The sequence below is a fragment of the Platalea leucorodia genome (genome assembly GCF_965183815.1).
Source record: "Platalea leucorodia genome assembly, chromosome: Z".
In the NCBI taxonomy this organism is placed as follows: domain Eukaryota; kingdom Metazoa; phylum Chordata; class Aves; order Pelecaniformes; family Threskiornithidae; genus Platalea; species Platalea leucorodia.
The window spans coordinates 31,002,287-31,290,644 of NC_138858.1; the positions used below are offsets into that span (position 1 = coordinate 31,002,287).

Sequence of the window (288,358 nt, forward strand, 5' to 3'; positions counted from 1 at the left end):
GTGGACCCATTGCTAGGGACTGTAATGAAAATGAGGACAGTAGTCTATTGTCCACAGCGGTTTAACAACTTCAGAAAAGCTTAGGAAAGTACACCATTACATCATTAGCTGTTGAACAATTCCTGAAGTTGGTGGGAATTTGGCACAGAGAAATAATGAAGACTAAAACTCTTGAGTTTACCTTCTATGGGTTATGGTGTGACATGTCAAGAAAATGAGGGTGTAAAAATTATTTCTGCATAGGTTTGTAAAAATCCATTTTTTTCTGTTCTGTCCTCCTCTCACCCCCCAAAAAGACATAAGATTTTATGGGTTTATTTTATACTCCTACTTTACGAGGCCTCTGTTTCTTGAGAATCTTTAAACTACCAACAACATTAAAATAGTTTGTTCAATCTGAAATCATATTTGAGATAGGTGACAAAGAATCACACTCTAAAGCATGTACCTTATCATTGTTTAAATTCTCATTTGATTTTCTGTTTTGTTTCCCTGGTTTATTTTTTTCCATTTTTGCATGTAAGATTGTTGGTTGTTGCCATGGTAATTCTAATTGATTTATTTTTACAGTTTTTACAGCCTTTCAGAAGAGAAGCCCTTCTTTATACCCATTTTAATTACTGTAGAACAAATGATCATACCGCCTGCTATTCAGGTCTATAATGTGGCACCATCTTCAATATAGTCTTTTGTCTAGATCCCCAAATTCTTGTTACAACTAACCCTTGCATATACTTCCTGAATAATATCTGAGGTAAGGCCTGTCTTATCTATCCACACAGGTAAGAAGTGTCTTTCAGGGCTCAGAGCTATCATAATTTTCAACTGTAATTATGTCAACACTCTTTTCTCTCTGAGCAAAGCAAGTGTTGTTTCCACTAATATCTCTTCAGCATGCTAATGCAAACACACTTTTACTAACTTGCGGTTTTAATCATCTACCTGTGTCCTGCCACACTCTGGAAATTTCTCTCTCTTTCAACAACCATAAAATATTGATTTTCATTTTTATGGCTCCTTGCAGTCTTACCCCCCATGTTTTATTTCTTCAGCCTCAGGAATTCAGCTCCTTCCTCTAATTTGCCCATAGTAGTAGCCTTTGTTGTCTGTTATTTATACATACAAATAAACAATTTCACATACTTCCTTATGCTCAGAAAGAACTTCCAGTAAACATCTAAGGCTAATCTCCATTGCAAATGTAGTGATAAAACTAAGGACATCTTCAAAAACCTCTGTAGAATTTTCCTTTGTCCTTCATGGTTTTAAAAATGCAATTAAATGTGAATATTTTTATTTTGGTATTATGTCAGGCATCCAATAACAGAAGGGAAACAGAACATCTCATATGTTGTGCTGCAGTCCACACTTTGCAATCTATTGTAGTGAATCAAGCACAAGCATTCTAGCTTTGTGTAATGTATACACACACACACATAAATATAATTATATCTGCTAATATATGTGTATATAAGTATATAACTAAAATACATCTCTATATACCTATTTTTAATTTTTTTAAGTTCTAATTTAAGTATACATTTATTTTTTTTTATCTAAGGGGTGGAAAAATATAGGAGGAAAGTGATAATTTTATTATCCTTTTCTGTAAAAATATAAAGAATAGAGCAGGATTCCTAAACAGAAGAGCCTAGAAGTTTCTTGAAAAGAGGTGATAATTGCAGTAGTGTAATAGCACCAGAAGGTGTGCAGGTGGCTTTGACAATAGGCAGCAGTTTTTTCTTTATTCATTGTCTCAGAAAGGTGAAACAAAACCAGAGGAGCCTCAAGACAGCTCCTCAGACTCAAAACCAAGCCAATACAGAAACCAGCTCTCGGTCTTTTTGCTAAGCCATATGCTGTGCTTGCTTGCCTTCAAACCCATCAACACGGGTTAATGTTTGCTTTTCTCCTTATCCCTGTCACACTGGTGCAGCTCCATTTCAGAGAACTGTCTACCTGGCTTTCATATCCTCAGCCCTCGCCCTGAATTAGCATTACCTCTCTTGTGCCACGGCAGCAAAATGGTAGCTTGTGAGCAGCCTGTGAGAGGAAGTGTGGTTAACTTCCTTATGCATATTGGCTCATTGAGAAAATTCAGGACTCCCTTGTCACTTCCCACACTGAGAGCACAGACCACAACAAATCTCTTTGTAGCGTATTGAGGTTTCTCTGCACTACAACCCCTCTAGTGTTGTTATCTTCTATTTGTGCTTCAGAAACACTCTGTGGCCAGTTATTGTAGGGACTGGTTTAGAATAGGGAATGATGAAGCTTTAACACTATTAATCACATTATTGTTCAATGTGTGAGGATAATTCTTTTAGATTCACAAAAGTTAGGAAAGGGGTTTTCTAAATAGAGCTTGAATGTCTTAAAAATAAATCTGAGGCTTTAATACTCTGTAATTATCTTGTCTATTATCTCATCTGCTGCTTAATCTTTCATGTTTTCTCCTGATGTTTTAACTGGGGGGGGGGGGGGGGTGGGGTGCATTTTTTTTTTTTTTTAATCTCTTCAGACAAATTCTGGGCATTTTTTAAGTATTTTTTCTCTTGTGAAGCTCCATAAAATTCACTTGAAGGAAATTAGTTTTGAATCTTCATACAGAGAAGATCACTGGCTATTTTATACTTGAAAATAGTACCTAATTATGTTATTGCATAAATTCCTGAATTTAAGGCAAAAATATTTTTCAACTTGCCTAAAGCACAATATGGTAATTCTATTACTTTCCTGTGTTAAGTTGTATACGTAGTTTTTCTGCCAAGACATGGCAGCGTTAAACTGGCTTTGGAAGTTAGTTTTATGGGGGTGAATTTCTAGATTTATCTGAGGAGTGAAGACATGAACTGGTGCTGAGTCCCACACAGGATTAGATGCATTGGTTCAGCAATGTTGGCTTAGAGCCAACGTGCCATCCAAGAACCATAATTTGGCCTCATTCTGTGTTTTAGTGCATTTTTCACTCATATTTTATAATAGGTAATCTGTAATCAGTGAAAACTTCATCAAAGCTGTTGTTAGAAGTGTAAGGGGCCCAGTACTTGATTCCTGGCTTATTTTGACAGTGTAACTCTTCACATCCAAGTACCTAGTGACATGGTAGAGGAAGGAAGATTACCTTCTGCTTGCCATTTTCTTCTTGATGCTGAAGGCTAGAGATGATGATAAAATGTATAGACAGTTTATTCAACAATTTTCCAGTCTAAGACCACCCTCACAGTAAAAAAGTTTTGTCTTATGCTTAAATGCAATTTTGTGCATTTCACTGTGTGCTCATTGTCTCCTGTTCTGTCACTGGGCACCATCGAGAGGATGATCTTTACTCCCTGCATCTGATATTTATAAACTGTGATGAAATCCCCCCGAACGTTCTCTTCTCCAGGCTGAACAGTGCCAACTCTCAGCCTTTCCTCACAGCAGAGATACTCCAGTCCCTTCATCATGTTTGTGGCCCTTCTCTGGACTCTATCCAGTAGCTCCATGTCTGACTTGTACTGGGGAGGCCAGAACTGGACCCCAGTACTCCATGTGTGGCCTCACCAGTACTGAGGAGAGGGCAAGGATCACCAGGAACTCCAAATGCAGCCCAGGAGACTGTTGGCATTTTGGCCACCAGGCCACACTGCTGGCGTGATTTGCATTTTGGTGTCCCTCAGGACCCCTCAGGTCCTTTTCCGCAAAGCCGAGATGGATGACCTGCAGAAACGCTGCGCAAAGGCCTTGCAGGCTGCAGGGAGTCTCTGCCAGCAGGGCTGGGTAGTCCTTGAGGGATGTGGGGGAAGAGTGTATGGGGCTGCCCAGACGTTACAAGGGGATGTTGTTGACGGGCTTGTGGTGCAAGGCTGGTGCCAGCAGGTCTGGGGAAAGGCTTAAAAGCAGGAGACTGGGATGGGTCTAGCAAGATGAGGGGGAAGTGGCGCGTTTCAGACCATGGCACAAATGTGCTTTGCTTTAATGGCAGTTTGCTTCTGGATTGCTCCCGAAATCCTGGGATGCTTGGGGTTTGGAGCTTTGCTGTCCCAATAGAGATTAAGCCAAGGCGTGCAGATCAATAGATGGGCTCATTCCCCTGCAATGGCTTTTGGAAAGCAGGCAGCCTGTCCCCAGAAGAGAAGAGCAGACCCCTCCCAGCTATGGCCACAGGGTTTGGGGCTGAAGGAGCCGGGCTGCTGTTGTAGAGATGTGTCAGAGAAAGACTCAGAGGGCTGTGACTGGAGGATGACAGGAGCTGTTTGGGTGTGGAGGCACCAGCAGGAGGCCCCAGCAAGGAGAGAGCTGTCAGCATGGCCTCTGCCCATGGGACCTGGCTTTGCTGCAGGACAGGAAGCCTGGCTGATGGCCAAGGGGCTTGGACAGCTTTGTTCCAGTGCTTGGAAGGGGGAGGCTGGGAGAGTGTGAGTGAAAGTGGCTCTGTTGCAGCATTTACATTAAAGAAGTTCACGGCACACTCCGAGACATTATCCCCTTTTGCTTTCCTACACTGTTGAGACCCTGCTAGAAAGCATTGCCTGAAGTGGCTTGTGCTTTGATTTTGAAAGAAATACACTTTATTCAATGTCCGCAATCTTTATTCAATGTCCACAAAGCCAATAATCTGAGCTTGCAGCACCAGCGTGTCGAAGTGGAGAACAGGTCCGTGGGCAGGGCTGGCCGGGCGCTCCCCTGCAGCCTGCTGGGCGGAGGCATTGGAAGTCCCTGGAGCTGCGTCCCCCCATGCCGCTCGGTCACTCCCCGCGGGCCCCCTCCTCCCAGCAGCGGGCTCGTTGTTGTTGGGCCTTGGGCGCAGGTGGTAGCGCCGCTGTGGGGATCTGCTGCGCACCCTCTGCCTGGCCGCGGTCCTCTGCCGGCGGGTGGACAAGCCATTGCCTGCCCTCACCATGTGCAGGACATGGTTGAAAGGCCGCCTGCAGAGCGGGCACACCGCTCTTGAGGCAGCCCACCGCTGGATGCAGTCAAAGCAGAAGGTGTGGAAGCAGATGTCAACGTAGGCTGCGTCGTCCACATCATCCAGGCAGATGGGGCACGGGCCGTCTGCTGCTGCCTCCCGCCTCCCTGCCCGCTGCAGCTGCCTTGTGCCAGCTGTCGTGGCAGAGCCGCTGTCCTGCAGAGCCTCTTTGGCACCTGATGCCATGTCCTGCCAAGAGACATGCAAAGTGCCCGAGATTTTCTGGTGCCGGGAATGGAACAGGAAAGAAAGCCTCAGCAAGTGGTGGGAGAGGGGAGGTAAGGGCCTCCCGAAGGGTCTCTTTGCAGGCTGGAAAGTGTCGCACCAGCCCCACAGGCTGCCCTCCGCATGTGCCCGTCCCCCTTGGCTCTCCCCAAGCACACTGCCCCCCATTCCATGGCCCCCACCCCTGCACTCCCCCCAGACAGCCAGCATGACTCAGGCTAGCATAGGGTACCTGCAGGAGGCAGTCAGGGAAGGTGGAGGAACTGGCTGGGAGCCTGCAGTGGTGCCAAGGCCCCCTGCAGCCTCCTCAGGCCCACAGCCCTGGGACAGCCGCTGTGTAGGACCCGCAGCACCCACGCCAGCCAAGTCTGCACGAAGACAGCACTCCAAGTGGAGGTCCACAGTCCTGCTGGAGGTTGCAAGCTGTGTGCGTGCACTCGCATGAAGCCTGGACCAAAGGCACCGGGACAGAGCCTGCAGCTACTGAAGAGCAGAGAGGTTGGGGCCATCACAAATGCCGCCTGGCAACATCACAGAGGTCTCTGGGGCTGCGCCCCCCCCACCGCCTAGCGAGGATGGCGAACACTCCAAAGGGGGAAAGCCCCTGCTTCACGGGATGTTGGACATCTTTTGGTGGCCCCTCATTTTAACCTCAGGCATGTCAGGTCCTGTGGTGCCCCTGAGCCTTCTCTTGTTCAGGTTGAGCTGTCCCAGGTCTCTCAGCCTTTCCTCATAAGAGAGATGTTTCAGACCTTTCATCATATTCATGGCCCTTTGCTGGACTCTCTCCAGTAGCTCCTCATCTCTCTTGTACTGGGGGGCCTGGAGCTGGACACAGTACTCCATGTGTGGCCTCACCAGTATTGAGGAGAGGGCAAGGACTACCTCCCTCAAGCTGCTGGCAGCACTCCTCCTAATGCATCCCAGGAGACTGTTGGCCTTCTTTTCCACAGGGCCACCACTCCTTGTTCATGTCCAGCCTGGCATCCCCCAGAAGCCGGAGGGCCTTCTCTCCCAAGCTGCTGTCTGTCCAGTTGCCCCACATATTAGCGCATTGTTTTATTCCTCCCTAGGAGCAGGCTTTGGCATTTCCCTTTGTTAAACTGCATGAGGTTCCTGTTGGCCCATTTGTCCATTTAAATAAAACTGTTAAAAGAAAACAGTTGTTTTGGAAAATGTGAGTGATAAGGCAATGGTAAGAATATCTAGATTAAAAGATACAGTAAGGTGGGGATATACTATCTTTTCCTTCAAGGGAGAGTAGAGGAAAGAGGAACAAGAATATAGAATTTATTTTTCATTCTTTTCATAGGCAAAATGGTGAAACAAAACAATTGTACTAGTATTTCATTGCTCTCTCTAACATTACTCCTGACTTTCAGAGGCTTCTTCCACCTCACATTTGGGCTTTGGAAGACACAGACATCAGTAAATTAGACACAGGACTGCCTGTGTGTCTTACTTAGACTTCTCTTTCTTTCTTCTGTTGAAATGGGAGAACAGTTGATTGTGGCCTAGATGCCATTGGGTCTTTTGTTACGGGATGGCAGAAACTCACTGAGCTCTACTCTGTTTTAGAAAAAACAGACAGGGATGTGATCTCAGTCAGTCGCAACACATGCGTTATACCAGATGGTGCTCCTAAATCTAACACCTGCAGTTTGGGCGACATTTGTTTTAAATCCAGAAGTACCAATCTTTTCAGTAAACAAAACCCATTTTTACTCTGGGTCCTACATCTAAGAGCTAGCAGTCCAGACAGAGAACAGTTGAGGTATCCTGCAGTGAGGGTCACCCCCTCCAAGTCAGGGCTGATGCACACAGCAAGGGCTGTGTGTAGGAAAGCTGTTAAGAATGAAGAGAGAAATATTTCAGCTTTCAAGAGTACAGTCTGTCACCTCTCATAATATTAAATTATCAACTGGTATGTTTTATATCCATACATATATGTACAACATATACACAAGTTTGGTAGTGCAATCTTTGATGAGTGAGACTGTCTTCACTGAGAAAAATGGTGCATTTTGTTTTAAAAAGAAGCACGACAAGTTGACCATCTAAATGTAAATCCTACTTGAGATAAGGCATTTTTAACCTATTACCTAAACTGTGATAAAGGTAGCCTGCGTCATGTCTCCTGTGGGACTTTACATTAGGGCAATTTACTTAGCAAGTCTTAGCTTACTTAAGTGAGTCTTAGCTCGCTTAAAATTAAAGCACATCTTTTGCAGTAAAGATTTAATGTTGAAGTTGATGGAACTCCATGTAGCACACAACACAACAGTAGCTTGATGGCAGGTAATAATCAGGATGATTTAAAAAAAAATTCATAAAAGCTTTATGATAGAAATTCAGGATGAGGGAATTCCAACAAAAGAAAAAAAAAGAGATTTAGGGAAGGGAAGGGAAGGGAAGGGAAGGGAAGGGAAGGGAAGGGAAGGGAAGGGAAGGGAAGGGAAGGGAAGGGAAGGGAAGGGAAGGGAAGGGAAGGGAAGGGAAGGGAAGGGAAGGGAAGGGAAGGGAAGGGAAGGGAAGGGTCTTTTTTCCCAGATAAATTTAAATTTTTCATCCAAATCTGAAACCTGGGGTTGGGGGGGGTGTGGGTTGTTTTCTTTTTTTTTTTTTTTTTTTTTTTCCTTCTTCCTAAAAGCTAAGACATCTTAATTTTTCATTAATAAAGATTTTTGACAGGGGGCAGCATTTCCCACTAGTTCAAATAATAGGTTTAGCCCCACCCATCAGATATACCTTCAGTCTTCAGATCCTCCCATTCTATTATCACAGCATGATCCTTTTACAGTTACAATTTATGCAAATTAATACTGTTAAATACAATGTACATCAGTGACAGTGGTAGATTATACCTACAGCACCTGAGTCATTCTGCAGTCTGTGGCCTGTAGTGAATTCTCGAACTAGGATTACAGTCTACCATATGTTTTTGAGGTTTAAACTTCATGAAAACAAAGCTGAATGATAGTAACTGACAGGGGCAAAGCAAACCTTTTAAAATTATTTTTATACATACTGAAAGATTTATGTAGGCTTAAGGTTGAACCCAGATCTTTTTCTAAATAATAAACATCTATCTGGAACAATGTTCTGCACCTCTGGAATGTTCTTGCTTCAGAAGAAAAATCCCTTCAAATTGTAAAGTTGATTTCTGAAAAGCATTTAGATAATGTATAGATGTTCTGGCTTAGAATTTGACATGCACCACATGAAAACACATATTTGATGATCTCTCCCTGAGGGTATATGACAACAATGTCCCAGAGAGCTACAAGACCATTTATTATCCGTATTCCAAGAATATTGCAGGTGAGTATTAAGGTGCCTTCTGCATGAGCAATGGCCTTATAATAGGAAACCATATTGCTTGGCACATACAAATGTACCAATCAGTTTGGAATGACTTACAGATGACTTTTCATTTTGTCCTGGAGCTGCAAGCAGAACGTTGCAGCTGACAATCAAATAAAAAATTTATCATCACCTTATCATGGTATCTCAAAATTTGTTAAGTTGCATTGGTTGTCTGTCTTGTCAAAAACTTCATGTCACTTAGGTAGCATGTAAAAAAATTCCAGATACATTAAGGGCATGAGAAAGAGCTAGCTTTAAAAAGCGGGGAGAGGGGGGAAAACCATGAAGTACTTTTGGGTACTACAAGCAGCTACTGAAACACACCACTAATTCTTGTAGTTTTGCAACAACAATTTCTTATCCTTTTTTAGTACTCTGTACAAGTTCCATACAGTCATCAGAGGAAAGTGAAATCAATAATGAGGGAAACAAGGTAATAAAGTAGGATAAAATATATCACAATAGTGAAAAAGGGTCTTTCTCACTTTGCTAAAGGATATTCAATGAAACTTGCCACAAAAATGCATTAAGACCTGGGGATTAATTACAATTTGTATTTAAAGTTTTAAAATGTTTGAAAAAGAGTTTGTAACAGTAGAGTGTATTGAAAGTAAACATATTCCTGCAGGGGATTTCAGCTCAAACGCCACAATATTGTGTTACCACATGTGAGACAGCATGTTAAAATGAATACACACAAAAAAGAGGCTGCCCGGTCTGCTTTTATTGTTCAAATTGAATGAAAAAGAAAAAGAGAGAGCCAGCAAAAGTGGTGCAAATAAAAGGTATTTTTATTATGGAAGTTTTTACAAAAGCTTTTTAAAAATACGGGTTTTAGTCTGACAGTGTCCCTTTCAGTTTGTGAGATCAGGCAAAAAAACTTCTTACACCTACACATCTTTATAAGTATCAGCAGAAATTATGCTGCCCTGAAGGATGGCAATTGGTAAGATAAGTAGATTTCCATTTGCAAAAATACTGTTTTTTCCACTTTTGATTCTCCAGAAGTTTAAGAAAGAGGAATTGGCTATATGATTGAAATATTACATTTTACTTTTCTTCACCAAGTAGAGCACATTATAAAAGAAACTGAGAGAACATTGTTGTTCTTGTCACAGTGGGCTATAAAGACAAAACCTAAAACTGATCTACACAAGTCATATGGAAGTAATACAAATAGCTTATATCTTAGACGTGCTTAATTCAATAAACCTTCTGTCAAATTATAACAGAAAAAATCTAGCTGTAAAAGAGGCCTAGCATCTATCCAGGGTAATGGCTGCCTTATCCAGCAATCAGATAATATTAATTCCTGTTGCTAGAAGCATCCAATTGTTTCTCAGAGTAACTGAAAACAGTGTTTTTTAACTGGCCAGATGATAATGCAGTTCTAGTGTTTTGACTGAAGAGGTACTTTCCTGAGGCCCTTTTTTTCACCCTTTAGTTATGTCAGTACCACTGCTAGTAGGTCAGTGCTTTAAGTCACAAAATGTAACTGATTCAAGTTGCAAAAAAAATCCTTAAATATAGTGAGAAAAGGTTTCTTCATCACTCATATTATGTTATCAATCTATTCTTCAGAACATTGGCAGAATTTCTTGTAACACTTTTACACATAGGGTTGGATCACGTGTAACTATAACCTAAACTCTCAAGTGACAGCCCAAGACAATAGTGACAAACAATGTATCTATAGCATCACAGGCTCTCTTTCAATTGTCCCTCACAGCTGAAGGACACCCTTCACCCTAATCAAAGTTGGACCGATTAGCCTGATCGCGAAAGGTTTCTTTTATGCTTGAGACTGGCTTCAGTGTTAATTTTTGGAGTCATGGGGGTTTTTTTGAATCTGAAACCCTTTGTGTCTAGGATAGAGACAAAAATGGTGTACTTTAATGAAATTTTGACAGAAATATGATATTCTTGTGTTTCCCAGAGCTGCCCTCCTTGAATTGGTGCTCACCTAGAAGAAAGGTGTAAGGCAAGCCTAGCTTCCTCAAGAAATGTGGGAAACTCATGCCCCAACACTCCTTTCCACAGTTCAGCAGAGCTAGAAGGGAATATAGTTTTGCCCTGCCATTTCAGGGATGCTCTTTTTCCCAGCTCCGCCTGCATACCTTCTCCTGAAAGAAGCTGCTAGGCAGGAGGTCATGGCATCTCCCATGCTTTTTTCAGCATCTGCTGGAGCTGCAAGTGATCCTTCAGATCTTTTCCCAGTTCCTGCCTTCCTAAACAAATTGATCAATCCCATGGCTTGTTCCTTAGATTTCTTTAAGATTTCTGAAAGTCCTGGTCAGAGATAAATTTGTCTGGCTTTGTTAGACTGGAGTCTAAGATGGTGGAGAAGAGAGAGAATTTAAAACCATGTGTAAAATTCAGAATTGCCTGCAAAGATGTTATTGCCACATTAAGAAATTCTTCAGTCCCTTTACTAGTTTGAACATTATTGATAAGTTATACAATTGGTAAATAGAACTGTTATGCCTAAGCTTTGATGCTTTAGTGCTTTCCCCTTTTATTCTGGTGCAAAAATAGCCCTTCACTTCAGCTTTAAATTAGCAGTTAATCTTGTGTCTTCTACACACGTGCTAGATTTCATTGCCAAAAGACCATGAATGGTTGAGAAATGTCTACGTCTCATCTGTATTGTACATCAAATACTTGAGTCTGGGGCTTGTCAGAAATAAAATATATTGCTTAAGTAAATTATTTATCTTAGATATAAGACAGACATAATTTTGATTGTTATGAGGAGGTCTAGGTTAAACACCTTCTACTTTATATGCGTTTCTGTGATAAAACTATAGCTGCCTGCTATTAATTCTCACATTTAACTTCTTTCTTAAAAAAATTAGAATAATTTAACTTCTCATTCATAGAATAAAAAATTCCAAATGGGTATGCCTTTGTTTACTACAGCCTATGCAGAGAAGTTTGTGAGGCAACAACATACATGATGTTGTCTGTTTAAAGAGGAGTTTATATTCTGTGTTATTTTAGGCATTGTAGGAATTGGTATATTTAAAGAAAAAGTCAGAGACAAATAATTCTATGACTCTACATTTCACTTAACTATTCTGCAGAGCAATGCACAGCCTTATTTACAGTCACTGAGTCTGTTTGATGAAGGACTTCTCATCACTAACACACTACTCCAAAAGGGACAATTTGACACAGGCTTAGCACAGAGCATATGCAGAAAGGGCTGGGATAGACAGGGACAGTGGGAGCCTCCTCAGTGCCCTGAGCAATGTCTGACAGTGCAGGAAGCATCTGGACTCACAAAGCTCCTTGTGATTGCTGTACCATTTAAAGCTTTCCCTTCTGTGGGTCATAAAAGAAACAGGGTATTTGTACAGTAAAATCATTTTCATCTGATCAGTTGACTCTTTTTTTTTTTTTTTTTAATAGGGATGCAGGAATGTAGTTCATTAGCTTTAGATCTGCTTAAGATAGACTAATATCTTATACATCTATCAGGTCTGGTGCTAGTCCAGCTACAAAAGAGCTGTTTTCTTTGGCATGCCATAAAAGAGGTTCGTCCTTTTCTTTCTGCTTTTTACAGGAATAACTTTTCTTTGTTTTTTGATTATAGTGAGAATTGACTGGACTATTCTTCCAAGTACATCTTCAGTTATCTTTTCAATGCAGTGCTTAGTTTATTCACCAGGGGTCATCAAAGGTCTGGATTTTCTTTGTCTACTGAGATGAACTGAATGATGACATTTCACAGCTTTCTTCACGACTTCGCATTTGGAAATGTTCGTGTACCCTCTCAAAGTCCTATTGCTCAGTCTGTGGTAACTATACAATGCACTCTCAAGACTTATTTCAAATATTTAAGACCACAGTAGCTGTTTTAGCAGACAACGTAGTCTGAGAGTCACTTTTTTATGCACTATTATTTTTCTGTTAGTGAGTTTAAATTTCCTTTGTGTAATATTTAAATGAAAATATTAGCAAATGCAGGAACAATAACAGCTATTTGTTCCTTGCAGATACTTGTAAAAGCAAATACCGGATAAAGTGGCAAAATTTGCATGAGGTACAAATCTGGTTTTCCTCTGAATTCTGAACTGTTTAGACAGCAGAGGAATCAGACTTTTCAGACCTGACTACAATATAGGCTCTCACAAAGGCAACAGCAATGAAGAAAGCAAGTACGAATTTTCCTAATGAAGCACTTCTAGTAACTATTTTTTCAGCATTCGGTAAAATGCGTACTGCTGGGAGTAAAAGATGCAGTGTAACGTGAGTTATATACACATTATCTATAGGCTTGGGTCACTAAAACACTATAAGAAGTGCATATTGTCCTGGACAAAACTTGCCAATGTTGAAATATCAGGTGAAGTATGCCTTCCATCAACTTCAAAGACTTCTGGACATAAACTGAAAACAGTTTACCTCACTTTGCCAGGCACTTCAGGATCTACTTCCTAATCCCAGCCAGACAACGGAGTCAGTGAGAGGCGAGTGCTGGGTGGCAAGAGCAAAAACAGCAGCTTCAGCCACTGAGTCTGATGTGCTTTTCTCTCCCTGTTTCTGCCAGTGAATAATGGCAAATCTCTACCCCAAGAGTCTATTGTAGAGAAAATCATTTCTAAAAGGCTGAGATAGTCAGGTAGTGTAATTAAAGGATGCATATTAGTATGTCAGGTAGATAGACAATGTTGAATATTCAAGGATCCTGAGAGACGGTTGTTCAGAGAGTAATAACTGTCCTGGCATTACTCTGTCATGGCTAAAAGTCTGAGGTAACCTACTGGCTGCTCTGAACTTTGTCACTGCTTCCCATTATAAGTATATTTAGTGATCACCTCACTTCCATTAGACTAAATACGAAACCTGTGTCACATGGATTAGTCTCTTTTCAGAGGACCTCTAAACTCTCTGTAAATCATACCTTCCTCCCGAGACATCAGCCACTTTCAAAATTTCCCCATTTTTAAAGCATCCAGTTCCATGGCGGTAAATCATTATTTCCTATGGTTTCTGTTTCATGCTTGCATGATCACATATCTTGAAAGAGATGCACTCATATTAAAACTTGTCCTATAAGGAAAATTTTTCTCTCCTTTGTGGTTTTTGGTTTCTAAAGACAAACTGGGTTCATGCTGTATCCTGTCAGTTGGTCACTGGAGCACTGATACGTTTTCTCTTCTTTGCCCTACTTTAAATGCATCTGCAAGAGCTTTTATCATTGGAACCTCTGTCACATTTGTTTGAAATTGACCATCGGAGTTAAAAAATGTTGACTGACAGCAACATTTACCAATAGCTAAGTTAGAAAGGTAAAACTTAGTGTTGCCATTACTCCCAGAAAGATGCCTCAAGAAAGAGATATCTAACACAGCTACACCATTGCCTGAGAGGGAATTTTTACACTCATCTTTTTTGCACTTTTGTGCTCTCATTTGTAACACATTCATGACAATTACCATATAAATGCTTACCACCACTTTAGGTTTCTGTCCTTATCTAAATATTTATATTTGTATTAATCTACACATATCACTAAAATCTTCAAATGCTTTTATGATGAGAAGTTTGATAGGAGAAAAAAATAATTTAAATAGTAAGATAAGAGAGCCATGTGTAAAGGAATACTTAAAATATGGAAAAAAAATAAAATCTTCATTTTGAACAGAGTTTCCATATGTTCCATAAGTTGCTTTATGGCCTTTTATAAGTCTCAAAAACATGACACACTGCTATATCTGATTTACGAAGATGATCATGACAGGCTCAAGGTAACCAGACAGAAGACTTACATGCTTTCACTGAGATCAGTGCAGCAGTATTGATTTAGGCCAGCTGATTAACCATTCCTAATTCAACAAAGGATTCTTAGGTCTGTTTAATGAATATTATTAACTGATTGTTTCTGGACAGTGTGCTAAGTAGTTACAAGCAAGAAAGGGTTCAGCGAATACAGTCTCTGTGGCTGAGTAACTGTCATGAAATACACTGAATATGTATAAGTACACCCTAAGAATTTCCCATCAGTTTTTCCCATCTACTCTGATCTTGACCTGCTCAGAATTCCCCTCTTATGCTTATAGATATATAGATATATGTCTGTATCTATCTACAAAAGGTAGCAATACAGTCTCGCTCTCAAATAGGAAAGCACTAATTAACGTACTTCTAATACCTTTAATGGTCTAGAGTTGGTGGTCACCTTGTTTGATGCTGTTGATATAAAATGACATCTTTGTAAGCTTAAGTCTTTTCCACAGTAACCCTGAGAGAAGACCACTGGAATACGCCAAAACCTCACACGGGAAAAAAATGTTTTGCCATCAGTTTCTTACCTGGTTTTATCTCACAGATCTCAGAATAGTTACTTGGCAACACTAAGGAAAAAGCTCAAGTGGTGTCACTACTCCTTACACACTTGTGAAGCAATTTTGCCTCTTGAGGAATAATGGCAGCAATTAGATATCTGAAGGCCTTGCTAGTCTAATCTTTTGTGAGTAGGCCTTGCTCAGCTCAGCTATGAAAAGTCACTGTTATAGATTAAATTTTTTGCAACTTTGACTTGTGAAAGTTGGGGATAGGGAGAAGGCCACAACCTATTGGTGTATCCGCACTCAGCTCAGGTCTTTGTCTGACTCATTTTATATCTGAAAAATTTCTATAGACAAGAAGCAGATATACATGTGTGTCAGGCTGCAGAATCAGGCTCACCAAGTTTACAATGGTATCAGTCTCCAGCAGAACCAAAGCTGTATTGCATCATTTAAGAGATACATCTGTCAAGCTTGGGTTATGCTGTCTGGCTTTTTCTATGGGACCTAAGAAAGCTTAAACTGAATTCTTTCACATACACATTGTGGAAAAACATTTCTCAGAATCAGAAATATAATGAATGACCAAAAAACCCTCTTCCTCTGAGTCTAGCTGGACAATATTCTTGACAGTCATTTTCAATTAAGTATTCCCTTCTCACCTCCTTTTATATTCAAATTCAGTGAAGAATGGCAACTAGTAGAAAGAAATTTCTTTTAGCAAAGAGAGAACTTCATATTACTCTTTGGAACCATCTCTGATGCAGCTAATTTGGAACAACAAATTTGATCTCTGACCTAGGAGAGACTCAAGCCAACATATCATTAACATGTGTATAGACATTTACAAACCATTCCTAATTTACAAACACACAGATAATCTGGGTTTGGGGTTATGGGGGGGTTGTTTTTTTCTTGTTGTTTTGTTTGTTTGTTTCCTGATGGGCAGGCAGTTTGTCTTTACTCGTCTTTCATTTATGAAAATGTAAAGAAGTCAAAAGTAGCACACTGATTCACCATCAGTGTTATCGGTTTACTTATTTCATTGTAACAACAGGATATATTACAGACAATGTGTCCTAAGTTTTGATTTATCCATTAAATCTGGAGTGCAATAACACTGAAGTTGACATTACTGAAGTTCGGTTTGGGGCTTTACCATCCCTTGCCATGTTTGGAATGGATGTAAGTGATTCAGTATTCATTTCTTTCTTCAATCTGTTTAGAAGACTGTAACAAAAGTTGAGTAACATTTATGTCCTTCCACAAATATGTAGTTCTCTGTGCATTTCCCAGAGTAAAAAACATTTCTGTGTTGGAGCAGGAAAAAAAAATGGAAAGAAGACTATGATAGTAACACAAAATAGTATCTGCTATGATAAAATGACTCTCCCTGATTAAGCAAGTGTTTCACCGTACCTTGCCATGCCTTGCAGAAGAGCAATACTACAATTGAAACTGCTCTGCACAAAGAACAATGCTATGAGACCAGGACTTGTTTAGGTGCTTCTATTTATTTGTTCTGTTTAATAAAGTTGTTACAGCTTGCTTAGTTGAAAGTCCATTTAGAAAGCAATTAGTATATTGATTTTAAGACTGCTGTTTTCCTTCATTGCTTTTAGAAAACTGCTGACTTAAAATTATTCAACTTTGTCTTTCATACACATAATTTTTTTTAACTGGATGAAACAACATAACCACAAGTGCAAGGAATCAGGCCAAAAGCAGTCTCTAAATTCATTGCTGCAATTCTATGCAAACAAGTAGAGTAGAACAAGATTTGGAGGGTTTTCTTTGGACAAATGTGGAAGCCAGATTAAGCAAAAGAATAAGTTTATGTTTTAAAAGTAATTAATTCAGTAGACTATTATCCCTGTAAATGGATGGATTATATGAGGAACAGGTAAATACATCAAAGCCAAATCTTTTGAAGTTTATAGGAGGACAAAACAGATAAAATTACTTATCAGGAGCAAAAAATAACACTAGAAAGTATGATAGCACAACACAGTGAGTAGTCATAGTACCACTTCCCATTCATAATCTTTGCTGACTCTTACAGAAAAACCATCTAGGGTTTTGGTTGGTTTTTTTTCCTATGTTATTTGTTGAAAAATGTATAAGGTTCTCTGAAGTACTTGCGAAATCTATTGATTTTATGCATTAAGAAGCCATAACTTTGGTTTGAAAGTTTCTTCTTGAGTTTTAAAGAAAGAGGAAGGGTGAGAAGATTTTTAGTGCTGTAAATCTGGATTCTACCATCTATCTTTTGCATGTCCTTTACTTGAAGCGCCATATAATTCCCCTCATTAAGTGCTATACAGTACTGGAGCTGACTGCTATCACCAGGCAAACATGCAACTGCACATTTTCACGTGCATCATATATCCCTACCTTCCTTTCCAAATAACTTTGAATATAAGGTGTTGTTGAATGCTGATAAATCTTGGGTTTTCATAATGTGTTCAAAAGTAATTTTCTAAGGCGTTTACTTTCAAAAGCATTTAGGCCCCTATCTGCTTTTTTAGTTGACTTCCAAGGCAGAAATGCATTTATAATTGAAGATTAGTAGTTTATTCATTAAATTGTAATTTCAGATGGTCAGTGTAGCTGATGTCTTTCCCACTTGTGCTGTTGTTCCCTCCCAAATGTCCTCTTTGACTCATAGTTAAGGTATGGCAGTTGTATTTCTTTGCCTTTAAGTACTGCTTCAGTTAGAATCTTCTGGAGTTTCCATTAGATTTGGTTTTTTTTTACAACCAATTATTAGTTCTGCTGTTTGCAGCAGGGTCCTTTGTTATTTGCTTACTAGCTGACGAAGTCTGTGTTTTAAAAAATTGTTAATCAGGAAACTCAAAATATCTTTCCTGATTTGATGTTATTATGCCAAGCACTATTTTTGTTAACTCTGTCTAAGCAAGTTTTTCATAATAAATCCAATGGCAAAAGTGAGAAGTGAGAGAATGGAAGTTTGATACCAAACACTACACTGAAGCTCATTGTGTTTACTTTAAGAGTACTTGCTGGACCTGTATGTAAAGCCTTGACATTGTTAATTGGTTTTGCTAGCATGTAATAACATTTCAAGTTGATCCATGGATATGATGTTCAGAAATTTGATAAAGGCTCTCAAATGCTTTCTTCAAACCCAAATATCTATGGTGAGAGATTTTTGCTATTCAGTGCTCTCTGTTATTAATATTGCTAGGATGAAGATGTTCTGGATCAAAAATCTAGCCTGCTCTTCACCTCAGCTACTTCCTTTATTCTGCTTTAAAGAGTTTTCCTGGTGCTATACCTGTAAGAAATGGGTGATTTTCCTGTTCTTATTGTCAAAAGCTCTCAACACTTCCCTAATCTTGATCTTGATCTTCACTTCAGCTTTCCCAGATTTTAACTTTCTATTTCTATTTTTACTTCCTTGTAACTTGAGACAATGCACTCATTTATTTTGGATGTTTAAATTCTTTTACAGAGGGATCACAAGGTGTTAGGGTTGTGGGTTTCCCCCCGCTCCTCCCCCTTCAGCTTTTACTATTACTTGAAAAATCTGTTGCTTTCTTGTTTTAAGTCTTCCCAGACTTCCCTGTTGTGGTAGATAGTGCAACCTTGCCCATTAAAATCTTGCTAAGCAAGATTTTACAACTTCACAGCCAAAACATTCAGTAAGCTCTTCAACACCCTGGGAATATGATTCATTGATCTCTGATACACAAATGTGCCTCTAGGAGATGTTCCATTCAGAGAACAAAGAGAAGAGAAAACTAAAGTTAAGAAAAAATTAAAAAGTTTCCCCCAGTGATACAATGGAGAAAAAATGTGGTAAACTTGAGCTTCTGGAGAATGAGATTGAAGATGAACACTTTTTAGCTGGAGTCACCAGCTCACAATCAGGAGTCAAGCTTGTAAATTAGTTCAGTGGGAGGAAGCTGCCTGCTTGCCTGAAAACTGTCATCCAGTTGTATTTCATGGAAGGGGAAGGAGCATCACAGCATGCTGAGTTATAATTCACAGAAAAAACAGGTCTTGGCACCTTTATCAGAGTGTGCTAGCCACATTGTGTGCTTCTCTGTCCAGAAGTTGTACCTGTGTTTTCTGTCACTGCTGGCTGCTTCCAGTTTACCCAACCAGTGAAGTCCCCACTTTGACATCTGTTTCTGATTGCACTGCATCTGTCCTGCCTTCTTTTGAGAGTGTCCTGAAGCCCAGGGCACTTCTCAAATCCAGTAAAGATTTTATTCCATATCTTAATACGCTATATTTTTAGGGTACAGAATTACAATTAATAGTTCGTAATACTGATGCAGCTTGAATATGGTCTCACTTGGGGGTCCTGACAAAACTTATCTGCTATGGGTTATTCATTTCAGGGATTGTTCAGGGAAGACCTTGAGACATGGTATCTGCCTGCCACTGGTCACTTGATATGCTGGGGCTGACAAGTGGGCCAAGCACAAAGTTTCATCGACAGCAGGTAGGTCCACCCTAGACTCTGCTCTGAAGGAGTTGTCCAGGACCACTCTCTGAGGTGCTCTACAGCAGCTGGAAGAACACGATAGCAGGAAGCAGCATTTTTGGAAGGCTGTTTGGGCCTATTGTAGTTATAATGCTATTAGAGCAAAGCGCTACCAAGTGAGCTGATGGTTTGTTTTATTTTTAAAGGAAAAACTAGATATTTTCAACTTACAACAAAATGGTAAAAACACCTCCAGCCTACACAGCTTTAAGGCAGCTTGCATTCCTTCTGAAGCTCTTCACACACTAAACTGTGATCTGTACCAGTGTGTTTTGACATCTTAACCATAGATCAAACCATAGGGTGTTACCACTCTTGAAGGCATAAAATCATACCAGAAAAACACTTTGAAAAAAAGTCAATAAATAAATCTTACACAAAAAGACGAATTGCTTTCTCATTATTTTCTTCTTTGTGTAAAGTCAGCCACGACCAAAAAATGCCAGTATGTGAATTAGTAAGTAGCTTCTTGAGTAATCATTGATGTGCTGTAATCTTCTGGCATGAGGTAAAAGATTCTGCAAATCAAAGACTGGAGAGAATTTTTATTTAATATTTAGATGTATTCCAGTACTAAATTGTTTAGGGATTTTAAATCTCAGCATTAATAATTTTTGTTTTGTTTTGTTTTATTTCTTCTTTGTAAGGTTTCCTCAGAAGTGTGGGAATTTGTTGCTTTTTAAATCTCTTTTTTTTTCTTTCCCAAATAAAAATGTTGTCCTCTTCTCACAAGGAAATTGAGCAGTCTGGTATAATAAGGACAGATCACAAAGAGCAGGTATTAAAAGGTTTAAGAGAAGAGTGAAAAAGCAGAGTATAAAAGTTTGAGCCAAAGATCCATTATTACACAAACTCTCTGTGATTTCAGTAGTCTTGTTCTTCTGTTGGAAACAGTAAATATGGGAAGAAATTAAGATTTGGGTTTTGCACCAAGAAAAATCAATTAAGAGAAACAGTGAACGGATGTAATTACATTCAAGTGGTTTAAATGACTAAACATTAAAAAATCATAAATAGTGTAGGAAACAGAGTAGAAAGCAACTGTCACTGGGGAAAGGGCATTGCAATTAAACTAGACCAAGTTTAGGGTAGGATTTAGTCTTGAGGCTCAGTCAGCATGAATTATTCTTACAGACCAGTGATAGTAAAATACCTCAGATGTTTCTGTGAGGCTTTTGCCAGTGAAAAATAAAAATCTTTCATTACAACTTGAATGATATTCTTCATGGTTGAGAAAAATATAGTGTGCTTCATCAACATTTGCAAAAATGTGCTCATGAATAGTTAAAACTGTTCAAAAACTACAACAGAGAAGAAAACGAATAGGCTTTACTGTTTTGAGATAATAGGAAAAATAAAAATCCAGCATTTCTTGGAAGTTTTGGAGTGGGATCAGAATGCATAATGAAAGAACTGTGAAATCTGGACCCAGTTTTACTACAGCTGATCATTACTCAAAAAAGACAGAAATTTCAGGAAAAAATTGTAATTTTCCCATCACTTGTCATACTGGAGATTTTTATCTTTTCATTCTCTTCCAATTGCAGCCATCTAAAAAATACATACAGCCAGTTTGCACTGCTTTACAGTACAAACTGTACAAGAATATGCCTGGAATTAAATCTAAACAGCTCTTAGAAAAAATAATTATGTTAAACTCTACTCCAAGATGTATGAATCGAATATTCATCAGCATCTATGGCCCTTTCTAAATCTCTCTTACAGAGATTTTGGCACAATGAGAACTCATCAGATTTGACATCTGCATTTTCAAACCCTTTTAGTTTACAGATAATGGATAGCAGACACAGATGAAAGATGCCCAGTGCAAGTAGTTTCTCTCAGCATTTCCAAGAGAATTACTTAGACATAGCATTATTATCATAGTGATCACAAAAATGAGATTAACGATTAGCCATGAAGTATATGAGTCATGAAGTTTTCTTCTGGTGCTTACTTCAGACGCTGTTTTCCATTGGTGTAACATATGAGCAGAAATATAAGGTAAGGGATCTCTATCTAAGGATCTAATTGGGAAAAAAAAGAAAAAAAAGGACTAGTAAGAGAGGTCTTTGTCTCTGGGAAGAAATTACTAACAGTTTTGCTATGTGCTCTTTCCCAACTGAATTTAGGCACACATAATCACGTCAGTCCAGGCTTCACTGTAGTTTCACTGCGGAAATGAGCCCATTTTATCCCTGCTTCATCTCACTTTTTAAGACTGCTAAGCAATAAATTTCTCACTTCATTCACTTTTAGGTCACCTTACGCTGCCATGTGTTCCTGTGCCAGGTTTGCTTTTGGAAAGTAAAGAACATTACATTGGTGACAAATTTCTATGCATCTGTTTGCAGATAGTTTGAAGTCTCTTTATACCCTCTTTATCTTGTTATCCATAACATCATAGTGAAGATTCTCAGAGCAAAGTATAACTGCTACCAGTCACCTTAAAGACCAAAATTCATCTAAATATTTTTTACAGTAGAGTGTTCTTTTGAGTCCTTAGAGTCAGCTCTCCAAGGGAGGGCACACACAGTCACCGTCTGAGGCTGACTGCCTGATTCTGACTCTGCTAATACTGATTTATGTCAACATAGTTCCAGGGACTTCAGAGAAACTGCTGTGGAATGATAACTGCCCTCATTAAGCAAGTACATACACGATCACTAACAGCTTAATACAGAAAGGAAAAAAAATACTGTGAGCTCATTTTAAGATATCTTCTAAAGTTTGATTCTACTTTTCCTTGTACTGCTCCAATCTGCTTTCATTTCTGGGGAAGAAGCAAACTGGTCTTTCAGTCTATCAGTACACATAGGTACCATATTAATTTTCCAAAGCTTTTTATCAGTGCAACCTTTCAAACATGAATAAAGCTCACAGCACATTTCAGCTAAACACAGCAGTCTATGTCTTCCCAGTGTAAGCACAGAATTAATTCCATGGAAACAGATAGAGTGACACCACTCCAGAATTAGGGTAACCTAGCTCAAAACCAGGACCATCAAACATAAAGAGAGGAAGTCAGCAAACAAAATTAGCATTGTCAAGCAGTACTCAGGATTGAGAGGGTCAGCAAATTTAGAAGATCACATACCAATTAGATGAGGCACATCAACAGTTTCAGGAGTGACGGCATGGTTTCTTGGACTACTATGACTCAGCAAGGTTATTTGAGTTGGCATAAGATTGGATTTTTCTATAAATTTACATATTTTCACATGTCTCGTGCAACTGCCACATGTGTTACCGGGGCTGTTGATCTGAAACAAATAGGAGCTTTATCCCCTGTTTTGTTGATGTGTACATCTTTTTTTCTTGTTTTTATGTAAAATAATAAAATCTCTTGAATGGTAGAACAAACACATGCTTGCAGTTGATCTGCTGCTGGAAATGTGCCTGTTGCTAATTTCACTTTTTATTTTCTGGACAGTATTGAAGTAACTCAGTGGCCAATATCAGCTCAGAGGGGGCTTTTGTTCTCTTTGTTGTGGATGCTTTTTAAGTTGTTTTACAAAACAAAGAGTAAGAGTCCCTGGAGTTCAAAAAGGCATGAAAAGACTTTTCCAGACATTCCCAAGAATATTCTAGAAACCCACAACCCGAAGGGAACAGGCAGGATCCCTCCTCAAATGCAAATGCAAAACCTAGGCAGAACCTGCTGTTACTTTTTCCGATGCTCTCCTGCTGCTGCAGCCAGCTGGAGGGGATAAAACCTCAAGGTTGTTTCACTCAACTCCTGCATTTTAGACACCAGGTCTTACTGTTTCAACGTGTTCTTCCATAACAGAACTTATTTACCTTCACTGAAGAGTGGTTGATAAGCTCACCAACATCCCTGAGTTCTTCTCAGCTTCTAACCTTGTAGTAACACAGGTAGCTCATAAAAGATGGCTTTGTTATTTTTAGAACTGCTTGATGGTGATGACCTTGTATAAAGACACTGAGTCCAGGAGATAATCTGGGCAATGTGTCTTTCCAATGTATCCTCACTTAGCAAATGCAGAGTCACAAATGGAGTTGTCTTTGCTCTGAATCAGGTCTGGAGCATAACCTGATTCTGGTTTTCAATTTTTTTTCAAGCTATGGCATACATATATTTTCAGAGGCCATCACATTTATGCTATGCAAAGAATTCATTAAGAATGTGACCTCTCAGAAAAGTGTGGTCTGGCACCCTTTTTCATCCTGTTGTTTCTGGAGTGCCCTTGCACCCCATTACATTTTCTCACTGTGCAAAGATGCATGTTTGGAATTCCCAGGTACAATTTCCAGGATTAATTACTGGAGGCTGTAAGGAGACACGGCGAAGCAAAGAACCTCCTGATTCTTGCATGTAAAATACAACCCCGCAGCAACAGGGTTTTACACACTTACACAGGTTAAATGAGGTACCAACAGGTGACACACTTCTAACACACTTACTAGCTGCCATTTTTCATCAAGTTCATCTATCTCCTTTACTGAGAAATAAGGGCTTATTTCAGGAGCTCATGAAATGTGGCACAGAAAGCTTATGTTATCCTAGATGTCTGGGTGAATTATTAACATGGCATCATGTCAGGTGCTCTTTGTCCCCTTTTTCTCTCACTCACTCACTTCTAATAATTAGTTGAAACTCAGCATTCAAGAATACTGCCTTTGTTAAATGCCTGCAGGATGAGGTAAGGCTGTAGGATTCATTCCAGCATTTTACAGACCCACACATAGTCTAGCAGGGACCAGCCTTCAGAAGCAAAAAAGTAGATTACTCACTTTTTCTCTCCTTTCCACCCCAACTCAAGTATATGAAATTTAGATGAACATTTACTGTAGCACTTACTAGGCCTGATTTGATATTCACACCCATGACAAGCTCTCTCTATATAAATTCTAGCAAAATTACTCCTCGTTCACTTCAGTGCAAATGGAGCCTGAATTAAAGTTAACATTTCAATGTCACATTTTTATAGACTTTTCTATTATCCCCCACTCCAGCAAAAAAACTGGGAGAGAGGATGACAGATGTTATTCCCGACTTTGAGGTGAGATTTTCCCTACTTCCATGTCAGGGTATTCAGTAATTGTGATGGCAATACCAAGGAAGACTGCATTCCCGCTATCAGTTCTTTCTCAAAAGATGTAAGACAAAGAATAGAGAGGAATAAAAGAATAGGAACCAGTGAATGCAAAATTCTCCTTTGCAGTATAGTTTGTGCAGTCAGTTATGTCAGGGAAGAGTGGATGTACAACTCTGCCATGCCAAAATGGTAGTACTTTGTGACCATGGCAATTTGTATTAATAGCTACATACGGTACAGTGCTGCTGAGAATCTGCTCAGGTGTTTACATGGAGTTGGAACAAGGCTCTTAAGTGCTGTGAGCATAAAATCAAGGTGAGTAAGACAAATTTAGAAGGCAACAAACAACCACTGGAAGGTCTTCCAGATTATAAGCAACCTACATCTTCCAATAAGTAGTAGTTTCTGGGTTTGATGATGGTTTGGTTTGGTCTGGACTGAAATGATATAATTGATAGTCTTATAAATGTTACTGGCAACTACATCCAAATCAAGGTTAATGATGTATTCTCTTCTTGTTTTAGGACCATCGAGAGCTTTGAAAGGTAAAAGGTTTTATCAATTCCTGCATGTCCTTCCTGTGTCTCTGTACATATGTAGTTTATAGGTATATTGTACTATGACTGTTTTTACTCTTTCCTTCACTATTTTTTTCCTGAAAAATTAATGCTCATGAGCCTCTTGAATCAACATTTAAAATCAGTTTCAGTTGCCTGTGGCCAGTTCCCTATTACTGCTAGCTTGCTGTAATGATACTTCTGTTTGCAATTGAAACCAAGTTATTAAGACCCTTCCGTTGTAGGCTAAATGTTTGTCACTGTTTTCAGGTTGAGAACTAGGTTATACATCTATCATCTTTGCCCTTTGATTCTTTAAAGACCTATGTGTTTACATCCCACTTCATCCTCACCAGATCCCATGACACAGCAGGCCACACTTCACATACTAAGGAAGCAAGGAGATGTGATTTTTCCATTCACAGGACCACTGTTTCCCAGTGGATCTTGGGAAGAGCAGCATAACACTACTTATTGTGTTTGGGGTTTTCTAACAGCACTCTGAGTTTGATTCTACAATTAGCTTAAACTGTGTAAAGTAATTGGATAGAAATACCATGTCTGCCTTCAGGTGATTTAGTTGTGGTATGTTTTGAGCAAATTGGCAAAAAGCACCTGAACATGTCAGTGACTTCTTTTTGCTTTTAGGTTAAACCCAAACTCCAATTCAAATTTAGACTCGAGTATGATTCTCAAGCAGGACATACAACTTAGGGCAACATCAGTTATCCTACTTATCTTTTCCTGCAAGCAGAGAGGGGTAAATCTACTCTCATCCACATTTGTGCAGAATAACAGAAGAGAAAAGATACTACAGGAAAAGCTTTTTTCCTCTCCTTTCTTGGTATTGATTTTAGCATAAAAGAATAACCTAAAAGCCATTAAACACAAAGAAACAGCAGTAATAATAATAAATATTAGACTGTCCAGTGGGAATTCATTTGATGTAATATCTGTTGCATTCAGTGGGCAAAACACAAATACTAGGCTTCTTCAGTTTTTCCCTTGTACAGGTGGTCAGAATTACATCCAGCAGCTTTGGCTTTGCTCAATAGCCGTGATCCTCCTAAGTCCAGTGTAAAAGCCAGTGGGTTATCTTCCTGAGGATCCTTTCTGTGGTGGGTTTCTCAGGTGGCACAGAGTCACGAAAGCCATTGATCATGTTTGGGAGAAGCACAGGCTACAGTGAGCCCTGGGCCACACTGGTCTCCAGTTGCTTCAGCAAACTTTTTGCCGTCAGAGTGCTCCAGCAGGACCAGCAGGCCCAACACTGGCAATCCCTTGGTCCAAAGGAGTGTGAAGATCACTTTTAGTCATAATTTCATTTAAGGCCCTGGCTTCTCTGCTAACAGCCTTCATCATGTGTGATGACTTGATCAATAGTCTTGCATGAGACCATAATTCATACAGTGAAAGTAACAACTCCATAAGTAAGGCATGAAAAACTGATCAGACCGAGCAGTCTGGCTTCAGCTTGTTCCTGTATGTTAAGCGTCCTGTTGGAGGTCACACAGCGATGTGAAAGTAAAATGAGGAACAATGGGACTGGCAAGCTCAATTCTTTTTGTCCTTTGAGCCATTGAACATAGCCTCATTGGCTGTCATGTTGGGGTTAGGGATCCAAGAAGAAAGTATAAAGTGAATGCAACAAAGCCATTATTACATAAGTCCATTTTAGCTAAAAACAAACAACTGCCCCCACCTTTATTCAAAGTAGGTTTGCTCAGCGGTGTATATAGCATGCGGTTCCATGAAGAAGGCCCACCAAGCTGAGAAGCCCAACTGCCAGCACAAATTCTGTATCTACCAGTCTCTACAGTAAAACATGGCTCTTGAGTGATTGAGACATACAACTGCAAGTAGTGGAAAAAGTGTAGCAACAAGTAAGAGTGCCACAGTGGATTTGAGTGCCACTCTTTTCTGGTTCAACCTTTAAGCAGCATTTCCATTAGTTAGGTAATCTCACCTTATTGTAAATGTTGGTTCAGCTTTGGTTTGAGTAATTATGGTAGAAATTACTGGTATTGTGCAGATTCTATTTCAGCAGGTTCCCTAAAATTAGTTTAATAATTTTAATACCATTTCTATTCAACACATATCTAGATCACAAAATTGCTACCATATTTAATGCTTTTGTGGACTCTCTTAACAAAGTCACAAAAGAGAAAATTGGCATTGAAACAAGACAACTTTTACCCAGCATTCTTTCTTTGGCTTCTAAAGAAGGATTGAAAAAAAATGTGTATGATAGAATGCAGCTTCCACAGATTTTAAGCTTCCAGGGTAAAAATCTCCATTTTGCAGAAACGTTTTGACTCCTCATTGGGTAAAAGTCAAATTGATCATGATGAAAGGTTTAGTGCGATAATGGTGCCATCTAACACTATTCTCACTTTGTTTATCAACAAGCTGATCCAATATTACTGCTTTAACTTTTGCCTAGGATCATCACTCACGCTAATTTAACTTCCACTAAAGTAAAGTAACCTTCCTCTTCCTCAAACCAAAGATAGAGGCAGCATAATTACAGCTGGGTGCTATGTAAAGCAGTGGGTTAACAAGTGAAATCACAATGCTGTCAGCCTTGTTATTGTGATTGTAAATATGTCAGCCACAGTTCTAGTAGCAACTTAGTTTTGTGTTTTTCCAACAGATTTATGCTGGAATTTTCAGGGAATGAGGAAGCCAGCACACTCTGGTTTTCATGAGCTTAATCAGCCTCACTGTGTCCATTCCTGGAATAGCTGAAGTTGGATGATTTACATGTGTAGCCAAGCCTGCAGTGTGCCCACTGATTGGCAGGTTCAAGTACGTTTTTGATCAAAAGGAAAAATGCATGATATTGAGGAAATGGTTATATTTTGTTCTGTCTACCTAGATGTACCTGTTATGCTTTATCCTGTGTACCTAGTTGCAACCATGCATGAGGTTTGCATTTTCTAGTTAAAACAAAGGTATGTTGGAACTTTTAACTAGACACACAGAAAGGCGTTCTTTGTAACAGTTCACTGAACTAGCCCGTCTCATTTGTGAATCATTAATGATCCTGACTGCTGGGTAAATTTACTTTGGTTGTAAATCTATAAATGGCATGGGAAGATGTGGTAGAATGATTTTTCATACTTAGCTTTTAAATGGGAACATTATAGTTTCAAGGAAGGTAGGGAAAAAATATAAACTAACATTTTGGAAGGAGACACAGAAACCTTAAAAAGCTAACATTTTTCATTCTGTAGTATTACTTTTACCATTCTGTTTCCTGTAGCTATATATTGCAGTGAGTGAGTATACACAATCATGCAGAAGTTGCCCACTTGAAGACTGACCATTATGGGAGAAGCTTTTTAAAGCTGCTTCTTGAGGAGGCTTATTTACAATGGTTTACAGACAGAGTTTAAAAATCAGATAATTCAAAATGCATTTGATGTTATTTGGGGTGATAAAGTGATCCAAGGTAGGAAACAGCAAGTCTGAACGTGAAGAAGCATTTTCCTGATGATCATGGCCTAGGAAAATGGACAATTGTGTTTTCATACAGACACAGTCACTCTATTACACGATATCTTGTAATTAGGTGTGGAAAATATTAATAGATTCGTATTCAGAATAGAAGAATGCTGTTTGTTTTTTTCCACTCTTATTGAAGGGCATAGCTGTATAGCAAATGGACCTTTATTGAACTATTTTCCATTAGGGCAAATTTGGTATAAATTCAGGAATACACTGTGGCTTTGGCACAGGTGGATGGGAGAACTCCTATAGCCAGACTCAAGCCACAAAATAATAACTACCACTCCCCCTGCTGAATTTCTATCTCATGAGAAATTCTGATGTTTCAAAGTGGGGTTTTGTTCTGAAATAGGAAAAAAACAAACACCAACACTTTATAGAATAAAAAGTTCAGGCAACTTTCATTCAGAAATTATGTTCTCTGGAGGAATATAACTGTCACATAATTTCTTTCCTACACTTCACTATTTTGCTGTAGGAGGGTTTGCTGGACATCATGAAAAACCGATCTAGCTCAGACACCCAGAGAAAAGCACATGGCTTTGAGGTATTTCAAGCTATGTTGCTCCTCATTGCATAGGGAACTTGTATACTTCTCATTTTAAGGTCTCTCTCTCCATCAAAAAGAAAAATTGAATTCTGAAACACTTGAATTCAGCAACTCTCAGTTCTTCATGGTAGCTTGCAAGATTCACTAACAATATTTGCTAAACCACGGGGCAAGTTTTGTACATTGAATTAAGATGCAGTGTAAATAAGAATGCACTGGGCAAAGTTCATTTTTAGTAAAACTCTACTAAGCTCACATGTATACCAGTCAGTGAATCTGAGCTTACTAGTTTTTGTTCTGCTCATGGTTGACTCAGAGCCAACATTGCTAATAATTTCATAGTAAAACCTGCTTGGACCATTATTTTCAAAGGTCTCTTTGTAAACATATAGCAGGATTTTTTTGCACTTAATTAATATATTAGTTTGTATTTTGTCCTTAGATTTGTAGTCTAACTTATGGGTGTGGTAAAAGGTAACATCTTATTTCCTAAGCATGATGCATTCTTAGGATGTGTTTTGGACAAGATGGACATTAGCATGCATCAACTTCTGTCTCTATCTTTTGTTAGCATTTTGCCCAATGCACAATAAAAATAGATACGCTTTTCCTTACATTAAATGCTCTGAAATGACTTCTTAATTGCTTTTGTATGTTAGAAACAATAACCAGACAGAAAAGAAAAATCTCTTTACATGCTGTATTGTAGAACCACATGAACAAAGGAACCAACAAAAATTATCACAGCACAAAAATGTAATTAAATGTTCTTCATTTATTTGTGTCTCCACCCAGGGTGTAAACACACACTGAGGCATTCATTTATCTCTACAAATTTCTAGCCTGACTATAACAATAATTAAATCCAGACTTTAAAACTCTGACCCAAGTGTTTTTTAGAAGAAATCTCTGAGATTTTTTTTTCTGTTTCTAATTATACTAATCCATACATATACAAGTAGTTTTATGGTGAAGGACAATGGCTGGAGCAGTATTCTTTAAAGGCATCTCACAATAAGACATTCTACTGGTCATGTCATTGAGTTTTCCAGTTTTATTTTGTACCATGCACATACACCTTTCAATTTTACCTTTTACATAAAAAAGAATTTTATGAAAGAGAATGAAAATAACTTATGATTATATGAAAAATAACTGTAACAAATCACAAAATCATACATACTAGTAGAGAAAAAAGTGTAACTAATTCTTTTGAAATTTATTTTTCATGGTATGCAACAGATATGTCTTTAGAGCAAATATCAGCCAGATATACAGTATGCAAATGGTGTTCATATCTGTATATGTAAGCATGTATAAATATGTAGAATACTCTGTAAGGTTTAGGAAAAACATACTCCCAGTTTCTTTCCTCACCGAAGTGCTTTGTGTAAAAAATATTACACAAGATGCTGCTTTCTGTATAGAATAAAAGGATTTTTTTCTTAAATAAAACCCCACCAAGCTAATTTTAAATTGTGGTCTTTTTCTTTTGCTTTTTTAGTTCCTAGGAACTAGGAAAAAAAACCCAAACAACAAATTTTCACACAAACAACAAAAAAGTGCTCTTTAAAAAAATCTGCTATAAAATTACACAGGGAAAACAGGGATCAAACAGTTAAAATCTAATTTTTATACTCATTCACACCTCTTCAAAGAAAGTTGAAAACAAAATACAATGTGACAGACGGCCTTAGCACTGCAATACTTCAGCATCCAGTATTAGTAAACCATAATGCCTATATGTATCTGTGTATATATACATGTATATATATACACATAGAAAGAGATATCCAAATACACACATGCACTCGCATACACTCACACATGTATCCATGTGCTTTGAAACTATATTTTAAACTCCAGTGTAGACCCATTTCTAATGCAGATATAAATAGACCATTTGAGTCTGAAAACAAGAGAATTGTATAAAAGCATGATTGTAAATAATTTCATTAGAATATTGTTTAATGTCCATAGTCTAAAATAACTTCATCTCTTAGATATGAATCCCTTTAGAAAGTTAGCAATCCAGCAAGTACAATAACAACACAAAAATCACTGAGGCACAAGTATTTGTATGTAAGTCAGTAACTGGCATTACGCTATGTATTTTCACAAGCACCATTTTTCATTGTAACAACATGTGACAAACATGACTCCCTATTTAAATACCCAAAATACATGAGATGATAGATAGAATGGTTCTTTTTAATACAACTGCCCTCAGTGATATAAGTTGATCCCCCAAAGTCAGTCTCACTCTAAAGAGAATAATGAAATAATCACGAAGAATCCTCTTTGTCTTTGACACAGAAGTAAACAAAGGCATACCTTTTTACAGACTGGTAGCCCACTCTCATGTGCTTAATTTGACTGTACTCTAGCTCCTTCTTTTTAAGATTAATGCTTATAGAAAGCTGTAAATATATTTTTTATATATATATATATATATGAGAGAACAAATGAATGACTTGCAAAAGTTTCCTTTTTTAAATGTAACTGATGAACCCCCAAATTATGAATACCCTTTTTGAATTCTGTCTTCCCACTTTCCCTTTGGTCAGGATCTTTCCTGATGTATAAGCCCCCTCTCTACTGGATAGCTTGTATATTCAGATACTAGAAAAAATATTTCAAAAGATTTAAAAGTCAAGGTGGTATGGATCTGAAGTCAGCAGCAATATTTCAGTTTTGTACACAGCAACTGACAAATTCTGACATGTACATGCATATGTACACACTGGGCCTGATCCTGCCCTTACTGACTTCACTGGAACAAAACATAGTTCTACACATTTCAAATTGAAGTGTTCAGTGTGCCTAATTATTCCTGCTAAACCAAATTATGCATGTGCAGTGACCACAGAAAGGGCTTTAAGACAGCACAAAATTAAAGCTTTATTAAAAAGGGAAACTTATTGTCAATGCACTGGGCCAGATCATACATTAATACAAAAGGACTGTCTTTTTGCCTGTGTAGGGAAGCCTGATGTCATGTAACCCAATGCAAACCACATATAGTAACAACTAGACCTACTATTGCAAGCTGAGGCAGAGGGACACATTCACTTGTGATGTGAGGAGCAGAATAAAAGGGGCAAGATTTTTTTACAAAATTATCTCTATTTAGGCCATATTACTTCTTATTGTACATCATTTATGTGTATGGTTTATCCATATATACTTTGCATTTATTGGATGAAAATCTCTCCATTAAATATATAAGCACATATGCCTGTCTGTACGTGAGAATGTATTTCATTAATATAAACCTCAAAAGATTGCCAGTGTTTATAAACATCTGGACATAAATTAATCTATGCAACATGATGGCAAAATAAATTATGAATTTGACCTAGACTGCATTCAACAACTCTCAAAAGCTTCTCAGGACAAGAAAATGTTTGTATAAACATTTTTTAACATTCATTTTTCTAGATGAGTGATTTCAGAAGCATAGTTATGGTCTAGCCTGTAAGGATGAACTTTGGATTTTTGTCCTTCTTATTAAATCAGGTCAGGAGAATATTAAGGTGCACACTACACAGGAAGAAGTCCACAAAATGGATGAATGGGGATTAATAACCTAAAACTCAGTCTTACATCATGTAAGAGTTATTCCCAAGGTATACAGGATCACAGCAATGACACATCTCCACTGCAAAATACTGTTTTTAACACATACCCTTGTAGCCTTCATGAAGGGCAACCTCATTTGCTGGCATCCTGGACTAAATTCAAGGATCAGAGCCTGATACTGAGTAGAAAAATCAAAATCACCAAACCAGTTCAGTTTTACATCTCTTAATAACCAGAGGGAACACAGCAAAATTAAGAGTACATCTTCTTCCTGAAAATGTGTTATGAAAATGAAAAATGTTAGGGCAACAAAAATTTAATTGAATCAGTACAGATTTTTTTTAAAAAAATCTGTGGAATTTAAGGAATAGTATCTGTTCTACAGGGTATTTTAAACCTTCCTACAGGGTACTATAGCACATACAGCAATAAAGCTCTACAATATAATTAAAAATCATCAGAAAGTTAAAACATATTTATTTTTATCTAGCAGCTGTGCTAAATATAGACAAAGTCCATGTACCTTCTCACGTAGTGCATTTAACCCTTCTTATTCATTGCATAAAGCACTGGGTCAGAAGGAATATTGGAAAAATAGCAATGGCCATATTGTATGGCTTAAAATACAGAGAGAAGGAAAAGACACCTAAACCTAGGCATGTAAGATATCCAGTACCAATGATCTTTGGCTCCAAAAAGAAGCCACACCAATGCCTGCAATGGGTAGTGCCGGGATATATGTCTAATTTCTGTTCCTTTTTGATGCTGGCGTGTGTTTAACTTTGGAAGCATCACATGCGAACAGATTGTGCAAAAAGCTGTGTGCCTTTGAAATGTTTGTAGTGTGCTCTGGTTATACTTCTTTTCCTTTTTTTTTTTTTTAAAAAAGGAGTTTCCTAAAGCTGTGTTCTTTAATAAGTCCACCCATTCAGCCTGAAAGGATTACAGCCAACAAGCAGTTTTCTTATTCAGTCTGTGAATTCCCTTTGAGAAATCAAAAAGAAGAAGGAACAAAAAAAGTAGAGTTGCTGTGCCACAGATGAAAAGAAAACAAACAATTGCTAAGGTTTTGGCAAAGCTTGCTTTCTCTGAATGTTCTCCTTCTCAGTTGGCTGGTTGATAACATGATGAATGCTCGGTGATTGCTCTCTTCCTCTCCTTTATGTATGTATATCAACCTATATCCCCATACATACATGGCAGTTTTATGGAGAAGAAAATTTTGTAGAGAAATATCAGAAGGACAAGATGAAATGAAATCAAGTTCTTGTAACTAGATTTATATTACTTTAGTCTTCAGACAGAAGAAAGCTGGCTAGAACAACGATCCACTGCATTTACTTGCAGGAAACTGCTATCCTCTGGCATGCTGCGAGCTGAATCACCAAAGATACCTGTGGACCCTGCTGGAAAGTCATAAACTGGAAAAAATACAAAAATAATTAATTAACTAGGATAACTATATCATGGAGAATGCCCTAATACTTATGCAGAGAACTGGAAATGGCTTTAAACCAAATAAACAAACAGAACAAAGAAGTCAACATATGTATGAAGTTAATAATAATTACATAAGTAACTGCTTACCAAAGGAGGAATTTCAGTTCTGTCAGAATCAAGTCTGAAGTACAGCAGATTTCATCAAAAGTAACACCTGCCCATTTAATGGGTGCTAAAATTGTGACAATTTTTAAAATAAACTTCATGCTTGCTTATAGAATTTCATCATACCCAATATACGATAAGAGGCAAAAAATATCGTAGAACTCATTTGCTGTAAAGCAGACTCTGGTACAGAAAATATCAGTTTCTACAAGTGATAGTAGTAAGCACAAGAGTAACTGCAGAAAAATTCCCATCTTTTGGATTACATCTTTACATACTGTGAGATGCCTCTTTGAAGTTACAGGTGCATTGGCTTTTTAATGAACTACTGAAGGATCAAGACGTAAAAGAGTTTTCAAAGCGCAGTAAATGTTAAGTAAAATCATCCTGTGTAGAAGGACAATAAAAGACTTAGGCATCAATTGTGCTTAGGCTCTAAGACTAGGCCCACTGTCTTGTACTGATCCTCTGCACAGAGATAATTTTCACCCTTCCAGAGCAGCATGGAAACCCCTTGTGTACTTTTCAGGTAGGCAGAGACTAAGCCAAGTGGGCACAGAAAAGTGCACCCAGGCAGTTCTTGTCATGGAAATGTGAATAAATGAAATTCAAGACTGAGAAAAATTAAACATGCATAAAGCAAAATCAATGGTTTGAATCATCTCAGGTCCCTACTACAATAGTTATAGCAGAGTGGAGTGGCGGCACAAATATCACACAGGGCTCAATGGACTGTATTTCAAAGCGAATACATGAGCTAGTGACTGTCTGACCCCCAGAGGTTAGAAGACTTTGAGAAGCCCTCAACAGTGTGCAGTCTGCACAGAGGCCAGATGTTGCTGTGAGCCATGGTGACTGGGTCCCAGTGCCAACCACTCCATAAAGGTCTGAAAATCATCTCCTCTTTGTGAAGAGTCAAGTCTGTCATGACAGGTCCCAGTCACATACACAGCTCAAACAGACTTGTCAAAGTCCACAAACTGTACACAACTGTCCGCAAAGTCCCCAGCTGTCATTTACCTGTAATACCAGAATGAGCTGAAAAAGTTCGATGGAAAATGCCAAACCCTGCCTGGCCTGCTGACGTGGGAACTAAGCAGTCTTCAAAAGGAGGAACCATATTGCAAGAAACACCATGTTGTACGTTCTTCTGAGTGTCAGCATAATGTGGAGGGCAGAAAGTCTGAAGCTGCCCATAAAAACCTACAAGGAGAAGAAAGTGGTCAGAAAAAGACCTGGACAGAGATACAAGGGATAGCATGTGGATCCGTGGCCGTGAGAACGATAAAAACCTCAACTGCAGTAGCACCAGGACTTCAATTATTTTCCCCTAATAAAGCAGCTTTGATATGAAGCTCCCTAAGACTTCCTCTGGTTGCTACTAATTCCAAACACAATCTGCTTCATGGACATCCTGATTCCAGCATGACTTGTGAGAGGCACTGACTGGCTAGAAGCTGAAATTTTTCAGGAAATTTCTCCCTTTACTCTGCAGCCCTGCTGTCTGAACTGGTACTCTCCAGATTTCACAACGGGCTGCTGCCTGAAAAATCTAAGAACATGCTTAATTCAAAATCAAGGAAGATTACCCAAGTAAGGTCTGAATAAAATCTGAGGGTCTGTCACTGATGCCCAGACAGCTGGTTGATAGTAGGGATATGCATATGAGACTCAGAAGGGCTGCTAGCTGATGATCCATGGGGCCTGCTGTTTGTAAATACAGGGTGAGAGTCTTACTCACTCATCGGTAGGAATGAGTCCACATGGAAGAAAACCGAGACCATTGTGCCACATGACATAAAAGATCCCCACCAGGGTTTTTGTTCTTTGTTTTTTTGTTCTTCAAGTGATATTTGAGAGAGGCATATAAGCACTGAGTAAATTCACATTGAAGTCCATGCCAAAATATGTATTTATATAACCAAACCCATGCTGCTTCTTAAAATAGGGACACGTGTGCAACCTAAGAGGCACAGACAGATGTTCTGCAGTAGACTGGCCTGAAGATTATTCTCATGGAAGCAAGGTCTTTTCTCCTCCTTAAAAAGTTGCTGCTAAGTCTAAGTTTTGGAGATTTTGCTCAGAGTCTGAAGGATGGCTTTTCTAGGTAAAAGACTGTGGTATGCATTTATTTCTGTTTTCCATAGTATGTTCTTAGAGTATATGTCAGAAATGAAACCATTATAAATTCAGTATTACAACATATACATATTTTTCTTTTGAGAAAAACCTGTGAATCAAGCTCCTCTCTGCCAGTGCTGTGGCTCCTTGTTCCCACCACTCTCTTTCTGTGCATAAAGGAAAAAGGTAAAAGACAGTGCATTGCCTCCAAGGTGCTACATAGAAATTGTAGGCCTTGACTGTCCAAAAATAGGCCCAGGAGTGATACAGTCTCTGAAGATTTTATTAGCAAACAGCTTATTGCCTAAGGGCTGGTGTGCTATTCTCTTGATGAAGAACATGTTGTGCTAAGTCATACCAAAAAGCCACTGTCAGAAAAATGACCCCCCTACCTCAGAAAGTACCTTAAGGAATTTCCTGTGTCTCAAGTTTATTCCATAGACATTACTGTCAATAGAAAAAGCTGATGTGCAGGGCTTTCTCCTCTAGCCAGTCTAGTTAATCAATATCCATATAACAAAGTCCTTCCAGATTAATTTCCTTTTAGCGTAGAAAGATCAATAAAAAGAAACAACAACAAAATCTTCCCTAAACTCTTAAAACATCAACATCAGGAAAAAAGTTAAATGGGGGAAAAGAGGGATTGAAAAACATCTTTTAATGCATCTTCTGTATATAAACTCCATACTGCAGATACTGGCTTACAATTCAAGAACTTAAATGACTCCCATCTCCTTAGGCATCTGTTTATTGTCTTTTGGATATTATAAAAGAGGAGGAAACCTTGTTACTCTCAGTGATTATAAATGTTCACAGATTTGACTTTAAAGAGCATTTAGTACTAGAAGGGAATAAGGAATCCTAATCTGGACATTTACAGAGTCAGCCAGCTAAGTTCATCCTTCTACCTGTTCAGGAATTAGCCTCAGTACATCCATACTGTGTAGTTAGGAAAGCATATTTATACCAGACATGCAGCTTTCATGCCTGGGATCTACTGATGTCCATGAGCAGTAAGAAACCATGAGCAGTACACAAATTAGTTGACAGGATTAAAAGCTCATATCGCTCCCTAAAAGTAATGGGATATTTGGGTGTGCAGCATATGACAAAAGGCCTTTGGGTACCATTTAACAGTTCAAAAAGGATCAAGGAGATATCCCAGAGGATAGAAGGTTATAAGCAGAGAAGATCCTTTTCCTTGAAGCATGAAACATGGAATCACAACCTATTGATATTTGAGAGGGACATGTCTAAATGTCTTGGGTATTATATGAGACCTGAACAGAAATATTGGCCTATTCATTCATTATAGTAATTAGAAATGCCTCACATGGGGCATCTAGTTTTGACTTATGAATAAAAACTATTTTAAAAATAGAAATTTTATGTTGGTGCAGTTCCACATCCCAACCCAAACAAACCTTCCAACCTCAAATCCCTTTACAGGGACAGTCTATGCTTAGAAACATGTTATGAACATAAGGCCATTGGCAAACTTTTTCTGGATTGTGGCTAGGAGCTAGGTGTATTTCCATTAACTTCCCTATGGAAGTGTGCACATGAGACTGTTGTTTGCTAAAGCTGCACAGAGTGTTTTTGTACAGATAATGCATTTCACAAATAATAGGGATGGAGAAAGGAGAAGGACACAGTGGAAAACATGCTATATCACTTTATGTGATATAACTGATTTTCTGCCAAGCAGGAGGAAGGATGCCTGATTTAGGAGTTATGATGCTAATTATTTTTCCTTTGAGACTAATTTATGTGGTCTCCATGAGGAAATGTCAGCATGCACAAGATGTGCTTGAATTGAAACAGAAAACTCAATATTTAAAAGCATGAGAATAGACCAGGACTATGGACAGGAAAAGACAGTCTGAACCTTCACCTGGGAACTTGGAAGAGATCTTATGGAGAGGTCTAGGTAACAATGGTGAGTGAAACATAGTCTTTGCATTATATTTAGTAGTCTTGCAAGACACTTCTATGTACACACAATGAGAGAAATGCCTAATTTGCATATATATAACAAGAGTTTAGATCAGGCAAATAGTTACATGAAAGAACATTGAAACAATTGTCAGTGTTGTGTCTGAAAACCTGCATGAAAAAGAGTATTTTGACTTCAATATAAAAGCAGCCAAAACAAACAAACAAACAAAAAGACAGAAAAATAAAAAGTAGAGGCATGGTTCCTCATCCACAGCAGGCACAATTTGCAGACTGTGCTCTCTAGAGAGGCTGAACATTCATAGATTTCATTGTCTTTTGCAGTGGCTGCGGGCACTTTGTAGCCCTAGCTGTAAGATGACGGTTTCAATCTTTTTTTTCTTTTAAAGTTTAACTGCAACAAAACTGAGTCAGACTGCAAAGCATGTTAGGAATTTACAACCTGTCAATCCTTAAATGTTCAGTCCTGACATGTAAGAATCAATTGAAGTAAAATAAAATAAAATGAAGGAAAAAACAACAGCCATCCAAAACTTGACTTAGAAGCTACATAGCTATTGACAGTTTTTGCCTTCTTTAAAAATGCTTTTAAAATCAACTTTTTTCTCAAGCAGCAATAAGACACATTGTGAAAGTTTACTGTTGAGTCAGACTAGTTACCAGAAACAACCATTTCAATCTATAGTGGTCTGAGCCAGCTGGCAAGACCCTTCAAGACACATGCTGAAATGTCCTTTCACATTGCTCTGTGCTCATTCTCTATTTGTGCCTTTCTCACAGCATCCTGTTCCCAATGCAGAACAATCTGGCAGTAACTTTGACTATTGCTAGCTGAAGTCTGGCAGAAAAACTACTTACCTTGGGGTTGAACTATTGTGAGTCACATCCTCTGTGTTTGCTCATTCCCTACTTAAGCAAAAGAATATGTCTAGCAAAGTCTTACAAGCTTTGACCCATTGGTACATTAACTGCTATATTGCAGAAAGAACCAGGGAAGTGCCCAAAGCATTTTCATTAACTGATAAACCCCCAAATAATTTTTTAAGATGGAAAGAGAGCACAGAAAAATAATTCAACTTTCCTAGATACATGTTGTTTTCATAATTCATAAATCATGAAGTGTCATAAGTATCCATCTTATAAAATGGAGAGCCATAAACAGGAAATAGCAGAACAGAGCATACATCATTCTCTTCCCCTCAGTTATTTAGCACTATTCTGAATGTCTTTGTCCATGTCTGCAGTGCATCAGGTCACAGTGTAGAGGTCTTTGAGCTGGAGCCCAAACATGATACAGCAAAATCTCCTAACTTGGTATCAGGAGCTCTTCCCTTTATTCACATGGTGCCATGCCCAAGATAATCTACACTACTGCTGAATGTAGGATAACAGGAAACCATATGCAATTCAGGCCCTAGACCCTGACCACAGCTGGCCCCTCATTCGAGACTATCTGTTAGAGAACTACCTGTAGCATCAGTTTCCTGTTTTCATGCAGTACTGGAAAAATAAAAAGGCTGGCTAATTAAGTTCCAGCAACTGAACATTTCTTCTCAGGACTACAACTCTGGATTGTATCAGTTTCTCTCTTATTAAACTACTTAAAACACAACACACACAAGGTTATGTCAATTGTGTTTCTTTGATTCAGTACACTATAGCTAAGAGCCATGATGTCAAGATACAGAATAAACAGTTATTTTTCTGGCATGATAGCATTATTTCCTGAGGAAAGTGAAATATTTTTAAATATGGTAAAATAGCTGTATACTGCAAGAATCTCTTCTGAAAGCAAGAAAATCCCAGGTACACAGCCTATCTCAAATTCACAGCTGAAATCATGGTCCACATAAGTTTGTGATAGAGCTCTGATCCCATTGAACTGATGTGGACAAAGATTTCATTACAGATATGTAATGAACGACTGCCACAGTTATAATTTCCATAAGGTAGGAAGTTTCTGATGGACATTTATTTCCTCCTCAGTCAGCTCTCTGCCTGGCACCACAAAGAGAGAATATTTGCTCAAGAAAATCATTACAACTGCCATTAAGAAATATACATCATGGGAGAGTAGTCTTTACTGCTACGGTATGTAAAATTTCCACCTGTCTTTGGGCTGAACTACTTCAAAATAGTGTTCCTCTGCAGTATATTTCTACAGTGTCCACTAGCTGAATTACATAAACATCAGTAACCATTTGGTACCGAGTGTGAAGAACAAAAGGAAAAGAAAGAGTAAAACAAAGATATAATCACATATTGTACGGCCAGACTGACCTGCAAATGTGAAACACTAGAAATGTTTCTATTTATTTAAATCTGATTATTTGTAATTAAAACGTAACTATTATTAGTAGACCTGCCTGTACAGATACACTAGTATATCTAACTCATATCAGCTAACAATTTTTTAAAGAAATGGCAACTTTTTTTTTACTGAATGTTTTGCATGACTTTTTTTTATTTCTTCCATTACTCAGCCAGCATTGGTCATCAGCTTAACTCACACACACATATGACATGAATTACAGGAACAAGTTTAAAGGACAGTCATATTTCTAGTGCAAAAATGTTCATAGTACCAGAAGCATCCAAAATCAAGTCAGCTATGTCCATGCCTAAAGAAGCTTTACCTCACTCTATACCATAAGCACAAGAAGCTTGCTCACTGTGAAGGAGTTTCTGTTGCTGCTCTTTTCTTTCCTACCCCATGCATCTCTTCTGACTTGTCTCAGAGCAATAGCTTATTCTTGCAGCTGCCTGTGTGCTGCAGATGCCTGTGTCTTCAGATGCCTCTCCTGAGATCCCTGTAGTTGTTCTTGGCTGAAAAGACTCAGCAGTACAATACAGTCCTGGGCCAATTGTTGCAGACTTCCAGGACCTGTACTGTCTTCTATTCTGTCTACAAACACATAGTACAATGGCGTACAATGGCATCAAGCTGGGAAGTCGTCAGTCCAGTCTCCAGTCCAGGATACTTTCAGATTTACTGCCTATGGTAATCCAATAAAAGATACTACAGTCTAATGAAAGGAAAAGAAGAGTTTCACTTCTGTAGCTCAGTGAGTCGTCTGACATCATCACTTCCAAACATCCCATGCTGCAAAGGAAATTGTGAATTTCACAAGAGGAAGGAAAGGGAATGTTTAGTCTATTAAATAATACCAACTAAGGCAATAAAAGGCCCTCTCTGACATTACCGTGTATCTGATGCTGAAAATCACTCAGAACAAATAATTAAATCTGAACTGTAGACAATGTTCTTCCAAGAAAAAGCAGTTTCACAATACAAGTAGCTATTAGATATAAGAGGCTTGTCAGTCTTGGATCTCCTCCTACCTCATCTGTTTCTAAAGGATAGTGCTCTGAGATCTCCGTGAGCTTTTAAGATGCTCAGGCTTTCAGTAAGGGAGTCTGTTTAGAACTTGTTTTCTTCAAAAAGCTTTCGGGCAATGAAACTCTTTCTTCCTTGGTACAGCCAATTTAAATGGAGTTGACAAGTTTAAGACTACACATTGAGACAAAAATGTCACCATTGTTTGGTAGCAGAATGAGCTGAAGTGGCTATAGCTACAGCACTTTAAATCATGAAAAGGCAAGTTATGAACTGCAGGAGACAGAAACTAACAGAGCTTCCCACAGACACTTCTTATATACCAAATAGTCCAGGCTGGTGAGATAACTCCATGGTGTTTTTCTACATTATAATGATGTGACCAAGGAAGATGGCAATCTTTGTATTGCTGCTGGGAAAACATGACCATGAACTCTTGAACCATTTGCTTTTGAGAGGGAGAGTTTAGGCAAGCCTTTCAGGCACACAGGACAAACAAGGCTTTCAGTGTAGCACATAGGAGTGAGATGGCTGAGCTTCGGTTGGAGGGAGTACATTCTGACAAAATACCTCTTATAGCAACAATAGGTTACTTGATCTTAGAAAGAATATTTAATACCCAAATGTGGCTATTGTATTGCAATGTATTATATCGTGCAATACTAAAAAAAAAAAATAGGGTTCAGCCCACATTGTCTTTCTACCAGTTGTAAGTGCAGAGATCTTTACAACCGCAACTTTGAGTTGCCATCTACGTGTTTATAATTCCTGTCAGCAATATCTATTTTCAACATAGGTTTTCCTAGGACAGGGAGACAAACACAGTAATGTTAACATGGGACTAAGTAAGGTATGGGTTTAAGGTCCAAGCCCTTGAGATTATCCGTTTTTTGATTGACTCAGAAGGCAGTATTAAGCTCTATCTTAAATTTGGATGGGCAATGGGGCTTCAGTCCATATATGACATCCACCCAGATGAGAGTCTCTACTGGGCCTTCTTCTTATAATGGTTTTAATGACTCATGTCTTTTGTCCTTTTAAATCCTCTTTGGGCTGTAGGAGGGGAAGATGGGAATACAGTAGCATCGCTCTGGCCTGCCCTAAAGAGAAGACGCCCAAGCAGATATGAAGCCAGCTGCGCCAGCCAGTGCAAGTCCTGTGTGGAGCAGCAACTAATTCAGGGTGATCTGTGAGCCTCTGGGAGGCAGGATTCTTTGGAAACTGTTCAACTTTGGAGCAACTGGTTGTGATCCCGGCTTCTACAATTACTGAAGCTCCCATGACCATGACAGGAAGAGGGTGGTAAAGCCATCTATGCACTCAAAGACAATTTTTGTTCCATGCGGGAAGACAGACCTTAATGTCTGGACATCTTTCTGGAAGACAAGTTCTTGACAAATATTCAGCAAAAAAGCGAACTGAGTAAAATGTATTGTACTGTGGAAACAGGAAGGCTAGCCTGATCCCTTCATGCCCCATATGCTACGAAGTTATTGAACCTGCTCTGGCATGTCTTTGCATATGTCATATGACAATGAACAGTATATTAATAAATTTCATCCTGTACTCTGTTGGCCTTCAATTATCAGTGAAACTTCCATCAGAGAACAGAGAAAGCCAACAATAATCATTTACATGCATTGGTAATTTCATGTTCTTCTATTACTAATCAGTGCTGTACAGGATTACCAGTTCCTGCAAGAAAAGCACCTGGCTCAGATCCTGCTTACATGTGGTCTAGTACGATAAGAAAAAAACAGGACTGCCACCTTCCTTTCTCTCGTTCATACTCATGAACTCTGGGAGATGCCTCAATGTCCTGTCTCATCCCTTTGCCTAGAGAGACTGAGAGACTGCCAGAGAGACTTCCATCAGTGGAAGAAAATAAAATAAGCCTTGGTTTTCTCAGGATGTTTCCTATGATATCTACTGTCATAGTTCTCAGGAAGCCTGATCAAAAAGTAGAATCCCAAGGCCTATAAAAGTCCTGTGTACTATGTACCTTGTGTATGTAAATATCTCAAGCCATATATTTAAACAGTTGAGAGGAAACAGTGTTACCACTGTCAATACATTTCTGAAATGTTAAGGTAATTACCATTCAGACTTCATACCAGCTAGAAAAAAAAACCCGGAACAACCCAACATTGTTTTCAGCTGCTCTTAATTTTCTTCTTGGCTACAGAAGTTTATACTTGATTGAACAAAGAGGGACAGAGAAGTCTTGAAGAAGCTGTTTACATGGTGCAAGTGGGAACACAGCTGTAAGAGACATGTATGCTAATAAAAGATCACTCCATCACTCCACAAGGGCAAGGGAGAAAATCATTCCACCTCCTGAAAACCTGGTAACGCTTCATGTGTGAAGTCAGGAGGGATTAGAAGCATAACATTAGAAAATTAAAAGCAGAGGCCATCACAGAATTATTTGCAGTTGTATTTCAACAACAGCTCTGAAAAACAGTCTGAAGAGAAACCCGTAACTCCATAGTAAGATTAATAACAATTATCTAAGCTAAGAATTTTAAGGAAGTCTGAAAGCTGGGTCCTGAAGGCTACATTCCAGAATCTTTCAAAAGGAAAGGTGCCTTAAAAATACCAGCGCCAGCCCTTGAAGCACTTAATTTGAAGCCATGCAGCAGTGACAAACAACTAACACCAGTGACGAAGATTCTTCCTTCTTACCTTGGATGTGGAGGCTATTTGGTTGAAAAGAAGGGTTTTCGGCTGTCTGGTATGTCTTTAGAGGCATTCCTGCAGGCTGTTGAAGGTGGGGAGGTTGTGGTGTCCGTCTCTGCATCATGTGATGCGGAACTGAAATTCTCTGGGGGCTAATGTGGTGAGGAGAAGGAGATGAAATAACAAACCTAGGAGTTCAGAAACACAAAACTGTAAAATCCCCAATAGATAAGAGATAAAGATCGTTTCTATTTTACTTAGATCACTATAATGTTTAGCAGCCTGCACTGATGCAGACTTCCAAAACAACAGTGTGCAGCCCAGATACAGAGAAGATATATTTTCAAATGGTGACATATCATTAGATTTGACAACTGTGAAATTAAACGGCTGAATTGCACTCTTATCATGGAAAACTCCTTTTAACTTCTGTGGGTTTGTTTAAGTCTTAATGGGAGGAGACACCTCATGGGGGTGTCTGAGGATTTCTGAGGCACTGCCAGATGTCTCATTGTAAGGTTTGTATCAACTCTATCTGTCAATAAATAGCTGTCCTTCCTCACTGGAAGTGAGCGGTCAGTTCTGGTCATTGGACACTGAAGAGTTAGCTATTAGGGTCAGGTCCAGGTTCAGATTTCAAGTTCTAGAAATCTTTGTATGTAACATAGAGCTACTTGAAAATAAACAATCTGAATTCAATATAATGTACATAAAGGCAAGTGTTAAATTGCTTCCAGTTGAGCAGAGTCTGACCATAACAAAATGTTGATCTGGACTCAAAGTACAAACTTACAAGCCTGGCAGAGGAGGAGAACCATTCAGATCAAACCTGGTGCTGCAGCTGCCACAGAGGTTCATCACTTCAGTGGTATGTTTTGCACAGCTCTGTCACTACTGGCACTACAAGGATACACACTACTTTGAGGATGTGAGTTTTACAGACTTGAGATGTGAGTTTTACATGACAGTTTTACAGACTCTGGAAGTTTAACTTCTTCCTACATTTCCTTAAAATTGCATACCTCAAAGTACATGACAAATAGGTGCTACAGTCATTTTTGCAGATGGAAATCTGAGGTTATAAGAGCTCTCGCCCATGCCCCCGATAACCAAACTACCCACTAGACGAATGGGACCTGATTAGTAAATGAAAGCTCAGCCCAGGCTCAGGAATGGCTCAGAGCCACTTTCTCATCCATGAGAGGAGAGCTGGGAAGGCCAATGAAAAAGAGTCAGGATATTTCTGCAATAGAGTGAATGATGTGGTATTCCTGTCACAGATCAGACTCACTATCTCCACTCCTAAAAGCAAGCTGCAAGCCTGTGCTGAGCAAGAGCACCCACCTACCCTTCTCTGTGGTGGGTGGGCTCAGTAGCTGCTGCTAGGAGGGATTAGTGCTTGTAGTGAACACACTCTGCCAGGATCCTAAAGAGTGGATCTAGTCCTTGTTCTCCTAAGACTGGACCTCAATACACTAGATTACTTTTTTTTTAACCTAGCAATAAAACATGTTTTTTCTGTAGAAGTGTAAGGAAGCTGTTATCTCACCCTGAATACAACAGAAGGTGCAACTGTGGTAGTAGCACTACAGAACACCTCTGGACAAGATCATCGTACAGGTTGTAACTGCATTTAAATCCAAGACACCTGAGAGATTTTATGCTGCAGCTCAGAATCAGTATCCGCCACACATTATTTGTGTGATTTTGACTTAATTTGAAACCTATTTACTATATTTCTGGTAGATCCATAATTTACATTTGGAGTATAGCAAGTGTCAAGATGAACTTTGGATGATTTACAGCCTTTTCAGTTTTCTCTGAGAATCGCATTTTTAGGCATATTAGGTAGGATTTGGATGGTCTTTGTGCTGATTTGGTATTAACTTCATAAACACATATAATACTTCAGATATGCTATATAGATGGAGGAAATAAAGATGTCACTACTGCGTCATTGAGTCTTTAACGTGTCAAATATTTCATTGTTCCAGGTAACTAATGTAGTGTAGACTTAAAGACATGCTAGGGAAGAAGAAAATAAAGCATGCATGTGTTTCACAGTAATATTAGACAATAATTTTTTAAAAAAGATAAATCAGTAGCTATATTGTGATAAAAATATCAGAGGTTTTTAAGAAGTGCTATAACTACCTGGTTATATGTGTCCTGAGTAAGGACTGGAGTTAGTTTTTTGTATAGCACTCACATAGAAAGCCTGTTATTTGCTGCCAGAGATTAAGAGCAATGCACAGAGAGTCTTTTATTACTACTATTATTTAAAAAATCATGGGATATCATCCTCTGCGTTTTCAAAATTCATTTGTGAAAATTAATCTCCGAAAAATGGTTTTAACCAGCAACCAACAACAGGGAAAAAACCCTTTTCAAAACTCAAAGTGAAAAGCACAGTATTACAGATTTCACATTTGATTTAACATCCAAAAAAGCCTCCCAATAATAATGCACTACTTTGTATAGCCAGACAGGACTCCTTTTTAGTAGACTTTAGTGGTCTTTATAATGATTTATGAATCACTTCATGAATTCCTGGCTTACTCATATGGGTGACTATAGTTATCTACTTTTACATCCCTTCTGCCTAACAAAAGAGAAACTTGGACTTGTCTCAGTCCAGATTTGTCCCTGAACAAATCACAGTGTGTTACTGGGGGAACTGCAAATTTAATTTTATTCCTGAAACAATCAGGACCAGCTTGTAACCACTCAGAAACTGCCATCAAGATTTGTGGCCAAGCCCTGGAGCTGATACAATCAGGAACCAGCCAGAGTTGCAGAAAGGTGACCTTCCCTATGCCTGCTGGATGCAATATCAGAGCAGGAACATTTCTGGAGCCATCAATTAGCCTCTCCCTTTCCAATAGTAGCTAGGAAAAAGTGTCCTGCTGGGGAATGACTAGATTTGCTAGTAAGCAAGATAGATGACAAAGTTATCAAAGCTTACCTGTTTTCATGAGATTAGTTAAAATGGCACATATATAGGTGTTTTGTTAATGACCAGTACTGGTCACGGCTACATGGAAAAAAGATTTTACTCTAGCATTTGTTGACTGGAGCTGGCCCAAATGTAAACTACATGCACAATCTAAGCAATGTGTGGAAAAGGAAGGGAAGAGGAAAGCTAACAGTAATAGTATATTTTATATAGTATAAATAATGTATTTGTATAGCATTTATAACTATCCATACAGTTCATTTTAGAATGGTTGGCCACCTGTAAATGAGTCTTTGGTGTGGTGGGGAAACAACCTGTTATGTCTCTGTAGCAAGGATATATACAAGGTGCTTCTTCACCTAGAATCTCAAGCGCCTGGAGAATCCTCGATTAAAAAACTGGCTGTGCTGAATTGTCTGGGCATAAAAGGGCTGAAGGTCTTATTTTTGTAGGTGGAGAAAATACTGAGAACTGGGTGGTAGAAAAACCCTTTTTTGTTAGACTTCCTACCAAGCAGAACTGCCATTGCAATCCAAGGCAGTGGAGACAGGTATTATAACTGTGATATCAAGTTGTCACTGTTCAAGCTGATTGGAAACAAGGAAAGCAAGAAGAGAATTACCATTCAAAGCTCTGCCTGACCTACAGCTTTTTGATGGTGCTGCCCTTTTTCCATGGGAATTTGAAAGACTCATCACCTCAGAATTACCTTAGCTGCTGTTCTTTTAGGCTGGCAGTCTTTCATTTGATTTCACAGTCCGAGCCTCAGGAAGCTCATGGAAGTACATGACTGGCCCAGTAATATTGGACATTGTGCTTATACAGGAATCTCTCAGTGGGCTTCTCCCACCTTCACTGCTTGATGTCTCCAAGAGCTGTCACCTGCATCCACTTCACAGAGCTCTCTGTAGCTAAGTAGCCAGCTCCCCTTCCTGAGGGGAAAAGGGAGAGCAGGAAATTTGGTCCAAGACTGGAGCCAGTGTGCTGATGACAAGAAAAATTCCAGGTCTCTCATGGATTTCAGTCCCATCTTAAAAGGAAACTCCTTCGACTCACTGCCTGCTTCACTTACCGACCTCCTGAAAGAGAATACAAACTCCAAGCTGCAACAAGAGGCTGAGTTTTCCTTGTCTCTTTTTTCAGGAGATCAGGAAAAGGGCAACAGAAAGAACACAAGGCAGCATCCCAAATCTTTCTGCTCTTCTGTCTTCCTCCCTCAATGCTTGAAACCTTACCCTGTAGAAGCGAGGAGCACAGGAAGGATGGGAGACTGGCATTTTGGGGGCAGAACTGGGGCATGATTGATTGCAAGACAGACTTAGAAGTGAGAACCACTGCAGCAAAGAAAAGCTGGAGTTACATGTCTTCTTTGTGAGGCAATCTGGAAGAAGGGGCTAATCTAATTGCTACATATGTGCACATATATACATATACATACATATGGTGGAAAGAAGTAACACCAAGAGTTCAAATTTCAAAATGCACACAAAAATTGGGTACAGTCATTAAAAAAAAAATCTATAATTTGGCAGCCAATCACATTTATTTGGTGTCTGAGATATAATTTCTGAAATATTGTTTTTTAGCACTAATGGTACCATGAATTTCCCTTCATGCTTCTGGCTTTCCTCTCTCTCAAATTCTCCTTCCTGTGTGGCCATATTCATAGGATATCAGAAAGCACATTTCAAATGTGGGTAAAAAGACTACCCTGAATCACAAGAAAAAAGTGTAAGGGCAAACTTCCTTTAAAAAAAAAAAAAAAAAGTGTGAAGGTAAACTTACTCTGACCCTTTTTTGTACTCAAAGAGAATCAATTTTGTCAAATCTTTGAGAGCTGCTAATCTATTCCAGGAAACAGGACTTAAGACTTTTTACTGCCTTTTTGTAAATAAACCAGATTACACAAAAAAATGTATGACACAAGCAATTTTTCTTTTTAACAGAAAAAACATGTTAAGAACCAAAATACCAAATAACCATTTGGGCTGCAGGACAACAGCTCTGTCAATTTCATATCCCTAGGGCGTTAGTATATTTCTGCTTTTCCTGTTTGTACTGTTTCAGAGTTGTAGAAAAAAGTTGATTTTTGCTAAATCTAGCAAAAGATCATTATGTCATATTACATCAAATTCTGTGTTTCACTTTTCCCAACTAGTAGTTTGCTGGGAGAAAGGTTAATTCCAATCATTCTACATGTTCAAATAAATTCTGCAGGGGACTAGGAGCACGACAAAAAAATAATGATAACAGCATATTGTACTATAGTAGTAATAATAGCAAGTGAAGGGAATATTTTCTTTGCTTGGGAACAGCAAAGAAAATATTTTCATTGCAACTAAATATTTGTTAAAAATATATTGAAAAGAAAGGAAACTGCACCTGCATATAAATGAGGAAAGAGGAGAAGACATAGTTTACCTACCATTAATCCATGCTACACTATGGCACAAAATGCTACTAGCAGGAATTATTTGAGATAGGAACTATGTAACTATGTTGGATGTAGCTATGTCTTCATTCTCTGCTTTTCCTCAACTTTCCACTGAAAAGTAAAACATGTGCCATCATTTAGCCAACATCAATCCTTATGGTTGCTTTCAGTATGCTTCCAAAATGGAAATGGAACATTAAAGCTGAAAAGTTTGGTCTTTTTTTTTTTCTTCAGAGGTCATAGTTTTCTTTGAACAACTTGTAAATACAATTCATTGGGTTGCTGCTCTGTTAACTGACTGAGTTCTAATCCTTTTTTATTGGGCTGCAAGTTTGGGAACATATCCAGATGTTATGCAATTGACACTGCCAGGAGATCATCAGGATTTCATCTTATTACAGTTCAAGTTTTGGCTGGACAGAAGACAAAACCATAAGCTTCCTGTGGCAGATTGCTGTCTCCAACAGTGTCCTGTACAGCGCAGCACTTTCTGACAATGTTAAGTGAGGAACAATCTATGCTCGCTCCCTCTTGATTGCCTTTATATTTCTAGGCAGATACAGAAAATCTGGAGTGATTTCTCCATTCTCTGCTTTCAGCATTCCTGTCATTCTGCAGTGATCTTACATTTTGGTTTGGCTCCACACTTCATGCTGTGTGCTAGTGACTTTGCAGCTCCTCAGTCCACTGTCAGTGGGGGAAACATTCTGTTTTAATAGAGTATTCTGTAACTCAACGTATTGCACTGTAAGTTAGTCCAGCTAGCTATCAATGACTATCAAATAAACATGGTTTAAAAACACCTGTAAGGAAAGCACAGCTTTTGCCAAGAACAATTTTGAAAAATCAAATGTTTTCCCCAAAAATCATGAATGCATTAATTTGACCAAAATAACAAAACCTTAAATTTTTTCCTACCTATGATACAACATGTTTCTCTCCAATGATTCTTCTGTTGCAAATGACTTTTTTTAAAGGAAGGGAATCTTCTCCCATAACAGAAATATTTTGGCCAACACAAACCAAAATTTTTGTCCATGGTTTTGTTCAGCCACTGAATTTGCACTCGTCAACCTCTGCTTCACACCCTGCACAGCAATGATCCCACAGAAGGCTTCTATCCCCATGGGGTCTGCCAGGACTAGATTGCACGTGCCAGTAGACTTTAATTTTATATCCTCCTTTACAGTCATTAGTAAGTGTCTAAAAATCCTTTTCATGCTCAAGCACTAGCAACACAGGACTGCTATTTCAGATCAAACCAGTGGTCCATCTAGCCCATCATTAGATCAGCTCTTGAAAGGAAGTTGTTGCAAGGTGGGGGTTGGTCTCTTCTCCCAGGTAACAAGCAATAGGACAAAAGGAAACTGCCTCAAGTTGTGCCAGGGGAGGTTTAGCTTGGATATTAGGAAAAATTTCTTCACTGAAAGGGTTGTCAAGCATTGGAACAGGCTGCCCGGGGAAGTGGTTGTGTCCCCATCCCTGGAGGTGTAAGATGTGTAGATGTGGTGCTTAGGGACATGGTTTAGTGGTGAACTCGGCAGTCTTAGGTTAATGGTTGCACTTGATGATCTTAAAGGTCCTGTCCAACATAAATGATTCTATGATCCTATGATTTTATGATTCTATGGCTCAGGTTCAGGGTTAGACTGGCTGCCACCTTGACTCTTTAGCATCTGTCATTTATATGGGTCATTTGCTTACTAACAAAAAAGTGATAATGTCTCAGTAGACAATCCTCTGAAGTGTCCCACTCCTGGAAAGAAATTACTGTATTGATTTCAAAACCACACTGTTAAGGTCTTTAACCAAAGACTTTCTTTGAGGCAGACCCTTGTATGCCACATACAAAGGGCTTTGTAATATGTGAAGATCGGATGTCTTGACTCCTTGGTAGACATACTCAGAGGCTTTTGCTTCTGGAAGTCTGGATTGGAGCTACTTACTATTTTACAGCACAAGCATCAAGGGAATATAACCACACACTCAAATAAGCAAAAAGAAGCATGGTTGCAGAACTTATTATAGCATTACAGTAATGCTAAACTGAACAGTTCCGCCCTAAGTCCTTCTTTCCAGCTTTACATAGTCTCTAGAAATTCCTGTCAAGCCAGGATGTGTCATGCTTCAGGGACATACCACTAGCTCTGGTTCACAGGAAGGTGAAAAATCACCGGGAACACCAAGTTCAAATGAAAAATTCTGTTCTGGTCTCACATTGGTTAACAGGGTACTTCTTGCACAAAAGCAAGCCTTAAAAAGCAAAATGCATATGTTGGGTAATTCAATAAATAATAAAATAATAATAATTAAAAAAAAATCAATCATTTGGCACCATAAATTTTGGGACACTGAGCTACATATGTTAACTATGCCATATAAAACCAAAAATTTTTATCTAGGTTTTAATTAGATTGTTTTTTCAGCTTCCTTGAATGCCCATGTCTTCTTTTATTACAAAAAATGAGCAAAAAGGAAGCCAAGTACATACTGTCTTTTATACATGTGCTTTTGGGTACCATCACCATTTGGTACCTTCATTGAACAGCTGCAATATTTCATATTAGGGGAGCACTGAAAGTTAGTATCAAAGAGCTGGAACAAACAAAATGTAAATCTGCATTTTTATTATGCATGTTCTCTCCTTTGATAAATGAAGTTGCTTCTTCGACCCAAACTCTCTATCTGACTTGCAATTTGTGTAGACAGAGTTTTGTACACAGAATGAAAGCAGTGTAAGATATGTTTGGTTCAATTTCTCACATTAATAAGGCTTAATCAAGTCCACACTCTTACTCCCATCACCTAGGTGGGGAAAGACACAAAAGAAGCCCTCCAATTATTTCTCTACCCCATGGTACCTGGAGATGTAGGGAAAGTGCTTATTTCCTTCTGCTTCTGTCACTCACAAACCTGAGTCTGCTGTCCAAAATGGAAGGGGCACATGACTGGCCCCCAGAGTCCTCAAAGCAGCCAGGCCAGCTTGGATCGGCTTCAGTCCAACAATGCAGCCTATTGCAGGGGCTAGTGCCGGTGAGCCAGTCCTAGCTCTGGAATGACCCCAGGCATGCACAGCGCATCAGGAACCGCACAGCATGGGGGGAACAAATCCCCTGCTTGCACCCCTAAATCCTGCAGTGCTCTCTATGATGAGATTGGGATAAACAGGGTGATTCACAACTTTCAAAGACACTATCTCTGGCACTTTGTATACTGAAGTGTTGGTTTGTTCAGTTCACGTTTTCACAGCTATCATCACACCCATGAGGTGGTGTAAATGACAGCCTACTCGCAGGGCCCCTAGGCAAGTGGACTGCATTAGATTCAAGATGCAGATTCTGTGTTAGTTTTTCTTTTAAACATTTCCCTTAATTTGTACTATATGTTCTGAAATCAAACTAACTCTGCTGTAATACTTCTTTTCTTTTCTGAATTTAAATTGCCATTTGTCATACTACCTAAAAGAAGATACTGGCACTTTTTTTTAATCCAAAGTAGCTCCACGTATGGGAATTAGCACTTAAAGCCTTTTTAGAGACAGCATGTACAGTTAATGTATGAGAACGGAGTGTATCACACTAGCTTTTTATTATTGTTATTCTGTAGAGTACTGTAGTATCCTGAGGTCTGTAACGCCTTTAAGGACTTAATGATGTGTTAAGTCATGCTCTAAATGCATCTGCTATGGTCCTACACCAGTAACTGTCTCAGAAATGGGCTAGTGAGAAGATCACTGTCTTTCATCATGAAATTTATACCTGTAATAACTATTGATCTGTTCCTACCTGTCACCTCGTGCTCTGGCAATTGTTGGATATGGATGGTGGACAGTTCATGCACTGGAAAGAAAACTATACTGGTAAGAAAAAGCCTCTGGGTAAACAGAAACATGAATCTCAGGGCCCTCATTCTGTAAGGTATGGGTGGGCTCCTCTGAAGTTTAGTGTCCCACTCAGTACGACTTTCCTTGCCTGGGCCATTGGTCAGGCAAGAGACCATAGCAGCCCCAGAGTTTGCACAGATGGCCAGAGCCAGGGCAAGGGAAAAAGGTCAGGGCCGTGTGGCCAGGAGAGGGGAGCAAGGACTGAACCACTAGATGAGCTCCAATGATCATGAAATGGTAAGTTTCATCTCAGACTGGTGTACAAAAAGCTCAACAACTTCCAGTGGCTCCAGAACTGGCTGAATTCATGTGTGCAGTCTGAAATCAAAAAGAACTTTCACCTGTTGTCATTTCCCTGAGCCATCATATTCTTCCATCTTCCTGATACAATGTAGCGTGAGTACTGCTTTACTCCAAAGAAATTATGCTCATTTATCAGTAATTGAAATCTAGTGAATGTTCTTTTCAGGTTTATAATTGGACACTTTGTGTTCTCCAAATTACTGGCATTTCTGTCACTCAAGGCAATTAAACACTTCGAAATACATTAATGAAATACAGCAATTTATCATTTATAGCTCTGAAAAATACAGAGATTAACAAAATAATGTGTAAATATTCATATACATATGGTTAAGAATTCAGTATTTCATGTGATGGTGTATCTTCCTCACTTTTCCACTGGAAACCTGTTTGCTTAGGCTTCTTCAGTCTTGCGATCTGGTAGACCTCCAGCTCAATGAACTAAGTGGAGTTATACACTATATAAATACCATACACTATATAAATAATACCATACACTATATAAATACTATACACTATACATACACTATATAAATAATTGGAAAGATTGCTGAAAATAATTTAGGGAATGTCTAAACATGAAAATTAAACCACTTCCAAGCAATCTGCTTTCACATCAATGAAATACCTAAAATCACAGAAACAGCAAAGGTCAAGGGGTTTGTACCTAGATAGCATAAAATAAATCCCAACTATAAATCAAGCTCTCAAACTAGTGAACTAAAAATTCTTTCATTATCTATTGGTCTTAGTAAAATGCCAAGAAAAAAAAAATGCCAAGATCCTGCAGAAGTACTTAGTATTGAGAGAATATTGTCAGAATATGACTCTCCTACCACAAGTAAACAGAAACATGAATCTCAGGGCCCTCATTCTGTAAGGTATGGGTGGGCTCCTCTGAAGTTTAGTGTCCCACTCAGTACGACTTTCCTTGCCTGGGCCATTGGTGGAGATCAAGAGGGGACTGGAGGAAGTCCCTTAAATGGAGATGGATGGAAAGCCTCCCTGCACAGGCTGGAATGACAGAGTCCCTTTTATGTCTCCTTCCCCTGGTAAACCCATATATATCCAGAGCAATTGTTACCCAGAGGCTGCCACCAGCAACTTTCTGCACACCAGCAATTCAGTTTCCACCCATCCTGGCAGCTCTGAAGGCAGTTCTGCCCTATGCTCAGCATGGGAAAAGCAAGGGCTGGTCTTACCTCTCTGAGTCCGCAGCTGAGAGAAGAGGTAACTGGGGGGGAGGATGGAGAGGACTACCCTGTACGTTATGTCCTGGGGAGGGGTGGCTTCTGGGGTGGGACAAGGACACTGCCCCAGCTGCTGTTCCACTTCGACTTGTCTGTGTGCTTGGGAACACGACTGCTGAAAGCAAAAGGAGAGAAATAACCCTTATCAGGCAGGTGAAAACATTGATAACTGACCAAATACTAATGGGTAACACCTCCACTAAAGCTGTAGCACCAGTTCTTAGCAACTAACTGTTTTTTCTCAAGTGCTGATTTCTGTCTGAAGGGAAGAAAAACAAAACACATAAAAAAATAACTAAATAATCTTTGCCGCTCCCAGATGACACTTTCATAAAACCAGGCATGACATAGCTGTGCTCCTTGTCTTGGGAATTTTGTCTGAACAAGCCTGCAAACCTTCTGTAACTTCCTGTTGTAGAAGAGGTGGCAAATACTTCCTAAGATCTATTTTTAGAGCTAGTGAACAGAAAGCACAGTTTCGTAAATAACGAAATACTTTCCACATTTTCCCCTCAGCTGTAAAAATCCCAGATTTCTTGAAGAGGTCAACCCAAACTCAAATATTGCTATTATTGCCCCCAGACTCCCCAGTAATGCATACAGAAAATTTAAACTAACATTAACAGTTTGATAATTTTCTATGAGGTTGCTCTTGTATACATTCCAAATAAGGAAAGGTTCTGCATGATTAAACAAAAAGCAATACAGGACTCCCTCTGAATGTCCTAGTTAGTTGACCCCAATTCTGTGACCTCATTTTCAGAAGTTCTTTAAATCAGGCAGTCAGAAAGTAAGACACTGATTACCAAATCCCTCTGAAAATCCAGTTACTCAATTATTTTTACTGACATCTGTGCCAGGTAACTTATGTTGATGTTGAATGGCAGCCAAATACATGCTCTTAAATATTTTATGAACCAAGAGAATGAATTACATAGGCCGTCTACAACACAAGAATGATCTCTCACTGTTTGGTTGTCATATCTACCAGTGTATAAAAAAGTATTGTTTAGGCCTAGTTTACATAATAAAATTCTACCTATAAAACTTACATTATGTTAGTGAATATGTTGGAGCTAATGATTCAAATTTATTGATAAACCCCTAGAATTTAAACCAGTTCCCGAAAGGGCATTGTCACTTGTAAAAGATCTTTCTAGGCTAAAATACCTGCATGGATGCTGCAGTCCTAGCAGAACAAACACTACTTTAGGAGTAACCCCACCACAGATCCATCTTCAAGAAAATGATTTCACATGTCACAATTTTGAATGTTGCTACCCAAGATCAAAAAGGTGAAAAGTCCAATTCATCTCCCAAGTCCTCAGCCTATTTCTGGAAAGCCTCTATTCATCCTTACAAGCCAGCCTTTGTGACACACTCGACATTCACCAGGCTAAGGCAGAGCTAAGGAAAGGCTCAGGAGTTTAATTATGCTGTAGCCTCATTAAAGACCAGTCCTGGACATCTTTCAGCTGGTGGACATGACAGACAGTCCGAGATGACAGACAGGAAATCATTTTGTGAATGAAAATATCTACTATAGATGCTACAGAAGTAATGTCAAAGTTTAGGCAAAGCTGGTATGAGCTACGCTGGTGGGCAAAGCTGGAAGAGTGAGGGCTGCCCTCCCAAATGGCCAGGAGGATCAACAAAAATGCCTGCGGCTGCCCTCGCCACTAGCCTCTACTGTTTGCTAATTCTTATATGGACCAGAGCCTCCTATTCACAACTCAAGTGACAACAGACATCTGATAGTAGAAAGTATCCCAAACCTTAAAAGAGGTACAGAGGATGCAGATCCCACAGGGATCACTTAAGCCAGCAGAGTAACTCACTAAGAAAGGGCTGAGGAAGAACCGTGCCTAAGATGGGGGAAGGTAGCTTTTTTTGTTTTTTCATTTTGCTCATGCACCCCAAAAATCACTCTCTCCACACCTGTCTCTCAGAGCAGCATCAAGACAAATGCAGAGGGGAAAACAAAGGAATGACCTTTTGAATTTATTATTTTATGCTTACATGCAGTGCGGAAGAAAATACTGAAAAAAACCCAAATGCACATTCTGGCAGAATATTTAACAAATCAGTACAGTGCAAAAGAAAACTCTGATTACTTAAATAAAACCAGAGACTATTTAAACTGTTCCTTGCAGAAATACAGCAACTTGCATTTTTTCCATGAGAAAACTATTAAAACGTGTAAGAAAATACAATGACTTAGTTTTCCAGTACTGTGATGTTTGACTTTAAAACAAATTTCTTCAAGGCTGTGGTTGATCAGGAATAAAACGGCTGACTATGACTGGGTTTCCAGCATAAGGTAGCAAGAGTTGTTCTTCCCTGTCATAGCTGTTCTCTGCCACAACCATGATAAGGATTTCAAGCAAGTATTTTGTAAGTTGAGCTTGCACATTTCTAGCTGGTCCAGGCTGCAGTGGTAGCACAGGTTCCCACAGCACTGCCCGAGACCTGGTGACTCTGTCCCCAGGAAAAGGCTCTCTGCAGCCAGGCATGGGCAACCATCTGTCCTTTCTCAGAGCTAGAGCAATCTAAAGCCCACTGCAATATTCACCATCATAGCAGTATCTGCTACTGTAGTACTTTTTGGCTAGCTGTCCCAGCAATTTCTCTGTACTTCTTTCATTTCTGATGAAGAGACAGTACACAGTGCAAAGTAAGAGCTAACTATGGCAGGAACTAGAGGGGCAGGTAGGATATTAAAAGAAGAAAACGCATATATATTAGCTGCAAAAACATATTCCTGTACACAGGGTATGTTAAATGACCACAGCATGACAGAAGAGCATACCTGGGCTCCCACAGTAATTGTAATGAAGCCTCCAAGAGCAGCACCACAAATGATGGTGTGGGAGACCTTATAACACCCACGGGCAGCGCAACACATCTGTTGTCAGTGCAGCTTCTTGCTGCATAGAGGTACTGTGCTGACAAAAGCACCTCCATGGGCACCCAGTGAAGTGAAATTGCAATCCTGGCAGCTGCTTCCCAGTGGAAATGCTACTATTAAAACTTCCTAGTGTAGACATGGCATTGGTCCAAGCTACTCCCTGAATCTTGTAAATACCAGTTGAAGAGAAACATTGTCAGCCACTGGCCATCTACAGACTTACAGCCGTCAACAAATATTGTCAGTGACAGGTCATTTCCCTAGTAGAGCTAGTCTTAAGAGACTGACAGAAAACTTTGGACACTATTGAAGAAACTACTAGATGACCACTTTTTCTTGGAGTTGTGTGTGTGGCAAGCTTTTCTAGTGGTTTAGCTGCTAAATGTGAGTTACTTGCTCAAAGTGCTGGCAGGAAATACCTATACAAAGGAATGTCTTTTCAGTGCCTGATTCCATTAAACACCTGATTTGAATGGTATAAAACTGAACAAATGTTCACGGCAACCAGCATGCTCACTGACTCCAATATACCACCACCAGGTAGGTCCACACAGAAAAATGCAGAATTAAGTGTAAGTATTGCTTAATAAAAAGGCTTCCTACAACAAGGCTTTTCTCTCTATCAATACAAGATAAACTAAAACACTTAAAGTAATTTTTAAAAGATTCAGATATTCTGAAAAAAAAAACCCAAACCAAAACAAAAAAGCAAAACAAAGAATTGTTGATGCTATGTCCCATAAAAAGCCCAAGCTACACCAGATGAATATAACCTGTTAGTTCTGAATGTGAACCTCGGATTGGGTTACACCCACAGACTTTCAACCACAGAGAGGGAGGAGCCATGTTTTCATTTCCGGAGTCTCATCACAAATCAGTTTATCAACACATGAGAATTTTCCATGAGAATATCTCTGCAAAGGCTTCTGTATGAGAAGCTAAATTCACATGCATTTTCATAATGCATAGGAACACATTAGGTGGTTGGAAGAGAAAAAGCTGATTCTGAATAAGGTTCCTTTAAAACAAAAGGCAGAAAAGTAGCATTTAAAAAGTTACAGAATCCAAAGCCTAAAAAAATATTTTTTTTTTAATGCAGCCAGAAACCTGTAATTTCATTGAACATTTTTTAAATGCAGAAGAATCACCCTCCCCTTTGCAAATTACCAACAATGGTATAATTTACTGTCTTGGATTTATTACTGTCAAATCAGCACTCTGTCAATCTCTTTCTACCCCCAAAATACCTCTCCTCTTGCCACTGCCAGCATGCATTTGGAGTAGGGCTGAGAATAAGACAGTGTGAAGGTTTTATTTTGTAGCTCAGTCAATTAAAATTACATACATACATTTGCAAGAGTGGTTTTTTTAAATTACTATATTTAACCTTCCATTTCTACAAGGAATATTTATGTGGTCCTTGTGAACAAGTGATTTACTAGTGCACAGAGCAAAAATCTGAAATGCTTTTTGCACTTGCGAGCATCACCTCCATATATTCTCCCCTCTCACCTCCCCTAGGGAGTCCATACTTCCTTACAGGATTTTGTGGCCAGGAGTATGTGGGCATGTGCTGTGTTGAGCCATAAGTGGTAAGCCCAGCAAATGTAAAACATGCTGCCTGTGTTGCCTTGATCCTGCCCAGCTCATCTGTAAATCTGAAGACTCTGGTGTGCATGGAACTTAAGAAGCCATCATGCATTAAAAAGTAGAGCAGAACTCAAAATTGCATTATGAAGATAACAAGCCTGTCTCCAAAGTGGGTAAGTCACATGGACCATCTGCATTGATGGTCTCTGTACCTCTCTTCAGATGTTCTGCAGGCAGATCAGAGATACTGGAGGCATCCAAGTTCTGGAGGCACTTAGAAAGCTGGGGAGTTTACAAAGTCCACCCACTCAAGATATTTGGATAGGAGAAGAAAACAAGTCTAGGAAAGCACTTGGTACAGTAATCCAGTCTCATTATTTTGAGATCTGTACAACCAATCTCTGTCTTTTGAGATCTCTTACCTCAAACATTTAGAAATCTAAATGCTTACAACATAAAGATCTTCCACAAGTAAAAATTGTCCTAAGACATCACGCCATCTACTAAGAATCTTTTCCCCTACTCCACAGCTCAGAAAACAGGAGAGGAAAATGAAGAAAGTCATTGAAGAATTACCAGCTGAGTCAGAATAAAAATCTCAGAGATAGTTTATAGGTAATTACAGGCCTCTGATAAAAATGGTTAAATGGTGCTTGCTTAAAGCCTCCAAATTGCTACCCAAGAATTTCCCAAAGCAGCCTATAATAGAAATAAGAAAAGGTGTGTGGTTCTAATTTTGGAACATTTTTTGATCTTTTCTCTGAGCTGGACATGATAAACATTTTCTAGTCTTCTTGCTGGACACTTGCAATGATGGGCAGCTGAACTGATTATTAGTTGAGAAAGGTGGACATCCTGGAAACTCCTATAGTTTCTGAGATTAAGAAATAATTAAATCCCTGAAGCAATAAAGTGGGGTCTGGATTGGGATTTAAAGCTGTTCCTGCCATGACATCTTTACATCACATCCCTGCCTTTCAAGACAGATTCTTCTCTTTCAGTGGACTGCAGTTTCTGAAGTTCTGTCTAATCATGAAGAAAGGAACTATAAATGGTAGAGTTGCCTTGTTGCTTACAATGTTTGTACCAATTCATCAGTAAAAGCTCTCTTCTTCACAATGTGAACCCAATCATTACACCAATTTTTGGAGAACCATTAAGCCATCTCAAAATGGAAATTATAAACTCAGAAGTAAAACTGGTGAACAAAAGGACAAGTCTGAAGGGAAATAAACTATCCTCTTTAAAACAGGTAAGATAATAACATTAACACTTTTCAGCCCCCTGTAATGTGTGTATGGTCCTACCTTGTAATACATCACATTTAGTAGGAGTTCTGGATATGTATGCCATACTTAAATTCAGCTTTTTGGCTGTTGGTGACAACAGAGATCCTCTTAATTGTTGGCTACCCTACATCACCTCCTCTTTTGGAAACATTCCCTATGCATCAAACACAACCCCATTTTTCACTGCAATGGTCATTCATATCTTAGTTCTTCCTTCTCATTCTTTTTTTCTTCCAGTAATGAGCCTTAACTACTTCGCAAGGCCGCCAGCTTTAACAAAAAGACTGCTTATTCCTCAGGTATCTATCTCCTGCACTGCCCACGGTGCCTAATGGTTAGGGAGCTCACTCACTGCGACAATTGCTTTAATAAAATTCTTCCATTTTTCCTGTATGAGTCCTCTACCTGCCTGTTGTGTCTACCTACTGCCCTAACATTATCTTTGATATAAACTCCTTTGGGAATGAATTCTTTCTTATTACGTGTGCAGAGCACCTACCTCAGTACTATTTCATTGGAAAAAATAACCCCCACAAGGAAAAGTGTTACTTAAGTAAAGGACATCTTAAGTCATAGGCATAAAAGTAGTTAGGTCACATTTCACAGTACTGGAGTCTAAGATATTATTTAAAATACACTTAGAATTGCAAAAGCTTCTGTAACTTTCCTGATGCTTTCCTTCTGTAACTTTCCTAATTTCCTTAATTTCCAACTTTCAAAGAAAATCATGCACTTGACAAGTTTTAGTAATATTGTTTGCTTGCTCTGGAGCAGAGCAGAGTATGATACTCAATAACTATTTATAAATGAATGACACATTCTGGTTTATTCTTAAATATGAAATAGTAAAGTTTTAACTAAACAGCATAGTAAAAATAATTTTTTTTTTGTATTGCATTATTTATGATTGTTTCAGCCTTGGGGAGCCTAGATTGCACTATAGAAAGTAAATTGATTTGATGTCACAGTAGAAGAAACATCATTTACATGTTCTTATTATGAATGAATTGCTCACATCTTCATTCTACGAACTGGATAAACCCAAAAGCCTATGTATTTTTAAAAATTAAAACCTAGATGCTACCAGAAATTTCGCACTTCAGTAGAAACAGACTTTGAATTTCTGTTTTACAAAATATGCACTGCGCTTAGCCCTAGAAGAGTATGAATGCTTGCTTAACTTTAGACCTGTAAATGTAATTTTGTGTTAGTTTTAAGCAAAGGATCTGTCATGGCTTCACCAAGGGCAAGTCCTGCCTGCCCAACCTAGTAGCCTTCTATGATGGAGTGACTGCATCAGTGGACAAGGGAAGAGCTATGGATGTCATCTATCTGGACTTCTATAAGGCCTTTGACACAGTCCCCCACAATATCCTTCTCTCTAAGTTGGAAGGATATGGATTTGATGGGCGGACTGTTCGGTGGACAGCAAACTGGCTGGATGGTCCCATGCAGAGGGTTGTGGTCAATGGCTCGACGTCCAGATGGAGAACAGTGACGAGTGGTGTCCCTCAGGGGTCCATACTGGGGCCAGTGCTGTTTAAATCTTCATCAGTGACATAGACAGTGGGATCAGTGCACCCTCAGCAAGTTTGCAGATGACACCAAGCTGAGCGGAGCAGTTGACACACCTGAGGGACAGGATGCCATCCAGAGGGACCTGGACAAGCTTGAGAAGTGGGCCCGTGTGAACCTCATGAGGTTCAACAAGGACAAGTGCAAGGTTCCACACCTATGTTGGGGCAATCCCCGGTATCAGTACAGGCTGGGGGATGAAGGGATTGAGAGCAGCCCTACTGAGAAGGATGTGGGGGTACTGATAGAGGAAAAGCTGGATATGACCCGGCAATGTGCTCTCGCAGCCCAGAAAGCCAACCGTGTCCTGGGCTGCATCAAAAGAAGCATGGCCAGCAGGTCGAGGGAGGGGATTGTGCCCCTCTACTCTGCTCTGGTGAGACTCCACCTGGAGTGCTGCGTCCAGCTCTGGGGTCTCCAGCATAAGAAAGACATAGATCTGTTAGCGTGGGTCCAGAGGAGGGCCACAAAGATGATCAGAGGGCTGGAGAACCTCTCCTATGAGGACAGGCTGGGGGAGCTGGGGTTGTTCAGCCTGGAGAAGAGAAGGCTCTGGGGAGACCTTATTGCAGCCTTTCAATACTTAAAGGGGGCCTACAAGAAAGATGGGGATAGTCTTTTTAGCAAGGCCTGCTGCAACAGGACAAGGGGTAATGGTTTTAAACCAAAGGAGGGTAGATTTACACTAAACACAAGAAAAATTTTACACGATGAGGGTGGTGAAACACTGGAACAGGTTGCCCAGAGAGGTGGTAGATGCCCCATCCTTGGAAACATTCAAGGTCAGGCTAAATGGGGCTCTGAGCAACTTGATCTAGTTGAATATGTCCCTGCCAATTGCAGGGGGGTTGGACTAGATGACCTTTAAAGGTCCCTTCCAGCCCAAAGCATTCTATGATTCTATGTTACCTCACTGTATTAATAAGATTATACTCAGTTCAGATTTCTTTTATAAAGTCACGAAGGTCGCAAGATAAGAAAAAACATTTATGCAGTCTTAACTTTAAGCAATAGATATGTAATGAAAAATACTATTTTTCTATTTAATTTAAATATATCTGCATTTGCAGATTCTGTACTTGAACAGTACAGAGAAATGCTGATCATTACAGGCATTGTTGTACTTTGGTAAGTGGAAATGGACTAGCATCTAAATGTCTGCTTTTGTCATCTCTTACATATTTCTAGTAGTTTGCTTTCAAACATTTATTCTGTAGATCTTTTAGGAAAGGAGAAAAACTACCTTTGCTTTAAATGTGCATAAACGATAAGTAACCTTCAAGTGAGAAAAGTTTGATTTAACAGCATTGGAAGAATGCTACTTGAAAAGTAGCACAGACACATTTTAACTAACATGTTGTCTGTAACAGTTCCCAATAAAAGTTACATATTTTATTTTTCATAAAAGTCTCCAAGTTTTTCTTTATATTTAGAAGAAATGTTGTTTTCAGAGAAGTTTGAAGGGTAGCTTCTCTAACGCAGGACACTTAAGCTTTCATATGTTTTGCTTTTGCCTCCTTGGGGCATGAATAATTTTCATGTTGCCATTTCGATAAAATAATTCCCTCCCCGCTGGAGTTATCTACTCATTCACATAGTATATTATGTAGCAGTCCTGATAAGTAGTTAATGAAACAATTCATTTCAACTGGATTGGGTAGTTGTAAAAATGCAGTGACATGGTTTCATCTATACCTGACAGAATATCCTCAGTTAACTGATGCGAAAAAACACAAGCGAATAAAACTACGAGAAATTTACCAAGTTATAGATAGCTGTGAACACATGTAAGGGAAAGCAGTTTATTACTTACAGAGAAATTAATGCCGATAAAAGCATATTGATTAATACTATAAAAATTGCTGCACAATAGGAAGCAGTGCCAAGTAAGAAAAAAACAAAATAAATTATTCTATCAAAGAATGCCAATAGTTAGTAGTGTAAACTCCAAGTATTGAAAGACAAGGCATGAATGAGATTACAAAAAGTAATGTCACATTCTCAGAAGCTGTCTATGGGACATCATGACTGCAGACAATTGCCAGCTAAGGGCTGGCTGGAGGCAATAGCTTTACATGGCCTAGGATCCTGACAACTCATGGGGCAGCAGTTTGTTCAAGCCGCTGCCAGTCTAGGTTTGGACTGACCCAGCAGCCGGAGTTTGACACTTAATCATAGTCTGGAAGCTAGACTGATAAAAAAGATGAGTGCTCAATAGATTCCAGCAGAAATCTCCTCTGAGAATATCCTCAATTTCTGAAAACCTGGTCTCAGCTCATTTGACACACTGTCCCCACCTAGCTTCCATCCTATCTAGGAACTTGAAAGGAAAAGGAAAAGCTGAGTCTTTTATTCTCTCTCAGTTTTGCACATTGCATTGGGTAATGCCAGTAAATAATTTTTTACATCTCAACATTCCTCACTATCCAACTCCCTCTCAAAGTACAATATAAAATAAGCAACTGTAACCAACAACAGGTCACTAGAGGTTCACTGGTCAAAATCAGATCTTTAAAATCTGAAATTTCCTTTAGCTTTCAAATAACAGATGCCACACTCAGCCCACACTCAGACTAAGGCATTTAAAAGTTAACAGCATACAAGTAATACCAACTATTTTACAAATTAGGATACAGTCAATCACAGCTTTAAATTTCCTGATTTTTGTCATATAAACCTACATCACCACCAACTAGTGTGTAGCTCACAACAGCCTTGACAAAAACATAGCATAGAATTGATAGGTTTACAAGCCTCTCAGTAAAAGAAAACCACTTATTGAAGTGGCCACTTCATATAATGTCATTTTCAGCACTGCACGTAACATTCAGCCAATTCTTTCACTTCTTACATCTGGTTCTCAATTAAAAGTTGAACTGCTAGAAGATGTAATGCATTCTGCCTGAAAGTTAAAACCAGATGTCTTTACAACTACTAAAATACTGCATTAAAGAACATCCTGCCCATTGTTGTCTTGAGCTTTGAGATGTATTACCACTCATAACTTACCAAATGTTTCAAATTTAGCTGAAATGTGTACATTTAGCCAGGTATGACAGAGTTAGGTATTTTAATATGAAAATCTCAGATACCTAACTGAAACAATAAAATAGAATTATCACATTTATAGCATAAATGTGTTTATTGGCGTATTTATAGTCATAATATGAGAGCTCACAATGCAGCATTTAAGTTCATTAATGTAGATCTGTTGGAAAACTGATATGTGATCCATGAATAAGGAAAAGGAAAAATACTCCTTTGATTTTAAATGAAGCTTAGTGAATTCAAGATGGCTACAAGGAATAGTAGAAGTGAATTGCTAGCAAAAGTCAAATGCCTATAGAGCAAAAATATTGCTCTTTGTTGCAGTAGGTCTGTTCATGGATAAAATATGATTTGTCCTGCCTCCCTTCAAAAAAGGTGTAAAAATCTGTTCAAAATCTATCGTTTTATATTACTTTGCAGATTCTATCCTTCTCATAAGATAGATATGGATTTTAGAGTACATCCTACTCTGCAAAATCATCCCTAATCTTAAGTGAGCAATAATATTAATCTGTCTTTTTCCATACCTGGGTAAATATCGTGAGCAGGCCCGGGGGAGTGTCCCCTGGTATTATCTGTAGCATCATGCGGTGACAGGGCTGGCTGGAGAGGCTGAATTGCAAGGCAGTCATTCAGGATGTCCTGACTAAGCTCTGAGCTCGATCGCAACTGAAACACAAGAAATAAAAAAGGAGAAATTATTATAACATCGACAAAAAAAATGGAAATAAATCACAAAAATCCTTAAGACACTGAAAAATTATAATGAAGAAATGTTGAGGCGTTAGAGAAAGAAATGGAGCACCTGCAGAATTCTTGTCTTTTAAATCCTGGTTAGTACCCTTCCATTATAGCAGGTATTTTTCAAATCTGAGGAAGGAAACTCTTCCAGATGCTTAACAAGACTGTACTCAGGACAAGGGCTACTTGTACAGATAGGACCTTGGACAGAAGGACTTACATGTGTTTTCTTGCCATACACTGCAAAAGAGAGAAGACTGTCCTGATTCATGGATAATGGAGATTTATCACGTCTGACATCTCTTATATCAGCAGAGGGATACTATAAAAAATACAAATATTTTCCTGCTGGTTTAGTGCCCTGAACTGGCTCACTGAATGACCAGAAAAGCAAAGGTGCTCGTGGCAGTGGAAACGAGGGACTGGGAGTGAACAGAGAGGAGTGGTATTATTCGAGATGGTCAGGATAGAAGTGGTACCACTTTATATGGACCAAAGTTGTCCTAAGATCGCATTGTTAAAGTGACTAGAACTGCATTTGTTTCACATTATGGCTGAACTGATCTGGAAGTGAGTGCTGTGTCACTGCCACTAATCCCAGGTCCATGCATGGCCACTTGCCTGGTACCTGATCCATCAAGAGCAAGTCTGTTTATCTGGCTTATCCAGCAGAAAATTCACTCTCCAAACAATTAATAAACAAATTCATAAGAAAGAGTTTTCCTTTGGATGAAGTTGGATGAACAGTCTCACGCTGAGGCTACAATACAATACAATAAAAAAATACAATAAAAAAAAAAAATCCCAAAACCAAAATAAGGAAAAGGGAGAAAGCCTACTGCAGCACCCTGATGCAAGGCTGTCCAAGCTGTAATGCAGAACTGCACCCTGAAGCTTCTGGCAGATGGATGCTGCTGCAGGCTGCAGGCTGCCAGGACTGATGCTTGCCCCAACTCCCTGCCTGATGTTACTGCTACATATAACAAAAATTTGCCTGTTCCTTATGGACATCTTGGCTCAGAAGCTGGTGTATTCATTTAAAAGCATGAAAAAGGAGGGTCTGTGCTTATATGCATGTGGGCCACTGCCGTGACTCAGATGCAGATAAATATCCTGTCCTGTCACCCATGCTGATGAAGAGATAGTTCATGAAGCATGATGGACAGAAACCTGACCTAGTGCAGTATGATTTGCTGCACTTATCATCAGAGTCCCAAGAAGCAAATCTCACAGATGCAAATGAGGCTTCTCCTCTCTGTTTGGTGCCGTGAAAGGTGACCAGGTAACAGTAACTAGAATATAACCTAGCACCTCTAACAAACTCCTGAGGGGAGGAAGAGCAACAATAAGATAACTTTCTGTCCATCCTATACTCAGAAATGAAGAAAAAAGAGTAAGAGGGAATGATTCTGAATGCAACTGTAGAACGACCCATTACTGTGCCACAAGATGCTGATAATCATTAAAATGACTTCAAATGATCTGCATTAGTATAAAACCATTGCAACAGAGTGGAGAGTTGGTCTTACACATCATAAGCACCTGAGGTAGGGCGACTGTAATAAGAGATATTATGCAGCCTATGGTACCTATGCACAGACTGTGCATGCCATAGATTATTCCTTCTCTTAAAAATTTAGTGAGTCATTATTAAGCCCAAAGGCACACTATCTTTGTGAGGTATATTTTTTATTCTAGAACTTGTTATTCTAGAATAGTGCAGAGAGAGGGGGATGGCAGGGGAAAGAGAAGGAGGGAGAAAAGGGAGAAAGGGGGAAAGAAAGGGAGAAATACCCCGACAAATGCTTTTCATGTATTATCCATATTTACAATCTGCTATAAATACAAATGTTTCTTCCAGTGTAGCATGTATGGTTGTCTGCTATTATCCATTATTCTGTTTTTACTGCTATCACTACTAACATGTTTTTTTCATGAAATTAAGTACACGTGAAATTAAATGCCAGATATATCCAGATTCAAATTCTTATCAGTTACATTATTAATGAGCATTATGTGACTTTACATTTCTATGAAATCTAACATGAAAATAAATATTTAAAAAATCTGACTTCTATAAAAAATCAGGATTCTATCACACAGAATACAAATTTACAGAGGTTGCTTGTGTAAAGTTATTTGTTTGCACAATTTTTTTTGTAAGAAACTGATCAATTTTCTATTTTAATAAAATAATAAAATAAATAATAATAATTAATAAAATAAAAAATAATAATAAATAATAATAAAATTTTAACTGAAACCAATGTTTTGCATTTTGTTAAGAGCCAGGAAATCTGAGTTATGATTCTTCTTTAGTATGTGAAGAAACACAGAATAGAAAATGAAAAGAGAGATGATCTTAAAAACAAGCAAATAAAACAACCATTCATTGCATCCATAAGATTTTATCTTCAGTTAAAAAAGCTAGAAAGGAGAAATAATAGTTGACCAGATCTAACTGCTGCAGTCTGTTTCTTCCTTTGCTCTAAAGACAATGCATTTCTTCTTTTCCAGCCTACACTGTAGACTTATCAGCCAGCTGTAAAAGACAGTTGACACTCTCTTTGACTTCTGTATAAATCATATCCCAGCACAAATCTCCCAGCATTCTGGCTGCAATACCTTGCTTCCCCCATGATCACCTTTCTTCCCTCATGATCACTCAGCTGAGCACCAGTACAATCACACGGGGAGTGAAAACTTGCCAATCTATTTTTGAGAACTATAAGGTTAGAAAGTTTCCTTGCTGAATGATGAAATCAGTAACTGACAGTTTTGCAATGCTGAGCACAGACATTTTCTGTGTGCTGTAATGTAGCCGAAATTTATGGCTGACCAAGGTGCAAGTTAACAATCAACTGCTCAGCTCACTTACAACTTCCCTGTATGAAATACTTGCTCTGAATGATAGATTTTCAATTATAATAGCTCAGTTGTATGGTAGACTTGTGAAGTTTTGTATTTGGAAATCTGAGACATTCCCATTATCACAATGTGGCAGTTTTTTCTAACACACAAAACAAATCACTGTCAGTCATGATTTACAAGTGTTTTACTTCTATGACAATCAATTAATGTTTATCAGCTTTCAGAACAATGGATGGAAATTCTACTCCTGTACATTTTAGATATGATTAAATAATTACCCAAGATTAAATGATACATGCAAAAGTAGTTAGAAGGGAGTAAGATTCTACATTCTTCAATTTTCAATTTCATTATATCTGAGTCCAAGATCAGAGACATGCTGTTGACTTGATACCTGACATAATTCCAGAGAAAATGTCTCCTTAAAAGAAAAGATCATTTGTTTTATATTTTTCTAACCAATGTGTCCTTTATCTGAGATCTGCATGTTTTTGTGCAACCTGGCTAGTTTCTTAGCATTATCCCTGTTCAACAGAAATCAGACACCATCAAGGAACACATAAGAAATGTGTGTTTATGAATACTCTTAGTCAGAAGAGAAGTAGTTTAGGATTTCTCAAACATTATTTCCAATACACGCAAAATAGGATCTCAGTAACTTCAAACTCTGCCTATATGTACTCAGATTAACTCGAGTAATTCTTAAGCAAAGTTTGGACTCCTCCCATCATTCAAATATACCCGTTATGTCATCAAATCACAGCATTTTAAATCTTGCTTTCATGAAACCAGTATTTCTATATGTAAGGGAGACATTGGTTATAGTCTATTTATTTTGGAGCAGGTTAGATCTGTGTCTGCCATGTCTAAGACCAGCAAAAAACCCCTAAATACTGCTATGTTTCATTGAGAAGAATTGTTTTACACTAACTGTAATAGCTTTATAAATGTGGGGTTTTTTCATTGTAAAGCTAAGAAGGAATTTCTGTTATTCTGATAGTCAGTGTGTTAATTTTACTAAGAGCTATTTTCAAGTAGAGAATAAGCCAGTAATATTATTTTTATTGTCTATAAGTTAAGTTGGCATTTGGAGAGGGAAGCTGTCTACATAGAGCTACATATTGTACTAGTTTTTCTGAAGAAGTAGCCAGAATTTTAATATTTGCTTGTACAGTTAGAGTAAAATTATGTCCTGTTAGTATTATGACATTGACAGTACACAGATGTGACCACTAGAAAATTACAAGTTCAATATGAAGCGATGCTATGTGACAGTGTTTACTCATATTATAGGTTTACTTGCTAGATCATCCCTTTACTCATGCAGATCAGCTTCAAGGTCCAGTGCTTTCTTGCACAGTACTAAACCTTTTTGACAACAGATGATAAAAGTTTATGTTTGCTAAAAGTTAATGCTTGCTAAGTGTCCTAATTCTTGCCTCTGGATGCTACAGACATCTTGGAGCAAAGAAGTAATGCAGACAGAAGGGATTCTTCAATAACCTTTGTTTCCAGTGAGTCATCTGGGCAGGATTTCTAGAGAGCCATGGCATTCATTATCCTGCTAATTGTCTGCCACAGCTTTCAGGTGTATGTGCATGCTACTTTCATCTGCTCTTCCATTCTGTTTCAATTAAATGTTCAGCCAGGAAAACACAATAAAAATCAAGTTAAACTAGCCTATCTGCACAGTAGGGATGTCAGGTTCCATACAAGAAGTAGTTACTTTTCCTCCTCTCAAAGTTTTACTACAAACATTTCAGTTCAAATACAAAAATGGCTTCCATCTTTGTGACCCAGGGTAAATCAGGAAAACATACCAAAAATGTTTTTCAGCCTCTTGCATTAAAAATCAAAAGCACCCAGAACCTACACAATCAGCTAACTTTGGTAAATTTCAAGTCAAGAAGAAATTCTGATTTTGAAGCAATACTACAAGAGGAAAACACGGTTACATTAAGATTGATGACACTGAAATGGATTCTACCTTTATTATATATAGAGCAGAGAGTTTTCTTTTAATCGGTATTATTCTAATATAAGGAATAGTTTGGGTTATCTCCTCATTAAAATGATATGTAACACCAAGAACACAATTTTAAGAGGAAAAATTGCAGCTGGGACAGATCTGAAAGGAAACTTTGAATAAAAAATCAAACTGATAATCTTACTTTAAAGAAGGGAAGTACAGTTTGAGTGAGATGTGTTGTAAGTGGCCATTTTCTGAAATAAACAAAAAAGCTTGTTTGGTCATAGTTCTGTTAAAAACTGATTATTATTTTGCTCTACATATTTAACATGGAAGGCTCCTGAGGATGCTCCTTGTTGTGACATCCACTGTCTTGGAGAAGTCCACATTTTCACAAATTTTCCTTTCATTTCTTTCTCACTCTAGTCATATAACTGGAAAGCACCCATACAGATGCATGCACGCACACACACATACACACACACGTTACCTCTCTCCCTGCACCGTATTAGATTGTATCAAATCTGAAAACATGCAACTATCTTATAAAAAATGCTACCTACATTATACGTATGACCCTTCCTATTTCAACCTCTTTTTCTTGCAGTTCTAAGAGGCTTGTAGTTGGTTTTTGTGTGAACAGCAATCTAAGAGCTGAGCTGTGCCATTGAAAAAGCAGGAAAAACATCAGTCTTGTTCCAGACTGATTTGGAGATATAGCTAGTATACGGTATTGCTAAACATCAGCTTTTCCAAGTAAATGCAGCCTGATAGAGAAACCACTTGTACTGAAGAACGATTTGCTTTCTCCTTCTGAAAATACATCTGTTTGGCAAATTTTCACTTCATGACGGGAAAAATGTGGAAAACAAACAAGTACTCATCCACCTGGTACTTCCTGTACCAGGAATATGTACAAACATATTTTTCTGCCTGTCACAGGTTACCAAAAATTGCCATGAAAATCTGTAGATAACGTCAGCAATTGTTAATATACAGGAACAAAGATCTTCAGATTTCACATTCTTTTTCTAAACCCTGTTTCACCCTTTATATAACACTGGCCTTCACTTCATATTTTTGATTTTGTGTTACTCTTCACTGGAACTTCAGTTCATCCATATACCAGTTCCTACAAGGAAATACTCATCTGTTCAAAATAATACCTTGATTAGAGCCTAAGACTAGAACTGAAAAAACTTTGGCAGCTTTACTAGTAAGAGATCCAAATTATTAGCCTTCAGGCATATTTTTACTCTTGGAAAGATTCCTTAGGACATCCCTTTGCAGTTTGATCCACTGTCTGTGAGTTGCCCATTTAGTGAGTTGGTGATGGCTAGATGGTGATGTGACAGGCTGGCTGTGCTGGCACTGCTAACTTTCAGAGTTCCTACAGCCTCCCAATTGTGTGGCATTTATGTTTCAGGTTGGGTTTTTTGTTGTTGTTAAAGCCCTAAGTTGTTGTTAAAGCCCTACAGTGCAGTCTCACAAACAACTGTGTCAGCAGATGGGGCAGAGGCCCTCTAGACCTTTCACCAGCTTTGCTGCTCCTCTTTGGATGCACTCCAACAGCTCAATGTCTTTCTTGTAGTGAGGGGCCCAAAACTGAACACAGTATTTGAGGTGCGGCCTCACCAGTGCCAAGTACAGGGGCACTATCACCTCCCTGGTCCTGCTGGCCACACTATTTCTGATACAAGCCAGGATGCCATTGGCCCTCTTGGCCACCTGGGCACACTGCTGGCTCATGTTCAGCTGGCTGTCGACCAGCACCCCCACGTCCTTTTCTGCCAGGCAGCTCTCCAGCCACTCCTCCCCAAGCCTGTAGCGTTGCATGGGGTTGTTGTGACCCAAGTGCAGGACCCGGCGCTTCGCCTTGTTGAACCTCATACAGTAGAGCGTTCCTACCCTCCAGCAGATCAACACTCCTGCCCAACTTGGTGTCATCTGCAAACTTACTGAGGGTGTACTCAATCCCCTTGTCCAGATCATTGATAAAGATATTAAACAGAACTGGCCCCAGTACTGAGCCCTGGGGAGCATCACTTGTGACTGGCCGCCAAGTGGATTTAACTCCATTCACCACCACTCTTTGGGCCCAGCCATCCAGCCAGTTTTTTACCCAGCAAAGAGTATGCCTGTCCAAGCCATGATCAGCCAGTTTCTCCAGGAAAATGCCGTGGGAAACAGTGTCAAAGGCTTTACTAAAGTCTAGGTAGATAAAATCCACAGCCTTCCCCTCATCCACTAAGCGGGTCACCTTGTCATAGAAGGAGATCAGGTTAGTCAAGCAGGACCTGCCTTTCATAAGCCCATGCTGACGGGGCCTGATCCCCCGGTTGTCCTGTATGTGCTCTGTGATGGCACTCAAGATGATTTGCTCCATAATCTTCCCCGGCACTGAGGTCAGGCTGACAGGCCTGTAGTTCCCTGGACCCTCCTTCCAGCCCTTCTTGTAGATGGGCATCACATTTGCTAACCTCCAGCCAACTGGGACCTCCCCAGTTAGCCAGGACTGCTGACAGATGATGGAAAGTGGCTTGCTGAGCACCTCCGCCAGCTCCCTCAGTACCCTTGGGTGGATCCCATCCAGCCCCAGAGACCTGTGTGTGTCCAAGTGGTGTAGCAGGTCACTAACCATTTCCCCTTGGATTATGGGGCCTTTGTTCTGCTTGCCATCCCTGTCTTCCAGCTCAGGGGGCTGGGTACCCTGAGAACAATTGATCTGCCTATTAAAGACTGAGGCAAAGAAGGCATTAAGTACCTCAGCCTTTTCATCATCCTTTGTCACTCTGTTTCCCCCTGCATCCAATAAAGGATGGAGATTCTCCTTAGCTCTCCTTTTGTTGCTAATGTATTTATAGAAACATTTTTTATTGTCTTTTATGGCAGTAGGCAGATTAAGTTCTAGTTGGGCTTTGGCCCTTCTAATTTTCTTCCTGCATAACCTTACGACATCGTTTTAGTCCTCCTGAGTTGCCTGCCCCTTCTTCCAAAGGTCATAAACTCTCCTTTTATTCCTGAATTTCAGCCAAATCTCTCTGTTCAGCCAGGCTGGTCTTCTTCCCCACTGGCTTGTCTTCCAGCACATGTGGATGGCCTGCTCGTGCACCTTTAAGATTCCCTTCTTGAATAATGTCTAGCCTTCCTGGACTCCTTTGCCCTTCAGGACTGCCTCCCAAGGGACTCTGTCAACCAGGCCCCTAAAGAAAGAAGGGTTCCTGCTCTCTCAAGACCACCTTCATGCCTACGCTGTGGCAGGGAAGTGAAGATAGACAAATGCAGAAAAGGCTATTGCTACCAAAAACAAGCCTGAAGAATACAGAATGCGATGGGAATGCACTGACAGCTGTTTACATAGTTTTGAGACAATCTGGATTTTTTTTTGTATGGGTGTAAATGTAATGAGGGTGACAGCACTTATTCCTTTTGGTGAGCTTTTCAACACATCACGCTGCCGAAGCTCACAAGAGTACAAGCTCAGGGCAGAAACCAAGTGCATGGAATCATGATGTGAAAGAGCAAATGTTAACATCAGTGTGAACCAACAATCTCCTGGTTATAACAACTGCCACAGCTGCCAGAGCACCATGAAAACCATAGGAAGGTTTTGATATTTCCTCCTCCCTGGAGAGCAGAGCTCTACATGCACCACTGGCAAAGTATATCCCCCACGATGGAGCTTCCTTGCAAGGCACGCCTCGTGCATCCCACCACAGTGCACATCGCTGCCGCTGCAGCAGGTCGGGGGGGGGCAGGTCAGCCACAGCCAGTCCTCCATCACTTTCAGGGTCTGTTTTCCTGTTTCTCACTAACCACACTCAACAGAACTGGTCATTCGTAGTCTCAAAAGTTTTCCAACAAATTGTATGATTAAATTCCTTAAACACTGCTGCCCATTCCTAATCCCTTTTTGCCAACACCCCTTTCAGGAAAAATTGCTGCACGCCATGGTGCCTGATTTATATTTCATTTCGAAAACAGGAAGTAAAGGGATTAAAGTTGTGGATTAAAACACTTACTCTTTACTGCATTTTTTCTGCAGAATAGTTTCTTAGTTGCCATGGGCACTGCTCACTGACCTTTAGCCCCTGAATGCACTTCTTTTTGGATTAGTGACATTTTTTAAATGGACTCCATAGAGAACAAATGAGGGAAAATATCCTTATGTTCAACTGCTCCCAAAGCAAGAAAATAGATTTGCTTCCCTTTCAATCCATTCTTTCCCTTTTGCAGTTTTAACAGTGAAATCTGAACTAAGAGTTTGAACAAGGGCAAGTGAAACCTGAAACACGCAGAAGCAAACTGGGCTTATGATGTAGGGTCTGGCTCTTTGCTCCCCACGAGGCAGGTGTTCACAAACAGAGCAGTTTCTCCAGATTAATATAGTCACAAAATGGACAATGTCACTGGTAACTAGCTTAGTGCCTGAATAACTTGCTGAAATACCAATGATGTAATGCTCTAACCCTCCTTGGCTCCCTCTTTCCTCATCAATTAAACATTCTGAGGTAGAAAAAATAAAAAAGAAGTTAATTTCTTTCCCATAAGAAACACATTGTGTTTCTTGATTAACAAAATAGCCTAGTTCAAATAGTGAGAAAGGAAAGGAAAGGAAAGGAAAGGAAAGGGAAGGGAAGGGAAGGGAAGGGAAGGGAAGGGAAGGGAAGGGAAGGGAAGGGAAGGGAAGGGAAGGGAAGGGAAGGGAAGGGAAGGGAAGGGAAGGCTGGAAATAAGTGTTGCAAAATTAAATAAACCAAAGATACTAGCTAAAGAAAATCACCAGACATTGTTTGCTATTCATGTTCTCCACTAAATCTAAATGCTGGCGTGAAATTTTGTTCATTCCAAAATCTTTAAACAAACTGGTAGCTTCATTGATTGTGCAATAAAATCAACAAGTAGTCACATTAAAAAAAAAACCTGCTTCTACTGTAAAACAATGTAAACAGTGAACAATCAAGAATTGTGCAGCCCTGTAAGAAGCAAGAGCTTTGTATTATTTTGCTTAGGGAATAATGTATTTGCTGACATTACCCACAAAATACAAAGGTAGACAATCTCTCAAAACTTTATAGAAAACTCCATGTTAACCTGTAATGAAAACACTTGTATGTCTTATTTCCAGAGAAATACTGTTCAATAGGGGGATATCATGTCTTTAAGCACTTTGATTTTTTTCCCATTTCTCTTAACATTTTTGTTGTAAGATGTACAGGTTTATATACATTATACATAACAGGTCTCTAAGAGAGAAGAGGTGAACTGTTAGAAAAGGGATATAAAATGACTAGGCTTCAGAAGAATTCAGTTACTGAGAACTGCCTCTAAAGGTGGAGATTTTATATTCCCTTTTTGCTAATATGGGGGTTGCACAGTGGCAGAAGAGCAATATCTGCAGGATCATTACTAGCTGTGCAAGATGGCTTCCCTTAGTTCAGATGGGAACCCTGGTCAAGGTCAGCACAGGCCACTCTGCAAGGCAATTCCAGTAACTGCTTTGGCCAGATGATCCATATTCTTATTTCATTATTTCCAACATGCTCCACACCTAGTGTGGACTGCTCTGCTCTACTAGCCTCTATTACAGTCCGAAGTAGGAGTGAATATGGCTGAGGTGTCACACAGCCTGCTTCACCTCAGCAGTGTAGTGTAGCACCTTTTTTCTTTATTGTAATCAGGAAAAGTATTCTGCAAACTTCCAGCCATTGCTAGCTGATCAGTTTTTGAAAGAGCAACAAATGCAACATGGAAGAAATCATGCACAAATAGCAGCAGGATTAGAGAGACCCCGACTGCCTGTCCTTTACTCCTCCTCAGCACAATAACACCTGAAAAGATCTCCTTCCAACCAGGTATCACAGCAACAAATCTTGGAAGAGTCCATCTTCATTGGAAGAACATTTGACAACTCCCCAAAAGCCACTGTTCAGCCATCACTTTGCAATTGACCATTCTGTGTCAAGAAGGAGGATTATTAGGGAGAAATGACCCAAGCTGGAAGTCTGTGCACATATCCCTTATCTCCTGAGGTCTTACCATCCCCTTAATTCCTTAGTGATTTGGTAGATGTAGCATATACACTACAATTCAAAAAAACCTCCACCAAGTGTAGACAACTTTCAGAAATGTCCTTTGGACCGCCTTTCCCAAAGCTATGCCTCAGTGATATTTGCTTTCTGGCAGAGACAGTACAAAAATTCTGTCTCATTACCTACAGAAATATGCAGTTGCCTTTGAATCCCACATGGGTCTTAGCTTCCGTTATATGTTGTGGTAATAAGCACCACATAGTAACTGTTCAACTTACAGAAAAATCTTTTAAGTTTCTTGCCCTTTCAAAGTTGAAAGGAGGAGACGACTAAGAGGAGGACAGGTTTTAAAAGTAATTGTAGTCCAGGGGCTTGTTGTACATTAGCATTCATCTCAGCATCACTTTATGCTCTCATTTTGGGTGCTTTCTAGTTTTCTATCACCGACTTCCCTGCTTAGAAGGAGCTCCATCCATCTTCCCCAAGGGAAGATGAAATCCAGGCATAGTCAGCAATTTTTACTTTTTAAAATAAGATAGGAAGCACTGCTTTTTATCCCACCAAAATATTTTAAAAGTACAGACTGAATATTATGATGCATAGAGATTATACTCAAAATGTTTTGCTAGACATTTTTGGCATCTGTTCCCAGGTGTTTACATGGTACATGTTTGCCCTCATGCTTATGAAGAATTTTACAAATTACACAAAGATGATTAAAGCAGGCACGCCTCTTTACTCTCCTGCTTTCCTTTGAAAAGTAAATGAAAGTTTATTGTACTATCCAATAAACTGCTTGCCTTAAATGTATTTGTGCCGGGATCTTCTTGGTCTATAGGATTTCATCCATTACCTGGAGAGATTCCCAGTTAAATGTATTTGGTGGATGGCTGGAGGCTGGGGGATGAGAGGAGAAGGGCAACAGTGGCTGTCTTACAAGATTTTCAGAAAAGGCATTTTTGCCTTACATGGTAAGCCATAAACATATATGAACAAAAGTTGCTTAAAGTAATTCAGACGTGGAAATTTATCTGTATCATGTTGCATAACCTGGCCCCATCTTAGAGGGCCAAGTAAAGGCTCAAAGCTTTGAAGACAGATCTAGAAAATCTGAGCTGAAGACTCAATGTAATGTTTAGCACAGCAAGTAGCTGATTCCGCTGTTATGAATATACTTCATCCTGCTATTTTACATCTATGCAACATCAAAGACACATTTGCAGGTAGAGTCTTGGAGAGCCAGCAACTTAAGACACCACAATAATGTCACTTGGTGTGTAGGGAAAGGTTAAAAGGAGGATTAAAAGCAGTCAGGCACGATATATTAAATGAATCCATGACTAACAGGGTGTGACAGCAAAGGGTTTCATTCTTTTCAACAGAATAGATCCCTAGGGCTGGAAGTATTACTCCACTGTGCCTTTGTCACCTTGGAATTTTTATGGTTATTTTTGACGAATTCACATTTTTGTAAAGACTTTTTTGACATTAAGCCAATTTTCAGTTTTAATTAAAGCCATAAATAACCTTAATTCTGCATTAAAAGGTTTATTGTTTCTTACTTTTTATTATTATTACTGCCAGGCAATATTTCAAATACCAAAGCATGATGTTAGTTAGCAATTATGAGTTCTCAAAGGTCCAGTAATTATGCTGTATCTTGTAAACATTATACATTGCAAACTTTATCCATGCTTTAAGTATCTGGCTTAATAAGATGCCACAATTTTTCTTTTCTTATTGTGGAGCTTTGGCTTATTTCCCCTTCCATATATCAATGTATCTTAGGTGATCAATGAGCATAAATAAATCCTTATCAAACAGGGATGAAAAAATAAGCAATTTTCAGTCTAAAATGTGCCCATAGAGAGTCAAGCAAGGAGTAAAAAGGGCCAGGTTTAAACTCTTTGGCACAAAGAAGGAATGGAAAACGAGCAAAATCAAATAGTGAATGAAATGCAGGAAAGAAAATCCCACATAGTATTGCAATCTGACAAAATGAGAGAGACGAGATAACATATTATTTCACTTTCAATGACAGTAACATTACAGTGCAGTTTAATACCTGTATTCAGGTCCACTATGCCAGTTTTAGTTGAGGCACCACACACAAATTTCTCAGAATGCAACGTCTTGATCGGCGTTTACTTTACATGCTTGTAAAAGACAGTGTCTGGGTGGCTGAGCTGCCGTCCTGGGACAGGCAGGACAGGGCTCACAGACCTCCTTCGGCAGTCCTGCCTGTAGGCAGCATGCACAGGAGCAAGGGAGCCAAAACACTACTTATTAAGGTGAAAATGAATGCTCAGTTACTTCGTCTCTGATACATGAGTGGGCACGCATAAGTTTAAAGGAAATTCCTCAAGAATACTACAGGCCAATTCCTCAGAGGCTGACATGCAGGTCTCTGCTGCCATGTCCTGCTTCAACAAAGTATTCGATCAAAACTCACTCTTTGAATTTGTATACTGTGGCTTTAAAGACTGCCACTTAGTGTTCCCAATGCTGTGAAGCAATTTTTTTGCTACCTTCTATGAATGGCTGTGCATTTAATTTTAAAACATCTAAACTATAACTTGTTTTACATGGCGCTTACATCTCAAAGGTTTATCTAGCCCTACACCATGCATGTTTCCCTTTTATCAGGACCAGTTTCCTTTAAAATGAAAGCTTAGAAAAATTACATTTGATTTGCCTCATTATGTACATTTAGTGATTAATCATCACATCAGAAAATAAAAAGCATTAAAGCATTAGCAGCCTCATTAAGTCAAAGATGAAATTATCATCTATATAAGAAATTATTTATCTATTATTTCCCATTAACAGTTTTTCTAATCAACAGTCTGAAATCAGCACAAGTACTTGAAGATGCATTGAAACATCTAATATTAGAACACAGACTTCTCCACATAAGCTTTACACCAGTCAACATTGTAGAAAATTTACCTTTTTCCTGACTTGTTGGTCTTTGGAAGAATGGGCTTTCACATGCTTTCTCAGGGAACTTGGATCTGTGTATCGTTTAGTACATCCTGGAATCTGACATGCATAAGGTTTCTAAGTTAAAAAGAAAAAGGATAAAGCAGCTGTTAAATCACAGATTATTTTAACTGAAGAGAATCCCTTTCGAGCCTTGGGATGCTGCAGACCACCAGTGTTGTCCATTATTACAAGCAGAATGCTTGGTAATTTATTAGAAAGGGAAAGGAGGAAAGTAAGGCTTATAAGGAAGACAAACCAAAGGAAAGCTTTCATTATGGCACCTTTCATTTTTACCTTTGTTTTTGTAATCAGTACAATGAATGTTGCTAGTTATACTCACATTTCTTCCACCCTCAGAGCAATCTTTGACTTAATCAGAAATTACATTCTTTAGTGAATCAGGTAAAGAAACTGCAGTAAAGGCCCAGATAGACTGTTTAGGATTATAGAAGAATCTGCTTCAGAAAAAGAGAACAAGAAAAGTGTTAGTTTACTACATTACAGAGAGAGCAAGCAAAAATCAAAGCAAGCACTGAATACTGAACTTTCAAAAATATTACACACAAAAATACACATTTTAATGTGAAGTACAAGACAAACTCCTTCAGCTCACATTTTCTAATAACACATCATTTTAGAAAGACACCAGTCCTGTAATACCTTTGTAGTTTTCTTAATAGAAAGTCCAAAAAATCTAACTCACCAAATAAATATAAATCTCTATAAATATCTCCTCCTGCCTGTTCTAACCTGTCTCTTTCCTGAAGACTTGTAGGTCCACAATACAGAGTATTAAATGAACATTAGGTCCAATTGTTTGCTGAAATCAGCTATTTTGCAATTTAGCCATTTACGTTTCACAATGTATTTCTGAAAACACTTGGTACAAATGATTAACTTACCAGCCATACTATCAACTATTCCAAATGGATAATTTAAGTTTTCTGACAGCTATTTAATTCAAATGGCATTGTTCTTTTCTTTATGGACTTCTGCCCTTTGGAAATCGCTTGCCTCTGACAAAACATGATCTTCCGTTATGAAACAAAACTTTTTAAGCAAATCTCAGCTGTGACTCAAATTCACAAGGAACAATTTGTTGGCATGAAAATTTTTAGATTTACAGAATTTTTCTTCCTCTCCTGACTTTCTGGTACATGCCCCAGCCTTAAGTTTAACTGACTTTTTGTCAGAGAATAGCAGTTATTATCACAGATAATATGTGTCTTTGCAGAGTGACTTCAGGTTCCCCAAAGATCACCTAACTGAGAGAAAGTTACTGTCTCTGTCTGCAGCAAAGCCCATGGAGCTGTGGCCTTTTTATAAACTAGTTTGGCCCGTTTTCATCCATGTTTACATTTACTGGGTCACTTCTGAAACAGTTTAAACAACCTCATCAGACACTTCTCCCTCCTGTCTCTAAGGTTATGGGCTACCTCCTGCCACCAAGCTGGACGAAAGGAGCACATGGTCTAATGTACAGGGGACTGCAACGGGACTTCAGCTTCCTTACAGTGTCCAAGTGTGTCCTCTGGTGCTTGGCGCGGTCGCTGGAGTTGCTGAATGCTTTCTGGCAGCCAGGGTGCTGACAAAGGTACGGCTTTTCACCTGTATGGCTCCTTAAGTGAATCTTGAGATTTTCTAGTCTGGAAAAGGCTTTCTTGCAACCCTCAAACTAGAAAAGAGAAAGAAATGGTTTGAAAGGAAAGCACACACAGCAAACTGCAAGAGCAAACACTGAGCAGGAGGGTGAAAGGGCTTGCAGAGACCTCCAGCCTGCTATGGCTGGATGCCTCTCCAGAGGTGAGGAAAGCCTGGCTTTTCAGGGTGAGTGTGGCTGCAGGGTTTGAACCATTTAGGCCATAAGAATGTATTTATCCTCCCTGCACACGGCTGAATTAGGAAACTATGTCCTCCTCCCATTTTACAGATGGGACACTGAGACCCCAAGAAACCGGTCAGGTCAGAGCGCAGTACCACTCAGCCTATCTGGGAAACACAGCCCCAGCTGATTCTCCCAATAGCACACGGAAAGCCAAATGGTCACTGTGGGGTTCCCAAGTCCTGTGCTAGCTACCCTTATCTCCTCTCTGGGCTTGTTTGGATATTAGCAACTGAGCCGAACACAGGCATCTCTCAGTACCAACCCAACCTACACCACAACAACAAAATCGTGCAGAGAAATGCCAGTCTGCTCTGCCTTGCTGATGGTGATGTAAAAAGTAAAATTATTTCTGAAATATTTCTTTACCTTTCTGCCATGAGTACATGTATGAGGTACTAAAAATAATGGGAGCCCATCAAAATAGGTTTTAATCCAGATGGGTAACCAATAATCACGTGGCACAGTATTTCTACACCTAATCAAGTACTGCATCTGCAGAGAAACCTACGTTTATATGAGCAGAAAACCAGTTCTTTATCTATCATCTTCCCATAGTATACTTTATCCTAAGGGAAACTAAAATCCACCAGTTCTATTTCACGCCAGCATTTTTATGTACATTTGATTTCAATTAGACTTGAATATTTATGAATACTAGTTAGAAGTATAGGCTTTTTTAATTCTATCTGTCAAGATCAATTAATCTCATTAGTTTCAGCTGCTGCACATTCCACTGTGCAACATCGAAAGCATCTGCTGCATAACATGCTAGTTTGCAGTTCTTGTATAATTGCAAAAATAATAATGCATAAACAGAGATGTCAAATATTTCTAATGCTAACACAAAATTTTTCACCATATCTCTTCCTATTCATTTTACTCACTTGAAAAGAAATGGGCCATTTTTCACTGAAGTTAGAATAACACAAATATATTTTATAATATATTATTCAGTGCACGTATGTTTACAAAAGCACAGGTAGGAAAACACTACCTAATTCTGATAATAATTAGCATGTCTTTCTTACAAATCTGTAAGACCTTCAAAAAAGAGAAAAAAACAGGATATAAAATTTTCATAACTTAATTTTAAGCACTTCAGTTTTTTGGAGGAATGCAATACAGAGTTACAGCTTCAAAGAACAAAGTGCAGAGACAAAATACAGAAAAACAAAATTTCTCCTCAAACAAACTGGGGAGGGTGAATTTCTGTGCAGCACCCTTAACAGAAGAATAGACTGAATGTTGCCCAGGAAAACACAGTAAATAGGAGAAAATACGCATTACCTATAAAATAGTAGTATTAATATTAAGCTTAAGAAATTAAAGCTTGAGAAATGGGATGAACCACCCCCACTATATCATAACTGTAATTTTATCTTTCGTGCACATACATTTCAGAAAATTTCTCAACCCATGATGCTTTTTATTTATACTCCATCCCTTTATCCAAAGCAAACCTACAGTGCTTTCCAGATTATCCAATTTTGATCACTAAACATTAATTTATGCTTGTACATATATTGTTATGTTTATGTTTATGAAGGTTTAGTATGCAAGCAAAACATTGTTGCAAGTATAAAAATATTTTTACTTTTAGGGAACTATTATTAGAAAATATTCCAGGATAAATAAATAAATAAAAAATTAGACAGATATCTCTTACAATTGCCTGAAGTGGAGAAAGCACAGAAAACATGAGACCAAAAGGACTGGTATAACAAATGGCCTTTGAAAAGCAAAATAATTCAAGAGCAGCTGTGTTAAAATAACAAAGAAACCTACCGATTAGCCTGTCTTACGTAGACAAGTTATTATTTCTTATTAAATTCATAAACTAACAACCATCCATTCTAGTGACAGTAACTAAGCTGTGTAAGATAAACTGTAGTATCTCAAGCAGCCTTCAATTTCATAGGGTAAAACTCAGCCCAATGAAAAAGTTCTAAAAGCAGGCCCTCTGTTTTGTTTACTTCACAAGTTATTAAACCTTGAATCTTCAAGCATACAAACAAAATTAAACATGTAAATAATTGTTTATATGATTGTAAAATTAGTGTTGAATTTAACTAGGCAAAAATGTTTAACTGAGCAGAACTGGGGAATGTTATCTTACAAATTTAAAAATTGTGATTTCTGAATACTCCTGTATTGCTGATCATAATGTTGAAGCAGAGTAGATACCCTGCAGTTCGCTCTCCCCTGCACAGCCCTAAATTACTGTGTGTCATATTCACAAGGCTATATATAGTTGTGTATTGCAGAAAAGGCTATTCTAGCAAAACACAGAAACTACAAGCCTGTATTATTAGGAAAAACATCTTTACACAACAGTTAATGAATGTTTACTCTAAAACCCAGACTTTTTGAAGCCTTGGGAATCTCTGATGCTTAAGATAAAATGAATGAAAAGATATTATTTCCAACAACACAGAACATACATTCTTTCCTGATAACCAGATTTCAGTGAAAGTATTCCAGAGATGACACGATTACCTATGGGGAAAAAAAGTCAGGTAGATGGTAGTTGTTATTTTGAAATGGAACTCGTCGTATTTTTTAAGTTATTAACTGTGGTAGAAGAGGAGGATGTAACACCTTTATTACAATTAGTCACTTAATTACATGGCATGCATTTGGCATTCTGAAGCTGTTTAACACTCCTAAACATACTCCTGATTAAACCAGATTTTTTGGAAGTATTATGTGGAATTAATTGTGTTATGTTTTCCTAAACTGCAATACAGAAATCACACTTACTGAGCTTTTATTTTTATTGTTGCATGCAAATTGAAACCATTAAGTAGCTCATAAAGAAAATTTCCTCTGTTTACTTCCTAAATTTGGGAGTTCTTTTTAAAACATATTCATTGGGGTGTCCAAATCCACGTTTACTTTATCTTTTTATAAGGATACTTGTCAAAGGAAGAAACTATATATTTACAGCAAAAGGTAAAGCATGTCAATAAAAAGCAAAAGCAGCGCTATGACTTTAAAACATTTGTGTTCTCATGAATGTGCTGTTCATGTTTGTATACACAGATGCCTGTAAAATTACAACATAGTTACATAGATTTATATAAAATAATCTGTGCAGCATGTAAAGCCCTGCTGGATGCACCATGCACTTCTGAGCCCTGTCTATAATTAGACAGCAACCTTAATTATGAAATACATTTAGACCCTTACATTATAGAAACAGCATGGTAATACTTGTGTGAGTACTTTAATGTTAGTAGCAGATATCCAGTGGCCAAGTGTTTAAGAAATTAGTCAGTTTTCACTGTAAAAGGAACTGCTCCGATTATCTCAGTTGATCACCACTGTAACAAAGACTGAAGACCTTGCTCTGGCAAACAACATCTGCCTGAGATCTGATCCATTCACAGGAAAGTATCTAGTCTTGATTTTTAAAGTCAATGACAGACAGCCCAGCTTCCTCTTAGTCCAACTATCCCCTAATATTATCTGCTATTAAAAATCTTCACCTTTTCCTATCTGAATTTATTTTGCTTCAGCATCCAAACAGTGTATTTTCTTTTGTCTTTTTCTGCTATATTGACGTGATAAGTAATGTAAAAGATAACTTCTGATTTTAGGTATTTTCTGTTATCAAGTCACTTAACTTTCTCCCAAATAATTTTTATATATATATAAATTATTTGCTTTCTCACTATAAACAATGCTTTCTCAGACCTACTTTGAAATTGATTCTAAAACCAAAACAAATAAAATTAAATACTCTTAGAAATACTCACTCAATATACAACGTAATGTTACTGTCCTATTCTGATACTCTCATGTTTAGGCTTTTAATATCTTTTTTTTACACAGTGATCCTCAAATATTTTTCAGCATCACTGCATTTGGGGGAGGATCATCCTTTATTTGTTAAGTGTGAAGGATAAGCATTTCCCTAGTCTGTTGCCATGTGTGGGAAAATATTCATGGGATATTATATTGAATACATTTCATTACATGTTCCCAATCTGGTCTCTCTCTAAGGTTACGGGGAGAGGGGTGTTCTTCCTTTTTAATGTTGACGTTGCTAAACATCAACTTTCCTATAACCATTAAATTGCAACAGCTGGCTTTCTATGTATCAAGAGCTAGCCAGTGTCCACACAAAGTCTCAATAACAAATGTAGATACTTAAGTGACAGAATACATTTTGTTCTTCAATAAAACAGAATACATGCCTCAGGCAAGAAGCAGAAGAGACTGAGAGGCCCCCAAAAGGCTGTGATATAGGGAAATGATTGGATGAGATACATCCAAATGATCTCAGAAAGTTAGCTGTGACCTTTACTGATGTAAAGGTGAAGAACTGTCCAAATCTCTGCCAAACTGACTTGGAGGAAATTAACCCAACCCTACGTACACACCCAGGATGTACTAACCAGATGCTTCAAATATGTTCCTATATAGTTGCAGAATACGAGTTTGTTTGGCTTAGTAACCTGTTAAGCCATGGTGAACCTTTGATGATGCAAAAAAAGAAGAAAAAAGTGCACCCAGAAACTAAGATACATATCAGAGGGGAGAAATTCCTCCCTGATTTTACAAGGTCAACAGGATAAGAAGCTTCACCCTAGCAACACTAGCACCCTTCAATACGCTTTCCATGAAAAAGTATCAAAATAATCAACAACACCTTCCATGCCCCTTCTTCATTAAGCACAATGGATGCTACTTCTGGTCCAAGGACACATGGCATCATAACAGTGTGGGACTGGGCCTTCCCCACTACATCCACACCGGTAGGAAAACCAGCAGTTTCACAGACATACAGTTCAGATCATATCTAGCTCTTCCTTCATCAGCTAACCCATGGCTAACCCACATTAACCCATGACTGACTGCCCATGACTACATAGATGCATACTTTATAAATTATACTCTTCACACAACACGGTTTGGTTTTCCATGGATAATTTCTGTGGTCCCCTTCTGACTGCTTCTACATTCACTTGGGATACAAAATATAGGATCAATATTTACATAGTAGTGTTACCAGTGCTAGGCATTCAGGTAACGTGACTTTTCTGAATCAAACCCTCTTTTTTCACTCATTCAAGGATTGTGTTAGCCTTGTTTAAGTCATAGCATTTTACAGAGGGTTTTCATTACAGTTGGTAATACTAAATTCCCACTCAGACTCACTTTTTGCTAGGCAGAATTTCTCATATTGTAAATACAAGCTATATGTCTTCATTCTTGCTTGTATTGCTTTGCATTTGGCTGTTTTACAGTGCACCTTTTTATAATGCAGTAATTCAGAAAAGTCAATTAGATCATCTGTAACACTGTGATATCCTCAGTATTTGTGGCTCTACTAGTCCCTGTTAAATGTACAAAGTTTACCTACTTAGCACCACTATTTAGAGAACAAGTGAAGCACTCTTTATCTAATATGTGTCCTACTAATGGAACCTAACACAAAAAACTTAAAATCATAGAATCATAGAATCATTTAGGTTGGAAAAGACCCTTAAGATCATCAAGTCCAACCATAAACCTAACACTGCCAAGTTCACCACTAAACCATGTCCCTAAGCACCACATCTACCCGTCTTTTAAATACCTCCAGGGATGGGGACTGCCTATGATTTCACATTTGAATTACATTCAAGATACACTCATTAATATATCTTATAATAGATATAAAATAATATATATTAATAATTATTAATGAATAATATTGGACTATTTTTAAATATTCTGGGCTTACCATTTACAATTTTATTTAATATTTTTTTCAGTAAAAGATCAATAGAGAAACATAGTACTAGTTTTCTACTTTTCTTTCTTCCATCCCAGGGTTGATAACACAAGCTCCCTCGAAGAGCTGATGGATATGGGAGAAGAAAATGGAACAAGTGGGACACTACAAAGGCGAAGAAGGAGTCCAAGATGTTTCATGTAGTCTTCTGAGTCTTTAGAAACAGAATGAGATAACTCGATATAACGTGCTGAAAGATCCAAACTGGTGTGAGTCTGCTTGCTTGAAGACAGTATAAAATGCTGCCTCTGTCTCACACAGATGTCCTGTCTGGACATTGTCCTGATGCCATTCACAACAACAAATTACTGTCTGAGCTAGCTTTGACAAGCTGCTTGACTCACTTACTTTAGCAATATTCATAAGCTGACCATAAGCTTGACAAAAAAAAGTTTTAAATCCTAGACTTTGGAGAAAGTTATCTGAATGAAAATATAAGCCATTTCTGAATTTTAGGGAATGCTGGCACATGTGAATGCATATACACAAATGGAGGAAATGGTATCCCAAAAATCTATAGAGGAAAAAATAAATCCAGAGTAGCATATACATAAGGCCTCAAATCACATCTTTGAATTGTTCAGTAGTCATGTAGCATTTTAAAAAGATTTATTAGCAGATAAAGGGCACATTAATTATTTAACAATGTTTTATGTCTATCTGTCAATTAATTTTGAATGTTCTGATATACTGACCAGGTAAGTTCTTCTGTGTCAGCACCAAGGCAGGTGGTATGACAACGACAAAGTATCTTTCCCAAGCTTTGCATTTATCACAAAAACAGATGTAAAAGCTGTTCTTTATATGGCTTTCAGACAAGAACGATGCATTTCAAACATTAATTAATAGTCTTTTAAAAAGCATTTCCCTTCCTCAACAGCATTAGCAGGGTGCTGCTCTGCAAGAGACATAAGGGCTTTCAAAGAATGGAGAGTAAGACCTCATATGAAAATCTTTTAAATGGTTTTTTATTCCCCAAGACTGGCAATCTTGTGAATGACACATAATTAGTGTCAGACATCATTCAAACTGCTGACATCAGGTGCTCACCAACAAGGAGGCTGCATGCCACAGCTGAGATTTAAAAGCCCAGGTTCATTTCACATAAAATAATTGCTGTGCTTTTAACCCTTGAAGTGTTTAAATGGGGGGAAATGTAGCATTCAAAGCAGCACTTCATTATAGTGCAACCATTTCTGTCTGAACAGAACACATTTTGTGACATGGTAACTGAATGCTTTGGTGGATGCACAGTGCTTATACAAGGCTATATTTTCCTCAAAGCTATGCAAAGGCTGGGATTTATTTCTTGCTTTTATAGTTAGGCTTACAAAATGATACAATGTCTTGGAAGTCTTTGCTCCAGTAAATAATGACAGACCATGTTTATATTTGTTGCATACAATTATAGTAGATGCTTTTTTGCCCAACCCTTCAATGACAATTTAGTCCAAAGCTTATTGAAATCAATAGGTAATTGTTCTCTTTTTTCCCTCTTAAAAAAGAAGGTTTATCATCCTCACTTCAGGTATTTCTGGTAGACTCCATTGAAAGTTTATGATCCAGCATTGCGTAAGTATAAATGCAAACAAAAGATAATTACAGACCATGACAAAGCCTGAAGTAAATTGTTATTTATCTTCTTTGTACTTCCTACTTTAAGCTAAAAGGTTTATTATACTCAATATATTATACTCAATAGACATACATATTATAGAAGTTCATAGTATGAGTCAGGTGTAAGACTTACGGGACTAGTCAGTGCTTATGGCTATAAGGCTCATATTTTAAGAGCTTTTGACTAAGGAGCACATAATGCTTTTTGTGTGTGTGTGTGTATGTGTATAACAAGATTAATAAACTATATCCTAATCTGATTTCAGTTTTCCAATACATCCATCTCTTTGGTATGCTACATACCGCTGCTATAACTAAAAAATGCAATGAAATCAAAGGAAAAAAAGGAGATATTAATGCAGAGCAAAAAGTTACACATTGGTTAACATATGGGAAATTTAATTGGGCTACTTTTTCAGACAGACACATAAGAGAGGCTAGTCTATTGCATTCTCTTTGAACAAAATCTCACTTTATCAGTCACACGGTACACACTTGGCTGAGTATTTCCATATGTAGACAGATTACTTGAGTTTATCAATAAAATTTAATTTTAATCTCCTTTCCAAGGAGATCAATATTCACAGAGAACACTCTGGTGTCAGTTCTGACAAGACAAACAGGAACAGTGGATTAAGGATGCCACCAAATTGCAGTAAAAGTCGAAGAGGAAAACAGGTAAGGAACTGACCCCACCCACAATACTCATTTATTGTGAGAACTCTCTTTACAGATGGCTCTTTTCATTTATGTGTTCGTGAGAAATGTAGCATGCTCATTTCTCCTTTTCATTTTCAGTACCTAAAGACACAAATACCTCAGCTGAAATGAAGCGCAGTACATCAAATGTTATTTATCCCCTAAATAATGGTGTCAAGAGATTCATTCACCATGGAAATGTCTTTTGTTTTCATTAGTTTTAGTAAGCATGGCCATTTCAGCCTTGGAAGCTATTTCTGTTGCTGTAGAGAAGGTAAATATTATGACAAGTCCCTTCAAAAGGAACTATTACTGAACACATCAGCTGCTACTGATTCAAAAACCATATGGTACAGAACCCATTAGAGGAAGAATGAACAATTTGGGAATTCTTTCATTGCTTCCTTTAGGAAGACAGTGCTCCTGATTTTTTTCTGGGTTTTTTTTGTCTTTTTTTCTCTTCCTCTTTGGCTTTTCTAAAAGGCTGTCTTTGATTCTCTTGTAACTGAGGTCATCATCTGTATTCATGCAGCTTTCTCTACTAAAAGTCAACACAGTTCTAAAATTGTTCACTGTTAAAGCAGCTACTATTATTGCTAAACCCCAGAGAAGTAATCTAGATTTGGATACTTCTTCCTTCTAGTAAACTTGCAAGAACTAAATAACCTTTTGTCAAGTAAAAAACCAGTTATTTCTTTGCAGGTATTTTAAAAAAATATATGCAGGAACACTATCTTCCCCTCCAATACAAATTCAAACGTGTAGCTACATCTCCTTTCTGTAGTTCAGATCTCTACAGGATCTCATGCCAGAGATATGCTATAAATTGAGATCATAGGCTTTCAAACATGGAGATGAGGGAGTGTAAACCACATTCTCACTGGGAAGATTCTGTTGTTTTAGAGAATTTTGCTCTTTGTGAATTTCACATAGAACTAAATTTTGATCTCTATTACACCAGAGAAAAAAAGGAATAGAAGATCAAGGAACCTCTGAAAACATAGCCCAAATGGAAAAGAAGCATGAGTCTAGAGGGTTCTTCCTCACCAAATTCCATGTCCAAATGCAGATTATTCAGATTCATTCTATTTTCTATAAATAGAAATACAATACAAATATGTATACATAGAAATAGGAATGGTCCATTCTGTTCTATTCCATCCTATCCTATCCTATCCTATCCTATCCTATCCTATCCTATCCTATCCTATCCTATCCTATCCTATCGCATCTATAAACATGCAAACTGGGACTGAAAAATTCAATCAAACATGCAAGCTGTTCTACAAATACTATCAAAGTATTTCTTCTTACAGTTATTTAAAAATATGTCACTCAATTGCCATTTTTCACAGATACAATGATATTAGAGACAGGAAAGCACTAAGACAATTCTCTAGACTAGAGTATTGGTAAATTCTCACAGTTATGGTACATAGCTCACTGCTGACACTGTAAAACTTATAGCACAGCTTTTTACAGATCTGGGTATGAGGTTCTTTCTACCCCCAGCATATGTACACAATGCCAGCTGCTATCTCGCACAGGCTCTCTTAAACCCCATTTATTATTTACAGAGTAAAAATTAATTTTTCTTACAGATTTTTTTTTAAATTTAAAAAAGCCATATAGATCACTGCCAAGAGCAAAATAGGCAGTGAGAGATCCATTTGATCTTTCATGAGAGCAGCATTTGCCTAGAGAAAATATGCTAGAATACAGTAGAACATGTCCATAAACACTAACTTTGTGTCCAAAGAAATTATGTACTTAAGTTATCCTGGGAAAAAAAGTTTTAATAGCTCCAACTTTGACAAACTGACACTGATGTTAATTAAAGGGCCTGGTTAAAGAGGTTTTATTAAAGCAAAAGCATAAGACATAATTTAATTGGTTGCTTGTTTATGTAAAGTGCTGTTCAACTTAAAGTGCCCAAGACAGAAAAGCACAATGCATACAGGCAGAGGCATCATTAGGAGAGAGAAATGAGCTTGGCCAAACCTTGACTTGCATTTAGAAGTTCAAGGGTCACTGGAAAAATGCACCAAGCAATATACTGAAAAAGGCAACTCTATTAATTTTAATACAATATTTACATACATTTGCACTTATTTTCCTGCCAAATTGGCTCAATCATATATAACTTCTTGCATAAACACAATTTTAATTTACTCATATAAACACAATATTTTATTGTTAAAATAACAGAAGATTAAACTGTGGTGCTGTTCCAATCTGTAATTGTGTGAGGTGTACCTTTTTCTGAGTCAGCTGTCTCATAGGGATACACAGAAGCATACTGTTTGATTTCAAAAACCAAAAAGTCTTAGATTATCCATTATGCAACAATAACTTCATCAGGGGACATAATTTTTTTGCAAATTTCATATGACAGAATTTATTTGGCATATTTCTATCAGGGAGGTAATATTTCTCAAACGTCTCTTGTTGAATTACTGAGAAGTTCAAGCCACTCAATCCATGCTGTATTCATGGTCCACTCAGTTCATAATATAGAAAGGACTGTTTCTGTTACACTCTAGCAGAACAAAGAAATATTCAACAAGACAGAAAAACCTCTTGGATAATAGTTCTTTCTATTTTTTTCTCTATATTACTAACAATTTATAAAACCACATCTGTGAACCAACCAATCTCACTTAACTGGCGAAGAAACTATAAGAAAATTAGAACCATGCCACAAGTTTATGAAAAAATTAAGGCTAAAAATAGGATTTTTTATTTTAAATTCTGTATTTTGACAAAAATAATATATTTTCTTCTATATTTAAAGGAAATATATTATCATAGCATTAAGTTCAAAGAACAGACTTCCCAACATCCTTCAGTTAGTTTCTTCAGAAGGATTAGGGAAATTTGAAAACATACATCCTTTTTATTGGATGCAAGTCCTCTGCTTTTGTTAGAGGATTTAATTCATTTTATTCATTGAGTAATTCAGGTGTTTCACTGTGAAATAGAAAAAGGAATTTAGCTGCACTGTCAGATCCACAATGCTGTTTTAAGGAAAAGTCTATCACTATGCAGTTGTAACTTTTCATTTCATAGAAGATAGTACTTTTGCACAGTTAAAGGGAGGGGGCTGGAGGAAGGAGCTTTCTTTTAAAATGACCTGTTCACACACACAAATTTTTCCCCAAAAAGATTGATTGCTGATTCATAAAACAGAAGAAATTACACCTGTATTGTCAAAAGTACTCTTTTAAAATTGAGAATTGCATGTAACCAACTCCAGCATAGGAACTTCAGATGTCTAACTAAATTAAATGTATAGTTTGTTTCTTCAATGTACTTAGCATTTTCCTTTTAAATAACATTCTGAATGTTATTATATCAATGAATCGCTCCGACATCTATGTGAGAAAAGAGGGAAAACATTACTCTTATCCTACACAAAGGACCTGAGGCATATAGTGGAATGGATATGGTCATACAGTGGGAGTGAATACATATAAGTAAGCTGAGCACCCTTACCTCTGCCAGTAACAATGTTTTATAATAAATATGCAGTGGTGATCAAAACATTATAGGGGTTGTCATCCCAAGATAATCCCGTTTTAAATAAATTATTCCAAAGTTTTATTCCTTGCACTGCCTTTTAGTAGAATTTTTTTGAAACATAATCTGTGCATCTTTATAGCTATGGCTATCCACTATACTTGGATACTTGGCTATAAGGATTACTTGGCTATCCTCTAACTGTACTCTTAACTTTGAATTTCCATCTATTTGGGGAATAGACATGACACATACTAGTTTTTTCTACCTCCATTTTGTAATACTCACTCTCTACCATGATAATGCCATCTCACTGATTTTTCAAAGGAAATTTTAATCCTGACATTTGTACATAAAAAGCAGATAACAGTATGTTGCCTTGTGATATTTCTAACTATTTGGAGGCATGTAAAACATACGGAAGTTACACTCATGGCCATATTCATAAATATTCAGGATTTTCTAACATTTCAAGTGGTTAATTTGGGTTTGCAGTTGTATCACATCTGCTTGAATGGTATGAGGCGTCCAGAATACACTCTGTAGTATTTAAAATCCAGCCCACATGGCCTAAAACTATGTAACTAGAAATTAAAAAAAGATCATATTACAACGTTTATTTTACGAATTTTAGAACTTTAAAAAACTACTCAATTAAAATTTGGCATTTTTAAAAAGAAATACGCTGTTGCAAAATAAAAATTGAAGTTTTATATTGAAAGTGTGAAAATCATGTTTAGACTTTTCCCATTGCTTTCTTCCTAATTCAGCTGAGGCAAGTTGCTGATTCTGACATGAATCTGTTTATTTCTTTTGCTAGCCCTTAGCTGCATTTCCCAATAAATAAAATATTCATCAAAAATACTAGCTCAGAAACAGCAACAACAATTCTTACAGACACTGAAGTGGGACATCTCTTGCCAAATAGTTTTCCTCAAAATAAAAAATGAAAAATAAACACACTATTTTTAAATCAGGTTAACTGACGCTTTATTAAAAAGTGTTCAGATTAGTATCTGTATGGCTACTGAAAAAATATGGAACAGAAAACTCACCAAAAGTTACTATTCAGCAAAAATGTAAGCAAATTAAAATAAAGTAAATGTGAATTCTTAAACAACCTTAACATGGCTGTATTACTGCCAACCCACACTATAACAGTTTTGTCATAATAAACAGGTCCCAATTCTGCATTCCTTGAATATGCACCACTTCCACTGAAGTAAGTGGGAATTTTGAATATGCAAGGAATGTAGAATTAGTTTCTTAATCCTTAGGCCACGACCCATGATAATTATAGTGCATCAAGTCATAATATTGCTGGCTGAACAGCTCTGCAGCACCTTTTAGGGCATTAACAGTAGGATTCTGCTGATTTAGTCTAAAAATCATTCCAGGACCTTGCCTCTGCACTCTTATCTGTAATAAGTAAATTAAACTAAGAAACCAAAGGTTTAGAGTGAAATGCATTTTGAGCTGTTTAGCAATGGAGCCTTACCTCTTCTTCCCCACTTGTCCCCTGTTAAAGGGGAAATCAATAATACAACTCAGCATTTAAACTCATAGCTTTCCCCTGTTTCGAGCAGAGCTACTTACACAGCTCTCCTTTCATGGCAAAGCACATGAGAATATTCACCTCGCAGTTTAAGAGAGATGGACTGCAGAAAAGAACAGTTGTGGAAAACAAGGCAAAAGCGCTTGCATTGTAATCCAACAGCAAACAGCCAGAGGATGTCTCTTTCTTACCCCACAAGTAAACCATATGCAAATTTCCAGCAATATTCAAAACGCAGTTCTCAGCTCAGTAAACGTTTTCTATTCTTGGCTGCTTAGCAGGCTCAGCTTTTTTCAATTAGGTCCTGTTTGTTTAGTTTAAAAAAAAAAGCTCTAAAGAAAGGATTAAGCCCTGTATCTTATGGAGAAAGGACATAAATTAGAAATTCTTTTCGAATCTGGAGTATGCATTCTTTAATCTTCTTTCCTGCTGGGAAGTGTAATAAGAATAAAGGCAGAAAGAAGCTTTTTTGCTTCATTTGATTTGTTCAGCTGAAAACATGCTTTTGACTATCTGCAACTAAATCTCAAAATTCATGACAACTCAGACAATACTCCCACATGTTATAAGCCTGTGAATTAAAAAGAGAGCTGGGAAAGCTTACAGAAACCCACCTGGTGAGCAAGCTCTCCAGATTCAAAAGGGCAAGACAGAAGACCATATGGATGTGAAGCGAGCAAGCTGTGACTGTGAGAAGATGGTGACAAGAGTTTAGGTGCTGGCAATGCAGTTCTTCAGTGCAGTGTGGCCTCAGAAGGAAAATAATTTTCAAAATGACCAACAGATCTGACTGATGGGTATGAGTTAGCTAGGGATGAGAAAACCAATGGAAGAGGCCAGAGGTTGGAAAAAGTAAAGTATTGGTTACCATTTACTATTTCTTTGCAGTAGAATTAACTGCAATCTAATGATTATGCTTTGAATATAAAATGAAAATTAAGAAAATTTGATGAAAAAAAATAGAAGTCAAAAGAGCATGCTAAAAGCAGAAATAGGCACCTCCTTCTTTTTAGGAAAGAAAATCACCTTGCCTGTATGTGCCATGTCAAATTGTGAAAGATTTTTGCTGTGATCCCATGCCAGTAAAAACAGCAGCAAGAGAAAACTGTAGAAGTTATTTTCCTCCTTTTGGTGCAACGTACCCAAGTGCAAAGCACCAATATATACAAATATGTACAAAAGGAAAGAAAACGAGGCTGCTGTTCCTCCCTTTCCTCCTCCTTCTTAACATCAGAAAAGACATAGTAAGGAAGCAGCGTGATCTTCAGATAATCATTAGGGTTTGCATCTTTCTGACATTCTGTTTAATGTCATCAAAGCTCCTCTCTCCATTCCAACAAACTGAGATCATTCTGCATCACCTGAAACTCAATTTATGTGCACAAGAAAGCCTAGCCTCTTGCAGACATTCCTGACAGCAGATAGAGGAAAACATTTGGTGTCAGCAGAAATCACACTGTGAGGGCAGTAGGGGCTGTATTTGTATTTGTATCTGACCAGGCAAGCCCTGGTCAGAATAGGACTGTGAGCCTAGGTTAGGCCACAGCTACAGTCAGGACAAACAGAAGTCACTGCACTCAGGCTGTCACCAGAGAGTTAAGGCTAATGCCTGAGATAACAATGTGATGCAGAATCTGGGAGTGCAAATATTAGGGCTGGACCTTGGTTTGGAAGCAGGCAGGGCCACAGCTAAATCAACAAACATATCTGGGTACCAGGAAAAGGACTAGGGGTTCAGAGCAAAGGCTGAGCACACGGGACGTGATCTGAAGGACCAGGCAAGGCATGGAGCTGGACCACACCCAGCAGAGCTGCTAGCACATACTCTCTGGTTGTAAAACTGTGGTTGGGGCACAATATTTTTTTTCTAAAGAGCTCAGCAGTCAACAGCTTCTGCCTAAGGGCAATGGCCACCACAGATCTTTTCTGACTCACTACAGGGTTGTTATTCCTCCTGCCACACGGACTGTGGAAAAAGGTTCAGGTTCCCAAAACCAGAAGATAAGGTAATGCAAAGCCTATGTGGATCCCCTTGAAAAGCTGCGCTCATTTAAGTCACACATATACGGACTTTTGGCCCCGTCTACTGAGATGCTACCTTATGCAAACAAAATCCTTGTGACAAAAGGCCTCTGGTGAAGGGACCGTGAGGGATTAATGCAAAAGAATTCCCTCAGGGTGAGCCAAAAAAACTGCTCATCTCTGAAAAATTTAATACAGGAAAAGTTGAGGAATACGCTAATAAAGATATTGTGGTATTGATTATTTTTTATTCTCCATCTTTCCAATAAAGTTAAATCATTCACACAACATTTACATCCCACAACCAACCTTTAAAATACCAAAGACATCTACATAGCTTAATAAAGCAAGCACGTACTTATTTCATGTCAGGCATAGCTTAGAGGTGTGCTGAACCCTTTTCTTTCTCTGGGGCTCCTGACAAAAGTGGCATGGCAGCGATGCAGAAAGAGAATTATTAAGTACTTTAGTAATAAACCAGTTTCTCTGCTGTATAGCACAGATTTTCCAATGCATCTAGCAATGCATTTCTTTCCCCTGAATGTGTAAGTAGATGAGGCTCGTACACATGACTGATTCTCACCATGCAACTGGGGCTTAAGCTATGATAAAACTTAAGTGATCATTATAGAGCATGGGCAAGCAAGAGTAAATAGAGGAATTCAGTAATAAATGTAGGGTGTTAATGGAATAATCACAAGCCTTAATGAATCTAATGATTTTGCTCCTATCATGCAACAGATGTCATTTTCGAGAAAAGCCTTGAACGGTTTACAGACTTTACAGAAGCAGAACACTTTGGGAATAAATCCAAGGCTAGGATGAGAGAAGCCAGTACAGAGCATGCAACGCCAGGCAGAAGAATGAGATGCATGAAATAGGACAGGAAGAAAAAGAAGATTGGTAAGTATGGCATATTGCTAAAGATAAGTACATACACCCATTCCTCAAGTGAAGTGTTTGTTCAATGAGTGAGTTACAAGACTTTTACTTATTTATGCAATATGTCTGGCACCAAAACTGATTATGGAATACCTAGAGGACATTTTTGATAATAATAGATTAATGGCTGTACCTTATTTTTACTCCTCATGGGTATAGCCAAAAAGAACAAACCCCCAAATACCTGCAGGTTCAGAGGCACAAGTAGGGGATGAGCTGTACAATTTTCAGAGGGCAAGGATAAGAAGCTTTGAATTTCACCAAAGAAAAATAAAAGGATGACTCAGTAAATAACTATCCTTAGAACATACCACCAATGCATGAAGTTAAGGGTTTTTTTCTGCTCTCCTTGGTGGACATTGCATTCTTCTTAGTATGTATTTCCCCTTGGCAACTTAACATTTACCTCATTCATTGTGAATCATTACAGTATTCAATAGTCCTTGAAATGAATCTTTTCTTACTGTGAAAGGATGTCTTAGAGGAGCTACAACAGATACTTGAGCTATTTTTGCGCTGTTGGCTAAAATCATTGTGCTTGTTTTTTTTTTTTTAACTGACAGTAAAAAATTTATCTTCTATTTTAATGGTCTGTGCCATTAAGACAAAGCCAGATGACAAAAATACAGACTAGTACACAACACAAAGACTAATTGAAAATGAACAGCAGATGAAGCTTACATGAGCTAATGGAAACTGAAGACTAACTCTGAGCCTGGATTTATGCCTACTTCCTAATCAAGTGCAATGCTAAAAGTGCGTGTTGATGCATGCCACAAAACCAGTTGAAAACACAGCAGGATGGTGCTCTATTGCACTTTACCTATCTGAAGTTTCTGTTTCAAAATAACTTCATGTTTACACTGCTATTGAAAAGGTCAACATCTGACTGGACAGATGTCCAAATGCAGGGTGAGCAAATCTGGTATCTGTATTACATTTTAAAGCAGATTGGTAAATCTGTTAGGTGTTTGATATTGATAGCTTCATACAGAGCCCTGATTATCTTCAGATAACAACTACTATGTTAGAGTGTGTGGGACGGAGGGAATGATAAGTGAGGGGAAAACTGGCATTGTTTCAGAGACCTGGAAGAATCAAGAAATTGAAATGAATGGGCAATCTCAGGATGGATCCTGCTGGACTAAGCACTTACTGACTCCAGTCACACCAGCAGCACTATGAAAAACATCTGTGACATCTGTATTCTGTTCTTCTCTTAGCATCCTATGTACCAATAAAGCATTCAAACCGGAGTGGTTTATCTTTGAAGATGACTCGAGTTTCAGACCTCAGAGATGACTCAAGGAGGGCTCAGTGGAATCTCTGGGTGTACTGCACTGGCAACTTTTATTTCTTCTAGAAAACTGACCACTTTTGCAGAAAAAGTGAGGGTTTCATTTATTTATTTTTATTTTCATAGTTAGTCAGAGGAGGAATCAGAGCCCAGCAGTGAAGAAGGATGATGGCAATGATGATATTGCCAGTACGAAGATGGTGCTACAGATTTTTTTTTCCTCCATTAGTGTTTGCTCATAAGAAGGCCCCACAACTAATCACCTTTGCTAGCCCTGCTAGCAATGATCTTTTGATGCTTATTAACAGCACACATTGTAATTCCAAACCCAACATACATTACGGGATCCTGACATTAGGGCTATGATGGTATACGGATTATATTCTCTTTACGAAAACTATGTATAGATCAAACATTAAACACTCTCCATTAAGTGCATGCCAGCTGTTACTCTGTTACTTACATTACTTTATTACTTGACTTTCGTTGCTTTGTCCTACAGTCTGAAAACCTGGGAAAAACCTGAATAATTCTTTTGCACTTAGCTCTTTCAACATACATATATATACACACTTACCTGAAACATTGCAAGCCACTATTGTCAATAAAGGTCTAAAGGGCTCTTACAAAGATTTCCCTTTGATTTCTGCTTCAATTTATAATACCAACACTGCTTGAAAGGCTTAGTTGTTTCCTTCAGTGTCCTGATGTCCCATCAAACAAAAATGAATTGATTGAAATACAGCCTGTTGATGCTTTTGTATCACTATAGAAGCTGATGGCAACCTTCCACCTCTTTTGCTGAATGGTGTAATTGGCCTGCCAGAGAGGATTTGGGATTTTAACACGTTCCCTGTTTGGCTGAGCTAACCAATTATTCTGCAGTTGCTATCAAGGCTGCAGACTTTTCTTCATTGGGGTCATTAAGCTTGTCAAAACTAATTTGTCACCACAACTGCTGACCCTCATTGCCTCTGACAGCAGCACAAGTGTCAAAATAAACAGGCCTTTGCATTACAAGAAAGTAAATGACTGATCAGAGCCCACCAATCGTCCTGACCATATGCCACAGTCTGGCCTTCTGACCCCATGAGAGATGGAAACAGCACCAGCTAAGTGACATGGGGTCACCAAACAACACTACTAATCATTTTGTAGAATAAGTAAAAAAAGCCTCAAACAGCTAAAGTGAAAGAACACTCGAAGGTGGTATGTGACCTGCAATGATGATAATAAAGTTTTGGGTTATTTTCTTTTTAATTGAAAAGAGATGATGGAAGTCACTTACTCTGAAACCAGATTCTACGAAAAAAGTTACCAGCTGACTCAGACCACAATTTTGGAAAGCTGCTCAGACACAACAGCTGGCAGTGGAGCACTTTTGAGCCGAATCCAGCAGGTCATTACTGCGTAATCCTCTTTGCATTCTTGACCACTTGATTCTTGAGTGGCAGGTTCTTCATCTGACATAATACTATCCACAAAGTACTTAGTATCAGTCCACACTTACTACAGTGGGGTAAAATTTGTCCCAGAAACATCTTCATACAACTAGAATTTGCTTCACTGAAGGTACAGGATATCAGAGTCTTATAATGGAGTTACTCCCTTCTAATTATCCATATCACTAAATTATTTTGGTGATAAATAATTCATAACCTGATTTTAATCTTTCCTTCACTGTTGAAATTATATTCAGTGTAATAAGGTAACTTGGAATTAGCACCATGTCCTCAATTGCTATAGGGTATTTGACAGGAGAATAAACTTGCAAAAATAAGGGAAAAGTTTCAGAGCAACACTTTCTCTCAGCATATTCCTAACCATTTAAGGCACCAATTCAGGAATGGCCTTTATCTCCAATACTCTGAGAGGTCCTGCTTGGTTCAATTAAGATGACTTACACTGCCATAAGCTCATCCCATGAATCAATCTTTGCAGTGTCAGGACCTTCACTTGTATGCTACCCTGCAGTACAAGTAAAATTCTGTAAATACAGTAACAGCAAGAGGAGTTCAGTTTTTCCCCAGAAGCCTTCAAATGCCATCATCTTTCCTCTGTACTTTTTGTAAAGCAGTATTTTTCTAAGCCTTTGGAAAGATACCTCTTTAATGAAAACAGGCAGATGCAATATACCTCAGCAAACAGGATCCAGTCTTAAGAGACAATGAATGTTGCTGGTTTTTTTGTCTATGTGAATTACACTTATTTAAACAAGGCTGAGTGACTTACAGTTCATCAGCAATGCAATGACTTTGAACACCACTGTTGCCCTTTAAGAAAGGAAAACTATAGAAGTAAGAGGAAAGGAGACAAAGAAGAAAGAAATGGAGAGTAGTACTGCACAGGATCCCAGGATTTTGCTGAGCCCTAATAATGTCATTCAGTATTTAATGTCTGGTGACAAGAAGGTTTTTTTCCCTCCTTTCAGCAAGAAAGCAAATTCAACATAAACAAAGCCTTGTGTTTGAAGCCAAGATTGGATGTGAATCTTAAGTTGTTCCTAGCCTTCTCTATCCCTTCCCCCTGGACACAGAGAGTAGCCAGAACTAAAAAAAATATGCTTAAGAAGACACATAATTATTTTGAGCTTGTTTTTAATTTATATTGGGGATAGGCTCTTACAAAAAGGCTATTACATTTATTGGCAGAAAAATAAATAATGTCTACGGTCATTGTGCTATGAATAATTGGGGAACTGCCAAATATTGCAACTTGCCAAGCATCACAAACAAAAGGTTTTGGAAATATGCACATTTTTTGACTAGCATCTTTTCTTGTTAAAATCAGGCATGGGTGAACCAATCAGAACAGAGGAGAGGGAAAGTAAGAGTAGAGAAAGAAATGGGTATGACAGTCATCATATTCCCTAACTACTAATCACTTCTAGAGGGAGACACTCCTCATTTAAAACAAATTGCATTATTCCTTGATGCTTTTATTTCATGGAACAGCATTGACATTAAGAGTTGGTATATGCAGAGAAAGGGGAAAGATTTTTTTTTCCTTTTGTTTTACTTAATGGTTAGCATTGACAGGCAGCTGGATAAACTGTTGCTCTCATGTGATATACATCAAAATTTTACAGAGTCAATGTTTTTGGATGGGTCCAGTAAATATCCAAAACCAGTTACGTAAGTGAAGCTTCATTCTGAATTTTTTATGATTGTCCCCTAGCAGCCTAAAGCAACTAAGTTCAATGCAAAAATAATGGCTAAGTGCATATGAACTGTTCCACAAAGGCTCCAAGCCAGGAAAGTAGCTCCTTAAGCTGCAAAGAAGATTTTTTTTTAAGGATTCCCATAGAAAGGAATAGAAGAAGAAAACAATTAGTATAGTTTTTATTCTCTGTAAAATAAAGAACTATACCCACTAAATGCAGATTCTTACCATACTAAGCATAATTTACCTTATGTCATCAATAGGTGTCAGGGACTGACAACAGGTGTCAGAAAGAAAGAAGAGGAAAAGATGCACCATGCAAAAGTGCACAATAAACCACCTACATGCCAATAATCCTCAGTCACCTTCTCATAACTCCCCTAATGTGCCCCAAACATGTAACTGCTCCAGGATCCAACAGGAAGGACTCAGAGTTGTTGAGATTACTGCCACAATTTCAACCAGAAATCTGGGACCCATGACCCCTGAAGGCACAGAGAGAGGATAGCAACGATGAAAATACTGTGTCTTGATACTAGCTTTTCAGACCAGTCATTCATCCCAGAACTAGACTTACCAAGTTAAGTCTCAAAGTCAAGTTGCCACTACCTAATTAACATTCTGCAACATAAAAACACTCGTTTGCTGTTTGTATGGGGATAAAGAACATTTTTCAGTTTTAAACTTACAGATTCCTACAAATCCATCCCCTTACTTGGTATGTGGATCTGGCTACTATCAGAAATCTGTGCTTTGTAAGTGCCAGAATGGGCAGATGACTAAAACTGCAGAGTTGTGAAAGACAGCACAGTACAGCTACACATAAAGACTGGGAGTTAGGTTTTAAAGTATTCTTTCTAGTCAAGTTTAAATCACATCTCTATTCAGTCTGAACATTCTGGTAGTCATATACTTTAGCACAAAGATTTATAAAATGCTGATTTCAAAGCGATATGCATGAGTACCCAGGGAAAACAAACTTTTATCTGGATATTCTTGAATATTCATGCTGTCCGTACAAGAACATAAATAATTTTAAGGAATAAAACACAGCTTGTGTACCCAGTCAGAATCATATCAAAAATGATTTAGAGAGAAAGGCTCAATGAAAAAGTTTAGGATCAGTATGCAGACATAAGTTAAGAGCTGGGAGTCACTGCTGCTCTCTTTTATGCAGAGAATTTCACCAGTGAGAAATTAATGTGAATAACATAAAAAACTATCTATAAAAGAAGTGCCATTTTGCATTCTTTTTAATTAAATATAAATCTCTACACAAATGCAGGAACACTGAGAATCAAACCTGAAAAATACATGGGAAATATTACCTAATAGTCCATATTACAAAATACATCTGAGACTATAATGTGCTATAGAAATATGCTGTTCTATGAATATAAGAAATAGATGCGTTTACAAGCTATTCTATACTTAGTTCCAGCTATATAAGAAAAACTATATCCCAATCTGCATTTTTCAGAATTATCAAATCATTCAGTAATGACCTGCACTGAAAAACGGTTAAAGATCTTGGTGAAAAATTTGTCATTAAAGAGACACTCTTTGCTTCTTCAAACATACAAGCACAAGCCAGCAGACTTTAACTTTGAATCAAAAGTATTCTTTGCCAGTTAATTTAACCTTGTGATTTTAGTATTTGGATGTTCTCACTTGATTGACATCTATGGATGAATTCAGTGAGATAAGGCTGCTGATGTGTACTGGTGCCAGCCAAAGGTGACTCCAACTTCAATTGCTCAGTGCTGCCTAATGGTTTGCTAATTGCTCCACCAACACTGCTGACGGATGTGATGATGTTACAGTGTTTCCTCATCCACAGACAAAGTCAGGCAGGTTAGTTTATATCATCAATATTTAAGCGAGATGGCTTAACACATATGCACATGATTAGAGAAAACCTATGCTATTAGACATCTTCCAAAGTCAGCAAAACACAGGGAGAGTAAGTGCCAGCAAAAAGCAGCTACTGGGTAAAGCTTTGTTTTCTGCCATTCCACTGTCTGCAAAACACAGTAATTCTGACTATGTCTGAGCAGCCTGGATTTTTTTCAGTGGTATTTATTTTCTCAACTTGTTAGTACTTGTATTGTATTCCCAAGGAATACAAATTTCTTCCTCAGTATTTTGTAGTCACATGTTTTTCAGTAATTTGTCAGCTGATAATAACCTCAGTGGAGCTGTCTCAGTTATGGTCAGAAGAGCTATTCATCAACTTTTTGGTGAGTGTGAATTTACAGTTTCTCCACAGGCATCTGAAATTGATAGGTATCTTTCCACAGATGATAAAAAGAAAAGGAGCAAAAACGAGGGAAGATAAGAAATCTCCACTGTCACTTCCAGGGAAACTGTAAAATTCATCCTCAGATTCCAACGCAAGTTATTAAACTTTCAGTCTTCCAAATACAAAGTAGAATTTCTAAAAACAAATGTCAGCAGAGAAACTTCACCTCACTCAAGGCTGGAACATGGCATCAGCAATGCAGTGGAATGGCTGCAAGGATCCCCTCTTCTAATCCTCCTAGCTAGGCACAGACAGTGATGGTTCTAGGTTTGTGTGTTGTTTCTGCTGTGTAAACAATGATAGTTCACCTGCATGTAAGTTTGCATGACTTAACAATGTTTTGTGTCAAAGCTAGAAAGTTGAGCTTTTGACTCATTTTTGGCTTGGTTGTGTCCTTTGCTTTGCTATCACAGGAAACAATTCCATATTGAGTTATACAAATAAAGTATGCAAACAACTTGGTGCCTCCAGCTGTAAATTTTGAGCACTTGACAACAAAAGATTTATCACCCATTTTGCAAGTAGCAAAATCAGCTATGGCATAGCATAGCTATCAGACGTCGCTTACCATTTTGACTACGCAACTTGAAAAATCTCCCAGAGAGTTTTTCAGAGATACTTATGACCTGTTACCCTTCAGACACAAGCATCCCAGAGTTTTGAAAAGCAGGTCTTCAGCATTTAAAGTTGAGCGCAAACCAGAGTGATGTACTGCTATTCAGAAGTTCTTTGAATATTTCTGCTTATGGGACACAGTAGTTTCATAATGTAATTTCTCCACATAGCAGTGGAAGAAGTGACAGGTTTGATATCCAGGCCACAATGAAGGAGCACTGCCTATGACTTCTCTAGGGTTAGGATTCAAGCCCAGTCTCCCCATTCAGCCCAATAACCACAGGCCCCACTGATCTCTGCTGTTCCAGTACTCCTCCCTTCCTAAAGATAACAGTGCATGTTGTAGATGAATACACTTCTAACCTGCATAAACAGAAATTAATTTACTAATATTTTTTTTGTTGGTTTTCCAATTGTGTCTTACAGTATCCATATCTCATTATTATTTTCCACTTAATTGTATTAATTTTCATTTTAATTTTAAAATTGTTTTGAGAGCGATTAACATGACTAAGATTTATCAGACTGCCACTACCTATTGAAATTTTATGCTTTTACCACAGGTTTTGTGTTTGGTAATTAGCCCTTCCCTCTCTTGCTTCGTTTAGCAGCCAGCAAGTCAACTTTAATTTTGGTTTTCTTCTACTTCAAATGCAAGGAGAAAGCTGTTAAGGTAACTTGAAAACATTTATAATTTTGGCTTCCAGTAAGAGGTTCAGCAAAACCATTGCTCTGGCACTAAACCTCAGAGGAGAAATAAAAAAGATCCCAAAGGAGGTTCCTTGGAAGAAGAGGAGAAAGAGAAACAAATGCACTCCTGCAATTTGAATCAGAGATAGGGTTTCCTGGCATCTATTTTATCCACCTGTGATGGAAGACAAAACCATGGTTTCTCATGAAAAATATGCAGGACATGTATCAGAACAATGTAATTTTGTTTTCTTACTCAATTTTCTAAAATTAGAAGCATTCTGTAATGTTTTCAAAGGGGGCCATTAATCATTAACTGATTATCACAACTGAGTTAAATATCACATCTGTGAACCAAATTGATAATGCAATGTAAACATACAGATATTCAAGAAAATTATAACTGGGGCATCATTTTGATTTTTTTATCACCCATAGCCTGAGACTTGGATGATGGACTTAATCATGTGATTTGATAAAATGTATGTAAAGCACACGCTTTTCTAAATCATCCATTTTTATCACTTTATTTCCTTATTAAGTGGAATATACTGCCAAGTTTATAAGGAAAATTTATAATTTCATATTTCTACTTCTCCATCAAGCAACTTGGTCTTGATAATCATTATTCTAATCAGCTTTGTATATGCATTCTCTATAAAGGTATTAGTAGGTTGATGTAACCTAAGGTCACTGTCAGTTATATATTGAATACTGTAGCAACGTGTCAATTACATTTCCATGAATGTGTGATTACACCATAGCTAAGCATGCTTCCTTAATAAACAATTTTTTGTTATTGTTGTTTAACACTACTTACAGGAAAAAAAGAAAAAAAAATTACCTCAGCTCTGTAATTAAGACCTGTCCACAACTGATATCATTCATGCTTGTTGAATTTACGAACACCAGATTGCAATGCTGAAGTCAAACATAATATGCAAAATTCTGAGATCATAGAATCAGAGAATCATAGAATGTCCTGAGTTGGAAGGGACCCACAAGGATCATCGAGTCCAACTCCTGACTCTGCACAGGACAACCCCAAAATTCACACCGTATGTCTGAGGGTGTTGTCCAAATGTTTCTTGAATATTGTCAGGCTTGGTGCCGTAACTACCTCCTGGGGGAGCTTGTTCCAGTGCTCCACTACCCTTTGGGTGAAGAACCTTTTCCTAATGTCCAACCTAAACCTCCCCTGGCATATCTTCCTCCCGTTCTCTTGGGTCCTATCATTGGTCACCAGGAAGAAGAGATCAGCGCCTGCCCCTCCTCTTCCCCTTGTGAGGAAGCTGTAGACCATGATGAGGTCTCCCCTCAGTCTCCTCTTCTCCAGGCTGAACAGACCAAGTGACTTCAGCTGCTCCTCATACGGCTTCCCCTCTAAACCCTTTACCCTTGGTCAACACAACCAAAGCAGTGGTCTTAAGCAGCATGACTGGTATCTTTTAAAGCTTTGGAAGGTTGGTATATTTAGGTACAAAGAAGCCAGTAATAAAACTTTCTTCAAACAACTTACTCTTTGGAAATGAAGATGATGCACAACTACAAGTGTCCTAATAAAAAAACAGGAGGGAAGAGAGAAAAGATGCAAGTATTGCTGACTTCTTAGTAACTTTGTAATTCCAGAATTAGTTCTTATTTCTATTCCAAAACTAGAAAGAAAACCATTGATGTTTTCCACATTCAGTCTTCAAATATTTATTAGTAATAAGAGACTATGCTTGCTGTAGAGATTACATCATTTAATGAAAATGAAAGCCTCCAGTTATAATTGTGATTGTCTCTAATTAGAATTATATTTCTTTTGAAAATGTATGTCCTAATCTTCTCTACAGTTTGTTTGAAAGCATAAAATTTTATGAGTTTGACTACAAGTCTCAGATTTGGAAAAACTGATTACTAGTGCCTATGTACTCTAAAATAATACTAGGAGTTTTTGTTAATCTTTATTATTTAGGAATTCAGTCCTCATTATGTAAATAACAAAAAAACGTTGCTGTTATACTCAGCAGAAATTGCTAGGTTGTCTTTGATTCACCTTTTACTATTAACAAGGGCTGCCTTTGGCATATAGTGAATTTCAAAGGAATGCTGTTCTAGTGAAAACTCCTATTTAATAGCTACTGTTGATGCAGCTGATGTATTTAGTAAAAAATGGTATTTCTTTTATTACTAGCAGGCAGATTTGGCTTATGTTACTCTCACAAAGTCAACCAACATTATTCACATCGTGTGAAAAATATTTTTTTTCAGCAGTTGGCAGGTCAGAAAGTTCACAGAGAATTTAGAACAAGATTGTTATAAGGCTTAAAAGAACAAGTCAGAATTTTTTTCATATATGGAAAGCTAGAGTGCAGGCTGCAGGTGAATGAGTTCTTAGAATCTCAGTTTACAGGATTTGAATATGTCTGACGTAAAAAAACCTGAGAACATAATAGCAAAAGAATCTAATTTACTGAAACAATTTCACCTTCCCTAGCATAAATAAATTGCAGTCTCTTTACTTGCAAAATAAAGTGTGTATTTTTCCAGTCTTTTCAATGTCAACTGGAAAATCAAGACTAAAAAAAGCAATATTAACTTTTCAAAAACAGGATTATAATAAGTTACAAATATTTTGTTCTCCTCCATTTATATTGTGTAAGAAATGAAAGAATAAAGACTCAGGAAAATTTTCTAATTATGGCTGTTTAGACCATGAGCTGGATTGCAAATCACTGTTTTCTCTCTCTAATGAGAAGGCAATGGAGTATTTACTTGAAGCACAGCTTCCACTAACAGGAAAGGGTTATGCACTGTTGATCAGGTATATTTCAGCTAATAAAATCACTATGTTAAGGATGAATCTATATGGAAAAAAATACAGCACTTTGCAGACAAAGCTGGGCTATACCTCAACAAGCTAGTGCTGATGATTGAAGACATGTAGTCTTGTCTCTCTAAATAATATTCTCAGTTTTCCTTGTTCACCACTACCTTACTGATCCCCCATAGATACACTTTCTCAGAGTTTGTTTCTAAAAAAAAGCTTCTTCCAAGGTCTATGGCTGTGGATACTCAAGAAGTCACTAACAGATGGCTGAATTTTGTAAAATCTGCCTCAGTTTTCAGCCTGATTTGGCTGGACAGTCTCTCTAGCAAAGCACACTTTTCTTTAAAAGTGAACTGAGAAATCTCTAATTACATTTATGTGGCACTGCTGGGAGGAACAACAAACAGCATTCCTGTTAGTTGCTGCAAAATATCCTGTGTGAAGAAAGGTATTTAGAAATAAAAAATGGGAACAATAATTTATAGTCAACACTTAGAGTGACAGGTGTAGCCAGTCAGACAGCAGGATAGATGTTACAATGTCCTGTTACCCTTCCACACTTAATGCAGCAGGACGAAGTGCAACATACAGAACAGAAAAAGGTCTTCTCTCCAGTTTCCTCTTGGAAGTCATACATAGACAGTAACATGTATCAACATAATTCATTATCAACATAATTAATATCAACACAGAATTTATTCACCTATCTAAACTACTTTGGAGGCAACATTTTCTCTCTTAATTTTTTTCCATGCTGGCATAGCCCATGGTAGGATTTCACTTGGTTTGTTAAACTTGGTTTCCATTTTTTTCCAAGAGATGGATTTCTACTACAATTCCTAATTGCAAAGAGTGTTGGTGTATTTTTGGGAGAGGTAAGGCAAACACTAAAGAAAAGTCTCCTGCAATTAAAGCCAAAACAAAGACACTGTCAAAGAACATTATATGCTTAGTTCCAGGGCCACGTCAGCCACTGGTTCAGACTGGATCAAACCCCATAATTTTAGTCTTGATTTTAAAAATTCTTTTGGCTGATTGGAAGAAAAGCATGAACATGTGTTTCATATTTTGCTAAAACATGACAAATATTATTCTTAAGCTTGAATATGATGAAAGCAACAATCCAAAAGTGTATTTCTGCTACTAAAGCCTATTTTAAATTGTTTTAACTTACTTCTTACAAAAAGTTTAAAAACTTTTGATTTTATACTTATTTCTTGGGTTTTTTAAATTACTGCAACATCTCATTTTTCATGACAGAAAGAATTGAGGTGAACCCTCTGAGCCTGCAAAGGACAAAGAGCAGATGCCCAAGAATGAGGGGGGACAACAACTCATCACCTGATAAAGAGGAAGACCATGATCATAAACCAGAATGGAAGGAGGATGATAACATCACCATTTTCCTGCCTGTTGCAGAGAAAGCCCACCATGAGGCAGGAAACCTCCTTCCAGCTAGACAGGGTGCTTGCAGCCACTTTAGCAATGTTTTTTAGGAATAAAAAGCTTCGTGATCTGGATGCTTTGTATCTTCCACATGAGTGAGTACAAGCTTGGCATTGTTGAAAACTTCATACATTGAGCATACACCCCAAGAAAGTTTACAGCATCTGTAGAAGCTTAGCAGCCCTAGGAAACAAACAAGCCCACAGCTCCCTGTAGGTTTTAAGCCTCCTTTTTGAAGGTATCGGAATCATGAGCTGAAACAGCTCCCCACCACCACCACACCTTTGGCAGGGAAAAATGGTGCAAAATATCAGGATGCCCATGACTAACCTGTATCTGTTGGCTCCACATTGTGGTGCTGCTGCCTACGCACTGGCAGCAAAGGATGCTTTTGTAAACAGCTCAGCTTTTGGACAGTCTAACACAAACAGAACAGAGGTGCAAATACCCCTGCTCTTTGCTGTGAGTACTATATTCAGTTATTTCACTGTTTCACTGCTCAGTGAAATTGCCTTCCTTTCTCAGAAATTATGGCCTACTTGTTTGCTTCATTCAAGCCCATTAAAACCTAAGGATATAGAAATCTTGGTAAATTCAATACTAACAGTTGCTATTTTTGAAATTATCAAAATGACTCTCACAATGAAGAATTTGATACTTGGGCACAGTATCTGAACAATAATTACACATAGTGAATCACAGAGTTGAAGATGTAAATTCCTAGGTAATTATCATAAGTCAAATGTAAAAGATACATGTGAATAACTGAAGGCTCAAAATGATAAACAGCGTTATTCACAAAACATAGAGTAAAAACCTAGAAAATTCAGAGTTAATATCACAACTAGCAAAATAACGTGAATCAGATACAAATAAGAGCAAAATTTACTGAACATGAGCTCACATAACTAAATATCTCAGAAATCTATAAAACACACAAGAGAGGCACACTATGCCATTCAAATGGGAAAGAAATATTTAGGAAACACATAAGATGTCATAGGCTTCTCTGGGGAATAACAGTGAATGGTAAGAGACCTTCCTTCATTTTCTAGAATCTTCTAGGAGCTTCATAGATATAAGTCTGCAAGATAAATCTCTGTGATCTTTGAATGCATGTAGCCAAACTGAAGTCAGTCTAGCCTATTCCTCAAGAACATCACTATGCAAAGTTTCTTCAAGGTATCAGTTATATAAGAGAACATAATCTTGGCCCTCATGTGCCCTTGAAAGCTAAATACTTAAAGTTTATAACAAGACGTTTCCAGCACAACACGTTTTTGACTTCTAGCATATACTATGTACATAAGCCTAGGGAAATGAATAGGGCCATCTTATTCAACAGCAGTTTAACTCTCACCTCAGCCACCAGTGAAAAATGAGGGTCAATTGTTTTAACAGTATAGAATATCTGTGCTATTTAGACCCGTGATCATAACATGATTTGTACTTGATATCAGAAAATACAAGGGTTCTGTAAAAGACCGGTATGCGTGTGCGTCAGTTCAAGAAGAAATATTTCTTAATTCATGTTCTGTAATCAAGTCTATTGAAAATGGGCTCATGGAAAAAGTACTACTGACCCTATCTTCTGTCTGAATCGGTACAGACTGTCTGGCTCTGTTGTTCTCCTGTTTCTTGCTTGCTTCCTTTCAGAATTTTATTCTTGCTTCCCTGTAATCAGCTTCCAGCAAATCAGCTAATTAAATACCACAGTGGTGACAATGAATTTCAATAAGTACTATGTGATTACTCTGTGGACTCTTGCCAGCCTCCTATCTCAGCCAAGAGACAAATTCTGCGCTGTTCAACTGAAGCAAGTTCATTGTGTTTCTGCATATACCGCCTACTGGCCCAGTAAAAGATGGGCTGGCATTATACTACATGCTGTACGAACAGGGTAGTTAATTGTCCCTGCAAGTACCTGCAATAAAGAGAATAAGCAATAAAGGAAATGGTATGGTATATGGAATGAAAAATAGCACTGTTGCAAAGATGTCAATGTCACGATCTTCATTTAATGAAAAGGCTTCAGTGAGGGGATAAGCTAAAGAGAAAGAAAAGTGAAGGGAGGAGGTGAAGAATGTAAAGGAGCAACAAGGGAGGTAAAGAAGGGCAGACTGAAGGAAACTTTTGATTTATGCAGGGCAGAGAAAACCTAGGGAAAATTCTCTGTGAAAAGATTCTCTCTTTTAGCTGTTTCAGCCAATGCTTCTATCAGGTTGAGTATTTGAATGCATCTTTTTCCTGAACTAGATTTGTTTAAATTGTTTTCTAAAAAAAAAGCTGTTACCCCACTTTCTGTCCCCAGACTGGTGATACATGTCTGCTGCAGAAGTTCGGTTTAGATGACAAAACAGAGGCAAAGACAACCCTGTCTGAGCCGTCGTTTATTCCCAATGGTGAACACTGAGGTGGAAGACCTAGAGAAGATTTACCTGGAGACCTTGCAGCCCTCTGATATCAGATTTCTAAGTTCCAAACACTGGGAGGTGTTCACATCAAGGCCTTTTATAAAGTATCATCACCGATAACACCTAACAAGACATGCTGCCTACAGTTTTTAGGTGTGACTTGGTGTTCAACAGTACTGTTTGAGAGCACCTCCTTAAATATTTAAAATAGCAGAAAAACAGGAATTTAAGGAGATAGGATAATCAAGACAGGATAAACATCCCATTCCCAATTTCTTAATCAGATTCCTGGGCATATTTATGAAGCTTAAAAATAAACAAAAAACAAACAAAACCTACTGCAGTTCAGGATAAATTAGCCTCAAGTTTCTAATAAATTGATATATGGTCTTCCAAAGAATCAATGCTAAAGTCCCATGTATGTTATCATACTACAAAAGCATAATACTTACCTACTCTGTATGCTGTTAGCAGGGGCTTACGTATGAGTAGAGAGTAACCAAAACTTTAAAATTCACAAACAAGAATCCTCTCAGTCAGAAAGTACACATTGCCCTTTCCAGGGCTCCAATTTTAACAATTCTGACTGAGGTCTAGATACAAGTCATTTTGGAGCTGAACAAATGATATCTTAATCCTTAAAATTCTTTCTGCTTCTTTGCAATAAAACTAAACAATGTCCCTCTGATTTGTTCCTTGGAATGGAAATATAACTTTGAACAGCTTCTCTAAATAAATACCTGAGGAGTTACAGGATGAATTTGAATTTTTTTACATGCTCTGCTCATGAGCATTTTGTTATGCAGATTCTACATCACCCTTGAATTACTGTTTAAAAAGAGCTCCCATGCTCCTGAACAGAGAAGATTAGTGCTCTTAACAGTATGCCTGCCATGAAACACTCACTCATGTTCCTTACTGTGATTCTCATAATTTTAAAACCAACATGCTAAATTGCAGTTTTTCTTTCTTCTAACATATTGCACATGAAAGCAACAGGTTTATTAACACTGTGCTGTCCAAAGTATACAACTGCTAGCAAAAGCAATGTATCATGCAGACCTTACCAATTCACAATAATGTTTTCACTGTAAGTTCTCCAAAATAATTTTTTAGCATGTTTTTGATAAACTTGATATAAAGATAAGTGTTATTGTTGTATATGAGTATCATATGTCAGTATTGAGCTCTTTGTGGAAAAAAGTTGAGTTTTGTTACTCTTTGGTCAGGATATATAGACTCCTTGAGAGGCTAAATACATCTAGCTTCTGCAGTCATGCTCAGTAAAAAAGCTTCACAGACTTGCAGTGCATTTCCTGTGTCATTAGTATGATAGGGTAAGGAGTTCATACATCAAGGAAGTTTCTTCATTGTAACAGAATTCAGAGTATAACTGAGACAGTGAAAGAGAAACACTGTGTTTTTATTTTTGGCGTATTTATGAAACACTCGTGGAAAATGAGGGTCAATATAAACCAATTTAGGGTGCAAACAGCATACATGAATGGAGTACTGTCTTCATGGATGGAAAAAGTCAGTGATACAGGTCTAACTTTGTTACAAACAGCCTACATTTAGACATTGTGATTTAGCAGAATCAGCTCTGGAATCATTACAAGAACAGACTCCACATTTAGTCATTCTGAAAATACCATGTGTGAGAACAGCTTTCCATTTGGTACCCACCAAGGATCAGCTTTTAAACATTTCAGGAATTTTGCTTCAGTACCCTGCTGTTCTAAATCAGTGATACTGGGCTCATGTAAAAACCTGAATCTTTATTTCAATTGCAATACAACTGGTTTGTTTTTGGGGTTTTTTTTAAGTTATTCTGAACTGTCCTCTGTGAGTTCATTACTACTTTACAGAATAGCACACTAATTCCTTTGTTTTGTTGCAGAACTATTGTATTTACTTGCTAATGCAGAGACAGAAAAGAACACGACATTCCAAAATGCACTCTTTCCCATGATTTGTTCTGCCTCTAACAGCATGTGGTAAGACTACTCTGAATTTTAATACAACTGCATAAATAACAAAGTAACAATGTTTACTATAATATCCGGATGGATAAAAAAAGAAGAAAAGACTAGCATATGAATTACAGCCCACTTCCAGGAGCATCTCAATTTGCCATTCGCCCTTGCAGTGAAATGTTTAAACTTTTGCAAGCTGACATGCTCTTTAATACTAATAGGTTTATTACATTCTTCTTTTTCAGTGTCCCTTTACAGAACAAAGACAATATTTTCTTTTGTCTCTGTGGGCCTCTCCTTCTACTCATGATTCAGGAAATAATAAAATAAATATTTATAAAATATTTATAAAATAAAATAAATTAAATCAAATAAAATTAAATAAATTAATTAAAAATATAATATAATAAACATAATAAAATAAAACTGATTTAGGAAATAATAAAAATGTAAATCATACAAAAGCGTCAAGCAGCTGAGGAATTTCTTTTCTGGAGAGACTTTGCTGATAGTATCTGTGCAAGTTGAAGTACTGTAGACATCAGGTTTGGATTCACAATACTTTTAGCATCGCAAGAATGTCTCCAGTCATTACCCAAAGCATAGCTAAAAATGCTTTAGTCCAAACACTAATCTGCTTCGGTGCCATCAGCTGAAATGCATGGCTTTTCCTTCTAACTCCTATGCTGAGGGTGCCCTTGTTTTTCATATTTTTAATGTCTATAAAATTAAAAAATACAGACTACATTCTTCAGCTTAATTTTGTTCATGCTACAGATCCACAAATCAGCATTTTATTCATCATAAAAAAGAAAATAGAAAAACTAAAGATAATATTTCTAAAGTGATGTTGTGAGGTCTAGTCTCTTTGGTTAAAAAATTAAATTGGTTTGCAATTGCAAGATGTATAAATACATAACTCCCTACTTAAAAAGTATTTCAATAAGGAGCATAATTTGTAATCTAAAGTGAATAATGCAACAAAACTCTATAGTTTAGCTTAGTGTTAAATATCCGCTGTCACATCCTGGCCTAGAACTATAATTTAAATTATATAATTTTATCATCATTCCATTTTAAATTCTATAGCTTGTATTTAGCTTATAAATCTGAGGAAAATTATTTCATGGGAAAAGGGAATAATTCTTCATGGCCTTGTAATAATTTAAGCAGGAGACATTAGAACTGCTATAGTCCTACAGACAAGCGTCCACTTTGAGCAAAGAAGTATGGGATGTGGAGTGAACAGCACAGCACAAAAATTTATTGCCCATACAGGCAAACCAGTAGAGTGCTTTTGTAAATAAGCATCCTCATTCGTCAAGATGTTCCACCCAGATTTTATTTTTTTTTCCCTCATCTCCTCTCTGCACTTCAGGTTTTACTTTATGTGCCTGTGATCACCGTGCCTTCCCCTCCTATCTACCCTGCCTCACCTCTTCAGCCCTTCCTACAACTCCAGTGCCCTCCCATGACCTGCCCCTCACCACTGGTGGGACAAATGGCAACCTGTGGCACAGCACGGTTGGAATAAAGCGCACTGACTGGACAGGGTGTCTCCACCAGTCTGAATGAACACCTTATAACTGCCTTTCCCTTGACAGAAGTAATAATTTGGGCTCCTAATGTATCCAGTCACCAATTTTCACACAAGCTACAGGAACTTCAGATATGCTTCAGGACAGACTCTGCCCTCCCTGGTTCTCTGGATGGACAGAAACTGCAATAGAGAAGCTTTTCTTCTACTGAAGAGGAGGAAGAAAGGAAAAAATATTGTCGAGAGAGAGTAAGGATCAGAAGTTCAGTCTAGTCTCAGATTCATGAAACTTCACTTTGTATACGTATGAGAAATTTCACTTTGTATAGTATCAGATCTATCCGTTCTCCTACATTTAGGCTGCATACATCTTAAAACCATTTTGGTTACCTGCAGTCTACAGATCTTTATCCTATATATCAAGCCCAGACAATTATGAACTGAAACAGTCATTTTTTTCATGGACGTATCCAATTGTGGTTTAAAATCTCTCTATTTCTTGGAAGATACAATGCTCATTGGTAAAATATTTCATCACATCTTTATCCTCATAGTCACATTAATGACTCATTTAAGGTTGGCTTCCATAGGTTCAGCTTACCTAAATGAGGTTTTTACTTTGTCAGCTGAATTTTGCTTGCTGAGTAATGCCAAACATTTATTCATACGGATAACTGCAATAATCTTGCAACGTTTTCATATTTTTTCCAGCTGTGTACTTTCCGTCTCCTTTCTCACTTTGAAGAAGTCACATGCTCTGCCTCATTCTCTCCAATGCAAGGAGTGTTTTCAGAAATGTATACAGCATTTCACAAGCATTTTCTTTCATGAGATGTTCAAGCTCTGTATCATTATAATGAGTGGCACATTAGATTTCTTCAGCCAGGGTTGGCCTGGAAAAGCTGCTTCAAGGAGTGTAACCCTTTCAGGAGATGACAGAACACGTGGCAGAAGTATGGAAGGTACCTACAGAGAGCATTTAGTTCATGTCCCTACCAGAGAACATGAACTTAGAGCTTCCACTGAAAGTATTGGTGACTGGCATTTATCTATTTTTCTCAAAGGCCTCCAGATCTACTATTGCATCACTTCTGGTGGCAATCTAGTTCAGAAATTCACTGCAATACTGTTCTTAATGATACTAGGTTTTCCTAACAATCTCCCTTCCTGAAAAGAAGTCTCTATATCCATGAGGGACAGAACAAGAAGAGACTGATCCTTTTCAATAACATTTTATGCACTCAAAGAATTTATGTCTGCTTTCCACTCTTCTTCAGTCCTCCATTGCTTAGCTAAAGCTAACATAGCCCTTGCATGTTGTCTAGGTTGTGTTTTCTAAATCTCTGATCATTCACACTGGTCTTCCTGGATTCCAGGGGTGATGTTTTTCAACTAGTCCATGTCTACTTGAATTGCAGTGTTAAACCGGACAAATTCTCACTGGACCAAGAATAAGCTAAGGATGATATCCCACGTCTTACAGACAGTACTTCTATCTATAAGTCCCTGTGTCCTAAAAGTCTCATTTGCAGCAGAACAGCATTATTTAATGATATTCAGTTTCAGGACCATTATTGTATTCTTTTCCTTTTCCCCCTGACAATCTGTTACATGGCCAAATGTTACCAGGCCCCTACAAGGTTCATTATTCCTTTCTAATTACAATCCCCTATATTTAATCTTACTGAATACCAATTGCAAAAAAAAAAAAAAAATCAAGATAGCTTTGTATTCTAATCCTAATCTTCAAGATACACACAGTCTTCCAGCTTCATCTGCAAATTGAATAAACATGTCAGCCTGCTAAGCAAACTACTGACTAGACATGACATATCACTGTGAAACCCCACTCAAGATATATTCCTCTCTCTGATACAAATTATTGGGGTCTGCTGACAGGGTACCTCTGGCACGATTACTCAGCCTGTTTGGCGTTCACCATTCAACAGTTCTGTGATTACATTTCTCTAGTGCTTATAATATGTATCACGTGCAAGCATCAAAAGCTTTCATAAAGAACAGTCACAGCATCTATGAACTCATAAGTGTTCTCTCATAAGTAGTACTGGGCTTAGGAAAAGAAAAAACAAGCACAACAAACAATTGCTCTTTAGAATTAAGCTGTGCCTTTAATAATAGAGCAGATGTTTGAGAACAAGGATGATGTCACGGACATATCTTTGCTCAGTTGAGAGAATCCAAATTATTTCTTCAGTCGTCTGACTGCAGTCCTTATTTGCACACACTGACTCACAGATAATGGAATTTGTGGAGGGAGGAATCACTTGACTCATGCAGCCTGACTCGGCATCATCCATAGAGCTACTCACTGTATTTTCCTGAAGTCTCAGCTCAACTGTATTTACACGTCTGTAGTGATAACCTCTACTGCCCCCTTGTCTGTCTAGTCTGCTACCACATTATTCATGCCATCAGGATTTTTTCCTACCTCAACATGTAATGCTTGAGTAAATACAGAGTGAACAAGAATATGAGTCAAGTTCTCTAAACCTATTTTCACTTGGTGTCAAAGCCTACCTGTCCAGCTTCAAATTACTAGCCTATTTTTGGACCCCACACATTTTTACCTAATTTCTTTCTGTTTTTAAGAAAGAATTTTTAAAATTAAAAACTCAGATGCTTAACACCCACTGGAAATACCAAACACTATGTACTGAGGACACTTAGTCAAAGAATTTTGACTACATTTGTCCAATTTCTGTGAACAGCAAAATGTCATTTGATTGGCCAACTAAGATTTCTATGGTAAATATGTCCATGTCTATTGCCTCTGACAGGACCTTACAATGGTATGTGAGACAGGAATGGATGTCCTTAGTCATGTTTCAGCATAAGTGAATGTGATGATATATATTTGTAAACCTGCATTCATTTATGTATAGGGTTTTGGGTTTGATTTGTTGTTTGTTTGGTTTTGTTGGTTTGGTTTTTTTTTTTTTCAATTTTAGCTAAAGCTTCAAAAGCACATGGACTGAACATGTAAAAACAAAATTGCTTTTCATCTTCCTTAGTTTCAGTGCTCCCTGGTCAAACACAGGTTCCACCGGCAAGCCCTGCCTTATAGGAAGGCTGACTGCAGCTGAAGTTCAGCACTGAGACTGTTCAGAATTGACTGCAAGGTTTAAAGACCCATTTTGTACAATGCAGTCCTCATATGAAGTAATCTCTTGCTCCTGACTACTTTATGAGTGTGGCTAAAACTGTGGTATTAGAAGCTTGATCTAGACACTTTTCACATGTTACAATGTATTGTGAATCACACCATGAGAACAGATATAGAACCTGCAGTTGACTACTGCCATATCATTTATGGCAAACAGCTTACAGCTGAAATCAGTACATCATGATTCAGTGAAGTAAGGGTTCATATATTCAACAGACCCAAACAGGATATTCTGCAAACCATGGGCACCACAGCTCAGGAGATAACTCATCTCCTGTATAAGAGCTGGAAATCTGCATCTGCCTGTGAGGTTCAAATAAACTGTTATTTTTATGTATTCAAAGATCCAGAGGCCCATATATTAAAGAGTAGAACCTCAAATACATTACAAGGGTAATTCGATGACTAAGAAGTTAGGCTGTAGATTTCTAAAGAATTAAATAATTATTTGCTCCAATGTTAATTTAAGAAGAGAGCCCAAGCTCATATATATGATTTCTCAAAGGTTAAAGAAAAATGCCCATGGAAATCAGAATCATAGTAGACCATGGGTTATGGAATAGCAATTGCAGAGAACAGCAGATCTTCAGGATGATCTTATCAGACTAGTTCAGGCCTAAAGGCATACACGAAAAAGAGCTTATAGCAAATGCTAATAAAGTTAGTTTAGAAAACTGACAGGGCTAGAAGGAAGTTAATTTAAAAAAAAAAAAAAAAAAAAAAAAGTTTAAGAATGACCGAAGCAGTCATTGAGTTGTAATTTTGTAATTCTTTACTAGGGGAAGAGACACTGAACACAATTAACATGAACACCCAAAGGGAAAAAAGGTAACCAAAAATCTTGAATGGGCAATAATGCCTAGCAGAAGTATCAGATACAGCATAACACACAGACTGCTTACCATAACAATTGTCTATAAACTCTGAGCATGAAAAGAGCCATTCAAGGAAAGGACTGAAATCCCACAAACAGTACTACACATCTGCAGGCTGCTTAACTGTGCTTTTGCAATCTTCAGTGTTTTCCTGACTGTGTTATCTAAACTCCATGAGTTCTTCATACGGCTAAAAAAAGTTTGCCACTTTCTAGTTACTTGCCTGAAATCTGCACTGTAATTTAGTCTCACCCATGGATTTGTCCTGATAATTCTGAGAAACTTTGATAGATATATGTGTTTCTTATATTACCACACAGGCTGTAAGTTTAGCCCAGCAAAGAATAATGCACCTGTTACTTCATACTCAGCCCTGCAAAACTTTGCCCTAAGCACCCACAGGTTTTAACATAATACACAAATGCCATAGAGTTACACAACAACGTGGGGGTTTTCAAGCAGGGGCCATGTACCACAGTGACTGACCCTCTGCAGCATCTTGGAAGCCTGGTTGTGGCCGAAGGGCACACCAGCCATCCCCAGCGCTACCACCCGGGCGTGGGGATGTTGTGACGGCGCTGCAGGAGGGGCCCTGGGCTCTGCGGTCCCTGGAGCGCTGCCTTAGCCTGTGATTACAGGCTTGCCATCCCTCTTCGGCAGCCCTGCCAGCAACGCCGAGGAGCGCTGGTTTCCCTGAAGTGAATCAGATGTTCAAAATACCCAACTTCTATTTCTGTTGTTTGGGTGTTTTTCACTTTTTTTAAAATGAAATCTCAAATGAGACTGTGAAGGACAAAGGCATACCTGGGTCCTCTGAAACGATGAAAAGCCCCCGGGGCACTTCAGGAAGCAGCACAGCTTGCCCCAGCCACAGCGGGGAGCCAGTGGGATGGCTGCCTCTCTCAGCCTCCTCTGAACCGCGCTTCCTGGCAGGAACCTGAATATAGCCTTCAAGTCTAGGCTGGGCAAAATTGCTCCTACGTGGCTGGGTGGATGAGTGATCTTATCAGGTAGCAGACTCTAAAATATGGACTCACTATAGTCAGTTACATTTTGAGTTAAAACAACCACCGATGAGAGAGTAGAAAAGGCTATTTCAGCAAGGATGTTCTCTCTTTTGTGTTTGAGCTTTGCATGCTGGGCCTCAGCCTGGGGGGCAAGTTTTGAACCTTGCTGCTGTACCTCATGCTTCAACCAGGCTGGCCAGGAACATTACAGAAAATAACATTCAGACAATGCCAAAACAGAAACTTTTCACAAGAATAAGCAGGTCTGACTAAATGCATATATGGAAAACCCTTTTTTCCAGTTGCATATACACTGTTTCCATATCCTCATACAGCATTTTTCCATTTTCAGTTTGAAACTATTTACTATTAAATTATTATACATGTAAATGGGAATAGAAAAAAATGTTTAAAAGTTTAAAAACTTTTCAATTATTTACTGAATTTTAAATGTTCCACCTAAGCTCTAGACACAGCTGTTTAGCCAAACCATGTAATCCACCATGGTCTGATATAGACCATAATGGGGTTTGTACTGAATTGTTTCTGTAAAGAATATATACTTTTGGCTTCTAAGCTACATTTCCGGGTCATACATAATATTGGCTAAACTGTGTAAGCTCTGTCATCTCAGCCACAAATTGTGAGTAGGCTAATCATAGCTACTGTGCTGCTGTACGCTATGTCTGGCAGACAACATGACTAAGAAGCCAGTTCTGGCCTGGAAAGTCAACAGGAGGGATCAAAAGGCAGACAGACAGCCCCCATCCCTGACTTAAGTACAGGCCCTTACCCCGACATAGGTGTGGACCAAAACACTAGCTTAACCACTGACTATAATTGGCAAAGATGTGGAAGTAAGAACCACACCCTGAGCCAGATCTCTCTGCTCAAATCTAGTTTCCAGGAGGAGTGCTCTGAAGAGGTTGTGCTGCTCTGCTGTGCCCAGACTCACAACATTTTTTCCACGTGTGCAAACTTTGCTAAGGAAAAGCAAATGCCAGGCTCCCCTAGCTTGGCAGCATTGTGATGACTTACTGGATTGCAAAATAGATTAAATAATAGCTGCTATAAAAATCACAAGCATGGACTGAAAAAATAAGTATGCACTAAGTTTGCATGATGCTGCTTCATCCTACATGAAAAGAACACCACCAAAAATACTCTTAGAAAAATCTTAAGAAAGTGCCATCCTGCTGAGGAAACGAATTCCACATAAAAAAAGGAATGCACTGCTGCATGTCACTGTTACATCAGAGCTCTCTTCAATTCTGGCAAGTAAGTCGGAACCTGCAAATTTAATTACTCTATTTACTTTGTGGGCCAGAGATGTATTTACCAGGCTCATCACACATGAAAACTTGTTAGGCTCCTGAAAGACATAAGTAAATACTCATCTTCTAGAACCTATAGTTCTAACACAAAGTTAAGAGTGATTTTCCAGAATCCTAGACAGGGTGCAAGAGATAAAATTAATGCACTGTACTCACAATTTGTACATGTGCAGGAGAAGCCAAGTTTTGTTGCAGATTTAAATTTCAAAAGCGTACTGTAAGTCAGACTTTTTAACCAGTCTTCACCAATTTATCTTTATTTTAATGAACACCTCTGTTATTAAATATCTGATGTTCAGCTCTATATACGTAGTAAATTACTGATTTGTACTTGTTGCTGAGGCTTACAGTTCAGCATATATAGGATACTAAATTAATTATATAAAAAAATATGTGTTTGTAAAGCTAACTAAAATACAAAAATAAAACCCCACCCCATAAACAGCTGAATACAGGCCTCAGCTCAAGAGTTACATGCTGTCTAGGTCTTGCTTTCAGCCACCCCTTCCTTCCTTATGGGAAAACGCAAAGTGCAGTTGGGAGAAATGTTCTGGGATCATACTCAATTCTTCACAGGGAACAAGGATAATTTCCCATTTAACCTAAAGGGCGCAGGTGTGCAGCAATCAAACTGCAGAGTTTTGCTTAGCCAGGGGTGCACCAGAATCTGTGCTCACTACTGTGTTTATGTGCACTGGCCTCAGCCTGTCCTGTGGCATCCCTGTGCACAGCAGGAGACTGTAGGAGCTGATCTCTCTAGCATCTTCCTCCTTGTGTCTTGCTAGGGAGGACTCCCTTCCTCCTCCTCCTCTGTCGCTATCACCTGGCCCATTGTTACCTGTTGCTCCAGCTCAACCTCTCTCCTCTCACACTGGCCTAGTCAGTAAGGCCAGAATATGACAAAGACAGAAGCACATGTCTGTGCTTCTGTGTGCTGTTTACAGGTTAAATCCTCACACAGCAGGTACTCTGTTAATAGATCTGTGGGTAACTGTTCACCCTGAGACTCAGGGAAACAATCTCCTAATTAGCTTGCCATTTTACCTTTTGATACAAATACATGAAATAAAGAGCTCTTGTTACTGCTTTTTTTTTCTGTGCTCAAGGGATTAAACACAGGGGAGCTGGATGACCAAATTAAGCCTTCCTAAAGAAATCAGTGCTTATGTATTCTGCAAACAGACAGCAAAATCCAGGCAGAAGATTACAATGTGGGCTTGCAGCATTATACTGCAGCCCCCAATTTAAGCATGGACCGTCCTTCCTGAGAGTTACGCGGTTCTGCACATACTTTAAAACTCTCATACAAGGCTGTGCTAAATCGCTCTCTCCTTACTAAGTGAAACATTGAAGAATACTGCCACTCATTATTTGTCATGTCTCTTGAGGGTTTTGATGCCTATGCCATTGTTCAAAGCCATTACAATCCCATCACCAGATCGCAGATGGTCACAATAATACCACCACCACACAGAAACACTTAAACACTGGAAGGATTGATTGAGGTCTCCGTGGTGGACAACGTAGCTCAGGAAATTTTCTGATATATCATCTGCAGCTACAATTCTCTACAAGCAACAATTCTATTGTTGAAGAAATAGCATACATGAGCTTGCTCTTACAGTCATGTTATCTAGTCTTGAGTGCTGAGAGGGATACAGACCAGTGCTTTTTCTCTCTTAAGGAAATATTGTGCCACTCAAACAGTGTTTCTTTGAGTGTTTCAAAGTCACATACTCTGTTACTAAGACTATATGTGCCTGAGAGAAACACATCAGCCTAGGCAATAAAGAATCGTGCTATCTCTGAATGATTACTATTTTTCATACATTTTACTTGCAATAATATGACCATTTGCCATAAAGACTGTTAATAAGATACACTAGTGCATTTAATCCATTAAAAATAATCAGATCTCAGTTCATCTGTAGCATTTTTTTCCTTAGCAGAAATAGTCATTAGCTGAATCTGAACAGTTAGTCAGAGACAAGATGATCAGATATTGAGACCATAGGTCAAAAGTCAAAATCTCGTCAGTCCTAGCCTTGCAGATAAAATATTATTGGACCCTGAGCAAGTCACTTAGTACTAAATCCAACCAGGGACATAAATACCTTAACAATTTCAATGCTAAGTTTTGGACTTCTCATGTTGCATGCAATGCACAGGGAAAAGAAGAGAGGCAAAGCAGCAGCTACCATCACATTTTCTGTCAGGCTCATACACAGATATGATTGATATTCCCCAAAAATGCCAGCTTGGTTGAGCCCCCAAGGAACAGACAGAAGAACGTCTATTTTCTGGACTTGACTGGGAGTCAAGAAAGAAAACAGGGCTGAGTCACTCAGCTCTGTCAACACCAAATACCTGCACACATCATAAACCAGAAATGCAGGTGCCCATGGGACTTCAAGGTCAAGAATTTGTATGCCTATGGACCCGCCCGAAGTCAGGCAGTACTTTACCAAGAGTTTTCAGGTCTCTGATGCCAACGGGGAGACAGGGTTTCTTCTCCCGGGTCTGGGCCACTTATGTCTGACCCTCCCTCTGTAACAGATAAAGACTTGCCCTCTAATAATGCCCTGTGCCACTGAGTAAACACTTCATAGCTGCACTCAAGGGTGACAAAGCATTTCCAACCTGTAAAGAGAAGCAGCTTCCTTCCTGCTTTTTCCTCCATTCCAGTGCTTAAAGTTGACATTTCAGGAGTCAGGCCTAGGAGTTAACTCTCCAGTTATTTAATAACATGGTGACAGGAAGAAGATAAACCCAGTCCCATGAATGAAGTATTAATTATCACTGCATTAGAATTGAAGAAGTCATGTATAAATAAAACTGCAAAAATTTTCCACACAAAGAAAGAAACGACGAGAGGCATATAAAAAATCCAAAACTTTCATATGTTGGCTAGTTTACATGGACAAATGGTATAAGACTAAATTATGTTTACACAAAGTGATACCAAGAATAGCGTAACTGTACTGTTTCCCCACTTAGAAGGACCAGAACTCTCAGCTATTTCTATCTGAAGTAAAAATTCCTACTTCTACAAAAAATTCTCTTCCAAATCTGTCCTTCCATGCCAATCTGTCCTTTCACCTGAGCTATCAAAAATGCAGGTGGACACCAAAAGGTACATGAAGATGGAAGACTACAGATGCTGTTCAAAATAATAATCATCTCCCTCAACTTTGAAGGGAAGCAGAAATTGCACAAAATAGCTTACACATAGTTTTTAACAAAGTTTTTGATGTTTTCATGTAGAGAAAACCTTTTACTTCTGAACTGAGTACAGTGATTAAAAACTCTGTTACAGCTAACATATCAGAAATGTCCCTGAAAAAAACTGAACTAAACCTTTGGGAACCCATAACCCCTCCCAAGCACACACAGACACTTGCAAAAGGCACATACATTAAAAAAGATACCATGAAAAATGGCAATTTATAACAATCTATCAGAAATTTTTCAAGAGGGGAAAATTATTTATAAAATACTGATTGGACAATTGGAAACTATTTAAAAAAATATATTTTTTCTAAATTATTTCATGTTCTAAAAACCCATTTGTTTTCAGCATTTATTTCATTATAAAAGATCTATCTTGGGTGTAAAAACCTTAGTTTTCTTTATTTCAAAATTTTTATCTCAGCCTTTTAACTTTTAACTTCATTACTGTAGGTAAATTTCCCTTTTCAAATGAATATTTAATCTAATTTCACTTCCTATTTCACATTTTAACTTAATGAGTATTTATAGATATTTTTCTTTTTCCACATTTCTGAGACAGGAAATACACTTTAAGCCAGAAACATTCTTTGTAAAACAAGTCAAAATAAGTGTTTTGTGACCCATTGCAGTTATTGATCCCTTTTCTGCACTAGAAAGGACATGGGACCATCAAGCCTTTACTTTGAGGAGCTGGATGTCTATCCAGTTCTGTAGGAGTTCATGCCTTTTAATGAGGCAAGCCCCCATTCAGTTATCACTAAGTACAAAACCAACTGGTCAGTATGGGTTGCATGTTCCCTTTGTGACCTCCTCTACAGAGTGATTCAGAATTAAAGAACGGAGCTTTGTGACAAGCTATAAAGACTCACATTACGCTGCAGCATTCCCCAGACCAGCACTTGTTGCAAGTGATGGCAGCCCTCAGGAAAGCATAAAAGCCAGCCTGAGCCTTCCGGCACTTTAAATCTGTTGTTCTAATTAGTATGAAAAAAGTTTTACAAGTTGGCAGCAGCAGCAAATTAATAATGGCTGCATCACACCAGCAGTAAAGAAGGAACAAGAAAAGACGCAGAGAAAACCTGTGCCTGGGTATTTTTATCCCAGCTTGTATGGAAACTTTGTTAGAAGAAGAACTGTCTAGAATAAAAAAGCACGTTAAGGACTCTTTTCCCCTTAGTTGTTCAGTTTCTCTGCTAAAACACTGAAGCATCAGTAGCAACACTAAGTAGTTACAAGAGTCTGAATAGTTCTGTGGGCAGTGTAGGAGCAGCGTCCTGTGGATAGTTATTTTTGCATTGTGCTCACACAAAACTTTAGCAATAGGTGACCTCAAACAGCTACCGGTTTATCACAGCCAGCATCTCCTCTACCCACCTATTTGCTGGAAAAAGTTACCAGAGACATTGCAGAAAACTCAAGATGTCCCAACCAATGACTGTTTTAGGATCAGATGGATCGCCCCTTCGTAAATGTCTGTGTCTGCCTGTGCGTCTCTCTCCACCGAATTTGGAGAGCCTAGACAACTTGCCGAGGAGACACACCACTGGAGTGCAGAAATTACAACAGGGCAAGAATAAATGCAAAGAGCTGTATGACACAGTCTACATCCTCACAACGGCTTTCTTCAGCATCTATGTCATATAAGAGCTCTGGTTGCTAACAACTACAGATTTCAAGTTACACAGGCAAATAAAAATGATAAACAGTTTTTAAAGCATACTAAGCTACTGGCGCTGTTTCTAGGAAAGATTCGTCTACTAACAGTGATCCAAAAGGGCTTTCAAAAATCACTCACCATACTTTTTTACTTGTGCTGGAGAAAGACCAAAGGGTACATATTTCTGTAGCTTAGGAAGAATATCAGTATTGTTTATATTTGCATATGATGTTGCAAAACATAGTTTGAGAGGTATTATTTTAAGTTTATTTGAAGTTTGCCTGATACATTACAAATATATTCAAAGTTGAAACAGTGTTTAAAACTTAAATAAACTAATAGGAAAAGTCTAATATGGTAGAAGAACCTGTGTATTAATTTCAAATCACACTGAGAAACAAATGCTACAGTCCGCTAATGTTTAGTACCTTCTGAACCCTCCTTTCACTCTTTAAAATGTAATATAATTTTGGTAATCTAGACTTTGGTGAAAATTTTAAAAAGTGACCCTATTTTCTTTATTATTCATTGCTTCAAATATACTTTAGGCAAGAACAAAGGTATATAGACAAACTTTCCTTTTAGAACAGTTGAGTGGCCCTGCTGAGAAACCTAATTTAGTGCAGATATCCCTCACTTGCTCCTGAGAAAATGAAAGAGTAATCAGGCTTTCGGGCTTTTACATCCCTACCCATACAGGTATTTAATTTTACAAACTTTATTGTTTCAGTTACTGCTGACAGTGCACTTGAGAACAGAACAAGTTCTGTTTCACTTTAAATGGAAAGACACAATAACTTACCAGTAGCCTGGGCAGGCACAGCACTCAGATTGGTTACCACACAATTGAGCTCGACAGCTAACTGGTTTCCTGCTAAATCCAGTCTGCTTCCCAGTCATGCTAACCATGTTTTTTGGAGCCTGGGGAAGTGGAAGCCTGTAATTACTGGTTCTCAGATTCCTGGCTGAAAGCAAGGGAGGCTGGAGCATGACAGTAGCTATAGGACTGTAGGACTCAAGAGCCTTGAGAAGTGCTCCAGGCTTTCCAAATCTGAAAGTGAGACTTAATAAATCATGTAAAGAGATCTCTCATACTGTAATTATGAGCAAGAGTATTTTCTTTTGAGGTGATTAACATGCAGTCATCCTCAAGTTTTGACATTCCATAAATATTATTCCTTCAGTGATTGTTTCTCTTGAAGTTCAAAAGAGAGTTACACAGCTTGTTACCAAGCAATAAAGATTACTTTTGTTGACACTCATGAAAACCTCTAATTACATGAGTCAGTGGAGGTTTACAACTGAATAAACCGTTAAGAAAACTGGAAAAAATTGTTACAGAAGAGATAATATATGAAAAGTGTGATGCCCAGCCATTTACTCATGTCTTACATGAAGCATCTATTTACAAAGGAAATAATGACGGAATGTAAAAGTGATGAGATCCTATTAGAATAAATTGTTTGGGTACATGCATCAATGTAATAGCATTGTATTGAACAGTCTTCAAAGAAAAGTTTTTAAAAAAAGGCATCCCTTGAGTTTTTTACAAAATGAATGGCATATTCTGATCAGAAAGCAAGCCCTCTTTTGCACACAGAAATCTATATTTTGCTATTCTGTGAGCTACTGCTTTTACTGTTATGCTGAACCACTATTTTTTAATATCTTTAGTTTTGGCCTTGAGGACCAGATATGGCATTTAGCTTCAACAACAAAGGTTTATTTTAATGGCAGAAATAACTCAAGATATATTTCCCGAGAACTATTTGGTGTTACGTTGTGAAGTATCAGGATCTTCTTCCTCATTCAAGGAACAAAATAATCTTTTATTTTATGCTAAAAAAATCCTTACAGAAAACAGAAATCCCATTATGGAAAATTAGAAACTGAGACTCTAAAAGACTGTATTTTCCACAAGATTCGGTATATTCTGATCACTGATGATTTTAATCATGCTTATTTTACTGTCTCCTTATTCTTGAACTAGCTTCCTTTAGGAGGAAAGGGCAAGAGTGTCACCTCTTCTCTGGCATATTCATTTCTATCAGCCCTGATTGTAAAACTGTTTCATCTGATCAACCAAAAGACTACACTGGTTTCCTAGAGGGCTTTAAGTCAGGAAAATTCAGTTACCTTCAGAAAACCTTGTCTTGCTATTGATTGAATCATGTTCATTCCTCCTTTTCAGCTCCTCCTGCTTCTATGCAGGCAAAAAGGAATAGATTTCTTCTAGATATAGTAAAGAGTTATAAAATTCTCAATTAAAAAAACATATTAAAGGGATGAATGTTGCTGGTATGTATTATCTACAGCTGTGCAAGACAGACTAGTCTGACCTGCAGCTGTTTTTTTTTGCTGCTGGGGAGCAGGAGCAATGTGCTACACAGGAGGTCATACCTAACCTCAGCTAGCAAATGATGTGGGAAGTACAAAAACAGCAGCTGAGATATGCTTCACTATAAGAGAAGGGCATACAAAACAGAAGTTTTGACAGGCTGCACAATCTGCTAGATGCAACATTAACACAGCAATTGCTCTTAGTACTACTAGTACTGCACATTTCTGTGCAGAAAATCATGCAATATTGCTCAAAGTCACTGTTGATTTCTGGTGTCCAGCTTGAATAATCTCAAATTATCCCCATTTCCAGGAGGCAAGAGAACAATACTATGATAAAAAAGCTTCTTGAAAGAGGCTCTAGTTAGGTACTGAAAAGCCAAGGCAGCCCAAGCCATTAGGCATTACTTGTCCTTCCTACACCGCTGACAGAAGAGTAAAACACCAAAACAGGCTGTGCCCAAGTGCACACCAGCACACTGTGGCATCCTGGCCTCTCAACCAGAAGAGAGACCTAGGTTCCTAGGTTAGGAACAAGAAGAACACCAGATCCTTCCTAGACTGAAATCCCAGGAAATCAAAGTGCTGGAGAGCTGGGGCAGGACAGGCTCATGCAGATGGGACACTCCATCAAACCCAATGTCAAACTACTGTTTCTTCGTATGAGAGTGGTATTAGCATGTCAAACTTATAAATCCTCATGCTATCATATGGTGATTAATTTATTCTCAAAAGCTTTTCAGCCAGAAATGTTGCTACCCGAGACTTTATTGTATTCATGCCACTGAAACAGTTTTCAGAATCATTAATATTTTCTATATTTCTTGAGAACATCCTTTGTGAACACCTCTAAAGTTTGTAATAAAAATAGTTAATCAATCTTCAAAGCCTGTTATTTTCTACTATGCAAGTCCTATTTATTTGGCGTATTAATTTGTTTTACCCCATACAGCTGTATAACAAGTTTGATAAGGATTTTTAACATATTTGTTTGGCTTTAACTGTATTTTGAAACCTCTAGCTATTATTATTTATTTAGCAAAAGAAAACCCCACAGACTGGGTTGATCTTCTTTTCTAGTGAGAAACTTGTTAAAAAATGTGTCTTGCCAAAAACATCCTACCAGTACTGACTTCATCACCCATGCAGGTACTGAGGAGCACACATACTGTCTTTCTGGAAAACGAGGAGTACCTGCTGCCTGATCCAACCCAGCCTAACTTGTGGTCATTGCCTAGAAGGTATGACTGAATTCACCGTTTGTAGCCTAGGTGATTTCCCTTTCTGATCCCACCGTGTATATTTCTCATTTTTTCAGGACACCATGATTATGATGACTTTTGGTAATGACAATAGGATTTTCATCTAAGCCTTTGCTGAAAGTTTCCATTCCTCACTGAAGTATCTTCTTTCCTTCCCACTTTGGACTGGCAGCTGCAATACCATAAAATTTGACTTCGTAAGAGGGCAGCCTGGAAGCCTCTTTGACATGGTAATGTTTTTCTGCATGTTTTTCATAGAAAAGACCAGGCCTACTCCCCTGAATGGAGAACGGGAGTCCAGGAACAGCATCCCTCCTAAAACACTCTTATGTCCTGAAGACTGAAAGAAAATTTTTCTGAAGTGAGCACTGGGTAAAAACAATTTTAAAACAGCATAATAATAGTAACTCTGCCAGAATTATTCTTTATTTCCATAGCTGCTAGCACAACAGACACTGGAATGACTGAAGAAATCAGTGTAACAAAGACAGACACCACAATGTGTTTGTACTTCTGCACACACAGGCTTAGCTGAAGATAGGGAGATGTGAGTCAGCAGCTCCTACAGTAGTTTTCAAACCAATCTGAGTATTTAGGGCCAGTACCAAGAAGGAGCAGCAATATAGTACCAGTAAGGTGAGAGAATGTGTGGTTCAATGGCTAAATATTTACCAAGGATACTGACGTCTGCACCAACACTTATTTGCAGTAAATCTATTTTTCAGAGGACAAACACAATTGTACTGTGCGTTATGGACACACAGGGCTGCAAGGAGACAGCTGTACTTCTGGTTTTCAGCAGAATAGGGCTAATCTCATCCCACCCCCAAGTATAAGGGAAAACTAAATAGAGAAAACAACTCAAACCGCTGAACAGAGATGGTGACATTAGGCTAGAACGTCCTGCACTTCTTGAACCTGAACAATTTCTTTAATTCCATAGAGCTGCAGGTGTACAAATAGCTTGAAAACAAGTACTTTTCCTTCACAGATTATTGACACTCATGCAGCAAACACTTAAGCATGTGCTTTACTTACATGCCTCAGCATCCTTCCTGAATAGGGCTGCTTCCCTGAATCTGAACCACGGAAAAACACATATCTATTTGCACATGAGCGAGCACATAATTATTTCTGTTTCTATCTTTCTGACTCACTGCAGAAAGCCCACAAAAAGCCAAGAGTGCCATGGAAATTCCTTCTGTCCTCTACTGCCTCTCCCCATATGCAATGGTTATACTGTCTCCCTGGTACTGATAAAAAGAAGACACCTCTTAAGATACATAAGCAAAATACAGCAGAGAAATATAGTATCTGAATAGAAGATAATATCTAGGGTGCATATGTCTATGTTGGTATGTTTAATAACATAGAAAGTTGAAAAGGAGTAATAAAGACAGAATTCACCAGACTGCTAAAAAGAACAATTAGGCTTTTTGATAAAACCTTTGCAATGCTTCAGCTAATAAGACCCATCAATGGAAATGATCCTGTCCTTTCACAGAATCATAGAATGGTTTGGGTTGCAAGGGATCTTTAAAGATCATCTAGTTCACCCCCCCTGCCATGGGCAGGGACATCTTCCACTAGATCAGGTTGCTCAAAAGCCCCATCCAACCTGACCTTGAACACTTTGGGATGGGAAAGAAGATCTTGATCTTTCTAGGGAACAAAGATCTGGGAAATGCAATTGACTGGTGGCAGTGTTTCTTTCAAGGTCTGACTCCACTCTGTACCCTCTCCACACTCACATTATTTTCTCCCTTGCGTATTAACCACTTCTTTCTTTTTTTCTTTTTTTTTTTTTTTTTTGTTTTGGCAGGGTGGGGCAGCTGTAACCATCCAGCAAGTACCTATTCTGCTTGCAGTATTGAATATTAAAGAGATTAATTACACAAGCTGCCTTGCCCTTTCTTATTTTAAATTCCTGTTCCATGGTTAAATATGAAATAAGTTTTAATGTCTATCTTCTCATAGTTTTAAATGTCTCTCCAACATTCTCAAGCAATGAACATACTTTTGTTCTACCTTCTCAAACACATACTAAGACTTAAGAGTTTACAGAAAGCATTCAATTACCTTCAAGAACTGGCTTCTAACAGACTGCAGAGGAAGTCTTAAATGTCAAATTATTTGCTCATTAGGAAGAGATTGGGATGTGCATACTTAGCAAAGAATTACCTCACATACCATAAAGAGTTGATTTAATTCCTACTTTGCAAAATGAGAAAGGTCAAGATAAAAGCTCCTATTTTTATGCAGCACAACCTTTAAGAAAAGTAAGTTTGGATAGTTGCAGTAGACAAAGTCCTAGCAGAGATCCTGGAGGAACTGAGTCAGGAATAGATCTGCTTGTTCTACTAACTCACATCAACAGCTGGATTTCTGTACTACCAATAGCCTAAGTGCACATCTGCAGGTATGTACGAACAACTGAAGCTGGAAGTTTTCTGTGTGTTTTTTTAATGAATATGTTCCCTGTGGAAAATAACATTGTAGGTTATAATCAAAGCCTACAGCATAAACAGAATATCAATGATTTATGCAACGCCATCAACTTGGCCAAGCAGCGAGTCCCACAACATAAGGAAAAGCATGTTTATAATTAGTGTCTAATGTGTTATTACGGAAGTCTGGAAATCAACCAATCCAGAAATAGTTTTTATCTATGATTGTGCACAGTTAAGATGTGATTTGTATGGTATGTAGCAAACCATTCCTAGATGTAATATTGGTAAACTACTCTAAGACTTTTGTAAATTAAAAGTAATTTTTAAGCATGAGCCATTATTGCTTCCCTGATATTCTGAGAGAATAATGACAGGATGTACTTTCAAATATCCATTTATAGTTCAGAAACTGCACAAATGAAATCAAAATGTCCTCAAATCTAAATAAACCCACCGAATTTCCAGTTGAATCCTGCTCTCCTACAGTGTCTGGATTAGCTCACCTGTATTAGCCAGAAGGAGCTGGGAAGTGTTATGCATGCAGGAACATCCTGTTCCCTCACTATGTTTTTAGACAGAAAGAGAATACAACTTTTGCTCCATCCTTTTAAATGTTCTTTCTGCATTCACTAGGCCTGTGTTGTTCCAGGATTACAGCTGTGCTGGCCCTTTAAACAGGGCGCACACAAAAAGAGCAGGGTATTCATGCTCTTCCCATACAAAAGCACACACCACACAGGGGTCAGGGACAAACTGGCTTGGAAACTTCTTAGCCTTTTTTAGAATGACAGTATAAATAATGTTTAATTTTTTTTTAAATATTTCTTCAATGGTATGCAATATCAGCAGGTCTCTGACATATATTGATTAGTTCTATTAACATTACTTTCCCATTCAATGAGGTAACACTGTTAGGAGCAAGGTACTTTTACACAAACAAAATAGTAATTTCAGTTGAGGAGAGTCTGGAAAGTTCTTTAAATGGGAAAAAGCTAAAACACCTCCCAGTTTACCTGTAACAACAGCAGTAACAACATCAAATTTGATGGACAAATCTATCAAAGGCAAAAATTTTGTAACTGATATGGAAGAAATAAACAATGGTAGCATTTCCAATACATAGACCTCGTTAAACATTCTGCAGAAGAAGCACGCCTGAGTAACAGTAATGTGTCTTCAGCTTCTTGGGAGACAGCAGGAGCCAGTTTGAAAATTAAGAACGAGGGGGCCAACAGCATGCACGTACACACACACACCCAAACACACACACCCCCCTAATGCAGTGGAGCACAGAAAGAGATGTAGGGGAATGAAACCCAGCTGCTTCCTTATCCTTTTCTGAACAGTCATCGAAGATGATTATGTTTGCAAAACAAGGTGAATGTATACTTTTTCAGAAGTTAAAAAATCACATCACTTTGTCCAACAAGTAGAAATAGCTTCTTATCAGTATTGCACAATTTAACAATTTCCCAGTCTCTCTATTTTGGGAGTGTGCCTGGGAGTTCAGGTAGCTGTGGCTGTTACATGGTGCTACACACAACCAGAGTAACTGTTTGGCTTTCTCTGGGAATCTGCATCTATCTTCTGAGGACCACAAGGTAATCTGCAGCAATAAGAAGTCTGCAGCCACAAGGAGCATGCCTTTCTGCAGCAGTCCAAAGTGTAGAGCACAGCTGGTGCAGAGACCAAAGACAGCAAAGCCAGTTCAACAGCAACACTGGGATAGCATTGCAAGTGCAAAGCAGCACAGCCCCTCGAATTTGAGAACCAGGATTTATTAGCATGATCTTATTTCTGAACTAATGTGGCAAAACTGGCTGGGTGCGTGGCAGTTTACTGCTCCTCACTGCACAGGGTAGAAATACCAAGTAGTGGTCCAAGCTGAAATCTCAGCTCTGTGGAGTTGATGGCTAAATAACTGATTTGGGATCTTGAGCTGCTCTGCAAAATTGACTGTCCATTCGTTTGTAATTTTGCTTCCCAGTTTGCTCATATGTTGTCAGGCAGTGGTCTTCTTATTTATTCTCACTGAATACTTTAATATACAGTAATGTTAAAACTCTCCTTTGCTTGTGCTGCCAGTACTTTCCTTCACATATGAAGAAACAAACTGAAGATGTGCAACTACAAAACACTTTGGTGTTCAGTGTAATAATTTTAGAGTATTCAAAATATGGCTGAGGTTTATATATCTTATATGGATGTTTTTATAATACACATAGGGATAAACTTTCAAATATTAGTATTCTGAATGTTCATTTTCTGACCCAGCCAACTTCTTTCATGCATGTGTGAATAGACATAAGCAAAGACTAATGTTTAAAAAGTTTACAGCACCACCTGAATATCAGTTGAGCAACTCCTAGTTTTTAAAGCATAATAGGACCATCACCTGCATCTAGACTGGCATCCTGAATAACACAATACACAACCAGTAATTTCTTGAGTATAGGAAATTATTCATGCTCACTTTCTAAGTTAACTTTACATAGTCCATTAACTTACGATTTAAGTCGAAAATATGTGTTAAAAAGACATCCAATGTCAGTGTTGATCTTGGAAATCAAAGGGGAAACGAATCTAAATAACCATATAAATACATAATTTTCTCCTTTGATTTCCAAATTTATTCACTTCAGAAATGAAAGCATAAATTCTACTTTTAAAAAGGTGGAATTCCTCATGGCATATTTTTTGTTATTTATTTGCTACCTAATATTGACTTACAGCATTGGATATGTGCCACAGCAAAGATGTGAAAATGTCAGAGCTCACTTTCCCATAGCAGGGTTTGTTGATGTTACTTTTGCCACAATTGCAGGCAGGCACTGAAAAATGTCACTGGCCTTGCAGATGGTGCACAAAAAAGGTTGCTTTGAGTTCTGCTCTCACAATCCAAGAGCACATAAAAAGGAACAGAACTATGCATTTACACTCTGCTTCATGATACCAGCTATACAGAAGGAGATTGAAATGCATAAATATCAGTCACATTACGGGGCCAAATATATTTGTGGTGTTTACAGATGCAAACATGATGGAAGCTGCAGATAAATTAGCTGGCACGTAAAATGGCACTGGAGGAGAATACAACTAGAACACTACAATATGTTTCAGGGAAGGTGCTCAATGGATACAACACACATCCTTAGAAACAGAAGAGGACTGATACAGGGAACATCATTATCAAGAAACCATAAAGCTAAATATGGACAATTAGGGCCTGTGCTGATGCAGACATCCTATAAGCAGCCTGCCCTGGCAAGACCTCTATAGAAACTGAACTAACATCACTTACATGCTGCTAAGAAAAAGCAGAATAGGACTCTCTGTCCTCCTTCAGATAAATCCCATCTCCTCTCATGGTACAGCACCAACCTTCTACAAGAACAATGAACATCATATTAGAGTTTTGACCATGAGAATCAACATATTTAGCCTCTCAAGTCAGTATTTTGTAATCATTCCTAAATTAGTGACAAGTCTCACTAAGCTACATACCCCATATAAGCCTCTTATGAGAAAACTCTTTTTCCAGAAAATACAAAAACAATGCAAGATTTTCCTTTTACTGCCAACAAGCAGAACAAATAAGAAACGCGTCCTTTATTGAATTATATTTACTCGGTATGTCTGGACTTTGCAACAACACAAGCAGTTAAGTCGTACAGAAGAATAATACATGATGATGTATTACAATTTCAGTTAGCGATATACCTAGTGATCATGCCTACAAAAAAGGTCTTGATGTGCAAACCTTCTGTCCAATATGTCAGTAAATAAGGAAGGCCACTGTGTCTATACAAAGTTCTATCACGTGACAACAGAGTATACATCAGCTGGAGATTTGTATACATTGTCATCGTGCATCCTAAACAGAAAACATGTGATTACAGCAACTGAATGTAATCTGTTACAAGGCAAACAAGAAAACAATTCAAAAAATACCTGATGTAACAGCACACAATTTTAATTTGTTTGCATGGTAAACATACAGCCAAATTCTGGCCTTGGATATGCTGCTTCATCACCGTTTACCTCAACCCATTTAAATAGTATGGTAGTTCTAATGTAAATTTAACCACTCAAACTAAAAATGTCACATCAGAGCCATACATTACTCAGACCCGTGTAACCGTAAAAGAAGACAATAAATTTATTGGGAGCATTTAGAGTTTGGTTCCATGCTTTCAAAAAGCTGAACAGTCAGTTATATGACTGCAGGAAAAAAGCCGCCAATAGCCCTTAGTAACACAGCCTGTGGTACCTCTGACACAGTTTACAGGTATACCTTGGGATCATCTAGCTTTTTCTTGAACATTTAAAATCTATTTTAAACATTGTTTCAGAGGTCAAAGCATTTTAAAATTATTAGATTGCAACTTCACCTTTTAAGTAATGATAAAACATTGTTAAACCACGCTTAACAAGAAGGTATTTAGACAGATGTTACAATATTTTCAGAAGAATACTATTGTAAGTAAAGAGAATCAGATATGAATATCTGCAGTGACAGATTACAGAAAACTGTTATCCCTCCTGAACTATTGAAACATTCTTTTTAATAACAGACTGTAGCTCACATATTTTATTTCATTGAAGCTTTTTAAATGCTTGAAATTTTAATTTCTTCAGGAAAATTTATTTTATATCTCTATTTGAGCAAGACTAAAAAATATTTTTCTTCAGCCACATCATACAGGCCTAGTAACACAATACAATACTTACAGTTTGGTCTTAAGTTCTTGGAAGTATTTACTTGCTATTTAAAGTACACTTTATTTAGTACTTCATTTGATTGATTTACTAGAAAAGCATTAATCTAATATCCAAAAGATGAAACTATACATACAAAAATTAGAAAAAGGGCATATTTTTAACAGTAAGTTTAATTAACCATGCAAACGAGTTACCAGCATAACTACTGATTCCTCCTTCCTGAGGTTTTCAAGATTAAATGTCTTTTTGTAAGGGATATTTCAATTATCCAGAAGTTACTGGTTCAAAGCTTAACTATATAAAATAAAAAAGTCCCCAGTAGATGTTTGGGCCAGATTATGTAACAGACTGTTTTCACTTTACCCCTGTCCCACTAACACTATCTGTTAAAATAAAGTCCCTCTCACCAAAAAGAGAGATACATCCCTTTTGTCCTATAGTCTTGAAATAGTTACTCATTCATTTGAGAGTCTGCTGTATTGCTTCACACCTGTGAATCACGACTGTATCATAGAGACGGCACTTACTCAGAACTTTTCAACACATCAGCTGCACATAAACTGCACTCCTAATCTCACTAAAAATCCTTGTTTGTGGACCGTTTCCAGGTTTCACTGAATGTTAACAGGAATAGGCCAGTTCATGACATGGTAAAGATTTATACTCTTCCTTATGTACTTAAGGAGAGTAAGAATTTTAAATATTGGGGACATATAAACATAGGGCTTAATTTCCACCCCCCTCCACACTTTCAGATAACTATGCTCTTATGCCTTAAGATGTTCAAGTTTTTTGTTTTTTAGACCACTGGAGTATACTACACACTAAGCATTCTGGTAATGTAACTCAGTCTGTTCCCCTTTAAAAAAGAGAAAAAAAGACATGTTAGGCATTAAGGAATGCAATTCAACAGTCATCTTCTGTTTTGCTGAGTTCAGGCATTTCCGGTTTCTCTCTACTTTGAGGTACAATTGCAGACATTAATTTTAATGCTGCTGCCATTTTAAGTGAGACCTTTAGAAGAAAGTAGGTACATACACTAGCCACATTAGCAAAAACATGCTAAAAGCACCTAGGTTCTCAGTGTATGTGTCTCTAATTTGATGTTGCAGCTTAATTTGCATTGCAAATTTTCCAGTGCTGCGTATGGTCTTGGGAATGTGTGATTACAGATGCATCCCTACTGATATGTCCCATTAAAGCGTACCTTGGCTTCCTCCTCACATAACTGATGCAGCACTTAACCAGGTATCAGTAGAGGTGAAGAATACTACAGCCAATAGCTACAAGAACTTTTGTTTTGTTTTGTTTTGTTTTGTTTTGTTTTGTTTTGTTTTGTTTTGTTTTAAAATAACAGCTGTCAATTCGATACTGTCAAAGATCCCTCCTACAGTGGGGAATCTCCAGCCAAGGCAACATTGCAGACGTGCAGACCTTTTGTCCTCCCATCATGTCTAAAGTACTGCCTTCAAGTTGAGAAAACAGCCTCCAAAGCACTTCATGAGACTAAAGAGCAAAAGATGTTTGAGTATCTAGTCTCCATTAGTTATTTTATTAACATGGCAGAAAACACACTCATACACATAGGTAAAAAAATCATGTTAAAATATAGCATTGCCTCGGAAATAGCATAGGGTTACATGAAATGTCACCAGATGGCACTATTAACATAGTCTTCCAGTTCTTTTAAGCATGTGAGCAAATTTTTAGCCTTAAAGAAAGCATACGTATTTTTGTTCTTGTTGTTGTTTTGGTTGTGAGGTACATGGAAGAAGTCATTGCAGAAAGCAGACTATTGTTACAGCCTGGGGGAAAAAGTCCCTCACAAAGAATTAAGCGGTAGTGAAGAAACAGACTATGACTTCTGGGTGCAAATCTTATGCTGTTTACAGCTTATTCAAGGGACTTACGCTTGCAAGACTTTCTTGAACTTACTGAGGACCAGAGATCTCTTTTCTGAGTCTTTCCACAGAGAAGACTGCTGTCTTCAGAGGCATGGTCTGTTGTCAAGGAGCAGCTGTGACAGCAGGGTTGAACTATCATGTATGTGAATGCAGCTGTAATATTGCTTTTGCCCACATGAATAAAACCTCAAATTAAGTACACACAGACTTTCCTTCCCCCTCTCTCCGATGAGAGAACGTATTCTTTTCACTCTGAATATAAAATTCTAACAGTGGCAGAGAAGAAGGTATATGTCAGAAACTCATCTAATTTTACCCAACTTTTGCAGTGATGTGAGGTGTACAGCAAACCTTCCCTTAAAGTGACATAACCTGGTGCTGCTATTCAGCATACAGGCATGTACTTTAAAAATTTGGAAAAGATTCTGAAAATTATCTATCCTGTTCTTTGCATCACTTGCATAATGAGTCCTAAATCATTCTGTTTATGCAGGTGGAAAAATATAGAGATAAACATGTTCAACTGGATGGTGTAATGACAATATTTCAGACAACCCAGACTTTTGTCTTAAGCAATGTTCGTTCCTGTTTTAATATTTCATAACCCTGAGTCTGAAGAGGAAAACATCAGTGAATATCCTGCAAGTACATTTGGCTACTTCTCCTTGCCTCTTAAACACCTTTGCATAGTGGACTCCTCAGAAAGGTGCTCCTGAGATACCAAGTTTTGAAAATAATTTTTTTTAAATCCAGACTGCTGTATACAATAGTGAAGATGTTCCACATCTCTATGGAACACTAGCCATTAGTGTCCTGAAAACCATCATGCACAAATATCAGGTTACCACCTCTGACTGAGGGTTATTCTATGTGCTTCAGATTTATTATAGAAATCCTGAATCTTCTGACAATCCTCTCAAAGAATGTGCTGAGGAGTATAATGAATAACTCTTTGCATTAGAAAGATTCACAGGACTTTGATCACTGTCCCAGGAAGCATCAGGTCACAATGAACTGTACAAGCTGATTACAGTCAACCATCATCAGTCTACGCGTAAGCACTGCTGTTGTCAATTGCCAGGTCAACCACAGCAAAATACATTCAGTAATAACCATTCATATCTGATGTGCTAACTAGGAGTTTAGGTACTTAATTTGTATTGAAGTAATTGTGAGACTTTTCATCTATCTATCTAATTCCACAAAACATGAAATCAAGCCATAGTATCTTGATAAGAGAGACTGTAATGACTTGCATGTTAGTCATTCATTTTGTGGCTGGTTTCATAAGAGAAGCTCAGAACTGATATCTGAAACTAGCTGGAAAAATTTTTGTATTTTAAAAATCTGAGTCAACAGCCACGTGCATTTTAAATTAAAGGACACAATACTTCTATTTTGTGATCCTTCTTTTTTATTCCATAGTCAGCCTGTGAGTTTAATTACAGAGAATGAATTAAACAGATGAAATATTAAAAAACCCTGAACCTACCTTCTTCTTCCGTTAAAATGGTCCAGTATTTTTATTACATTTGGTCTTGTACCTACAACATTTTACTGTGTACATCACACTGAGAATACACAAACCTGCATAAACAGTCCTGGGAAATGGGTAAGGCACATGTCCTGAGAGTTCCTTCTCTCGCCCTGGGCTAGGCACTTAAGAGATTGCAAACCACTGCAGCAAAGCACGGTTCTCAGACATCCTGAGAAACCGAGGCCAAGGTGAAAGCTATGCTTTGTCAGAAAACTTAAGAGCCTCTCAGGAAGTTCTTTGTCAGCACTTTATCTCTCCTAGCCAGGCAATCAATTACATGATGCCACATGGAAATGTCTCTTTTTTAATTAGGAACAGTCCAATGTAAATAAAATAACCAAGATACAGCTGGCCACAGCTGTGTTCCCATAAATCAATATTCCAGGAGGTGAAGAGCAATCCTGTGAAGCTGACAGAGTAGCCTGGAACAATCAGGACACAGCTCATAGGACACATGCCCTAGGATACAGAGGAGATCCTCATTCACTGCTCAGTCCTAATCCCCGCTTGCCCTGCACCAGTCTTCATCCTGTATTGGATAAGAATCACTGGTCCTTACAGCTCTGTTCTAGTTATTGCTTTTTAACCATTTGCCCCTGGTCTGCTTGCGTTTCCATCCTAGCCCAATTCCAGATTTGCAGCATATGCTCCTCAGATTGCTATTTTCAGCCACTGGATGCCGGGTGCTCTTGACAAGGTTTTTGAAATAGTGCATTTCTTGGCTGCTTTGATCTGGACCACAATTTAACCTGATCATGATACTCAACTCTACCCTTGACCATTGCCTAGGTCTGACCACTAGAACTGACTATGTCTATTGCCAACAGAGATTTCCCAGATGCTTCAGTTATTTTAACTTTAGGGACAATACAAAAATTACACTTTTTTTTTTTTTTTTTAAACTGGAAAAATGCATTTTTCTCATCTCCCCTGTACTCAAAAACACCTGAGTTAATTCTGCTCAAATCTGAATAAACACTAAGACTATAAGCATAAATGATAAATGTTGTTGATGTATCTACTCAGGAATGCATGAAAAAAGATTTTCTTTCTTGCTGTATTTTGCTTTCCTCTGTATTCTGACATTTTTTTATTAGATCCACCTGAGGTTTGTGCAGATAAGCACCACTGAAAAAGACCTCTGAAGTGCAAAATAAAGCCAATTATATTACAGAAGCACATGGCAGTCTGATCTGTAAGATATGTGAATGTCAGTTTGGTAAAACACAGAGTTTAAAGAGAAAAAGACCACTAAAAATGGGAGCTGCCTCTCACTGCAAACAGAATTCTTATGTGGGTCACATCATGCAGCTGCAGAAAGATCTAAGATTTTGGAGCAACAACACATGCAATGACATATGCCCTGACATAATTATAATAAGGTCATTTTCAATACATGGAAATTTCTGCCAGAGTGCAGGCTGCTTATGCCTTTCCTTAAGAACTGGACTTTTAACCTGATGGCTGGACATTATCTTTTTTTTTTTTTTTCCCCTGTAGAGTGCTTAGAACTATTTAATACTTCACTGATTGCAATGGACAAGTCACTCTTGTTAACAGATGCCTTTCCTTTAGGGTACCAGATGTCTCACACTCCCCCCCACTGTTCTAGAACTTTTCAACTGGGATAACAGAAGCCTGTTCATTTCTAAAATGCTTAAAATTAGACAGCTGAAAACTGCAACTTACAGCCAACCCTTCAGGTGGCTCAGTCCTGTTGCAAGTCAAGTTGCTTTTGAACTTCAGCTGCAGTTCACTGAAGCCAAGGAATACTGTCTTCACTCAGCATCTTACTGCAAAGAGGTAAGCATCGCATGGTATGCAGCTCAGAGACTTCAGATTGTTCATTTACCTAACTGTGAATTCCTATTTGTGAGTCAGAACTGTTCAGCTTGAGAGCCGCTGTAATTAAGCTGACATGCCATTCAGTGACCTTGGCATAATCCTAATGAGATCTAAGTTACAGACAACAATTACCGGAAAAATAGAGGTACAGTTCAAACAAAGGAGAAAGTACTAACATTTTCCGTGAGCAAGATCAATGTACTTTACGGCAGAGAAACATAATAAACTGCTTTATCAGCTAAGTCTCTTTATCCACCACAAAAAGTGGCTTGTACCTGAATAGTATGTCTGGCAACAGAATCAAGCAAACAAATTACTCTAGGAGATGAATTGACTGCAAACTGATGCCTTTACAGCATTTATTTCAACAGACAAAACACAATGCAGGCATGCCTTTTAAAAAAGTCAGCAATCAATACTACTCCAGAGTCAGCTGAGTTTTGTAGTTATGGTTGTACACTGGCAGGTGAGGAAAAGCTGCTTATCCATGCTGCTGTCGTTCCCATTGATGGTATCCGGCCCGAAGTGAGGTCAGTTTTGTTCTCTATTTGAGAGGTTATCAGCCCTTGAAACACAGAGGTATTTTTTTTCTACTTACAACTAACTGAAAAATGCATTTTAAAAGAAGGTTACCATTTGATGGGTTTGTACAGCGACCCTGAAAAAGCTTCCCTGTTTAAGAATGCTTTTATATCATTGATGGCAGGTTTTATACTTAAAAAAGGAAAATACATGTTTAATATCTTAATAAAACAAAGAGTTGTTAAGCAGATAGTCCGAGAGTAGTATAAAAAAACTAATGATGTTGTTAAGCAATAACAGCCATTTTCATTAAAAAAAGTCAAATGACAGGACAGCATATGCTGTTCTGTTATTTCGGCCTTATTTAAAATGTACAAATCCAGTTGCCAATTGGACTTTCAATGCAAGTTTAGCAAGATGAGAGTCTTGTTTACAGCTCTAGCACAGTCAGCTTTAGTTATTCTTAGAGGGTATGGTGATACTTGGGACTTGATTTCTATTCAAGTATTTCTGAATCATCCGAGTTTCTCAAAAGAAATCTGTTATTTCTGTGAAAGAATTAGTGTCTTGCAACTTAGCTATTTGTAGTGGCCTAAACCTGTGTTACTTTTCAATATACCTCTAGCAATCTAATTAATGTTCTGCCATCCATATGCCAGATGGTATAATTCCTCAAACAGATGAGAGAAAAACTTGTGATCCTCCCCAACATGTGGGTACTCTGAAACATTACCACTTAAACCAAAGGGCATCCACACTAAGGCTAACATATTTTTATTACCACAAACCATGAAGACCATGTACTTGTCAAGTAGCCAAGACTGAGATATTTTGTTTGCTGTTGTAACAGGCAGCAAATGGAGCCAGTGTGTTTTACACAAGAGATATTTTATGTAGGGATATTTATAACAAACAAAAATTGAGCTTTCTGAAATTGCAGTTCTCAAAAATCAAAATGTCTGTTTACCTACACCTTATGAAGCAAAGCTAAGCAAAACAGGTTTTAAACAGCTTCTTTACATGAGAATGTGATTCATAACTAGCTCCAGATTCTAACACATGCACTTGTGTGGAAAGCCAATGAGGTCAAACTTCACATTTCCTGGGATGGATCCCCTGTGAGATAGGTGTATGGGCCATGTACTATACACCTGCATGCTTGTCAGGATGCATCTCATTAACTTTTCTTCAATAATGAAACAATGGCATGATAAAATCCACCTGATCTCCTGAATACCACCAATAAGTTGTTTCAAATGCTAATGACACTTTCTCCAGGAGGCCACGTTCAAGGACAGTCAGGTATTTCACTGTGAAGTACTCAACGCCCTACAAGAAAATACAGCAGAGACACCCTGGGTATCTTTGTTGTAAGGACAGTGATCAAGCTCTTTGCTGCTCCCCTATCCTGCCATCGCATTTCTCACTGCAGCAGCAAAGCTCTTACCCATGATCAACAGTTGATTTGTAGCAAGATACAGTTTTTGCACCATGGGAATCAATGTATAAATTTAATAGATTCAAGTGCATTTTACAAGCTCGTGATTAACTAGGAAAAAATACTTCCAATTTTTAACAGGGTTTTTTCCTAGCAGTTACAATATGCTCCAGAATTTACCTGTCAAAAAAATGGGGCTAATCTACAAAAATTGCCAAACATTTTAAAAATCAGGCTTACTGAAAACCACCCAGGATGTTTTACGATTCTGACAGTTCCTTCTCATTTGCAGTCAATAGGTACATTTGCAAGCCATCACGATTCTAATACTTCGCAAGTTACTACCTATTAGTTGAGTTGTAGTATACGATATGTATATCACCAGTCTATTCCAAATGCAAAATAAAATGCATGTCTGACCTCAGGAGCTGTAGTGGACTAAGTGTTCAGAAATTATGATTTACCATGGCTTTGCAGGTGGCCAGTAACATGCGAAGCTCTGGTAATACAATCATTTGAAATGGAACACCCATATCCGTAGATTAGCTCATCTTCTGACACTACAAAATCTTGTATATAATTATATCAGCAAATGAAGAAAGCTACACTATTTTTTCCTAACTTGAAAAGTTGTTCATCAGCTCTTCATATCAAAAACTTGAAGAAGTTTAGATGACCAAATGTTGCTAGCAACTCTGCTATGACTAGAAACAGAAGACAGAACCTCATAACAGAGCATTTTATCTTACCCCACAGGCTAATATAGATGAAAATACTCACAGAAAAAAAAATAACTAACTAACTAAATAAATAAATACCGCACACTGTGCCTGTGCCTTACCAGGGTCAGATGTGTTTCATTTACTGTTTTAGCTTTCCCAAAACATATGTGTCTTTTCTACACAGGTCGAATACTTCACAACTTCCTGTGCAACTTTAAGTAACATGTTTAAATTATTTTCTTAATCTGCATTTTTTTGAAGTGGTGACTGTTTGGGGAAGAGGGTGTTATGGCAATGACACAATGTTTTATCAGATCATGACCTTGAAAAAATTAAATTACTGCAAATTTATAGAATGGACAATTATTTTTCTGGGACTCAAGTCAAAACATTTTTCTTTGTAAAGATTTTAATCAACTTAAAAAGAAAAGCCTATCTGTTAATAAATTTGGTCCACAGTTCATTAAGAGAAATTGCATTTTGTCTAAACTTTTAACTTCAGAAGGAAAAACATGCAGTTTCTGGAAAGTCTACTGATCAAGCAAGCCAAAATACTGAATGAGGTAATGCAAAGAACCCCAAGAACCATTCAAAAATTGGAAGAGTTCAAGCTATTTAATTCAGCTTACTCTTACCATACAAAGGCATTAAAAACAGTAGTTCTTTCTTTAAAAAAAAAAAAATGCCTTTCAATAAACATGAAAACTCATGGAATATATAGCATCAAAGTGTATATATACCAAACCTATAGCAACGAGTCAGATTCTGAAACACCGACAGAACGTTTCTTCGATCTTCCCTGTTGTCACTCTAGAGGTAAAACAGAGTAATTGAGTTTGTGATTTTCTTCAGAAGTTAACAAAGACAACCTTGTTGTTTGTATGGCTCGTGTCACTAGTGTACTGAGGGAGGCTCTCAGGATCACTAAGATTGTACCTATATGATCTTATACAGACTGAAGTGACCTGACTGCCTGAACTCTGAACTTGCTGGATACATGCCAGAATAGGTCCCAATACCACATATCCATTGTTAGTGTTGTGGACTGCTCCCACTGCACAGAATTTCACAAGGACTGTGAAGAGAAATCTTCACAACTAATACAAAATTGACTTAATCCTGTCTACAAAGGTTGAAAATTGGAAAAAAAAAAAATGCAAATTGCAGGTGTGCATAAAACAAGAACAGCCAAAATTGGTGTATTGTCCTCATCTCATATGATGTAAAACTTGCTAACCTAATTGTCTTCTCTTCCTTGTGACAGCATGTCAAAGTCATAGTATGCACCCATGTCCTTCCTCCCCATCCTAAAGAAAAACAAGTAGCAGCAGCAAGAAATATCCCATGCAGGCGCCAGGTTGTCTAAGAAGACACACCACAGCATCTGTTTCCAGTCTCTGCCACCAGCATAGTCTGTAACAGAAATGTTCTACATCCATGCACCCCCAGACATGCTCTCTGTATCCACACCTGAGACATGATTCCCCCATTACATCTAAAAGGGAACGTGCAGCTGCCTCACCCTGCCTCACCCTTGCCTTGTGAGCTCTGAGCCGTTAAAGGCCTCATGCTTCTCAGTTATACTGCATACTACTGAGGGAAAAAACAGTATCTCAAGATAAGGCCTGAGAGACAGATAACCTACTAGCTTTTCTCATTTTCTGGGAATATAAATAGAGCACAGTTTTGTCTCACTCTCCTTCCTTTATAAAGACTGCATTTTTACTGCAACAGCTTTTTACAGTTATTCATCTTTACCAGAGCAGTTCACTCCCATCTTTTGTTCCTCTTTAAAAACTCCAAACATCTTTGAGCTAAAATTGTATCAGAACTTCACAGTCATGGAAATCTCCAGGGGCTGGATGAACACAGTCCTTCCTATAAGCAATCAAGAATTCTCCTTATTCAGCTCACTTTAGTCTCCCTCAGGTTTGGAGAGTGTCCAGGTATATTGTTTCCTTGCTGACCAGATACAATTTTTGCTTGATGGTAACGGAGGATCTGTCACACCAGCAAAATACAGCATAAACTAGAAGGATACTAACATTTTAGCCTTAGTTCATCTGCAAAAGCCCATGGTGATGGATTCAGTGACGCATCTTTTCTTATGTAATGGAAAAAAATAAAGTACCCAGATACTAGTATGATGAAAGAAGTATAAGAACTAAAGTTAGTAAACAGAACCTGCCATGATGAGTTCATTTTTGCTGTCTTCTAAGCCTTGCAAAGACTATCTGCAACATATGACCACTATGCATCTTGCACTGATAAGTGTAAAAGAAATGAAAAAATGAACTCCAAAGCTTTTCACTCTGGGTGGCTGAAGGATGAGGGGAGAAGATGAGTTTCCAAACAGGCCATCACCATTTTTCAAGATGTGTGATGATTCAGACTCAGTTTTTGAGATTAGTGTTGCATTCAGTGGCCCTTCAGCAACCCTTGACAACCAGAAGCAGAAGCAGCAGACCTCTGCCTTCAGAGGAAAAGTCAGCTCTCACAAATACGCATGACAGACTTTTGGGAACCTTATCACAATTAAAGCAGATCAACAATCTTGCAGATGGCTTGCTTTTAATTTGGAACCAAACTCTCCATTGATTCACTGAAATGCCATGTTCCCAACCCAGGCTTCACACAGATTCATTTAACTGAGTTTAACAGTCTGAGTTTAACTGGTGGTATGTTGTATATTTTCAATCACTCTGCCTGCAGAGCTACAAATTATAATGATTTCTACAGTATTTGCTCAATCTGTATGTCTCTTTCCTTGACAAGTTATGCGGTAATGGACCTGCTTCACAGGTGCAGACATAAAATCAGTGTCACAACTTAGCAGCTCACATCATTGTTAAGTTACACAACAGATTCAGATCACATTTGTCCAGGCATTCAAAAGTCAAGAGTTCTTGTGAGTCAGTCAGAGCTGAGCAGCCTTGTTTCTCAACAGTGGTTCATTTTTAAAAAAGGAGTCTCAATAATCTCAGCAGTCTCAACATAAATATTCCTTAATTCAGTTTATGCATAGCCCACTCCTTTAAACAAACAAAGCAGACCTCATGTTCATGCCATCTACCAACTTCTGTAACAGATTACTATCGAATACCTTAAACAGGGTTCGATAAGTGTGTCTGAATCACTTGGAAACTAAGATCACAGGACCAAAATTTTGCCATACCAATTATGTAAAGCCACTGGAAAGAAATCCATGCATTTTTGCAAGCAGGCAAAGCAGGCTTTTTGTGGAACAAAAGAAGCCTTGTCTTTTTCTATTATGTGATGACTCCTAATTAGAATCAATGATTTTTTATTGTCAGCCCAGATAAGCTTGTTTGCATAGCTGTAATTTCTTAAAACAGAAATCTGAATGTTACTAGGAAAATATATCCATCAGCAGTATGACGGACCTTGAAGAAGAATAGTCGCATTGCTTGATGTTTACATCTGATTAACCTTGGAGACAATTCTGCAAGTGTTGAACAGTAAAGAATATAGTAAAGAGCCAAAGCAATTTAATTTTCTTTGAATGTATTTATAGAAATGTACCAAGAGTACCCATAAAGGCACGTTGTCATCTTTTCCTTGAGCTTATGCCAGTTGATGACCAATAGAAAGCATTCAAAGAGGGAGAAAAGAGAGGGAGGGAAATTATTTATAACAACTCTTTGTATCAAGCACACTGTTTCATGGGCAGATGAGGAACATTACATTTCAATATTTCATGCAGAAACAGCTCTTAAAAAAGAATTTCTTACCACAGTGACATGTCTCAAAAATGATTCACTTGTGATCTTGAACTTTGTAATGATGTGTGTGAATTCTCAAGGGCTGAGTACTCATGGAATAAAGTTGCTATACGTACTTAAAAATAATGGTAAGAAAGCATCAAACTTAAATCAAAACAGTCTTTAATAGACAGAAAAAACAACCACTCTGAGTAGATAAAGGCGATATCAGCAAACAATCGCCATGTGGCTATACTAATGTTTAGCAAACCCAGATGCATTGAACAGAGCTGAGTCCCACAGCAGTTCCAGAGAAAACAGTCACAGCAGCCTCACCAGCTCCTCTTTCTGAATTTCCTTTTCTCAGTTAGTTCAGCACTCTACACAAACACAGACTGCACCTTCACAGCGACTACCTCCAAAAAGACCTCCCTGTTTCCATGCGGCCTTGTTCAGAAAGGATTGTTCAGCAGTTATTCAAGCCCTGGTAACACAAGATCAACAGCAACTGCATTTCTGTAACAGAGGACTCCACTGCACTGGCTGTATTGGTAATAACCTTGTCCAAGAAGTCTGTTTCAACCATTTATAGGGAGAGTCCACTATAATCATGTTCTGAACAGTGCTTAATCCTTATACTGTCCAAGCCCTTTGGAAACCTACCCTGCAAATATCTATCTGTAAAAGTACACAAGCTTTTAGCACCTGCTAAATGCCACCTCAGCCAATTGGGACTACAATGGCAGTAAAACAGAACTGCTTCAGGGATCAGAGTGAATCAAGCTGATTCTTGTCTTCCTTGGTGTTTGGGCTACTGTACCTCAGGCTGAGGGGAGACCTTATCACTCGCTACAACTACCTGAAAGGAGGTTGTAGTGAGGTGGGGGTCTGTTTCTTCTCCCAAGTAACAAGTGATAGGACAAGAGGAAACGGCCTCAAGATGTGCCAGGGCAGGTTTAGGTTGGATATTAGGAAAAACTTCTCCACTGAAAGGGTAGTCAGGCACTGGAACAGGCCGTCCAGGGAAGTGGATGAGTCCCCATCCCTGTAGATGTGATGCTTAGGGACATGGTTTAGGGGTGGACTTGGCCGTGCTAGGTTAACAATTCGACTCAATGATCGTAAGGGTCTTTTCCAACCTAAATGATTCTATGATTCTATGTAAATATGTGTATAAACCTGCATTCAAGACATGCCACTGAATCAATGTAATCACTTAGCTGTGTGTCACTGACTTTAGGATTCTGCCTGGAAGAATCTCACTAAAGTCTATGAGACTACTGCTGTGCAACTTCCCCTTTAAAAATTCACAGGACCAGCCCCTTCTCTTGATTACTTTAAACATTAAGTCAGTAAAAACATCTTAAACTAAATCTGAATGCTGAAAAAAATGTCAAAGAATACCTTACCATGTCCAAATGCTTCAGAATATATTCGCATTCAGTTTGCAAAATATTTAGCTAGTTCAATCATATGTGCACAAAAAGGTATGTGGCATTTTTCCATTTCTTAATTACTCTGTCCAAATAATCCAATGACTGTTCTATGACGCTTAATTCTCAACATTTGTTTTTAAAGCCTATGTTCACAGATAAACCAGCAGACTTAGGTGTCTGTAAAGTTCGCCACAGAATGCCAGAAGCATTAATTAAACCTCTAATGCTTAGGAAATCAGTGTCAATCAGCTGAATAAAAGCCAACAGTGTGTTTACCTTTGCTTAAAACTGTATTTCCTTTCTGAAGAAGTAACATTGCAATGCACAGTATAATCTATTAATTAGTTCCCTCTACTTTTCTCTTCCTTTCTTTAAAACAGAATAATGTTTTCTGGGAATGGTTTCTGTCTGTTTCTGTTGTGACTGTATCATAACTTGCACTTTCTGTTTTCCCATCAGATACTGTTAGGCATTTCTACCAGTAAATGGAAAGCTTCATAGTTTACTTACTTTGTTCCTGATACAGGTCCAGCTATCAACCAAACACGGATGCTGAAAATGCAAAGTAAAACTGGCAGAAAAGAGCAGAAGTTATCTAAAAAGATTTTATGGCTTGGAGAGTTATCCAGTTTCCAAATACTTCACACAGATGTGCTCCAAAGCCACAATCTTAGCATTAGCCCCCCAGCTTTGAATTCAAATAATGCTCTACTTTAAAACCCTAGTATTCAAAAAAACCAAAAATCAAACAAAAGAGAAACCAAAACCAACCTTTAAATTTTCTGGAATTCAAATTTTGGCAGATACAAAGCTTTATTTGGGATTCCACATTCAAGTAGATCAAATTTTTAAGAGTGCTTCACTTTTTTAGTTTCTCATTTATTTATAGTTTTGTACAGCAATGAAAAAAACCACAAAAATGTTCCATTAAAATCATGCTACAGGGAAATGAAAATAAATAAAGTATAATCTTTGTGCCTATCCACAAGCACAAAGATGTAATAAATTGGAAACCTTTCCACACAAACGTAAGTGTTTGTGCAATTAGGAACGTTCATTGTTATTTTTGGATACTTCACAGTCATGTTCTGGATTACAGTGAAAATAAAAAGATGCTTGTTTGAAAAAGTTCTTTAAAAATCTGTCTTAAATTTTCCAAATATCTAAGTCAAAAGGCAAGAAAAGCTGGTTCAAATACTTAACAGGAAAATCACATTATTCATTAGAAGAACAATAATAAAATTAGAGGTTTCATAAATTTTATTCCATAACATAAAATATGCTTCTCTGGCTGTCACTTTTCATTGTCATCAGTTCTACATCTGCATGTAGAAGGGAGTCTGCTTTGCATTTTTGAATGCATGAAGAGATACTTTAATATTAAAGGTCAGTATTTTGGATACCATAAGCCTTCAGGTGCTCACTGAACTCAAGTGGAAGTTGTGCATCTTAAGCAGCCACAGCAAAAGCACATATCATTACATTTTGAACTATGGATGCATTGTGTCTTTCATACTGAGAGAATAAGATTAAAAGAGCATTAGTACCACTGCTGAGAGGTAAGATTTATTAGCTTGAGCTAGTTGCCATCTGATGTGATCACATGAGTTTGAGCTGTTTGTGGAGGCACACCCACCATTCATAATTTGTTTTTCCTTTAAACAGCTAAAACATCATAACCAAAACCAGTAGGTTACTAAGATTGGACAAACTTGTGAGAGTTAGGAAGCCTTAGCTTTATTGTTGCAAATTAAAACTCAGCTTTTCTGTGTCTATACACCATGATATAGTCTAATTACTCATACACCTCTGCCTTTTCCATGGTATTTCTGTTTCAGTTAGTTTACTGAATTAGTGAGAAAATGGGCAATAGGCAACTATAAACTTGGCATTTTCTAACTTTCAGCAACTTGACTCCACAATTAAATTACTGTTCTTTTAATATTGAAGACTAGGTGCTCAATTGCTACTTTAGCATAGTGAAAAATTCTCCTGCGAGCATGCAAGCAAAAACAAATTGAAAAATTTTTATAGTTTTTATTTTGTCAAGAATTCAGTGCAGTATAGGATTTGATATGGTCTTTCCTTATCATCAAGCAACAGTGGCATGTGCTGTACTAAAACATATAGTACATGCTATATATAACACACCACATGAAGAGACGCTGCTAGAGCCGGAAGATGGAAAAAAAATCCCAATCATTTTTACAGAATTCATTTCTGGTTTTAATCAAAATTTCATCTTGAACACCATCTTCCAAGCACATGTTCTTCAAATAGCACACACAGACATCTATCTAAATACTCATGCTCACCCAAAGATGTTTACTTGTGTCTCAAAAAAGCATTACACAAGTGTTTCAAGTTTTATGTTCTTTTTTAAAACGATAATTTCTGTTTTACATGCTTAGTAGACTGATGCGTTGTGGGATAATTTCAGACATTTAGCAGACATTAAATGGATGTTGCTTCAAATCTGACAGGAATACTAGCAATTTTATTGGTTTAAATCACACCAAGCAGCTGTGCTAAAAAGTGCAGTATATGTATTACTATCCCGTACTTTAAAATATTAAATGGCATTGTGCTGAAGCATAGCTCAGAACTTACAGAAAGGAAGAAGACTGAATTCAGTTTCAAAAGGGAAGCATTCCTAGTGTACCTGAATAAAACTGCAAAGAGCGAGCCTGAAATTTATCTCTAACAACATGCTGTTGCTATTTACACCAGAAGAAATATATTAAGCTTATTTTTTGCACAGCATGACAATAAAGTGAATTAAGTACCTCTTACTGCAGCTGAACTTGAAAAGTACAAAAATACTCACTATAAAAGAAGAAACACTGAGTAGAAAATAAGCTTACAGGTACAGCCAAAGAGAGCAAAAGGTCAGGATTTGCCAATTGCTACTGTGGAGTTTCCACAGCTACTGGGAATTCTCTTTTTTCCTAATCCAGAGGAAATCTGAAGGAACCTCAGATATTGTGTGGTAACTGTTGGCAAATGCTACAGATTTTATCTCAACCACTGGTGCACTAACTGCTTTCAACATCCATTTTTCATTCAACTTTTTCTTCTTTAACTTATTTCTACAAAGTACAAGCTAATGCATAGATTAATAAATAAATATAACACATTTGAACATGTCATACCTACTTTATGTAAAGAAGTTTAGGAATAGACACTAAATATATATTACCATGTCATGAATAATTATTTTTAGTCTTTAAACCAGGTCACTGAAAAGAAGAATGCATTCCAGATGCAGTAAATTGGAATATAACCTGAAAGATATTTTAATGAACAGTAAAGGAGCCCAATACATTTTAAGAACTATTTAATGAATTCCTATTCCAAACAAGCCAACTTCAGGTGAGGCCTCTTGTATGCAGGTACTCTTCAACTTCACAAATTTCCATGTAATAAAGCAAGGCCAAGCATTGTCACCTACTTTGGCTTCCCATATAAAATAAAATGCAGGACTCCATGAAATTCATGCCTTTTAAAATTGAAATGCATTTTTTAGAACAAGAACCAGTCTTCTAAAAATGAGCAGGAATAAAAAACACACCATGATCTTTCAGTACACAGAGAAAGTATGTTGGATCAAATTGCCAAGACCTAATACGAACATGCAGCTTTGGCAGCAAATTCAGTTAAAGCTGGGAAAAAAGGGCCTGATTCACAGAAAAACAACAATACAAATCTATCAGGATTTGCAATTATTTTCCACTCCACCCTAGTTACCTTTGTACAGAGGGACAAGTATGTTCTGAGTTTTTGACCTCAAGAATGCTTGACTTCAAGTTTAGATCTGATGTTTTATGTGCTGCTATCTGATTAATAATCACCCTACAATACTTTTATCTTCCAGAATCGAAGAAGACTGCTCATCCAGAACAAGAAGGAACTAATGACTAAAGTATCGCTTGTAGCTGTAGTTTATCACTTCAAATTTTTGTTACATAGATACATAGAAACTAGTTCAGATGTGGCAAAACAAATTCTGAGGTCCAAGGAATATTCTGCTTGGCTCTGATTTTAACTATAAGCACATCAAGTACTGCAGTCCTAGCTGTTCTTCAAGTCTCTTCTCAAATATATGATTTCATCATCACAGAGCAATAACAGAGAAGAATAAAATGATTTTATGAAGTTCAGCCTATAATTAGTTGTGCATCTGATTCCGCATTATCTCTATTAGTGTTACAATTATACAACTTATAAGTAACCCTGAACTTGTATTACTAAAACCTTGCAAAGCTTGCTGAACTATCATAGCAATCCATTGGGATATACAACACAGTATACAATAATACACTTTCAACACTCAGCTGCACAGGAACAAGTATTGCATGATAAATATACTGACTAGGACCCATAGCAATATATGCTTAACGAGAAGATTCTCTCTTGCAAAATGTTAGGACCCATCAACACATACAGTGCTCACACAATGACTAGTGTGTGATGTCACTAAGGCGACTACTATAACTGGCTTCCTTTGATTATAGGATGTCTTGATACGTTACATTAAGATAGTTACTCCCAAAGACCTATTACTTCTGCTACATTCTCTGTAGTAAATCTGGTTGGTTCACATATACATATGTATTTGGCATTTTTCTTTCCCTTCTTGGTCTACTAGAGTGCCTCTTATTAGTCTGCAAACTGCAGTGGACACAGACTTTTACTTTATGATGAATTTAGAGAAAGAGGCATCCTACACACACAGAACCAGAAAATAAATTATAGGAGGACCCTAGGTGGACAAATAAGATTATGAATGGATTATTTTGATTTATCACTTAAATGCATAAATTCATACAGGTTTGGTGAAAAGTTTCAGATTTCTTTTGCATAATTTTTTGTTAATTATGGAAATCATACTTCACTATCATCTTGCCCAAAGTGTTCTCCCCAATATCTCACTTAAAATCTCAATTTAAAACATTAGATTGTATTGACTGAATTGAATTGTATTCATATGTATGATTGTATTGATTGTAAATTTCACTGCTTGGTAAGAAAGGTATGAAGTCTGGCTGAAGTAGTTTCCTAAATATATTGAGAGACTTCCAGACCATGGCCCCTTGGCATTAGAAAGCCAAATACATTTTTTCAAATTCACACTATTTGTGAAATGGTCAAGGAAGAAAGCAGCAAGCTGTTTCACTCAAACCTTGCTAAAGAATGCCATTTCTGCATGCTTGTCCCAAGAAAGGGAGCCTATGTTCCAGATTCACACCCACATTATGAGGGTTAATATGTCACCCTGAATATTTCTACATTTCATTACACTTCTAAACATGAAAGCAACATAAGCAAGTGGCTGCTGCTTCTGATATGCAAACTTCTTGACGCTATCCAGCAACAATTGCTGAAGTTCAGTAAAAGTAATCACACTTTTTAATGTTTATGAAAGTAATCATTCTTTGAGAAGCTAATATAGACACCTCTCATTTTTCTGTGGTACAGCATGACTTGGCACACACTTTAGTTTAGGTTTAGTAATCTCAAAAATGTTCTCATACGAAGTACCTTATCCACTTAAACATCAACATATTTATCAGTGAGTGATGATTCTTTCAAAGCTAAGGACTCCTCAAGGCCTCATAATAACGAGTAGGTCTCTGTAAGCATCCTTTCTGAACAGGCAGTGAGGGAGTATAGAGTACTACTAACACAATGTTTTCCCCAGTCTTACTGGATCCCTCATCATAATTCTCCCACTAGAAAGACCCTGGGTACTTGGGTACTCTTTTTTCCATTCATTTCCATGCTCCTTCACCATTCCTGCCCTCTTTCTTCATAGTGTTGTCTGTCCTCACTCATCTGCTGATGTCTGTCTCCATCTCTTTTTTCCCATGTGCTATTCCCTTGAAAAATTCTTTTCTTGACCCCTTATAATTCTTTTTTCTCCTTCTCTCTCCCCCCACAAAGCTGACAAGAAATCCCTGAGGAGGAACTGAAATTAATGGTAAATTCTGATCCAATATATCCGGAGAGCAGAAAAGAGAATATTATGGAATTTAAATATTGAGAAAGCAGAGAGGCTGAGTTCAGGCTCTGGTGTGACAAAAGGGAAGGATAAATAGTCTTCCTAGTGTCGTGACACAACCTCTACCGGGTTCTTTAAATTCAAGAGAGAAATCTGAGGAGATATCCACTCTCCCTGAAGGAGATTGGCAAATAACAAAAGTGAAAGAAAAAAATTTCCTCTATCTATCTACTGTACAAGCAAAAATCTACTTCATGGTAAGAAAATTATTCAAGTAGGCACACACCGAAAGAGAATTTATATTTCACAATATATTTCACAATAATTTATATTTCACAACATATAAACAAATACATTTTTTTTCAAGTGAATAAAAATCAGCAGTTAGTCCTAGAAATTATATATTCCTTCTTTTGTTAGGTTATGTTGGGGACTGGAAACAACACTGGTGAGGCTGCTTTCTGCTGACACTAAATAAGCACTTAGTAAAGGTAAACTAATCATCATCCAAAATACAGGCTATATGTAAGGCCAGTCAAGAATCTGACTTACAGAGATTATAGATAGTTCACTGGAGTCTAAACATAAATTGATTCTAGGGTTTACTGGCTAGATTGTTACCCCATGTGATTACATATGTGTGAGACTGACTTGCAGTGACCCTAAAAAAAACGGCAAAAAAAACATTACTTTGGGGCTTGAATGCTCACTGCTAGAATCTGTGAACAGAGAAATTGTTGTGTGTTTTATTCCTACTGTATTCACGGAAACAAGGCTGTGGGTCTGTTTTTTCTTAGTAATGAAACAAACAACTGCCTTAAAGAATACCCAATCCTTCTCAGTTTCTCATGGTAACATTATGCAAGATCCTGAAAATTCCTCAAGTCAAAAAGGAGTAACATGATGCAAGAATATTTCAGGATAAATTGTGCCATTTATTCTGCAGTACTTTTCCACATATATCCTTCATGCAGGTGCTTAAGTACTGCTGGTACTTAAGTTTTGCTATATGAAGGTCTACCATGCTACTTTTGCAGCCCACAGTAAAAGTTTATAGATTTAGAAAATAAAATTTTGTCTAATCCTATCTGTCAGTACATATGGAATTAAAGAATACCTTTCCTTTCTATCTAGGTGGAAAGGTGGAGCAGTCATTCATTCACACAGACTAGTTAAAAAAGCACACCATTAACTAGGAAAAACAAAGGTAGAATTACACCTTCTCTGTATTTTCATGAGTAATAGAGAGCCTTTTATTGGTAAGAGCGACAGAATTCAGACTTACTGTGCATTTGTTCGGCTTCTCTCCTGAATGGACTCTCATGTGAATCAGCAGTTTATAACGGGCATTAAATGGCTTGTACCTTCGTGGGCACCCTGCCCAGAAGCAAGTGAAGTCCTCTCCCTTCCTCTGGTCTATATGGATCTTCTCTATGTGCCGCACAAGTTCCTCTTGCTGGTCATACAGTGCACCGCAGTCAACCCAGCGACAGCCATGCTTGCCATTGAAATCGTCCAGCTCACCATCTTCATCAAGCAGGGAGCCTGGGGCAGAAGGAGGCACAGGCAGCGGGTGAATGTGACTGGGGAGGCTGTGTGGATGCCGGTGCTGGTGAGCATGGTATGGTGGGGGTGGCCCTGTCGGAGGAGGCAGCGGCAGCAGAGACGGAGGAGGCATGTCGACTCTACGGCCTAAGAAGTCATCCAGCTGTTCATCTTTCAGGATGCCCACCACCTGGTTGTCTGTGGGCGGCATGCCCTGCTGGATCACCATGTTACTTGTGGTGGCCATCTGCAAGCTGGCTTGCTCCAGCTGCTGCATCCGCTGGTACTCACCAGCCCCATTCTCAGCATATCCTGGGAAGGTGACGTTGCCATTAGCCATGAGAAGGCCTTTCTGGGCAGTTGGAATAGAGCAATTTTGGGGTATACAGCTCCCTCTCACTCCCAAAAAATGTCCATAGACCTCAGGCTGTGGGGAGACGTTTGCTGGTGAAGTTCTGGAGCTGTTGATGTAGGCCACCAGAGAGGTTGGGGATGTACGGATGATTGTATTGAAGTCGATCCCAATGCCGTCAGACAGAGGAGATAGAGAGAGTGCTCTTTTTTTAGAGCGGGCTGATTGAGACCGGGCTGAGGAATGGCGAGGACTAGAGTAAGGGGAATGCTTATTTTCCATGCCATATAAGTAGGATGGTAATGAGTTAGAGATGCAGTTACTGGACACAGATGCTCCAGGTGAAAAATTCAGTAAGTCCCCCAGCTCAGTGCCGTTTTGTAAACGTTGGTCAGGAGGAACAGAAGGAAGTGTCCTGTACCCATGCGACCACTCTTGCTTAACACTCAAAGTGGACTGACTTTCTGACAAGCTTAATGTCGTAGAGGCCAGAGACTCATGTGACAAGAGCGACCTGAAATAAAGGCACAATAAAGTAAACAGTTAGACAATTCAGCAGTGGTTCTTCTGTCTTCACACACACGTAAAATTAAAGAAAGGCTACATGTGAGAAAAGTTCTCCCTAATTTTAGGTACTCAACTTTAGCACTCTCAGTTAATGTACCAGCAGGTGTACACAGGCAATACATATGTAATAAGGTCACCTAGGAAACCAACTTTAAAACCTCAAGATTTTGATGAAAAGTTGCTGTAAAGGTTCTTGATACATCACTGCAGAAATCAATGCAAATTTTTTCATCAGCTGTGGTGTAAATAGGTTTAGACTTCTGAAGCCAAAGCATTATGCTCCTGCCTTGTATGAAACTCATATTGATTTGAGTTTACCATTATTTTTGCTGGCAAAGAATGGGAAGAAAACCGATTAATAAAGAATAAATATTTAACCTGAATGACTTTGCCAATTGTAATGCATACAAATAGTATTCTCTACAGAAATAGCTCAAGTTTATAAATACAGATAATATCTAACTTCACAAAACAAACAAAATAAATGAATAATGTAGAAGAACTGGTTGAAGGGGTTTATTTAGTTTTGGTTTGATGATGTATCTGCCTCCAAGTCAGCAATCAAAATTTTTCACAAAAGTGTAATCTTCTGTTATCATTAGTTTTTCACAGAAATATTATGAAACTTGTTTATGCTGAAAATGTCCTACGGGTAGCTTAAAAAAAAGAACTCATAAGCTCTTAACAATATTGTTTTCTACAGAAAGGTATAAAGGTATAAAAAGGAAATGCAAGGACATCAGGGTCCCTGATTCGTGGCTGCAAATGCTGGGTAGAGGCCAAGTGGATTTATGTCTTTATGTTTCCAGTTCACATCTTGACAGACTTGGATTTTCCCCCAGTCAGTGGTGCAATCATTATATTAATTTCTATTTTTAAGGGACTCTTAACAGTAGGAAGAACCAGGTATGTATCTAGATAAACACGGAGATCTCACAGACACAGAAGCCTCTGCATCTTATGTTTTGGGGGTTAATTCCTGGGTTTATTATTTTCACAATACACTTTTGAAGAAGCATAGAATTTCAATGGTGGATCAAGTACATAGGAAAATTTGTTTCTCTTCTAAATCTAAAATGCTTTTTTAAGGTGGAGAAGTCAATCACTGCTTCTCAGCTTCTCATATGAAAAACAAGATACACAATAGTTCCTCCTATCTACAAAGACTTCAGGAGGTCAAATTAACTTAAAAAAAAGACAGCTAATAAGTGCTAATAGGTACCTTAAATACCAGGTGTTGAAAAATATTTCTTAAAGCTCTAAGTAAACAGTATATGAAATGTTTACATGCAACAATCCAAAGGAACTGTCATATAGGCAAGCAATAATGTATTCTTATTTACAAAGGTTAAGTTCCTAAATTCAGTTATTATTTTTTTTTCAGTTATTATTATTACTATTTTACTGCATGGTTTTATATTGTTACAAACTTCAAATTTCTAAAAGAGAAAGTATGCACTATAAAGCAAATTAATAAAAATAAACCTTATCTCTTTCTTGATATAGACACAGTTACAGCAAGCACCTTTGAGGAGGCACTTCCACGACTTTACTTGCTTCTTTTTTTTTTTTAATAGGGAAGCAAGTTTTGATGTCTACTCAGGGTAAGCAATATTGCAGTTGCTTCTGAGTTCTGCAAGATTTTCTTATAGACACTGCTTCAGGAAACAAGGATCCATTGGCCAGACCTGTTAAGGCTCATAGTTGCATACTATGTCTGCACCATAGCCCTACTGCAGTGACTGCAGCTTTGGTGGAGACACATGAAATTACTTAATTTAAGAATTGGTGGTAGGCTAAAACTGGGGATCTGAATCTCATTTAAAACAACATCAGTCAACCCAAGAGAGCAAGAACAGATCCTAAACAATGGCTCTGGAGATATTGCCAGTGAATATGGCAATATTTACCAAATTTCCATGATATTGCTTGGTAAATTGGCTTTTCACCTCTGAGATCTGTGGATTATCTTTCAATTAGATCAGCAAGGTTGAAAGTATATATGAAAGCACCAGGTAAAGTCATTCAGGCAAGAGAAATGTGTATAGCTTTCCACATTCAGTTCTAGCCACAGAGGTTAAAGCTGAAAAATCAGAGTCTGTTATCTTATTCTGCCCACCACACAAGCACTCCCTGAGTGATGGGGTTTTTCCTACTACTTAATATTACAGCATTTTCCAACACTTGAGAGTCAACCAACATGAAGAAAGAAAAGTCAGTCTTCAGTGACTTTGGTTTTGGATCGTGCTGCAAGAACACAGCCCAGTCATTGCCAAAGAGCTGGAGGAAGGGAACTGGTGCTCAGGGCACCGTGGCTGTCCCTCAGCCCCCTTTTGTCTAGAGGGGAAGCCTGGCACAGGCTGAGGGAGAGAGGAAGCAGTTTGCAGGTGGTATGTCTGTGCACTGAGATAGCTCACAAACGGCAAAAAGGTAGCTTTAAATACCAGCCAGCCTTGCTGTGGTGACGTAGGGGATAGACGGGTAAACGCTCCTTTGCGCAAGATACTTGTTTTGTAATGGATGGTTGATTTGCTGTATCAGAATAAGAAATATCCTGTTCAGATTGAATGTCAGTATAGGGTACTGTTATGGGGGTTATGTTACTCCATCAGGGTTTAAATGGCACTTTCAAAACAGAGCACTGAAGAAATGCACAATTAACATGTTGACTACAGTTGCATTGAAAGAAATGAGAAAAATGGGATTGCTATATCAGGTCAATCTTGTGTAAGATTTAGATCTAAAGGGATAATTATTTGTGAAAAAAATTTATTCTGGCTGTTGGGTCTGTTCTCAATGGACTTTGTTAAAGCACAGTTCATTATAGGGCAGTTAAATCCTGTTAGTATGCCGTGACCCCAAATACAGATCCACAGTCTTCAACAGATGAAGAAAAGTAAGGAAGGTATGATTTTTCCATGCTAGGCTATATATATTTCTAGCTGGAAAATATAAATAGGGCAGGGGTTTGCCAGTTTCATTATTTAAATTTTTATTTTCTCTTTTATAATTACGGAAAAAATCATTCATCAATATAACAAGTCTATTTTTATAATGTCAAGAATTTTAATCAGATGCATAGTAGGACAAGTGTCATTCAAAAAACTACTAATGCCTAACACAAAGGGACACACCCATCAGTGAAGCTGAAGAAAAACTATGTTTTAAAAGTCTCATAACAGCACAAAAATAAAAAGTTGTCCCAGAATTTCAAGTATACAATAAGTAAGAGCCAGATAATCTGAAGAAGTCTGGTTCTCACTTAAGTCTCTAAATTCAAAAGTAACAAAGATTCCAGCTCCCAAAACAAAGAAAAAAATCTTTAAAACCCAGCCCACATTGTGACTAATTTTCTGGAGGAAAATAAATATACCTAATATGAAAATGAAGGGCCAGGTATACCACTGTGTCAGATTCTCACATGGTATTAATTGACATGTCTGCTTATTGTAATCTAAACCAGCTTGAGTTTGGACCGGATCTTTTATGAACATTTACAAGAGATTCCTCCAATTACTTTCTATTCTTCCTCTGTGTACAGAGGCCACAGTGTCAAGTATAACCCTGACTCTTAAACATAAACATGGAAGAGTGAAAATTATACTTTCTTATCTTTTTGCGTGGTCTTCTGTTTTACTAGCCAAGGACCCTTTGCTCTTTCTCAGGTCCTTTTCCAACTTGCATCAAAGTAAATGGCAGTATTACATCTGGTTTCAAGCAGCATAACTGAATACTCTGAAAAAGTTTTTGGGAAACTCTCAAAAAAGATGGGGAAGGTTCTATCCCTTGTGGTCTGTATACCAAAATCTGATGTTATCTGTAGCAAAACTCCAATTTTGCCAACTTTTTTCTTTCTTCTGTCAGTAAAAATCAAGACAAATTGTTTTGGTTTGGGTCAATTCAGCAAATAATCTGGTTTGGATTAGGCTGCCAGAGCACAGTTCATGACACCTGGGAGTGTCATGTTCATGACACCTGAGTGCCAGAGAAGGCACTCAGCCCATGAAGCATTATGGAGTCAGCTTAGGCAACCAGTTTAGGCAAATGCAGTTTATTGCTGAAGGATTATTTTTTTTTTTTTTTAAAAAAAGGGTGTTTCAACAATCTGTGAATTAAATTCTGACTTCAAATTTGTTTTGCCCTATAAAATACTCAATCTGAGGGCAAAATTGCTGAAACAGACATTCTTTGTGCGACAATCTGATTTTATAACATCTTCATTGATAAATCATTAAAAGAGACTCTAGGGACACTAGAGCCTCAATTCTGCCAGAGTTTTAACTTCAGTTCACCCTTAGTAAATGTTTATTTAAAATAAAAACAAAAATGTATCACTCAGTACTGACATAGTACACCCAATCACACATTCAGGTAAAAATAACAGTGTTTGGAACCATACAGGCACATCTAAAACTTATTAAATAAGTAATAATTACTTAATGATATTTTTATATCATCACTTTTGTTCTGTCTCAGAGGTATGTCTCTGGATTTGTCATTTATCATCATCTTAGCACTGAATGATTTTCCCTGACATGTTCACATAGGAAGCATAATTAATTTTCAAAATTGTCCTGGGGGACTCAGTCCTCACAACGGAAGTGACACAAATGACACAAAAGTAAAGCAAGGTTTTCTTCCAGTTACATAATACTAATTTTAATTATTTCAAGAATGTTCCTTGGCTTGTAATAAAGTGATACAGTAAAATATAAACAGTTTTGAGAATAAAGACTCTTGTGGCCTTTTGTAAATAAGAACAGTTACATTTCAACTCAGTAGGCAACTGTTGCACGAGTCACATCTACAAAAGTGGGAACATAGCGTCTGAAATAACACAGCAGAATTTTTTCTCACTGTATGTTTAACTAATGTCCAGGGATGTGCTTAATGTATTTGTATGGAGGTTGTCAAATAACTATTTTCCCTTCATTCAGGTTTGTCAACAATACTCATATCCATAATCTCAAAAGTTCTTTAAGCATGTAAAAATTAATTAACAAATATTTATCTGTGGTTTAGTGACATAAAAAGGCAACATTTACAGAAAGAGGCCATAGTTTTTATTAAACTACCCACCAGAGCTAGGAAAATGGACAAGTTTTCAGGGACACAAGTCTAACACAGGTAAAGTTAACTGCTGGCTCAGTGCAGACTGGGAATAATTGATCTGATTAACTCAATAATGTAAACAATTAAACAATTTGAAAGCAAAGGTATTTGATGAGGAGAGAGGAATGTTAGCAGGGCATTTAAGTTTATTCTGTCTGACATTTATGTTACTTGACAGGCACCAACATAACACTTAGCACTACGGTAACCTTAAAACAAGTCATTGCCCCTGAAGATGTAACACGTGGACTATTTCTGCTTTCATGCTCCACAACATTTCTTGTCCTTAGTACAAAAGTATAGTTAAGTGACTATAAAAATCTTTTCTCTAACAAAAAAACCCTATCAAACACAGAAAATGTGTGGCCAAATTTCACTCATTATTTGAATGATCCAAACAGTATGATTATAGCTGATGTGAATTAAATTGCGTTGAATTAAATTTCCGATGGCATAACAGAGCACCATTTAGGCCATTTTAACAATCAGAAAGGTTGCATTTAAATTACAGGAGAATTAAAATACCCTCTTTTTAAAGTACTGAATATAAAAACATAACTCAGGACCTTGTATCTGATGAAGAAGCACTTAGGCTGGAAGCATCCATAGACCTCTGTAAGCTACGGCTGATCTGGTTGCATGCTGTTGAAACCTGATTAGCAGGAGGTGAAACAGATCCCAGCTGCTGAACTGTCATGGGACTGCTGGTGACTATTACATTGTTGCAGCTGCCTTTTCCAATGGACTTGCACTGGGGTCCATAACCGAGATCTCCTAAAAATAAACAAGGCGGGTTAGTATTCATCTCCCATGAACCCATGATGAAGCCACAGAACTCACATTGCTTTGCAAATCGGAAGAGTGACTGGAACTGAGTATCTTCAGATGAGGACAAAACAGGGGAGCAATAGCAAGATTTTGCAAACTTCTCCAAACACAAAAAGCAATATGCTAAAGAGGAATTAATAAATTATGCACGCTTAAAACATGTGCTGAAGAACATAAACTAAAGAACATGCATCACAGATAAACATCAGAAAAAACACCACTGGAAGAGTCTGGGTGAAAGAGCAGCCCTCGGCTGGGAAACAGACAAGCCATAAGCGTGCCTTTCTCTGAAGGAGGAGGGAAGAGAGAACCCAAGGAGACTGCAGGAACACCACCATGCCTTGATTCAAACCCCACAGTGCCAAGCCATTGCATGCCCTTCCATCATTCCTACCACTAGCCATGCAAAAAGTAAGGAGACTGCAGGCATGCATGCAAATTACAACCCCTGCAATAGGTCTGGTGTGGCAAAGTGCACGGGCTGCATAGTTTCCCCAGCAGGAGAGAGTTACAGCTGGAACCCAGCATTCCTCAGAGGTCTGGGGAGAGGAATTTGAGCTGGATCAAGCAGAGAAGCATTCTGGACTTTCTTTAAAAGGCCACAATCTGCTCTTAATCACTGCTGCCATGACTCAACTGATGGCTATTACACAGTAGCACGGGAGGTGACTACAGAGGTAGCTGGCATGTAGGACATATCTGCAAAATGCTCTGTGTACTTTGTGTTCTGATTTAGGTGACAGATGGTGGTTTACAAGATCCCCTGAGTTAAAACACATCAAGATGAAAAAGTTAAAAAGTAGGTCATAATATGGAAGTTGTTGGATATCTAGCAAATTCTCATCACAGTTGGAAATTAATAATTAGATAATTCACATTTCTAGCTGCTTCCCCATGTTCAGACTACTCCCCAAAGCAGGATAGCAATATCAGGACAAAAAATGAAAAGTACTTCAATTTAAACCATTTTGTAAATTAAATCTACTTTTGACTTGGTTATACAACTCTCATACTACTTTTTCTCAAGGATGTTCAAATGGGTGGTGAACTTCACAAAGAAGTACATTAAGGCATTTATGGCCCCCACAGTCATAAGAAGAAAATCCAAATCCTTCAGCCTCCTCCAGATCAAATAGGATTATCTTAAAAATTTGCAATTCACCCTAAACATTTCAAATTATAGCTTTTCTTTTTCTTTTTTTTTTTTTTTAAGAAGAGAACAAACAGATATGTTTATTCCTGTTTCAGAGGTTTGTGCCTTCTTTTCAAATTCTTCTTCTTCTCTTTGACTAATTAGTAATATCTCACATATATGTGAGGAGCACATACATGATTCTCAGTCCACTGGGATCCTAAGTGCTTTGTAAATTCATGTGCAGATGTTACAAGCATGATCCACCACCAAAATGCACTCCTTGGGATGAAATATGGCAGCCCTTTGAGAAAAACAACTTATTCATTGCTACTACTTCAAAACATAAGTGAAGAGTATAGCATCTGGCTGAAAACTCAAGGGTAAGGAAAGAAGAAAACATTTAATAACCCATCCTGAAATTTAACTAGAAGGACTGGAAATTTCCAAGGACAAACACATAAGGAGAATTCCTTGTAGTGCACTCAACTCCATTGTGGGTACGAGAAAAAAAGGCTTTTAAGCTTTGTAGGATTACTGTCTGCTCTCACTCAAGATGTCCAATCAAATCAAAAGAATAAGCGAAGGCATTTTATTTTCTTTCCTGTGAAGCAGTTTGTATTTTGAACTCACTAAAACTGAATCACTGTGCTACTCAGCAGTTGCTTTTATAATTTTACAGAGTGTTAAAATGGGAACCAGCCAGCAGAAATTAGGCCAAAAATGTAACTTGCCCCAGTAATAACATGGACACTACTCCTCTTAGCAAAAGGCTGGGCAGGGTGAAGTTAAAAATTTGCATGACACATTCACATCATATAAAATACATAATACTACTATATGTGTGTGTATATTACAAATATTCAGTCAGCTATTTTTTAGAAAAGCGTCTTTAGTATGTAGAACCAAAAGCTCCCTGCACCAAAGGATATAAAAGACAGGGAAGCATGCTATAATAACGTAAGAAATCCAATTGGTTTTGACACTGAAACACAGTTGTAATGCTTGTAGAGCCTACATATATTGACTACTTAATAAGATGTAAACCTATTATTTAGCATTAAGAAAAGCAGCTCTACCACAAAAATGTAACAAATATATACTGATTCTTCCCTGGATGACACCATAATGCCCTTCACTCATAAGCCACTTTCAACAAATTTCAATGGTAACAATAACATCTACTTTATCATATCCAGGAAATCAAGGGCTGGGCACTTGTAAGATTTTCATTTAGGGACAGGCCATGTGTCAGTTCAAATAACAATCTACAACTATACAGTGAAATTGCTATTTATACATGATTAAACCTGAGATGCTTGGAACTTACGTGTCAGGGAAAAAAAAAAAAATCCCAAAAGCAAAACCAGAAAAGGGAGTAGCGTCAAACCAGTACTGTTAAATACAGAATGTTGTATCCTGGTTTCCCTTTCAATTATAGGGTCTGCTCTTATTATCTGTGCATAAACAGCACCTCAGTGATGCCGAGAACAGCTAAGAGAATTTGTTGTGTAAGGATAAGCATGGCCAAAGATGGTCTGGTCACTGGTCACTGAAAGGAAAAAATGAGAAAAGGAGTACTTTGGAGAGATTGTATTACTGGGATGACAGACAAAAGTAACGCAAGACTCCGGTCCTGACAGAGATTTGCCTTGGCATTTGTCTGATGCAGAAGTGGAAGGAAAAGGTTTTGTTCTTTTTATCATTAATAAACATTTGCTGTTGTGGGGAAAAATGACAATTCTTCCACTTAAAAGGCCAGGGGGTGGGGGGAGGGAGGAGGAGGAGATTATCAAGAAAGAATCTATTGTCAACTCCCACCATTGAAAGAGATTGCAAAGTAAAAGATTACTGCTATGAAAGCAAAGTTGTAACATTTTATCCACTGTTTCACACAGGTGTAAATGTGCCGAAAGACCATCATTAATACCTCATCTGTGCCCTGCAGGTCACTGAGCAGTATTACTTTGATCTGAATCAGGTGTGAGCATACAATCCCATGTCTGTTGAGCTAAATCAGATCACAAGACAGGAAGCTTATGCTGACTTTGAGCCAGCTGCAGGAGTACAGACCACATCTGATCTAGCATAAAGTTAAATGGGTGTGACATGGATATCTGACCTGGTATGAGCCAGGCTAAAAGGCAAGCTATCAGAAAATGTATTCAAAAGCACTGAATAAATGTGAACTAGCAGAATGGCTGTGTCCCACATCAGCATTTGGCATCATATACCCACAATGCAAGAGGACCCCTCAGTCCAGGTTTGCTCTGTCATTGACCCAAAGCCTGAAAATTTCAGGACAGTGACAGGACACCCAGGAATTCCTTAATGTCTTGAATCCACATCAGCTGAGATAAATGGGAACCTCTTTGGAGGACATCAGTGGGTTTTGAATGAGGCTGTAGATTCTAAGAAAAATACATGGACTTAATATTATAAATAAGCAAGAGAAGCAATTTCTTTTCTTAAATACTAAGGTATAAATCAGGAGATCGTCCAATAAAGACAACAATAGTTGAGGAGGTGGAATCAGTCTTGAGCTGGCTCACAGGAAGAGCTACAGTTGATTAGCATGTCATTTATTCCAAATAAACATATTATATATAAATCAAAACTGTTCTTTATCAATAACTAACAGTAATGTTAACTAAGTATAAACTGTAAAAATATTTTATGGAAATATTTTAATTCATTCACTTCCTCATTCATTAGCTTGCCTGTTTTCCTTGTTTATTCTCTCTAGTTGGTTAATAGCTAAGCTTCACTCATCCTTGACATGCAAAAATATTTCACTGCTATCTGCTGAAGAACATTCAAAGAATACAGAAAAATACAACTACTTTAATTTAGGTACACTGAATTTCAGATGAGATTCTCTTAATTTACATCACACTCACACTTCTTGGAGGCAGAGTCCAATATGAAATTATTTCCATTTAAACACATTTTCTTCATCAGATATTGATTGAAAACCAATCAATTTCTTTGTCTACTTCTCCAAACCAAGAATAGTAACTTGTTAATTCTGCCAAGTAACTCAGGTTATAAAATGAAAATGCTTCACCAAACCTTTGAAATTATAAACTATGCTTCCCATGTACAAATGATAATACAACAAAAACATACAACAGCAAAACCAATTTTAATTGTTTGGTGTTCTGAAACACACAACATACCAAATACATAACACTAGATCAAATTCAATCATCTCTTAGATCAATAAATTCTGCAATAACTGAATTAATCAGCATGAAAAAAAGCTATTAAAATTATCTGAAAATCTGTGCTGTTGTTACTGTTAGAATAACAGCTAGAAATAAAAGAATTGCAACAAAGGAGCAAAAGGTAATTTCCCTAGGGAATTTTCTGTCTGTTGACATAGAGTAATTAAGAGCTTTGGAAACGGTTGGTTTTAATGTTTCCCTTATAATTGGCTTCCAGTCTTGTTTGTGTAGATTCTGTATTCACCAAAATGGGAAGAAAAGGGCACACCCAAAAAAGCATATTGTAAGACAATAAATAGTAAAGAGGACAGAGACCAAAGCAATAACTAAGACTGTGTCAATGTATTCTTCATGTAAATTTGACATAAGTCACCAAGACCTTTTCAAAACAAATTTGGTCTTTTTCCACAACATGGTGAATCTTCTGGATGTTGCAGTTCCCAGCTACCATGTACATCTTTGCTGTGTGTCACCACATCTGTGGGGTTGCTGGCACCCTAGTGGGAAGGGCTTCACAGTAGCTGCTGACTGAACAAACTCAAAGGTTTGCTTGGAAGACTTGTTTCCAGATGGCAAATATCCCAAACCCTCTCACCTTGGGGATGCCAAACCTTTCAGGCTTCCCCTCCACCCATTTTAGTCATATTATTAATAACTACTAGAGAGCTAGCACTTGTCTCTTTGTCCTTAAATGCAAGGGCCACTTTTCTGTTGTTTCTACAGCCAGCTAAGAGGCACTATTGCACACCAACTACGTAGACAGAAACGCCAGCCGCAGGGCAGGGGATATCAGATCCCTTGAAGTCCTCTTTAAGTGTATTCAACTGCAACTTGAAAGGGGGGAAAAAAAAAAGGCAGAATAGGGGGGAGATTGCCACTTGCCTCTATTAACATAGGATCAGCCAAAATCTTTGTCTGTTTGGGAATCTGGGCTTCTTCACACTCGTATCATCCTCTGAGCCCAAATCTTTTTTGGGAGACCTTGAGGCTTGTAGGTGAACTACACAAAAATTCAGTCAAAATTACATTAGGTATGAGCAATTTTTGTATGGCATGCAATCTGGATTCTTTCAGGGGACAAGTAAATTACTAAACTATGGCTCAAAAAGTTGCCAAATCAATATTTTTATTGCAAGTCTTATGAAATACAGTAGTTTCTGAACTACACTACACCACACAGACACTACATGTAAGTGAAACAGTGATTCTTGGCCTTTATTTTCTTAAAAAATAAAATTTAAAACATCAAGGCTTTGTAGTTAGAAAATTCTGAAGTTGAGACCCTAAAACCTCACTGGTTTTAAGCTCATGGTTATGATCTTAGGTCATGATTTTCTTAACACTTATAATTAGCAATGCTTTGTTACTAAGAAATTTCCTCCAAAGCCTCTGGCAGTGTCCACTCTGAACAGCAAGTTAGACAGACCATTAATCTGACTAGTATTGGTGATTCCCATGTTCTTAACTGCTTGCAGAGACTTAATCTTTACAATCAAGAAAAATAATCTGGAGGAAATACACTAAACAGAATTATATGACCACATTGTATTATGAGAAAATATTGTGTATGCACTTTGAAAACTTTCCATGCTTTGAATCTAGGAAAGGCAGTTTCTCCACTATCAGAGTGCACTTGGTAAATTAGCTTGCATTAATTTCCAGTGCTGTTTGCCATTCATTGTATGAAGTAACCAAGCATGCACTTTCAGCAACTCTACTATGAGACAAAAGAGACTGACAAAGCACAATGAAAAACAATGCCTCCCTTCAAGTGGAAACAAGGTAAAAAATTATCCAGAACGGACCGATTAAAACAATACCTCACAGGTGATTAACTTAGCTGGTTTAAAGCAGACAGCAATGAGATCACCTACTTCTATGGAACAGTTTAACCACTAAATTTAAACAAATGAAACCAGTGGTCTTTTAATGACTAAGCTAAGAATATATTATGAAACAGTCAGGTTCAGGAAACTTCCAGGAGAAAATACACACTGTAAAACAAAGATTTTCAATTAGATCTGCAGACATTTATCGTATCTCATATTACTTTTGAATCAGTTTTATTTATATCAGGAAGGCCTCCCACTTACTAAAAAGCTATTTTGAAAGCTACTTTGTTTTCTTAGTTTGCATAAAAAGTAAGAAGTTATCAGTTAACTGCTGCACAGACCAGTAAATATTTAACTGAACTAAAATATAAATGTTTTAGCTGCAATGGGTAACTCTTTATTTGTTATCAGTGACATTACATGACTTCTGCTTGTGTCCTTGTTAGGATATTATATAGTATGTGCTCTTTCTGTTGCAGAAAACATACAGCTTTACATCTTTGGTTTATGCTACCACTTCTCTATACTACTAGTTACTCATACCAGCTTCTGATAAGTTTCTATCTGCAAAACTTAGCCTGACCATTTAGTTTGTATTTCTGAAAAATTAATACATTGTGCAAGCCTCATATTCTTCTCAAATAACTGGTATAAATGAAGAGAAACTCCACTAGTAATGTAATATATTACTCTACTGGTATATTAATCTAATGTTGAATAATATCAGGTGAAAAAAACAAGTTTCGTGTTTTAAATTTTAGTATTGGCCAGCTCCTTAAAATACCATTACAATACAGAAAGAAAACTATTATTATAATCAAAATAGAAATATACAGATATTTGAAAGAACAAAAGAGAATTGTATTGGAATTAGAGATAATACCCTCCAGTTCCAGTGCCATTGGGAAATTACTGTTTGAATCTGACCTAAATGAACACAGAGCATACATCTGTATATGTGTAAGAGCACAGATCATTATTTCAACTGCCTTGCAAGTGGCATTAGCTGAGGGGCAAACAAAAAAATAATATTATTAAAACTTCCTCATACATTATGAACGGTAGGAGTCAAATGAAATCTATAGGGAAACACTTTGGCCATTAAACAGTGCTGCACTCAACTCCAAAGTAAGCAGATTGATTCCAACAGTGTTATTGGAATACTACTTTGCTGGTGCCACCTGACTGCAATGCAGAACAGCCAACTATGGAGGGGCAATAAGAAAACACGTTAGAAAAATAATTCTCTGTAATACTTCATCACCCACAACAACTTCTAGCACTGTTCAACCTTCACTGCACATTTGTGCTTTTCTTCACGTTAGGAATACATACTTAGCATTTTTTCCAGTAATTCCTGAAGTTTTTTTTCCTCAATTTTAATTAAAAGATACTCAGATCAGATAATTTCTCTTACCTCAATATCCTTAGTGTTCTAGAAAATACCACATAGGAGCTTTGCCATCTGTGACCCTGGGCACATACAGATCCATTACTGAAAAGACTTTATTGTTCCATGTACCAAAGCAAGGCAGCATAGCAATGTACCCCCTGCTCACATGGTAATTTCTGGTTTCTTGCTGTGTTCATTGGATTACTATCTAACACAGAGGCAGCCTTCCTTGTGCACCCCTTATACTTGCTTCTCCTGTCAGCCTGGTTGTATGGGCAGTGAGTAATGTTGGGAAGAAAGAAGCAGACCCCTTCTTGCCTCCTGGCCCCAGGCAAAGGCAAGATCTTTTGTCTCCTTTATTCACTTAGACATGGGGATGCTAGCTCCGTCCACAAGACCACCAAGAGTAAGGGGACAGACTCTCAGTCGGTTTAGGCTGCCGTAACTCCGATGGTCTATGACAACTTCCCCATAGTAAAACCTGCTGCCAGCTGTGCAGGAGCCCTGAGCAAGAGCAAAGAGGTTGCCTTCTACCTCAACCATGGGCCAGGTCTCAGTCTGTACACCGTAACACATCAGTGCCAGACTGCATTGCATGTCATGATCCAGCAGGAGACATCTGTTCAGCAAAAAAGCCTGTAATAAAGGCTTTGTTCAATGTTAAACTGTAATCCCATGTAAGGCTCTCTTTCTAAATCTTTACAGATAACCCAAGGTATTTGATCACTGCTTCTCAGAAAAGTGCCTTTCCTCCTTTAAGAGACAGGAATGCACAAGTAGCAGAAAAGAATAAATACCAACCTGTTGAATAGTGATACTAATTAAGAACAGGTGGCAAATGTTAACATGGGAAGAACTGCAGAAACTGGCTCTTGCAGTATGCAAGCAGGAATGTAAGTAACTTGCAATCCCACTCAGTATGTTTTTGTTTCCCAGATAAAGCCCATTGTTCAAGGATACTAAAGGGTAATTTTTAAAACTGCATTGTCCCTGAGTTTCTGAGCAGTACAAACAAACTATTATCTCTTTCCTTGCATTAGAAACAAGACACTGTTTAATGATGTTTCTCCTACAAGATAATATGAGAACGTTACCCTAGTTGTCAGTTTAACCAGGCAGAAATAACAACCATACAGCCCACATAACGTATGTATTCTAAGAGGCTTTATCCTCAGTTAATTAGTTTAACTATTGCTTTCACGGTTCATTTAAAAGTTTCATGCTTCATTAAATATCAATATATTTTATCATCTCAAAAAACTTTTCAGTAAAAATACAATTGTCTTTTCAGGTGATAATCTCGTTAACTGATATATACATTTCAAGCATGTCTATCAGACACTATCAAAGTCTGAATTGCTACAGCAGCAGTATCTCAAAGCATTATGCAAATCTCATTCCACACACAATGGAAAGATTTTTTTTTTGAGTGAAACAAATGTACTTTGTCAAGAAAAAGAAAATGGTTTCGACACATATTATTTTCGTCATTAAAAAAGTTCCCACACTGATCTCTGGTTGTTACACCTTCACAACAATCAGCTCAAACATACCTTTGATTCAGTAGTTGTGACTGTTTTGTCAAAAGTCCTTAAGCTCAGGAAGACAAAAAGTCATGTCCTCAAGGGAGCATGAAGATCAATGAAATGAAGAGTTGCAAAGATATAGAGGCCAAAAGCCAAGTGCAACTCATAAAAAGAAACTTCTGTGATTAAGAGAACAATTTTTCTACTATAAAGGTTTATTTACTTATGTGGAGTATGCATTTTCTCAATTCAGGATATAAGATTACCTCATAGCAGCTTAGAAGAACATTTCCAGAGAGAGAAATTACTCCTTAAAAGTCCACCTGCATGATTACCACAACTTCTCTGGAAATTTCTACTACTATCTTCATATGCATTCTTGTTCTATGAAATATATGGTCAGTAAAGTGCATTGCAATAATAAAATGACAGCAGTTCTTATTATTTAAGCTGACTTTTAGAGGACGCTACTATCAGCATCCTTCATGTTATAGCCTATTTAGATTTCTTAAAAGCTGAAATGTTATTACATCATGGTCCAAACAGAACTTTCCACTTGCCTTTCTACTCTTATCTCTTCAAGTCAATGAGAGGCAAACCCTGGGAAAATTGTACAAACTGCCATAAGTATTTAAAATCTGTATTGTCACTACATGCTTCCACTCTTCTCAAAGCTTTAGACATTTTTCTTTCAATTTTATTCTTCCATTAGCCCAAGGAGTGCTAATTAATCGAAATTTCCCAGGTCTTCTGTTGTTGTGATCAGAAAGAAAAGATCAAAAAAAAGCTCATTCCGTCTTGTTAAAGTGAGTCCATCTACCTTCTACAAAGCCAGGACAATAAGAGGGAGGATTAAGGCCACTTGAATGGCTTAGGCCCCGTAAAGACGACTTCAGCTCTTGCCCTAGCCATCATCCTTGCCGAAACTGATTTACGGAGAATGACATCTTAACCACAGCTATTACTTTGTGAAGATGAGGCTGCTGTGTTGGCAGGGTTTGCCATCCAAACTTGGCTACTGAGTAAGGTCTGATGCGAAGACACAGGAAACCACACTGGCATACCAACGCAATGGTGTGTGTGCATGTCTGCAAGGGCCGTCTGAAGGATGGAAAGAAGTGTTCATGGACAAGGGCATAAAAAAGGCAAATGTATGCGTACTCAGCTGTGCTGAAGCACCTTTGTTAAAGGGTGGAAACCCACACAAATGTCCTGATGGAGACTGAAATCTTTTTAAGAAGCTGCTCATCCCAACTGTGTCTCTCTCCTCCATACCTCTAAAAAAATAAGGCAATACCCATCTTTACAATAGTTTGACAGAGAGAATGTGCTATATAGGTAAGAGTGAAATGTTCAAAATGGATTATGTGATTTCTGAGGACTTCATCCAATTGACTTTCAGTGAAGTTAAATTCCCAAGTACCTAAATCATTTTTACAAAAAGAACCTGGCCTTATGAGCTCCTTAGGTACTTTTTCAGATTTCTGTCATATGCAGGTATTCACATATTTTTCTTCATAAAATTTATTGTGTGTTTCTTTAGTATTCTGGTGTGATTTTCATTAAATTGCAGGGATTCGATTCCCTGCCATTCAGGGATTGCAATTCCCTGAAGTTAATGTGAATAGGATATAAATCAGCACCTCTTACAGTCAGCTGTGGTTGTATTTCACTATTACTGAAATCCACATTCTATTCTACAGTCTGTAAAACTTTATGTTAAAAAAACATGTTTGCTTTTGAAGTACTTACTTCTGATGTGCAAGGCACGCTAAAGATGCAAAATAAAGCCCATTCCACTTCCAAAAGACTCAACCAGGCCAACAGAGAAGAGTTAAAGTGCTTATAATTGAAGAAAAGACAATAACCAGAATAATGGTTATAGTATTTTTCCTTTTATATGACTAGCTCCTCTTCTTCATGCAACATTCAAGAATAAAGTCTGCACAGACAGGCTGAAGGAAGAAAGAGTGTGGATTTGCAGTCTGTGTTTGGGAGAGTTTTCAATGCCTCACGTGGTAGGTTGACCTGGGATGGCTGACAGATGCCCACCCAGCCAGTTTCTCACTCCCCTCCCCCGTCAACAGCACAGGGGAAGAAAATAAGATGGAAAAGCTCCTGGGTCAAGACAAGGACAGTTTCGTAAGAAAAGCAAAAGCTGCATGCAGAGGCAAAGCAAAATAAGGAATATATTCACTACTTCCCAACAGCAGGCAGGTGTCCAGCCACTTCCTGGGCAGCAGGGCCTCAGTATGTGTAGCAGTTGCTCAGAAAAAAAAATGCCATCACCACAAATGTCACTGCATCCTCCTTCTTTCCCTCAGCTTTAATTGCTGAGCAGGACATCATACAGTACGGAATATCCCTTTGGTGAGTTTGGGTCAGCCCTCTGTGCTGTGTCGCCTCCGAACCTCTTGCTCACCCCCAACCTACTGGTCTGTTTTTTGTAGGGAGTTGGGTGGTGGAGAGAAAGCCTTGACACTGTGCAAGCACTGCTCACCAAGAGCCGAAATTCCAGTGTGTTATCATTGGTGTGTTATCAACACTGTCTAGTCACAAATGCAAAGCACAGCACCACATGCGCTGCTATGAAGAAAGTTAACTCCATCCAGCCAGACCCCGTATAGTAGATATGGAAGAAACCCAAAGACATGTCAGGAGACTGCTCTGGGAGTGGCAAATGTGTGGGGAACCAACTCAGTAAGGTAGGGAGGGGAAGCACTTCCCAGTGAATGTCTGGACTTAGGCATCACACCAGACTTCAAATTTACTTCCAAAAACATTTTTCAGAGTCCATTTTGAAAAGAGGAATGCTTTCCCATTGTGATTTTATTTTAAAATATGTGAGAAAAAGGAAAATTAAACATTAGCTAGGTATTAAACACTCAGTTTTCTGTTCAAATAATGTGGTTGTAGGATCTCACAAGGCTTGCATTTTCAGGAAAGAAAGTCATGAGTTTCATAACCAGGGATGTCTTATTGGTTTCAGACAACAGCAAGAACTTTTAATGTGAATATGAATACTTTCACTCTGTTCACTCTGAATAATTCTTTGAAAGCCAATTTCTGCCTTTAAATCATCATTACACAAAGGCTGTTGCTTTTTGAATCAGCAGGCGTTTTTTCAAAAGGATGTTTCTGCCTGAGAAACCCAAGCAAGGAGGAATCCTGAAGGCTCAGCCAAAACTGCAAACTGAGCTAAGTGTTGCACGCACCACAGAGGAGATCCCGTTTCTTCATGTACACCCTTTGCAGAGATTATATTGACTGCACCACCACAATTCTTTCCCCTGCTCTTCTCAGGCAGATATGACTTGGATGTACAGGAGAAGGGAGTTACCCAAGATGCCCTGAAACAGACAGGCAGAGGAACAGTAGCTCCTCTCTGCAGAATCAGGGCAGTGGGCCAAATGCAGTGTTGAGATGAAAAGCTGTGATTAAATTGCTCCTCCCCCAGGACTAAAAGGATGACCCCAACCACAGCCTGTCCTCTAGGTTGCTCCAGGAGGACTTCAGCTCTGCACTACAGATACAGGCACAGGCTGCAAGGTGACAGCCTATCTATCTCATACAATTTGCAAAGAGGGCTAAAAGCTAGGACGTGAGGCGAGCAACCCAGAATAATAACTATCTCATAGTAATACGGATGTTCACAGGGAAATGTAAGCCAGCAAGTGAATTTCACATAAAACTTCCACCAGTTGCTCAAAGATCCTCTCTTTAGGTCTGGCTTTACTTCCATATAAACGCATGAAAACACTAGGTGCATACACCAACTAGGTATCCTTCCTTTTGGTAGCTGACTGTCCTGACTGCGTTCAGGATCAGAAAAGAAACTTAACAACTGAGACTGCCCTGTTCCTTCTGCCTAACATGCAAGACAACTCCTAGTTTCCTAAGTGAAAAGGCCAAAAGCATATATCCTGAGACAGTTTCAATGGGCTTAACAACTGTTGGAGACACTCCAAACTTGCCAACTGAGACAAAGTTGTAGGCTCTTTTAAAATTCTTCTTGTTAAAAGTCAGATGCTGAAATCTGGAAGTCACCAGCATTTTCTGCAATGCCAAATAAATATATCTGAAAACCTATCCACATACATTACATTGTGAATTTTTGCTCCTAAGCCTAATCAGTTACCTACTCAATGGTCCCTTTGATTTCTGGTCCAAAATAGGGACTAGTCAGTTTCAGCTCTAATTTGTGCCTTATGTTAATGAGAGTAAAGTTTTCATCAAATTATATTTGAAAACAAGTTCTTGGGTCGTTGTTTTAATCTCATTCCACAAGAAGTGCAACACAACCATGGCCTCACAAAACAAATATCTGCTATACTAACAATGTCTTTGTTTCTTTTTAGGTATTATACCTGGGTACTACTAAGAATGCATGTGAAACTAAACCGTATTACATTTTATCACAGATAAACATGTTTCACCACCTAATGTATAAATACACAGGGGCAAAAGTACAGCTACCCACATGTCTTTAACTTTGCCAGGTCTGAAATTAACAATTCATAAACAGGCACCTATAAAGTCTGAAGTCTTCACGACCACATTTTGATCTTCTCCATGTTTTCTACTCTTCTAATCCTGTTATGGTCATCACAACATTTTTAAGTAGGTTGCCACCAGGTTTTTCAAAAGTCTGCGCTGAGGGGCAGGAAAAAAATATAAATATTTCTAAAGTTATCAGCGGGCTAAAGTAGGATGCTTCATTGAACCACTACACAATCTTTGTGATACTAGTTTGAAAAAGTACAATGTGATCGGCGAAATAGATGAACAACTGAACAGCTTCACCATGTGCAGTAAAGTAAATGCTCTAGAACAGGGTATCTCACATCAGCAAAGGTGTGTAAATTCTTAAGTATTTACGGGACTGGATCATAGCTGTCAGAGTAAACCTATACATTTGATTAACCTAAACAACTAAATCATATAGATCTCAACAGTCACACCCAAGTTTCTATTTTAAAGAAACAATGAAAGACGCTTTATTGGGAGCATGTTAGAATTGTAACTTAGCCCCTGTTTTCTTGTTTGCAACTCTTACAAAATTCTTTCTCCATGAATTTTTTAAAAGAAAGAAATCTTAGTCTAGCTATAACATGCTAGGTAGTCGCAAAGGAAAAAAGGAGATTATTATCATTTTGCTCAAATCTGGTTTTAACAATCCCCTTCCTTACAAAAGACTACAGCATCTAATTTAAAAAACTCATTTTAGTGATCTGTGGGTGAAGAACTATTTAAATCATTCAGTTTGACCATTAATGAACTTATAGGGTAGTATACGGTGAAGGAATTAATGACAAGAGCAATCATGTGGAAAGAATCTGCTCATGACTATTTGTTCTTGTTTTGCAGAACTTTTTTTTTTTTTTAATCCAAGAAACGTGGATTGTTTTTTTCTGGTTTAACGTACTACAACATTTCTTAAGTCTCTCCAGAGATGGAGGAATTCAGAATCTTTCTTGAATGAGAATCCCCAAAACTGAATATAAGAAGAAATGCAGAACGAAAGATTAACAGTGATTTTTTTTTTTTCTGCACAGAATCCATGTCCTGATGTTTGATGTATGACTGCACAAAATTAGGCTAATTGCTGTAGCACCTAAGAGAGACTTTTTGTTAGTTAAGAATTGGAAAGTATTTTTCTTGTATTCTCAAACCCTCCCAATTCTATTTATAAATCAACACCTCAATAAAATTCAATTTTTATAAACATGAACTGAGTTCAAGATCACACTCAACATATTGTTCACTGCAGTAAAACATTAGGTCAGAAAAAATACATACATGGTTTTACACACATTTTTTCTTGATGATTCTGCTGAGTTACTCATTATGCATAGGAGTGATAGAAGGCACTGCATGCCTCAAATGATACTAATGACTTGACATTTATCAACATTTTTCAAACACAGAGCTGTCTGTAAATGTACTCATGTACATTTTCTTTTCACAGTCAAGCTAAGAGGGACTGGCGAGGGTTCTGAAAGGACCCTGCTTGCCCTCCACCCTCAACACCAGGCACGCTGTCCCATACATTTTGAATTGCCACTTGGTATTTGCCAGCTTACTTATGCTCGTCCCCTGCCTGCCATCAGGAGGCAAAACAGACGGGGAACCTGAGAGGGGTCTTGCCATGCTGAACCACTTGTGCAAACAGAGCGGGTCTACACTCACCAGGGACATGCGGACCTGGAGCACACTGCAGATCTGCAGGTGCCCACTCTGGACAAGCCACTGGCAGACAAAATAGGCTCCTTAACTGAAGTTAAACAAAAAAGAGCTTTTTCCTTTGTTCTAGCTCTTGCAGGCAAATGTCAGCACTGTTCTTCAGGATATCGTCTGGACTGAGAAAGCATATATGTCAAACCATCTGCAGACACTGGAAAAATCTGAAACCTGCTAAAAAACTACTACAGCTGCAAACCTTGTTTCAATGAGTTTATTCGTAATTTCTTTACCTAAAAACTCAAAGGCTGGCATCCACAAAACCTTCTTTCCATGGTAGCTCATAATCAACTGATCATTACATATTTAAAAACCGAAAAGACTGTGCAGTAGCTTTACACAGCTTTGCATGGTGCCAACAATAGCAAAACAGACCATTTTGTTTGTTTATACAATTATACAAACTAATTATATAATTAACATTTGCACAGTTCTTTAATGCATACATTTTTTTTCCAAGAGTTGCTCATGCTTATCAGTTGGCAATGTAAGAAAACCAAGACCAGGGTGTCTCAGCTGCACTCTGCAGAGCAAGAACCCAAACAAACGTGACCACTGGAGACATGTGTTGTCTACAACAGCAGGGAACTTGCTCAGTCCAGCTCCCTACCTATAGTCGCTCTCAGCAGCACTTGAGTATGAACTTCTCTCACACCTGCACTGCACTTAGTCCCCACTTCTGCTTCCATATATGTAAAATGAGATTTTCAAAAAGTGTCAATAAGTTTTTTAATTCACTTCCACTACACTCAGACCTCAGGATCAGTCAAAGTGAGACCATCGCTGAAGGTTTTAAAAAACTCATCAATGAAATGTGCAAGCAGCTATAGCAAATTCAAGCTCATCATCATGTGGTCAGTGTTTCAAGACTTCACTTTCCTAACAGGCTTTTGTGAAAACACAAGAAAAGAAAAATTCAAATATTTTCTAGGTCCTTTTACACCCTGTACACTGTAAGGGTAAGAACTGTACAATGTGTGGCAACACTGATTTTTTTCTGCAGGGTATGTTGTGCTTTATGCTGTTTAAAAGGAATAAACCAAGTGCAGGGTTTTGGGTGGTTTTTTTTTTGTTTTTTTTTCTTGTAATGCAGATTCTAGCCTGTTTCATTGTCTTTCCTTTACTCTTGGCTTCCATATAGAAATTGTAATCCTTTTTTTTTTTCCCCTGAAGGCTACAGATCATCAGAGTGCAACAAGCTGGCCTGGAAATTTTGTTTTCAGTGGCCTGTCTTCCCCTTTCATGTATGAGGCCATAAGACAATCACAATTTGTATTTCAGAAGAGCAAAGATAAGATGCAACAAGCAGTACCAGACTAACACAGCTATGCTCTTCCCAGTGTCCAACCACAGGACAACAAACAGTTGAAAAAGACTGACCCTACAGTGTTTGGTCTAGACAAAGGCAGACAATAGGGAAGTAAAAGTAAAGAAAATAAAGTATAGAAAAGAAAGCAAAGCAAACCTGCATCTTCCTGGTGAAACCTGTGGACTTTGAGGCACAATGCTTCCCAGGTCTCTCCCTCAGGAAGTACGGTTTTGCAAAGGCTCTCAAGTAACCTGAATGTCGTTTGCAGAGATTTGGTCCTTGGTGTTCCCCTTGGCTTGTAGCACGGCAATTAGCAGCATATTCCCTTTGTCCAGCTGGCAGAATTATATTGTGGTTAAGTAAACATGGGGCACGTACACTTTGTTCTCCCTCTTCCTCCCACAAGTATCCCTTCACACACTTTCAGCTCCGACACCCAAACAAATTCCAGTCAGTATCAGTCTTATCAGAAGTAAAAGGCAAAGTCATAAAAGAAATCTGCATGAAAAAAAAACATTACCTTCTTGTGCAAGAAAAATACTTCAATTATTCGCACTGCAGATGTTTCACACTGTAGTTATACCTGCTCTGTATCTTTCTGTAGCTGTATGTAAAGTATGTTTTTTAACAGTAGAACATTGTTGCTTACCATGAGTGCTGCCACAGTAGCTCTTCATCTCTTTAAAAAGAAACTGAAGACTGAGGGATAATTTGAATAGTGCTTTGAAAAGTCCAAAAATAAAAGGTAGCAATGATGGGGAAATAACCAGAGCACAATGAGGATGAGAGAAGATAGACTGGAAGAAAGAACACAATGACTGAGAGATGAACGGCAAGAGTTACACTTATCACTGCCCTCTACCTCATCTGATTTCATTGCACCTGTTAAAGGACCACCTCCCCCAAGGAGCATCTGACACTTACTACCAGTTTGGGGAAACGACAAGTACCAACCGGTGTCTTTACTGAGTTACCGTGCCTGCCACGGGCACTAATTTAGAGGTGCTGCTACTCATCCTTGCCAGGAATTCACCCTCCACATACAACTACAGGCCTAATGCAAAGAATCATGTTGTGAAATTTTGAATAGGACTCAGCAGCACCTGGAAAATATTTATTAATATTCATAGACCAGGTACATTTCAGACAAAGAGAGACATACTGAAGGCATATAACAGGTAATTGAGAGGTATGGCCACAGGCACTGTGGAGACATTAGGACACTTCTGTAATTTGCAGTTGTACATTTTTTGTACAGTAACAGCAGCAGATTATGGCAGATGCGGTCTTAGCAACAGCTCAGAGTACCTAGAAGAAGAATTGCTAGTGAGAAAGCAGCAAAACTGGAGATCAGGGAAAGAAATGGTAGTTTTCCACAAAAGCTAATAGACATGAAGACAATACCGATATGTCATTTCATGTGGCCCTTAACGTCCCCCCAATATAAGGGGGGAAATCTGACATAATGTCCTACTGCAATACAAAAAAGCAGCTGATGTGTTTTTCTGCTTCGGTGAGGAGAGTATTATCACAAACAAACAGCAGTAGCCCGTGGCCGCGATTTTTCTGGTCACAAGTTAGACAGCTACACTATTTGATTCACTTGTACAGAGGAATAAAGTAGGGGTTTGCATCTTGTATTTTGAATTTGTGTTGCATTAGTCATGAGCGTGTAAATTTAGGATGTGTGCATATATTACTATGTAAATAGATAATAAGCAGAAATACTGTAAACAATTAGAATATTCACCAGAAAAATGAATGAAAATAGTTGCTAAGAATCAAATACTAAATCTTATCATACTGCATTAGGAGCAGCAATTCACATACTTTAATGAAGTCATCTGAACTTCAGATTGCATCCTTTGCAAGCAAGTATTAGGTGTGACTGACTGAAAATAACGATGCTCAGTTTTTTCTTTCAGTAATTCAAAACAGTATTTAAAAAACGTTTGCAGTTGGAAAATTAGACGCTTTGCCAGTCTTCTACACCTTATTATTTCTTTAACAGTTTGGTTTTCCTGTTCTAAAATAATCCAGGGCTTTTGAAAAGTTTAGAGAGAAGACACCTAGGCAAAAAAAAAAAAAATCCTATATACTCTTTTTCTCTTCAAAGCTACTATTATTCCTTAGTAAGTAACTCATATTCAGCAGTTCATAATCCAAAGGTAATTAACTTTCTTTCAACACAGTATTTTTACCATATTAATTTCAACAACATCTCTCCTATGAAGAATACCGTATTATGGAATTTAATTGGAATGAAATAAATAAATCAGTCGAAACCTCTAGAATCTAATATAAAGTTTATTCCTACACTTTCAACACTTCTGCAAAAATATCCAATATAGACATAGTTTTCCATTAACCTCTATAGAAGTCTAGCATTTTCTAATAAAACTTCTATGAGTTGTCCACAAGGACTAAAAAATAAACTGCTCCAGCAACCTTTCATTCTGAGTTTCAACTTCACCCTTTGACAGGGAGAAGTTGTTACCATTGAAATGTCTTTCCAGGTGCACAGACCCTACCACCTCTCTCAACAGAAGAGGTTAACTAAAAAAACCCTTCAGATTAAAGAAACTTTAATTAATTATCCAGATTAAAGAAACTCCAGAAACTCATGTTGGAGTCAGAGAAAGTTCATGCAGTATTTTCTGTTAGTAAGAATTTACAAACTCCTGCTTTCGTGACCAACGGGGGACACAGACATGTAGAAAAAGCTTCCCAGCTCATATTATCAGAACTCTCTCAGACAGCAATGGGGCTGATCTTCCCACTCACAAGGCCTTATGCAGAATCACCAGCCCAAGAAGGTCCATGTTTCTTCCTCAGTCCGCTTTCCTAGTACCTTAGTAATCAGTGATTGTGACTGTCTTCTACAGAATGCACATAAAGGAATGTCCTTTTCCTTCTTCTGGGAGGAAGAGTTGTGCATTGTGTTTTAGATTTGAAGGCTGAGCATACTTCAGCCATTTGCCTTCCAAAAAAAAGAAAAATCTTAATTTTTCCCCTTATTAAATGTCAGTGTACAAAGATAAGAAAATTCCTAAGTCTAAATAGGTCCTTCAATCTACAGAATATTAAGACCCAAATCTATGAATATAGATTTACAAACCCACACAAGAGCTGAAGCCAATGTGAATGTGAAACTTATACTCAACACAAGTGCACAAGCGCTTGCTAAACTTGAATCAAGAGCAGCGTTCATAACAGAATTATACCTGTATTTGAATTACACTTTCAAATTTCAGTCACCGTTGCCCTACATATACTGACATTTTCATCTTCTGTGGTCCAGACTATGATCCTTTACTCCCATTAGCCCTTAACTTCACACAATGTAGTATTTAGTAGGTGAAAGGTGTTCAGAAACTGTTACTACAATGTTTTCCATATCAGATAATAATTACATCTGTCAAAGGCAAAATTTAAAATCAAGATCTATTTAGACTTATTTTTCATATTAGACTCATCAGTGGAGTTGGGGATTTGGTTTTTTCCCCCACCAGTGAAAGAGAGAGAATCCTTGCAAGCCCCAAGTTTCAGTTTTTCCACCTCACAAAATCACAACTTACTGTACTTGCTCTTTGCATGAGCAAGTTTTCTTTTTCCAGCAGTGCTGTTCAACATAACTGGTAGGGGCTGGGTTGCAGGAAGGCAAGAGGAGTGCCAAGGAGATACAAAAGAGAAGAAGACGACAGGGTTATCTGAGGTACAGGATGAAGCTCCAAGGCACACCCTGCACAAGCATGCTGGTTTCTAGAAAGGCTTGCTGACAGAGTAGACATAGAGGGAAAGGAGGCAGAATTGTGGTGCTGGGGACACCAGGACTTACCCACCATGCCAGCTGGTAGGGACCAGTGGCCTTTCATAATCACCAGTCGGGGCTATGTGGAACAGGCATTGGTGAAAAGTTTTCCAGTAGCTAACTAGACACACTGCCTCATTTGTTTTTCAGTTATTTCCTGGGGCAGACTCAAAATTGTTCCACCTTTCAAATGCCCAGTAAGTTAAACATCCCAGTCAGATACCAACCCTACTTAATTTCTGCACAGGACTTGTCATGAGGTCAATAAAAGTTGCAAAGCCTTCAGCAGCTTCCATAGCAAGAAAATTATTTTTCTTTTGTGAGAAAGGAATTCAAAACAGCCATAGGAAAAAAACATAAAAAAATCAATGGTGTTGATCTTACCCAAGATTCTAGGCAGAGTTAGCAATTTGACTATTAACTACACAAAGCTGTTTTATGAAACAAATGCTTCCCATCCCCATCCGAGTTAACAGCAGTAAACAGACTGACCAAAAATTGACAGTTTCACTAGGTTTCAAATACTGCCAAGAGTTTGTGTTATTACAAATGAATGAACGAATGTGAATATACAAATCTATGTAAAATTAATTTCCTCATCCTTTTTGTCTCCATGCATTTCTAAAATGCATTCAATGATCCAAAAATCTTTCATTATGACTTCTCTGCTCCTTCTCCCACCTTCACACCAAAACAAGTGCAGTTAAGTAACAATCACTTCCACTGCAACCAATCAAAATGCCAGAAACAATATTCTTATCATGTGAACTCCAGTAATTTCAGAGATAAATACTCATGGCTCAGGGCAGAAATTTCCCTGTTCTCTTATGAACACACATGATGCATTCAAAAATAAATGGCTTTTCACATGGAAATAAGACATGTAACCATATTTCACACCAATGAATAAAGTAGTTGAGAAAGTATATGCAAGATGGGAAAGATGTCAATGCAACAAGAAGTCAAAATAGAAAGCCACTTTAGGTGGTGCAGCAAAGCTACTGAGAATCTGAGTATAGATTAAGTGGGCAAAAACCACCAGCCTTGCACCTCTGTGGGCAAAGAAGAGTCAGGCACTAACCATCCCACTGCTCAGGAGTTGGCCAGGAAGGGTACACAGAATATCAAATGCAGTATTCCAGCAGGCTTTGAGGTCCCAAAATGAACAGCATTTCTCTTATATTACAGAAGATTTTTTAAACATTTCCTCTTACTTGAAAGCCAACTCATGACACCAATGTCGGGTCAGTAGTTTTTCAGAAGAATGTTTATTTGGGAATGCTGATTGACTGACCAATTATAGTTAGGTTAGCTGGAACTTGAAAGCCAACTGCAGATTTATTAACAGATGTTCAAACAGCAGTATATAATAAATGTAAACTCAATCAGGATCAGATATGCTACTGCTGAACTCTTGACTTACCCTCTGAAATAAGCCATTGAAAACATCTCTGTAGGACAGAACATGGATGTTAAAGTGTATGTTATGCAATTAAGAACTATATTTAGCTGCCAATGTAAACTTCCTGTTGATAATGTCAGCAATGATGACAACTGCCTGTCATACTCTACTAGTATTTGAATAAAGCATGAATTATAAATTCAGGAAAATATTAAAATTTATTCTGGATTTTCTCAAGTGGTTTTTTAGTAAAAGTATCTATTTTATTTTTACCTTTCTAAGTAAAAATTATTAAACTGTATATAGAGGGTTTTTTTTAAACTGGTGTTCTTAAAACACTTAATTTAGGATGTTTCCAAACCACTCGTGGTAAAATCCTTGGTAACCCCAAAGCATTTTCAGTGGCCAAATCTCATTCAAGTCTCAGAAACAGATGGACTGAGACAAACTGTATTCCTAAACTGTAAAGTAAAGCTAAATTTTTTGTGTAAGAAAGAGGCATGATATAACACTAGTTAAAAGCACTCTGTTTAGCCTTAGACTCCTCATTCAAATAACAGTAAAGAAGACAGGCACAATAAAGAAAAGAGCCATTCAGGTGAAATAAAGAGGAACATTTTTCATCAAAGCTCCAAGATTTGAGGATAGTGAAAAGCAGACAGAGAACCTTTTTAACCACTGTATCTCCGTCTTCAGTCCAGTCAATACCAAATACCATCAAAACAGAGGAACCTGTACAATTTCATTGCTGCTCATATGAGATCATCACTCTTGGTGTTCACAACCAACAAAACCTGAATACACTGTATTGTTAATAAAACATAATCCAGCCTAAAAATTCACTCTCCATTTGAATAGAATCCCTTTTTGGAAATGACATGGTAACATTTCTTCTGCCTTCAAGATCCTAGAGAGGTTTGCAGGTCTTCAATCCCACAGCTCCTGAAAATACAATGAAGCTGTGGCAGCCTGACCTGCACAGTGTCCTCCCAGCCACATGCACTTGCTGTTAGAAGTGGCCCCTGGGAAAGAGAGACCCTTCCTCCTTTTGGGAGCTGCTGGGCTAGTGGACAGAGAGAGGGCTAGAGAGACTGCAGGGTACAGCACGGTGCCAGGATGGAGCTGAAGAAATGGCAGTGGGTGGACAGACAGTCACATCTCAGGGCAGACAGACACAAAGACTTTGCAAAGGACTGGAGAGGACCTGGCAGGGCTTCCCACCACACCCAAACCCCTGCACTGGTTGCCAGCAAGGACTGCATATAAGACCCTGTGGGATTTACGAATAAACATTTTGATTTCTCCTCTTACTACTTTCACTTTTCTCTTTTTACAAAGTTAGCCATTGCTGTTATCCTATTTTTTATAATGGCTAATTTAAAAAACTTACCTTAAGTCTTGGCATATGTATTGTATAATGGCCAACCAGCATTCTCTGTCACAGGCATTAACAGGGGTTATTTCCACTAACAACTGGGAACTGCATCAGACATTGCATGGAGACAGTGTTCCTGAAACTTTCTCGGGACTATTCAGCAAAGTTATACCATTTGCGGACCACAGACTCAGAAATCACATCTGCCAAACTTAATCATTTACATTTTTAGTATTATCTTTGACCAATAAGAAAAGCGAAGAACATTTTGGGGAAAAAGTAACTTTAAAGCTTGTCATTTCCAATTGGCATTCGCCATTTCCAATTTGCAAGCTCTTAATACTTGTCAGTGGTTTTTAGTCACATGGCAAATTTTGATCTACTGGGTTTTTTTAATCTACTAGTTTTAAATCTACTGTTAAATATTTTAGTATTAATTCTTCAAGTCTCAGTTCTGTAAAGGATTTTTACCAAATACAAGGTAGGAATCACCCAAAAATTTTTTGTAAAAGCAGAAGAGTCTGGATTCTCCTGCAGATGAAACAATACCAGTTCCCTGAGACTGCAAGGAAAGAGCATTATCCCATTGTTCTGCTGGAGACCCAGATACAGCTTCTTTCGTGGAAGACAGATTTTAGTCTGATGGAGCTTACTTCCCTGCAGATGAGATACAGACCAGATAGCAATGGTCAAGCACTTCCAATGCCTTCTCTCTTTTTTTGTTGCAGGCAGACACTGCAAGGAAGTGAAAATGGGAAAGTACGTACTCATAACGTACTGCATCCACTCACCATTGTTTAAATACTTTTTCTTCTTCATATTCATCTCCAGTAAAAATCTTTATTTTTTAAGGCTTCATTTCATTAAAATATAAATAGTACTAAGGCAAAGTCAGTCAAAGCAGCCTTTCCTGAACACAAAAGAATGCCTCCTGAATGAAAATAACATCTTATCCTATTGATCTGCCCTCAAAGAAGCGGGAAGCTCTACAAAATAATTCTGACCAGGCAGACAAGAGTTACATCAATGTGCAAAGTAATCCCTTACTAGAGCCCAAATATGAAGTTCTGTGTACACCACTGATTTCAACAGGAATTTGGCTGAAGCAAGATTTGGTGCCATTTCAGTGAACTACATTCATGAGGCTTTTGGACGCGTTTCCACGGGGAAAGTGTAGTGAGGAAAACTGAAGTTTCCTCACCATTGCACACAGCTATCATGGGTCAGCCAGGACACCAGTTCTTCTTGCTGGCTGAATATCACCCACTCTGAGCACCAACAGGAGACTCATGCCCTGGAGGTGTCCCTTTAGACACTATCCACCTGCCATGTGAACACCTGCAGGGCAACCTGTCATGCTAAAATTCTTCCAGAGCTTTTACAAGGGAAATGTTATGCAGCAACTGCTTTGATATAATAACTAAAGCTGATGAAGGCATGTCTCTTCTGTTGACCTCTCAGCTCGGTGCTGTCCTCAGAAAAAATGTCAGATTCATAGTTAAACTGGCAAACCTGAAGAGATGGTGGTCTCTGCTCATTAAAGCATAATACTCCACTGTAGACAGACTCTCTTCTCACTATCATTTGAAACCTCTTATACAGGAAGACAAAAGTTGGCAGGTCTATACCAGACAGATGCAGTGAGTCACTTAAACCAGTATCAGTATTAGTACTGATGCTTGTTTGCTTTTTCATGACAAACATTTGCTATCATCAAGAAAGCCAGAGCTACAGTGACTGAATGATGGTACGTTTCTCACACGCACCAGCCCTCTTCTACTTTCAGTTACCCATATAGAGGCTTGGAGAAGATATCCAATTTGAAGGTGAAATTTTACGGAACTCTAGGCATGTGCTTCCGAAAAAAGAACAAACAAATGCTCAAATATACAAACTGTGTGTTTGCATTGTGAAACAGTACCTGCATGTAAAAATACACATATGCCATGCTGAAGTTACACCCATATATGAAATTTTAATCAATCACATGCTGGCACACACATCACCCAAATGCAGTTTGCAAGCAAACAGCTGTAGGTTTGCACAAGAATAATTTTCATCTGAAACGTACCTCCTAACTTCAAAAAATTTCACTGCAACAGTTTAGGGATATTTCTAAGTACAGATGTAGGAAGAAAATAAGTTCAAAAACACAGGACTAGATCAGTGATCCCAGTTGCAAGAGTGACCAATCAAAGATGCAAACATTTTTCATTATTTCAGAAGAACCTCAGTAACTGTTAACTAACTTAATTTCTCCTGAAGGTCAGTCTCTAGAAATGTCATGTGTACAAATGTACAGCCTTGTTATAATGCAAGTATGATAATCGACTGCAATGATTGCCAATTTATGCAATTTAAAATATCCTGTCAGAAGAAAAATACTATAGTGCTCTCGTTCATTCATTCATTGAAGTCTGAATGGCATGCATCCACAACAGAAAAAAAAAGTCTAAGATACTCAATTAGCAAAGCATTTGTTAGTGTCCTAACTGTTCAAATACTGGTTCTGCCTGAGCAGACAACAAAATTCATGACAGGAGTTGAATGGAACAACTTCCACCACAGAATAGGGTAATTGCTCCAGAAACGAATTCCTCTTTCTGATCATCTTGTCATAAAGGCTTTTAAAATGCTATTTTTTGGTGAAAAGACAGCAGCAGCAAAAGTGAACGATATTCTATTTCTGCCTATTAATGTGTCAAACGGTTAGACTAAATAGAGATAGATTTCTCTATACAGCCCAGGGAAAACCACTTAAACCACTGATTTTATCAACTGCACGGTATTGGTAGAACTGACCACATAAAACTCCAATGAACTGAGATTTTTATCACAAGGAAAAGTTCCGTTTTATCCATTTAGAGTTGCAACTGGAGAATATTGCCTGGACACATGTTTTGTTTTCACAAGGGCCTACGTATCAGCCGTATCCTGTATCACGAGACTGAGGGAAAGGGCTCAGAGAAGGAAAAAGCTCGTTCCCTGCTCCTGCCCCAGGCCCTCCTGCCTTTCATCATGTGAGATGTGTTCCTTATACCCCCTTCCCACTCTGGAGGGACTATGGAGCTGACTTCCAACTTCTAGAAACAATTCAACAGTTAATCAGCTTCAGCAGCAAATGTAGCCTTGTGACACCCAAATGCTACTAGTCCTATCTCCTAAACCTCTCTAGAACCACTGGCCACAAAACAGCTGCAGGGCACACTTGCCACCTGCAGAATTTTACAAACATGGGTATAAAATGGCAATATTTGACTTCGCCCCATAAATATGATGGTTAAATGCAGACAACAAACCTTTCTAGCTATTCACTCAGTCTCAAAAAAATTTCCCCTTCTGTGAATAACCTACATTTTTACTTTAAGACAATTAACAGAAAGTGTTTATTAGTTTTGCAAAATCAACTATCAAAGATAAATTAGGAGATCAAAATCCCACCTAGCACCACCAGAACTGCATATGTTTCTTTGCTGAAATATGGAAGTAGTACCACTTTACCATCGAACATGTTCCACTGGTAAAGTCACAGCAGTCAGTAATGACTATTTTGCCATAATTCTGTTTACCCAACAACTGGCAAACCAATTCTGTTTACTATGGCAGATAAAAGATAAAAAACACATTTGGCTGTTGCATTCATATTAATACAGTTTAAAAGACTACAGTAAGCATGTCATGGCAGTATATTTGTTCTTGTAACTTACAGTTAATACCAGATTTAAATTTTTTTTGTTTGTTCAAGAGAGAATAATCTCCCCATTTACTTATTCACTACAGACACGTACATTACACCTATCACTATGTATTATATTTTCATCACTATCATTGTGACTTGTGTTGCAGTAATGCCCAGAGGCTGCAGTAGCGGTTGTGTCTGTCACTGGGCAAACATGAAATAAATAAACTCTTCATCATGAGTCCAAGCAGAGAAGAGAGACAAACAGGGAGAGTGAGAACAGGGGGACATAGAGCTAAAATGGGACACAATAGTTCAAGACACTCCAGCAGCAAGTACAACAGCAGAGACCAAAATAAAATTCTGCCATGCTGATGTAAATACTGAATTTTGACAACATCAATTAAGCCATGTTGTTAAATCTGCATCTCTGCATTCCCTCCCCAGTGCCCCATCTGCTGCACACAACACATATGGAGCTGGTATCTCAAGTCTGCTGAAAAGATGATCTACACTCTTACAACTTGCAGTGAAGGACACACTCCACTAATTCAAGTATAAGGTAATGTACAATGCCTGCAAACACCTCACTGGCCTGAGATGAAATTTGCCCTGCAAGGGATAAGTGGTAGAGAAACACAGACAAAGGAACACATGCAAGCTATTTATGACCCAGTTAGAAAGAGGTCAGATACATTTTAAGACAGTTTATTGTCCAAGCTAAGCCAAAGTTCAAACATGTAATCATGGTCCTTTAAAAAAAGTCATACTAATTCCCCTAGCTTCCTTGAACTCTGAGACAGAACTAATTATCAAATTCAGCTTCAGAAAGACCAGCCATAACTAAAATAGAAAAGAAAAAAATCTAATTGGTGCAGACAATTCCCGCTTTTATTCACAGAGGAATTATAGAACCATAGAACCACAGCATATCTCAATTTGGAAGGGACCCATAAGGATCACTGAGTCCAACTCCCTGCTCCTCGCAGGACTATTCCAGGTATTTACAAGTGTGTGAGAACCCTGAGAGTAAATGAAAGACCATTTTTGCACTTTATGTACAGAATAGATGTCAGAAGAGCAGCTTCCTTCCTCATTGTTTTCCATGGGTGAGGGGCAGAAGCAGCTAAAACAAAGCAAGCAGTTGGTATGCTTCCTGTTTACCATCATCACACAGGTCTGCAGCAGTGGGGACCAAATGAAGGAACACATTACCATGGTGCAGATCATGTTATAGCACTGCTAGGAAAGGCAATATAGTTCAAGAACACCACAAGGGTAATATGCCAAAAAAAAAAAAAAATAAAAAAAAAATCCATCTGCAAAATTCAGTATTTGCACACATCTATGCTTAACTGTGCACCAGGCTGCTTTTTGGCCCCCTGCTCCTCCACGTAAAGGCACAAACAACCTGTTCTCTCTCTGTAGGTAGGCATGCAGCCCTGAAATTAATTTTTTGTTTGACATCCATAAATTGCACTTCAGGTGCAGATCTCTAAGCACTATATGAATGCAAAAATAACTTATCCAAAATCTGCCAATGAAAAGAATAGAGGCACAGCAAATTTAAGTGACTCACCCATATTCACACCAAAATATTCAAATCTTACGTCACTCAGAGGGAGAGGCAGCCTCAATGCAGTTTTCAAGAATTTTCAGGTACAAAACTTCCAGAACTTCATATTTCAACTGGATTTTTATTCCAAATTTCCCCTATAAAAAGGTGGCTGAAACATCCCTCTCTCTGTATGAAAACAGGTTTTGTTAGTGCCACCTCCTGGTGATAAAACAAAACTGAAAAACCATGCACTAAGCTGAAGATTCTCAAACAAAGTGAAAATATAATAATTTGTCCTGTTTTGCTTTGCTTGTTTATGATGGCTTGACGTGAGGCATCAAATATTCCTCTCTGCAAACTTAAAAAAGGATACAAAATTAATTAGCCATTTTTAGGATAAGTGCAGATGCATAAGCATCATTTCATCAGTGACAACGGAGGCAAAAAAAAAGAAATGCTACATTTCTGGAAGAGTCAGCCTCTCAGGAGGTACATCTGCCTTGATTTTATCCTTTGGGAATTTTGCTGCAGAGGACGTTTGCAGGCATACTGACATCTCCACCGGAGGTTGCCCATGGGTTCATGAGCTTGGTGTAGCCTCCCCCATCCAGCTTGCCCATGCTTTCTTTGCAGCATTCCAGCTGGAGATACTCTTTGGATGCTATTGACAACAGCAAGCTCTCCTCATGGTGAAAACAAATTTCATAAAGCTACTGATAAATACACCCCATCACCTTTGACTAGTTTGCCCCAGTCTGAAAGAATATATGGTCTAAGAAAATTACAAAATATGAGCTTTACTTAAATTTACCCCTTCACGATACTGTATTTTGGATAGCTGCAATTCATTTTACAGCTCACTGTCCAGGCCCACAAAGCAGAGGATAAAGGTATAAGGCTGGGTATGAGAGAAGTTAAATTACACTCTTAACACAGAATGGGTAAGTGTTGGCAATATGCCTAATACTCTTGAGAGATTTTACAGTTCCTGCCTAAAGCAGATCCTTTTTGGCATTAAGCCTAACACTCTTCAGGGAATTTTTGTAAGTTGTCTGCGGCCTTTATAACACATAGTCCAACAGGCGTTTTGGTACTGCCAGCTATTTTTATTTTCTTAAACAAAACTCTGAGTGCTTAAGATAAAGACTCCAAAACTACAGAGTCAAAGTCAATGTAAATCACTGCCTTCCATCATTTGTGTTCAAGAGTTGCCTGAACATCATTTATGTTCAGGAGTTGAACCATGCTTGAAACATGACAGGAAAAAAATTAACCTGAAATAAGCACTCCAAAGGAATGTCTTGCAACAGGAATCTGTGCACCACCTTTTACATAAAAATGAAATAAACCTCTTGTACATTCTATGAGAGGCATACCAAGAACCACAGTGAACCTTCTCAAACCTGACCAGGATTGCTGGTCATCCAGCCCCTAAAACTAATTGCAGAATTAAACTCGGGGAGCCTCATGTTCTCAGCTGTGCCCTTTTGGAATCCTAGACCAGACACCGAGACCCATCCGTGCTGTCTTCAGAATGGATTTCCCCAACAACTGCCAGAGCTGCAAGTAATGATTTCCAAGGCCACGAAAGCATATGTAAAGCTGGAAAATGTGTCACGCTGGATAAAACTAAGATCATTATCACTTAATCACTTTGCTGTACCTAAACATCGTCAATAACCAGGCTCTAAAACTGCTGACAATTGATTATAGAAAACAACTGAAAAAGAAAAGAAGTCTTGAGTCAAGCTTTCTGCATAAGGAACTGCACAGAATACTGATGAACATGTTTTTTCAGACTGTGCCAACTGACACATAAAAACAACAGTACTAGAGAGCAAAATAAGTATGTTAAAGAGATTTCAAGTGTGGCTAAAGCTGCTTACTGATTAACACTTCTGCATATAACACTCCTTACCGACCTGTGTGGTTATTGTTCAAAAGTGAAACAAGGCTCTCATGGCAACTGAAGACAAATGATCCTCCCTGACCAAGTTCACAGTTCTCACACAGCTTAGCAGCATTGGAGCTGCTGCTTCTTCCAGAGCCTCTGAGGAAAAAAAAAAAAATCCCAGTCCCACCATTTAATGCCTGTCAACTATTTCCAGGATAAGGAAGAGCCTTACGCTCCAACAGAAAACATGCTTATCTTACAAATGAACATTAGCTAACTGACTCCTTTTACTAGAAAAAAATTTACAGTTACATTTGCAAGAAAATAGGAGATAAAATACACAATTATTTTTCATGTCAAGGAACAACTTAACATTGCAGGAACCACAGAAATGGAAGATGACAACTGTCTTTTCAATGGCCCTGGAAAGGAGAACAAAAGGGGTCCATGCCTATCTGCACAAGTTTCTGCATGTCTTACAAACAAATGTCCAGATTAACTTCTTCAAGTCCCATCTCAAATATTTTCATGTCAGCTCTTCACAACTGTAACATAGTCTTAGTCACATACGCACATGTTGACTACATTAATTTTAGTAGAGCAGTCAGGGTGGAACAAAAGGCCAGACTGGTTTCCAAGGCTTGAATTCCCCACGTGTGCGGTGTCACCTGCTGCCAGGGAGAATGGGTGACACAAGGAGATGGCTACGGCTCTCATGACTGAGAGTTGCTCACAATTTCTAGAAAGTCTTGCCAGACATACCAGCTCAAACCACAACCACAATAAGGAAGACCAAAAGGCAGGCTGACAGGCTGCCTCTCCCCTCCCCATGTCCACGTTGGACCTCTCCACTGGGTTATGAGCATGGTGGCCGGAAGTGCAGCAGCTGCACTGCCTCCACCAACAGCACCTCAGCACGGAATTTCGGTCACAGTGGAAATTCTCCATCTGCCAAATCCAAGTTGCTTCAAGACTACAATGTATTGTCTTACAGGACAGGAAAATCCACTCCTAAACTTTGAATGAACTGTCATAAGCATGTTAAGTATGATTACAGCGATTCAGACCAAAGATCCACCTCTCCCAGCAGGACCCTCCCCACAGTGGTGCTTACAAATAATGCTGAGGGAAAAATAAAAGGTTTCCTCCCCAACTACTCACAGCCACCTTCCACAACTACCTACACCAGCAGGGATACATTTATCTTTAATATCTCTTGATGGACTTCAAAAACATGTTTTCATTCACTGAGTAAGAGAAACCAGTATAGGTGTTGAACATACTGATTCTTTCAGAAAATATGTGTTGTTTTAAGTAAGATTTAGGATTTTTATTACTACATGAGACATGAGAACACTCAGAACATACTCCAGCTCACACTCACAAGTCCATTGTCTGCACAGAGGAGTGAATAAGACAAGCACTAAGACCAGCTACTAGGTTTTGCAGAAAATAAAATACTATTCAGATGTGTATAAAGTGCATATATGCTGGTAATAAATAACCTTTGGACAAAACTACATTTAGATCACAGTTCTAATTTGAACTATTTGAAATTTACACACTTCAAAAAAATTACCTTCTTAATAGAACACTCAGTAGAAAGCTGGATATTTTTAAACTATATTATTTTTCATTACAAGGCTTCTGTCAAAAGATCTGCATTGATGAGAGAAGTTGAAGACCAGTGCTGGCCAGGTTATGGTCTTGTGTCTTCCTTTACTGTTCTCACCCTTTTCCCTTTTCTGCTCATTCCTGACTGATGTGCCTCTAGCTCACTTTCACCTCAGGAGATACTGTCAGTAAAGATCTCTTTCCAGGCCTGAGTAAATCTAAATGGTGTGAAACCAATTATTCACAAAAAGTGGTCAAATACACGTATCAAACAAAAGGAAAGACTGTAGATTTCCAATGCAAAACACTTGTAGTGTTATGCCTGCATTTTGCATGTAATTTCTATGTGAAAATATCTAATATGGGTACACAAAAGTGTACACTCCTCGCAAAAAAAAAAAAAAAAAAAAAAAAGCACATTTTTGGGTACTGAAAAATATCCACCATTATACTACTTTCTTTTTCATATGCACAACGTAGTACTAGAAAGTATATTATACCATCAGTACCACACAGGAGGTAAAGTAACTGAAGTCAGAGATGTACACCAGTGCATGTTCAGACTTGCTTTTTTCCTCCATACAGTAACACAGCACAATGTGTTTCAGGTTCTCATCATGCACAAAAGCGTAACAGTTTCTCTAAATGTGACTTAGGTGGCATCCTTTCTAAAAATCATCTCCTTCAATGCTTTGTAACATTACACAAGATAAAGAGAGTCTTCACACAAAGTAAAGACTCTCTGCATGTTGTGGTTACTGTAGATCATTACTGGTCTCTTTTTGTGCACTCAGCACCACCTCCTGTCAAAAAAAAACCCTCTGTAAAAAACAAGGCACACGACTGGATTGCCCCAAAATATTCTATTCTTTCCTCCATCCCAAACTGAAGATCCTGTTGTTTGGGGTTTTTTTAACTGTTTTATTCATTATCAAAAGAAAGAAGGGAAACTATTCCAGAGCCACCACCAAGTCATTTTGTTGTGTATCTTGCTGCTTCTACTATCCCATGTGTTTTAAAGTAAAAAAACAAAGAACAACAAAAAACAACTTTGAATAGTGCAAACCTCTATAACTGATACTGAGACAACTGTAAAAGGAAAACTGTTCTCTTCTTAAGATGAAGGTTTAACTAAAATAAGTACCTACCAAAAGACATTTCCCTCCATATACCCACCACTAGAAAAGGACAAAATATGAAAGAGCTGCACAAGCATAAACTACGTGAATAGTTTTATAAGGTTTACAGTCTTATTTGCATACATGCTATGCTTTATACAACATAGCAAGGTTCAAAGTCTTAGAAAATTATCTGGACATGACCAAGTGAATGAGACGGGTCTTCCATAGTGGGTACGTTACCAGCACGCATAATCTTCAAGTCTGTAAATCGTCCTGCGAATAACAAGAACTATAAAGCATGAGGAATTGCTAATCCCAATCCATAGAAACACAGAATCTGTATTCCATCGTATCTGAAGTCTACAGCATCTCATCTAACCAGCACTGTTCATAGATAAGCTTCCCTAATGCCAGCCCTTCAGCTGAATTCTCTACTTGCTGTCCCACAAAATAGCAGACTACTTTACATACATGAGAGCTAATCAGGCCAAGAAGGAAAGATGGAAATGACAGCAGCTAGGAACAGAGCAGTCAGGCATAGCAGATCAAAATCCCCAAACCAAGGACATTAAACTAGGTCACGCTCTCTTCACCCTGTGATGCTGCTCTGCAACACATACTGCAGGTGGACTAGCTGTTATGTAGGGCTATTTTAGAGATCCCAGCATGGATTCCCCATTTTTAGGCATGTCGGTTTGGAGACAGCTAGAATCAGGCTCTACCTGTAGTGAAAGAGAGAGAGAAAAGTTCTTCCAAGGCTCATCATGTGAGGAGTCCACCTCTCTTTGCTGTAGCAGAAGCTTAAAGTTATATGCTGTGATTGCACCCACCACCACGACCAAAGTGAGCACCAGATGGCTGATCTCAGAGGTCACCCAATGAATATGTATATGCATTACCACTGCTCTGACTCAGCAGAGCACTCAAGCATGCAATTAACTTTCAACTGGTTCTGAAATGACACTTGTTTCAAGCCCGTAAGCCTTGCTGAAGAGTGACAGACTTCCTAAGTCTTCAAAGGGAAGTAGTGAAGAAAAACAGCAAATGGAGAGAAGCTTGGAATAAAATGCCACTTGGAATAAAATGGGAAATCTCTGTCTCCTTTTCTGCACTTTCACTCAGATATCCACCCAAGCTTTTCTTGGTATTTTAAACCATTTAATTCTTTTCTATACATTAAATTCTCATGTCTATGTACATTCATTTTGAAAGTATGATACCAAAACTCCTCCAAAAGAGTATCCCCATCTCCAGCATGACCAGGGTCAAGAAGTACTGAAAACTTAAAAGTTCTGTTTTGACTTCAAAGACCCAAGAGAACACAGTCAAGTACTTTCACACAGATAGGTAAATCTCTGATGCACAGGCACTTACTCACAGAGGACCAGCCTCCAAATTTTGTGAGGGCTACACATCATTATTTTCTACAGCATCAACACCGGTTCCAAAAAAATAGATTGCAAATCTATGGTTGAGATATGCTCCAAAGTGCTTTACAGGTTGTCCAGCCTAAGCACTCTAAAAAGCATGATTACGTTGCTGCTTTCATCAGTAAGCAGCTGTTAGTCACCAGTGGAAAGGTATGTTCATGCATCCAAGAAGGAGTATTTCTGATAGCACTCACAAAAGTCTCGTGCCACAGAACATAAAATGACTATCTGGATTTGCTAAGTCAACAGTTTAGGTTAGCAAGGCAAAGTCAACCTACACTGTTTATAAAGAATCTTAGGACAACTCAGGGATTCTGAGCAACTGCTGTATAACACAAAACACGTGGGAATAATCCAACGATGAATTACTTTTGTGGAAAATAGCAAAACATTTTGTTTCAGTATCTCCTCCTTTGTAGTAAAAAAGTGGTAAAGAAGAGACTGGATTCCATCTACTAAAACCAATACCATCTGAGTATGTGATATTGGAGACAAAATGCTATTACTAATAGCAATAGAAAAAGGAGTCTTACCTTCACCTGTGCAAGGGGAGAAAGTATTTCCATATTCTTGCTGTTTTGGCTTTAAAGACTGTGGGGCTGGCAGTCCTGGGGGCTGTGGGACTTGTAATAAAGGCTTCCCATTTGCAACCACTTGTTTCCTGGGATATAGAGCAGGAAGGTGAACAGTACTGTCAATGGTGTTGCTCTGAGGAGCTACCCCTCCTCCAAGGGGCATCTTTAAGTGTAGGCTGGCAGACAAGTTTCCAATAGCTGGGCTTAGGGTGCCGCTATTTGAAGATGGGCAGGGCATTCCTGCATGAACTCTGACAGGTGGGATCTGCTGTCCACTGATCATCCTAGGTCCATGAGGAATACCTGTTGTCCGATGGCTCATACTGCATGACCTCCCACTCATTTTTTAGAAGTTAATGTAATCAAAGTGCGTTTTTACAGACTCACAGCTATGACTGATATCAATCCAAAGTCAGTAAGTAATCCATTACGCCTGTTTAAAAAAATACATAAATAAAAAGAATTGATATTGTAGTAAATAATACATGGAAGAGGACTGCACATGACTGTTAACTTTGTGACATTACTGGTTACAAGAAACAAAGTACAAGCACTATATGGTCTGTCAGGGAGAAAGAACAGAGACAAGCAATGACTTAGAGCTCTAACACAGAGAAAACCTGCTTCTTCAAAAGCTGAAGTTTGCAATAAGGTCAGCTGCCTTCACATTAGCTAAACCAGCCATGAAATTAAGTGAATGCTGACCAAGTGCAAGAACGCAGCCACGAGTGAAAAGACTCTCTGACAGGGAGTTGTCATTAGGATGAACACGGCTATTGCCTCTTTTTCTGCCATCTCCTCGGTCTGTTAATTAAAATGGTGCTGAAAAGCACACACAGTAGGCCAGCACTATGCAGATACAGACAAAACAGGAAAGAGATACCAGTTCACATTCTCAAGGATGTGCATACAACAAAATGAAGAGGGAACAGCAAAACCAGGGAACAACAAAACCACAGAAGTGCCTCTGTGGTCCTTCAAACTCTGTGGCACTTCACAATAGAAAAGTATTGCAAGAAAGCACAGCACAGTCGTATTCATACACATAATTGCAATCACTTCAGAAGTGGATGCTTATTGTAAGCCTATAGATATGCCATAATTTAAATGTAATCATACAGTAGCAAATTTTCAAGGACATCATTTGATTTATATCAATAATTTTTGAACTCTGACTTTTCATCACTTACGTTTTCCTGTTATTTAAATCTTAGAAGACAAGACTGGTGACGGGGTTGAGAGATCATCTCAGCCACAACCTACCCCAAGGCAGAATCAACTAGATCTAAACATTTCCTGACATAAAAAAGATTTGTAGGCAAACACTGCACTTGTCAGTGTAAATTACTGGGCTAAGATATCACATAGGTGGGGTAATTGCAGCCCTAACTCGGCTGAACAGTACAGGGCCAATTTTCATCACTAGGTTCATATGTTTAACATTAAGCACATCTTTAAGTAGTTTGCTCAATCATAGACTCAGTGTCTAATTACCTTGTTCAAACAAACAAATTAAGTTGACAGGAATAAAACTAAACTATGGCTTCAATTATGGTTTTCATTCATGTATACATTAAGGTTTTAATTATTATGATCTTGCTGCAGCAGAACACTGAACCATAACTTTTACCTTCAGCACATGAGATTCTCAACACTGAAGCCAATAAGATTATAACCAATATATTCATGATTGAATTTCATGCAAGGCCTTCATACTTAACCCTTTGCTTACTATGATTCTGCCATGACTCAATTTTTTCCATCTATGAACTGTCAAAAAAAAACCAAAACAAAACATCCCGGTTCATTTTGCCAAACTGCATTCATAGCACACTTCCAGATTAGAGTAAAAGCCATCTAAGTGTCTGTATAGACATATATGCATAGATACTCACACACACTCTCCAGTTAAAACTCGATAATACTGAAAGGCCTAAGCATATTATCTTAAAAGGCAAGAGCAAAATCCCTACTGACATTAGTAAGAGAGATATGCCCTAACAACACTTAAATGGTCATAAAAGATTTATTCTACATACTATTTTTAATGGTTACATTTGTATATTATGGGAATAAAAATTGTAAAGCACACCAATTAAAAGCAATATTATTCCTTTTCATGCCTGGCTGAAGCATAAATCACTCTCTGCAATTCAACCAAGGACAGGGAGAGCTGAATGTTCTTAAATTCTCAGAGTTCGTTCTAAAAGCAGAATGTACCTTGCCCTAACACAGGTGACTAGATCCTTAGGAAAGGACATAAAAACAAAGGCAGTTGTTTTGCTGGCAAGGCTATACGCTATGTCACTATAAATTGGCTACAAATAAAAATCATTCTTGCCTGTAATTCTTGTCTGCAATTTTAACCACATTAGAAAAGTACTAACATAATGAAGAAAAGATTATACATGACAAATGCATTTGCTTTACTTAACAAAAGCACCTTTAGTTTAATCAAAAGAAGAATATTTCTACATAGCTTACACAGACCTACCAGCCCTATAAAATCCAGGTCAATATACAGCTTGTGTTGTTAGTAGGTTGCTCTCCTTTGCTGTTCTTCTCTGGTAATATTGTATCTTACAATGAGCAACAGTGTTCTACACTATTGTTGTCTCAATCTTATCATTGGCTACTGCTGGTTTGTTTTGGTTTTTTTTCCACTTGAAGAAAGGCCCCATGCCTCATAATTTCTTTCCTCATGCTAGTAAGCTGTATTTTGAACCGAATGACCCAAAAGTACAAACAAAACAACCTTGTTTATGAAAGCAGAAACAAGTTAAGTAATGTATCTACATTTTCTCCCTCTAGTCTCCTTCCTGATTCTATTAGGAAAATGTATAACATTATATTAACATGCAAATCAGCGATTCCTTTCTTTAAAATATTAAAGCACCTTGGAGAGCGTAACTTTTCCCATTTTTTTTTAATTATTATATTGTGGTATTTTCAATATCATTTCCTTGTTCATGAGTGGCTTTTCATTAATTAGATTTGTTTAGCGTCAGGTTCCATCATAATGTCAGGACCTTCTCATATCAAAGTCAGAGTGGCCAAACTGACTTAAACCAGAACAATGGATTACCTAGAGGTGCATTAAAGCATATATAACTAACTAAATGCCAGCTGGACATGAATTATATTTTAATAGTCTAATTGACTTTTGCATCAGATCCATAAGTAGCTCCTGATTATAGCTACTTGTAATAGCAAAAAGACATGATAAATTTCTAACCAAAGTGATCTTGGAAATTCTAGGAATACAGCACCAAATACAACAGCTTATTTAGAAATAAGCTTAGAAATCCTGAATAGGGTTGAAGCTTAATGTACTGAGTTAAAACACAAAAAAAAAGCAGAAAAGAATACTATTCTGAGACTGAATGGCTGTGCTGACAAATTCTTTTGTTCTACCAAAGGAACACAAGCATTTGCCACCTTTTAATGAAATATTTCTGTCCATTAGTGAGATATTGTAGTGACCTTTTCATGCTCCCATGGATGTTAAAGGAAATACAATTATGTCAACTGCTTCCAAAGTCTCTTTTATTTTTTTTTAAGCTGGCATTACTCAAAGCTCTGTGACTCTGCATCTATCAATAACAGCATGACAACATAATTACTCAAAATTCATAACAATGATTCATAAATTCACTTTCAGAAAGCCATGTAGTAAAATTTAAATTCAAGCTGAAGCCCTGGAAAATCCGAACACTAATCCTTCAGAAAGCAAAACAAAAGAAGAATTCACAAATCCGTGCCTGCAGCACAGTATGCCGTACAGTCTACTTTTACAGTGCAGTTTTGAAAAGTAATCACAGTTGGCTTACTGCTTCACCCACTGAAATAAGAGGTAAGATACATTTCAACTTCAATAAAAGCTGAATTACTCCACTGCACAGATCAGTTTAAGGAACTGTAACAAATCCAGTTCAGGAGACACTTTCACAAAAATAGTTATCAGACACTGCCACTTCGCACATAGGGTAGCAAGGACTATCCCAAACCAAAGGAGAAGACTGAAAGACAATGCACCAAACAGTCCCTCCTTTCTGTTCTTCCACTGGAGACACCTCACTTCTACAACAGCTACCATACACCACAGAAAGCAAATATGAACCCTAACCCCCTCCCTTGGGACTGCATGTTCCAAGACTGTGAGTGCCTTCCCTCATTCCCACCACGACCAGGGACAGCCAAGCCTCTCTCCACGTTCTCCTCCACAATCGCCTTGGCACAAGTCTAGGAAAACATTTTCTTCCTACCAGGGCTGAGCTACCACAAGACCACCCAAAGGGGCTACCTCCCCTTTAAGCTCTCGTCTCCCCTGCCAGCCCTTCCCTCCTTGCGTGACCATGGTATTTGGAGCATCACCTGTCAGTGGCACCATGGTGGAACACTCAGAAGTCACTGCCTCCCCTGACATCACACCCCTGATGAGTCAATCTGGCTGGACTCAAGGACTGGGATGGTGAGGGGGAAAGGACAGCCACCAAAAGCTATAGGGATGCCTCATCTCAGCCTCCCTGACCACTCAGCGCCTACAGAAATGGGCCCTTGGAGGCTCTGAGTTTTTTGTGTTTCACAGCTGCTTGTGACAAGGACATACCCTAACATAGGTGTAAGCCACCAACGGGAAGTGCTGGTATTAAAGCTTTTGTACAGCTATCTGGCTATAGCTCACAGACCAAAGCATGGTAATAAATTCTTCTTGGAAAGAAAAACCACACAGAGATTTAACTAGGAAAAAAAATAACAGCTGAGAGCTTGAAATCAGGCTTGAAACAATACATACATTAAGAATCACAGCTGCAATAAAGGAAGACGATGTGGCTTCAAAACTGAAGCTACAAAATAAGCTTCCCACTCAATTTCTAGAGAATCTCTTCTCCACCCTGCATGCCAGCCAGCATCTCAGAAGTCATGCACTACTGAAAATAATAAATACCTTGTATTAGCATCCACTGTTTTCGTCATTTGTATCCATTTCTTGACAATTGTACTCTTGGACTACCACAGGGGGCTTCATTCCAAACTGTAGTACTCTGATAATATCACGTTTTTCTTAGGCCCAGGTGGTCAGCCAAGGAAAACCGGAAAAGGGTCACACAATCTGAGAGTTTCTAGTTCTCAAACATCAGCAGAATGCCTTCTTGATACAACATCATTGAGCAAGGCAAATGAAAGCTAAAGGAGGTCCTCTATAGCACTGTGAGACAACTAACCCCCAAATATGATTGAGTTTCTCAGGGCTAACGTAATGAAATATACTAATTACTTATTACTTGCATCACTATAATTCCTACGGAGATTAGTCACAGAAAGGAATGTCTTTGTGCAAGGGACTGTACAAACACAGAACAGAGCACAATCACCAATACTGCTGCAACTGCCATCAAAAGGGCAGCCGTTATCAGTGGACAGGATGATGTATATCCCAGTGTAGCTGGGACCAAGCATTTTTACCATTCTGCCAGAAAAACCTTCTCAGGTTTTTATTATGGTAATTAAGATCTCCTAAGCTTTTTCACTATTAGGACCGTAAGTGTCAGAGCTGTGCTACTGCAAGTGGTTGTTGTAACAGAACAGCATGAGGTTTCCAGGAGCAACATTATTCTCATTAGGGCTAGCTACAAACTTCAGACAAGCTGCTTGAAAAACCCGATACAAATCCGCCAGCACCAAGTACCAGAGTCGGAGGCGTGCTTTCTAACATGCTGTCAATACCCGCAGCATCCTTACCCGGTAACCACAGGCTCCTGCAAACCCCGACTTCTGCACCTTTTACTCACACTGTAGCTTTGCCTATAATGACTTTGGACTTCCCAGGAACGCAGCCACAATTGCTAACATTGCAGCGTCAGCTATGGTGAGAGCTTCAGGGCAAGCAGCACACGGGAAACCACCGTGTCCCCATGCGAGCCGGTGGTGATGCAGAGCCACAGGGCCACGGGCACCTGCACTGCCCGGGTGCCCTCGCTGTGACTGCCACTTGCGAGTTAGTGAGGGCAACCACCACATGCTGCCGGGCAGATGGCCCGGGAGGTACCTACCGCAGCCCTTATCACACCCACAGCTCATCCCACAGACCTCGCAGCTAAAGCATTAGCAGCTTCAACCAGAGCCTCGGAAGAGGAGGACATCGCTGAAAACCATGAATTTCAAGTCTATTAAGTTTAAGAGGCTGGAGTCACCAGCAACACACGGGTCCACAGATAAGGCAGAGCTGTCACCTCACTGCGCACAACATGTCTGGTTTATTGCCCGCGGGACACTGCCTGGATGACGGCAAGCCCCGGGCAAGGCACTACTCGGCATCGGGGCCATGGGCCTCCGGGGGCAGCCCCGCGGGCCGCGCATCGCCCTGGCCGGCACCCCCGGCCAGCCGCGGGTGGCCCGCCCCGGGCTCCCCGCCCGCGCTGCCCTCCGCGCCGCCCGCGCTGCTCACGCTGCCCTCCGCGCTGCCCTCCGCGCTGGTCACACCGTCCGCGCTGCCCTCCGCGCTGCCCTCCGCGCTGGTCACACCGTCCGCGCTGCCCTCCGCGCTGCCCTCCGCGCTGCCCCGCCGTGCTCCCGCCGCCGGAGGGGCGGCCGGCAGGCAGGCTCCCCACTCCGCAGCCTGCTCCTGCGGGTACCTATCTCCGCTTATTCATCGGCGGGATGACAAATCTGCCGGGCGGGTGTCTGTCCCGTCCTCCCAGACAGCGCTGCGTCCTCATCTCCGCGGCAGGCTCGTCGGCGAGGTGAGTAACTGCGAAGTAACTTCACCACAAGAGGGTTTGTTTTGCATTTTCTTCTCCCCCCCCTCCCCGCTCGGACACGGAGGCCGGGAGCCGCCGACTCACCCTCTCCCCGCCCGGGCCGGCGGCGGGGGGGGACGGGGCAGCTCACGGGAGCGGAGCAGCGGAGGGGCCGAGCCACCCCCACACACATACGGGGGCAGCCGGGACGGGGCGCGGAGCCGCCGCAGACGCCCGCCGCGCTCACTCACCTCCCGCGTCCCCCGCCGCCTGCGGGCCGGCGCTGTGCCGCCGGCAGCGTGCGGCTCCGCGCAGAGCCCCGCCGGGCCGGCTCGTGCCCCGCCGCTGTCATGTGCCCGCCGGCCCCGCCGTTAACCCTTGCCGCGGCCGGCCGGGGCGGCGGGCTGGCCCCCGCAGATGCGCTGCGCTGCGCTCCCCGCCGCAGCGGGGCCGCCTCTCCCCGCGCAGCGGCGCTCGCTCCACCAGGCGGGGGGGAGCGGGGAGGTCCCGCCGCCGGCGAGCCCCATCGGGCTGCCCTGCGCCGTGGGGCTGGCGGGGGCTTGCGTGGGGGGGCGGCTCTACGGAGGCTGGGGGGACTGGGGGTTGCGCAGGCGGTGGAGGGGGGCTTGATGGGGTGGCTCTGTAGGGGCTGGAAGATGCCTGGGGGGGAGCTGGGGGGCTGCATAGGCGCTGGAGGGTGTGGCACTGCAGGGGATGGGGGTTGCCCAGAGGCTGGAGGTGGTCCATGGGCGACCCTGTAGGGGCGGCGGGAGCTGCGGGGCTGCACAAGGGCTGAAGGGGGGATGTTTAGGGAGGACTGAAGGGGCTGCAGCCTAGCTGGAGGGGGGCCTGCGGGCTGCATGCAGGTTTTATAGGGACTGCATGGGGGACTGTACGGAGGCTGTAGGGGGCTGTAAGGGGACCTGCATGGGACCTGTCTGTGAGGTGTACGAGAAACTGCATGGTAGGGCAGAGGAGCAGGTAGACAAGTGGGACAGTACCTCAGGGGTGGGAATGCGGATGATGGGGCTTGATGCCTGGTGGCACTTTCCTGTGCACATCTTAGAAATGTGAAGGCAGCAGCTCTTCTCTGTTATAAGGGGAGTATCCTGCTTGCAAACACCAGAGGACTAGAAACGGGATAAAGAAAAGTTGGAAGAAAAATATTCAGGCAGATCTGCTGCCTCCATCCCCTCACCCAGAAAGGCCCAGGGATATTTAGTCCCCAGGCTGATGATCAGCCTGTTGCAGAAACAGTTGCAGCCCAGAGGAACGTGCCACACAGAGTACCCGTTGCTCAGGAGGCATCTCCCTACACATGGAAGGCACGGCCCAATAATTGAGACATGTTGGTTCTTTCAGTTTGGGTCAGTTTTATTCCCCTCTGCTGTAACTGGGAAATTGAGAGTGTAAATGAGGTGAAGATAAGCAGCTGAAAAGCCAGGCTCAGAGAGCAGCAAATTGGCCAATTACTGTAATGGACATGAACATGCAGACCTGGTGGCAGGGCACCCTGTCAGCAGAGAAGTCTCCGAGCAGGGGAGCGCACCTGCATGTGTGGGCACTGGAAGAGTGCAGCAGGCTCAGGCCTTTCATGCAAAGAAAGATCAGCCCAGCACTTAGCAAAGATGTTAATCCCAGTTCTCCAAGAATGGAAGTGGCACTGTGGCTGTCCTGATTGCTTCTTCCAAGGAGAAAGGGAGCCTTTATCCCCGCTGCGTTAGGTGGAGGGTTGGGGGGGGGGGACACGTGTCATGGTGTGCCCAGATGACTGGGCTCCTCAAGGCCAGCCTTGGGTCTCCTTAGCTGAATAAGGAGCTGAATCTTCTGAGCTAAAACTCCTTTGCCCTTCACTCATATTACATGAAATTAAAATGTGACTGTGAAGTTGATAAGAAGACAACACTGTATGTTCTTTACACACCTAGAAAACATAGTGGAGATGTTGAGGCTTCAGGCTTTCTTGTAAGGTTATATTGCTTTCCCATCTTTTTGTTTCTAAGTGTATCGATTCTTAGGCAGTGAGTCACTTCTAAATAAAAATACTATATATAGCATATTTAAAACAAAAGTATTTGTAAGCTGTGCCTCACTTTGAAAAGCATATTAAAAGAAGTGACAACTGAAGAAGGGATCTTTATGACATAAAAGCACAGAATTTAGTTGTGAGCCCAATGAGTTAAAATATCCATTTTGTTTACTGTCTCTTTATTGGTACCGTATGCCAGAATTTTCTATGCAATTGTATTTTAATTGGAACTCATCACTAAAAATTTCAGGGATTATCCCTGGACTGACATGGTAGCCACTGTAATGATCATGGTAGATTCACATTGCAAATGAGTAATAAAGGTTTAGCCAACAAAAAAGGCTCATTAAGAAAAGGAAATTGTCAAAATACTGATTGTAATTCAAATCTACCAAAGCACCTAAATAAACAATCAATTTGCTTTAAATTAATTGGTTTAAATAAACACTGGTGATGATGTCAGAAACCAAATCTGCCAGCCATTAAAAAGATCTGTTTTCTTTATTGAGTCATTTTCATCTATGGGAAGCAAATAGCCTCAGTTCTTCAACTGAAAAAAAGTGATGAATCTTAGCAATGTACCACCTTGAGAAACACATGGTCTAAAACACAAGGTAACGGCAGCCTTTACACACAGGATAAGAATTTTTGCCGTCGTGATTGAAGCCCATTGAGAGATGTCTTGAGCAGGGAGCAGAGAGGACAGTGATGATCGCATATTACCAAAGTTAACATTAGACACTGCCACTCACATCTAAAGATCATCCTTAGTTTTTAATGTGCTGAAGAAGCAAGTGAAGTTTATGCAAAATAAACCAGGTAAGACTAATAAGTATATTAAAAATGAGTACATCCAAAGTTTTCTTAGTGGGTAACACCATTGCAAATTCATACCTGTCATACACCATTGCATGTTCATACCCATCAGTATGAGCCTGTACTCATTCAACACATAAAGCATCCGTCTTGATAATGAAAAGGCTATGCCTTAGTCCTTCAGAAAACTGCTACTCTTTATTACATTGAACTTGTTTTTCTCCATTGCAAATTTTCTCCCTTCTAGCTAAAAGCATGTATCTAATGGAGGCAGTGGATTCAGAAAAGGATGCATTAAAGTTCACTGTGTCAGAATCCACAGCAACATCTGTGAACTTACTCTGTCATCCAGACAAGACCTGAGGGTAAAAATTGATTTTTCTCACTTCAGTCCCAGTTAAATTTTCTTAGTTCGGTAAAATCTTTTAGTTACCTCTCAAGAAAATGTATAATTACATGCTATATGAGGGTACAGTAAGCCTTTAAATTAAGCCTTCATCTTACAAAATGTCAAACACAGAAGCATTTTTCCAAACATTTTTTTTGAGAAAAAAATGTGCTCTCTTTCTTCTTTTTCTCTGTCCCCCTGCCCCTCATAGGCTGTTGGAATAACACAGTCTCCAACACTTCCACTGCAGTCTCTAGCCTAATTCTGGTTGCATTATGCCATTGGGTTTGTTGTCCAAAAGCGTGTTACTGCCAGGCATGCTGGAAAAGACACCTGCTCGTATAAATCCTTGTCTCCTTTGTGCTAGAGAAAGACCTTCTTTCTGGGTGAGCCCTGAAAGGAGATGGTGAGTGGCTAAAGATGTCTGAAAAGAGCTCATTCAATGGGGAGAGAGAAACTGCATGAAAATGAGATTATTTATTTTGTTTACTGGTATTTTTGGAGGGCTTTTTGAGTAAAGAAATGACTCTCTGGGCAGTGAAGCATAATTTATGGAAAGTCAAATTATTTCCTTCAGGGGCCAGAGGAAAGCCATTGTAGCAGAGGGAATAGAGAACAAGGAACATGACAACCTGAGGATACAGCTGGTTTTAGTTTTCCTCATCTCTCTCTTCTGTATACCACCAGCAGCAGTACTGAGTTCTTAGGAGAGAAAACTAGGTAGAAAGATTATAAGACAAATTAGTTTTGTTGCATTTCTGCAGCAAGACTGAAAAAATGTCTTGGACCACAATACCTTGGAAACAGTGGCAGTCAGTTTAACTGGAGGACACCTTTGAAAATAGAGAATCAGAGTAGCTAGAATACAATGATACTTGGTTAGAGAAAACTAACAGAACTAGAAGGATTTGCCTCTTGATGCCTCAGACATACTGACTAGGAAGAACCAAAGTCTGAACATTCACTTCTCAGACGCAAACAGATGCAGAAGTTTTTTCAAGATGTTTTTGTGGCAACTGATAAAAAAAAAAATCTTGCTAACTAACCATTTTGGTCTAATTCTTTAATTTTTCCTCAGGTCTTCCATCACATGTCTTTTCATAGTTACTGTGTAACTGAGAACAATATTTTCGGTAGTTAAGGTGACATGACAAAAAACGTAATCACTCAATTGCATCTTGAATAATATAATGTATAACAGGCATCATGTACTGATACTAGTGTTTTCGAATACCATAGGACTGGGTTTTCCTGGTTTAGCTGCAAAAGCAAGTCTTGCACCTCCCCCATCTCAGCTCAGACTGACTCCCTGGCGAGAAGGAGCTCTGCAAGGGTGCTCTGTTTCCCATCATCCATGGTCCAGCATCTCAGGGATGATATCTCTTTCTCTGTAGTATGAAGGTGCAGCAGAGCAGGTGGGATCTGGAGATCAGAGGTCTGGAGGAACAAATCAGGTATCGTGGGTGTGAGTTCTGGGGCCAGAAGGCTTTTCTTCATCTTTCCAATCACAAGTCACAGGTTGCATTTACCCACTCCTCATATGAGACCAAGGAGGGCTGTCTGACACCATCATGACACAGCAGGGCCACAGAGCTTTGTTTTCTATGTAATTCTATTTTCCATTTCTATATCTGGATTTCATAAATAATGCCTTTGTACTGGGTTTTATTTGCTGCACAGGAGACAAGGCAACATATTTCTCCTCCCCTTCACAATACACTAACACTATAAAGAGCATATTGCTAAGATTTCCAAAGCTCCTAACAGCATCTAGAGATCCTTACAACAGATCAGTTCCTCTCCTTGCAGCTCCAGCAACTCACCCTGCACTGTGATGTGAAGAGATGTATAAACACCATTCCATTCACATTTTTAAATGGAAGCTGGCAGGTGGAGAGAAAGCTGTCCGTGGAATAAATATTAAAAAATACATGCCTTCTACTTACCTCCTCAAAGAATCACAGTTTGATTCTCTAGTATTCTTATACAGACAAAACTGGTGCTAGTAAAAAGGATTCATTTAACTAAAATGTAAACCAATTATATATGATACGAACATATGTGCAGAACTATTTCAGATGAATGCAGTCACTGTGTATAACAGCATGCGGTGATACCATGTAACTGTTTAAGGTCACAAACTAAAATTATTAGATGAAAATTAATTGCAGGGGAGTTCTAGAATCCTACAATGCACCTGTAGAAACTGGAACTGAGATTGATGAGTGGAATAAATTTTCCAACTCATATAAAAATTTAATCAGGGAGAAGACAATAGCAGCAATGCAGTTTAGCTAACATAGTGAGATATCAATAGTTAACTGACACTTTTCAATAGGTCTTTCATACACTAGGGGTTCAGGTCACAAGGTGTGAACATCACATACATCAACAAATAGGTGAAGAGAACAGAGGGACCACATTTGCCTGGGAACCTCAGTCTTCATGCCTGAACAGACTTTGAAGTCAAATTGAGTTTGATGTGGACCAAATTATAGTAAACCAGACATGCCTAATTTCCATTCAGACAGTATAAGAGATTTCAGTATCAAGAGCTAGCATGACATCCATTCCATTCCCTAGTATCTACTGATGACTGACAATGCTAGAAATAGCACTATAGGTAGGATGCTAGTTGAGGGTGAAGTAAGAAGCAAAGATGGAAATTTCCCACAGTCCACCTAGAAACCTTAGAAGAAAATACTGCGATAAAAGGGAACTACTGTTTGTTTGTCCTGCAGTAAGATCTTCTGATATTAATAATGACTTCTTTTGTAGGCCCTAGCAATTTAAGATCAAACAGTTGATAAGTACAATGTTGAAACTCACTTTTCTTGTTTGGGAGAGTAAGCATTTTATTAATCACTTTTGTGGTATGCACATACCACTGCAATTTTTATCCTACTCTTGTTTCTGTACCTACTCACTTCAACACTGATTTTTAATGTTGAATTATACTTCATACTCAGTAATAGATACGTACATGCACGTAGTTAGCTGTCATCACTGTAGTACCTTAGGATTTCCACCCAAGGAACTGACATAGCTCAGAAAATACTGGTGGAAACCACATTAAAAAGTAGGTCCTTAATCAATCAGATGTTGAATGATTCACTCCAAACCTGCAACACCCACATGTATGGCTACTCATGGCGTGATGTGTTGCCTGTTTCCAGATAATGGGCTTCCCGTGGCAATACTATGCAACAGCAATATCTTCATGGATGTGCCTGCCCCAAACCTTTTTCTAAATTCCATGTGATCTTCAGGAAGAGGCACACTGACTGCTAGAGGTAGCCCCAGATCTTCAGAAGTCTGCCTGCTGACAGCAGGAGAACATTCTTATGTTCCTTTCACCCTGTCTAAGATGCATCCAGTCTGACTGTGCCCATGTAGCACGGGTTTTGTCCAAAGCCATAGAAGGGAGAACAAGAGTGGGCTGTCACTTCAGTAAACTGATCTGAGATGACCGATTATCTTTCCTGTGTTTAAATACAGTAGGAGAGGAAGATGTGTGTACCATGAAGGTGACTACAGTTAGTGACGCTGTCTCATCCGATCTGGTAGATGAAAAATTTAAAAGTTGTAAAATTAAAATTTTTGGTGGTTTAGGGACAGGGAGAGAGTATCCTCATTATAAATAAATATTCTTTCTCGGGCTTGTCCAATCAATGCTAAAACCTGAGTAAAAGGTGTCTTGACTTTGTACTTTCTACCATGCCTCTAAGAAAATCATCCAGACTCCCTTATATTCATTGTTTAGTATGTGTCCACCATGGGAAGATGTGCAATTTAAAAATAACATGTGAATAATTTGATGCTACCCTTTTTTTTGTTCAATTTTACATGCAATTCATTCTGACAGATTAGAAGTCTAACATTTTCCTAGGATCATGTATTTCACTGTCAGAATTAGTTTCTCTCATGTCTTCTGCTTCTGCACAGTTGAATATATTTCCTAAAAGAGTATTTCCCTACTTGGGGTCAGTAAAGACTCCTGTAGTCTTTACTGAATTTAAATCAAGGTCCAGATACAGGGCTGACTTCATTCTCACAACAGTACACACTCATATTCCCAGCCCGACTCATATAACTGTATACACATATTTTCACATTTAATTAACTCTATAAGAATCTTAAAGTACAGGGATATAGTAGATTAGAAACTCATATCCTGAGTCTTGCCTTGATTTTGTGCAAAGAAACACTAACAACTCCTCCCTTTTTATCCATTTGTAACATGGATATAAAACCAGCCATGGTGATGTAGTACTACAATCTTTACTTAATTCCATTTCAGTTTTGTATTCTAAGCTGCAATAGTGTACATTGCACAAACAACATGTAGCTGTTGCTAATTCCCTATTATACTACCTTGTTCTCACTAAAAGGACCCTAAACAGAAAAGAGTAAAAACAGGTCACATGCTCCACTCTTGCTAGGAATATGATGTGACTCAGAAGTGATCAAAAATCCACAAATGCACCTAAATTTATTAGTAAGCTATGGCTTATTTAGTGTGACATCAGTAAATTTGGTGTACTTTTCATTTAACATTGTAGTATTCTGCACTGCAGAATTGTAGAAACATAGTTTCTGTAAAAACATTTAAATTAGACAAGTGTCTTCTTTCATAATAATTTCAAAAGTACAAGAAACTTTTAGAAACTCATTATCTCAAAATTCTGTATTTTTTCCAGTCCCAAAGGCTTATAGCTTAACTGTGGTTCAGCACATTTGCATTATAGCAAATGTTGCATATTAGATCCCACTATTTTAGTTTCTATTTTCAGATTTCTACACCTATCTTCAGGCTAAAGCCCTGCAAGGCCATGGTGGAAAGTACTTCCCAAGACTTCTACGCAACAGCACAAAACCAAATGCTCATGCAGTGAACTTCAAAGTTTATCTTAGTCACTTCAGCTTTTGAATGCTTCCTGCTGCAGTTTTACTTATTATTTCTTACACTACATGAAATTCTACTCTATGATATGCCTATGCACTTCACTAACTTCTGTAAGCCTGACAGTACAAATCCATAAGCATAAGGGATTTAGGTACATTTCTATCCATTTTCTCCACATTGCTAAAATCATATTCTTATCCTCCTGACATGCTGCTTTTTTATGTATTTAATTTATTCTAGAATCATAGAATCGTTAAGGTTGGAAAAGACCCTTAAGATCATCAAGTCCAACCATAAACCTAACACTGCCAAGTCCACCACTAAACCATGCCCCTAAGCACCATGTCTACCCATCTTTTAAATATCTCCAGGGATGGAGACTCAACCACTTCCCTGGGCAGCCTGTTCCAGTGCCTGACTACCCTTTCAGTGAAGAAGTTTTTCCTAATATCCAACCTAAACTTCCCCTGCCACATCTTGAGGCCGTTTCCTCTCATCCTATCGCTTGTTACTTGGGAGAAGAGACCGACCCTCACCTTGCTACAACCTCCTTTCAGGTAGTTGTAGAGAGCAATAAGGTCTCCCCTCAGCCTCCTCTTCTCCAGACTTGTGCTCTAGACCCTTCACCAACTTCATTGCCCTTCTCTGGACACACTCCAGCACCTCGATGTCCTTCTTGTAGTGAGGGGCCCAAAACTGAACACAGTACTCAAGGGGCGGCTTCACCAGTGCCGGATACAGGGGCACTATCCCCTCCCTGGTCCTGCTGACCACACTATTCCTGTAAGGACACTTAAACTTCCCTTTTAAAATCTCTTCATTCAAAGCATAAGTTACTAATTTTCTGTGCTCTGTGACTGAAGGGGTTTGTACTTCCACAAAAACCTCTGGCATACATAGATTTAAGATGTAGCTGACTTGGAAAAATGACATTGTCAGAAGGATTCTACAATATAAGGATTAGAGAAACAAATCCAGAGAACTTTAGCTTTAGGAGAAAAATCTTCCAAGCTCTCCAGAGAAGTGCTGTGATACTTAATGAGATCACCTACCTTTCCTTTTCTAGGTTCCCAGTACACCTGTAATGAAGACAGAGTCCTGCCTTTTAGAAACTCATGTAAATTTTTTCTTGTGCAGCTGAATTCAGACTGCCTGTTGTTGCTGGGTTAGATGCAAAGTGTAATATGTGCTAAAATCGTTCTTTTTTTTCTGACAGCTCTGGCAACACATAATGTTGCATAGCCTAGGGATAAATAAATTGCTGTGGAAAAACTTGACCACAGAGAAACAGGAAAATTAAATACTAATAACTTTTAAAAACCATTGTGTCACCTTTTCTTTGCTATTAGCATCCAAGAGCTTTGGCACAAGATATTTTTTTTCAAGAAGACGTACCATATCTCTAGAGAGAATATATGTACACACACATACACATATATACACTCAAGAATCCAATCAAAAGTAATCATATCAATGTCTAATGCAAGCCTATACCCATTAAAATAAAGCAATAATGCATGTCAGTAACAATTGGCAATACTTATGAATATTTTTGTTGCATTGCATTGCTCATATGCTCTTTTTTTTTCTGGAATTTTCAGAGTGCTGCATGTTACTGTTACAGGGAAATGTTTCTGAGACCTGAAGAAGTAATTGAATTGGTTTGGATTTCAATAGAAAAATTTAAAAGTATTTAAAATTAAGGAAGTTTTAAATGTTTAGCTGGATTGCAGCCATGATTTTCTGTGCCTCAAAAGGTAGAGATGCTAGAAAAGAAAGAAAATACAAAAAGAAATGCAGTCTAGCTAGAAAGCATGGGTGAACTGAAAGGCTTTCCTCAAGCTAATGATTTTTCAGAGCATATGCATTTGTGTACTGGCACAAAACAAAACCTGACCTCCCAAGTAGATGCTCATTAACTTTCATTGCTATGCCATGAATACATTCATAGGTGCTTCTCAGCTCAATGTTATAGTGGCTGGGAGAGGGAAAACTGCTGTATGCCTCTTCAGCCAGCCTCTCTCCTTTGCCAGGTATATTTGTGCTGTTTTGTGTTCCTCACTCCATGGAATATATTTGCCCAGTCAGGACTGTCCTACAGGCTCTGATATTATTGGGAAGGAAAGAAAGCAAGAAAAGGGCACCCAAACATGAGAATGAGGCACTGGGTCTTATTTACTGAGAGCTTGGCATCACATTTTTTCACTCAAGTCTTACTGGAGCTCCTGAAAACCTGTACCTTCAAAGACCACACCATCTCAGGGCTTAATAGAATGAAATTTTACACTCCTTTCTCTTTGCTTTGGATGAGGTACTTTGGAAGTTGGCCAACTATTACATTTCAATGGCAAATCTCTTTAAAATTACAAATTAAACTAATACATTAGTAATATAAACTGCACAGGAAAAAAAACCCAGCGACCTCAGTCTTCAATTGCCATATTGTAATCACAGCTCCTAAGATCATTTCTGTCACATGGCATAATAAGATCATTAGGTGATTTCTTAGGTTCCTATAATTATTCAGCTCAAGACAGAGCAACTGTTATAACATAGCTTCACTCTGAGATTAATCTGCTTCTTACTATACAGTATTTACCGTATGGACAACAGAAGATGCTGACAGCTCAAATAACAGGTGTAAAATCAGTGGATTTATTTTTGGCTGATATTCAAGCATAAGAGACTCTGGAGTCACCTTTTGTTGTTATAAAGTGGCTGTATTCAAGTATCTTTTTTCAAGACTCTGCATTTCACTATACATTCAGTTTTTTTCTATACCTTAAAGCAAATCAACAACCAGGGGGCTTTATTAGAATCATAGGATAGTTTTGGTTGGAAGGGACCTTTAAAGATCATGGGCAGGGTCATCCTTCACTAGATCAGGTTGTGAAACATGACCTCAGACACTTCCAATGATAGGCATCCGCAACTTCTCTGGGCAACATGTTGCAGTGTCTCCCCACCCTCATCATAAAAACTTTCTTCCTTATGTCCAATCTAAATCTACCCTCTTTCAGTTTAAAACCATTGCCCCTTGCCCTATCACTACAAGCCTTGGTAAAATGTCTCTTTCCATTTTTCTTGTAAGGCTCCTTTATATATTGAAAGGACACAATAAGGTCTCCCCAGAGCCTTCTCTTCTCCAAGAGGAAAAAAACCCAACTCTCTCAGCCTTTCCTTATAGGACAGGTGTTCCATCCCTCTGATCATTTTTGTGGCCCTCTGGACCCACTCTGACAGGTCCATGTCTTTCCTGTGCTGGAGGCCCCAGAGCTGAACACAGTACTCCAGGTGGGGTCTCACCAGAGCAGAGTAGAGGGGCAGAATCACCTCCCTCTACCTGCTGGCCATGCTTCTTTTGATGCAGCCCAGGATACGACTGGCTTTCTGGGCTGCAGGTGCACATTGCCAGCTCGTGTCCAATTTTTTTACCTACCACTATCCCTAAGTCCTTCTTCAGAGGGCTGCTCTCAATCTATTCATCCCCCAGTCTGTACTGATATTGGGGGGGTGCCCTGACCCAGGTGCAGGACCTTGCACTTAGCCTTGTTAAACTTCATGAGGTTCACATGGGCCCACTCCTCAAGCCTGTCAAGGTTCCTCTAGGTGGCATCCTGTCCCTCAAGCAGATCAACTGCACGACTCAGCTCCTTGACACCATTTTACCTTACATCACAGAAGGCCTGAATTTCATCCCAGACTGAGGTCTGTGGCAGTTGTAGAGGGCTAGAATCCAAAAAAGTCACATCTAGAAGGAAGCACCAGTGTCCCAGGGGTCAGCTATACATTTTCTGGCTGTTCTTTAGCAGGTCTCTGAAATTCATTTGTTTCACATCCCCACAGGGCAATCACATTGCTATGGCTCAATTTGTCTGCCTAGACTGTAGGCTCTTTAAGGCAGGAATACATCTTACCACATATCTAGAGTTTGGCCAGGGTCACTCTGAGAGGTGGTGAAGATCTAATCCCAGGAGTCATGCATTGGAAAAAAGAGTTCACACAGTCTCCCCAGGCACCGGCTGCAGAGCCCCACTGGAGCCAAAGCTGGGGCTTCATCAGCTCATGAATCAAGAAGGTGCTACGTCAAACATCATGAGACCCTGGTCTGGCTTTGAGCCTGTATGTGTTCCTTTAGTATAATTTTTAAAAGGACTAATATAAGATGTAGACAGAAGCATCAACTGGGCTTTTTTCCTAAAGCTTATTTCAGTGGTTTAGAAACACTGTTCCTAAAACAGTGTCATGGGAAAAGAAGCACCATATCTCCTTCATGCCTTGCACTCCAACACTGCATTTAAACACTTAAACACTCATCTGAAAAATAAACCCATTATCAAATATAATCACATTGCTGTTAAGTGAGGGCTAACACTTGACGGAACTTTTTGCTAAAATGCAATCTTAGGTTCAAGCCAAATTTTGGAACTAGTTTTTTAAAGGTACTATTAGCATTTTTTCTAATTTGAAACACTTTATTTCACCACTCTTAAGTATTACCAAACAATAAAAATCTTTCACCAAAATAAATCATAGAAACAATGTCACAGACATCTTTGAAACTGCAGATCAGCTTAAGGCAAGAGAAAATCAGAAATTCAAGATTGTGCGAGTTTTATTCTAACTTAGAGTTCAGGGTCCATCTTTAAAAAAGCAGAATGACCTGGAGTCCTTTTTTTTTTTTTTTCCTGGCTCAGAGAAGTTAAGTCAAAACGCAACGTTTGCTCATGTCTTGCTCTCACAATTACATGGAATCTGCCTATGAAGAATACATGACATTTTTATTTGTCACTGTGCAAACAGGCACGAGGTATAAATACTGTTTATAGACAAAGAGCCTTCAGCCTGCATTCAGTGTTAGTGTGATGGTATTGCAAAACAGCATTGCAGTTGTCTCAGAAGTGGGTTTGCAGTGACCTCTGTAGGACAGACCTGGGGCAGGGTCCGTTCATGCTCCAGACTCACTTTTGGGAAGTCATAATCATGTTGCACAAAGCTGCAGCTTCTCCAGCCTAATCACGGTGCAGATCTTCTGCCTACCCATACCAAAATAAGAAACTGCTGACCTTCAGCCCGTGATACCCCGAGTGCCTGATAACTCTGCTATGGCAGTGTGGTAGAAACCTCCCCACTGGTCCCTGGAGCCTTTAGACATATAAGTACCAATTGTGACTACACTAAGGTTTCTGAAGAATACTTTCTGTGAAACCACCTGTTTTGCAAGGTTTCAAGCTTTGCATCAAGCAGAGATCCCCTGGTAACCAGGCTCTGGCTCAGCTGTCACAGAGAGACAGAACCACCAACTACACAACATTCAATTCAGTCTGCCTATTGGGATTATTTCTTTAGTAACTGTGCTGCAAGACAGGGACAGTTTGTGCAGGATAAAGGATATTTTTATCTCTGGCCTCTTGAGTGTTTTTAACAGAGCAACAGTGTCTACCTGTGCCTTCATGTAAAAGACAATGTGGAGGAAGTGAAGGTGAAAACGTTGCATTATGACTCCACAGACTTCCAGTCCCAGTCACAGTTTCTAAACCAAAGAGACAAAATTAACTTCAATGTGTTCTTAAGCAAAATCTCTTCAGCTAATTCAGAATTTGTACTCCTCCATGACTACCCTATGCAGCAGTACAGCCTTAGGGCCGATCATCTGGAAAACAGCATTGCAGCAAAGAAGCCCAGCCACATCCTTGGCTGTACTGGCAAGGGTGCAGACAGCAGAGCCAGGGAAGTTACCCTGCCCTGCTGTCCACTCAGCACCTGTGAGGTGGCTCTGGATTGCTGGGTCCGGTTGTGGGTCCCCAACAGCATAGGGAAGACAAGTATACACTGGAGCAAGTTCAGCAGAGGCCCCCAGCCCTCTTACAACCTGGAAAAGGGATGGGAGATTTCAGGAGATGTGTTGCTTCTTCAACTTCATAGAATCATAAAATCATAGAATAGTTTGAGTTGGAAGGGACCTTTAAAGGTCATCTAGTCCAACCCTCCCTGCAATGAGCAGGGGCATCTTCAACTAGATCAGGTTGATCAGAGCCCCATGCAACCTGACCTTGAATGTTTCCAGGCATGGGGCATCTACAACCTCTCTGCACAACCTGTTCCAATGTTTCACCACCCTCATTGTAAAAAATGTCTTCCTTATATCTAGTCTGAGTCTACGCTCCTTTAGTTTAAAACCATTACCCCTTGTCCTATCACTACAGGCCCTACTAAAAAATCTGTCCCCATCTTTTGTATAAGCCCCCTTAAGTATTGAAAGGCCACAATAAGGTCTCCCCAGAGCCTTCTCTTCTCCAGGCTGAACAACACCAGCTATCTCAGCCTGTCCTCATAGGAGAGGTGTTCCATCCCTCTGATCATTTTCCTAGCCCTCCTCTGGACGCGCTCCAACAGGTCCATGTCCTTCCTGTGCTGAGGACTCTCGAGCTGCACACAGTACTCCAGGTGGGGTCTCACCAGAGCAGAGTAGAGGGGCAGAATCACCTCCGTCTACCTGCTGGCCACGCTTCTTTTGATGCAGCCCAAGATACCATTGGCCTTCCGGGCTGCAAGCATACATTGCCGGCTCATGTCCAGCTTTTCATTCACCAGTACCCCCAAGTCCTTCTCTCCAGGGCTGCTCTCAATCCCTTCATCCCCCAGCCTGTATTGATACCAGGGGTTGCCCTGACCCTGGTGCAGGACCTTGTACTTGGACTTGTTGGACCTCATGAGGTTCACATGGGCCCACTTCTTGAGCTTGTCCCGATCCCTCTGACTCATTGCTAGCTCCTAGCTCTCTTACTTAGTGTAAAAATGCCTAGTACCTGGCTCTGTGCAGTTGCCTACTAGGCATTTTTCCCTGCCCTGCGTCTTCAGAGGGGCAAAGGGTGGCTAACCACTGCCACAATTGCTTTTGCAGCTGTAAACTTGTTAGCCGGCCTCACTGACTAAACAGGTTTGTAAATTAATCTGTTAGTTTTCAGCTGCTCTGATACTGTACACATCTTGAGGCAAATCCAAAAATTCTTCATACATGGTGCAGGTGACTGACTTACTGACGTTTCTTCCCTTTTGAATGGCACAGAATGAGACGCTGCTGTGGTATCTATTGGTGTAAGCAGTCAGTGTAAGAGAAATGCTTAAATCTGTATGTGGCGTAACATACACTATTTATTGTTCTCAGTGTTACATCTTTGTAGAGCTTCAGCTCTACAGCTTTGGAGAGCTGTGGTCAGGCAAGGAGGAGATAGGTCAGGCCTAGACCACAGGTCCCAGAGTACAACTAACAAGTACTGCAGTTTGTAAAGAAGGGGGCCTCAGTTGAATTTGTACCACTGTTAACAGCCTCAGACATGGCACTGACATGCCACAGAGCACTTTCCCCAGCAGGTGTTGGAGTAGTTGTCCCTGCTAGGATAGAGGCTTTGACACAGACTGAGCTCTGTAAGGTAGATAACAGCCCTCCAAGGCTGTAGGGAGTGCCTGGCGTTTCTCTCTGATGCCAAGTGAGATGGTTCTCTTCCTGCAGAAGGTATGCTGTCTTGGAGGATCTGGGCTGCCAAGAGGAAGAATTTATGGGAGGAAGTGAGCAGGCTGTGCAGCATCAGGGAATACGAAAGGGAGATAGATAGACAGCATCTTCTCTGAGACTCAACAGTGTTGCCACCACCCCCAATTGCACTAGAGAAGCTGGCAGTGTCCACCCCTAATAATAAGGTAAGTAAGTACAGCCTCTGGAGAATGGAAAGGATGGAAGCTGGTGACTTCTGGCACAAAGAGGAAGGCTCCTACCTCACCTAAGGGCTTGCAACGACAAAATAGGTTAACCGCCCTCAAAGTTGAAGAGGATCTTCATGTGCCTTCAAGCAAAGCATCTGGTCCACCTGACCCTAAACCATGCAATACCGCCAGGAAGAAACAGTGATTAATTGTAATAGGTGACTCCTTGCTGCAGGGGACAGACGCACCCATCTATTGATCTGACCTATCAACTAGAGAGGTTTGCTGCCTGCCAGAGGCCTGGATCCAGGATATTGTGTAGGAACAGCTGAAGCTTGTCTGACTCTCTGACTATTACCCCTTGCTGATCTTCTGTGGGGGCACAAATGATACTGCTAGGGGAAACTTGGACAGTATCAAAAGCGACTACAGAGCTCTGGGGATGGTAGTCAATGGCCTGGGGGCCCAGATGGTGTTCTCAGTCCTGCTGGGGAAAGGAAAAGATGTGAGGAGGAAGGCACTAATGGTAGACATCAATAATTTACTGTGGAACTGGTATCAGCAACAGGGTTGGGGTTCTATGACCACAGGACCCTGTTTGTAGATCAGTGTCTGCTTGGGATAGATGGGATCCACATCACTAAGTGGAGCAAAGCTATTTTTGACAATAAGGTGGCTGACCTCATAAGCAGGGCTTTAAAATCAACAAAATGGAGCCTAAGTGGGGTCACTCCCAGGATTTGCATATATGCAAGGAAGTGCCTACAAGGCACAATTATGGAGAAATCCCCCAAGCCCTTTCTAGGAAGTGAATGTGCTGGGGTGCGTCTCTAAAGTGCATACTAATGCATGCAGTGTGGGGAATGAACACAATGAGTTAGACATCTGTGTGCAGTTGCAAGGCTACGATCTTATTGGGATGACAGGGATATGGCAGGATGGCTCCCATGATGGGAATGTTGCAATGAAGGGATATAGGCTCTTTAGGAAGGACAGGAAGGAAAGATGAGGAGGCAGAGTTGCCCTTTATGTGAGAGAGCAGCTGGAGTGCATGGAGCTCTGCTTGGGGATAGATGAGGAGCCAATTGAGAGCTTATGGGTAAGGATTAAAGAGAGTAAAGGTACAGGTGATTTTATACTGGGTGTCTGCTACACACCACTTGACTAGGAAGAACAAGTGGATGAGGTCCTCTACAGACAGGTGGGAGCAGCCTCACATTTGCAGGCCCTGGTCCTCATGGGAGACTTGCACCACCCTGATATCTGCTGGAGCGGCAACACAACAGTACATAAGCAATCCTGGAGGTTCCTGGAGTGCATTCACGATAACTTCCTCCTCCAAGTGACAGAGGAGCCAACAAGGAGAGGTGCTCTGCTGAACCTCATACCCACTGACAGCTTGTTGGGAATGTGAAGATCAAAGGCAGCTTTGGCTGCAGTGACCATGAAGTGGTGGAGTGATCCTGAGGGGAGGGAGGAGGGTAAAAAGCAAGCTCACAATCCTGGAGTTTGGGAGAGCTGACTTTGGCCTCTTCAAAGATCTTCTTGGAAGAGTCCCATTGGATAAGGTCCTAGAGGGAGGAGATGTCCAAGAAAGCTGGTTAGTATTTGAGTATCACCTCCTTCAAGCTCAAGAGTAGTCCATCCCAATGAATAAGAAGTCAGGCAGAAATACCAGGAGGCCTCCATGGATGAACAAGGAGCTCCTGACCAAACTCAAGCACAGAAAGGAAGCATACAGAGGGTGGAAGCAAGGACAGGTAACCTGGGAAGAATATAGAGACATTCTCTGAGCATGCAGGGATCAAGTTAGGAAAGCTAAAGCCCAATGAAATTGAATCTGGCTGGGGATGTGAAAGAGAACAAGACGGACTTCTATAAGTCTACAGGTAACAAAAGGAAGACTAGGGAAAATGTGGGCTCGTTGCTGAATGAGATAGGGGACCTGGTTACATAGGACATGGGAAAAGCTGAGGTAATGAATGCCTTCTTTGCCTCAGTCTTTAATAGCAAGACCATCCTTCAGGAATCCCAGAGACCAGGGGAAAAATGTGGAGCAAGGAAGATGTACCCTTGGTGGAAGAGGATCAGGTCAAGGAATACTTATGTAACCTGGACATATATAAATCCAAGAGGTCTGATGGGATGCACCCATGAGAGCTGAGGTAGCCGGCAGATGTCATTGTGAAGCCATTCTCAATAATCTTTGATAGATCATAGGGATTGGGAGAAGTGCCCAAAGACTGGAGGAAAGCAAATGTTACTCCTGTCTTCAAGAAGAGCAAAAACAAGGACCCAGGGAACTAAAGGCTGGTCAGCCTAACCTTGATCCACGGGGAGGTGATGGAGCAGCTAATCCTGGAAACCATCTTCAGGCACGTGAATGATGAGAAAATCATCAGAAGTGGTCAGCTTCACCAAAGGGAAGCCATGCTTGACCAACTTGATCAACTTCTACAATATAATGACTGGCCTGGGAGGTGAGGGGGAGAGCAGTGGATATTGTCTACCTGGACTTTTGAAAAGGAATCTAACACTATCTGCCATAAGATCCTCATAGAGAAGCTGTGATACGTAGTGTGGGTGGGTGAATTGAAAACTGGCTGAATGGCTGGTGTCAGAGGGTGGTTATTAGTGGACCAAAATCTAGTTGGAGGCCAGTAACTAGTGGTGTACCCGAGAGGCCAGTAGTGGGTCCAGTTCTGTTTAACATCTTCATTAGTGATCTGGATGATGGGGCAGAGCGTGCCCTCAGCAAGTTGGCTGATGACACAGAACTGGGAGAGTGGCTGATGCACCAGAGGTTGTGGTGCCCTCCAGAGGGACCTCAACAGGCAGGAGAAACTGGCTGACAGAAGCCTCATGGAGTTCAAACTTAGGCCTCACATGGTGATAAATTGCCTAATGCTCCTGCTGAAAATGTCTCTAGAGTGGTGAAGCACCAGTAGTAACGAAGGTAAAGCTTTTTAACCAATTTAAAGTGCTACATGAGGGAGCAGAATTAGGCCAGTGAGCAATCCTTATCAGATGATTTTGCCATTGCTTTCAACAGGGCTAGTATTTTAGGTAAGCATCTCTGAGAGCTTATTTTGTAATTTACTTCTGCTATCAGACCTAGATCAGATTGTTCAAAACATGGGCAGTTCAAACATTTAGTATTCTGCGCACAAACTCTTAAGATATGGAATCCCTGACTTTTCTAACATTTTTTTTTTTTTTTTCCTTGTGGTCATACCAAACCATTTGTGCAAATGTGTATCTTAATCCTTCTGGTGTTCCCAGAGTAGGGTGAGATGCTTACTTATCATACTGTTTCTGTATAGTATATGTTCTCTTACTAGTAAGGCTGGAGTATTTCAGCCCCAGATGCACTGACGCTTTCTTTAATGCTATGTTGCTACTGGTACCAGCGCAGACTGCTGTTCCCACCAACACTGATCACTTGCATTGGTTCTGTCCTGGATGCTTGGGGTGTGACTTAGTAGGGGAATCTCCAGAGTCCTCCTCATTAAAATTTCAGCACCTAACTGAGATCCAAGACTACACTGATGTTGCATGCATTACAGTTCATGTATTGCTAAGCATAATGCATCTGCAGAGCTCCTAAAAACGCTTCTCAAAAACACATTGTTTGCCCTTGTATTAAGCAATTTGCAGGGTCGGGTTTCCTTGGCCAGCATTCCTGTGAGCTGCACCTCACTACCCATTTCCATTCCTAGGCCTGCCACATACCTCTCTCTCTAAACAAAACATACAGAATGACAGGGAAAATTGGCTAGAACAACCACAAAAAACCTCAGCCACATTTCTTGCAAGGGCGATGTCACTATGCCCATGCTAGGCAGCCACAAACTTACTTTGCTTGACAATTTGGCCTACTCACTTCCTTACCTTATAGTGACATTTCCATCCTTGTTAGTGATCAGGATAATGGATTTTCGTTTAAAAGGGCAAACAAAACTGTCAGGCTTCATCAGCTGATTTCTTTGTACTGTACTAATGCTGATAGTTCTGGTTTAACATTGGACTTGCACTGTAACTTTGGGGAGGACAAAATATCCAAGTGATTTTATTGTAGCCAGATCACACACAGAGAGGAGGCCTAAGACTGTGACATATGCAGTCCCCTTGGTCTGGCAGTTCCATAAATTCTTCTCCATCCATACCGTAGCTTTATTAACCAGTCGTTTTCAGCAAGACGTGTTTAGCTTTCCAGATGTGAGTCGTGAACTTTCCGGTACACACTACTTACAACTACAACTAGTTTGATTTGGTTTTTTTTCCCCCTCCTTTCTTTCTGTGGCTAGAGTATAAGGTTTCTTTTGCCACTTAACTTACACAGAGCTATAACAAGCCAGAGGAAATTTAGCAGCGTAACAGACAGATGAAATATATTTTTTTCCAGCAACTTCTGTCTACTTAATAATTAACTGGCAGCCAGGAAGATGAAAAGTTTTGCCTAGACTGAGGATGTAAGAATGCAAAACTCATTTGGTCATCCCCTGCATCAAGTGTCCCTTGAAGTTACTTTGGTAGCATTTCCTAGCAATCTGAAAAACAGGAATTCTAGCAGAACAGCAATAGCAAGTTCAGGTGTCTACAGGCATTTGAAATGCCACATGCTGCCAGACTGCTGACTGACTCAGCTGCCTTCCAAACCAAATGCAGTTCCTATTGACTTAGGGGGAAGCTGAATGAAGGTGGTGCTGAGGTGATGCCATCAGTGTTCAGCTGATAACCAAAAGAAGACAATCTTTTGCTTGTCTTCTAGCCAAAACATAGAGATCTACACAAGTCTACCAGCAATCACACGGCCCATCTTAGTCTGTTAATATGTTTAGACTAAAATGCTGACAAGTTTTCTGTCCAGGAACGTAGCAAGTGTAAAACCCGAGCAGTTTTCACATTACTAGTACTTTTCTCTCACACGGCTTTTATGCTATATCTAGACAATCCAGCCTGGAGGCTGACTAAACCCCAAACTATGGGAGAGACAAATCTGAGGTTCCCATTTTGATTACTTTCCACTAAACACAGACACTTCTCTGTTGTTTATTCTGGAATTAAAAAAAAGCACGGAGAAGACTGTAGGGTGCTTGCTAATACAGACGTCAGAAATCGGCTATGAGGATTCACAGACAATAGAAAGAGCTGAAACTTGACATGTGTAGCAAAGAAATCATACTGAGACACTTAGCTGGGTCCTTTTTTTCACAGTGTCCTACGCCAATTTTACTCTAGTTTAATTTTGTTAAAATATTTAGTATCTCACCAGTGTGAAGTTACACACTACATTTTTATTGATGGCAGAACTCCATCACGTAATAAGCATGTCTCTGAAGAGCAAGGACAGCAAAAGCAACAGGTGCTATTTACCGTGACTTAACTTACCACAAGATGTCACCAGTGTCAAATATAAGACAGTATAAAAGAACTTCATAGGCTTATTATTCAGGCACTGTATTTGCAAAGCTGATTTACAAAATACACGTCCTGTCAAAATCATCACTGTTGTAAAAATTGGGCCTGTTAAAGCAAGGATTTTTATAATACATACAAGTGACTGGTGGTACACCAATGTAAAATTTTTCTAAAATCTCATCTACTACTATTACCTGTTCACTAGGCCAAAATGATTATAATCGTGGTATTTGTTATCTATGCGTCTTGCTGGGTATGTGCACATTCTGTCAATGACGCTGTTGCTGTGAATAATGCTCGAATAACTAGAACTACACTAGAAATGGAAGTTCAAGAGATTCAGACATATGAGAGGTCTTTGTAAGCTAAGAGGGGACATCTGCCTCCAGCTTTAAGTAGAAATGTTCTCGTAACTGTGTTTTGTGTCTTTGAAAATTTACCTTGACAACTCTGTGAAGTGAAACAAGATTCTTTTTTTCTAGAATTAATTTTGAAAGGGCAAAGCATATTCCTAGAGCAATTTTTAGGGATGAGGTGTGAAACATTTTTCAGTGGTGCATTTTGGCACATCCCATTAAGGTAACCATTGACTATTCACAGTATTCATCCAGAAGAAGCTAAATGCTGTTCTCCTGAGGTGTTTGCTGGTGAATACTGCATTCAGTATCCCTCAAATTTATTTGGAAAGCACAATGCTGCAAGGCAGTGGAAAATCGGTCATAGTCCTGAGGTGCTCAGCATGGTCACTATGTCTCAAGCCCCACCTTTTTACAGGAAGGCATCAGCAACCAAATACTGCCTCTCAAATTGGCAGTCTTGGTCTTTTTGCAAACCAGCAGGGCAGGGCATACAAGTGTCACGAACGAGGAGAGTTGCAGAGATGCCTCTTTTCTTTGACATTTGTCTTTTCTGTCCCATGACCTGATTTGGAGTCGTCTTTAAAATCTCTTTTCCAGATGCCCCAGTTACAGCTAAATTGCACAGAGCGCAGTCAGGCTGTTTGCTGCTTCCCTGTAGCGGCTCGATGAAAGTCTAATTCTCTTGCCCTTCCCTTATGTCCCAATTACTGCAACATCATTCTTTCCATAGGATCTGGCATTAGATCCGTTTCCTCCCTTGGTATCCACTCAGGAGCCATTCAGACATCAGTTTTACTGACTGCAATTGTAACAGAGGACCATAATATACCATGAATATTAGCAATACTGAAACTAATTGCATTTGGATGAATAGTGGAGTGACAGTACGAGCAACATGCAAGTCCACTTGTAACTTATAAGTATTTAGCTTTGCACTTGAACAGTGTACTGGGCAGTAATGACAAAATGCCCGGGTACTGTGAAGTGGATGTACAACGGAGCAGTATGTGTTCTACTGTAGTCAAACTGTCTCAGCCTCACTCTTCCATCTGCTTCATCTTCTTGTTGTACATAGGATACCACAAAGCACAAGCCTCTCACCGGTGCTGCCGGTTTCATGATGAAGTAGTAATAATCTCATTTTGGAGAATGTAAAGCGACAGTGTAAAGAGCTTTTGCTGACATCAATGGCAGATGCAGAGAAGAAGGAAAAACTTGCAAAGCTCTCAGATCCAGTCTCCACAATCTATTACCTAAAGCAATTCTTAGCATTGGCTTAAGCAGTCACCAATCTCTCTCTATGTCTTTTCTTCTTACCTAAGAGAGGGTCTTTTTACAAACCCGTCTTCTTAAAACAAACTGCGTACTGCTTGGATGAATGCACATAGGCAGAAATATCCTCCCTTTTCTGCAGGTAAAACTGTTAAATAAGCATGTAGTATTAACACAAGAGAGGTCTTTTCCTTTTTATTTGCATTATACTGGTTTCTGAATTTATTCTGTCAACAGCATTTGCTAATGTATTAAACAGCACTTTTTAAGTTCTGCGTTGCTTGTTTAGGGTGAAGCTAAATGTGAGAATTCAGAGACTTGTTCCAACATTCTTATTCACATGGTGGAACTGCCAAATGGAGATCTGATAAGGTAAACATCTTCTCCATAGCATATACTCACCAGAAAGGAGGTACATCGGTCTCATTCTGTGCCCAGCCTCTCTCCTAGCTTCTGACCTCAGAAGGTAAAATGTTAATGCATTATTATCTGCAGTGAGACAGAGCATAGAGGAAAGAATACTGGAAAGAAATAACTGAAATGTGAGGCCAAGGTACCAAGAAATTCAATAACTGGATGCAACATTAACATATACTTGTGAAAAAAGAAAAAGAACCCCATCCACACACTGTACAACAAATCTCAAAGAACAAAGAAGGACTGTGCCATTTCTTACCAGCTTTGACTAGAAGAAAGCCTCCAGCCATTATTTCCTGAAAGAGTAGGTTCTGCAGTGATATCTCTGATCTTTCTGAAGGAAGAAGAAAGATGGCAGAGGACTGTGAAGTCCAGCTACTCAAAAGCTGAGCTTGTGTAAAGGACAGAATAAGAAATTTTCCTCCTTCTTGCAGAGGAAGAAGCCATTCAAATTTTCCAAGTCAGTGCCAAGAATCACTGGATATTGGTTTTAAAAGCTCTAAGAGCTCGCCAGTCACCATTGCTGATTTGCAGGATTTTAAAGTTGACAGATTTATCTAACTTGCTTCATCTGTGTCACGGAAGAGAAGAATGCATGGTCTCACCCAACCCATTCTGCTCTTCTATATCTAGATACCCATCGCAGTTCATTTCTCAGCACTGCAGGTAGCTAGGACAAGGTCAAATCACGGGCCCTTGTAAATTCGTTGACTCAGCATTTCTAGATGACTGGTCTGATCTCAACGAGCAAAGCTGTGAGGGTACTTGCTCAGCACTGCTACTTTGACGGGAGAATGCCAACAAAGAGATCTTTGTGACCTCATTTGCTGAGCACCGTTAATTTACTAGTTGAAAGACAAAGGGGTCTAGGACGTGCATGGTTATTGTCTCAACAACTCTACTGCCAGCCTGCTGGTGTTACGTCAAGACAAAAGATGTATCGTTGTTATTGGACTGACATATAGCATTGTTATATGTCCCTAAATTCATGGACAAAGTGACATAGCATGATTTCCATGAAGCTCATGACTTCCTTCTCTCATGTAAGAGAAGATGCAGTACCAGCTTCTTTCCTATTGGGTTCTTCAAATTTGAATTTAAGTTGTTCAACCTTGAGTTGAAGTTGTTGCGTTCAACCTTGAGTTCGTCCGTTATGTCCACTATGTTCACTTTCCTAGGTTTTGTTTTGTTTGTTTCTTTTTTAAAGTCTTCTCTGAGAGAAACACAGGTTAGGAATTACACAGATTTGCTTACAGCAAGCAGGCTGAAGAGTGGAGAAACATTACGCAATGTATTCTAAGCAACCCTCCAAACTAGTTCATCGTTACGTAAGATTCATGTGAGCCAGTGACCTAAGTTGAAACTAAGTTGATATTTCCACTTTCCACACATGATATTTTCTTTGCTTGGTTTAAACGAGGATTTAGTTTACGGTTGTTGCTTGCATCTAAACCAGTTTCTTGGGCTTGTTTTTAACCTTTTATCACTTTTTAAAACGTGGCTTCAAGAGGAAATATTGATGTAACAGTTCTTTGGGTAGCCGATATTCTTCCTGAACATTGTGTGCTTTGTCAGTGAATTCATTTATTAGCATTGGCTATGTGCAAGATTCTAAGATCAATTAGGAAGATTTCAAAAGTAATCTCATAGTAGGAAAGAACTCCCTTTTTTGTAGGTTGTTTTTTTTTTTTTTTCTGAAGTGATCTATGCTATGTTTGGAGACACTGCTTGACATCTTGCATTTTAAGTAGTTTACATCAGCAGAGTTTAACATATTATCCCTCTAATCTGCCGGTGTTTTACACCTGCATTGTGTTAGTAAAATGAAGAAGACATAATGAAGATGTAAGGTTGTGGAGTAGTAGTCAATTTCTTTACAGTTCCCTTCTTCCTCTTACATCGCTCTCAAATGGGAGCGAGTTCCATGAAATAAATGCATTAAGTTTAAAGAACAGCCCTTAGCCCAAAACTGTGCCCATTTGTTTCAGCTACAGAGGTGTTGGATATGAAGAGTTATCATCACAGTCATTTTAGTGGCAGACATCTCCATTTATCTTTGCTCTCATGCAAAAACAGGGAAAATAAGGTAAATTGATCCCAGACGGATATAAACAGGACTCTGTCCCCAGCACTGATCCATCAAATGATTTGAAGGGAGGTTTCTTATTCCACCAGTACCTTCAGTAGGCAAAACCAACAAAGCCAGAATGCCAGGAATGCAAATATTGCTGTTCTACATCTACTCCAAACTCTTTTCCTCTTCCATACTTTAACCACATGCTGTCATATTCATCTCAATAAGCCTCAGTCTTTTCAAACCTCGCCCTCTGGAGGGTTTTGATTCTTATCATCCTCCTTGGAAAGCACTTTGGAAAGCAACTTCTGATGGGGCTGTGCACCTCTTTCCATGAAGTCTGTTCTTGAAAGGCACTTGAACATTGCAGCTCAAACAGAGGTTCAGCCGTACACATTTCTGCCACCGAGAGGGGATGTCCCTGCCCCCCACTTTGGGTGATATGCTGAGTTATAATCCATTGTCATCATGTGACTATGTTGATCCTCAAATGTAATGGTTAAGACCTGAGATGTTTGTCCAAATTTTAGAGCTACATGAACCACTCGGAGAAGATGATCAAAAGGCCAAAAGCCAGAGAAGCTTCACTGAAGCAGGAAGTAGAAATTTAGTATCTGAAAAAAAGTCAGGAGCCTGCAGTACCACCAATCTTGGTATGTATCTAACTGAAGACCCCACAATACGTGACTGGCAAGACCTAATACAGATGCCTGATGTCATAGTAAGATAGGGGGCAAAGCCTTGCATGAGCCAAGAGCCAGGGACCAGGGCTCTTGGCTATGGAGAATTTTGAGTCTTTTGAGTCTGTCATCCCATATGCCGTTGCGCCATGTCTCCAGCATGGGGTCATCTGCTCCTTGCACAAGGGCTGGAGGCTAATCTTTCCTGTCCTGAGCCTGGAGCTCTCTTTTGGAACTCAGTTCACTGGGGACTGGGCTGAAGTGCATGCAAGGATGGCAAATCCACCTGCAATCACTGTCACAGACTGGCTTTTCACTAGAAGAGGTTTTTTTGGCAGTCATGTGTGCTGGTCAGAGCTCAGTGGCTGCCTCATTTCTTACGGGTTCACTGCATGCTACAGTCCTGTTGTTTTTCCTTATTATTACCATGTGCATGGTCTTCTGAAGTAGGCATTTTATTCTGCTTTTCCGTTACTGCAGAAATCGTCGCATCTTGCAGCACTATACAAAGCCCCAAGTCTGCCGCAGTAACTCTGCGTGACCAGCCTGGGAGGGATCTGTAGTCCTCAGGTGTGTTCTAACATCTTTGTGTCCCTCCACCTATTTGTGGCCCTCTGCTCTCTTGATGCCCCCCCACCCCAGACGCGTACGGCTTGTTACGATGCCTGTTAAAGTTCAGAGGCCTGAAGCTACCTTTTACTTTTCCTTAATTACTTTCTACTCACATTTGAACTTCAATTATTCGTTTCATTAGCTATTATTAAAGAATGCTTTATCCCTTTTATTACTATGCTTTACAGTTACGCGCACATAAAAGTTCTTTACCTTTCTAAATATATATACACATACATGTACAGAGGTGTATATATATAAAATAGTGTATCTAAGTATAAACAAAATATATACTTATACTATTTTGTACACTCCATTATATACATACGATTCTATATATGTATATATGTATGTCTCAGGTGTTCGTGTGTCGCATTAAGGATGAGGGTGCACAGCAGCCCCTTGACACGTAGTCATGGCTACTTTGGAAAGACCAAAGGCCCAGGCTTTACTGCAGAGCGCGATGTTATATGGCATGGAACAGGGCTTTGGTCAATTTGAGTTGGCTGTCCCAGCTGTGTTCCCTCCCAACCTCTTGCCTAGTCACTCAGGAACACACAGACAGAGACAGAGAAAAGCCTTGAAGCTCTCCATTAACCACGGGGTACCCAAGTACAGTGGAGGCCCAGAGGCCAAAGCCTCATGCCACCCCCCTTCCCCAGGCATAGCCATCAGTGCCCTGCCTGCTGGGGGACCCTGCCCAGCCCTCCGCCCCCCACTCCCAGGGTGCAACCAGCTGCCCCTGGCTCCAGAGCATAACCTTGGCCCTGCCCCTGCCCCACGGGGAGGGAGCACACAGGACCAGTGCCCACCTCCCTGCGGGGGTCCGGCGCACACCCTGACGGGCGTCCTCAAGAAGGGTCCTCAGGCTTTTCTCCAGCGTCATTGCCCAAGGTTGGTCTTCGGCATTGCTTGTGGTCTGGCCATAGCCGTGCTCTCCCTCCAGAGATGCCTCAGCGCAGGCATCTCCGCCATGTCAGTACAACACGTGTCCAGTGTGGATGGGCTCAGCTGTGTTCTGCGGTGGGTCCACTGGAGGCAGCTGGGACTGCCCCTGTCTGGCCACGGCCTCTCCTCACAGAGGCTCCCTTGGCAGTCCGCCCGCTCTCAGCTCCTGAACACAGACACTCAATACACCAATACACTGGGCGAGGGTGTCTGCAGCGGCACAGGTGCCTGGACAGGGACAGGCAGCACACTAGGTGGCAGGACTGTGGCCAGTGGAGGAGCCGTGGCGGGGACATCTGCCAAGCGGCTTTCCAAGGCCTGTCTTCTGGCCAGGGCCTCCACAGCGGGGGCTTGCCACTCTCTTCACTCGCGTGGCATGGCGACAGTTCACGGCAGGGCTCCGTCTTTATCCTCTTGGAGGTGCTCGCTCTCGTCATGACCCAGCAAGGCCCTGCAAGGCGGCTCGTCCCACAAGGAGCCGTCGTGGTGTCCTGGGTGCTCGTGTATCTTGTTGAGGATGAAGGTGTGCAGCAGCCCCTGGCACGTGCCTAGGGCCACTTTGGTGGCCGGAGCTCCCCATGACGATGTGGAGCCAGAGGGGCTGAGCCAGGGAAAGCCCCATGCAGCCCCAGCCCCAGCCCGGTGTCACCCAGAGCCAGCGCCCCCTCCTTGCCCCATGGGGACCCCCCAGCCGGCAGGGTTGGCCCTCCCCAGGCAGGGGGAAGGCAGAGGGCCCTGCTCAGGATCCTCCCTAAACCTGTGTTGCTATCCCAGATACCCAGTGCCCTCGGGGCAGCCTGTGCCCTCGTGCGGGGGCCTTCCTGGTCCCCCAGGAGACTCCAAAACACACAGCAAACACCCTCCTTTCTCTAAACACGCTGTGGTGGGTTCACCCCAGCAGACCGATGCTCAGCCAGGCCCCAAGCAATGGCTACTCTGGAAAGACCAAAAGCCCAGGCTTTATTGTGGAGCATGGGGATACATGGCAGGCAATAGCCCTGTGGTCAGTGTGCTCTCCCTGCTGTGTCCCCTCCCAGCCTCTCACCCAGCCTCGGCCTACTCGCGCAGGGACATGCAGAGAGAAACAGAGGAAGCCTTGGCGCTCTGCAAGCACTCTTCAGCACCAGCTAAAACACCAGCTGGTGCGTTTGCAACAGCCTAGTCACAAACCCAAAACACAGCGCCAGGCGGGTGGCGGGGTCTCTCTCTGCCCCCTGCCCCCCGGTAGCTCCGTCTGTGATGTCATAGCCATGACCTCACACCGTACGGGGCCAGGCCTCTGTGAAGTCAAGGCTGGCCACCCTGCACCGCAGCACTGTGGGCCACAACCTCCCACCTGGAAGGAGCTCGCCGTGTCCTGGTGGCTGTGTGCCCGTGGCAGGCGTTCTCCTCCCAGCAATCAGTCTGGGGCTCTCGCCTGAGTGACCTCCCCTGGGCAGGCAACACTCCTGCGGCAGAAGGAGGACACCCAGGCTTGCAGGGGACCTTCATTTCTCCCCAAGATGAGGCAGAGGAAGGCGCCTGCAAGAGCACAAGGCGCTGCCCTCTCAAGGAGGAGAGCCAGCAGCAACATGGAGGAATGTGCAGCTGGGCCCACTCACGTGCTTGAGAACAGGTACGAGGATTTCTCCCTCCTGGGGACATTGGCTGGCAGGTGGGACCCACAGAGCCTAAAGGGCGACTGGGGGGACCAATGGAGAAGCTGGCGAGCACTGTGGGTCCCAGGGCTTGGGAAACCCGCCGTGAGTGTGGAAGAGGCTCAGCTGAAAGCCTCGCTGACCCCCCGGGCCAAACCCCACAGTCCTACTGCTCGCGGTCCCACCATGACACTGGGAAGTTCCTGCAGCTCTCCAGCACAAGCCGTTTCTGGGCGCCTGGAGCAGCCACCGTGCAGGTGTGTCTGGGTAGCCTCTGGCAGAGCCGCGGGAGAGCTCAGCCCTCTCCCCGCCAGGCCTCCCTGGCCAAGTGCGGCTGCAAAGTCCTGGTGGGTCTCTGCTGAGGGCGAGAAGCCTTGGGGGGTGTTCCAGAGAGGGCTCTGGCCATCGTGCTGCAGAGGCCCCGGGAAGAGGTGGGGGCTTTGGAGGACAGCAGCTGCTCCCCTCTCCCCAAAGAGCACCCCGCCGCTGAGATGCCTGCCCAGGGGCAGGTTGGTGCTATGGGGGCCGGGGGGCAGTCGGGGTAAGAAGCAGCTGTGCCACCCCGCTCTGCTGCTTCTTCTGCCCTGTCTCACCACAGCGAGGACGTCTCCTGGGAGGCTTCACAAAGCCTATCTTCTGGCCAGGCCTTGCCTCGCACGGCATGGAGACGGGGCAAAACAGTGCTCCATCTTTTTCCTCCCATAGCTGCACCTGCTCTCGGGAGGACCAGGGCACCAGCTGGGAAGGGCCAGCGTGCTGCAGCTGCCATACAGGAGACAATGAGCGTAAGCTCAGCGCTGCCTTTCCCCCCATGTTTGCACCAAGCCTGCCTGGCTCAGCCGGGACCTACGGCCCTGCAGAACCGGCGTCATCCTGCCCCGACCGAGGCCTGGGGCCACCTCCCCTACGTGACCGTGGGAACCTGGCTACCACGTCCATGTCTTTGTGGGATACTGCAGTAATCATGGGGTAGCCCAGTACGGTAGAGGCCCAGAGGCCAAAGCCTCATCCACCCTCCCTCCCTAGCCACACCGTCAGTGCCCTGCCTGTGAGGGGATCCTGCCCGGCCCTCCGCCCCCCGCTGCCAGGGTGCAACCAGCTGCCCCCCTCTCCCGGGCATAACCCTGGCCCTGGCCCTGGCCCTGCCCCATGGGGAGGGAGTGCGTAGGACCAGCACCCACCTCCCCGCAGGGGGCTGGCACACGCCCTGACAGGCATCCTCAAGAAGGGTCCTCAGGCTTTTCTCCATTTTTTTTTTGCCCAGGGTTGGCCCTCAGCATTGCTTACAGCCTGGCAATGGCCATGCTCTCCCTCCACAGATGCCTCAGCACAGGCATCTCCACCCTGTGAGTACAACGCGTGTCTGCTGTGGACACAGAGACAGGGGGTGCCAGTGGGACAGGGCGAGCAGGGAGGGGCTGGCGGTGCTCCCCACCAGGAGGCCCCCTGGCTCCCCTATAAATTGCTGCTCCTCAAGTGTAAGAGAAAATCCCGCTGTGCAGGCCTCTGCCCTTAAGCACTGCTAACACCAGGACTTACTCTTTTCCAGGAAAGAGGTCATCACCCTGAAAACGGAGAGGCTCTCCACGATCCTCCTCTTGATGAGCCTAGCTGCTCTCGGTGAGCATTCACCCGCTGTCAGCACAGGCACAGAGGTGCAGCCTGTGAGCTTCGGCATGAGGGAGAGGCACTGGAGCACCCGTGGGGCCCTTCCAGCCTCCCACCTTTGCCGGTCTGGGAGGTCATGAGATGCTCACTGCATGCAGGGGAAATGGGCCGTAGCTGTGGGGTGCCAAGCATGCCCAGGAACCAAGGCTGTGCAGAGCCCCAAGGCCAAAGGAAAGGGTCCCTGCTTGGATCTGCAACCTCTCTCTGCACCCCCTCCCCATATCCTCAGCCAGCCTCTTGTCACCTTGGTGTGGGAGGAGACCGCCTCACTACAGGGTTTGTGAGAAACTCTAGTCGAGTAACTCTCTCTCGGTGATGTGAATTACAGCTGGTGCCTACTGCGGGACCTCACTCCTCATGTGGATGCTCTGGACGAAGAGTGTGCCACAGGTCAGTGGGACAGGAAAGTCCTGCAAAGGAGCACTGCTGGGGGTGGGAGGGTAAACTGGCCAGTCCTCCGGTGCCAGGCAGTGAGCCACAGAAGCGGCAGCAGCTTCTGCCGGGCCTTCCTAGAGCTGCCGGCTCTGGAAAGCCCTGGCAGCCCGGGGACTCAAATGGAGAGCCTTTCTCTTTCAGGTGCTGCTGGAGCAGCTGGCTGCAGACGAGCTGAGCTCCCTGCGGTAAAAGCCCTCTCCTCTCTCCTGACCTGCAGCACATTTGGTGGGGTAGCGGCAGATGAGCCCATGCTATCTGCACTCACTTGCACGGCGCCTAGGGCTCGTGCCTTTCGCTCCTGCCTGGGCCTTCTGCTAAGCCTGGAGGGGGAGGGAAGCACTTGCAAACTGGGGAAAGAAAAGGGGGCTCGAGCACCTCTCCTCCCGAGCTTGGAGGCTCTGGGAGGGGCTGGGCAGCTCTCTGACAAGATCTGCTTTCCTGGGGACTGCAGGAACGTGCTCGCTGTGTGGGGGGAGAAATCCCAAGAGTTGCAACAGCTGAGGGCTGAGGTAGCGCGCCTGGCTGCAGAGATCGGCGCTATGAAGAAGGTGATCCTGCGCTTTGGGAAAGAGGGCTGGGATGAGCAGGGCCCCGCACAAGGCCCTTCCTGGCCCAGTTGCTGGGCTTTTCCTGCTCAGCCCACACACTCATCCCTTGCCAGGGGCTGCCGGTGGAACTTCTCCAAGTAAAGCCCCTTCTCCTGGCCAGGTCTGACGTGGTCGTTTCCCCTGTTCCTTTGTGTCTTTCCCAGGAAGCAGAGCAAATGAGAGAGGCAATGTCTGCAACCACACAGACGTCTGACTGGGCTCTGAAAAGTGCAGGTACAGACGGACCTCAGGGCCACGCAAGAAAGTCTCGTCGTGCTGGGCTCGTGCTTGGCAGTCCCCAAAGCAGGCTGTGCCGCAGACTCCGCTCTCCGAGGCAGAGGGAGGTGGCACCAAATCACGGGGCCCAGGAGCATGATTGTGGCAGAGCAGCTCCCTTGGGCTCACCCCAGTCCTGCCTTCGGGACCCTCGCTGGAGCCCCGGCCCTGCCCCTGACAGCATTTCTGCCCTCTCCCTCTCCGCTGAGCTTTCCTGGGGCATGAAAGCGTATGGCTGGGTCATCCTCTGCTATTGACGCAGTGGGGCCTTGGCTTGGGTCTGCTGCCCTTCCCGTGGGGGCTCGCTGTCTCCCAGCAGCCGCAGACCGTCTCTTTTTGCAGCTGGGAGAGACACCATCGCCGGGCACGGGGATCCCCTCCTTGCTTGGGGCACCTCCGAACGTGCGGTGCTGCAGGCAGGGCTGGCAGACAGCCTTAGAAGTCGCCTGCAGACACCAGGTCCTCTGAGCCTGGGGCCTCCTGCAGCCAGCTGCTCTCTTCTCCCTTCAGGGGCTGCCATCGACCTGCAGAGATCATCCGGCAGCTCTGCATGGCTCTGCAGAGGGTTTGGGTTCCTGTGTACTCCCCCCCTTCTGGATACCTTTGTGCAGGTACAGGAGCAGAAACTGCCAGTGCTGCTTCTCTTGCCTCTTATAAAGTTGGGGGCAAGCCCTGGGGCGTCTCCCCTCAGGCCAGCGGTATTGCTGAAGGCCACGGCACTGGTCCGGTGCCTGGTGCCTGAGGTCTCACACAGGGCTTGGCTCCCGAGAAAAGAGCAGCTGCCCTCAGAAGGGGGCTGAGCTGAGCTGAGCTGAGCTGAGCTGAGCTGAGCTGAGCTGAGCTTCCTGCCCACCATCCCTGGTCACTGCTGGGTGAAGGAGCTTCTCCTTCAGGACCGCGTTTCCCTGCCACAGCTCTGATTGCCCGCGTCCCCATGGGGCAGTGGAGGGTGAAGGGAGGCTGCAGAGCTGCTGGCCAAAAAGAGGTTTCTTGAAAGCCCTGCCTCCAGTGCAGGGTATCAGATGTTTCCCACTGGTCGGCTCTTCTCCTCTCTCCTGGGCTGGGAAGAGGGCCAGGCGCTTCTGTCCGCTTCCCAACACGGCATTCATTTCAAGCACAAGCACGGCCCACAGGCGCAGTGCTGCCTGTGCTTCTGGCTGCACGGGAGCGCAGCGGGCCCCATCACGCCCTCGCCTTCATTGCTCTTGCCCTCTGCTTTCAGCCGGATGCTTCCCCAGGATACTGCTGGCCTTTCCAAGGGTCTCGGAGCGAGGTGCTAATCCGGTTGCCCACACTAATACAACCGATAGCCATCACCGTACAGCACACCTCAAAGATAACCTCTCCGCTGGGGACTGTCAGTAGTGCTCCTCGAGATTTCGTGGTCTCTGTAAGTCTCTGCCGGGCAACTGGGGGCTGGGACCTGGCCGCAGGGAAAAGCTCTAACGGGGACTTGCTGCTCTCTGCACATCTGCTGAGATCCGTGTGCTCCCAAGCATTGCCGTTCCCTGAGGGCACATTTCATGCGACGTGCAGGGTGGTGTCACCCCTCCTCAGACTTGCTCAGCACGTTTTGGCCCAGCACCTCCGGGCCCCTGAGCAACGCACAAGGAGGAGACTCAGCCCCACTGCATCCTGCACCAGACCGCATTGAAGCTGCGGGAGCTGGGTGCACGTCTAGCATGAGCGTTTCCTCGTGGTCGGGTTGAGCCTGACCTGCTCCCCTGCGCTTTATCTCCAAGGGACTGGATGAGGAAGGCAAGGATGAAACTCTGCTGGGGACATTCACGTACGCCGTGCAGAAAGAGCCGACACAGACCTTCCCTCTGCAGGTACAGGGAGTGCGTGTGGGCAAGAGGCCAGGGCAGAAATGCCGGTTTGCCAGCAAGTCGCTGGCAGAAGGAGTGTGGATGGTCCCTGCCAGCGCAGGGGCCCGACCCTGGTCGAGAGAAACATTGGTAGGATCAGGAGGGAGAGTGGCATCTGGCAGGGCAGCAAAAGCAGATTGTTCTGCTCTTGGCCCCGCAGCCGTGTGGGTGCCCGGAGCTGCCTGGCTGCACCCGCCGGGCAGGCGGTGGCAGGGAGGACGCCCAGCACCTTGCCCCGGCAGCAGGACTTTCTCTGGGCCCCGCTTCCCCGGCACCAGCGAGCCTCAGGTTTCCACAGCTGCCTGCCACGCTCCCTGAGGCCGGGCGTTTGCTCTGCAGGGGCACAGGGATCCTTTGCTGCCTGGGTGGGAGAAGGGAAGGAGGGACAAGCTGCCTCTCTGGCCAGGGCGGCAGCTGGTCCCGGAGCAGGGGCCGGGCTGGCAGAGGAAGACGCGTGAAGCCTGCTTTCACTCTTTGCACTCCAGGAGTGACACCGCTTTTTGCTGGGGTTTCTTTGCAGAATGGGATCCGCAAAGCCTTTTGTCTTCTGAAACTTGCCATACAGAGCAACTGGGGAAAACCAGGATACACCTGCGTTTATCGAGTGCAGGTGCATGGGAAGATAGTGGAAACGAATGCCATTGGCCAGAGACATGTGCAGACCTTCCCTCAATAAGAATTAAAGAGGAAAATGGAGAAACAGACCAGAGGGATGTGGTTTATTCATCTGGTGCAGAGCAATGTCATTTCAGAGGCCTTCTCAAAGCAGACAACTTCTGCCTTTCGCAGGCTGAGGCCTTCCTCGGGCTTTCCACTTTCTCTCTGCCACGGGGACGTTGGCTAACCGAGCAAAAGGAGACGATGCTCCCGTAGCCTTTCCTTGCCTGAGGTCCTTGATGAAATCCTTTGGCACGAGGGCCACCGCCCCATCTCGCCCCACGAAGGAGTTGTCGGAGCCTGGCAGCGTTTGGGGGTCGTGATCCCCAAAGCACGTGCCCATTCTGCTCGGGGGACACCTTGGCTCTGGGGACTGGCTGTAGTGGGGGCCCACATGGGGTGCGGCCATGTCTGGGACCCGTGAGGGGTGTCTGAGGTGTGTGAGGAGGCCTGAGCAGCCCAGCCGCCAGGGAGGGGGGGAGCCTGGCTCCGCTCCCCCGTGCCTGTGTGCGCTCCCAGGCACAGCTCTCCACTTCTGCCGCCTTCTCTTTGAGAGAGCCACCATTCCCCCAGCCTGAAACTTTGTGAAACCAGCCAGCTCCCAGCTGAACGCCGTGCACACAAACATCTGTCTTTGTCAGGGAGGATTTGCCCAGTTCAGCTCTGCATCTCCAACAGCCAGTACGCAAGGGTATGGACCTACAGCCGTTCATCGCAGACTGATGTCAGCTCTGAAGCCTCAAGCTGACAGTTCCACCGTCACCCCTCTTACACCACAGCAATGGGAGGCCTGAAGAGCAGTGTACTGTCCCTCTCACTCCAGGGGGTGCAGCTTTGCGGGGAAAGCTTGGGCACGTCTGCTCTCCTTCCAAGTTGCTTTCCTCCTTTGCCTTTGAAGGTAGCGTGGGAATAGGCAAGTTCAGGCGCACAGGTACATTGTCGTGGAGCTGATTCACAGGACAGGCTGGGGGAGGTCAGTGGGCTGCTGCCCCACAGTTCCACTTTCACTGCCCTCTCTTGGCAGGGACATTGGTGCAAGCATCATTTCCCATGGAAGGCTGTCAGCAATGCTTGGAGGAAAAGCATCTACTCAACTGCCTGCAAAAGGACAGCTGTAGGCTTAGAATCGCAGAGCGACTGAGGCTGGAAGGGGCCGGTGTGCAGCAGCCCCTGGCACGTGCCTAGGGCCACTTTGGTGGCTGGAGCTGGTGACTATCATTTGCTTATCTTTCCGAATGCTTGCTTAGTTTCCTCTAATATCTCCTGCCTTTCCTATCACTCCATTCCGCTGCTTTCATCCCATAAAAACAGCCTGATAGGCGGCATTTGACCTCGTTTGTGTCTTAATCTCACTCTTGGGATCATTACAGCCTTCCCCGAGCCCAGAATCGGACCGGGACTTTACATTTTTGGCATCACAGACAGGATCCCTTGAAGTGAGAGTGCCATGTTTTTCGTTTGATTGAACCCTTGGTTTTACGTGAGCACCTCTCAGGGACATCGAGGGTGGGACTTTGTTTAGAATTTATATTGAAGTGTTGCCTCCCTGAGATGACCACCCTGCTTGTTGAGTAATTTGTGTGAAAGTTTACATTTGTGTGTTACCCCTCTGAGACACTTGGTGAACACGGGTGATGACGAAATCGTCCCTGCAGGCAGGGATGTGTTGTATAATTTTTTGGAAAAGCATAATGCATGCCATGAGATTAGGCAAATTAGAAATGCCTCCTTGCTCACTGCGACCTTTGGTCAAAACTGAATTTACATATGATGACGACCAAGACAGCTCCCCTTAAATTACTACCAAAGAGGTGCCGTATACCACTACGGAACTGGGTAAATTAAGAAAGGAGTTTGGCCTCCCGTCTAAAGAATCAGAGACAGACTATGTGTGGAGGGTGTCGTTGTCGGGCGGGGACCTGATACTGCAAAGTGAAAAGGAGGCTGAAGGATATTGGGGGCCCAGAGTATTCTTAACTACCGGTGATCACCGTGCTCCCTGGTCCCCTAACCCAAAGGGCAGCCTACTGGGCTGGAGGTCTCAATCCCTTGGAACGGGGAGACCCTCTCGCTATTACGGGATCAGTTGATCAATTGGTAGAGAACGTGCAAAAAGCAGCATGCCTACAAATGATGTATGATCGCGAGCTCAAACCTAGACAGGAGTCCCCCGTGATGATACCGGTTGACCCTGAACGAATTACCCCCCTGATAAGGGGCCTCCCTGAATCTTTAAAACCTATTGGCATACAGTTACAGGGTATGATCAATGCGGTGCCCCAAGGTGAAAGGGCCACTGCCGCACTAGCAGGGCTGGTAGCCCCTGATTGCAAGACCCAAAATTTGGAAGTGTGGACTTGGGGAGAGGTTGCTCAGGAATTAATCAATTACGGGCAAAAATATGGCCCAGTTAGCACCTGGTCCGCAAAGTCAGACCCGAAGGGTTTAAGACGTACCGAAATGAAACCTCCTTCGTGCCTTGGCAGCGATAAGAAAGTGTCTCTCGTCAAACCTCCTGGCGGAAGGGACATACCGAACAGGCGTAATAGCTTGCGGACCACGGGATGGCAGAAGGGTGTCCCTCGACATCTTATGGATGGGCTACTGACTGATAAACTCGAGAAACTGATTTGAGGATGGCCCAAAAAGCCGGCGGCCAAAGTGGAAATACTCGAGATTCCGACTCCTAGCGCACCCCTGCCCCTAATTGATCTGACCAGCTCGACCGCCTCCCAGAGGCTGACGGGAAACTAGCCTCTTCGCCCCTTTGTAGTGAGCGGGGGAGCGAAGGGTGGGTGCATGTTAGGCAGCTCGCTATAGGCCATTGAGGCAATTTATTAATTACCTGTTTTGTAGGATCTAGACAAATACCCAGAACATTCTTAGTAGATACCGGTGCCCAAATTTCGGCCATTAAAACAGAAGATGCAGCGCGTGGTGTCATATCACTGTCCAGGCGACATTTGTTTGTGGCGGATGCCTTTGGTGACGTTTGGATGCATTCGGAACGTTCCACATTCCTGGACAGCAGACTTGGGAAATCCCTGCTGCTCTCCTGCACAAGCCGTCTTGGAGTGCTTGCCAGAACTGCCATGCAGGAGTGTCTCAGCAGTCTCTGGCAGTGCTGGCAAGGGCCATCACGCTGCAGTGTTGGAGAAAATGATAGTGGCGGCCCTGCCCAGCCCGGTGGCACGGTGAGCCACCGCCTCCCGCCTGTGAGGCCCTTCCAGCCTTACACTTCATAGAATCATAGAATCATAGAATGTCCTGAGTTGGAAGGGGCCCACAAGGATCATCGAGTCCAACTCCTGTCCCTGCATAGGACAACCCCAAAATTCACACCATATGTCTGAGGGTGTTGTCCAAATGCTTCTTGAATATTGTCAGGCTTGGTGCCGTCACCACCTCCCGGGGGAGCCTATTCCAGTGCTCCACCACCCTCTGGGTGAAGAACCTTTTCCTAATATCAAACCTAAAGCTCCCCTGGCACATCTTCCTGCCGTTCCCTTGGGTTCTATCGTTGGTCGCCAGGGAGAAGAGATCAGCGCCTGCCCCTCCTCTTCCATTGTGAGGAAGCTGTAGAGCACGATGAGGTCTCCCCTCAGTCTAGCTTCATATCCTTTTCATAGTGTGGCGCCCAAATCTGCACACAGTACTCAAGATGAGGCCGCCCCAGTGCAGAGTAGAGCAGGACAACCACCTCCCTCGACCGGCTGGCAATACAGTGCTTGATGCACCCCAGGACACGGTTGGCTCTCCTGGCTGCCAGGGCACACTGTTGGCTCATGTTCAACTTGCTGTTGACCAGAACCCCCAGATCCCTCTCCGCGGGGCTGGTCTCCAGCCTCTGTTACCCCAGTCTGTATGTACACCCATGGTTGCCCTGTCCCAGGTGCAAAATCCGGCACTTGCCCTTGTTAAACTTCATCCGGTTGGTGATTGCCCAGCCCTCTCATTTGTCCAGATCTCTCCGCAGGGCCTCTCTGCCCTCCAGAGTGTCAACGGCTCCTCCCAGGTTTGTGTCATCGGCAAACTTAGATAGTAGTCCTTCAAGTCCTGCATCCAAGTAATTTACGAAGACATTAAAGAGCACTGGCTCCCAAGATAGATACCTGCGGAACCCCGCTAGTGACTGGTCACCAGTCTGATGTAACCGCATTTACTATAACCCTTTGAGCCCGACCCATCAGCCAATTGCTCACCCATTGCATCATGTGTTTATCCAGCTGTACGCTGGACATTTTGTCCAGGAGGGTACTGTGAGAGACAGTATCGAAAGCTTTACTGAAGTCCAGAAAGATTACATCAACTGGCTTGGTTCCCTTGGTGAACTAGGTGGGTAACCTTGTCATGGAAGGCAATCAAGTTTGTTAAGCAGGACTTTCCCCTCGTGAACCTGTGCTGGCTGGGACCAATGACTGCGTTGTCTTTCAGGTGTTTTTCAATAACTCCCAGAATAATCTTCTCCATAATTTTGCCAGGCACAGAGGTGAGACTGACAGGCCTGTAGTTACCAGGGTCATCCCTGTTGCCCTTCTTGAAGACTGGGACAATGTTTGCCAGCTTCCAGTGAACTGGGACGTCTCCAAATATTGTCTACCCGGACTTTCGAAAAGGAATCTAACACTATCTGCCATAAGATCCTCATAGAGAAGCTGTGATACGTAGTGTGGGTGGGTGAATTGAAAACTGGCTGAATGGCTGGTGTCAGAGGGTGGTTATTAGTGGACCAAAATCTAGTTGGAGGCCAGTAACTAGTGGTGTACCCGAGAGGCCAGTAGTGGGTCCAGTTCTGTTTAACATCTTCATTAGTGATCTGGATGATGGGGCAGAGCGTGCCCTCAGCAAGTTGGCTGATGACACAGAACTGGGAGAGTGGCTGATGCACCAGAGGTTGTGGTGCCCTCCAGAGGGACCTCAACAGGCAGGAGAAACTGGCTGACAGAAGCCTCATGGAGTTCAAACTTAGGCCTCACATGGTGATAAATTGCCTAATGCTCCTGCTGAAAATGTCTCTAGAGTGGTGAAGCACCAGTAGTAACGAAGGTAAAGCTTTTTAACCAATTTAAAGTGCTACATGAGGGAGCAGAATTAGGCCAGTGAGCAATCCTTATCAGATGATTTTGCCATTGCTTTCAACAGGGCTAGTATTTTAGGTAAGCATCTCTGAGAGCTTATTTTGTAATTTACTTCTGCTATCAGACCTAGATCAGATTGTTCAAAACATGGGCAGTTCAAACATTTAGTATTCTGCGCACAAACTCTTAAGATATGGAATCCCTGACTTTTCTAACATTTTTTTTTTTTTTTCCTTGTGGTCATACCAAACCATTTGTGCAAATGTGTATCTTAATCCTTCTGGTGTTCCCAGAGTAGGGTGAGATGCTTACTTATCATACTGTTTCTGTATAGTATATGTTCTCTTACTAGTAAGGCTGGAGTATTTCAGCCCCAGATGCACTGACGCTTTCTTTAATGCTATGTTGCTACTGGTACCAGCGCAGACTGCTGTTCCCACCAACACTGATCACTTGCATTGGTTCTGTCCTGGATGCTTGGGGTGTGACTTAGTAGGGGAATCTCCAGAGTCCTCCTCATTAAAATTTCAGCACCTAACTGAGATCCAAGACTACACTGATGTTGCATGCATTACAGTTCATGTATTGCTAAGCATAATGCATCTGCAGAGCTCCTAAAAACGCTTCTCAAAAACACATTGTTTGCCCTTGTATTAAGCAATTTGCAGGGTCGGGTTTCCTTGGCCAGCATTCCTGTGAGCTGCACCTCACTACCCATTTCCATTCCTAGGCCTGCCACATACCTCTCTCTCTAAACAAAACATACAGAATGACAGGGAAAATTGGCTAGAACAACCACAAAAAACCTCAGCCACATTTCTTGCAAGGGCGATGTCACTATGCCCATGCTAGGCAGCCACAAACTTACTTTGCTTGACAATTTGGCCTACTCACTTCCTTACCTTATAGTGACATTTCCATCCTTGTTAGTGATCAGGATAATGGATTTTCGTTTAAAAGGGCAAACAAAACTGTCAGGCTTCATCAGCTGATTTCTTTGTACTGTACTAATGCTGATAGTTCTGGTTTAACATTGGACTTGCACTGTAACTTTGGGGAGGACAAAATATCCAAGTGATTTTATTGTAGCCAGATCACACACAGAGAGGAGGCCTAAGACTGTGACATATGCAGTCCCCTTGGTCTGGCAGTTCCATAAATTCTTCTCCATCCATACCGTAGCTTTATTAACCAGTCGTTTTCAGCAAGACGTGTTTAGCTTTCCAGATGTGAGTCGTGAACTTTCCGGTACACACTACTTACAACTACAACTAGTTTGATTTGGTTTTTTTTCCCCCTCCTTTCTTTCTGTGGCTAGAGTATAAGGTTTCTTTTGCCACTTAACTTACACAGAGCTATAACAAGCCAGAGGAAATTTAGCAGCGTAACAGACAGATGAAATATATTTTTTTCCAGCAACTTCTGTCTACTTAATAATTAACTGGCAGCCAGGAAGATGAAAAGTTTTGCCTAGACTGAGGATGTAAGAATGCAAAACTCATTTGGTCATCCCCTGCATCAAGTGTCCCTTGAAGTTACTTTGGTAGCATTTCCTAGCAATCTGAAAAACAGGAATTCTAGCAGAACAGCAATAGCAAGTTCAGGTGTCTACAGGCATTTGAAATGCCACATGCTGCCAGACTGCTGACTGACTCAGCTGCCTTCCAAACCAAATGCAGTTCCTATTGACTTAGGGGGAAGCTGAATGAAGGTGGTGCTGAGGTGATGCCATCAGTGTTCAGCTGATAACCAAAAGAAGACAATCTTTTGCTTGTCTTCTAGCCAAAACATAGAGATCTACACAAGTCTACCAGCAATCACACGGCCCATCTTAGTCTGTTAATATGTTTAGACTAAAATGCTGACAAGTTTTCTGTCCAGGAACGTAGCAAGTGTAAAACCCGAGCAGTTTTCACATTACTAGTACTTTTCTCTCACACGGCTTTTATGCTATATCTAGACAATCCAGCCTGGAGGCTGACTAAACCCCAAACTATGGGAGAGACAAATCTGAGGTTCCCATTTTGATTACTTTCCACTAAACACAGACACTTCTCTGTTGTTTATTCTGGAATTAAAAAAAAGCACGGAGAAGACTGTAGGGTGCTTGCTAATACAGACGTCAGAAATCGGCTATGAGGATTCACAGACAATAGAAAGAGCTGAAACTTGACATGTGTAGCAAAGAAATCATACTGAGACACTTAGCTGGGTCCTTTTTTTCACAGTGTCCTACGCCAATTTTACTCTAGTTTAATTTTGTTAAAATATTTAGTATCTCACCAGTGTGAAGTTACACACTACATTTTTATTGATGGCAGAACTCCATCACGTAATAAGCATGTCTCTGAAGAGCAAGGACAGCAAAAGCAACAGGTGCTATTTACCGTGACTTAACTTACCACAAGATGTCACCAGTGTCAAATATAAGACAGTATAAAAGAACTTCATAGGCTTATTATTCAGGCACTGTATTTGCAAAGCTGATTTACAAAATACACGTCCTGTCAAAATCATCACTGTTGTAAAAATTGGGCCTGTTAAAGCAAGGATTTTTATAATACATACAAGTGACTGGTGGTACACCAATGTAAAATTTTTCTAAAATCTCATCTACTACTATTACCTGTTCACTAGGCCAAAATGATTATAATCGTGGTATTTGTTATCTATGCGTCTTGCTGGGTATGTGCACATTCTGTCAATGACGCTGTTGCTGTGAATAATGCTCGAATAACTAGAACTACACTAGAAATGGAAGTTCAAGAGATTCAGACATATGAGAGGTCTTTGTAAGCTAAGAGGGGACATCTGCCTCCAGCTTTAAGTAGAAATGTTCTCGTAACTGTGTTTTGTGTCTTTGAAAATTTACCTTGACAACTCTGTGAAGTGAAACAAGATTCTTTTTTTCTAGAATTAATTTTGAAAGGGCAAAGCATATTCCTAGAGCAATTTTTAGGGATGAGGTGTGAAACATTTTTCAGTGGTGCATTTTGGCACATCCCATTAAGGTAACCATTGACTATTCACAGTATTCATCCAGAAGAAGCTAAATGCTGTTCTCCTGAGGTGTTTGCTGGTGAATACTGCATTCAGTATCCCTCAAATTTATTTGGAAAGCACAATGCTGCAAGGCAGTGGAAAATCGGTCATAGTCCTGAGGTGCTCAGCATGGTCACTATGTCTCAAGCCCCACCTTTTTACAGGAAGGCATCAGCAACCAAATACTGCCTCTCAAATTGGCAGTCTTGGTCTTTTTGCAAACCAGCAGGGCAGGGCATACAAGTGTCACGAACGAGGAGAGTTGCAGAGATGCCTCTTTTCTTTGACATTTGTCTTTTCTGTCCCATGACCTGATTTGGAGTCGTCTTTAAAATCTCTTTTCCAGATGCCCCAGTTACAGCTAAATTGCACAGAGCGCAGTCAGGCTGTTTGCTGCTTCCCTGTAGCGGCTCGATGAAAGTCTAATTCTCTTGCCCTTCCCTTATGTCCCAATTACTGCAACATCATTCTTTCCATAGGATCTGGCATTAGATCCGTTTCCTCCCTTGGTATCCACTCAGGAGCCATTCAGACATCAGTTTTACTGACTGCAATTGTAACAGAGGACCATAATATACCATGAATATTAGCAATACTGAAACTAATTGCATTTGGATGAATAGTGGAGTGACAGTACGAGCAACATGCAAGTCCACTTGTAACTTATAAGTATTTAGCTTTGCACTTGAACAGTGTACTGGGCAGTAATGACAAAATGCCCGGGTACTGTGAAGTGGATGTACAACGGAGCAGTATGTGTTCTACTGTAGTCAAACTGTCTCAGCCTCACTCTTCCATCTGCTTCATCTTCTTGTTGTACATAGGATACCACAAAGCACAAGCCTCTCACCGGTGCTGCCGGTTTCATGATGAAGTAGTAATAATCTCATTTTGGAGAATGTAAAGCGACAGTGTAAAGAGCTTTTGCTGACATCAATGGCAGATGCAGAGAAGAAGGAAAAACTTGCAAAGCTCTCAGATCCAGTCTCCACAATCTATTACCTAAAGCAATTCTTAGCATTGGCTTAAGCAGTCACCAATCTCTCTCTATGTCTTTTCTTCTTACCTAAGAGAGGGTCTTTTTACAAACCCGTCTTCTTAAAACAAACTGCGTACTGCTTGGATGAATGCACATAGGCAGAAATATCCTCCCTTTTCTGCAGGTAAAACTGTTAAATAAGCATGTAGTATTAACACAAGAGAGGTCTTTTCCTTTTTATTTGCATTATACTGGTTTCTGAATTTATTCTGTCAACAGCATTTGCTAATGTATTAAACAGCACTTTTTAAGTTCTGCGTTGCTTGTTTAGGGTGAAGCTAAATGTGAGAATTCAGAGACTTGTTCCAACATTCTTATTCACATGGTGGAACTGCCAAATGGAGATCTGATAAGGTAAACATCTTCTCCATAGCATATACTCACCAGAAAGGAGGTACATCGGTCTCATTCTGTGCCCAGCCTCTCTCCTAGCTTCTGACCTCAGAAGGTAAAATGTTAATGCATTATTATCTGCAGTGAGACAGAGCATAGAGGAAAGAATACTGGAAAGAAATAACTGAAATGTGAGGCCAAGGTACCAAGAAATTCAATAACTGGATGCAACATTAACATATACTTGTGAAAAAAGAAAAAGAACCCCATCCACACACTGTACAACAAATCTCAAAGAACAAAGAAGGACTGTGCCATTTCTTACCAGCTTTGACTAGAAGAAAGCCTCCAGCCATTATTTCCTGAAAGAGTAGGTTCTGCAGTGATATCTCTGATCTTTCTGAAGGAAGAAGAAAGATGGCAGAGGACTGTGAAGTCCAGCTACTCAAAAGCTGAGCTTGTGTAAAGGACAGAATAAGAAATTTTCCTCCTTCTTGCAGAGGAAGAAGCCATTCAAATTTTCCAAGTCAGTGCCAAGAATCACTGGATATTGGTTTTAAAAGCTCTAAGAGCTCGCCAGTCACCATTGCTGATTTGCAGGATTTTAAAGTTGACAGATTTATCTAACTTGCTTCATCTGTGTCACGGAAGAGAAGAATGCATGGTCTCACCCAACCCATTCTGCTCTTCTATATCTAGATACCCATCGCAGTTCATTTCTCAGCACTGCAGGTAGCTAGGACAAGGTCAAATCACGGGCCCTTGTAAATTCGTTGACTCAGCATTTCTAGATGACTGGTCTGATCTCAACGAGCAAAGCTGTGAGGGTACTTGCTCAGCACTGCTACTTTGACGGGAGAATGCCAACAAAGAGATCTTTGTGACCTCATTTGCTGAGCACCGTTAATTTACTAGTTGAAAGACAAAGGGGTCTAGGACGTGCATGGTTATTGTCTCAACAACTCTACTGCCAGCCTGCTGGTGTTACGTCAAGACAAAAGATGTATCGTTGTTATTGGACTGACATATAGCATTGTTATATGTCCCTAAATTCATGGACAAAGTGACATAGCATGATTTCCATGAAGCTCATGACTTCCTTCTCTCATGTAAGAGAAGATGCAGTACCAGCTTCTTTCCTATTGGGTTCTTCAAATTTGAATTTAAGTTGTTCAACCTTGAGTTGAAGTTGTTGCGTTCAACCTTGAGTTCGTCCGTTATGTCCACTATGTTCACTTTCCTAGGTTTTGTTTTGTTTGTTTCTTTTTTAAAGTCTTCTCTGAGAGAAACACAGGTTAGGAATTACACAGATTTGCTTACAGCAAGCAGGCTGAAGAGTGGAGAAACATTACGCAATGTATTCTAAGCAACCCTCCAAACTAGTTCATCGTTACGTAAGATTCATGTGAGCCAGTGACCTAAGTTGAAACTAAGTTGATATTTCCACTTTCCACACATGATATTTTCTTTGCTTGGTTTAAACGAGGATTTAGTTTACGGTTGTTGCTTGCATCTAAACCAGTTTCTTGGGCTTGTTTTTAACCTTTTATCACTTTTTAAAACGTGGCTTCAAGAGGAAATATTGATGTAACAGTTCTTTGGGTAGCCGATATTCTTCCTGAACATTGTGTGCTTTGTCAGTGAATTCATTTATTAGCATTGGCTATGTGCAAGATTCTAAGATCAATTAGGAAGATTTCAAAAGTAATCTCATAGTAGGAAAGAACTCCCTTTTTTGTAGGTTGTTTTTTTTTTTTTTTCTGAAGTGATCTATGCTATGTTTGGAGACACTGCTTGACATCTTGCATTTTAAGTAGTTTACATCAGCAGAGTTTAACATATTATCCCTCTAATCTGCCGGTGTTTTACACCTGCATTGTGTTAGTAAAATGAAGAAGACATAATGAAGATGTAAGGTTGTGGAGTAGTAGTCAATTTCTTTACAGTTCCCTTCTTCCTCTTACATCGCTCTCAAATGGGAGCGAGTTCCATGAAATAAATGCATTAAGTTTAAAGAACAGCCCTTAGCCCAAAACTGTGCCCATTTGTTTCAGCTACAGAGGTGTTGGATATGAAGAGTTATCATCACAGTCATTTTAGTGGCAGACATCTCCATTTATCTTTGCTCTCATGCAAAAACAGGGAAAATAAGGTAAATTGATCCCAGACGGATATAAACAGGACTCTGTCCCCAGCACTGATCCATCAAATGATTTGAAGGGAGGTTTCTTATTCCACCAGTACCTTCAGTAGGCAAAACCAACAAAGCCAGAATGCCAGGAATGCAAATATTGCTGTTCTACATCTACTCCAAACTCTTTTCCTCTTCCATACTTTAACCACATGCTGTCATATTCATCTCAATAAGCCTCAGTCTTTTCAAACCTCGCCCTCTGGAGGGTTTTGATTCTTATCATCCTCCTTGGAAAGCACTTTGGAAAGCAACTTCTGATGGGGCTGTGCACCTCTTTCCATGAAGTCTGTTCTTGAAAGGCACTTGAACATTGCAGCTCAAACAGAGGTTCAGCCGTACACATTTCTGCCACCGAGAGGGGATGTCCCTGCCCCCCACTTTGGGTGATATGCTGAGTTATAATCCATTGTCATCATGTGACTATGTTGATCCTCAAATGTAATGGTTAAGACCTGAGATGTTTGTCCAAATTTTAGAGCTACATGAACCACTCGGAGAAGATGATCAAAAGGCCAAAAGCCAGAGAAGCTTCACTGAAGCAGGAAGTAGAAATTTAGTATCTGAAAAAAAGTCAGGAGCCTGCAGTACCACCAATCTTGGTATGTATCTAACTGAAGACCCCACAATACGTGACTGGCAAGACCTAATACAGATGCCTGATGTCATAGTAAGATAGGGGGCAAAGCCTTGCATGAGCCAAGAGCCAGGGACCAGGGCTCTTGGCTATGGAGAATTTTGAGTCTTTTGAGTCTGTCATCCCATATGCCGTTGCGCCATGTCTCCAGCATGGGGTCATCTGCTCCTTGCACAAGGGCTGGAGGCTAATCTTTCCTGTCCTGAGCCTGGAGCTCTCTTTTGGAACTCAGTTCACTGGGGACTGGGCTGAAGTGCATGCAAGGATGGCAAATCCACCTGCAATCACTGTCACAGACTGGCTTTTCACTAGAAGAGGTTTTTTTGGCAGTCATGTGTGCTGGTCAGAGCTCAGTGGCTGCCTCATTTCTTACGGGTTCACTGCATGCTACAGTCCTGTTGTTTTTCCTTATTATTACCATGTGCATGGTCTTCTGAAGTAGGCATTTTATTCTGCTTTTCCGTTACTGCAGAAATCGTCGCATCTTGCAGCACTATACAAAGCCCCAAGTCTGCCGCAGTAACTCTGCGTGACCAGCCTGGGAGGGATCTGTAGTCCTCAGGTGTGTTCTAACATCTTTGTGTCCCTCCACCTATTTGTGGCCCTCTGCTCTCTTGATGCCCCCCCACCCCAGACGCGTACGGCTTGTTACGATGCCTGTTAAAGTTCAGAGGCCTGAAGCTACCTTTTACTTTTCCTTAATTACTTTCTACTCACATTTGAACTTCAATTATTCGTTTCATTAGCTATTATTAAAGAATGCTTTATCCCTTTTATTACTATGCTTTACAGTTACGCGCACATAAAAGTTCTTTACCTTTCTAAATATATATACACATACATGTACAGAGGTGTATATATATAAAATAGTGTATCTAAGTATAAACAAAATATATACTTATACTATTTTGTACACTCCATTATATACATACGTTTCTATATATGTATATATGTATGTCTCAGGTGTTCGTGTGTCGCATTAAGGATGAGGGTGCACAGCAGCCCCTTGACACGTAGTCATGGCTACTTTGGAAAGACCAAAGGCCCAGGCTTTACTGCAGAGCGCGATGTTATATGGCATGGAACAGGGCTTTGGTCAATTTGAGTTGGCTGTCCCAGCTGTGTTCCCTCCCAACCTCTTGCCTAGTCACTCAGGAACACACAGACAGAGACAGAGAAAAGCCTTGAAGCTCTCCATTAACCACGGGGTACCCAAGTACAGTGGAGGCCCAGAGGCCAAAGCCTCATGCCACCCCCCTTCCCCAGGCATAGCCATCAGTGCCCTGCCTGCTGGGGGACCCTGCCCAGCCCTCCGCCCCCCACTCCCAGGGTGCAACCAGCTGCCCCTGGCTCCAGAGCATAACCTTGGCCCTGCCCCTGCCCCACGGGGAGGGAGCACACAGGACCAGTGCCCACCTCCCTGCGGGGGTCCGGCGCACACCCTGACGGGCGTCCTCAAGAAGGGTCCTCAGGCTTTTCTCCAGCGTCATTGCCCAAGGTTGGTCTTCGGCATTGCTTGTGGTCTGGCCATAGCCGTGCTCTCCCTCCAGAGATGCCTCAGCGCAGGCATCTCCGCCATGTCAGTACAACACGTGTCCAGTGTGGATGGGCTCAGCTGTGTTCTGCGGTGGGTCCACTGGAGGCAGCTGGGACTGCCCCTGTCTGGCCACGGCCTCTCCTCACAGAGGCTCCCTTGGCAGTCCGCCCGCTCTCAGCTCCTGAACACAGACACTCAATACACCAATACACTGGGCGAGGGTGTCTGCAGCGGCACAGGTGCCTGGACAGGGACAGGCAGCACACTAGGTGGCAGGACTGTGGCCAGTGGAGGAGCCGTGGCGGGGACATCTGCCAAGCGGCTTTCCAAGGCCTGTCTTCTGGCCAGGGCCTCCACAGCGGGGGCTTGCCACTCTCTTCACTCGCGTGGCATGGCGACAGTTCACGGCAGGGCTCCGTCTTTATCCTCTTGGAGGTGCTCGCTCTCGTCATGACCCAGCAAGGCCCTGCAAGGCGGCTCGTCCCACAAGGAGCCGTCGTGGTGTCCTGGGTGCTCGTGTATCTTGTTGAGGATGAAGGTGTGCAGCAGCCCCTGGCACGTGCCTAGGGCCACTTTGGTGGCCGGAGCTCCCCATGACGATGTGGAGCCAGAGGGGCTGAGCCAGGGAAAGCCCCATGCAGCCCCAGCCCCAGCCCGGTGTCACCCAGAGCCAGCGCCCCCTCCTTGCCCCATGGGGACCCCCCAGCCGGCAGGGTTGGCCCTCCCCAGGCAGGGGGAAGGCAGAGGGCCCTGCTCAGGATCCTCCCTAAACCTGTGTTGCTATCCCAGATACCCAGTGCCCTCGGGGCAGCCTGTGCCCTCGTGCGGGGGCCTTCCTGGTCCCCCAGGAGACTCCAAAACACACAGCAAACACCCTCCTTTCTCTAAACACGCTGTGGTGGGTTCACCCCAGCAGACCGATGCTCAGCCAGGCCCCAAGCAATGGCTACTCTGGAAAGACCAAAAGCCCAGGCTTTATTGTGGAGCATGGGGATACATGGCAGGCAATAGCCCTGTGGTCAGTGTGCTCTCCCTGCTGTGTCCCCTCCCAGCCTCTCACCCAGCCTCGGCCTACTCGCGCAGGGACATGCAGAGAGAAACAGAGGAAGCCTTGGCGCTCTGCAAGCACTCTTCAGCACCAGCTAAAACACCAGCTGGTGCGTTTGCAACAGCCTAGTCACAAACCCAAAACACAGCGCCAGGCGGGTGGCGGGGTCTCTCTCTGCCCCCTGCCCCCCGGTAGCTCCGTCTGTGATGTCATAGCCATGACCTCACACCGTACGGGGCCAGGCCTCTGTGAAGTCAAGGCTGGCCACCCTGCACCGCAGCACTGTGGGCCACAACCTCCCACCTGGAAGGAGCTCGCCGTGTCCTGGTGGCTGTGTGCCCGTGGCAGGCGTTCTCCTCCCAGCAATCAGTCTGGGGCTCTCGCCTGAGTGACCTCCCCTGGGCAGGCAACACTCCTGCGGCAGAAGGAGGACACCCAGGCTTGCAGGGGACCTTCATTTCTCCCCAAGATGAGGCAGAGGAAGGCGCCTGCAAGAGCACAAGGCGCTGCCCTCTCAAGGAGGAGAGCCAGCAGCAACATGGAGGAATGTGCAGCTGGGCCCACTCACGTGCTTGAGAACAGGTACGAGGATTTCTCCCTCCTGGGGACATTGGCTGGCAGGTGGGACCCACAGAGCCTAAAGGGCGACTGGGGGGACCAATGGAGAAGCTGGCGAGCACTGTGGGTCCCAGGGCTTGGGAAACCCGCCGTGAGTGTGGAAGAGGCTCAGCTGAAAGCCTCGCTGACCCCCCGGGCCAAACCCCACAGTCCTACTGCTCGCGGTCCCACCATGACACTGGGAAGTTCCTGCAGCTCTCCAGCACAAGCCGTTTCTGGGCGCCTGGAGCAGCCACCGTGCAGGTGTGTCTGGGTAGCCTCTGGCAGAGCCGCGGGAGAGCTCAGCCCTCTCCCCGCCAGGCCTCCCTGGCCAAGTGCGGCTGCAAAGTCCTGGTGGGTCTCTGCTGAGGGCGAGAAGCCTTGGGGGGTGTTCCAGAGAGGGCTCTGGCCATCGTGCTGCAGAGGCCCCGGGAAGAGGTGGGGGCTTTGGAGGACAGCAGCTGCTCCCCTCTCCCCAAAGAGCACCCCGCCGCTGAGATGCCTGCCCAGGGGCAGGTTGGTGCTATGGGGGCCGGGGGGCAGTCGGGGTAAGAAGCAGCTGTGCCACCCCGCTCTGCTGCTTCTTCTGCCCTGTCTCACCACAGCGAGGACGTCTCCTGGGAGGCTTCACAAAGCCTATCTTCTGGCCAGGCCTTGCCTCGCACGGCATGGAGACGGGGCAAAACAGTGCTCCATCTTTTTCCTCCCATAGCTGCACCTGCTCTCGGGAGGACCAGGGCACCAGCTGGGAAGGGCCAGCGTGCTGCAGCTGCCATACAGGAGACAATGAGCGTAAGCTCAGCGCTGCCTTTCCCCCCATGTTTGCACCAAGCCTGCCTGGCTCAGCCGGGACCTACGGCCCTGCAGAACCGGCGTCATCCTGCCCCGACCGAGGCCTGGGGCCACCTCCCCTACGTGACCGTGGGAACCTGGCTACCACGTCCATGTCTTTGTGGGATACTGCAGTAATCATGGGGTAGCCCAGTACGGTAGAGGCCCAGAGGCCAAAGCCTCATCCACCCTCCCTCCCTAGCCACACCGTCAGTGCCCTGCCTGTGAGGGGATCCTGCCCGGCCCTCCGCCCCCCGCTGCCAGGGTGCAACCAGCTGCCCCCCTCTCCCGGGCATAACCCTGGCCCTGGCCCTGGCCCTGCCCCATGGGGAGGGAGTGCGTAGGACCAGCACCCACCTCCCCGCAGGGGGCTGGCACACGCCCTGACAGGCATCCTCAAGAAGGGTCCTCAGGCTTTTCTCCATTTTTTTTTTGCCCAGGGTTGGCCCTCAGCATTGCTTACAGCCTGGCAATGGCCATGCTCTCCCTCCACAGATGCCTCAGCACAGGCATCTCCACCCTGTGAGTACAACGCGTGTCTGCTGTGGACACAGAGACAGGGGGTGCCAGTGGGACAGGGCGAGCAGGGAGGGGCTGGCGGTGCTCCCCACCAGGAGGCCCCCTGGCTCCCCTATAAATTGCTGCTCCTCAAGTGTAAGAGAAAATCCCGCTGTGCAGGCCTCTGCCCTTAAGCACTGCTAACACCAGGACTTACTCTTTTCCAGGAAAGAGGTCATCACCCTGAAAACGGAGAGGCTCTCCACGATCCTCCTCTTGATGAGCCTAGCTGCTCTCGGTGAGCATTCACCCGCTGTCAGCACAGGCACAGAGGTGCAGCCTGTGAGCTTCGGCATGAGGGAGAGGCACTGGAGCACCCGTGGGGCCCTTCCAGCCTCCCACCTTTGCCGGTCTGGGAGGTCATGAGATGCTCACTGCATGCAGGGGAAATGGGCCGTAGCTGTGGGGTGCCAAGCATGCCCAGGAACCAAGGCTGTGCAGAGCCCCAAGGCCAAAGGAAAGGGTCCCTGCTTGGATCTGCAACCTCTCTCTGCACCCCCTCCCCATATCCTCAGCCAGCCTCTTGTCACCTTGGTGTGGGAGGAGACCGCCTCACTACAGGGTTTGTGAGAAACTCTAGTCGAGTAACTCTCTCTCGGTGATGTGAATTACAGCTGGTGCCTACTGCGGGACCTCACTCCTCATGTGGATGCTCTGGACGAAGAGTGTGCCACAGGTCAGTGGGACAGGAAAGTCCTGCAAAGGAGCACTGCTGGGGGTGGGAGGGTAAACTGGCCAGTCCTCCGGTGCCAGGCAGTGAGCCACAGAAGCGGCAGCAGCTTCTGCCGGGCCTTCCTAGAGCTGCCGGCTCTGGAAAGCCCTGGCAGCCCGGGGACTCAAATGGAGAGCCTTTCTCTTTCAGGTGCTGCTGGAGCAGCTGGCTGCAGACGAGCTGAGCTCCCTGCGGTAAAAGCCCTCTCCTCTCTCCTGACCTGCAGCACATTTGGTGGGGTAGCGGCAGATGAGCCCATGCTATCTGCACTCACTTGCACGGCGCCTAGGGCTCGTGCCTTTCGCTCCTGCCTGGGCCTTCTGCTAAGCCTGGAGGGGGAGGGAAGCACTTGCAAACTGGGGAAAGAAAAGGGGGCTCGAGCACCTCTCCTCCCGAGCTTGGAGGCTCTGGGAGGGGCTGGGCAGCTCTCTGACAAGATCTGCTTTCCTGGGGACTGCAGGAACGTGCTCGCTGTGTGGGGGGAGAAATCCCAAGAGTTGCAACAGCTGAGGGCTGAGGTAGCGCGCCTGGCTGCAGAGATCGGCGCTATGAAGAAGGTGATCCTGCGCTTTGGGAAAGAGGGCTGGGATGAGCAGGGCCCCGCACAAGGCCCTTCCTGGCCCAGTTGCTGGGCTTTTCCTGCTCAGCCCACACACTCATCCCTTGCCAGGGGCTGCCGGTGGAACTTCTCCAAGTAAAGCCCCTTCTCCTGGCCAGGTCTGACGTGGTCGTTTCCCCTGTTCCTTTGTGTCTTTCCCAGGAAGCAGAGCAAATGAGAGAGGCAATGTCTGCAACCACACAGACGTCTGACTGGGCTCTGAAAAGTGCAGGTACAGACGGACCTCAGGGCCACGCAAGAAAGTCTCGTCGTGCTGGGCTCGTGCTTGGCAGTCCCCAAAGCAGGCTGTGCCGCAGACTCCGCTCTCCGAGGCAGAGGGAGGTGGCACCAAATCACGGGGCCCAGGAGCATGATTGTGGCAGAGCAGCTCCCTTGGGCTCACCCCAGTCCTGCCTTCGGGACCCTCGCTGGAGCCCCGGCCCTGCCCCTGACAGCATTTCTGCCCTCTCCCTCTCCGCTGAGCTTTCCTGGGGCATGAAAGCGTATGGCTGGGTCATCCTCTGCTATTGACGCAGTGGGGCCTTGGCTTGGGTCTGCTGCCCTTCCCGTGGGGGCTCGCTGTCTCCCAGCAGCCGCAGACCGTCTCTTTTTGCAGCTGGGAGAGACACCATCGCCGGGCACGGGGATCCCCTCCTTGCTTGGGGCACCTCCGAACGTGCGGTGCTGCAGGCAGGGCTGGCAGACAGCCTTAGAAGTCGCCTGCAGACACCAGGTCCTCTGAGCCTGGGGCCTCCTGCAGCCAGCTGCTCTCTTCTCCCTTCAGGGGCTGCCATCGACCTGCAGAGATCATCCGGCAGCTCTGCATGGCTCTGCAGAGGGTTTGGGTTCCTGTGTACTCCCCCCCTTCTGGATACCTTTGTGCAGGTACAGGAGCAGAAACTGCCAGTGCTGCTTCTCTTGCCTCTTATAAAGTTGGGGGCAAGCCCTGGGGCGTCTCCCCTCAGGCCAGCGGTATTGCTGAAGGCCACGGCACTGGTCCGGTGCCTGGTGCCTGAGGTCTCACACAGGGCTTGGCTCCCGAGAAAAGAGCAGCTGCCCTCAGAAGGGGGCTGAGCTGAGCTGAGCTGAGCTGAGCTGAGCTGAGCTGAGCTGAGCTGAGCTTCCTGCCCACCATCCCTGGTCACTGCTGGGTGAAGGAGCTTCTCCTTCAGGACCGCGTTTCCCTGCCACAGCTCTGATTGCCCGCGTCCCCATGGGGCAGTGGAGGGTGAAGGGAGGCTGCAGAGCTGCTGGCCAAAAAGAGGTTTCTTGAAAGCCCTGCCTCCAGTGCAGGGTATCAGATGTTTCCCACTGGTCGGCTCTTCTCCTCTCTCCTGGGCTGGGAAGAGGGCCAGGCGCTTCTGTCCGCTTCCCAACACGGCATTCATTTCAAGCACAAGCACGGCCCACAGGCGCAGTGCTGCCTGTGCTTCTGGCTGCACGGGAGCGCAGCGGGCCCCATCACGCCCTCGCCTTCATTGCTCTTGCCCTCTGCTTTCAGCCGGATGCTTCCCCAGGATACTGCTGGCCTTTCCAAGGGTCTCGGAGCGAGGTGCTAATCCGGTTGCCCACACTAATACAACCGATAGCCATCACCGTACAGCACACCTCAAAGATAACCTCTCCGCTGGGGACTGTCAGTAGTGCTCCTCGAGATTTCGTGGTCTCTGTAAGTCTCTGCCGGGCAACTGGGGGCTGGGACCTGGCCGCAGGGAAAAGCTCTAACGGGGACTTGCTGCTCTCTGCACATCTGCTGAGATCCGTGTGCTCCCAAGCATTGCCGTTCCCTGAGGGCACATTTCATGCGACGTGCAGGGTGGTGTCACCCCTCCTCAGACTTGCTCAGCACGTTTTGGCCCAGCACCTCCGGGCCCCTGAGCAACGCACAAGGAGGAGACTCAGCCCCACTGCATCCTGCACCAGACCGCATTGAAGCTGCGGGAGCTGGGTGCACGTCTAGCATGAGCGTTTCCTCGTGGTCGGGTTGAGCCTGACCTGCTCCCCTGCGCTTTATCTCCAAGGGACTGGATGAGGAAGGCAAGGATGAAACTCTGCTGGGGACATTCACGTACGCCGTGCAGAAAGAGCCGACACAGACCTTCCCTCTGCAGGTACAGGGAGTGCGTGTGGGCAAGAGGCCAGGGCAGAAATGCCGGTTTGCCAGCAAGTCGCTGGCAGAAGGAGTGTGGATGGTCCCTGCCAGCGCAGGGGCCCGACCCTGGTCGAGAGAAACATTGGTAGGATCAGGAGGGAGAGTGGCATCTGGCAGGGCAGCAAAAGCAGATTGTTCTGCTCTTGGCCCCGCAGCCGTGTGGGTGCCCGGAGCTGCCTGGCTGCACCCGCCGGGCAGGCGGTGGCAGGGAGGACGCCCAGCACCTTGCCCCGGCAGCAGGACTTTCTCTGGGCCCCGCTTCCCCGGCACCAGCGAGCCTCAGGTTTCCACAGCTGCCTGCCACGCTCCCTGAGGCCGGGCGTTTGCTCTGCAGGGGCACAGGGATCCTTTGCTGCCTGGGTGGGAGAAGGGAAGGAGGGACAAGCTGCCTCTCTGGCCAGGGCGGCAGCTGGTCCCGGAGCAGGGGCCGGGCTGGCAGAGGAAGACGCGTGAAGCCTGCTTTCACTCTTTGCACTCCAGGAGTGACACCGCTTTTTGCTGGGGTTTCTTTGCAGAATGGGATCCGCAAAGCCTTTTGTCTTCTGAAACTTGCCATACAGAGCAACTGGGGAAAACCAGGATACACCTGCGTTTATCGAGTGCAGGTGCATGGGAAGATAGTGGAAACGAATGCCATTGGCCAGAGACATGTGCAGACCTTCCCTCAATAAGAATTAAAGAGGAAAATGGAGAAACAGACCAGAGGGATGTGGTTTATTCATCTGGTGCAGAGCAATGTCATTTCAGAGGCCTTCTCAAAGCAGACAACTTCTGCCTTTCGCAGGCTGAGGCCTTCCTCGGGCTTTCCACTTTCTCTCTGCCACGGGGACGTTGGCTAACCGAGCAAAAGGAGACGATGCTCCCGTAGCCTTTCCTTGCCTGAGGTCCTTGATGAAATCCTTTGGCACGAGGGCCACCGCCCCATCTCGCCCCACGAAGGAGTTGTCGGAGCCTGGCAGCGTTTGGGGGTCGTGATCCCCAAAGCACGTGCCCATTCTGCTCGGGGGACACCTTGGCTCTGGGGACTGGCTGTAGTGGGGGCCCACATGGGGTGCGGCCATGTCTGGGACCCGTGAGGGGTGTCTGAGGTGTGTGAGGAGGCCTGAGCAGCCCAGCCGCCAGGGAGGGGGGGAGCCTGGCTCCGCTCCCCCGTGCCTGTGTGCGCTCCCAGGCACAGCTCTCCACTTCTGCCGCCTTCTCTTTGAGAGAGCCACCATTCCCCCAGCCTGAAACTTTGTGAAACCAGCCAGCTCCCAGCTGAACGCCGTGCACACAAACATCTGTCTTTGTCAGGGAGGATTTGCCCAGTTCAGCTCTGCATCTCCAACAGCCAGTACGCAAGGGTATGGACCTACAGCCGTTCATCGCAGACTGATGTCAGCTCTGAAGCCTCAAGCTGACAGTTCCACCGTCACCCCTCTTACGCCACAGCAATGGGAGGCCTGAAGAGCAGTGTACTGTCCCTCTCACTCCAGGGGGTGCAGCTTTGCGGGGAAAGCTTGGGCACGTCTGCTCTCCTTCCAAGTTGCTTTCCTCCTTTGCCTTTGAAGGTAGCGTGGGAATAGGCAAGTTCAGGCGCACAGGTACATTGTCGTGGAGCTGATTCACAGGACAGGCTGGGGGAGGTCAGTGGGCTGCTGCCCCACAGTTCCACTTTCACTGCCCTCTCTTGGCAGGGACATTGGTGCAAGCATCATTTCCCATGGAAGGCTGTCAGCAATGCTTGGAGGAAAAGCATCTACTCAACTGCCTGCAAAAGGACAGCTGTAGGCTTAGAATCGCAGAGCGACTGAGGCTGGAAGGGGCCGGTGTGCAGCAGCCCCTGGCACGTGCCTAGGGCCACTTTGGTGGCTGGAGCTGGTGACTATCATTTGCTTATCTTTCCGAATGCTTGCTTAGTTTCCTCTAATATCTCCTGCCTTTCCTATCACTCCATTCCGCTGCTTTCATCCCATAAAAACAGCCTGATAGGCGGCATTTGACCTCGTTTGTGTCTTAATCTCACTCTTGGGATCATTACAGCCTTCCCCGAGCCCAGAATCGGACCGGGACTTTACATTTTTGGCATCACAGACAGGATCCCTTGAAGTGAGAGTGCCATGTTTTTCGTTTGATTGAACCCTTGGTTTTACGTGAGCACCTCTCAGGGACATCGAGGGTGGGACTTTGTTTAGAATTTATATTGAAGTGTTGCCTCCCTGAGATGACCACCCTGCTTGTTGAGTAATTTGTGTGAAAGTTTACATTTGTGTGTTACCCCTCTGAGACACTTGGTGAACACGGGTGATGACGAAATCGTCCCTGCAGGCAGGGATGTGTTGTATAATTTTTTGGAAAAGCATAATGCATGCCATGAGATTAGGCAAATTAGAAATGCCTCCTTGCTCACTGCGACCTTTGGTCAAAACTGAATTTACATATGATGACGACCAAGACAGCTCCCCTTAAATTACTACCAAAGAGGTGCCGTATACCACTACGGAACTGGGTAAATTAAGAAAGGAGTTTGGCCTCCCGTCTAAAGAATCAGAGACAGACTATGTGTGGAGGGTGTCGTTGTCGGGCGGGGACCTGATACTGCAAAGTGAAAAGGAGGCTGAAGGATATTGGGGGCCCAGAGTATTCTTAACTACCGGTGATCACCGTGCTCCCTGGTCCCCTAACCCAAAGGGCAGCCTACTGGGCTGGAGGTCTCAATCCCTTGGAACGGGGAGACCCTCTCGCTATTACGGGATCAGTTGATCAATTGGTAGAGAACGTGCAAAAAGCAGCATGCCTACAAATGATGTATGATCGCGAGCTCAAACCTAGACAGGAGTCCCCCGTGATGATACCGGTTGACCCTGAACGAATTACCCCCCTGATAAGGGGCCTCCCTGAATCTTTAAAACCTATTGGCATACAGTTACAGGGTATGATCAATGCGGTGCCCCAAGGTGAAAGGGCCACTGCCGCACTAGCAGGGCTGGTAGCCCCTGATTGCAAGACCCAAAATTTGGAAGTGTGGACTTGGGGAGAGGTTGCTCAGGAATTAATCAATTACGGGCAAAAATATGGCCCAGTTAGCACCTGGTCCGCAAAGTCAGACCCGAAGGGTTTAAGACGTACCGAAATGAAACCTCCTTCGTGCCTTGGCAGCGATAAGAAAGTGTCTCTCGTCAAACCTCCTGGCGGAAGGGACATACCGAACAGGCGTAATAGCTTGCGGACCACGGGATGGCAGAAGGGTGTCCCTCGACATCTTATGGATGGGCTACTGACTGATAAACTCGAGAAACTGATTTGAGGATGGCCCAAAAAGCCGGCGGCCAAAGTGGAAATACTCGAGATTCCGACTCCTAGCGCACCCCCGCCCCTAATTGATCTGACCAGCTCGACCGCCTCCCAGAGGCTGACGGGAAACTAGCCTCTTCGCCCCTTTGTAGTGAGCGGGGGAGCGAAGGGTGGGTGCATGTTAGGCAGCTCGCTATAGGCCATTGAGGCAATTTATTAATTACCTGTTTTGTAGGATCTAGACAAATACCCAGAACATTCTTAGTAGATACCGGTGCCCAAATTTCGGCCATTAAAACAGAAGATGCAGCGCGTGGTGTCATATCACTGTCCAGGCGACATTTGTTTGTGGCGGATGCCTTTGGTGACGTTTGGATGCATTCGGAACGTTCCACATTCCTGGACAGCAGACTTGGGAAATCCCTGCTGCTCTCCTGCACAAGCCGTCTTGGAGTGCTTGCCAGAACTGCCATGCAGGAGTGTCTCAGCAGTCTCTGGCAGTGCTGGCAAGGGCCATCACGCTGCAGTGTTGGAGAAAATGATAGTGGCGGCCCTGCCCAGCCCGGTGGCACGGTGAGCCACCGCCTCCCGCCTGTGAGGCCCTTCCAGCCTTACACTTCATAGAATCATAGAATCATAGAATGTCCTGAGTTGGAAGGGGCCCACAAGGATCATCGAGTCCAACTCCTGTCCCTGCATAGGACAACCCCAAAATTCACACCATATGTCTGAGGGTGTTGTCCAAATGCTTCTTGAATATTGTCAGGCTTGGTGCCGTCACCACCTCCCGGGGGAGCCTATTCCAGTGCTCCACCACCCTCTGGGTGAAGAACCTTTTCCTAATATCAAACCTAAAGCTCCCCTGGCACATCTTCCTGCCGTTCCCTTGGGTTCTATCGTTGGTCGCCAGGGAGAAGAGATCTGCGCCTGCCCCTCCTCTTCCATTGTGAGGAAGCTGTAGAGCACGATGAGGTCTCCCCTCAGTCTAGCTTCATATCCTTTTCATAGTGTGGCGCCCAAATCTGCACACAGTACTCAAGATGAGGCCGCCCCAGTGCAGAGTAGAGCAGGACAACCACCTCCCTCGACCGGCTGGCAATACAGTGCTTGATGCACCCCAGGACACGGTTGGCTCTCCTGGCTGCCAGGGCACACTGTTGGCTCATGTTCAACTTGCTGTTGACCAGAACCCCCAGATCCCTCTCCGCGGGGCTGGTCTCCAGCCTCTGTTACCCCAGTCTGTATGTACACCCATGGTTGCCCTGTCCCAGGTGCAAAATCCGGCACTTGCCCTTGTTAAACTTCATCCGGTTGGTGATTGCCCAGCCCTCTCATTTGTCCAGATCTCTCCGCAGGGCCTCTCTGCCCTCCAGAGTGTCAACGGCTCCTCCCAGGTTTGTGTCATCGGCAAACTTAGATAGTAGTCCTTCAAGTCCTGCATCCAAGTAATTTACGAAGACATTAAAGAGCACTGGCTCCCAAGATAGATACCTGCGGAACCCCGCTAGTGACTGGTCACCAGTCTGATGTAACCGCATTTACTATAACCCTTTGAGCCCGACCCATCAGCCAATTGCTCACCCATTGCATCATGTGTTTATCCAGCTGTACGCTGGACATTTTGTCCAGGAGGGTACTGTGAGAGACAGTATCGAAAGCTTTACTGAAGTCCAGAAAGATTACATCAACTGGCTTGGTTCCCTTGGTGAACTAGGTGGGTAACCTTGTCATGGAAGGCAATCAAGTTTGTTAAGCAGGACTTTCCCCTCGTGAACCTGTGCTGGCTGGGACCAATGACTGCGTTGTCTTTCAGGTGTTTTTCAATAACTCCCAGAATAATCTTCTCCATAATTTTGCCAGGCACAGAGGTGAGACTGACAGGCCTGTAGTTACCAGGGTCATCCCTGTTGCCCTTCTTGAAGACTGGGACAATGTTTGCCAGCTTCCAGTGAACTGGGACGTCTCCAAATATTGTCTACCCGGACTTTCGAAAAGGAATCTAACACTATCTGCCATAAGATCCTCATAGAGAAGCTGTGATACGTAGTGTGGGTGGGTGAATTGAAAACTGGCTGAATGGCTGGTGTCAGAGGGTGGTTATTAGTGGACCAAAATCTAGTTGGAGGCCAGTAACTAGTGGTGTACCCGAGAGGCCAGTAGTGGGTCCAGTTCTGTTTAACATCTTCATTAGTGATCTGGATGATGGGGCAGAGCGTGCCCTCAGCAAGTTGGCTGATGACACAGAACTGGGAGAGTGGCTGATGCACCAGAGGTTGTGGTGCCCTCCAGAGGGACCTCAACAGGCAGGAGAAACTGGCTGACAGAAGCCTCATGGAGTTCAAACTTAGGCCTCACATGGTGATAAATTGCCTAATGCTCCTGCTGAAAATGTCTCTAGAGTGGTGAAGCACCAGTAGTAACGAAGGTAAAGCTTTTTAACCAATTTAAAGTGCTACATGAGGGAGCAGAATTAGGCCAGTGAGCAATCCTTATCAGATGATTTTGCCATTGCTTTCAACAGGGCTAGTATTTTAGGTAAGCATCTCTGAGAGCTTATTTTGTAATTTACTTCTGCTATCAGACCTAGATCAGATTGTTCAAAACATGGGCAGTTCAAACATTTAGTATTCTGCGCACAAACTCTTAAGATATGGAATCCCTGACTTTTCTAACATTTTTTTTTTTTTTTTCCTTGTGGTCATACCAAACCATTTGTGCAAATGTGTATCTTAATCCTTCTGGTGTTCCCAGAGTAGGGTGAGATGCTTACTTATCATACTGTTTCTGTATAGTATATGTTCTCTTACTAGTAAGGCTGGAGTATTTCAGCCCCAGATGCACTGACGCTTTCTTTAATGCTATGTTGCTACTGGTACCAGCGCAGACTGCTGTTCCCACCAACACTGATCACTTGCATTGGTTCTGTCCTGGATGCTTGGGGTGTGACTTAGTAGGGGAATCTCCAGAGTCCTCCTCATTAAAATTTCAGCACCTAACTGAGATCCAAGACTACACTGATGTTGCATGCATTACAGTTCATGTATTGCTAAGCATAATGCATCTGCAGAGCTCCTAAAAACGCTTCTCAAAAACACATTGTTTGCCCTTGTATTAAGCAATTTGCAGGGTCGGGTTTCCTTGGCCAGCATTCCTGTGAGCTGCACCTCACTACCCATTTCCATTCCTAGGCCTGCCACATACCTCTCTCTCTAAACAAAACATACAGAATGACAGGGAAAATTGGCTAGAACAACCACAAAAAACCTCAGCCACATTTCTTGCAAGGGCGATGTCACTATGCCCATGCTAGGCAGCCACAAACTTACTTTGCTTGACAATTTGGCCTACTCACTTCCTTACCTTATAGTGACATTTCCATCCTTGTTAGTGATCAGGATAATGGATTTTCGTTTAAAAGGGCAAACAAAACTGTCAGGCTTCATCAGCTGATTTCTTTGTACTGTACTAATGCTGATAGTTCTGGTTTAACATTGGACTTGCACTGTAACTTTGGGGAGGACAAAATATCCAAGTGATTTTATTGTAGCCAGATCACACACAGAGAGGAGGCCTAAGACTGTGACATATGCAGTCCCCTTGGTCTGGCAGTTCCATAAATTCTTCTCCATCCATACCGTAGCTTTATTAACCAGTCGTTTTCAGCAAGACGTGTTTAGCTTTCCAGATGTGAGTCGTGAACTTTCCGGTACACACTACTTACAACTACAACTAGTTTGATTTGGTTTTTTTTCCCCCTCCTTTCTTTCTGTGGCTAGAGTATAAGGTTTCTTTTGCCACTTAACTTACACAGAGCTATAACAAGCCAGAGGAAATTTAGCAGCGTAACAGACAGATGAAATATATTTTTTTCCAGCAACTTCTGTCTACTTAATAATTAACTGGCAGCCAGGAAGATGAAAAGTTTTGCCTAGACTGAGGATGTAAGAATGCAAAACTCATTTGGTCATCCCCTGCATCAAGTGTCCCTTGAAGTTACTTTGGTAGCATTTCCTAGCAATCTGAAAAACAGGAATTCTAGCAGAACAGCAATAGCAAGTTCAGGTGTCTACAGGCATTTGAAATGCCACATGCTGCCAGACTGCTGACTGACTCAGCTGCCTTCCAAACCAAATGCAGTTCCTATTGACTTAGGGGGAAGCTGAATGAAGGTGGTGCTGAGGTGATGCCATCAGTGTTCAGCTGATAACCAAAAGAAGACAATCTTTTGCTTGTCTTCTAGCCAAAACATAGAGATCTACACAAGTCTACCAGCAATCACACGGCCCATCTTAGTCTGTTAATATGTTTAGACTAAAATGCTGACAAGTTTTCTGTCCAGGAACGTAGCAAGTGTAAAACCCGAGCAGTTTTCACATTACTAGTACTTTTCTCTCACACGGCTTTTATGCTATATCTAGACAATCCAGCCTGGAGGCTGACTAAACCCCAAACTATGGGAGAGACAAATCTGAGGTTCCCATTTTGATTACTTTCCACTAAACACAGACACTTCTCTGTTGTTTATTCTGGAATTAAAAAAAAGCACGGAGAAGACTGTAGGGTGCTTGCTAATACAGACGTCAGAAATCGGCTATGAGGATTCACAGACAATAGAAAGAGCTGAAACTTGACATGTGTAGCAAAGAAATCATACTGAGACACTTAGCTGGGTCCTTTTTTTCACAGTGTCCTACGCCAATTTTACTCTAGTTTAATTTTGTTAAAATATTTAGTATCTCACCAGTGTGAAGTTACACACTACATTTTTATTGATGGCAGAACTCCATCACGTAATAAGCATGTCTCTGAAGAGCAAGGACAGCAAAAGCAACAGGTGCTATTTACCGTGACTTAACTTACCACAAGATGTCACCAGTGTCAAATATAAGACAGTATAAAAGAACTTCATAGGCTTATTATTCAGGCACTGTATTTGCAAAGCTGATTTACAAAATACACGTCCTGTCAAAATCATCACTGTTGTAAAAATTGGGCCTGTTAAAGCAAGGATTTTTATAATACATACAAGTGACTGGTGGTACACCAATGTAAAATTTTTCTAAAATCTCATCTACTACTATTACCTGTTCACTAGGCCAAAATGATTATAATCGTGGTATTTGTTATCTATGCGTCTTGCTGGGTATGTGCACATTCTGTCAATGACGCTGTTGCTGTGAATAATGCTCGAATAACTAGAACTACACTAGAAATGGAAGTTCAAGAGATTCAGACATATGAGAGGTCTTTGTAAGCTAAGAGGGGACATCTGCCTCCAGCTTTAAGTAGAAATGTTCTCGTAACTGTGTTTTGTGTCTTTGAAAATTTACCTTGACAACTCTGTGAAGTGAAACAAGATTCTTTTTTTCTAGAATTAATTTTGAAAGGGCAAAGCATATTCCTAGAGCAATTTTTAGGGATGAGGTGTGAAACATTTTTCAGTGGTGCATTTTGGCACATCCCATTAAGGTAACCATTGACTATTCACAGTATTCATCCAGAAGAAGCTAAATGCTGTTCTCCTGAGGTGTTTGCTGGTGAATACTGCATTCAGTATCCCTCAAATTTATTTGGAAAGCACAATGCTGCAAGGCAGTGGAAAATCGGTCATAGTCCTGAGGTGCTCAGCATGGTCACTATGTCTCAAGCCCCACCTTTTTACAGGAAGGCATCAGCAACCAAATACTGCCTCTCAAATTGGCAGTCTTGGTCTTTTTGCAAACCAGCAGGGCAGGGCATACAAGTGTCACGAACGAGGAGAGTTGCAGAGATGCCTCTTTTCTTTGACATTTGTCTTTTCTGTCCCATGACCTGATTTGGAGTCGTCTTTAAAATCTCTTTTCCAGATGCCCCAGTTACAGCTAAATTGCACAGAGCGCAGTCAGGCTGTTTGCTGCTTCCCTGTAGCGGCTCGATGAAAGTCTAATTCTCTTGCCCTTCCCTTATGTCCCAATTACTGCAACATCATTCTTTCCATAGGATCTGGCATTAGATCCGTTTCCTCCCTTGGTATCCACTCAGGAGCCATTCAGACATCAGTTTTACTGACTGCAATTGTAACAGAGGACCATAATATACCATGAATATTAGCAATACTGAAACTAATTGCATTTGGATGAATAGTGGAGTGACAGTACGAGCAACATGCAAGTCCACTTGTAACTTATAAGTATTTAGCTTTGCACTTGAACAGTGTACTGGGCAGTAATGACAAAATGCCCGGGTACTGTGAAGTGGATGTACAACGGAGCAGTATGTGTTCTACTGTAGTCAAACTGTCTCAGCCTCACTCTTCCATCTGCTTCATCTTCTTGTTGTACATAGGATACCACAAAGCACAAGCCTCTCACCGGTGCTGCCGGTTTCATGATGAAGTAGTAATAATCTCATTTTGGAGAATGTAAAGCGACAGTGTAAAGAGCTTTTGCTGACATCAATGGCAGATGCAGAGAAGAAGGAAAAACTTGCAAAGCTCTCAGATCCAGTCTCCACAATCTATTACCTAAAGCAATTCTTAGCATTGGCTTAAGCAGTCACCAATCTCTCTCTATGTCTTTTCTTCTTACCTAAGAGAGGGTCTTTTTACAAACCCGTCTTCTTAAAACAAACTGCGTACTGCTTGGATGAATGCACATAGGCAGAAATATCCTCCCTTTTCTGCAGGTAAAACTGTTAAATAAGCATGTAGTATTAACACAAGAGAGGTCTTTTCCTTTTTATTTGCATTATACTGGTTTCTGAATTTATTCTGTCAACAGCATTTGCTAATGTATTAAACAGCACTTTTTAAGTTCTGCGTTGCTTGTTTAGGGTGAAGCTAAATGTGAGAATTCAGAGACTTGTTCCAACATTCTTATTCACATGGTGGAACTGCCAAATGGAGATCTGATAAGGTAAACATCTTCTCCATAGCATATACTCACCAGAAAGGAGGTACATCGGTCTCATTCTGTGCCCAGCCTCTCTCCTAGCTTCTGACCTCAGAAGGTAAAATGTTAATGCATTATTATCTGCAGTGAGACAGAGCATAGAGGAAAGAATACTGGAAAGAAATAACTGAAATGTGAGGCCAAGGTACCAAGAAATTCAATAACTGGATGCAACATTAACATATACTTGTGAAAAAAGAAAAAGAACCCCATCCACACACTGTACAACAAATCTCAAAGAACAAAGAAGGACTGTGCCATTTCTTACCAGCTTTGACTAGAAGAAAGCCTCCAGCCATTATTTCCTGAAAGAGTAGGTTCTGCAGTGATATCTCTGATCTTTCTGAAGGAAGAAGAAAGATGGCAGAGGACTGTGAAGTCCAGCTACTCAAAAGCTGAGCTTGTGTAAAGGACAGAATAAGAAATTTTCCTCCTTCTTGCAGAGGAAGAAGCCATTCAAATTTTCCAAGTCAGTGCCAAGAATCACTGGATATTGGTTTTAAAAGCTCTAAGAGCTCGCCAGTCACCATTGCTGATTTGCAGGATTTTAAAGTTGACAGATTTATCTAACTTGCTTCATCTGTGTCACGGAAGAGAAGAATGCATGGTCTCACCCAACCCATTCTGCTCTTCTATATCTAGATACCCATCGCAGTTCATTTCTCAGCACTGCAGGTAGCTAGGACAAGGTCAAATCACGGGCCCTTGTAAATTCGTTGACTCAGCATTTCTAGATGACTGGTCTGATCTCAACGAGCAAAGCTGTGAGGGTACTTGCTCAGCACTGCTACTTTGACGGGAGAATGCCAACAAAGAGATCTTTGTGACCTCATTTGCTGAGCACCGTTAATTTACTAGTTGAAAGACAAAGGGGTCTAGGACGTGCATGGTTATTGTCTCAACAACTCTACTGCCAGCCTGCTGGTGTTACGTCAAGACAAAAGATGTATCGTTGTTATTGGACTGACATATAGCATTGTTATATGTCCCTAAATTCATGGACAAAGTGACATAGCATGATTTCCATGAAGCTCATGACTTCCTTCTCTCATGTAAGAGAAGATGCAGTACCAGCTTCTTTCCTATTGGGTTCTTCAAATTTGAATTTAAGTTGTTCAACCTTGAGTTGAAGTTGTTGCGTTCAACCTTGAGTTCGTCCGTTATGTCCACTATGTTCACTTTCCTAGGTTTTGTTTTGTTTGTTTCTTTTTTAAAGTCTTCTCTGAGAGAAACACAGGTTAGGAATTACACAGATTTGCTTACAGCAAGCAGGCTGAAGAGTGGAGAAACATTACGCAATGTATTCTAAGCAACCCTCCAAACTAGTTCATCGTTACGTAAGATTCATGTGAGCCAGTGACCTAAGTTGAAACTAAGTTGATATTTCCACTTTCCACACATGATATTTTCTTTGCTTGGTTTAAACGAGGATTTAGTTTACGGTTGTTGCTTGCATCTAAACCAGTTTCTTGGGCTTGTTTTTAACCTTTTATCACTTTTTAAAACGTGGCTTCAAGAGGAAATATTGATGTAACAGTTCTTTGGGTAGCCGATATTCTTCCTGAACATTGTGTGCTTTGTCAGTGAATTCATTTATTAGCATTGGCTATGTGCAAGATTCTAAGATCAATTAGGAAGATTTCAAAAGTAATCTCATAGTAGGAAAGAACTCCCTTTTTTGTAGGTTGTTTTTTTTTTTTTTTCTGAAGTGATCTATGCTATGTTTGGAGACACTGCTTGACATCTTGCATTTTAAGTAGTTTACATCAGCAGAGTTTAACATATTATCCCTCTAATCTGCCGGTGTTTTACACCTGCATTGTGTTAGTAAAATGAAGAAGACATAATGAAGATGTAAGGTTGTGGAGTAGTAGTCAATTTCTTTACAGTTCCCTTCTTCCTCTTACATCGCTCTCAAATGGGAGCGAGTTCCATGAAATAAATGCATTAAGTTTAAAGAACAGCCCTTAGCCCAAAACTGTGCCCATTTGTTTCAGCTACAGAGGTGTTGGATATGAAGAGTTATCATCACAGTCATTTTAGTGGCAGACATCTCCATTTATCTTTGCTCTCATGCAAAAACAGGGAAAATAAGGTAAATTGATCCCAGACGGATATAAACAGGACTCTGTCCCCAGCACTGATCCATCAAATGATTTGAAGGGAGGTTTCTTATTCCACCAGTACCTTCAGTAGGCAAAACCAACAAAGCCAGAATGCCAGGAATGCAAATATTGCTGTTCTACATCTACTCCAAACTCTTTTCCTCTTCCATACTTTAACCACATGCTGTCATATTCATCTCAATAAGCCTCAGTCTTTTCAAACCTCGCCCTCTGGAGGGTTTTGATTCTTATCATCCTCCTTGGAAAGCACTTTGGAAAGCAACTTCTGATGGGGCTGTGCACCTCTTTCCATGAAGTCTGTTCTTGAAAGGCACTTGAACATTGCAGCTCAAACAGAGGTTCAGCCGTACACATTTCTGCCACCGAGAGGGGATGTCCCTGCCCCCCACTTTGGGTGATATGCTGAGTTATAATCCATTGTCATCATGTGACTATGTTGATCCTCAAATGTAATGGTTAAGACCTGAGATGTTTGTCCAAATTTTAGAGCTACATGAACCACTCGGAGAAGATGATCAAAAGGCCAAAAGCCAGAGAAGCTTCACTGAAGCAGGAAGTAGAAATTTAGTATCTGAAAAAAAGTCAGGAGCCTGCAGTACCACCAATCTTGGTATGTATCTAACTGAAGACCCCACAATACGTGACTGGCAAGACCTAATACAGATGCCTGATGTCATAGTAAGATAGGGGGCAAAGCCTTGCATGAGCCAAGAGCCAGGGACCAGGGCTCTTGGCTATGGAGAATTTTGAGTCTTTTGAGTCTGTCATCCCATATGCCGTTGCGCCATGTCTCCAGCATGGGGTCATCTGCTCCTTGCACAAGGGCTGGAGGCTAATCTTTCCTGTCCTGAGCCTGGAGCTCTCTTTTGGAACTCAGTTCACTGGGGACTGGGCTGAAGTGCATGCAAGGATGGCAAATCCACCTGCAATCACTGTCACAGACTGGCTTTTCACTAGAAGAGGTTTTTTTGGCAGTCATGTGTGCTGGTCAGAGCTCAGTGGCTGCCTCATTTCTTACGGGTTCACTGCATGCTACAGTCCTGTTGTTTTTCCTTATTATTACCATGTGCATGGTCTTCTGAAGTAGGCATTTTATTCTGCTTTTCCGTTACTGCAGAAATCGTCGCATCTTGCAGCACTATACAAAGCCCCAAGTCTGCCGCAGTAACTCTGCGTGACCAGCCTGGGAGGGATCTGTAGTCCTCAGGTGTGTTCTAACATCTTTGTGTCCCTCCACCTATTTGTGGCCCTCTGCTCTCTTGATGCCCCCCCACCCCAGACGCGTACGGCTTGTTACGATGCCTGTTAAAGTTCAGAGGCCTGAAGCTACCTTTTACTTTTCCTTAATTACTTTCTACTCACATTTGAACTTCAATTATTCGTTTCATTAGCTATTATTAAAGAATGCTTTATCCCTTTTATTACTATGCTTTACAGTTACGCGCACATAAAAGTTCTTTACCTTTCTAAATATATATACACATACATGTACAGAGGTGTATATATATAAAATAGTGTATCTAAGTATAAACAAAATATATACTTATACTATTTTGTACACTCCATTATATACATACGTTTCTATATATGTATATATGTATGTCTCAGGTGTTCGTGTGTCGCATTAAGGATGAGGGTGCACAGCAGCCCCTTGACACGTAGTCATGGCTACTTTGGAAAGACCAAAGGCCCAGGCTTTACTGCAGAGCGCGATGTTATATGGCATGGAACAGGGCTTTGGTCAATTTGAGTTGGCTGTCCCAGCTGTGTTCCCTCCCAACCTCTTGCCTAGTCACTCAGGAACACACAGACAGAGACAGAGAAAAGCCTTGAAGCTCTCCATTAACCACGGGGTACCCAAGTACAGTGGAGGCCCAGAGGCCAAAGCCTCATGCCACCCCCCTTCCCCAGGCATAGCCATCAGTGCCCTGCCTGCTGGGGGACCCTGCCCAGCCCTCCGCCCCCCACTCCCAGGGTGCAACCAGCTGCCCCTGGCTCCAGAGCATAACCTTGGCCCTGCCCCTGCCCCACGGGGAGGGAGCACACAGGACCAGTGCCCACCTCCCTGCGGGGGTCCGGCGCACACCCTGACGGGCGTCCTCAAGAAGGGTCCTCAGGCTTTTCTCCAGCGTCATTGCCCAAGGTTGGTCTTCGGCATTGCTTGTGGTCTGGCCATAGCCGTGCTCTCCCTCCAGAGATGCCTCAGCGCAGGCATCTCCGCCATGTCAGTACAACACGTGTCCAGTGTGGATGGGCTCAGCTGTGTTCTGCGGTGGGTCCACTGGAGGCAGCTGGGACTGCCCCTGTCTGGCCACGGCCTCTCCTCACAGAGGCTCCCTTGGCAGTCCGCCCGCTCTCAGCTCCTGAACACAGACACTCAATACACCAATACACTGGGCGAGGGTGTCTGCAGCGGCACAGGTGCCTGGACAGGGACAGGCAGCACACTAGGTGGCAGGACTGTGGCCAGTGGAGGAGCCGTGGCGGGGACATCTGCCAAGCGGCTTTCCAAGGCCTGTCTTCTGGCCAGGGCCTCCACAGCGGGGGCTTGCCACTCTCTTCACTCGCGTGGCATGGCGACAGTTCACGGCAGGGCTCCGTCTTTATCCTCTTGGAGGTGCTCGCTCTCGTCATGACCCAGCAAGGCCCTGCAAGGCGGCTCGTCCCACAAGGAGCCGTCGTGGTGTCCTGGGTGCTCGTGTATCTTGTTGAGGATGAAGGTGTGCAGCAGCCCCTGGCACGTGCCTAGGGCCACTTTGGTGGCCGGAGCTCCCCATGACGATGTGGAGCCAGAGGGGCTGAGCCAGGGAAAGCCCCATGCAGCCCCAGCCCCAGCCCGGTGTCACCCAGAGCCAGCGCCCCCTCCTTGCCCCATGGGGACCCCCCAGCCGGCAGGGTTGGCCCTCCCCAGGCAGGGGGAAGGCAGAGGGCCCTGCTCAGGATCCTCCCTAAACCTGTGTTGCTATCCCAGATACCCAGTGCCCTCGGGGCAGCCTGTGCCCTCGTGCGGGGGCCTTCCTGGTCCCCCAGGAGACTCCAAAACACACAGCAAACACCCTCCTTTCTCTAAACACGCTGTGGTGGGTTCACCCCAGCAGACCGATGCTCAGCCAGGCCCCAAGCAATGGCTACTCTGGAAAGACCAAAAGCCCAGGCTTTATTGTGGAGCATGGGGATACATGGCAGGCAATAGCCCTGTGGTCAGTGTGCTCTCCCTGCTGTGTCCCCTCCCAGCCTCTCACCCAGCCTCGGCCTACTCGCGCAGGGACATGCAGAGAGAAACAGAGGAAGCCTTGGCGCTCTGCAAGCACTCTTCAGCACCAGCTAAAACACCAGCTGGTGCGTTTGCAACAGCCTAGTCACAAACCCAAAACACAGCGCCAGGCGGGTGGCGGGGTCTCTCTCTGCCCCCTGCCCCCCGGTAGCTCCGTCTGTGATGTCATAGCCATGACCTCACACCGTACGGGGCCAGGCCTCTGTGAAGTCAAGGCTGGCCACCCTGCACCGCAGCACTGTGGGCCACAACCTCCCACCTGGAAGGAGCTCGCCGTGTCCTGGTGGCTGTGTGCCCGTGGCAGGCGTTCTCCTCCCAGCAATCAGTCTGGGGCTCTCGCCTGAGTGACCTCCCCTGGGCAGGCAACACTCCTGCGGCAGAAGGAGGACACCCAGGCTTGCAGGGGACCTTCATTTCTCCCCAAGATGAGGCAGAGGAAGGCGCCTGCAAGAGCACAAGGCGCTGCCCTCTCAAGGAGGAGAGCCAGCAGCAACATGGAGGAATGTGCAGCTGGGCCCACTCACGTGCTTGAGAACAGGTACGAGGATTTCTCCCTCCTGGGGACATTGGCTGGCAGGTGGGACCCACAGAGCCTAAAGGGCGACTGGGGGGACCAATGGAGAAGCTGGCGAGCACTGTGGGTCCCAGGGCTTGGGAAACCCGCCGTGAGTGTGGAAGAGGCTCAGCTGAAAGCCTCGCTGACCCCCCGGGCCAAACCCCACAGTCCTACTGCTCGCGGTCCCACCATGACACTGGGAAGTTCCTGCAGCTCTCCAGCACAAGCCGTTTCTGGGCGCCTGGAGCAGCCACCGTGCAGGTGTGTCTGGGTAGCCTCTGGCAGAGCCGCGGGAGAGCTCAGCCCTCTCCCCGCCAGGCCTCCCTGGCCAAGTGCGGCTGCAAAGTCCTGGTGGGTCTCTGCTGAGGGCGAGAAGCCTTGGGGGGTGTTCCAGAGAGGGCTCTGGCCATCGTGCTGCAGAGGCCCCGGGAAGAGGTGGGGGCTTTGGAGGACAGCAGCTGCTCCCCTCTCCCCAAAGAGCACCCCGCCGCTGAGATGCCTGCCCAGGGGCAGGTTGGTGCTATGGGGGCCGGGGGGCAGTCGGGGTAAGAAGCAGCTGTGCCACCCCGCTCTGCTGCTTCTTCTGCCCTGTCTCACCACAGCGAGGACGTCTCCTGGGAGGCTTCACAAAGCCTATCTTCTGGCCAGGCCTTGCCTCGCACGGCATGGAGACGGGGCAAAACAGTGCTCCATCTTTTTCCTCCCATAGCTGCACCTGCTCTCGGGAGGACCAGGGCACCAGCTGGGAAGGGCCAGCGTGCTGCAGCTGCCATACAGGAGACAATGAGCGTAAGCTCAGCGCTGCCTTTCCCCCCATGTTTGCACCAAGCCTGCCTGGCTCAGCCGGGACCTACGGCCCTGCAGAACCGGCGTCATCCTGCCCCGACCGAGGCCTGGGGCCACCTCCCCTACGTGACCGTGGGAACCTGGCTACCACGTCCATGTCTTTGTGGGATACTGCAGTAATCATGGGGTAGCCCAGTACGGTAGAGGCCCAGAGGCCAAAGCCTCATCCACCCTCCCTCCCTAGCCACACCGTCAGTGCCCTGCCTGTGAGGGGATCCTGCCCGGCCCTCCGCCCCCCGCTGCCAGGGTGCAACCAGCTGCCCCCCTCTCCCGGGCATAACCCTGGCCCTGGCCCTGGCCCTGCCCCATGGGGAGGGAGTGCGTAGGACCAGCACCCACCTCCCCGCAGGGGGCTGGCACACGCCCTGACAGGCATCCTCAAGAAGGGTCCTCAGGCTTTTCTCCATTTTTTTTTTGCCCAGGGTTGGCCCTCAGCATTGCTTACAGCCTGGCAATGGCCATGCTCTCCCTCCACAGATGCCTCAGCACAGGCATCTCCACCCTGTGAGTACAACGCGTGTCTGCTGTGGACACAGAGACAGGGGGTGCCAGTGGGACAGGGCGAGCAGGGAGGGGCTGGCGGTGCTCCCCACCAGGAGGCCCCCTGGCTCCCCTATAAATTGCTGCTCCTCAAGTGTAAGAGAAAATCCCGCTGTGCAGGCCTCTGCCCTTAAGCACTGCTAACACCAGGACTTACTCTTTTCCAGGAAAGAGGTCATCACCCTGAAAACGGAGAGGCTCTCCACGATCCTCCTCTTGATGAGCCTAGCTGCTCTCGGTGAGCATTCACCCGCTGTCAGCACAGGCACAGAGGTGCAGCCTGTGAGCTTCGGCATGAGGGAGAGGCACTGGAGCACCCGTGGGGCCCTTCCAGCCTCCCACCTTTGCCGGTCTGGGAGGTCATGAGATGCTCACTGCATGCAGGGGAAATGGGCCGTAGCTGTGGGGTGCCAAGCATGCCCAGGAACCAAGGCTGTGCAGAGCCCCAAGGCCAAAGGAAAGGGTCCCTGCTTGGATCTGCAACCTCTCTCTGCACCCCCTCCCCATATCCTCAGCCAGCCTCTTGTCACCTTGGTGTGGGAGGAGACCGCCTCACTACAGGGTTTGTGAGAAACTCTAGTCGAGTAACTCTCTCTCGGTGATGTGAATTACAGCTGGTGCCTACTGCGGGACCTCACTCCTCATGTGGATGCTCTGGACGAAGAGTGTGCCACAGGTCAGTGGGACAGGAAAGTCCTGCAAAGGAGCACTGCTGGGGGTGGGAGGGTAAACTGGCCAGTCCTCCGGTGCCAGGCAGTGAGCCACAGAAGCGGCAGCAGCTTCTGCCGGGCCTTCCTAGAGCTGCCGGCTCTGGAAAGCCCTGGCAGCCCGGGGACTCAAATGGAGAGCCTTTCTCTTTCAGGTGCTGCTGGAGCAGCTGGCTGCAGACGAGCTGAGCTCCCTGCGGTAAAAGCCCTCTCCTCTCTCCTGACCTGCAGCACATTTGGTGGGGTAGCGGCAGATGAGCCCATGCTATCTGCACTCACTTGCACGGCGCCTAGGGCTCGTGCCTTTCGCTCCTGCCTGGGCCTTCTGCTAAGCCTGGAGGGGGAGGGAAGCACTTGCAAACTGGGGAAAGAAAAGGGGGCTCGAGCACCTCTCCTCCCGAGCTTGGAGGCTCTGGGAGGGGCTGGGCAGCTCTCTGACAAGATCTGCTTTCCTGGGGACTGCAGGAACGTGCTCGCTGTGTGGGGGGAGAAATCCCAAGAGTTGCAACAGCTGAGGGCTGAGGTAGCGCGCCTGGCTGCAGAGATCGGCGCTATGAAGAAGGTGATCCTGCGCTTTGGGAAAGAGGGCTGGGATGAGCAGGGCCCCGCACAAGGCCCTTCCTGGCCCAGTTGCTGGGCTTTTCCTGCTCAGCCCACACACTCATCCCTTGCCAGGGGCTGCCGGTGGAACTTCTCCAAGTAAAGCCCCTTCTCCTGGCCAGGTCTGACGTGGTCGTTTCCCCTGTTCCTTTGTGTCTTTCCCAGGAAGCAGAGCAAATGAGAGAGGCAATGTCTGCAACCACACAGACGTCTGACTGGGCTCTGAAAAGTGCAGGTACAGACGGACCTCAGGGCCACGCAAGAAAGTCTCGTCGTGCTGGGCTCGTGCTTGGCAGTCCCCAAAGCAGGCTGTGCCGCAGACTCCGCTCTCCGAGGCAGAGGGAGGTGGCACCAAATCACGGGGCCCAGGAGCATGATTGTGGCAGAGCAGCTCCCTTGGGCTCACCCCAGTCCTGCCTTCGGGACCCTCGCTGGAGCCCCGGCCCTGCCCCTGACAGCATTTCTGCCCTCTCCCTCTCCGCTGAGCTTTCCTGGGGCATGAAAGCGTATGGCTGGGTCATCCTCTGCTATTGACGCAGTGGGGCCTTGGCTTGGGTCTGCTGCCCTTCCCGTGGGGGCTCGCTGTCTCCCAGCAGCCGCAGACCGTCTCTTTTTGCAGCTGGGAGAGACACCATCGCCGGGCACGGGGATCCCCTCCTTGCTTGGGGCACCTCCGAACGTGCGGTGCTGCAGGCAGGGCTGGCAGACAGCCTTAGAAGTTGCCTGCAGACACCAGGTCCTCTGAGCCTGGGGCCTCCTGCAGCCAGCTGCTCTCTTCTCCCTTCAGGGGCTGCCATCGACCTGCAGAGATCATCCGGCAGCTCTGCATGGCTCTGCAGAGGGTTTGGGTTCCTGTGTACTTCCCCCCTTCTGGATACCTTTGTGCAGGTACAGGAGCAGAAACTGCCAGTGCTGCTTCTCTTGCCTCTTATAAAGTTGGGGGCAAGCCCTGGGGCGTCTCCCCTCAGGCCAGCGGTATTGCTGAAGGCCACGGCACTGGTCCGGTGCCTGGTGCCTGAGGTCTCACACAGGGCTTGGCTCCCGAGAAAAGAGCAGCTGCCCTCAGAAGGGGGCTGAGCTGAGCTGAGCTGAGCTGAGCTGAGCTGAGCTGAGCTGAGCTGAGCTTCCTGCCCACCATCCCTGGTCACTGCTGGGTGAAGGAGCTTCTCCTTCAGGACCGCGTTTCCCTGCCACAGCTCTGATTGCCCGCGTCCCCATGGGGCAGTGGAGGGTGAAGGGAGGCTGCAGAGCTGCTGGCCAAAAAGAGGTTTCTTGAAAGCCCTGCCTCCAGTGCAGGGTATCAGATGTTTCCCACTGGTCGGCTCTTCTCCTCTCTCCTGGGCTGGGAAGAGGGCCAGGCGCTTCTGTCCGCTTCCCAACACGGCATTCATTTCAAGCACAAGCACGGCCCACAGGCGCAGTGCTGCCTGTGCTTCTGGCTGCACGGGAGCGCAGCGGGCCCCATCACGCCCTCGCCTTCATTGCTCTTGCCCTCTGCTTTCAGCCGGATGCTTCCCCAGGATACTGCTGGCCTTTCCAAGGGTCTCGGAGCGAGGTGCTAATCCGGTTGCCCACACTAATACAACCGATAGCCATCACCGTACAGCACACCTCAAAGATAACCTCTCCGCTGGGGACTGTCAGTAGTGCTCCTCGAGATTTCGTGGTCTCTGTAAGTCTCTGCCGGGCAACTGGGGGCTGGGACCTGGCCGCAGGGAAAAGCTCTAACGGGGACTTGCTGCTCTCTGCACATCTGCTGAGATCCGTGTGCTCCCAAGCATTGCCGTTCCCTGAGGGCACATTTCATGCGACGTGCAGGGTGGTGTCACCCCTCCTCAGACTTGCTCAGCACGTTTTGGCCCAGCACCTCCGGGCCCCTGAGCAACGCACAAGGAGGAGACTCAGCCCCACTGCATCCTGCACCAGACCGCATTGAAGCTGCGGGAGCTGGGTGCACGTCTAGCATGAGCGTTTCCTCGTGGTCGGGTTGAGCCTGACCTGCTCCCCTGCGCTTTATCTCCAAGGGACTGGATGAGGAAGGCAAGGATGAAACTCTGCTGGGGACATTCACGTACGCCGTGCAGAAAGAGCCGACACAGACCTTCCCTCTGCAGGTACAGGGAGTGCGTGTGGGCAAGAGGCCAGGGCAGAAATGCCGGTTTGCCAGCAAGTCGCTGGCAGAAGGAGTGTGGATGGTCCCTGCCAGCGCAGGGGCCCGACCCTGGTCGAGAGAAACATTGGTAGGATCAGGAGGGAGAGTGGCATCTGGCAGGGCAGCAAAAGCAGATTGTTCTGCTCTTGGCCCCGCAGCCGTGTGGGTGCCCGGAGCTGCCTGGCTGCACCCGCCGGGCAGGCGGTGGCAGGGAGGACGCCCAGCACCTTGCCCCGGCAGCAGGACTTTCTCTGGGCCCCGCTTCCCCGGCACCAGCGAGCCTCAGGTTTCCACAGCTGCCTGCCACGCTCCCTGAGGCCGGGCGTTTGCTCTGCAGGGGCACAGGGATCCTTTGCTGCCTGGGTGGGAGAAGGGAAGGAGGGACAAGCTGCCTCTCTGGCCAGGGCGGCAGCTGGTCCCGGAGCAGGGGCCGGGCTGGCAGAGGAAGACGCGTGAAGCCTGCTTTCACTCTTTGCACTCCAGGAGTGACACCGCTTTTTGCTGGGGTTTCTTTGCAGAATGGGATCCGCAAAGCCTTTTGTCTTCTGAAACTTGCCATACAGAGCAACTGGGGAAAACCAGGATACACCTGCGTTTATCGAGTGCAGGTGCATGGGAAGATAGTGGAAACGAATGCCATTGGCCAGAGACATGTGCAGACCTTCCCTCAATAAGAATTAAAGAGGAAAATGGAGAAACAGACCAGAGGGATGTGGTTTATTCATCTGGTGCAGAGCAATGTCATTTCAGAGGCCTTCTCAAAGCAGACAACTTCTGCCTTTCGCAGGCTGAGGCCTTCCTCGGGCTTTCCACTTTCTCTCTGCCACGGGGACGTTGGCTAACCGAGCAAAAGGAGACGATGCTCCCGTAGCCTTTCCTTGCCTGAGGTCCTTGATGAAATCCTTTGGCACGAGGGCCACCGCCCCATCTCGCCCCACGAAGGAGTTGTCGGAGCCTGGCAGCGTTTGGGGGTCGTGATCCCCAAAGCACGTGCCCATTCTGCTCGGGGGACACCTTGGCTCTGGGGACTGGCTGTAGTGGGGGCCCACATGGGGTGCGGCCATGTCTGGGACCCGTGAGGGGTGTCTGAGGTGTGTGAGGAGGCCTGAGCAGCCCAGCCGCCAGGGAGGGGGGGAGCCTGGCTCCGCTCCCCCGTGCCTGTGTGCGCTCCCAGGCACAGCTCTCCACTTCTGCCGCCTTCTCTTTGAGAGAGCCACCATTCCCCCAGCCTGAAACTTTGTGAAACCAGCCAGCTCCCAGCTGAACGCCGTGCACACAAACATCTGTCTTTGTCAGGGAGGATTTGCCCAGTTCAGCTCTGCATCTCCAACAGCCAGTACGCAAGGGTATGGACCTACAGCCGTTCATCGCAGACTGATGTCAGCTCTGAAGCCTCAAGCTGACAGTTCCACCGTCACCCCTCTTACACCACAGCAATGGGAGGCCTGAAGAGCAGTGTACTGTCCCTCTCACTCCAGGGGGTGCAGCTTTGCGGGGAAAGCTTGGGCACGTCTGCTCTCCTTCCAAGTTGCTTTCCTCCTTTGCCTTTGAAGGTAGCGTGGGAATAGGCAAGTTCAGGCGCACAGGTACATTGTCGTGGAGCTGATTCACAGGACAGGCTGGGGGAGGTCAGTGGGCTGCTGCCCCACAGTTCCACTTTCACTGCCCTCTCTTGGCAGGGACATTGGTGCAAGCATCATTTCCCATGGAAGGCTGTCAGCAATGCTTGGAGGAAAAGCATCTACTCAACTGCCTGCAAAAGGACAGCTGTAGGCTTAGAATCGCAGAGCGACTGAGGCTGGAAGGGGCCGGTGTGCAGCAGCCCCTGGCACGTGCCTAGGGCCACTTTGGTGGCTGGAGCTGGTGACTATCATTTGCTTATCTTTCCGAATGCTTGCTTAGTTTCCTCTAATATCTCCTGCCTTTCCTATCACTCCATTCCGCTGCTTTCATCCCATAAAAACAGCCTGATAGGCGGCATTTGACCTCGTTTGTGTCTTAATCTCACTCTTGGGATCATTACAGCCTTCCCCGAGCCCAGAATCGGACCGGGACTTTACATTTTTGGCATCACAGACAGGATCCCTTGAAGTGAGAGTGCCATGTTTTTCGTTTGATTGAACCCTTGGTTTTACGTGAGCACCTCTCAGGGACATCGAGGGTGGGACTTTGTTTAGAATTTATATTGAAGTGTTGCCTCCCTGAGATGACCACCCTGCTTGTTGAGTAATTTGTGTGAAAGTTTACATTTGTGTGTTACCCCTCTGAGACACTTGGTGAACACGGGTGATGACGAAATCGTCCCTGCAGGCAGGGATGTGTTGTATAATTTTTTGGAAAAGCATAATGCATGCCATGAGATTAGGCAAATTAGAAATGCCTCCTTGCTCACTGCGACCTTTGGTCAAAACTGAATTTACATATGATGACGACCAAGACAGCTCCCCTTAAATTACTACCAAAGAGGTGCCGTATACCACTACGGAACTGGGTAAATTAAGAAAGGAGTTTGGCCTCCCGTCTAAAGAATCAGAGACAGACTATGTGTGGAGGGTGTCGTTGTCGGGCGGGGACCTGATACTGCAAAGTGAAAAGGAGGCTGAAGGATATTGGGGGCCCAGAGTATTCTTAACTACCGGTGATCACCGTGCTCCCTGGTCCCCTAACCCAAAGGGCAGCCTACTGGGCTGGAGGTCTCAATCCCTTGGAACGGGGAGACCCTCTCGCTATTACGGGATCAGTTGATCAATTGGTAGAGAACGTGCAAAAAGCAGCATGCCTACAAATGATGTATGATCGCAAGCTCAAACCTAGACAGGAGTCCCCAGTGATGATACCGGTTGCAGGAGTGTCTCAGCAGTCTCTGGCAGTGCTGGCAAGGGCCATCACGCTGCAGTGTTGGAGAAAATGATAGTGGCGGCCCTGCCCAGCCCGGTGGCACGGTGAGCCACCGCCTCCCGCCTGTGAGGCCCTTCCAGCCTTACACTTCATAGAATCATAGAATCATAGAATGTCCTGAGTTGGAAGGGGCCCACAAGGATCATCGAGTCCAACTCCTGTCCCTGCATAGGACAACCCCAAAATTCACACCATATGTCTGAGGGTGTTGTCCAAATGCTTCTTGAATATTGTCAGGCTTAGTGCCGTGACCACCTCCCGGGGGAGCCTATTCCAGTGCTCCACCACCCTCTGGGTGAAGAACCTTTTCCTAATATCGAACCTAAAGCTCCCCTGGCACATCTTCCTGCCGTTCCCTCGGGTTCTATCGTTGGTCGCCAGGGAGAAGAGATCAGCGCCTGCCCCTCCTCTTCCATTGTGAGGAAGCTGTAGAGCACGATGAGGTCTCCCCTCAGTCTAGCTTCATATCCTTTTCATAGTGTGGCGCCCAAATCTGCACACAGTACTCAAGATGAGGCCGCCCCAGTGCAGAGTAGAGCAGGACAATCACCTCCTTCGACCGGCTGGCAATACAGTGCTTGATGCACCCCAGGACACGGTTGGCTCTCCTGGCTGCCAGGGCACACTGTTGGCTCATGTTCAACTTGCTGTTGACCAGAACCCCCAGATCCCTCTCCGCGGGGCTGGTCTCCAGCCTCTGTTACCCCAGTCTGTATGTACACCCATGGTTGCCCTGTCCCAGGTGCAAAATCCGGCACTTGCCCTTGTTAAACTTCATCCGGTTGGTGATTGCCCAGCCCTCTCATTTGTCCAGATCTCTCCGCAGGGCCTCTCTGCCCTCCAGAGTGTCAACGGCTCCTCCCAGGTTTGTGTCATCGGCAAACTTAGATAGTAGTCCTTCAAGTCCTGCATCCAAGTAATTTACGAAGACATTAAAGAGCACTGGCTCCCAAGATAGATACCTGCGGAACCCCGCTAGTGACTGGTCACCAGTCTGATGTAACCGCATTTACTATAACCCTTTGAGCCCGACCCATCAGCCAATTGCTCACCCATTGCATCATGTGTTTATCCAGCTGTACGCTGGACATTTTGTCCAGGAGGGTACTGTGAGAGACAGTATCGAAAGCTTTACTGAAGTCCAGAAAGATTACATCAACTGGCTTGGTTCCCTTGGTGAACTAGGTGGGTAATCTTGTCATGGAAGGCAATCAAGTTTGTTAAGCAGGACTTTCCCCTCGTGAACCTGTGCTGGCTGGGACCAATGACTGCGTTGTCTTTCAGGTGTTTTTCAATAACTCCCAGAATAATCTTCTCCATAATTTTGCCAGGCACAGAGGTGAGACTGACAGGCCTGTAGTTACCAGGGTCATCCCTGTTGCCCTTCTTGAAGACTGGGACAATGTTTGCCAGCTTCCAGTGAACTGGGACGTCTCCAGATTCCCCAGAGCATTGAAAAATCATTAAGAGAGGTCTCGCTAT

The 288,358-nt window shown here is 41.5% G+C and overlaps 1 protein-coding gene across 1 annotated transcript; it reads right to left on the reverse strand.

Annotated features, from left to right (window-relative positions):
- Positions 1-33,906: 33,906 nt before the first annotated feature.
- On the reverse strand, positions 33,907-201,471 carry GLIS3 (GLIS family zinc finger 3; the record flags this gene model as incomplete). The annotated part of the gene is made up of 10 exons (XM_082335868.1): positions 33,907-34,031; positions 35,236-35,418; positions 44,315-44,496; positions 55,087-55,249; positions 66,072-66,213; positions 80,107-80,217; positions 81,656-81,817; positions 158,892-160,017; positions 165,749-165,956; positions 201,087-201,471. 10 exons carry the CDS (start codon positions 201,469-201,471, stop codon positions 33,907-33,909), a joined length of 2,787 nt encoding a protein of 928 aa, XP_082191994.1.
- Positions 201,472-288,358: the final 86,887 nt, after the last annotated feature.